At 45.5% G+C, this 254,606-nt stretch overlaps 2 protein-coding genes and 2 long non-coding RNA genes across 6 annotated transcripts; 2 read left to right on the top strand and 2 right to left on the bottom strand.

Moving 5' to 3' along the window:
* Positions 1 to 29,303: 29,303 nt before the first annotated feature.
* On the top strand, positions 29,304 to 188,754 carry CDC73 (cell division cycle 73). The gene is made up of 17 exons (XM_040406873.1): positions 29,304 to 29,488; positions 39,508 to 39,613; positions 40,678 to 40,747; positions 42,796 to 42,858; positions 42,944 to 42,996; positions 52,747 to 52,835; positions 59,524 to 59,740; positions 67,771 to 67,869; positions 72,545 to 72,623; positions 109,417 to 109,481; positions 138,454 to 138,511; positions 166,881 to 166,916; positions 166,997 to 167,084; positions 168,693 to 168,854; positions 174,372 to 174,472; positions 184,029 to 184,170; positions 188,089 to 188,754. The coding sequence occupies exons 1-17, from the start codon at positions 29,358 to 29,360 to the stop codon at positions 188,123 to 188,125; spliced, it is 1,596 nt and encodes a 531-aa protein (XP_040262807.1). The 5' UTR covers positions 29,304 to 29,357; the 3' UTR covers positions 188,126 to 188,754.
* LOC120978622 lies at positions 80,035 to 88,429 on the bottom strand. The gene is made up of 3 exons (XR_005774136.1): positions 88,180 to 88,429; positions 81,794 to 81,799; positions 80,035 to 80,045 (listed from the first exon to the last, which is right to left on the bottom strand). It is a non-coding gene; the product is annotated as an uncharacterized LOC120978622 (long non-coding RNA).
* LOC120978623 lies at positions 89,364 to 96,506 on the top strand. Its single transcript, XR_005774137.1, has 3 exons — positions 89,364 to 89,621; positions 92,078 to 92,080; positions 96,496 to 96,506. It is a non-coding gene; the product is annotated as an uncharacterized LOC120978623 (long non-coding RNA).
* LOC120978621 (beta-1,3-galactosyltransferase 2) lies at positions 133,242 to 141,518 on the bottom strand. Of its 3 annotated transcripts, none has more exons than XM_040406877.1 (2): positions 141,381 to 141,518; positions 133,242 to 134,808 (listed from the first exon to the last, which is right to left on the bottom strand). In XM_040406877.1, exon 2 carries the CDS (start codon positions 134,667 to 134,669, stop codon positions 133,404 to 133,406), a length of 1,266 nt encoding a protein of 421 aa, XP_040262811.1. In that variant the 5' UTR covers positions 134,670 to 134,808; positions 141,381 to 141,518; the 3' UTR covers positions 133,242 to 133,403. The 3 variants fall into 3 exon arrangements, with proteins under 3 accessions (XP_040262811.1, XP_040262808.1, XP_040262809.1); XM_040406874.1 differs by lacking the exon at positions 141,381 to 141,518 and adding an exon at positions 136,659 to 137,261; XM_040406875.1 differs by lacking the exon at positions 141,381 to 141,518 and adding an exon at positions 137,046 to 137,261.
* Positions 188,755 to 254,606: the final 65,852 nt, after the last annotated feature.

The following is a 254,606-nucleotide window of genomic DNA, read 5'->3' as shown; positions in this document are numbered from 1 at the left end:
TCCACAGATCTGGTACCCCCAGACCACCGCTAGTCTTCGGCCTGCATAGAGTTGCCAGTTTAATGCAAGGTGTACCTTTCTTCCAGATAAGGTCTCTGAATATTGCATTAACTACATAGAAGATCCTAAGGGGGAGCCATACAGGGGCATTATGTAGCACATAGAGAAGTTGTGGCATCAGTATCATTTTTATCAGATTCGTTCTGCCTATGATCGATAGTGTTAGTTTTGTCCAGGCATTAACCTTCTGTCTAAACTTCTGAAGCAGAGGGGATATGTTCAATCTTTCAAAATCTAGATCACTGCGGGAAACCTGGATACCCAAATATTTGAAAGAGTGAACAACCTGTAGGCCTTCCACACAAGAACTGATGTTAGTGATATCTTCCTTCAATGGCATCAGCACAGACTTAGTCCAATTAATGCATAGACCCGACATTTTCCCAAACCCATTAATCACTTCCATTGCCACCGGGAGAGATTCCTTCCAATTATCCATAAATAATAACAGATCATCTGCGTACAGTGCTACTTTCTCCTCTAGTGAACCATATGTGAAGCCTCTTATCCCCACAGAAGATCTGATGGCTTCAGCTAGAGGCTCAATTGCTATCGCAAATAGCAGAGGTGACAGAGGGCAACCCTGCCTCGTCCCCCTATGAAGTGTGAAGCTATATGACAAATTGCCATTTACCCTAATCCTAGCTGACGGTTTATTGTATAAGAGCTGAATCCACCCTATAAAGGATTGGCCAAACCCTAGCTTCTTTAATACCTTCCACAAGTATCTCCATTCTACACTATCAAAGGCTTTGGCCGCATCAAGAGATGCGACCGCCGCCTCCGAAGTGTGTCCCTGGCTTTGGATATTTAGGTATAGGCGCCTGATGTTAACCGCCGTTGACATATTTGGCATAAAGCCAGCCTGATCTGGGTGAATAAGGTTAGCTATAATCGAGTTCAAACGATTAGCTAGGACTTTTGCCAGTATTTTAATGTCTACCTGAAGTAATGAGATTGGCCTATATGATTCAGCCTCCAAAATATCTTTACCCGGCTTCGGAAGAACCACAATCGTTGCCTCAGTCATACTGGAAGGTAGTCTTTTCTGTGTCATTGCCTCCTTAAAGACCTCCAATAGCTGGGGTAGCAAAACTGAGGCAAAACGTCTTTATATCTCCACCTGCAAGCCATCGCCACCCGGGGCTTTATTATTAGACATACTTGACAGTGCCAATTCCATCTCAGTGATCGTTATAGGGGAGTCTAATTTAACACGCTGATCTGAAGTAAGTATATGCATATGCAGTCCCTCAAGGAAGGAGTCCATTTCTTCGTCTGAAGCGGATATATGAGATACGTACAGATTGGAGTAAAATCCCCTCATAATCTCCAATATTCGCTCCGGAGTATTACATAGATCCCCAGCTGAATCCCTGAGAGCTGCTATATAACTAGAGGGTCGCTGTGCCCTTGATATCGGAGCTAGCATTCTTCCTGTCTTTTCTCCTTCTTCATAATACATTTGTTTTTGGAAGAACTGTTTGTTCCTGGCATTAAGTAATAGCCTATCATTTAACTCTTTCTGTGCCCCCTTCCATACTTCTCTATGCCTATCAATTGGCTTTTTCACATAATTAGCTTCAGCCGTTTCCACCGCTCGCGTTAAAGCCTGTACCTTAGCTCTAGTTTCACTCTTTTTTTCTGTTAACTTGTGCTATAAGCAACCCGCGCGTGAAGGCTTTCATGGTGTCCCAGACTATTAACCGTGTAGTTGTAGGCAGATTAATCCTAAAAAACTCCTCCAATTGTCCCTTGACATCATTAATCTCTGGCAAAATAGACAACCAGAAAGGATTAAATGACCACAACATACCTTTACCTATTCTAGTGGGCCTAAAGGTAGCAGAGACTAACAGTGGGGAATGATCCGTCAGCTGACAGGGAAGGTATGTAATTTCTTGTATCACTTTTCCCATTTCTGCATTTACTAATGCCAAATCAATTCTAGACAGCGAGTTAAATGTACTAGAACAACATGAGTATTGTCTCACCTGCGTATTCCTTTCCCTTCAAATATCTACTAAAGAAATCTCCTGTAGGAGTCTCCCAAATGCAGTACAGTCTCCCGAAGGATCCCTCATTGTCATCCCCATCCTATCAAAGTCAGGGCTTATCACATTATTAAAGTCTCCCAGTATGAGTGTTGGTACCCCTGGGAAGTCTGTCATAAAAGATAAAACTTTCCTGATCACAAGCGGGGAATATGGGGGATGTACACTCCACATATCACACAAGGCTGATTATAAAGGGTACCATATAGGCACACATAACACCCGTCAGCGTCCACCTTGCTAGAAAGGCAACAAAACTGTATATTTTTATGTATCAAGATACTGACCCCCCCTAGCATATGTAGAATACGTGGAGTGAAACCCCACCCCCACCCACGCCAATCTAAGCAAATGTACCTGCTCCGGCAACAGGTGTATCTCCTGAAGGCAGCATATGAGAGGATTTAGCGGACGGATGCTTTCCAGAATCGCCTTCCTTTTAGTCTTTTCCTTGATCCCACGCACATTCCAGCTAAGGATTTTAATGCAATTAGCCATTAGTGGTATAACACAATCTCCTGCCCATCATAAGAACCTCAACCCCTACATTGATCATTCTGACGTTTTGCTCTGGAGGACGGCACTCCCACATCCATTCCACACTCATCTTGCCATATTTCCACTCATAACAAAGATTGCTCTGCCCCATAACAAATCCCAAAACTTCCCTAGACTGTAAACTTGCCATTAAGTGGCATAAACTCTATAGCGAACTACAGTTCACTGGGCTGACCGATTGGCCCCACACCGCGCCCAATTACTTGGCCCGTGGGATTATGCTGTATCAGTCGGTAAGTCCAGCAGGGTTCCCCAGCTAATAAACAATATTAGCAGGAGGGACGTAGCCAAAACTGACTACATAACTTCACAGTGAGAATCTGGAAACTGTTAATCACACTATTAATATAGCTAGTCTCCATTTAGCTTCCCGCACCTCACCCGGGGGTATATAGTATATATAAAGCAGACATATATCACCCTCAGTGAGTTTTAAGGGGATCTAGTACTCTACCCTTAGTATCCTAACCAACAATCGGGTTTTAAACAATTGAAAGCATCCTTGTCTATGCCTGTGATAAACACATATTCATGTACATTCATTGCGTTATATATTACCTATGACCTAGCATAATATTTCCCCCACCTCCGTAACCCATCTAACAGGAATACTTAATAATCAATAGGAAACAGATATCCCGCAATATAAAACGGTACATATAAAAGGCATTCATGCAGACATCTGTATAAAAGAGGCTGAGTCTCTTTAAGCAAGAGGCTGAAGTTCCATCATGATCTGACGTTCGTTTCTGTCCAGCCATTTTGTCGCCTCTCTAGGATCCTCAAAGAAGCTAGTGGTATTCAGAGCTACTACACGCAACCTAGCTGGATATAGCATAGAATAGGGAACTTCCAGACTTCTCAGCCTTTTCTTAATTTCTAGAAATCGAGCCCTCCTTTTCTGAACTTCCATAGAATAGTCCGGGAATAGCGAGATTCTATGACTGTCAATGGATAGTTCTTGTAGCTCCCTAGCCTTGCGTAGAAGAATGTCCCGGTCTCTATAATGTAATAATTTAGCCAGGACTGTTCTCGGAGGTGCTCCTGGAGGTAGAGGCCTAGTCGGCACCCTATGGGCACGTTCCACTGCAAACAGTGGGGTTAGAGTATCCTGTCCCACATGCTCTTTCAGCCATGCCTCAAAATATTCAGTGGGATTTCTTCCTTCCACCTTCTCAGGCACTCCAACAATACGCACGTTATTGCGACGTAGGCGGTTTTTTCATATCATCTTGTTTGGCTGCCAATATACTTAACATTCTAGCATGTTCTGCGGCATCTCTTTTCAGAGGCTGTACCTCGTCCTCCACCTCTCCCACTCTATCCTCTAGAGCAGTAGTACGCTCCGCCAGTTTTCTAAAGTCATGTCTAATAATAGAAATGTCCTCTTTAATAGCGCCTACCTGGACCGTTAGTGCACTCAAGGACTTGCCACATTTGGAAATGGCATGTAATACATCCTTAAGAGTGGGTTCCCCGGAGTCAGATTTGCATGTCTCACGTTCCAGCTCCTCACCATTCACTCGCAGAGCCTCATACCTGTTGGCGCTCTGATGTGCATTTATGACATTCACCGGCCCTTCAGGTTCCGATTCATCTCCTTGGTCCAATGACCCAGTGTCCTGGATCTCCTGGCGCTGTCTGCTATTAGTTGCCTGTGAGGATCTTACAAATTGGCTTAACTTTACTGCCGCTTCTTTCTGCAGCTTCACATCGCGTTCCCGCCGCTTCGGCGTGCTGATCCCAGCGCCATCTTGGGACTCCTTATCCGTGCCTCTACATTCTCTTTTCCTCGACATGGTAGCTTTCTCCGCTTTCCAGAGCCTCAGTCTCGGTCACCACACTGCTCCCCAACTGTTTAGGCTGTAAATTTTTGCTGGTATTAGGGTAATCACAGGATAAATGGCCGGGCAGATGCGGGAGCTCTCTCTGCGTGCGACCGCTCACATGCCTAGCTAGCCACGCCCCCCAAGGCAAAACATTTCTAAAACCATTACCGTGTGTTTGTACTGTGAAAATGGATGGTACTTGTGTAACTTATCTACTGGGTGGGCAGATGACTTTTCTATTGCTGGTTTTTTGGCACCGTACTGGTAGGACAGATGTTGTACAGTGCCATAACATTAGAAACTCCTTCAATGTTGACCCCATAAGGCAGGGATGGCCAACCTGTGGCTCTCCAGCTGTTGCAAAATTACAACTCCCAGCATGCCCAGTCTGCCTACAGCAGGGCATGGTGGGAGTTGTAGTTTTGCAAGCTGGAGAGCCGCAGGTTGGCCATCCCTGCCCTAAGGTATTCATCTTTGGGAAATTTGTACATTTTAAGCTTTCGGCTTTATAGAAAGAAAATCTAAAGGAAAAAAAAATAAAATAATTGTATTACCTGTATTTTGTATATTTTGTATACCTGTATTTCTTAAATTTTTATAATAGAAAAAGGAAAAAAGTGTCTATTTTACACACAAAATCCGCTATACTATTGGTAAAACTACTAAATATATTTTTATTTTATTTTTAAGACAAAAAAAGGGGTAAAATGTATTAGTGTGTGTACGTAGACTGCAGGATCACTGTGAACTTTACAACCAGCAAGAATCTCGCTCACATCAAGGATCTTAGCTGAGCATGTCCTTGACGGCTTTTCTTCCTTATAAAATCCTGTCACAGGGACCAGATGCCCAGAGACCAGTTCAGCTGGTCTCCGGGATATTTACTGTGACCGCAGCTGTCTGACAGTGTGGGCACAGCAATCTGTATCACCACAAGGCGACAGCAGATGATTAGAAAAGCGGCGGGTTACATTAAAGAGAACCTGTCACCTCCCAAAACCATCCCAAGCCGCCAGCAGTACCTGCATGTAGCCAGCAGCGTGTTTCTGATGATGCCTTTCTTCCTGAAGGCCGATGCAGCAAAAGTACTGAAAACATTGTTTTATCCCCTGCCCGGCGCGCTTCTCCACACATGCTTGAAGTCAAGTAGGCAGTGGCCTCCTTGCTTCAAGCCACGGTAACCACGCCCCCTTCGCTGTGACTTTTTTTCATACCTCTATTTTCTTCCTAGTTTCTTGTATTTTAGGTATTACATTTAGCCGAACATAATCTTTAGAGTTAGGCGTTATTTGAATCCCTAGATATTTTACTGGTTCATCTAATCTCTTAATTTCCAGTTGACCCAGTATTGACCCATTCAAGGGATCAATCGGGATACACGCCGACTCAGACCAGTTTATATTGAGTCCAGCGTATTCGCTGTACTCTTCAAAGATCTCAAAAATCCTGGTGAGTGATCCATGGGAGCCCACAAACAGCATGATATCGTCTGCGTACAGAGCAATTTTTTCTTCATAAGATCCATACCTGAAGCCTTCAATATCTTTATCTTGCCTAATCAAATCTGCCAAAGGTTCCATAGCTATAGCGAATAACAGGGGGGAAAGAGGACAACCCTGTCTAACCCCCCTGCAGATAGATATACCTGCGGAGTGTACTCCGTTCAAAATCACCCTCGATGTTATATCAGTGTATAAAAGTTTTATCCAAGAGACAAATATTTCACCGAATTTCATTTTCTTCAGGGTTGCCATTAAAAAGGGCCATTCTATGGTATCGAATGCTTTTGAGGCGTCTATAGTTAAAAATCATTCTCTCCCCCCTGTTTGTGGGCTCCATTTGGATATTCATAAAATACCTCATGATATTTTCAGTTGTGGTTCTACCCGGCATGAATCCCGCCTGGTCCTCATGCACAAGTCCTTGCATTACTCCCCCGAGCCTAGCTGCCAGAATCTTTGCTAGTATTTTATTATCTGTATTAATCAGTGAGATAGGGCGGTAAGAGTCTGGTAACATTGGATCTTTCCCGGGCTTTAAAATAAGTGTGATTAAAGCTTCCCTCAGTGAGTCTGGCAGTTTACCTGACTCTTTTGATGTTGTCCACATCTTTAATAATTTCGGAATCATTATTTCTCTATATTGGGCGTACACTTCGAACGGGATGCCATCTATCCCTAGCGTCTTATTTTTAGTTATCTTTGATAGTACTTTATCAACTTCTTTGGGGTCTATTGGAGTTTCCAAACTTCCTCTTTGTTCTGGGGTTATTGTGGTGATAGCAATTCTATCTAGAAACTGCTGTATTTAGGGGGAATTTTTCTTTATTTTGCTACTATATACATCCTCAAAATATTCCTTAAATAGTTCTGTTTTGGCTGTTTGTTCAGTTATTTTATGTCCTAGTTTATCTAGCAGGCAATGAATATAGTTGTTTTTTTTTTATCTGTGCTGCAACCACGGCCGCTAGCTTTTTACCCGGTATATGTGCATAGATATAATTATCCCTTACATAGTTTTTCCTTTTGTTGTTCAGCCTGCAAAAACATTTCATCTTCCATTTTAATAACTCTGCTTCTCCATTCTTTAAAGTTTGGTTCTATAGGATTTTCGACATATTTATTTTCATACATTTCCGCCTCCTGCTCCAGTACTAGTAATTTCTTCCTTAAACTTTTCTTATATGATATAGTGTATTTTATGATAATTCCCCTAATGAAGGCCTTTGCAGCCTCCCAGACAATGTTATTTGCCGCTGAACCCTCATTTATGTCGAAATATTCTTTAAAGTCTTGCGAAACCTTATCATGTATACCCATTATATTTATCCATCCTAAGTTTATGTTCATATTCCTCTTTTTTTTTTTCACCTCCCTTTTTATATTTGTGTTTATGGGGTTATGATCCGAGATCCCACATTGACCATACCTAACTCGTTCAATATCTAATATACCTTTAGTGTTAGTAAAAACTAGATCAATCCGTGATAGACTCCTATGTGTTTTTGAAAAACATGAATATTTCTTTAACTTCGGGTGCATTATCCTCCAAACATCCATCCATCCATCCCAACTCTTCAGTGATAATTTTTAACCTAGTGTCCGTTCCTCTTCCCTGTAGACTACCTATCCTACATCTATCTATATTTCCGTCCATTACATTATTAAAATCCCCCATTACCAAAAGTGGCTTATCTCCCGCTTTAATCGCAAGATCATGGATTTTCAATAAGACATCTGTTTTGACGGTGTAGTGCACGTGTGGATCTGAGCCAGCATCACCCCATCTGTGCCCCAGCACCCATCCTTGCCCCCAGCACCCCCCATCTGATCAGCCAGGTTATTAGGGAAAGGTTGGGCTAGGCAGGGATATAAAATGGAAAGTTAGTGGGAAAAAAAGTTTGATTGCATCACCCTAAGTAGGGTGTCTGGGGTCCACAGCACAGCTGTGTGACCCTAGACCCCCCAGGGGTGCTGCCGCTTGCCCCCCTCCCCCGCAAACTTTTTTTGGGCGCAGGCAGCTTTTTTTTTTTTTTTGTGCATACGCTGACTGTGGCCGGCACTCTTAGCGTCCGGCCACTGTTAGCGCATCGCACACCCCACCGCTGATCAACTTCGGACGATTGATCAGCGGTTTTTTATTTTTTTATTTTTATTTTCAAATTTTTCCCCTTTTTTTTGTCTTTTTTTTTTTTTCTGTTAGTTTTAGGGATAAGTACGCGAACACCCGTGCCCCTCACACACACGTACACTGAATAAAGATTTGCATGCACACACACACACACACACGCAGACACACACTCCCCTATGGCCCGCCGGTTGTTCTCGGCCGAGGAGGCATACGCCCAGCTTGCCTCTGAGTCCAAGAGTCCTAGTGAGCACGAGGATGACCCCACTTTCCTGTTGTCATCCGCGTCCTCATCATCTAGCGATGATGATGAGCCCCCAAGGCAGCGGAGACGCCGCCAGGCCGAGCAAGGGGACGGCCATGCTAGGGACCCTGTGGCCACACCCTAGTACGAGCAGCTCTGGGGCTCGTACTAGTTTTCCGGCCCACCAGTTAAATCCACCGGAGCCCCCTGCCGGTGAACTTGTCTGGTGTACCCCAGAGCAATTTGAGCCCGTGATTCCTGAGTTTGTAGGCCAATCAGGAATCCAGATTTCCACAGTGGGCTTCACCGAATATGACTTTTTTAGTCTTTTTTTCAGTGACCAACTGGTAAATCTAATGGTGGTGCAAACAAACCTGTATGCCCAACAGTTTGTTGCTCAACACCCTGGCTCCTTTTTGGCTAGGCCCGGTGGCTGGACCCCGGTCAGTGCAGCCGAGATGAGGACATTTTGGGGCCTCGTGCTGCACATGGGCCTAGTCAAGAAACCTAGTGTCAGGCATTACTGGAGTGGGGACGTCCTCTACCAGACCCCACTTTACAGTATGGCCATGACACGTACCCAGTTTGAGGCAGATAATTCAGATAATGCAGCATGTCCCCCCCAAATTTGTACAGGCCTATGTACCTGGAAGGGAGGTCGCGGTTGATGAGTCTCTCATTGCGTCCAAGGGGAGACTCATTTTCCGCCAGTATGTTCCCTCAAAGCGGGCGAGATATAAGAACAAGAGGGATGTCCTTGTACTGTCCACAATTCATGGTAACGGCATCACCCCTGTCCCTGTGCGAGGTACTGCGGCAACGGTCCTCAAGCCCGATTGTATCATTGACTACAATCGGTATATGGGAGGAGTTGATCTCTCTGATCAAGTCCTCAAGCCATATAACGCCATGCGCAAAACCCGGGCATGGTACAAAAAAGTTGCGGTCTACTTGGTGCAGGTTGCCATGTACAACTCTTTTGTGCTGTCCCGGAGCGCTGGCAACACGGGGACATTCCTTCAGTTCTATGAGGCAGTCCTCAAGGCCCTGATCTTTTCGGACCGGGAAAGAGCAGGCTGGAGTACCTCGGGAACTGGAGGCGCCCGGAAAGAAGGGACGGACCCCAAAAAAGTGCAGAGTGTGTCGCAGGAGGGGGATACGGAAGGACACCACTACTCAGTGCGACACGTGCCCCGATCATCCGGGCCTCTGCATTGACTGTTGCTTCAGGGAGTACCACACTTCCATGGAGTACTAAATTTATATCCCAATTTAGCCACTGACAATCGGATAAAAAAAAATATGGTTCTCAGACTTGAGACACCAAAAAAAAATGGTAAAAACTAAAATAATAAAAAAAAAGTATACAAATTAGGTATCGCCGCGTCGGTAATAATCTCCTCTATAAAAATACCCCATGACCTAACCCCCCCCAGATTAACACGGTCCAAAAAAATAACTTTTTTTGTCACTTTTTTTTTTTTTAAACAAATAACCTTTATTATTTTTCACATAAATTATCATTTACATTTAATTTATCCATTTTACAGTATTTTTCAGACATTCCCATTATTTTCCCTACATTAGACAACTTATCTATGATATACATAATTATAGTGTTCCCACCCTCCCCATTGCTTGTATGAAAGGGCAAAAAAAAAAAACACAAGGAAATCTCTCTCTCGTCTCATCTGGTTAGCTCTACTCGGATTGCACAGACCGGCAAGAGAGGGAGAGAGAACAGGAGAACTCCCCAGAGCGCAGGGAGGAGAGAAGGGGGGGGGAGAGAGAAAAAAAAAAAAAAGGGGAAACACACAAGCAAATACCAACCCGACCCCCATCCCACCCTTATCAAATGACCCAGGGTAGTGTCTAACCCTGACTCTCTTCTATAGCATTACTTCCTCCCGGCCCCCTCCCCAGCCCGTTTTCCGCCTCAGCTTTTTATATTTCTTCTGATCCATTCGCCCGCCATTTCTGCAGTATCAAAGAACCAGGTTTTTTCCTCCCATTCAATCCGTAACCCAGCTGGAAACATCATTGAGTACTTTACGTTATGTAAACACAATTTCTTTTTTATGTCAATGAATTGGCTCCTTTCCCTTACAGTCTCCCTAGCGTAATCGGGGAATAGCATCACTACTGCACCCTCACACTCCAGGCTTCCTTTCTTTCTAGATCTACAGGTGATCTCCTCCTTGTCCCTTACTGACAGTAAGGTTATAATTATTGATATCGGTCTTGTTCCAGGAGGGGGTGGTTTCGACGGCACTCTATAGGCCCTTTCCACGTAGTTTTTATGATCTGAGATATCCTGGCCCAATTGTGTCCTCAACCAAGTTTGTATATAATCACGTAGATCTCGTCCTTCTACGCCCTCTGGGATCCCTAGGCATCTCAAATTAGCCCTTCTAGATCTATTTTCTAGGTCTAGTACTTTATTTTTTAGTTCTATATTCTCTGCCTTTAAAATATTTTTTTCCTTGGCCGTAGTTTGTAAGAGATCCTCTGAGTCCGATATTCTTTTCTCTGCCTCTGTCAATCTTTCTTTATAATTTTGTAGGTCAGTTCTTAGAAGCCCCACCACCTCCTTAATATTTCCAGTCTGAAGAGAGAGGTCCTTTATTGCCAGACTGCAGTTCTTAATTTCCTGAAATATATCTTGTAAGCTTGGCATCTGCTCCCCTCCGTTGGTATTACATTTGGCCAGCTCTTTTGTCTGGTTGGTACCTCTCTCTCCAGTCTGGGAATCCTTACCTAAACTCTTCAGGCTAATATTTTCAGCTGACCCAAAGAGTTCCCCCTCCCCCTCCAAATCTTGGGCTATATCCTCTTTTTTTTTCTTGGGGGGGGAGGGGGAACTCTGCATTCTCATATTAGTCAGAAGTTGTTGCTTATTCCTTTCTATTTTCTTAAGCCCTGGGGAAATTGAGATGTTTAGTTCTGGTTGCCCTCGCCCCTTTTTCCCAGCTCCCTGTCTAGCCATCCTATCCTAACGTAGATGCTCAACTCTAGAGCTAATTAGCCGAAGGTCAGCCTGGCTCTATATTCCTATATTCTTTCTAACGTCACAGTAATTAGTGTCCCACTAGCCAGGATTACAGTTGTAATATTCAACTTTTTACATTAATTCCGTGATTTTTGTATTAGCGTCCTCCTACCCGCGTATAGACTCCCCTCATTCTATAGCTGTCTCCAACACCTTTAATGTCATGACATTAAGTTTTGAGGCATATATTGGTGTTTTGGAAACAGACCACTCTCTGTTTGTCTGTTGTGGTACCTATATACGCGGGAGGAGGAGGCCGCACTTATATATACACAGTATACTTAAAGGGCTTCTGTCACCCCACTAAACGCATATATTTTTTTTTGTGTACTTATAATCCCTATCCTGCGATATATCTATACATTATGTTATTAATAATTTTCGTTCAGTAGATATGTCAAAAAACATAATTTTATAATATGCTAATTACCTGTCTACCAGCAAGTAGGGCGTCAACTTGCTGGTAGCAGCTGCAAAAAACCGCCCCCTCCTCCTGTTGATTGACAGGGCCAGCTGCGATCTCCTCCTCCGACTGGCCCTGTCAGCATTTAAAATCGCGCGCCTGTGTTGATTCGGCGCATGCACTCTGAGATAAGGAGGCTCGCCTCCTCAGTGCGCCTGCGCCGATGACGTCACCGAAAGAGAAGACGTCATCGGCGCAGGCGCACTGAGGGGGTGCTGAGGAGGAGAGCCTCCTTATCTCAGAGCGCCTGCGCCGAATCAACACAGGCGCGCGATTTTTGAAATGCTGACAGGGCTGGCCGGAGGAGGAGATCGCGGCTGGCCCTGTCAATCAACAGGAGAAGGGGGCGGTTTTTTGCGGCTGCTACCAGCAAGTAGACGCCCTACTTGCTGGTAGACAGGTAATTAGCATATTATAAAAGTATGTTTTTTGACATATCTACTGAACGAAAATGATTAATAACATAATGTATGGATATATCACAGGATAGGGATTATAAGTACACAAAAAAAAAAGAGTTTAGTGGGGTGACAGAAGCCCTTTAATCACAGTCCATTCAACTCATATAACACAATTCAACAGATAAATCCCTTTCAGTGGATTTCAGGTTAGTATTGAGAGTTAATTGACTGAATTCAGAGTTCAATCATATCTGTTAGTGGCCTCTTCATCGCCGCTCCGTGCCAGTTAGTGCATGAGTTAGTTCATACCACGTTGTTAGTATGGTTAATATGTTTAACTCAAATAAGTTCAGGTTCCCATATAATAGTATTTTAATGTCACAAGCTCATTGATATAATCAGCTCTTTCCGTCCTGCAAAAAAAGGTGTCCTGGAAGGATCCAAAAACAAATAGGGCAGAGCAACTTTTTTTTTTTTGTATATGTATACACCACAAGGCAACTCTTAGATATCTGTAGTAGTCCCCAGCTATTTTCCCTAAGGCGCAATCAGATTTGTAAAATTAATACAGTTAGACAAACTCTAATTCATCCAGCGTGGTATTAGTGGGAGAACCGAGGGTCATTTTTTGGTTTTTCACTTTTTCTGCCCTCTTTTCTCCATCCCCCTGTACCCGGACTCAGGATCAGTTCCTCTCAATTCCAGCTTTAAAGAGATTGAGCTGCCGTGCAGTATTTTCATTCATTTATATCAGCAGCCCTTTCCCTCCGGCGCTGTGTTCCAGGCTTATCGTCTAGGTGTATCAATTCAATTCCCAACGGTTATATTTTAGAACCGATTTTTTTAGGCGAACTTAATTCCCCTCATTTGCCACCCCTTTAAACAGCTTGCCTCACCTCGGTATATCAGCCTGTTTCAGCAGCCAGGGCTCCGGTCCGGCTCCCCAGTCTGTGCGTCTCACCTCAGCTCTCGTTCTCATCAGGGGGAAGGGGGAGGAGTGCGAAAAGTCAGCATCTGAGCCGGCACAGCGATCCTCCTATCGCACCACGCTACCTCTAATCATCCTTCCTTCTGTGCTCCGCTCCCACTCTCCCTCCGGGGCCCAGAGTCAGCTGAACTCCTCACATGGGTAGCTGGATAGCGGGTCGGCAGGTCAGCAGGTCCGGGAGGCACCAAAACGGCGGAGCTGCGGCTGGACGGCGTCTCACATGGGCTGGGGACTCAGCAGCCGAGAGGGAGGTGCGTGCATCACGTGCGTGCACCCGCACTCATGCTCCTCCGGCTAAAAAACTTTTTTTTTAAATGACTCTTAGACTTTAGAGACACAAAAAAAAATTAGTATCAAAAAGGATAATATAGTCTAAAACCGAAATAATTGTAAAAAAGTAGACTTATTAGGTATCGCCGCGTCTGTAAGAATCTCCTCTATAAAACTACCCCATTACCTAACCCCCCAGATTAACACGGTCAAAAATCAAATAAAAATACGGTGCCAAAACAGCTATTTTTTGGCACTTTTCTATTTCAATCCGTTTTTTTCCGGTAACAAAGCAAGGGTTAACAACCAAACAAAACTTAATATTTATTACCCTGATACTGAAGTTTACAGAAACGCCACATTTGTGGTTGTAAACTGCTGTATCACTAAGAGGCAGGGCACAAAAGGAAAGGACCGACATGGTTTCTGGAAGGCTGATTTTGATGCCCTTTTTTATTGACACTATGTCCCTTTTGAAGCCCCCCTGATGAAACCCTAGAGTAGAAACTCCCTAAAAGTGACCCCATCTAAGAAACTGCACCCCTTAAGGTATTCAAAACTGATTTTACAAACTTTATTAACCCTTTAGGTGTTCCTGAACAGTTAATGGCAATTAGAGATGAAATTTCAGAATTTCAATTTTTGGTAACCTTACCTCACAAAAATGTAATATAGAGCAACCAAAAATCATATGTACCCTAAAAATAGTCCCAACAAAACCGCCACATTATCCTGTAGTTTCCAAAATGGGGTCACTTTTAGGGAGTTTCTACTCCAGGGGTGCATCAGGGAAGTTGAAACAGGACACAGTGTAAATAAACTGGTCCATAAAAATCAGCCCTCCAAAAACCACACGGCGCTCCTTTCCCTCTACGCCCACAGTAGTGTACGGCCACATATGGGGTGTTTCTGTAAACGGCGCAGTCAGGGCAATAAAGATAGTCTTGTTTGGCTGTTAACCCTTGCTTTGTTAGTGGAAAAAATTGGTTAAAATGGAAAATTTGCCCAAAAAATTAATTCTCAAATTTCATCCCCATTTGCCAATAACTCTTGTGCAACACCTAAAGGGTTAACAAAGTTCTTAAAATCAGTTTTGAATACCTTGAGGGGTGTAGTTTCTTAGATGGGGTCACTTTTAGGGAGTTTCTACTCTAGGGGTGCATCAGGGGGGCTTCAAATGGGACATGGTGTCAAAAAACCAGTCCAGCAAAATCTGCCTTCCAAAAACCATATGGCGCACCTTTCCCTCTACGCCCTACTGTGTGACCGTACAGTAGTGTACGACCACATATGGGGTGTTTCTGTAAACGGCAGAGTCAGGGCAATAAAGATACAGTCTTGATTAAATGTAATTAACGTGGATAGCTCACCACCTTCTCAAAATGGAATAGGTGCTCTAGTCTTGACTGATCACCCAATCAGAAAATAATAGAAATCGAAAAAAAACGTATATAAGACTGGCACTCAATATATGTGGGTCATATAAAAAAGGTCACAATTTATTGTATATTTCACAACAATGTTAAAAATAGATGCTTCAAACAACAGTAAAAAGAATTAATGCGGCGTGATTCTGCTTAATCCACCTCTGAACAATCACAGTTCCGGATAATAATACATATCTGTGGCTGAAATAGAGTGGAAGCAAAGTATAGAATGACAATCACAATAAACTCTCAGACCATGTGTGTCAAGTCCCTTCATTGACTGTGCAAAAAGAGAGGTCCTATAACTGTCGTATAAAGTCCTCCTCTCGATTCTGAGGGTGTCTGGTTGAAAATAACACTGTATTGACAGTAGTATATTTAATTTGCCGAATGTTCGCCTGGGGGAGGAAATCAGTCCACAAACTGTGCACGGGAGGCAAGCAGCGGTTCAATCCATCAGGCACAATATATTCAATTGTCAGGGCTGGTGTTCGCCAAGTGTGTGACTGGCGATTAAATGCAGGTGGTAAGTAGAGCGGTACTGTATGTCTTACCGGTAGAAGATCAGAGCCGATGGCTGTTTGTTCCGTACCGCAGGCTTCTACTCACCACACCATGCGACTGTGTCTCTCTCCGTCGGCGTCCTCACTCACCACTGCGTATCACGTGGTTTCCGTCGAAGATCGCGAGAGCAGCCTTTCGATCCCGGTTTAAAGGTGGGACAATTCTAGAGACATAAAGCTTTGGAGCGCTCCAATTTTTGTTGCTTAATCAGTCCATCCAAAAGTGTTAATCGATATATCCAGTTTGTAAAGGTGCAGGGGTGGATTACGCCAAACGCGTTTCGGGGACTTCTTTCCCCTTCCTCAGTGGCTCTACCCCCGTTATTCTGTCATATCCTTTTATACCCCCACCAGTAATGCTCAAAAACTGGACCGGAACAAGAATTGATCCTTGCGGTATAGTTGCGGTTTCTAATGTTCATATGCGTTTTCTATATATTATCTCCATGCTGCTATAATTAAGCTATGTGATAAAGGAAAAAGGTCTGCGACATTGCACTCTTTAGAAAAAAGTGAATTTTTTTTTTAAACATAAACAAATGATGAAACAAAGGGGGAAAATTACCCCCATAGTAGATAATAAAACCCATACATAATTATGTAGAAACATAGTTCTATACAATGTGTAAACTTTAGAGAAATGCTTCAAAATTTTGTGATATATGATAGCAATATATGACATAGGAATGATATACAATCTTGCATGACATACGCAGTAGCTCGTCTTAATTTCGTAATTTCTATCTTAAGATTGCTAGGGGTATGTGAGCCTATCTCCAAGGAGGGATCACAGTGCCGATAACACGGCCAGACGTGATCTCCCATTGGATGAGAGGCACACAACTCTGCCTTCCAAAAACCATATGGCGCACCTTTCCCTCTACGCCCTACTGTGTGCCCGTACAGTAGTGTACGACCACATATGGGGTGTTTCTGTAAACATCAGAGTCAGGGCAATAAAGATACAGTCTTGTTTGGCTGTTAACCCTTGCTTTGTTAGTGGAAAAAAATGGGCTAAAATCGAAAATTTGGCAAAAAAAATTAATTCTCAAATTTCATCCCCATTTGCCAATAATTCTCGTGCAACACCTAAAGGGTTAACAAAGTTCGTAAAATCAGTTTTGAATACCTTAAGGGGTGTCGTTTCTTAGATTGGGTCACTTTTATGGAGTTTCTACTGTAAGGGTGCATCAGGGGGGCTTCAAATGGGACATGGTGTAAATAAACCAGTCCAGCAAAATCTGCCTTCCAAAAACCATATGGCGCACCTTTCCCTCTACGCCCTACTGTGTGCCCGTACAGTAGTGTACGACCACATATGGGGTGTTTCTGTTAAAGTCAGAGTCAGGGCAATAAAGATACAGTCTTGTTTGGCTGCTAACCCTTGCTTTGTTAGTGGAAAAAATGGGTTAAAATGGAAAATTTGGCAAAAAAAAGAAACTCTCAAATTTCATCCTTATTTGCCAATAACTCTTGTGCAACACCTAAAGGGTTAACAAAGTTTGTAAAATCTGTTTTGAATACCTTGAGGGGTGTAGTTTCTTAGATGGGGTCACTTTTATGGAGTTTCTACTCTAGGGGTGCATCAGGGGGGCTTCAAATGGGACATGGTGTAAATAAACCAGTCCAGCAAAATCTGCTTTCCAAAAACCATATGGCACACCTTTCCCTCTATGCCCTACTGTGTGCCCGTACAGTAGTTTACGGCCACATATGGGGTGTTTCTGCAAACTACAGAATCGGGGCAATAAATATTGAGTTTCGTTTGGCTGTTAACCCTTGCTTTGTTACTGGAAAAAATTGATTAAAATTGAAAATTTGCCCAAAAAAATCTAAATTCTGAAATTTTATCTCCATTTGCCATTAACTCTTGTGGAACACCTAAAGGGTTAACGACGTTTGTAAAATTAGTTTTGAATAGCTTGAGGGGTGTAGTTTCTAGAATGGGGTCATTTTTGGGTGGTTTCTATTATATAAGCCTCACAAAGTGACTTCAGACCTGAACTGGTCCCTACAAATTGGGTTTTTGAAAATTTCTGAAAAATTTCAAGATTTGCTTCTAAACTTCTAAGCCTTGTAACATTCCCAAAAAATAAAATATCATTCCCAAAATGATCCAAACATGAAGTAGACATATGGGGAATGTAAAGTAATAACTATTTTTGTAGGTATTACTATGTATTATAGATTTAGAGAAATTGAAACTTGGAAATGAGCAATTTTTTTAAAAAAATTGGTAAATTATGTATTTTTTTATAAATAAAAATGATTTTTTTTTACTTAATTTTACCAGTGTCATGAAGTACAATATGTGACGAAAAAACACTCTCAGAATGGCCTGGATAAGTCAAAGCGTTTTAAAGTTATCACCACATAAAGTGACACTGTTCAGATTTGCAAAAAATAGCCTGGTCCTTAAGGTGAAATAAGGCTGTGTCCTTAAAGGGAACCTGTCATGTGGATATTTGATTATAATCTAACTAATTATATACAATCATTAACTACTAAAAAGTACCTTAGATGTATTCACTTACTGGTGTGACAGATGGTTATCTCATAATATACACACAAAGATGCCACATGCCGTATGCTAATGAGCTGATTTGAGTCCAGCGTGATGTCACTGAGTCCAGCGTATTTTTAATTCAGAGCTATAGCCACTCCCCTGCCCACCTGCTGCTGATTCATATGGAAAAAAACTGTCACTCAGCAGCAGGTAGGCGGGGAGTGTCAGAAGCTCATGAATATTCATGACTCATCATTATCAGCTGGAGCTTTTCAATACAAGATGTTGGCAGATTGACTGGGTCAATTAAAGAAAGTGACCCAGCATTTTGCTAAGAGAATCAGTCACTTATTTATGTTGCCCTTAGTTAGGACACCATAAAACTGGTGACAGGTTCCCTTTAAGGAGTAAAGATATTACAATGTAAAGCAAAACTGCACCAAAATTCTGGCACAAGCATGGACCGGTTTAATGATTCATCTAGCATCTGCCACTATGATAAATCTGCTGGATGTTTAGACTTTTTTTTTATACTGGAGGAAATTTATGAAAACATTTCCATCACTTTTATGACCTTGAAAAGTCACAAATTTTGGGACTTTTTGCTCTCACTTGTTTTCGAAAGTGGGTGGAAAAGTGGGCATGGGCAGGCTATTAGTGATGAGCGAAGCAACCTTCTGATGCTACATCCAAAGTCGCTTCATTCAACGCCAAAGTTAGTTATTCGCAAAGTAGTGCGTGACTTCGTTGAATAACTTTGGTAGTTGATTTTTAAAGTAGAAAACCATTTTCAAACTTAAAACTGAACTTGGCTTCAGTTCCGAATAATACCTCAGAACCGAAGCAGTGTTCGTTTTCAAGTTTTAAATTGGTTTTCCACTTTACAAATCAACTACCAAAGTTATTCAACGAAGTGACGCACAACTTTGCAAATAACTAACTTTGGCTTTGAATGAAGTGACATCGGAGCCCATACATTCTAATATTGTAAGGAGACGGATCTCCGTACAGTATTAATCCGAAGTTTTGAATGAAGCAATTTCGGATGTAGAAACTGAAGGTCAAATCACTGTCGTTAGGAACGCTATATTTCTGTTAAAACTGTTACTTTATTAATCAGAAAAACAAAGGGAAGGGGAGCTAACCTATATTAAAATTCTAGGACACCATCCACTCAGTATAGGGTCGATGTACGGACCTATAAACCGCCAATGCGGTAAATACGACTGCGGATGGGGTCACCAGAAGTGCCGCAGGCTGGTGCTGTGCTGCAGGTTAAAGTAGAGGGCCATGGGGCCGTACTCATCAGATCCACAGAGGTAAGCACTATATCGCGGTCAGAGTGCTCTGAATCACTGCCAGCTGATGAATCCCTCGACTAAAGTTATGAATAGACTAATCCAGTGATAAACATCTGCCTGCAGAAGCCGATCTCAATTGAATCCATCCGTTCATGTAAAACGGATGTCTGAGAGTCGGCCCTGCAAACACGAATCACTGGATCTAAGCTAAGCTGGGTGAAACAGACAGAACTGGATTGCCATTGCTCATTTACTTGCAGAGGGCTGAGAACCGCAGACCTCAACTGCAGTATGAGCGCAATGCAGATGCATATGAACATAAATTCATCCCCACACCACACTCGACGCGTTTCGCCATAAGGCTCGTCAGGAGCGTGTATCTGTGGTTAACAGGATAAATATTCAAAGCTGCTGAGCCTCCGTTACAGAGACTGCAGCTGTAAGTACGAGGTGGCCGAACGCGGCCGCTCAGGTGCACAGAATATGAGGAGAGTCCTCCTCCCCTCTACTGAACCCCGCCTACAGAACGGCCAATGAGGATGCAGGAGGCGCGGCTTCGCCGCATAATCCATCCCGCCCCCATTGTGCCGCCCCCTCAATGAGACCGGCCCAGATGAATGTAATAACATTCTATGTTAGAGTTAGAGTAAATATACACGGCGACTTACTATCCTGGCGACATTGGTATGGCACCGATCGGGACGGGGATCATACAGTGGTATGAACCGCATTATGTTTTATTATATTTTTTTATTATTATTTATTTGTTTTGTTTCATTAGTTAAGGACATCAATCAGTAGTGGTGGAGACAATACAGTTTTTTACTAGATGGCGATGCTGTGATAGGGCTGATGTACATAATGATTCCTTCATACATAAAAGGGGCAGTGCGTGGTATAATGTGGTATAAGTATTCAAAACCAATAATTGCACTATCCCGCCCCTAGTGTCTCCTGGCCCGTCAGTGGCCTAGGTGATCTGATAACATGGGATCATTACTAGTCAGTCCCACTGGGACACATGGATCATGGGCGGTGTGTCATTACCCATAATATTCCCCTGTTGCACCTCCCCTCCAGGGATCTAGAGAAAGCACACAAAGGAATTATACTCATTCAGTCCCTGGGGCTGGAGCGTACACAGGCGGTAAATCCATTGTGTCTCTTTTTGTAATAAACGCCTATCAAAGTCGCCTCCTCTTGGTGATCTTCTGACCACCTCCACAGCCTGAAATTTGATGACATCCACATCACCATTGTGCATGGTCGATATGTGTCTAGCAATCGGGGTATCCGCCCCTTTGCGGATGTCATTTAGATGTTCTGCTACTCTTCTACGGAATTCTCTTGTGGTTTTACCCACATATTGTTTTCCGCAAATACAAGTGGCCAAATATACCAGGCCTCTTGTTTTGCAATTAACAAATGATCTGATCGTAAATCTCTGTTCAGTGACGCTACAGATAAATGTGGCGCCAGTCTGAATTGCAGGGCAAGCCACGCAACTGCCACAGCGGAAGGTCCCTTTAAGGCTGGTACTTAGCCATGTGGATGTGGTCGGGCCCTGAAAGAAGCTGTGGACCAGGCGATCCCTCAAACTACGTCCACGTCTGTACGTAATTAAGGGTACATCGCCTATCATATCCCCAATATCTGGGTCTGATTTAAGAATACCCCAATAGGTCTTAAGCAGATCACGCACTGTGTTGTGTGCTTCATCATATGTGGCTATGATTCGCAACTGGTCCATTCCAGCCGATCCCGTCCTCGGGGTAAGGAGGGCATCCCGGTTTTGTGCCAGCGAATGCTGGTACGCCTTAGTTAGTACCTGTTGTGGGTATCCCCTACTCCTAAATCTTGTTCGTAAATCCCTGGATGCCGTTCTGAAATCCGACATGCTGGAGCAGTTGCGCCTTACCCGAAGGTATTGCCCTTTTGGAATTCCCCTCTTCAGGGGCAGGGGGTGGCAGCTGTCCCAACTAATGCAATTTATCCTTGAACACAACTGTTTTACTTTTGACCATCGCATGTACCACCAGCTCAGGGGAGTGGCGATGGGGAGCCCCTGTGCTCCGACCTTCGCCAATCTCTACCTGGGCTGGTGGGAACGTGAAGTTGTGTTCGCGGATAATCAAAGATGGGCTGACCACATTAATTTGTGGTTACGCTTCATCGATGATGTATTGATTTTATGGTCTGGGAGTGTTGAGGACTTTAATCGGTTTGTTTCAGACCTGAACATTAATACTATGGGATTATTCTTTACATCAGAGATCCAAGAATCTCAAATCAACTTTCTGGATCTGACTATCTTCAGGGACAGGATGGGCAATATTGGCACACGACTGTTCCGCAAGGAGACTGCGACAAACAGCCTCCTTAGTTGGGACAGCTGCCACCCCCTGCCCCTGAAGAGGGGAATTCCAAAAGGGCAATACCTTCGGGTAAGGCGCAACTGCTCCAGCATGTCGGATTTCAGAACGGCATCCAGGGATTTACGAACAAGATTTAGGAGTAGGGGATACCCACAACAGGTACTAACTAAGGCGTACCAGCATTCGCTGGCACAAAACCGGGATGCCCTCCTTACCCCGAGGACGGGATCGGCTGGAATGGACCAGTTGCGAATCATAGCCACATATGATGAAGCACACAACACAGTGCGTGATCTGCTTAAGACCTATTGGGGTATTCTTAAATCAGACCCAGATATTGGGGATATGATAGGCGATGTACCCTTAATTACGTACAGACGTGGACGTAGTTTGAGGGATCGCCTGGTCCACAGCTTCTTTCAGGGCCCGACCACATCCACATGGCTAAGTACCAGCCTTAAAGGGACCTTCCGCTGTGGCAGTTGCGTGGCTTGCCCTGCAATTCAGACTGGCGCCACATTTATCTGTAGCGTCACTGAACAGAGATTTACGATCAGATCATTTGTTAATTGCAAAACAAGAGGCCTGGTATATTTGGCCACTTGTATTTGCGGAAAACAATATGTGGGTAAAACCACAAGAGAATTCCGTAGAAGAGTAGCAGAACATCTAAATGACATCCGCAAAGGGGCGGATACCCCGATTGCTAGACACATATCGACCATGCACAATGGTGATGTGGATGTCATCAAATTTCAGGCTGTGGAGGTGGTCAGAAGATCACCAAGAGGAGGCGACTTTGATAGGCGTTTATTACAAAAAGAGACACAATGGATTTACCGCCTGTGTACGCTCCAGCCCCAGGGACTGAATGAGTATAATTCCTTTGTGTGCTTTCTCTAGATCCCTGGAGGGGAGGTGCAACAGGGGAATATTATGGGTAATGACACACCGCCCATGATCCATGTGTCCCAGTGGGACTGACTAGTAATGATCCCATGTTATCAGATCACCTAGGCCACTGACGGGCCAGGAGACACTAGGGGCGGGATAGTGCAATTATTGGTTTTGAATACTTATACCACATTATACCACGCACTGCCCCTTTTATGTATGAAGGGATCATTATGTACATCAGCCCTATCACAGCATCGCCATCTAGTAAAAAACTGTATTGTCTCCACCACTACTGATTGATGTCCTTAACTAATGAAACAAAACAAATAAATAATAATAAAAAAATATAATAAAACATAATGCGGTTCATACCACTGTATGATCCCCGTCCCGATCGGTGCCATACCAATGTCGCCAGGATAGTAAGTCGCCGTGTATATTTACTCTAACTCTAACATAGAATGTTATTACATTCATCTGGGCCGGTCTCATTGAGGGGGCGGCACAATGGGGGCGGGATGGATTATGCGGCGAAGCCGCGCCTCCTGCATCCTCATTGGCCGTTCTGTAGGCGGGGTTCAGTAGAGGGGAGGAGGACTCTCCTCATATTCTGTGCACCTGAGCGGCCGCGTTCGGCCACCTCGTACTTACAGCTGCAGTCTCTGTAACGGAGGCTCAGCAGCTTTGAATATTTATCCTGTTAACCACAGATACACGCTCCTGACGAGCCTTATGGCGAAACGCGTCGAGTGTGGTGTGGGGATGAATTTATGTTCATATGCATCTGCATTGCGCTCATACTGCAGTTGAGGTCTGCGGTTCTCAGCCCTCTGCAAGTAAATGAGCAATGGCAATCCAGTTCTGTCTGTTTCACCCAGCTTAGCTTAGATCCAGTGATTCGTGTTTGCAGGGCCGACTCTCAGACATCCGTTTTACATGAACGGATGGATTCAATTGAGATCGGCTTCTGCAGGCAGATGTTTATCACTGGATTAGTCTATTCATAACTTTAGTCGAGGGATTCATCAGCTGGCAGTGATTCAGAGCACTCTGACCGCGATATAGTGCTTACCTCTGTGGATCTGATGAGTACGGCCCCATGGCCCTCTACTTTAACCTGCAGCACAGCACCAGCCTGCGGCACTTCTGGTGACCCCATCCGCAGTCGTATTTACCGCATTGGCGGTTTATAGGTCCGTACATCGACCCTATACTGAGTGGATGGTGTCCTAGAATTTTAATATAGGTTAGCTCCCCTTCCCTTTGTTTTTCTGATTAATAAAGTAACAGTTTTAACAGAAATATAGCGTTCCTAACGACAGTGATTTAATTTTGATAGGTGGAACGTATACAATATATCAGTTATACCAGAGAAACTGAAGGTCGCTTCACTCTTCACTAGCAGCTATATTAACCTCTTCACGCATTGGGACGTAACTGTACGTCCAAATCACAAGTAATTTACTGCATTTGGACGTACAGTCACGTCCAAACTGCTTACTGGGGCTGTGACACTATAAAGTGTCACAGCCCCGGAGTCTCCGCTCTCCCGGAGAGCAGAGACACTGCTGAAGCTGGCAAGGGACCAATCAGAGTGGTCCTTTGCCGACAAGTGCTCCGATTGGTTAGTCTCTGCAGACTAACCAATCGGAGCGCTCTTGTGTTTAATTGCCGTTTTCAGGCTGTGATCTCCACGCTGGAGATCGCAGCCTGAAATCGTGTAAGACCCCTTGTGTGCCCCCCAGTGCCTCTGATAATGCCCGCCATATGCCTTCAGATGCCCTCATTGTCCCCTGTAGCCGGCTTTACTGTGATCGCAGCGGCTCAGGAACGGAGCCACCGCCATCAGCAGAGAGTGTTAGCTGTAAGGCCCCTTTCAAACGAGGGAGTATTCCGCGCAGGTGCAATACGTGAGGTGAACGCATTGTGCCCGCACTGAATCCGGACCCATTCATTTTTAATGGGTCTGTGTACATGAGCGTTATTTTTCACACTTCACTTGTGTGTTGCTTGCAGCATGTTCTATATTCTGTGTTTTTCTCACAATGCTGGCCCCATAGAATTAAATGGGGCTGCGTGAAAATCACATCCGCAAGCAAGTGCGGATGTGATGCGTTTTTCACAGATGGTTGCTAAGGAGATGTTGTTTGTAAACCTTCAGTTTTTTATCACGCGTGTGAAAAACGCATCAATGCGCATTTCACCCGCACGATAAAAACTGAACAACTAAACGCAATCGCAGGCAAAACTGAATGAACTTGCTTGCGAAATCGCGCTTTTTTTAACTGAACCCATACGGAAAGCATCTGGACCTAATCCGTATCGCTCATCTGCAAGGAGCCTAACTTACAGCTAACACTCTGCTGCTACGGCTGAAATCGGTGCTGGCACCGATCTCGACAGTTTAACCCCATAGATGCCGTGGTCAGTAGACGCCCGCGGAATCCATGGGGTTGAGAGGGAGGTCAGCTCCCGCTGACCGCATTTGTTTCAGACCAGCTCGCGGCACAGGTAAGGACTTACCTGTGCCTCGCCGGACTTGTGAGAAAAAATGGCAGCCCGCATGTGTTCGCGGGCGAACAATGCGAACTGGCCATAACTGCTCAGCAATGCGAGCACATATAAACATGGGACCAACACAGATGTCTTCAGCTGCCGGTCAGCCACTTTCATAGATACAAACCTGCTGACGGATGCTCTTTAAAAAGTCACACATTTTGTGACTTTTTGCTCTTGCCTATTTTGAAAAGTGGGCATGGGTATAACTATATTAAAGGAGGTTTCTTGGAGTTTAATATTGATGGCCTATGTTCAAGACAGGCCATCAATATCTGATCAGTGGAGGTCTGACTCCCAGCACTTGTTTGAAGAGGTGAGCACTGGGGCCTCTTCCTAGGCCAGTGACATCTCGTTCATTGATCACAGCTCAGTCTCAAATGTTTGCGCCTGGATTGCAATCCCAAGCAGAGCTGCTATACGGTGCTGTGCTTGGCTAGAAGTAGTGTTGAGCGAAGCCGGCTTCAAATCATAGATCCGAAGTCGCTTTGGTCAAAATTTTGTTTGAATGCTGTATGGAGATCCGTCTACATACAGCATTCGAATGTATGGGCTCCGCCGCAGAGAAATTCGTTATTTCTGAAGTTGCACGAGACTTTGTGGTTTTTTTTTGGGCGATTGTCTCAGGTAGGGGCTAATTTTTTGCGGGATGAGGTGACGGTTAGATTGGTACTATTTTGGTGGGCAAACACCTTTTTGATCGCTTGCTGTTGTACTTTTTGTGATGTAAGGTGACAAACATCGAAAAAAATTAAAACTGTGCTAAATAAACAATTTTTTTATCTGAGGGGTTAGGTCATGTGATATGTTTATAGAGCCGGTCGAAACGGATGCTGCGATACCTAATATGTATAATTTCTTTTTTCCCCCTATTTTTTACCAATTTTTTTAAAATTTATTTGGGGAAAATGACGTTTTTGTTTATTTTTACTTGAAACTTTTTGGGGGGAAAACTTTATTTTTTTCACTTTTTTTTCACTTTATTTTTTGTCCCACTTTGGGACTTCAACTTTTAGGGGTCTAATCCCCTTTACAATGCATTCCAATACTTCTGTATTGGAATGCATTGGCTGTATGAGTAATACAGTGTGTATTACTCATACAGCTTCCGGCCTGTGAGATCCAGGGGGCTGGATCTCACAGGCTCGTCACCGGAAAGGCAGTGCAGATGCCTCAGGAAGGCATCGCGCTGCCTTCCATGCCATCGGGTTCCCCCTACAGCCGCATGGGGACCCGATGGCACCTCTGATCACCGCCGCAACTACAGGTAAAAGCCGCAAACTGCAGGTCTGAATTGACCTGCGGTTTGAGGCGATCGCCGACACGGGGGGTCACGGGACCCCCCCGCGCATTTAGCCAAGGTGCCTGCTCAATGATTTGAGCAGGCACCGGGTTCCAATCACTGACCCCCGGTCGGCGGTGATCGGAACTATACATGACGTATCGGTACGCCATGTGTCCTTAAAGGGGTTATCCGAGTTATGGTAAAAAAAATAAAACCTAACAAAATTAATCAGGATATACATATACATTAGTCAAGCTTGATTTTTTGAAAAAAGAACGATCCTTACACCTTTTCCAGGTTCTGTTATTGCTGTGTTTACATGCAGCAGTAACAACAATTACTCATCTCTCCCTCATGAATATTTGTGGGAGGGGTTGATTTCAAAAGAAAACCCTCCACCCCGCCCCCCCCTCCCCCCCAATATAATAAATGGGGATGGAGTGGCAGCACGGTGGGACATATGTACTAGCGATACAAGTGCCGAATGAAGAGCTGCGGCAGTGGTGAGGATCGCGCATATGCGATCAGCTATTAGCCGCAGGGAGGAACTTGGAGGGAGCCGCGGCACAAGTGAGGATCGCGCATGCGCGAAGCCGCGGCACAAGTGAGGATCGCGCATGCGCGATCAACTCACAGCCGCACGGACTGTAATGCAGAGAGGTGGGGGCTTGGCCAAGGCTGATGACGTTCCGTTGACATGGCTTAGTCACTCCGACAAGCAGAGAGCTCCATGTCAACGGAACGTCACAGCTGATGACGTGGGCGGTCACATGACTGTTTAGTGTAGCAGAGAAACGGCACAAGATAGGTACAGTAAGTGATTTAGGAAAACTAAGGTATAGGAGAAATAAAGCCATAAAGATAAGGTTAAGTTAACTCGGATAACCCCTTTAAGTACCAGGACAACATGCCGTATCGGTACGTCATGTGTCCTAAAGAGGTTAAACTCACCTCATCCACTTGTTTGCGCTGCCCGGCTCGTCTTCTTTCTTCTTTGATGACCTGGGAGGAAAAGGACCTTTGGTGACGTCACTGCGCTCAACACATTGTCCATCAGCATGGTGATGGGCCATGTGATGGCTCCGTGCTCATCACATGGTCCTTCACCATGGTGATGGCCCATGTGATGAGCACAGTGACGTCACCAAAGGTCCTTTTCTCCCAGTTCCTCAAAGAAGAAGAAAGATGACAAGCCGGGCTGCGCGAACAAGTGGATGAGGTAAGTTAAATTTTTCATTTTTTTTTAACCCCTCCATCCCTAATTTACTTTGCATTCTGTATTAAGAATGCTATTATTTTCCCTTATAACCATGTTATAAGGGAAAATAATAAAGATCGGGTTCCCATCCCGATCGTCACCTAGCAACCATGCATGAAAATTGCACTGCATCCGCACTTCCTTGCGATTTTCACGCAGCCCCATTCACTTCTATGGGGCCTGCATTGCGTGAAAAATGCACAATATAGAGCATGGTGCAATTTTCACGCAACGCACAAGTGATGTGTGAAAATCACCGCTCATGTGTACAGCCCCATAGAAATGAATGGGTCCGGATTCAGTGCGGGTGCAATGCGTTCACCTCACTCATTGCACCCGCGCGGAAAACTCGCCCGTGTGAAAGGGTTCTAAGGCCGGGCCACACTTTAGTTAAACCACGGACGCACACGGTTCGTGAAAGCACAGCATTCCCACCTCCTGACACCTGGAGTGCACATCGTCATTGGTTGCTATGACGCTGTCCACTCCGGGCGCACGGCCTTAGTCGCGGCCCCACCTCCTTGGTGTCACCAACTTAGGTTTCCAGCAGGGGTGCCGCCGACACTCCATCGTTCCGTGCTGCTCTGGGCCTGACGTCACACAGCGCGTCAGGTCGCGGCGTGCGTACGTCAAGAGGTCAGTGCAGCGCGGGACCATGGACGTGCTGTGAAGTGGCCAGAGGACCCCTGCTGGAAAAATTTGTATTCCGAGCGCATTGTGGGCCAGCGGGAGACCACGGAGGGGGAGTAATAGCAAGCGCTTCACTCCCGCTCCGTGGTCACGTGACACAAACAAATCCTCGATGCAAAGAAATTGTCGAATTACTCGATGACTCGTTGCAGCCCTAAGTGAGTGTCCACCGCGGTGAGAGCAAATGGAGGAGGTAAGTGCTTTTTATTTATTTTTTGTAATTGCAGTAGCAATAAGCGAGAAGGGGGCACTAATGGTGGCATTATTCTTACTGGGGGGGCATTAATAATTCTGGGGTGCACTAATGGGGGGGCATTACTATTACTGGGGGCACTACTGAAGGCATTACTATTACTGGGGGCACTAATGGGTGGCATTACTATTACTGGGGGGGGGGGGGTTCACTGTGTTAAACCATGTCCCCACAACCACACACCCTTTGGGGTGTGGCTTAACTTAGCAGGTATTTTTTTCTTCCGTAGCAATACTTGGGGTCATTTATCAAACTGGTGTAAAGTAGAATTGGCTTAGTTGCCCATAGCAACCAATCAGATTTCACCTTTCATTTTCCAAAGGGACTGTCAAAAATGAAAGGTGGAAGCTGATTGGTTGCTATAGGCAACTAAGCCAGGTCTACTTTACACCGGTTTGATAAACGACCCCAACAGACTGCAATAATAGTCTGAAAACAAAGTATTGCCAAGCATCGCAAACAAACCACTCCAAACATCCCAAGAGCGCAGTGAGCACAGAGCACGCCTGTACACAGTAGATTCATGGAATCAGGCGTCCACTAGGCCACCTATGCTATCTGAATCCTCACAGCAACAGGCATTGCGCAGGACAGCCTAGGTACTTGGGTCCTCGCCAGGGACGAATCAGGCGCTTTCTCCGGTCAGCTCTTCTGGTGGGGTCCTTGCGGCGGCCAAAGCAGCCAGGAGGAGGAGGAGAAGAAGATGGCGGACGTGCTGAGCGTTCTGCGTCAGTACAACATCCAGAAGAAGGAGATTAACGTCAAGGGAGATGAAGTTATATTCGGAGAGTTTTCTTGGCCGAAAAACGTCAAAACCAACTATGTCATCTGGGGGTGAGTGAGGGCGCGCTGTGGACTGGCCGCCCTGCTGCTGGTCGTGTAGCCATCCGGTGCCCGTGGGTTTAGCGGGGCTGTGTGTGGCGCAGTGTGCAGGAAGTTTTCTCTGTGTAGAATCCTGTGGCAGTGTTCTGTCACCTCCTCCTAACTTCTGTGTGACTGCTGCCCGGCGGGGCAGTGTGCGGTAGAGCTGTGGTGTGACTGCTGCCCGGTGGGGCTGTGTGCGGTAGTGGTGCGGTGAGACTGCTGCCCGGCGGGGCTGTGTGCGGTAGAGCTGTGGTGTGAGTGCTGCCCGGTGGGGCTGTGTGCGGTAGAGCTGTGGTGTGACTGCTGCCCGGTGGGGCTGTGTGCGGTAGTGGTGCGGTGAGACTGCTGCCCGGCGGGGCTGTGTGCGGTAGAGCTGTGGTGTGACTGCTGCCCGGCGGGGCTGTGTGCGGTAGAGCTGTGGTGAGTGCTGCCCGCTGGGGCTGTGTGAGGTAGTGGTGCGGTGAGACTGCTGCCCGGCGGGGCTGTGTGCGGTAGAGCTGTGGTGTGACTGCTGCCCGGCGGGGCTGTGTGCGGTAGAGCTGTGGTGAGACTGCTGCCCGGCGGGGCTGTGTGCGGTAGAGCTGTGGTGTGAGTGCTGCCCGGTGGGGCTGTGTGCGGTAGAGCTGTGGTGTGACTGCTGCCCGGCGGGGCTGTGTGCGGTAGAGCTGTGGTGAGACTGCTGCCCGGCGGGGCTGTGTGCGGTAGAGCTGTGGTGTGACTGCTGCCCGGCGGGGCTGTGTGCGGTAGTGCTGTGGTGAGTGCTGCCCGCTGGGGCTGTGTGAGGTAGAGCTGTGGTGTGACTGCTGCCCGGCGGGGCTGTGTGCGGTAGAGCTGTGGTGAGACTGCTGCCCGCTGGGGCTGTGTGAGGTAGTGGTGTGGTGTGAGTGCTGCCCGGCGGGGCTGTGTGCGGTAGAGCTGTGGTGTGACTGCTGCCCGGCGGGGCTGTGTGCGGTAGTGCTGTGGTGAGTGCTGCCCGCTGGGGCTGTGTGAGGTAGAGCTGTGGTGTGACTGCTGCCCGGCGGGGCTGTGTGCGGTAGAGCTGTGGTGAGACTGCTGCCCGCTGGGGCTGTGTGAGGTAGTGGTGTGGTGTGAGTGCTGCCCGGCGGGGCTGTGTGCGGTAGAGCTGTGGTGTGACTGCTGCCCGGCGGGGCTGTGTGCGGTAGTGCTGTGGTGAGTGCTGCCCGCTGGGGCTGTGTGAGGTAGTGGTGTGGTGTGAGTGCTGCCCGGTGGGGCTGTGTGAGGTAGAGCTGTGGTGTGACTGCTTCCCGGCTGGGCTGTGTGCGGTAGTGGTGCGGTGAGACTGCTGCCTGGCGGGGCTGTGTGCGGTAGTGCTGTGGTCACTGCTGCCCGGCGGGGCTGTGTGAGGTAGTGCTGTGGTGTGGCTGCTGCCCGGTGGGGCTGTGTGAGGTAGTGCTGTGGTGTGGCTGCTGCCCGGTGGGGCTGTGTGAGGTAGTGCTGTGGTGTGGCTGCTGCCCGGTGGGGCTGTGTGAGGTAGTGCTGTGGTGTGGCTGCTGCCCGGTGGGGCTGTGTGAGGTAGTGCTGTGGTGTGGCTGCTGCCCGGTGGGGCTGTGTGAGGTAGTGCTGTGGTGTGGCTGCTGCCCGGTGGGGCTGTGTGAGGTAGTGCTGTGGTGTGGCTGCTGCCCGCTGGGGCTGTGTGAGGTAGTGGTGTGGCTGATGCCCGGCGGGGCTGTGTGCGGTAGAGCTGTGGTGCGAGTGCTGCCCGGCGGGGCTGTGTGCGGTTTGGCCGGTGGTGGCTGCTGTGGTCATTTAGTGATGTTACTTTCTTATTATAAGAAGCCTAGTCTGCGCTGTAGGACTAGAGATCAGGGGTAATGGCCGCCATCAGGGATCTGGTCTGTCAAAACTAGTGTACAAAAGTGGAGCAGGTGGCCATTCTGTGCGTCCATAGGCTGGGCCATATGCCTTTACCCACATGTGCTGCCGTCTTACATCACATAGGACCCTATGTGACCTTGTCTATAGCAGCCCACCAGAAAGGGAACCTGTCAGCAGGGCTTAATTGCAGCCAGCGTGTGTTAGTGACAGGTGCACTCCGGCTGTGTTATGTCTAATAGGGGTCACAATGGTGGCTGTGACAGGAAGGTTACCCCACCAGAGCCCCTGGGGTCTGTCCCACGCTTTTGCACTGCACTAGGGGGTACATCAGTTTTTTAGAGGTTAGCCCTTTACTTTTGTAAACCTCGCTTTTTGAATGAAATGTGGTTTCTATACAGAATATTTCCTATGTCGTCCTGGAGATTCTCACACATCTGATCCATGGAGAAGATATAAAGCTGGGTCCCTCTGACTCTTCTCTTTTTACGCTTCCTGTGGCTCCAGCTGCCAGCGATGTTTTCCTGGCCACAGTGGTGCCATCCCTCACACCTTGTCACTGTTGCAGCCAGTCATTGGCCTCAGCAGTCATAGGCTGTATGAGATGTCACCGCTACAGGCAGGAAGATGACGTCATCACTGCAAGACTGGACGCAGGAAGCAGCAGGGAAGAGTTTCCTTTAGGTTGTGTTCACACACAGGTGTTTTCTGTACCTGTAGTATGTGGGGGTCTTTCTACTATCGCCAGCTGATGTCAGAGAAGGATGGAGCAATTGGAGCGTAACTGCCTGGTTTTTTGTGAGTTAAAGGGGATATCTGTGATTTTTGATATTGAGAGCCTATCCTCCGACATCCCACCGATCTTCTGTTTGAGGCCCCTGCACTCACCGGAGCTCACAGCGTTATAGCGGCTTTGCTTGGTATTGCAGAGCGGGGCCATTCACTTGAATAGGACTGAGCTTCGCTTAGGCCATGTGACTAATGTCCGGTGATGTCACTGGCCTAGGAAGAGGCCTAACTGCTCACGGAGCACTGCGTCCTCTTCCAACAGCTGCCAGGACTGTGACCCCCACCAATCTGATAGTGATGACCTATCTCGAGGATAGGCCGTCAATATTAAGTTGCTGCCAAAAGTGTCTGGTAGCAGCTACGGCACCTTTTACCCAGGCCAAGTGCCAAGGCATCTATGTGTAAGCTGATCATCTGACAGACAAGCAGTCGGCCAAATGAGCATTCGGCTGCTGAGTCTAAAATGTATGGCCAGCTTAGAGGACCTTTCATGGGTCCAGACATTATGAAATGACTAGTAGGGCATAGTGCACGGATGTAATATCACTTACTAGTTTGTCTGGGCGCCGCTCCGTTTGCCTGCTGTGCCCCCCTGCAGTTTTCCCGCCTGGTATGCTAATGAATAGCATCGGTACAGGGAGGAGACGACTGCCCTGTACCGATGCTATTCATTAGCATACCAGGCGGGAAAACTGCAGGGGGGGGGGCACAGCAGGCAAACGGAGCGGCGCCCAGACAAACTAGTAAGTGATATTACATCCGTGCACTATACCCTGATACTAAGTTTATAAAGCCTCTGGACCCATGAAAGGTCCTCTAATGCCCTCAGGACAGCCGTGCCTTTATTTTTCTGTTCACATATATTCTGCCACAGTTTTATGGGTTTTGTTTTTACGCTGATCTGTTATGGCTACTTTCACACTGGAGTTTTGGCTTTCCATTTGTGAAATCCGTTCAGGGCTCTCACAAGCGGTCTAAAATGGATCAGTTTTGCCCTAATGCATTCTGAATGGAAAAGGATCCGATCAGAATGCATCAGTTTGCCACCGATCAGTCTCCATTCCGCTTTGGAGGCGGACACCAAAACGCTGCCTGCCTGACGAAGCGGAGACAAACTGATCCGTCCTGGCACACAATGTAAGGCTCCATTCACACGTCCACAAATGGGTCCGCATCCGTTTCGCAATGACCGGGTGTGGACCCATTGATTTTCTATGGGGACGGAATTGATGCGGACAGCACACAGTGTGTATCTTCGGGTCCGCAAAAGATAGAATATGTCCTATTCTTGTCCGCAGCTGCGGCTAACAATAGGCATTTCTATAGGGGTGCCGGGCGGGTGTGTTGGGGATCCGCAATTTGCGGGTCTCCAACAACACGGACGTGTGAATGGAGCCTAAGTCAATGGGGACGGATCCGTTTTCACTGGCACAATAGAAAACAGATCCGTCCTCCATTGACTTTCAATTGTGTTCAAGATGGATCTGTCTTGGCTATGTTTAAAGAGGACCTTTCACTAGTTTAAAAACTAACTATATCAGTGGGCAGAGCGGCGCCCAGGGGTCTCCCTGCACTTACTAGCATTTTGTAATTATAAAAAAAAACAGAGCAATGAAGATAAGGAAATCTACAAGATTAGGCAGAGAGAGGCCAAGCAAGTTATAAGAACTTCTAAAGCGCAGGCAGAAGAAAAACTAGCTCAGTCTATGAAAAAAGGGGATAAGACATTCTTCAGATATATAAATGAAAAAAGGAAATTAAAACAAGGAATAACTAAATTTAAAAACAAAGGACGGAAGGTATGTAGAAGAGAATAAAGGGCTAGCCGACTGCCTTAATGAATACTTCTGTTCAGTTTTTACAAAAGAAAAAGAAGGACCTCCACTAGAAAGAATGACTAATAAATCGTTTGATGCATGTGTCTTTACAGAGGAAGATGTTCTAAGTTTGCCGTCTAAAGTGAAGACAAATAAGTCACAGGGGCCTGATGAGATACACCCAAAATTATTAAAAGAGCTTAGTGGTGAGCTGGCAAAACCGTTAACAGATTTATTTAACCAATCATTAGTAACAGGAGTCGTCCCGGAAGATTGGAAATTGGCAAATGTCGTGCCCATTCACAAGAAAGGTAGTAGGGAGGAATCGAGCAACTATAGACCAGTGAGTCTGACATCAATAGTAGGCAAATTAATGGAAACCCTATTAAAGGATAGGATTGTGGAACATCTAAAATCCCATGGATTGCAAGATGGAAAAACATGGGTTTACTTCAGGGAGATCATGTCAAACAAATCTTATAGATTTTTTTGACTGGGTGACTAAAATAATAGATGAAGGAGGTGCAGTAGACATCGCATATCTAGATTTTAGTAAGGCTTTTGACACTGTCCCACATAGAAGACTTATCAATAAACTGCAGTCTTTGGGCTTGGACTCACATATTGTTGAGTGGATCAGGCAGTGGCTGAGTGACAGACAGCAGAGGGTTGTAGTCAATGGAGAACATTCAAAACAAGGTCATGTTACCAGTGGGGTTCCACAGGGATCTGTACTGGGACCAATTTTGTTTAATATCTTCATAAGTGATATTGCAAAAGGCCTCGATGGTAAGGTTTGTCTTTTTGCTGATGACACAAAGCTATGTAACAGGGTTGATGTTCCTGGAGGGAAACGCCAAATGGAAAAGGATTTAGGAAAACTAGAGGAATGGTCAGAACTCTGGCAACTGAAATTTAATGTGGATAAGTGCAAGATAATGCACCTGGGGCGTAAAAACCCAAGGGCAGAATATAGAATATTTGACACAGTCCTGACCTCAGTATCTGAGGAAAGGGATTTAGGAGTAATTATTTCAGAAGACTTAAAGGTGGGAAGACAATGTAATAGGGCAGCACGAAATGCCAGCAGAATGCTTGGATGTATAGGGAGAGGTATAAGCAGTAGAAAGAGTGAAGTGCTTATGCTGCTGTACAGAACACTGGTGAGACCTCACTTGGAGTATTGTGCGCAGTACTGGAGGCCATATCTCCAGAAGGATATTGATACTTTGGAGAGAGTTCAGAGAAGAGCTACTAAACTAGTACATGGATTGCAGGATAAAACTTACCAGGAAAGGTTAAAGGACCTTAACATGTATAGCTTGGAAGAAAGAAGAGACAGAGGGGATATGATAGAAACTTTTAAATACATAAAGGGAATCAACTCGGTAAAAGAGTAGAGCATATTTAAAAGAAGAAAAACTGCTACAAGAGGACACAGTTTTAAATTAGAGGGGCAAAGGTTTAAAAGTAATATCAGGAAGTATTACTTTACTGAGAGAGTAGTGGATGCATGGAATAGCCTTCCTGCAGAAGTGGTAGCTGCAAATACAGTGAAGGGGTTTAAGCATGCATGGGATAGGCATAAGGCCATCCTTCATATAAGGGCCAGGGACTATTAATAGGATTCAGATATATTGGGCAGACTAGATGGGCCAAATGGTTCTTATCTGCCGACACATTCTATGTTTCTAGTATGTCTGGGCGCCGCTCCGTTCCCCCGGTATAGGCTCCGGTGTCTGCAGCTCCCTCTGTTGTACTGGGCGGAGTTTTTGTATTCGGGTTGTCCCTTGCTGCAGCGCTGGCCAATCGTAGCGCACAGCTCATAGCCTGGGAGTCCCAGTACAACAGAGGGAGCTGCAGACACCGGAGCCTATACCGGGCGAACGGAGCGGCGCCCAGACATACTAGTAAGTGCAGGGGGACCCCTGGGCGCCGCTCTGCCCACTGATATAGTTAGTTTTCAGTTTTTTAACTAGTGAAAGGTCCTCTTTAAAGATAATACAAACGTTCTGAACGGATCCGTCTGTGCAGATCCATGACGGATCCGCATCAAATGCGGGTGTAAAAGTAGCCTTTCTTCATTCTTCCCGGTCATTACGATTACAGCTATACCAAACTTTTATAGTTTTCTTGTGTTTTTAATATTCGACAATAAAAAATAACTTTGAAAACATTTTTTTTTTCTTTGCATTGCAAACTTTAATAACTTTTTTTATAATGTTTGTGTCTAGGCAGTGTGTGAGGGCTCATTTTATGCTGGGCATTCTGTAGTTTTTATTGATACCATTTTGGATTTCATTTGACTTGAATTACGGTTTTGATTACTAGTTTTTTTTTTTTGTCTGTCCCCCCGCCCCCCCCCCATTATGGCATTTACCATATGGGATACATATTTTTTTTTTCATTATTAGTACTGGTGTTTTGGGACACAGCAGTGCAAATTATCTTTACATTTTTATATTTTTAAAAACTTCTTGACTACCACAGGAACAAACGGCTCCCCTGATCTCGGCGCAGGGGAATTGTTAGGACCCCAGGAGCACAGAGCTCCTGGTGAAAGCCACCTCAGGAGCCATGGTCACAGTTGACAATGGCATCTCAGGGGCTAAGTGCCGTTTCACTCGAGCGGATGCTCAGCGTGAATGAGAGCCGAGCCCTGCTCCGGACAGCAGAGACACGGAGCATTACCATGACTGATAATGCTCCGTGCCTCTCTGTGATCTTTGAGACAAAGTTGTCACTGATTTTTGTAGTAAAAAGATCACATAGAAGCACGGAGCATTGTCAATCATGTTAATGCTCCGTGTCTCTGCTGTCCAGTGCGGGGCTTGGCTGTCAGTCACGCGGAGGATGACACGCACGGCATAAGCTTGTGTGAATCAGCACTAAATGTCTGTGATTGATGTCATCACTGATCAGACATAAGCTCCGGGTGTCTTCTGTGTAAAACATCAGGCACCCGGCAGCTCCCGCCTGAGCAGGTGCCCTTTTTACAGACCCCAGTTCTGCCAGCAGAGGTTCAGAAAGGGTTAAAGAAGTTGTTTATCTTTTTACTGCTGATGGCCTAACCTTGGGGTAAGCCATCAATATCGGATCAGTTGTTCATGCTCCCATTAATTTCAATTTACAGCTGCAAAGTCCACTCTGTATGAGGCCTCCTGCACGCGAACGTGGCCGTATTGCGGACCACATTTGCGGATCCGCAATACACGGGCACTGTTCCGTGTGCATTTTGCATCACGGATGTGGACCATTCACTTCAATGGGTTTGCAAATCTGGAGATGTGGAACGGAAGCACTACGGGAGGACTACGGAGTGCTTCCATGGGGTTTCATCCTGTACTTTCGTTCTGCATTTTATGTGTAGGAGGCCTGAGGGTGAGGAATGGCTGCGGCTTTCGTTTGTCCCTGTGCAGGGTTTTAGTTTCTGGGCAGTGGATCTCTCACAGGTCCATCTGCTGCCCAGAAGAGGTGGAATTAGTGTCCACCTCAATAAAGCACCTTTACTCAGGGCAATTATAGGGAAAGAGCGTTTCTAGGACTGCTTCTTCCCACTAATTGTCCCAATTGTAGGCTTTTCTAAAGGGGCCTTAAAGGGCTGTCCAGTTACAACAAATATCCCCTATCGATGGAGGATAAGCATCTGATCTTAGCGATATGGCCCCATGATCTGAGATGAGGCAACCCCTTTAATAGTACCGTTTAAAAGGGTCATTGGGCATTTTGATGGCCTATTTTCAGGATAGGTCATCCATATCTGATCGGTGGTGGTCTGACTCTAAGGACCCCCAGCGATCGGCTGTTTTTAGAGGTGAACGCTGTGGGCTCCTTGCAGCTTACCACTCATAGAGCCGTTCATTGGATTGCAGCTGTACTTGGTATTGCTGTGATGGCTCACCTCCCGCACTCCAGATGTGATAAAACTACAACTCCCAAGATGTACACTTGCTTGGCTGTTCTCAGAACTCCATAGAAACAAAATGGAGCATTCTGGGAAGTAGTTTCACCACAACTGGCGTGCCCGAGGTTAGCCATCACTAATGTAGGTCATGTGACCAATGTACGTGACTTCACTGGCCTAGGAAAAGGCATCCGCCTAAAAACAGCTGATTGGCAGGGTTGTCGGGAGTCGGATCCCCACCTATGCTGAGGATAGACCATCTGTATCAAAATCTCGGACAGTGTATTGAAAAATAACAAAAAATTTTTTTGTGGGGTGAAATGAAAAAAAAAACTCTGCCCCCCCCTTTTTTTTTTGTGGTCTTATTTTTTTTTTTAAATGTTTATTGTGCTCTAAAGATGACATAAAGACCTTATTGCGGGTCAGTGCACTTAGGGTACTTTCACACTTGCGGCAGGACGGATCCGACAGGCTGTTCACCATGTCGGATCCGTCCTTCCGCTATTTCGCCGGACCGCCACTCGGTCCCCATTGACTATAATGGGGACGGGGGCGGTGCACGGCGAAAGCCGCTGGACTAAAAAGTCGGACATGCAGGACTTTTTAGTCCGGCGGCTTTCGCCGTGCACCGCCCCGTCCCCATTATAGTCAATGGGGACGGACCGGCGGCACGGCGAAATAGCAGAAGGACGGATCCGACATGGTGAAAAGCCTGTCGGATCCGTCCTGCCGCAAGTGTGAAAGTAGCCTTACAGTGATATTGATATATTTTATGTTTTTCTTTTTAAACAACTTTTATGCCAAAGTTTTTTATTTTTATTTGCATCACCATATTGTGACAACCAATACTTTTACATTCTCGGTTCTGATCTCTATCTACACACGTGCACACATTTTCCTTTTTCAAGGAAAGAAGTGATTTAAAAAAACTAAATAAATCTGATTTGGCCTTTTTGGTTGTTCTCCCCATTATGACATTGACTGGGGATTTAAACCTTGTGTGTTATCTCTGATCCCAGTCTTTGCCAATGGGTGCCAGCTATATCGCACAGCTGGCACCTGCCACATATGGTGCTGGCTCAGCTTGTGCGCCCACTCCATGCACGCCTCACACACATTGAGCTTAGATTTGTGTCTGGAGCCGGAGGGAATGTCCAATCAGAAGGCAGCAAAAACTAGTGTCTCGTCTCGTGCCCTGGCTAAAGCGCTAGGTCACTTACCTGAATTGACCCAGTTGTTTTGCTATAACTTTGGATATAACTGTATCGCTTGTTAGATTTGCAGTTGCGTTTCTGTAATTTAGGGCTCATGCACATGGCCGTAGCCATTTTTACGGTCTTCAAACTGCAGAACCGTCAAACACGGATACCGGCTGTGTATGTTCTATGGAACATCCAGGCCGTAATAGAACAGTTTTATCCTCGTCTGTAATGCGGATGCCTCAAAACGGACATATGGATGCGGGATAGTACACGCGTGCTGTCCGTATCTTTTGTGGCCCTGTTAAAGTGAATGGTTCTGCATCCGACCTGCAAGAAATGCGGGTCGGATGAGGTCAAAAATATACATTCATGTGCATGAGCCCTAAAGCTGTAGCTTCCTTGCCAACATATCTGGTACTTACCTTGATTTATCTTTACATACAGAACTGGAAAGGAAGGACAGCCGAGGGAGTACTACACTCTTGACTCCATCTTGTTTTTGCTCAACAATGTGCACCTTTCCCATCCTGTGTATGTCCGTCGAGCTGCAGTAAGTATTGCATCCTCATTTAATATTTATTACTGACCTTTTCCCACCGCTTAAAGGGGTATTCCTATCACCAACAATGGGGGCATATTGAGAACGGAGTGGGGAGACTGGTGGCCGGAGGACCCTGGGTTTCCCGCGGTCAGGCCACCGCCTAGCGCTCTCCGCATACAAGTGCTATTGTCGACTATTTTTGGCAGCCCCGTAGAAATGAATGGAGGGCGGCTGTGCTTGCGCAGTGCGCCCTCCACCTCTTTCCGGCTCGGTTCTCACCTTTTGGGACCCGCACCTATCAGACCATGGAGGTATATTCTAGCGATATCCCCACATTGTCTGTGAAGAGAATACCCCTTTAATTATAGATTTGGTTTACATGTGGTAACATTTTAGGTTGGTTTTCTTTCCAGATTCGGTCTGTTTTTACAATGGACAGCATCCGTGCTGAATCCTAACCCTGTAATTATTTCAATGGCTGTGTGCACATGAGCATTATTTTCCTCTGACCGTCTGCCTGTTCTGGAAAAATCGCAGCATGTTCTGTCTTCATCCACTTTTCATGCAGGACTGGTCTATGCAAGTCGGTGAACGCATTCGTGGACATAACTAACTCAACTTGCGTGCAAAACCATCAATTTGTTCCTGAACACATCCTGACACAATCCATGTCGCTCATGAAAGAGGCCTAAAAGCAGCCTGTAGTCATGTCGCCCTGCCAGGCTCCTTCATGATGAACAGCTATGTTTTGGATTAGCCCCATTGAGTGATACGTGCAGAAATCTGATGGTCAGACTCTGACTTCTACCCTTCATTCCTCTGCAGATGCACAGATGTGGCATTCAGTAGTGTGAACACAGCCGTGTTGCTATATTACTGCTATACAAGGAAATGCTAAAGATACACTTCTATCTACCTTATCTATATAATAATTATTTTTTTTTGCATCCTCAAGTTCATCTCTTCTATGAAGGCCTTGGACCAACCAGTATAATGCCTAATAAATAGACAGTTGGCATTTCTATTATGCTGTATGTTACGAATCTTATATTTTTTTTGGTTTGTTTTTTCAGACAGAAAACATTCCTGTTGTCAGAAGACCTGACAGAAAAGACCTTCTTGCCTACTTAAATGGGGAAACATGTAAGTATGTTTTTGGGGTTAACACTGGTTAGGATATGTTTCATTTGGGCTAGCTGACATTTGTACACTCATCAACAAAACAAAAAGCCACCAAGAAGGAGTTTTTGGAATGGGTTTGCCCACAAATGTTGTAGCTGGGCCTGTAGCTGTAGATGGCTGAAGCTCGATTGGAAATAAATCTGCTGACCTGGCAGACCAGGGAAGTGTTGTATCTGGTAGAGATATTCCTGGGAAACCCTTGCTGTGTTTGGGTGAGCATGGATGCTGGATCTTTTGATTTGCGCAACGGGGAGATGCAGCGACGGCCGTGTGGGGAGCAGGGTAAGTATCGTCTACGTGAGGAACCCTGGAATTGAGGGTCATGTTTTATATGTTGGATAACCCCTTTAAAGGGAGTCTGTCACCAACCAGACTGGTTTAAAACCGACCACATAGTTCAGTGGGACACAAAGACATGACACAGATGTTACCTTTGTTTTGTTTTTTCAGATCATCCAAATCGCCCAAAAAGTCATTTTTATGATATGCTAATGAGCCGTCGCAAGTGCCCAGGGGCGGAGAGTTTGCTGAAAGTGCCCAAGTTCCCCCTGCCTCTCTCGTGCCTAACTCCGTCCCTCAGTAAACTCCGGCCAACCCTGTGGCTCTGTGACATCATATATCCCTATAGGCCGTTCGCGCATCGCTGCCGGGCCCGGGCATGCGCAGTGTTCTGCCCACAGTGGGAAGAGGCACAGAGATATGCAGTGCGCATGCGCCAGTTACTTGGTGCATGCGCACTGCATATCTCTGTGCCTCTGCGATGCACGAACGGCCTATAGGGAAATATGATGTCACAGAGCCACAGGGCTGGCCTGAGCTTACTGAGGGGCGGAGTTAGGCGCGGGGGAAGTTGGGCACCTTCAGCAAACTCCACCCCTGGGCTCTTGCGACTGCTCATTATCCTATCATAAAAACGACTTTTTGGCCGATTTGGATGATCTGAAAAACGAAACAAATGTACCATCTGTGTCATGTCTGTGTCCCTCTGAACTATGTGATTGGTTTGAAACCGGTCAGGTTGGTGACAGACTCCCTTTAAGCCTTTATTTGCTATAGCACTCCTGCAGTGTTGTCCATAATTTTCTTTGGAGACAAGCTGATCAAGATTTGTAACAGGGTTGATGTTCCTGGAGGGATACACCAAATGGAAAAGGATTTAGGAAAACTAGAGGAATAGTCAAAAATCTGGCAACTAAAATGTAATGTTGATAAGTGGAAGATAATGCACCTGGGGTGTAAAAACCCAAGAGCAGAATATAAAATCAGTGATACAGTCCTAACCTCAGTATCTGAGGAAAGGGATTTAGGGGTCATTATTTCAGAAGACTTAAAGGTAGGCAGACAATGTCACAGAGGAGCAGGAAATGCTAGCAGAATGCTTGGGTGTATAGGGAGAGGCATTACTAGTAGAAAGAGGGAGGTGCTCATGCCGCTCTACAGAGCACTAGTAAGACCTCATTTGGAGTATTGTGCGCAGTACTGGAGACCATATCTCCAGAAGGATATTGATACTTTGGAGAGAGTTCAGAGAAGAGCTACTAAACTGGTACATGGATTGCAGGATAAAACTTACCAGGAAAGATTAAAGGACCTTAACATGTATAGCTTGGAAGAAAGACGAGACAGAGGGGATATGATAGAAACTTTTAAATACATAAAGGGAATCAACAAGGTAAAAGAGGAGAGAATATTTAAAAGAAGAAAAACTGCTACAAGAGAACATAGTTTTAAATTAGAGGAAGTATTACTTTACTGAGAGCGTAGTGGATGCATGGAATAGCCTTCCTGCAGAAGTGGTAGCTGCAAATACAGTGAAGGGGTTTAAGCATGCATGGGATAGGCATAAGGCTATCCTTCATATAAGATAGGGCCAGGGGCTATTTATAGTATTCAGTATATTGGGCAGACTAGATGGGCCAAATGGTTCTTATCTGCCGACACATTCTATGTGGCTTTTTATGGGTTCACCAGTGTGACTTACTGACCAATTTTCTTTTCTTCCTCTCCAGCTACTTCTGCTAGTATAGACCGAAGTGCTCCACTGGAAATTGGTCTTCAGAGATCTTCACAAGGTATGTATCAATTCTGTTCTAGTGGTGTAGTATATTCTGGAACGTGAAGCCTGAGTGTAACTTTTATTTGTATTGTCTTCTATAGTGAAGAGGGCTACAGATGAAATATTAGCTGAAGCAAAGAAACCTAGAATAGAGGTGAGTTCCGTCTTGCACGTCTAGCCTTCAGCTTTAAAGAAACTTTGGAAGTGAGAAACACACAGAGCTGCAATGAATGCTGAATTCTTCACTGATTCTTGAGCAGTATTGGTGATAAATGTCTTTCTCCGTCTCATTCTATGTGTAACTGTCTTGGGGTGGGGAAGGTGCACATTAAAGCCCCTTCCTACTCCACCTGTGTAAATGTTCAGATGGTGTGGTCCTCTCATAATTAACTTGTTACTACACCTGCAGCACCCAGTGGCACTGCTTGACAGGAAGACAGCTGTTAGGTATAATGCATACAGCGCCACATTCTCCAGTGCAGTCACTTTTGCATTTGGGTGGTTACCATTGAAATCAGTGATGTAATTGAAGACTTAACCAGATTCCCAGTGGTTCTTTCACAGTTATTTTCACTTTAGCTCATTGACAACAATGACCTCCCCTCCCTGCATTTGTCGCAATTTGAGAACATTTTTGATCCTGGCCGCTTAACCCCTCAGATGCCATGGCCAATAGTTAATTCGACTTCTGAGTGGCTAGACAGTGATTACGTTCCCTCTGTCATTGACTGTCCTGTGATGCATTTAAGATACCAAAAAGTTCATATGGTAACTGAAGGCCCCAGTATCTCTTTACTAGGTTCAAGATCCTTTGGGAGGGTCTTAAAGAGGACCTGTCAACCCTCCTGACATGCCTTTTAACATTTACATGCATTGCTTATGTAATAACAATTCTGGAGCATCTATACGTATGGCTGTGTCGCTCCATTCCTTTATTATTTCTACTAGAAGTTCTGAATGAATTCCTAGCATTCTGCAGTAAGGGTGCAGAGGGGTGTTAACCAGTTTCTGGGTGTCCTTGCACAGTTTCGCTCTATCCAGTCAGTGCTGCCATTGTCAGTCTGTGCAGCTACACCCCCCCCCCCCCAAGCTGGTTAATGCCCCTCTGTACCCTTATGGCAGACTGTTAGCAATTCATTCATAATTTCTAGTAGAAATAATAAAGGAATGGCGCAACATGGAGCCAAAAAAAGAATAGATGCTCCAAAATTGTCATATGAGGAATGCATGTAACGATTAAAATAGGCATGTCAGTAGTGGTGACAGTGCCAGTTTAACGTGTACCAATCATTTAAATTTACTTCCTTTATTATGCCCATGTCTAATATTCCTGCAATGGTGCTTGAGAGTTTGTGAACTATATTCCTGCATACATTTCACCTAAAACTAGCTAGTGATGGCAGCATACTAGGTGACCTGTTCCATTTAAAAAGTGGTTGTCCGTTTTTTACTATTGATGACCTTTCCTCGGTATAGGTAATGAATATCAGATCAGCAGATGTAACTCCCAGCCCCTCTGCCGATCAGCTGTTTGGAGAGAAGGCAGTGCTCATAGGCACGCTGCCTTCTCTGCTTTGTTTACCTGCTTGCAGCAGCAATTGCAGCGGTGAACACATCTAGCTACAAATATGGCGTCCCCATTCACATCAATATGCGGACAGACAGAGCTGCTCATAGAAGTGAATGGGGAATCCGTACTTGTAATTACACCTGCTCAACACTGCAATTGCTGCGGTAAACAGAGCAGAGAAGGCGGTGCTCGTATCAGAGGTGCCTTCTCTTCAAACTTCTGATTGGTGAGGGTGCTGGGAGTATGACCCCTACCATTCCTAAGGATGGGTCATCAATAGTAAATAACGGACAACCCCTTTTAAGACTTTGATTCATAAATACTTCATCACATCTTCCCTGGCATCTCTTAGAAACCCAGCCCCTTAAGCAACCTAGAATTTCAGTTTTATCCTCCTCTGACTCGACTGATATGTCGAATGGAGTCCTCAAGAATGTATTATGACGAGGACCCATTATCTGAAGGGGAAGTCATAGAAGAAAAGAAATACTACCCTTTTCCAGAGGAGTTTGATTCCTTACGTAAACAGGTTGTCTCACTTCAGCAAATGGCATTTATCATGTAGAATAAGTTAATACACAGCACTTACTAATGTATTGTGACTCTCCATCTTGCCTCCTTTGCTGGTTTGATAAATTTTTCAATCACATTTATACACTGCTTTTTTTTTTCCAGGGGTCATGGCTAGAGTTGAGCAAAGCGATCTGATGCTTAATCCGAAGTCGCTTTGTTCAAAACTTCAGAGCAATACTCTACGGAGATTCGTCTCTGTACAGTATTAGAATGTATGGGCTCTGATGAGCTGAAGTTAGTTATTCACTAAGTCGTGTGTGACTTTGTTGAATACCTTCAGGTAGTTGATTTTTAAAGTGCAAAACCACTTTAAAACTTGAAACCGAACTCTGCTTCGGTTCTGAGGTACTAGTTGTTCTGCTAAGCTAAGTAAACTGCATGTCAGCTCTTAGCGGAGCAGGCAGGAGCCCACTCCGCTCAGCTAATCCTGGCTTAGTACATGGTTACAGAGTACACATGTGCTATGCCAGGAGTTAATCATCCAGGGGGCACAGGCAGGAGCAGCAATATGCGCTCCTGCCTGTACGCACAGCGCTGCCGCCCCATTACATAGCCTGTACACCGCTGAGCTGTCAGCGGTGTAGAGAGAACTGAGTTTTAAGCGCACAGGGAATGGTTTGTTTTAGGTTGGAAAAAGACTTAAGGAAAATTTTTCTTACATTTTTTAGGTCCCTAACTACTTAAAAATATAAAAATAATAAAGTCAGAATTATTCACGTCTTACATTGATTATCAGGCCTAAAATATGTCAATTGATCATGAGGGGAAGTCAGTTTTGCTTGAGTTTGTGTTGATGTACTTTGCCACATTTATCAAATGTTGCATGTTTGATACATTTCTTATCCTTAAATTTAGCACTTTTGTCTAGAAAAGCTGCTCTAGTTTTTCTAGTCTACCCCACTCCTAGAGTTGGGATTGTGGCCTTTTTTTTGTGACTTTAAAATAAAAAAAGTCTCAAAGATAAATCTGCAGTGACACTCGATAACACAGCTAACCACACCCACTTTCCCACCCACATTGCAAAACTGGAGTGAGGTTTTTTTTTTTTTTTTGTACAAATGGGCACAAAGTCACAAGTTCCATTTAGGGAATTTATGAAGGCAGAATTCTGGAGTGAAGGTATGATAAATGCCTTTGTGTTCTTTGAGAACTGCCACATGGGCCATAGACACAATGGACAGGAGCTGACCTCATTGACTTCTATGGGCAGGTTTTCTGGACATGCTGATAAGCTGTGATCTCGCCTATTGTGAGGCCTAATTACTAGTGTTGGGCGAGCATGCTCGGCCGAACACCAGTTCGGCTCGAGCATCGCTATGCTCGGCACATCGTGGTGTTCGGCCGAATATCACGTGTGCTCGAGCACGATGCTCGAGTCAGTGTATTAAAATCTAATTTGGCCTCTATTTCTGAATGCTAACCACTACACTATAGAGCTTACTAGTAGTAAGTATTCCTATACAGCCGAAGTCTCGTAATTTAGTTAAAAAAAAAATTGTAACTGGCAACGCAGCTCTATAGTGTAGTGGTTAACATTCTGGGCTGTAATGTAGAAGGTTGTGAGTTCGAATCCAGTCAGAAACTTTTTGGAAATAGAGGCTAAATAAAATGTATATATTTCATTTTTTATTGTAATTGTAAAAATGTGTAATTACTTAACCACCTCAGCCCCCAGTGCTTAAACACCCTGAAAGACCAGGCCACTTTTTACACTTCTGACCTACACTACTTTCACCGTTTATTGCTCGGTCATGCAACTTACCACCCAAATGAATTTTACCTCCTTTTCTTCTCACTAATAGAGCTTTCATTTGGTGGTATTTCATTGCTGCTGACATTTTTACTTTTTTTGTTATTAATCGAAATTTAACGATTTTTTTGCAAAAAAATGACATTTTTCACTTTCAGTTGTAAAATTTTGCAAAAAAAAACGACATCCATATATAAATTTTGCTCTAAATTTATTGTTCTACATGTCTTTGATAAAAAAAAAATGTTTGGGTAAAAAAAAAAAATGGTTTGGGTAAAAGTTATAGCGTTTACAAACTATGGTACAAAAATGTGAATTTCCGCTTTTTGAAGCAGCTCTGACTTTCTGAGCACCTGTCATGTTTCCTGAGGTTCTACAATGGCCAGACAGTACAAACACCCCACAAATGACCCCATTTCGGAAAGTACACACCCTAAGGTATTCGCTGATGGGCATAGTGAGTTCATAGAACTTTTTATTTTTTGTCACAAGTTAGCGGAAAATGATGATTTTTTTCTTTTTTTTTTTTTTTCTTACAAAGTCTCATATTCCACTAACTTGTGACAAAAAATAAAAACTTCCATGAACTCACTATGCCCATCACGAAATACCTTGGGGTCTCTTCTTTCCAAAATGGGGTCACTTGTGGGGTAGTTATACTGCCCTGGCATTCTAGGGGCCCAAATGTGTGGTAAGGAGTTTGAAATCAAATTCTGTAAAAAATGAGGAGTGAAATCCGAAAGGTGCTCTTTGGAATATGGGCCCCTTTGCCCACCTAGGCTGCAAAAAAGTGTCACACATCTGGTATCTCTGTACTCAGGAGAAGGTGGGGAATGTGTTTTGGGGTGTCATTTTACATATACCCATGCTGGGTGAGAGAAATATCTTGGCAAAATACAACTTTTCCCATTTTTTTATACAAAGTTGGCATTTGACCAAGATATTTATCTCACCCAGCATGGGTATATGTAAAAAGACACCCCAAAACACATTCCTCAACTTCTCCTGAATACAGAGATACCAGATGTGTGACACTTTTTTGCAGCCTAGGTGGGCAAAGGGGCCCATATTCCAAACAGCACCTTTCGGATTTCACTCGTCATTTTTTACAGAATTTGATTTCAAACTCCTTACCACACATTTGGGCCCCTAGAATGCCAGGGCAGTATAACTACCCCACAAGTGACCCCATTTTGGAAAGAAGAGACCCCAAGGTATTCGCTGATGGGCATAGTGAGTTCATGGAAGTTTTTATTTTTTGTCACAAGTTAGTGGAATATGAGACTTTGTATGAAAAAAAAAAAAAAAAAAAAAAAATCATCATTTTCCACTAACTTGTGACAAAAAATAAAAAATTCTAGGAACTCGCCATGCCCCTCACAGAATACCTTGGGGTGTCTTCTTTCCAAAATGGGGTCACTTGTGGGGTAGTTATACTGCCCTGGCATTTTCCAGGGGCCCTAATGTGTGGTAAGTAGGTAAATGACCAGTGAAATCCGAAAGGTGCTCTTTGGAATGTGGGCCCCTTTGCCCACCTAGGCTGCAAAAAAGTGTCACACATCTGGTATCGCCGTATTCAGGAGACGTTGGGGAATGTGTTTTGGGGTGTCTTTTTACATATACCCATGCTGGGTGAGAGAAATATCTTGGCAAAAGACAACTTTTTCCATTTTTTTATACAAAGTTGGCATTTGACCAAGATATTTATCTCACCCAGCATGGGTATATGTAAAATGACACCCCAAAACACATTGCCCAACTTCTCCTGAGTACGGCGATACCAGATGTGTGACACTTTTTTGCAGCCTAGATGCGCAAAGGGGCCCAAATTCCTTTTAGGAGGGCATTTTTAGACATTTGGATACCAGACTTCTTCTCACGCTTTAAGGCCCCTAGAATGCCAGGGCAGTATAAATACCCCACATGTGACCCCATTTTAGAAAGAAGACACCCCAAGGTATTCAATGAGGGGCATGGCGAGTTCATAGAAATTATTTTTTTTTGGCACAAGTTAGCGGAAATTGATATTTTTAATTTTTTTCTCACAAAGTCTCCCGTTCCGCTAACTTGGGACAAAAATTTCAATCTTTCATGGACTCAATATGCCCCTCACGGAATACCTGGGGGTGTCTTCTTTCCGAAATGGGGTCACATGTGGGGTATTTATACTGCCCTGGCATTCTAGGGGCCCTAAAGCGTGAGAAGAAGTCTGGAATATAAATGTCTAAAAAATTTTACGCATTTGGATTCCGTGAGGGGTATGGGGAGTTCATGTGAGTTTTTATTTTTTGTCACAAGTTAGTGGAATATGAGACTTTGTAAGAAAAAAAAAAAAAATTCCGCTAACTTGGGCCAAAAAAAAGACTGAATGCAGCCTTACAGGGGGGGGGGGGGGGGGAAATCAATGACAGGGGGGTGATCAATGACGGGGGTGATCAGGGAGTCTATATGGGGTGATCACCTCCGTCATTGATCACTCCCCTGTAAGGCTTCATTCAGACGTCCGTATGATTTTTACGGATCCGATCAGTCTATCAGTGGATCCGTAAAAATCATGCGGACATCTGAATGGAGCTTTACAGGGGGGTGATCAATGACAGAGGGGTAATCAATGACAGGGGGGTGATCAGGGAGTCTATATGGGGTGATCACCACAGTCATTGATCACTCCCCTGTAAGGCTGCATTCAGACGTCCGTATGATTTTTACGGATCCGATCAGTCTATCAGTGGATCCGTAAAAATCATGCGGACATCTGAATGGAGCTTTACAGGGGGGTGATCAATGACAGGGGGGTAATCAATGACAGGGGGGTGATCAGGGAGTCTATATGGGGTGATCAGGGGTGATCAAGGGCTAATAAGGGGTTAATAAGTGACGGGGGGGGGGGGGGGGGGTGTAGTGTAGTGGTGCTTGGTGCAACATATTACTGAGCTGCCTGTGTCCTCTGGTGGTCGATCCAAACAAAGGGGACCACCAGAGGACCAGGTAGCAGGTATATTAGACGCTGTTATCAAAACAGCGTCTAATATACCTGTTAGGGGTTAAAAAAATCACATCTCCAGCCTGCCAGCGAACGATCGCCGCTGGCAGGCTGGAGATCCACTCGCTTACCTTCCGATCCTGTGAACGCGCGCGCCTGTGTGCGCGCGTTCACAGGAAATCTCGCGTCTCGCGAGAGGACGCACCGGCGCGTCCACCCAGAACAACAGGACCGCCGCAAAGACGCAATCCTGCGTACGGCGGTCCTGAGGAGGTTAAAAATAAATAAATAAAAGGTTTCTGTCTGTATTCAAACTCACAACCTTCTACATTACAGCCCAGAATGTTAACCACTACACTATAGAGCTGCATGGCCAGTTAGGCTACTTTCACACTGGTATTTCTGGGTCTGCTTGTGAGATCAGTTTCAGGGCTCTTACAAGCGGCCCAAAATGGATCAGTTGAGCCCAAATGCGTTCTAAACGGATAAGGATCCGTTCAGAATGCATCAGTTTGATCTCCGTTGCGTTTTTTTTAGACGTCACTAAAACGCAGCTTGCAGCGTTTTTTTTGGTGACCGTCTGACTATGTGGAGCCAAACGGATCCGTTTTGACTTACAATGAATAATGCAAACGGATCCGTTATTAACGGATACAAGCGTTTGCATTATTGGTGCGGAACCATATGTGCAGATACAAGACGGATCCGCACCAAACGCGAGTGTGAAAAAGTAGCCTTACTAACATAAAATATCAGACTTCTGCATTATAGGAATACTTACTACTAGTAAGCTCTATAGTGTAGTGGTTAACATTCTGGGCTGTAATGTAGAAGGTTGAGTTCGAATCCCGCCAGAAACTTTTCAAAAATAGAGGCTAAATTAGATTTAAATACACTGGGTGTCCCCAAGCACTGGCTCCATATGTGGACATGGCTATATATGGAGTCAGAGCAGGGACTCCTAAGTCGAACTAGAGTCCAGACACCCTCCCCTCTTCAGAGCAGCAGGTGCCGGTTTAATGCTCGGGTTCTCCCATTGACTTCCAGTGTGCTCGGGTGCTCTGTAGAGCAGTGGTCCCCAACCTTTTTTGCACCAAGGACCGGTTTCATGCAAGACAATTTTCCCAGGGGGTGGGGGTTCTGGGGGCGGGGCTTAAGGGGGGGCCGGGGCTGACTGATTCACGCGCATAACAAAACACAAGGTGCATATTATAATATAGAACACTATATAATGACTATATAAACTGACTATGGTCTCTGCTGCACTGTACCATATTTTTCGCCCTATAAGATGCACCTAGTTTTAGAGGAGAACAATAAGAAAAAAAAATTTCATTACACCTCAGGTCAGACCTCAGATTAGACCCCCAATGGCTCAGATCAACCCCCAAACCTTTAGCCATCTATCAGCCCCTCATGTCAGCCATAAGCCCCCCATTAGCCCCTCATGTCAGCCATAAGCCCCCCATTAGCCCCTCATGTCAGCCATAAGCCCCCCATTAGCCCCTCATGTCAGCCATAAGCCCCCCATTAGCCCCCAGTGCAATTAAAAAACAAACAAAAAAAACACTTACCTCTCCTGCTCCTGGTCACCATCGCGATCCTCTTCATTCTGCTGTCGGCTGGCTGTGTATAGCGGCGCACAGCGTGAGGTCACAGAGAGACCTCACGCTGTGCGCAGCCCTGCACAGCCGATAGCCGAGCCGAGGACCAGGAAGCGGTGAGTACAGATCCTTCACTGCTCCCTGGTCCTTCTGTACTAATGAAGCGCTTCCATAATGGAAGCGCTTCATTAGTACAGAGTTAAAGACTACCCTGATCGCCGCGGCCCGGCTAACAATCTTCCACGGCCCGGTCCTGGGCCGCGGCCCGGCGGTTGGGGACCGCTGCTGTAGAGCACCCGAGCATCGGGAAGTGTTCTACTTGAGCACACAAGCACTTTGGTGCTCGACTAACACTACTAATGACCAGTGCGAAACAGTTATTTATACATTTTTTAAGTATAGGTTGTGATTAGGGATGAGCGAATCAACTTCGTATGAAACATCTGAAGTCGATTCGCATAAAACTTATTTTCAATACTGTATTAGAATGTATTGGATCTGATGAGCCGAAGTTATTACTTCCAAGGTACCACTTGGAACTGAACCGGAGTTCAGAAAATGTTTTTTTTTTAAAGTAGAAATCAATTTATGAAGTTATTACTCAAAGTCTCACGAGACTTTGCAAAGTAATAACTTCGGCTCATCGAAGCCATTACATTCTAATACTGTAGGGGAGCATGTCAGCGCTGCAGCCAGTGATTGGCTGCAGGCGGCATCAGACCAGATGTTTACAGCGATGTGGTGCAGCAGAGCATCCCTGACCTGGAAGGGAAGTAGCTCGGAGGCAGGAATCAGGAAATTAAGCTTCTTTTCACAGGTCTGGCCAAGAGTGAGGTTTGCAACCCTACCCCCTCCAAACTTGTGCAACCTCTTTACAGACTAGGTCATTTTTTGATGGCACATTACCTTTTGAAGGGATTATCCAACCCCAAAAATGCCCCACCAAATGCCCAGGCACCTCAGAGACTGTACTTGCCTTGCTCCCTGGCACACGTGCCATTTCTGCTGCCCACACAAACCCCCGTCCCCCGCTGCATCTCCCCATAACATGGATCAAAACATTCGGCGACTGGGAGCAGCCAATAGCAGCCCGCAACGGGAACAAGTCTCCCTAGCGTCACCCGCCAAGATATAGCGGTGGCCGTGGCAACAGAAGCAACATGGGTGCCAGGGAGCTGGTTAAGTACAATCTGTGGGGGGGAAGGGGGGGGGGTGCAATTTTGGGGTTGGATAACCCCTTTAAAGTTATAAACTATATTTTTAATTGTCTTAACATCTAAAGTCAGATCTGTCTTCCAAATCACATTACAGGGTCACTTTGTGGTGGAAATGTAGCATTCTTTTCTTTTTACCTTCTCATGGCAGCTGGCAGTACCAAGGACATAACATAGTTAGGTTTTATAGGTAATTTGCTCTCTTCCTAGGATGAAGAACGTGTACGTCTTGACAAAGAGAGACTGGCTGCTAGGCTGGAAGGCCATAAAGAAGGCATTGTGCAGACCGAGCAAATTCGGTAAGCGGTGTTTTTCGCATGATTTACCTTTTGGCATTGTCTTGTTCAGTTTTAGTGGAAAAAAGTCTGTTAAATTGCTCAGTATATTGAGCAGCCTGGGTGTAGCATGTGCCGTAAGGGGTAGTCTGTTTATAGACCTATACTCTATTCAACTACATGAACTTTTCTTTAATATTATATTGTCCCAAAACTGTACATTTAGAGGGTCATTTATCGTTGTCTCTTTGCCACTATTGTGGTTTAAGTAAGTTGCAAATTAATTTGCATCTCATAATCTGCGACTTCTTCAGCTCCTTGCCACTTTTCTAAAGTGGTGAGAAAAGGGGGAGGGGTGAAGCCTATCATTGCCTGTCGGATTTGCTGTAACTCGCGCAAGAAACTGCCTCTAATAAATTAGTTATCCTTTAAGATGTGTCTGTCATTTCTCGTGCATGGCATTGGGGGACACAGCACCATGGGTATATGTCCAACTACCACTAGGAGGCGACACTAGACATACCACATTTTGGCTCCTCGCCGTTGGGCTATACCCTCTCCACAGGCACTAGGCAGCTCAGTCTTGTTCTAGTGTCTGTAGGGCAGACCTGACCTGCTTTTTGTGCAGGTCATCCTGCTACTTTTTAATTTTAATTTTTTTCTTCAATCATTTTTTCTTTCTCTTCTCTGCAGGTTCTGGCCTGCTGCAGGGGTGGCTCCATCGTGTTCCACTTTAGTTGCCCCCCTGCGGGCGCGTACTTCGGTACCTGGCAGCCACCCAGTCCCCAAATCTGCTTCCGCAGTGGAATTTCGGCAGTCCCACGGTTCCCGTGTTGAGTCCGCCGAGGGGGTGGTTACTGCTGCGCCTGAAGACGTCTGAGGGTGAGTATGTTAGATTAGGGATCCCACCCTCCTTCCCGGGCCTGGGCGCGTTCCCCCCCTCATACTCCCTTCCCGGATAATACAGTAAAATGCCTTGCCTCTGATGTGAAAGGTTGAGAGTTCAAATCCCAGGAGAAACTTTTCCTAATACAGCTCTCATTGCTGTGTGGGTAAATGCCTTGACTCTGATAAGTGCCTTGCCTCTGTTGCATTAGGTTGTGGGTTTTTTCTCTCAGCTGTATCCTGGCCCCAGAAGCCCCCTGGCCTTCCGTTTTTTCTCTCCCCGGGGGTCTCTTCTTCAGTTCTCTCCCCCACCTGGCCCCCGTTCGTCGCGGCAGTTCTGGGGCACTATCGAGAGCGAACGGCCGCGCTCCACTAATTTAGTCCCCGGCTTTTTGGGTCTACTAGGCCGCAACTCCCCGCCCACTTTCTCCCTTCCCGGGCTTACTCCGTCTCCTCCCCTCCGTGGGGGGAGCCTGGGAGGGGCCTCTTCTGCCTGCCAAGCTGGCCCTAGGTTCCCTGCTCTCTCTCTGAGGGGCGGGTCTTCCTCCGGCTGTCGGCTCCTGCTATCTCCGGTCGCCATCTTCTGCTCTGGGTGCGCTGCACAGCTCCTGGGGTCCGGTAGGCAGCCTCTGGCTGAATTGCTCCGCAGGCTCCTTTCCCTCTCTCCCCTCTCGATTGCTGCATTCTCCTGCAGCCCTGCCACCTGCTATATTGCTGCTGCAGCACCTCTTGGGAACTGTGGCATCCGGGGTCAGATAGGTCAGCCCTGCTGCTCTATGGGGCCTCCTCTCCCAGCCTCCCTATCGGATCGCCACGGTTTTTACGTGCGTCCGTTGTCTACGGAGGTTTCCACGTGGTCGCCTTGTCCCCCCTCCCACCCTTTTGTGTGTAGGTCCCCCCTGAGTGGGCTCCCTCCATGTCGATCCATGGAAACCTTGCCTGACTCGCCCAATCCCTGGCGGAGTCGCTGGAGCGCTACCTACAAATTGCGGTCTCCTTCCCCCTCCTGAGCCACGCTCACGCTCAGATACAGGGTCACGCAAGGAGTAGCCCATGGACCAACCTCGGGTGGTCTCAACTAGCTTCCACCCCTCCTCGGCATCCTCGGGTCCCCCAGGACAGGCCTGAGGCTGGTGACGAAGCCTTCTCTGTCAGTTGCCTCTGGGGACACCTCTGCACAGATTCCCTCGGAACAGAGCATCAGGCGGTCTTCCACCATGCAGAATCCCTCTGCGTGGTCAAGTCAAACGTGCATGGTGGTACCTACCCTACCAGGTTTGGTGCCCCTTTAGTGTACTTTCGGATGGCGCTCTCCTGCCTGCACAGGTAATTTCCGCACTGGTAAGGCAGCCGTCACCGTGCTTAGCAACTGGGACACCTACGCGGTGTCTCTGGTATGTACGCCCTCGTAGGCTGTGCACGACAGACCTTCCTGGTTCCCCTATCCAGGGGCTATGTTCTAGGCAAGCTGATAATTCAGGCAAATGCCATTTGTAGGGTTGGCAACCCTTCTCGGCCTCTAAAGGTTCTTTTGTAATGCCTGTACCAGAGAATACAGGCCGGCTTCTATGCCGTGGCGATTAAATCTGTCTGTTTCCAGCTGCCTTGTTACTTTCATAGGTAGAGTACCTGCTTACTGGCTATGGTGTTCCATGCAGCACTATTTCCCCCTACCGGGCGAGATATACAGGCCGCCTTCAATTGCCGTAGCAATTGCACCTGTCTGTTTCCAGCCACCTTGCTCCCTTCATGGGTAGAGTCCCTACACCATCTCCTGATGCTGTATCCAATATCCCTGGCGGGCTCTATTGTGTTCCGGGCGGCACTATTTCTCCCTTCTCGGTGAGATATAGAGGCCACTCTCAATTGCTGTGCAATTGCCTATGTTTGGTTCTAGTGGGCACCAGGCTGCCACCTTGTTTCCTTCATTTTTATTTAACTTCTCTATCTCCAGGAGCTGTTGCCTTTGCTCCTGTCTGGCCTTATGGTGTACCTTGCGGCACTATTTCTCCCTTACCGGACGAGATATTGAGGCCACTTTGTAGTGCCGTTGCCACTGCAACCTCATCTAGTGTGCACCAAACAGCCATCTTACTCCCTTCTTAGGTAGAGTTCCTGCACCGTCTCTGATTCTGCAGCCGTTACACCTGTCGGGCTCTATGGTGTACCATGCGGGCCTGTTTCCCTCTTTTTAGGTGAAATAGAGGGCATTCTTCAGTTGCCATTGCACTTACCTAGTTGTGGTGTGCACCTGTCGTTCCTTGTGGAACCGTGCGGCCCTATTTTCCCTTCCCGAGCGAAATATAGGTGCCATAGCTAACGTGGCAGCCGTTGCACTTCTCTGGTCCTAGGGTGCTCCATGCGGCCACATCACTCTAATCTTAGACCTAGTACCTCTGCCATCTCCAGATGCTGTACCCATTGCATCTCTCTGGTCGTATCTCTGCACTACACAGCCTTATTTGTACCTTACAGGTTGAGGACCTGTACCTTCCGGTCGCATTCCTGGATGCTGTGGCTTTGTTTCCACCCTCCTTAGTGTGCAACATGCAGCCACTTTACCTCGGTTTTGGGCGTGTATTTTTAGTACCCACGTGCTGGGCCCTATGGTGCAATCTGTGGCCCATACAGTTTCTGTATTACTGAGTGCTTCCTTCCCCGGGCTCTAATCTGTGCTGCGGATGTTGGTTACTTCCCTTTCCGGCCATCCTGGTTCAGCACGAACATGGTAGCCATATCTGGCAGGGGTGGGCCAGCCCAACCCACACCTCCACCTTGTCGGTCTATTACTACTTCTGGTGTACCCAGTATATGGCTGATCTGATCTGGTGGGTGGTCCACATACAACCACGCTCCCTACACCATGGCCAGGTGGTTGTTGGTTTTTGTGCTAGGGTTACTATTGCCATCCCTATCAAATACTACTTTTGGCTGCACTCCACGTTCCCCATATTATAAAGGAGTACCCGCATTGTTTTCTATTACAGGGCGGACCATTCCTGGTGGAGTACAGTGATCTCCACTGGATCTTCTCCTTGTTGGGATACGTAGCTTGGTGAGCACCGGCCGCTGCAGCAGTTTTCAGCCATCACTGGATGTCCTCCCTGATGAGTCAGGGACAGAACCACTGAGCGCCACACACCTGCCTGGTAGGTGAATTTTCTGCTGATTGCTCTGACATAGGACAGGGTTCCGTAGTTCCTTCTGGGTCCGGGTGTTCCCTTATATTCTCTGCTTAGTTGTACTATCTAACAGAGGGCAGTCCCTTGGGACCTTGCTATTGTCTGCGCCCATCTGGTACTCTCTCCCCCTGGGAGCCTTCTGTATTTCAGTCGCAGCTGGTTTCTACATTTCGTGTAGTCAATCCCGCTTCTTTTATAGCGACTTCGCCATTCCTAATGCATATGGGCGTCTGTTGTTTTAGTGGTACAACCCAAGCCGCTGTATTTGCCCTCCCCGGGACAATGTATGCAGATTGCTAGCCACTATTCTTTAAAATGGCTAGTTGTCCATGGCCAATTCCTTCCCATTTGGTGGTTCTTTTCATTTTTTCTTGGATATTCTGGTTTTTGTTGTCCTCTGGTGGTTCAGTTCATGGTTCCTTGTGAGCCCATTGCGGGTACTCCTTTCTGGAGTCCCTGTCCCCGTTCATTTGACCACACAGATTCTGTAGGATTATTGTTGTTTGGGAGGGTCCTGGGTTGATTGTTCCCCTTGCGGATTCCAATAGCCTTGTGGACCTCTTGGGATTCGTGTCTATCTTCCCATCCTCCCACGTCAAGTACCTGGTGTTGAGTGGTTTAGTGCTACGGTTTGCATTTTCACCTTATGGTCTCCTTCAGGAGGGACTTCCTCCTGTTTGTAGAATCTTCCTCCTTAGATTGTTGGGAGTGCTCTCCATCTCCTCCCATGTCTCAGTCCAGTGTGTCCCTGCTGAGATTTCCTGGCCCTGCATCTCCCTGATACTTCATTTGGCCGGAGTTTCTCCGGTCTTGCGCTTCTCAGCGATATTTTGTTTTCAGAGGCTCGTTCCTCGTCTTCTGGTTTGGGGATGCAGGTCTTCTCCTTTCTCTTTTTACCTGGCCTTTACTTACTACCCCCTCCCCTTCCAGGGGTTGGCGGTTTCCCTTAGCGCCTTTGGGATTTTTTCCTTTCAATAGGGCGCTTAATTTTTTCAACTGCTTTGCGGTGAGGGGAGACCCGCTCCACTCACATTTGAGCCTTGCTATGGCTTCCCTCACTCGTTGGCCTTAGTGATTCCATGTTCCCTTGCTCCCCTGGCCCTTCAGGGGTTGACCTCAGGGTGTTTGTGCTTTCGCCTGAGACAATTGGGATGTTAGGTAGATCCGATACGCGATGCTGTCCTACTTTCTCTCCAGCCTTTGGCTGAGCTGGGTGTTCCCCTTTGCCTTCTTCGTGCATTTGGGACCTTCTCCCAGGCATTTGTCCTGGGGTGCTGGCAGTCGTCACTGTGGCCTCCTTGGAGTTTCTCCCTTGTTATGAGGTTACCTGCCTATTCCGTGCTTTTCTCCTGTTGGGTCACATGGTTCTCCCGCACCTGTATGCCCAACAGGTGACATGGTTGTTCTTCCCACCCTCGGGGACTGCTTTGGGACGTCCCATGGTGCTGTGTCCCCCAATGCCATGCACGAGAAAATTTGATTTTTTTTTGTACTCACTGTAAAATAATTTTCTCGTAGTAGGCATTGGGGGACACAGATCCCACCCTATGTTGTTTTACTTCCGCTTCTCCAGGCTGGTCTCTTGATCTTTCCCGGTACGGGAGTTGTTGGTTCCTTGCCTTTCTTCTCTCTCCTACTGCTTTTGGTACAAACTGAGCTGCCTAGTGTCTGTGGAGAGGGTATAGCCCAACGGGGAGGAGCTAACACTTTTTATGTCTAGTGTCGCCTCCTAGTAGTAGTTGTACATATACCCATGGTGCTGTGTCCCCCAATGCCTACTACGAGAAAAGGATTTTACGGTGAGTAGCAAAAAAATAAAAATAATTGGATTTTTTGTAAAGTGTAGGGCAAGTGATGGGTAACAATTTTGCTAAGACTTTTAGCCAAATTTTTTTTATTTTTGGTTAGAAAACGGGCTGAAATGGCCCTTAGCAACGCTCTTTTGAAGAGTGCTGCTAAGGGCCATCCGTCTCCAAAGACGGGCTGTGCAGCCAGACGCTGTGTATCCCTGGGAGACAGAAGGCTGGGCACAGGAGTCTTAGGAGTTAAAATGACATTTATTTTCCCCCTTTCTATGCAATCTAATGCTCCGTTACATTCACTGACCTGCGATCCCTGTGATGATAATTCATGAATCAGCCGCCGGAAGTAGAAGCACTGTGCGCAGTGAGCCGGCTGCTACATGAATTATTATCACAGGGATCGCAGGTCAGTGAATGTAACAGAGCATTAGATTGCATAGAAAGGGGGAATATAAATGTCATTTTAACTCCTAAGACTCCTGTGCCCAGCCTTCTGTCTCCCAGGGAAGCACGAGGCAGAAGCACAGGTAGATGAAGACTGGTATATGGGAACGCCAGTCTTGATAAATTTACCCCATAGTGTGTATTTGACAGCATTTAATACCTCTCCTAAAAGAGGCCACTGACTTCATTGATGCAAACCCAAGAAATTATTCTGTAAGGGTTAAACAGCTGAGTATGAGTTGTTACTCATATGACCGTGCACTCAGTAGTGCAGATGAGGCTGGTAGGAGGACTCTGGGTGCAGTGCTGTATACAGGTATTTAGATAAAGTCTGTGCTTTCAAAGAATGTGTAATATAGCAAGTTTTATGTCTCTTCTTTTTCCCGTCATTATTTTCAGATCCCTCTCAGAAGCCATGTCAGTTGAAAAAATTGCTGCCATCAAAGCCAAAATTATGGCCAAAAGAAAAACTACAATCAAAACCGATTTGGATGATGATATAACAGCCTTAAAACAGAGAAGTTTTGTGGATGCAGAAGTGGATGTTACCAGGGATATTGTCAGTAGGGAAAGAGTGTGGAGGACGAGAACGACTATACTGCAGAGTACAGGAAAGGTGCGCGTTCGGCTTTGCTCTTGTCCGTTTCATTCTTGGCTTTATAAACCTTTCTGTATTGTTAGTCTTTTGCCTCTCCTGTGAAATCAGCTTAGGCTACTTTCACACTCGCGTTTGGTGCGGATCCGTCATGGATCTGCACAAACACATCCGTTCAGATAATACAACCGCATGCATCCGTTCAGAACGTATCCGTTTGTATTATCTTTAACATGGCCAAAACGGATCCGTCTTCAACACCATTGAAAGTCAATGGAGGACGGATCCGTTTTCTATTGTCAGTGAAAACTGATCCGTCCTCATTGACTTACATTGTGTGTCAGGACGGATCCGTTTAGCTCAGTTTTGTCAGACTGACACCAAAACGCTGCAAGCAGCGTTTTGGTGTCAGTCTCCAAAGCGGAATGGAGCCGGAACGGAGCCAAACTGATGCATTCTGAGCAGATCCTTATCCATTCAGAATGCATTAAGGGCAAAACTGATCCGTTTTGGACCGCTTGTGAGAGCCCTGAACGGATCTCACAAACGGAAAGCCAAAACGCCAGTGTGAAAGTAGCATTAGCAACTGCACAGGTCCACAGGACTGTGGTTTTCGTTATAGAATTTGATATATGAGAAGATTTTGGATTTTCTTTTTCGTTCTAGCTTTAAGGGTCCATTCACACGTCCGTTTTTCTCGCCCAATTCCTTGGGGGACACAGGAAACCTTGGGTATAGCTCATCTCCATAGGAGGCGTGACACTAAGTGAAAGACTGTTAAGCCCCTCCTCCAGCAGCTATACCCTCAGCCTGGAGCGAGCGACTACCAGTTTTTTGCTTAGTGTCAAGGAGGCAAGACACTCTCTGCACTGCAGAGCTGTCTTTGCTAAAGATTTTATTTTTTCTCTTTTATTATTTTCAACTTTTTTTCCTTTTTTCAACAGGGACAACAGAGTCGCATTAGACCTCTCTGTTTTCCCGGGGTTGAGCTGCGCCAGTGCCGGCTATCCGCACTGCTGCCTCCCCCACAGAAGAAAAGGAGGACCAGGGCAGCCCAGCTCCCCTGCATCCCGCCAGCACAAGGGTCGCCCACCTGCAAGCCCCTCTCCACCTCCCTGCCACTTCGGTGACAGTGGCTGAAGGGGCGTCCCTGCTGGATGGACAGAGGGTGAAAACGTCGATGGTGAGGTGGCTGTGCAGCCGTTCTACCCCCCCCCCCGTTAGGGCCTGATGCTGCTGTCCCCTCTGCCTGACCTTCATGTCAGTTACAAGTTACAGCTCTCTTAGCTGTGAGTCCTGCGGCTCCTTTGTGTGTGGGGCAAAAGCGGAGCGATGCTCGTGGGGGAGGGTTACAGCGCAGTTTTACCTCAGGTGCGGCGGCCGTGGGCCGCCTTTCGTTATCAGCTGCTGGATAGCAGGCACACGTGTACTGCGGCTGTGTTCAACTGTCGGCTGATATTCTGACAAGCGCACGCTCTTGTCCGGCCACTGGTGTGCGTTCGCCTCCGCTTATATGGAAGTGAACGGGGGACATTATTCTGTGGGGTTTCGGCGGCATGTAATATTTTGAATCACGCGCGCGCGCGAGAAGTCTTATCGGTGGGCGGAGCTTCGTTCCGTTCCACTGTACATGTTAGGCTTCAGTCAAGGGGCGGATGTCTTTCTTCCCGCTCCTCACTAGCCCCGCCTCCTCTTCGTGCCTGCCTGCTCTCAGGACAGATTACCTCAGGGCTCTGAGGACCGCTGCTGTTGCCGCTGCTGTTGCCGCTGCTGTTGCCGCTGCTGTTGCCGCTGCTGTTGCCGCTGCTGTTGCCGCTGCTGTTGCCGCTTGCTCCCACTGTGACCTGGTAGGACTGTTGACCCCTTCCAGCACTGCAGCCCTCTGGCCTGGACGTTTTTTGTATATTACTTCCAGCCAACATGTCTGACCCCTCAGTGCCTGCTGGTCCTTGGTATCATACCTGCACCGCATGTAAGGCACCCCTTCCTCAAGGGCAGCCTGACCCGCATTGCTCGGCTTGCAAAGCCCCATTACAGGGTCCGCCATCTGCTGTGTCACCCCCTGGCCTCTTGGATCCCCCTGACTGGGCTAGATCCCTTTCCCAGGCTGTGGTCAGTCTCACTAATGTTGTGGGCCGCCTTGCAGATACATTGCCCTTACCGCAGCTGGATAATTCCCCTGCTGGGCCCTCCGGGTCCGCTACCTTAGCTGACCCGTCTGAGTCTCTCTCTCCAGGCGACACCTCCAGAGTCCGTCAACTCCAGAAGCGGTCCAGGGCGGAGCACCTATCATCCTCGGATGCTTCGGTATCACCCCCAAGGGTGCGCCCTCAGTCGGGTCCTTCCTCATTACAGGATATGCCCTCTGAAGGGGAACTAGCCGATTCTGATTGGGATATGGACTCGGCCTTGCCTTCAAAGCTGGCTTCTGCTGTGGGCCATCTTATTAACAATATCCGTGATACCTTTAAGATTCACGATGACCCTCCTAATTCTGAAAAGGCCAGTGTTTCCTTTTTTCGCCAAAAACAGGCGTCTGCGGTTTTTCCCCTCCACGCTGACTTCTCGTCGGTGGTTTCTAAGGCCTGGGCCCGTCCTGATGCCTGTTTTACCCCGCCTAAGAAGTTGGATATCTGTTATCCATTCCCGGCGGATTGCATTACAAACTGGGCGTCACCACCTAAAGTCGACCCCCCTGTGGCCCGTTTGTCCAAAAGCACGGCTATTCCCGTTGCAGATGGTTCTTCCTTACAATCCACGGAAGATCGCCGGATAGAGGCCATTACAAAGGGTATCTTTGCAGCCTCCGGTTCCGCCCTCAGGCCGGTCTTTGCCTCCGCTTGGGCTGGAAAAGCGGTTTCAGAATGGGCGTCTCAGCTGGATCAGGAGTTTGAATCCGACGTCCCTATTCAGGACCTCCGGGCTCTGGCCCAACTTATCGTTCAAGCCGGAAAATTTGTCTGTGAGGCATCCCTGGATGCGGGGGCTCTTATAGCCCGTTCATCTGCCCTGGCCGTTTCGGCTAGAAGGGAGCTTTGGTTAAAGGTTTGGACGGCGGACGCCACGTCAAAGCGGTCTCTTACTGGCCTTCCCTTCACTGGTTCTCGATTGTTCGGGGCCCGCTTGGATGAAATCATCTCTGAAGCCACGGGAGGGAAGAGTACACATCTTCCCCAATCCAGGACTAGGAGCACCACTCGAGGCCGTCCCACCTTTTCTCGCTTCAGGTCTTCCCGCAGAGCTCCCACACCTCGCACCACTTCAGGTCCATCCTCTAACCCTGTCCAAGACAGACGTAAGAAGCCTTTTTTTCGGACCCAGCCCTCCTGGCGCAAGTCACAGCCTGCTCGTCCTCCCGCGACCAAGCAGAACCCTACCTGAAGGTGCGCCCCCACCCACCCGGGTGGGGGGACGTCTCCTCCTGTTCAGGGACTTCTGGCAGATGCACGTCTCCGACGCCTGGGCTCTCGAGGTGGTGTCTTCCGGGTACAAACTCGAGTTTGCGTCCCTCCCCCCAGTTCGGTTCTTTCGCTCCCGGGTTCCTCGAGATCCCCAAAGGGCGGCCGATTTCTTTACTGCCACTCGTACCCTTCTGGACAAGGGGGTCATCGCTCCGGTTCCTATGGAGGAAAGATTCAAAGGGTTCTATTCGAACCTTTTTGTGGTCCCCAAAAAGGAAGGCTCGGTTCGTCCCATTCTGGATTTAAAACGGTTAAACCGTTTCCTTCGTCTTCAGCGGTTCCGGATGGAGTCTCTCAGGTCGGTGGTGGCCTCTCTGGAAAAAGGGGAGTTCCTGGCCTCTATCGACATCCAGGACGCCTACCTTCATATTCCAATCGCTCGGTGTCATCAGTGCTTTCTGCGCTTTGCAGTGGGGTCCGACCACTACCAGTTCGTTGCCCTCCCCTTCGGGCTGGCGACAGCCCCTCGCGTTTTCACAAAGGTCCTAGCCCCTGTCCTCGCCTTACTTCGTTCCAGGGGAGTTTTTCTTCTTCCATATTTGGACGATCTCCTTATCAAGGCACCCTCTCTGTCACTGACATCTGCCAGTGTGGACCTCTCGCTACAAACCTTACGCCGGTTCGGTTGGATTATCAATCTTCCCAAATCCGCTCTTGTTCCATCCAGGCAACTGATCTTTCTAGGGATGCTGCTGGATACAGATGCAGCGGAGGTTCGGCTTCCGTCAGAGAAGCGCCAGCTCCTTCATCGGTCGGTTCAGAGCCTTCTGAACCACCGCCGTCCTTCCTTCCGGTTCAGCATGCGGGTCTTGGGACAGATGGTATCCTGTTTCGAAGCAATCCCCTACGCGCAGTATCACTCCCGCACCTTTCAGACTGCCATTCTGTCCGCATGGGACAAGTCCCAGGAAAGTCTGGATCAGCACTTTCCCCTTCCCCCCCAGGTTCGCTCCTCTCTACTCTGGTGGTTACGGACCCCTCTCCAAGGGAAGTCCTTCCTACCGATAACTTGGTTGGTGATTACCACCGATGCCAGTCTGCGGGGTTGGGGGGGGGTGTTTCCTCCTCGGTCCGTACAAGGCACTTGGTCTCCATCGGAGTCCAAACTGCCGATCAACGTTCTGGAGCTGAGGGCGATTCTCCTCTCACTCCGGCATTGGACTTCGCTGCTTCAGGGTCACCCTGTTCGTGTCCAATCGGACAATGCCACGGCTGTGGCATACATAAATCATCAAGGGGGCACTCGCAGCGCGGCAGCAATGAGGGAGGTGTCTCTAATCCTTCGCTGGGCGGAAGTTCATGTTCCAGCCATTTCGGCCATTTACATCCCGGGGGTGGACAATTGGGCGGCGGATTTCCTCAGCCGGACGACGATCGACCCGGGCGAGTGGTCTCTGCACCCCGACGTCTTCGAGTCTCTTTGCCTCCGTTGGGGTCGTCCGGACGTGGATCTCATGGCCTCCAGATTCAACCACAAGCTCCCCACCTTCATGGCCAGAACCAAGGATCCGGACGCTTACGGCGCGGACGCGCTTGTCCTTCCCTGGACGGAGTTCTCTCTCCTCTACGTTTTTCCGCCCCTGCCTCTTCTTCCACGAGTCCTTCGGAAGATCGCGGCGGAGGGCACGCCTGCGATCCTAATAGCCCCGGATTGGCCTCGTCGTCCTTGGTACGCCGACCTTATGTTGCTCCTGGCAGACGCCCCCTTGCCTCTGCCTCTAAGAGAAGACCTCCTCTCTCAAGGGCCGATCTTCCACCAGCATTTAGGGTCGCTACGTTTAGCGGCGTGGCTATTGAGACCGCGGTCCTAACGCGGCGGGGGTTTTCTGCTGACGTGGTCCGTACCATGATTCGTGCGCGTAAACCGGCATCGTCCAGGATTTATTACCGAACCTGGCGGGCCTATTTGAACTTCTGCGAGACCTTAGATGTTCATCCCCTTCGGTTTTCTCTCCCCACGATTTTATCCTTCTTGCAGTCTGGTCTGGACTTGGGTTTGGGTCTCAGTACCCTAAAGGGTCAGATCTCAGCGCTTTCGATCCTTTTTCAGCGACCTCTGGCTCCGCTCGGTCCAGTTAAGACTTTTCTGCAGGGGGTTGCTCACTATGCTCCCCCGTATCGCGCTCCCGTTCCATCTTGGGATCTTAATGTTGTGCTGACGGCTCTCCAATCTTCTCCTTTCGAGCCTTTGCGCAGGGTTTCCCTTCGCTTGTTGTCTTGCAAAGTTTTTTTTTTTCCTCGTAGCCATCACGTCTCTTCGGCGTGTGTCTGAATTGGCGGCACTTTCTTGCGTAGAACCCCTCTTGGTTTTTCACCAGGACAAGGTGGTTCTCCGCCCGGTTCCGGATTTCCTTCCGAAGGTGGTGTCCGCTTTTCACCTGAATGAAGATATTATCCTTCCTTCTCTGTGCCCGTCCCCGTCTCATCCTCGGGAACGGGATCTTCACCGTCTGGATGTTGTTAGGGCTCTGAGGATCTACTTGGATGTAACTAGACCCTTTCGGCGCTCGGATTCTCTATTTGTGGTTCCGGAGGGTCCGCGCAGGGGGCTGGCGGCATCTAAAGTGGTTATTGCCCGCTTCATCAAGATGGCTATTGCTGAGGCTTACAGTGCTAAGGGCAGGGAACCGCCCTTTGGTGTTACCGCTCATTCTACCAGAGCGGTCGGGGCTTCCTGGGCTCAGCGAAATCGAGCTTCGGCTGAACAATTGTGTAAGGCGGCCACCTGGTCTTCTTTGCACACTTTCACCAAGTTCTACAAGGTGAACACTTATGCATCGGCGGATGCTGCTTTGGGCCGCCTGGTCTTGCAGGCGGCGGTGCCTTAATGCCTATGGTGCTTTAATTCACTTTGGGTTGTGGTCCCTCCCTATTTGTGGACTGCTTTTGAACGTCCCAAGGTTTCCTGTGTCCCCCAAGGAATTGGGCGAGAAAACGAGATTTTTGTATAACTTACCAGTAAAATCTCTTGCTCGCTCTTCCTTGGGGGACACAGCACCCACCCATTGTTTTGGTTGCCCTGACGGGAGTTTTGACTTGTTGGTGTTAATTTGGTTGATCCTTGCCTTTGTTTTAACTACTTGGGCACATAACTGGTAGTCGCTCGCTCCAGGCTGAGGGTATAGCTGCTGGAGGAGGGGCTTAACAGTCTTTCACTTAGTGTCACGCCTCCTATGGAGATGAGCTATACCCAAGGTTTCCTGTGTCCCCCAAGGAAGAGCGAGAAAGAGATTTTACTGGTAAGTTATACAAAAATCTCGTTTTTCTTTCCTGATCTGTTCCGTTTTTTCAGGAACAGATCTGGACCAGATCTGGACCCATTCATTTTCAATGGGTCCTGGAAAAAATCTGACATTGAGCTGTCCGTTTTTTTCCAGGACCCATTGAAAATGAATGGGTCCAGATCTGGTCCAGATCTGTTCCTGAAAAAACGGAACAGATCAGGAAAGAAAAAACGGACGTGTGAATAGACCCTTATATAAATTATTTTTGGACTATAGAAGTCCTCATTCACATGTATTTTAGTCAGTATTCTGTATCAGTATTTGTAATCCAGGACCAGAAGTAGAATAGAAACTGCAAAGGTATAATGGAGATTGTTGTGCCTCTTCTGCATTTGGCTTGTAGTTATTGATGTGAAATCCTGACCAAAGAACATCTGTGTGAAAGTGACCGAAGATGAGTTTTCTATCATCAAACTTATAGTGCACCAAGGAAGTAGTAGGCCCAGAGATGAGCGATCCCACCTGTATCCACTGAACCCCCCCCACCAGGGAAGCTGGCATCCATTAACTCAGACTACATGTATTGTATATTTTTCTCTTGTTCGTCTAGCATACTTTTTTGAAACCATTTTTTTTGGGGGGGATGCATAAAGAGGGATAACATTTCAAAATGTTCCTGTTTCCCCTGTAGTCACTCTTAAAAGAAATAGAATTGCCTCTTTCTCCACTGTACGACTTCTCCTGCACTGATGTCCTCACTTCATGAGTTGTCATCGTCAGTTGCAGAGACAGTATTGCACACATCTTATGCAGTGTAAGGGTTAAAGCGAACATGTAACTGAAAATACCGTCAAATCTGCAGGCTGAACACATTGATGTATAGTTCTGTGGGAAAAGATTCAGTGCTCTGCATGTTCATGTTGGCAGGTTCCCTTTAAATACAAGTGATGACCTAGCCTCTGGATAGGCCGTCAGGATCTGATTGGTGGGGCTCCTACACGCCGCACCCAGTAGTTCATTGCTAGAACTACAGGACCTTGGTCGTTGGGCAGTGAATGGAGCTGGTTACTGCAGCTCTCTTATTATTATTATTATTATTATTATTATTATTATTATTATTGCGCCATTCATTCCATAGCGCTGTACATATGAGAAGAGGTATACATACGTAATACAGACAATTGCACTAATCATAAACAAGGCGAGTTACAAACCCTGTACAGAAGGAGAGAGGGCCATTAAAGGGTTTGTCTAGGGGTTAGCACTTGTAAAGAACAGGTCTGTCCCATTAAAGTTTATATTAATAATTTTTTTCAAAAAATGTCACTGTCCTTTTTTTAACCATGTTATCTCTCTATCCTTGTAGAATTTTGCCAAAAACATATTTGCAATACTTCAGAATGTGAAAGCAAGGGAAGAGGGTCGTGCACCCGAGCAAAGACCAGTGCAAACTACTGCACCAACGGTAGGTTATTAATTGCTTGGCAAAGCTCACTTCAATGACTTTTTGCCCAGTTCACTGACTTCTCGAAGGTGCTCATCATTGGACTGAGAAGCAGGATGGTCGTTTTGACTAAATGCCCACCATCTAGGCCATTCTGACCTAGCTGTTGGATGTTGGGCGCAGTGATTACATCAGGGCATGCACACATGGCTAACAGGCTCTGGGTGGCCCAGACAGGCCACCAGTAGAGAGGATAGTTTGATCTGACCAGTACCAGTACCTCCCACAGTTTCATTGTCCACCATACATGCACAAGTAGCACCTTCATTTTGCACCCCTGTCTCAGTATAATACTCGCCCATACACAGCAAGGGTTTTCCAGGAATATATCCACCAGGTTGCAACACTTCCCTGGCTTGCCCAGTCGCAAATTTTATCTCCAATCGAGCATTTTTGGGACCAGCTGGGATGCAAGCTTCGGCAATTCTACCATTATGAAGGATCTACAGGCCTAGCTGCAACATTTGTGGGCAAATGTGCAACAGGACAACATACAGAATGTGTATGCCTCCATGCCCAACTGTATCTCATCTTGTACAGTTTTCCTCAAATGTACCTTTACACTTTAAAGAGCATCTGTCAGCAGATTTGTACCTATGAAGCTGGCTGACCTGACATGTGCACTTGACAGCTGAAGGCATCTTTTTCAGTCCTCTGTTCATATGTGCCTGCATTGCTGAGAAAATTATGGGGGTCATTTATGATCTGAAGTATGCCACTTTTTAGCATAGTTTTGTCGCAGATACGGTCACAAGGGAATATGTGACTATTCCTCCTCACAGCAAAATTATTTAAATTTATGCCAGCTTGACTTGGGCGCATCAAACGCCAGCACAGGGTTTTTAAGACCGGCATCTAAAACGCCAGTCTTGATAAATGACCCCAGATGTTTTAATATATGCAAGTGAATCTCTAGGAGCAATAGGGGTGTTGCTGTTACTTTTAGAAGCAACTGCTGCGCCCTCTGCATTTTAACAGGGCCAGATGTGATGGCATTTATACTGTTTGGCCCTGTTAAAGTGGAGAGGGGGCACTGCACTTGCAGAGAGAACAGAGCCTCTCAGTGTAAGGGTCCATTAACACGTCCGTAAGTGTTTTGCGGATCCACAAAACACGGACACCTGCAATGTGCGATCCGCAATTTGCGGACCGCACATCAGACACTATAATAGAAAATGCCTTTTCTGGTCCGCAATTGCGGACAAAAATAGGACATGTTCTATTTTTTTCAGGGACGGATTTGTGGATCCCGAAAAAACGGATCCCGAAAATGCGGATGCGGATCCCGGAAATGCGGATTCTCATCAGTTTCAGCCCCATTGAAAGTGAATGGGTCCGCAAATTGCGTAACTAATGCGGACCCAAATTACAGACGTGTGAATGGACCCTAATGACAGCATCCCCGTTGCTCCTAGAGGCTCATTTCCATATATTTTTGTCAGCAATGCAGGCACATGTGAACATTGGACTAACACAGATGTCTTCAGCTGCCAAGTGCACACGTAACAGGTCAGCTGGTTTCATAGGTACAAATCTGCTGCCAGATGCCCTTTAATGCCTCATGGACATGGCTGTTGGTCGGCCGTTCTGTGCATTGGCAACCGCAATTAGTGGTCCCCAATGCACAGGCGTAATCCGTGCGGATTCCGCAGATGGATCCAGACCCATTTAACTTGTTCTATTTTTTTTTTGTGGTGCCGAGCCACAGAGCGAAACCTCACAGAAGCACTCAAATGAATGGGTCCGAATCTGTGATGCAGGTTGCACAAGGCTGGTGTCCATATATTGCAGACTCACTGTTTGCGGTCCTCAAAACGGGCACGGTCTTGTGCATGAGGCTTAACTTTTATTTTTATTTTTTTCCTTTTTTTTGGGCTAGATTTATGAACATTTTGCTCATAAATTCAACTCTGTACTGGTAGATTTTATGAAAGTAGATTATTTTTTTACACTTAACACTTTATACACACAGGCTCCTTCATACACTTTGCATGTGTTTGTGATAGTCCAGAAGGTTATCAGTTTTGTTCCACCCAAAGCTTTCAAAACTATGGCAGGCCTCGGGAGCTATTGTTCTGTTGCCTGTTCTCTAAAAGGGGGAAGACCAGGACTTAAATAAGGATGACCTGTCCTCAGGATAGGTCATCAATAACAGACTGGTGGCGAACTGTCTTGTGGCACCCCTGCTGATTATCTATTGGAAAGGCTATGGTGCTCAGACCTGTACCACGTCCCTTATTTGGCATATAACATCATATCCATTGAGCACATGGGCTTTCTGCAGCTCCGTACCTTTCATATGAATGGGATTGAGCTGCAGTACCAAGCACAGCTGCTATACACTGTGTAGCACTGTGCTTTGTGTACTATGGGCCACAGCTCCTTCAAACATCTGACCCCCCCCCCCCCCCAAAGGGTTGCCCAAGAATTCAAAATCCCAGACAACCCCTATAATGTCTTAAAATAAAATAAAAATCACCATTTACTCTCCTCTTGCTACAGCACCACTCTATTGTGCTGTTGTCTGTAGAAACACCAGCTGTCACGTGCAGGGATATGTGGTACCTGACTGCTACAGCCCCTCACTTTCCTCAGCTGTAGACCTGAGGACAGTGACTACAGCTGTTACATGCCCTATCCTGGCATGTGAAAGACCACAGCAGGATTCCCAGAAGGATTAAGGGGTGAGTATATGATTATATAATTTTTTAGCTATTGTAGGGGTTGTCTGAGATCTTGCACAACCCCTTGAATTTTTGGAAAATCCCTTTGAGATGGCTGTAATCTGATCTCCCCCATGTAGACGTACTTCTGTACTCCACATTTTACATCAGGGGAGAGTAGGGACTTCCTCATACACACTAGGTAATCCTTGGGTTTGGCCAACTATCGCATAATATGCATAGGCGTTTTTGGGTCCCCTTCTCCCATGGCAATCCAATGGCATGTGCTGATCTCATGGACCATGTTAAAGTGTAATATTATTTGCTAAGGCTAGTTTGACACACCCAGTGTGAATTCTGTTGGGCTGTTCTGGCAGACAATGCTGGGAATTGTCTGGACACAAACTTCAGCTTGCAGCGGTATGTGTCCGGCCGATCCTCTGCCGAATCCCGTTATACTCTATGGGGCCGGTGGGCATTCCGTCTGCATCCTGTAGTGCCGGATCTGGAGAATTCCGGCAGGCTGTTCTCTGCCGGACATTGAAGTGGAATACTGTATCTGGTGCAGAGAATTCACTAACATGTAGTCTTGTGCCACCTTCCTGCTTCTAAATACAATGTACAGTATGCTTGACATAGTGCTGTGAAGGATTGTCAATGTCTTTTCCTGACAATACAGCCTTTAGGTTACTTTCACAATTGCATTTTTATTTTCGGTATTGAGATCCAGGAGAGGATCTCAATACCGGAAAAAAATGCTTCAGTTTTGTCCCCATTGATTGTCAACTGAAGGGAATGGACTGCACCAGGATGCATCAGTTCCGTTTGGTTGCGTTCCCATTCTGGACAGAAAACCGCAGCAAGCAGCGGTTTTCTGTCTGGCATGGGATTCGGAGCAAAATGGGTCCGGCATGAAACACAATGTAAGTCAATGGTGCTGGATCAGTTTTCTCAGACACGAAACAAAACTGATCCAGGGCCTATTGACTTACAATGGTTTTCATGTCGGAGCAGTCATTGCTATTTTAAAGATAATAAAACCGGATCGGTTCGTAATGGATGTAGCCGGTTGTATTATCAAAAACAAGTGTTCTTGCTTTTCCCTGCCAATTCAGGCAAAAACACAAGAGTGACAGTAGCCTTAGGCCTCTTTCACACTTGCGTTGTTGGGATCCGGCGTGCACTTCCGTTGCCGGAGGTGCCCGCCGGATCCGGAAAAACGCAAGTGTACTGAAAGCATTTGAAGACGGAACCGTCTTCAAAATGCTTTCAGTGTTACTATGGCACCCAGGACGCTATTAAAGTCCTGGTTGCCATAGTAGGAGCGGTATACTTGCAGTCCGTGCGGCTCCCGGGGCGCTCCAGAATGACGTCAGAGTGTCCCATGCGCATGGATGACATGATCCATGCGACACGTGATCCATGCGCTTGGGGCGCCCTGACGTCACTCTGGAGCGCCCCGGGAGCCGCACGGACGGTAAGTATACTGCTCCCCACTACACTTTACCATGGCTGCCAGGACTTTAGCGTCCAGGCAGCCATGGTAACCACTCTGAAAAAGCTAAATGTCGGGTCCGGCAATGCGCCGAAACGACGTTTAGCTTAAGGCCGGATCCGGATCCGGATCAATGCCTTTCAATGGGCATTAATTCCGGATCCGGCTTTGCGGCAAGTCTTCAGGATTTTTGGCCGGAGCAAAAAGCGCAGCATGCTGCGGTATTTTCTCCGGCCAAAAAACGTTCTGTTCCGGAACTGAAGACATCCTGATGCATCCTGAACGGATTTCTCTCCATTCAGAATGCATTAGGATAAAACTGATCAGGATTCTTCCGGCATAGAGCCCCGACGACGGAACTCTATGCCGGAAGAAAAGAACGCAGGTGTGAAAGAGCCCTAAGTCTCTGCAGCTTAGATGCACACGTAACCATTTTTGTGGCTGAACACAAAATAAAACAAAACTTTGTGTTTTTCAGGACCCAACACTGAGAAACAAGCAGCCGGCTCCACAGATCTACAATAGATACGATCAAGAAAGATTCAAAGGGAAAGAGGGTAAGTGGTTATTAGAACTGAACTGTAGAGCACTTTCTTCCTTGTCACTGAATTATAATATTCCTCAAGTAGACTGATCGCTCCCTGTCAATGTGTTCCAGTGGTCATTTGGCCTGGCTTTTGTCCTTTAGTATTACTGACAGGTTTGCAGCTTTATTTAAAATGATCATAAAATCTTTTGATTATCTATGGAGGTCAGTATGTCAGTAATTGTGGGCAGTTAGCGTATGTCTAAGGTGTTCTCAGAATGCTACAAATCTGTTGCCCGAAAAATTGTCTTCTCTTGCCAAGTGAAACTATGTGCTGCCACCTGCAGTAAAAACGTAGTATTGCTTGATGATTCTGCTACTATATGCATATTTGCTCTCCCTCCAAATTGAAAAGAGAGCCTCTAGTGCCATCAGATGTAAGATGACAGTCCTGTAAGTCAGAGCTCGACCTTTTAATCTTATACCTTTTTTAAAAGGGTTTTCCAAGATTTTACTACTGATGACCTATCGACTGGATAGGTCATCAGTATCTGATCGGTAGGGGTCTGACACCTTGGACCCCCGCCGATCAGCTGTTTGAAAAGGCATCGGTGCTCTTGTGAGTGCAGCAGCCTTTTCCGTGCTCGCCAAGCACAGCGCTGTACATTGTATTGCAGCTGTGCTTGGTATCGTTCTCAGCCCCATTCACTTCTATGGGGCTGAGCTGCGCCTAGGCCATGTGACGCATGAACATGTCTTCATTCTGCCTAGGAAGAGCTGTGAGAAGGCTGCGGTGCTACTGCGAGCGCCGGTGCCTTCTCAATCAGCTGATCGGAGTAGTTGCTTAGCAAGAAGTTTTACTTGACAAATAATTTTTCTTTTGTAACTAATGAGTCAAAAGTTTTTCTTCCCCTAAAGAATATTTTAAATAAAACAAAATTGATTTAAATCTGTGGACATAGTCTCATTTCTCCTAGTCTCTAGGGAAAAAAATTCTATCTTTCTAGTATATGAATCAAGTTGCCACTGGCGTTTTGGCTTTCCATTTGTGAGATCCGTCATGGGCTCTCACAAGCGGTCTAAAACGGATCAGTTTTACCCTAATGCATACTGAAAGGAAAAGGATCCGCTCAGAATGCATCAGTTTGGCTCCGTTCCGTCTCCATTCCGCTTTGGAGGTGGACACCAAAATGCTGGTGAAACTGAGCCAAACTGATCTGTCCTGGCACACAATGTAAGTCAATGGGGACGGATCCGTTTTCTATGACACAATCTGGCACAATAGAAAACGGATCCGTCTCCCAATGACTTTCAGTGGTGGCCAAGATGGATCCGTCTTGGCTATGTTAAAGATAATACAAACTGATCTATTCTGATTAGATGCAGACATTTGTATTATGTGAACGGATCCGTCTGCAGACCCATGACTGATCCGCACCAAACGCGAGTGTGAAAGTAGCCTTAACGTACAATTTATGGCCAAAAGTATATAGACCCGACCATCTGACCTGTGCGAGCGTGTTCCAAAATAATGGGTGTCTTGTTCATTTGGAAAGGCTGTGTGCTACGGTAGGTTGCGTTCTCCCAGAAGTGGCCAAACCCAAATTTGTCCATCAGACTGCCACTTAGTGCAGCGTATTTGATCACTCCAGAGAACACTTTGCAATGTGCTTTACACCAATTTGATCGACACTTTGATTGCACTGATCACCTATGGAAACCCATTTCATAAAGCTCTGATGTCCCTTCTATGGTCACGTTACATTGGGTGATGTGACACTGCCTTGACCAGGGGGTCAGCAACCTACGGCACTCCAGCTGTTCTGAAACTACAACTCCCAGAATCCTTCTTTCACTTCTATGGGAGTTACAAGAACAACCAAGTAATTGTGCATGCTGGGAGTTGTAGTTTCACAGCAGCTGGAGTGCCGAAGGTTGCTGATCTCTGCGCTAGACAGTGTGCCACACGCTTCAGCATGCAGTGGCCCTACTCTGGTCTTTTGCTCATCAGAATAATACATGTACAGTGAGGAGGATGGTAACAGAAGTAGCTTATGAACTGCACAGTTGAATCTTGGTTTGGGAGGTTCCATGAGAAAACCTGTGTTCCCCACTGACATAGAGAGAAAGAAGACAGTGGGTATAGATGCTGCCACTAGGAGGCAACAATGATAAAAAAAAAAAAAAAAATCTTACTGGTAATTCCTTTTCCATGAATCCATCATGATGGCATATAAGAAATTGCCCCCTGACCTCTGTAGGGGCAGGAAAACGGAGAAAGATTAAATTGACCCCTCCCACCACCCACCTCTTACTATAGTGCTTGTGAAAATGATTCACTTTTTTTTTTTTTTTCTTTTAAGGTATTTCTTCATACTTATTGTAACTAGGTACACACTATACCGCTATATAAATATGTACGTAACCATATATTTTTATTTTTTTTGTGCGAATTTGGGTGGAATTATGGAAAAGGAATTACTGGTAAGACTAATTCAGATTTTCCATTTTACCTCCATGACTGCATATAATACGAGACCTACCAGATCACCAGTTAAGGGGGGGCTATGGCTTGGAGGACCTTTCTACCAAAGGATAGATCTGAAGATCCTGACAAGTCAAGCCTATAATGCTTAAAGGGAACCGGTCACCTGGATTTTGGGTATAGAGCTGAGGACATCCGCAATATCCAGTCCCCATAGCTGTGTGTGCTTTTATTGTGTTAAAAAAACGATTTGATACATATGCAAATTAACATAAGTCATATCTTACTTGTGTGACCAAAGAGTAGTCATATTTTCAAGCTCTGACCCATCTCAGGTTCATTTGCATATCTATCAAATCGGTTTTTATACACAATAAAAGCACACAGAGCTATGGGGACTGGATATTGCGGATGTGCTAGCGGCCATCTAGCAACCCATGTCCTCAGCTCTATACACAAAATCCAGGTGACAGGTTCCCTTTAATGAAGGTATGTACATTGGACCAGGTTGCAGCTTTACAGATCTGCTCCAAGGATGTGCCAGCTTTTTCTGCATAGGACGAGTATATGGCCCTGGTGGAACAAGCCCTAATCTTAACAGGACACTGAAGACCCTGAATCGGGTAACAATTACAGATGGTTTGTTTTATCCATCTAGCAATTGGAGGCCCTGGAGGCTGCTTTCCCTTTATTTATTTTTCCTTCCAAACTGGGCTTAAAGGTTGTCTACCCTTCTATAGCTTTTGGAAACCTCCAAGTACTTTAATACTGCTCTCCTGGCATCTAAGGAATGAAATTCTTCCTCTTTTAAATTCTTCGGATTATTACGAATAGAGGGAAGAATAATCTCCTGATTCCTAAGGAAGTCAGAAACCACTTTTGGAAGGAAACTCGGATCGGGCTTAAGAATGATTCTGTCACCTAGAATTGTTAAATGGGGCTCTGATAGTTAGGGCCTGTTTTTCACCTAATCTCCTAGCGGAAGAGATTACTCCCAGAAAAGCTGTCTTAATTGAGGTGTCCTCTAGGGTCTAGAGGCTCAAAGGGACTTCCTGTTAGACCTTTTAGAACTATATTTAAGGGTACTTTCACGCTAGCGTTTTTGTTTTCCGGTATTTTAGTTCCGTCACAGGAGCTCAATACCGGAAAAAAACTGATCAGTTTTATCCTAATGCATTCTGAATGGAGAGCATTTTGTTCAGGATGCATCAGTTCAGTCCCTCTTACGTTTTTTGGACTGAGAAAATACTGCAGCATGCTGCAGTTTTCTTTCCGTTCAAAAATACTGAACACTTGCCGGAATGCCGGATCCGGCGTTAATTTACATTGAAGTGTATTAGGGCCGGCTTTCCGGTCTGCGCATGCGCAGACCTTTAAAAATGCTAAAAATAAATAAATATCGGATCTGTTTTGCCGGATGACACCGGAGAGACGGATCTGGTATTTCAATGCATTTGTCAGACGAATCCGAATCAGTCTGACAAATGCCATTAGTTTGCGTCCGAATTGCCGGATCCGGCAGGCAGTTTCGGCGACGGAACTGCCTGCTGGAATCCTCTGCCGCAAGTGTGAAAGTACCTTGAGTCCCAGGTCGTGACTCGAGGTCTAATGAAGGGCTTTAGACAAGAAGCTGCTCTGAAGAACCTCTTAACCCATCTGTGTTCTGCCAAATCTGTATCAGACACTGAGGGCTGCTATCTGTACCTTTTTAGGGTAGAGGGGCGGAGACCTAGATCTAACTCCTGTTGATGAAGGAATTCCAGGATCTTCTGGATATTTGGATCTGTGTGATTCGGATTTGCTTCTCCTAACCAGGAGCAGAATTTCTTCCAGATGTTTAGATAAATTGCCGAGGTCACTTTTTACAAGATTTGAGTGTGGAGATTACTTTATCTGAAAGACCCTGGCGTTTCAAGATTACTCGGGATCCAAGCTGTTAACTTTGGATGAGGATGAATTAACGGACCCTGTGTTAATATGTCCTTTCCAAGGTTTCTGTAGAGACAGCTGTTTGAGAATAGGAAACCAGCTTCTCTTTGGCTAAAACGGTGATATTAGAATGAGAGTTGGTCTTTCCTGAAGGATCTTTTGGATTACTTTAGGAATTAGTTGAAATGGAGGGAATGCATAGGCTAGACCCCAATTCCATGTCTGAGAAAGTGTTGATCACCCAAGGGTTGTCCCTTAGATTTAGGGAGCAGAATCTCAGAACTTTTATGTTTCCTTTTGAGGCAAATAAGTCTTTTACCGGGGAGCCCCATCTTCTTTCTATCAGGTTGAAGGTTTCTATGTTTTAGAGACCATTCTCCTTGGTCTAGTTTCCTTCTGCTCTGAAAATCGCAATTTGGATTTGGGAACCTTTTAGGTGAACTGCTGATATGGATTCCACTTTTTTCGGCCCATGAGAATCTTTTCTGCTAGCTTTATCAGATCCTGTGATCTTGTTCCTCCTTGCTGTCTCAAGTAGAGATTGCTCTCTGAGATCTGATGCAGCTCTTAGCCCAAAGTTCTCTGTAGTTTGATCAATCTGAAATGTTCTTTGGCCAAAGACCCTATTAGAACCTTCCTTTTGTTTGCTCCCCAGCCTGACTTGCTCGCATCCATCTGAATTTGGATAAACTGTTCTGCCATACCACTCCCTTGTTTAGGTTTGAAGAGATGGTCTACCAGGTAAGGGATGGCTTTACATGTTCTGGGATCTGAAATTTCTGATCCAAGGATACCTGTCCTTTGTCCCATCTTTTCAACAGCCAGGATTGCAGGGTTCTGAAATGAATCTGAGTATAAGGAACACATGTTATGCATGATGTTAAGACTCCCAATAGGCTCATCGCTTCCCTTATGGAACAGGAGTTCCTCTTTTGAAATTTTCAAACCTTTTGGCTCAGGCCAATTATTTTTTCGTCTGGAAGAAACGATGACTGTAATTCTGAGTCTAGGAGAATTCCAACCAAATTTTTGTCTGGGGAAGAAGACAGGATTTCTTTAGGTTTATTACCCATCCTAATTCTTCTTGGAGGATTAGAAAACAGTGTACGTCGATCTTCCTCTTTTTTTTTGGAATATGGCACAATTAAGAAATCGTCCAAGTAAGGAATTATTACTAATCCCTGTTTCCTTAGATGAGCTACCATTTCTACTAGAAGTTTGGTAAATATTCTGGGGGCAGATTAAATGCCGAATGGAAGGGCAGTAAATTGGTAGTGACATATGAATCCTCTTTCATCTTTTTGAGCAAATCTTAGGTACTTCTGAGGCTTTTCTTGTATCAGAACGTGATAATATGCTTCCTTAAAATCGACCGTGCAAATCAGTGCATCCTTTATTTGAAGGACTGTAGAGACCAGCGACTCAGTCTTGAATTTCCTATGTAGGATAATTTTGTTTAGCTGTTTTTAGGTTTATTATTGTCTGGTATGTTCACTAAGAACAGATTTGAATAGTAACCCATCTTTTCTTGAGATGGGGGAACCTGAATAATCACGCCCAGTTTTAACAAGTCTAGAACTCCCTCCAGACCTTTTCCCCTGACATGGGAGATGTGATCGTGTATTTGTTTGGGGGAAAGAGACGAGAACTCTCTGGTAACCTTTCTCCACAATATTTCGAACCCAGGGATTTGATGTAATTTTCTTCCACTGAGAAGAGTAATCTTAGTCTTCCCCCAATTCTGGCGTCATTGTTTCACTAGACCTGTTCTGGGGATTAAGGAGAAAGCCTCTGCCTCCTTTTGGGTAGTTCCACCGACCCGTTTTCCCTTTTACCCTATAAGATCTTTCCTTGCCGCCATAGGGCAAAAGGCAAATCTCCTTTTCTGAGGTTTCTCCTCCGGGTAACCTTTTTTTCTCATCTGTTGCTTTTTCCAGGATTTTGTCCAAAACCGGACCATAAACATATTCTCCAGAAAAAGCAATGGAACACAGTTTCATTTTTTATGCTTTTGTCTCCCGACCATGACTTCATCCATAAAGCCCTCCTGGCTATATTAGAGAGGGCTGCATCTTTAGCCGACAATCTTAGTTTCCGCCGAAGCGTCTGCCAGAAAATCAGTGGCTGATTTTAGTAAGGGTAACAAATTTATCTAATCTCTTGGGGTTTTATTCTTGAAGTGATTGTCAAGCTCATTGAGCCACAAATGCATAGATCTTGCGACAGATGTTGCTGCTATGTTGGTCTTTATGCTATACATGGCCGCTTCCCAGGACTTGCGCAAGAGGCTATCTGCGTTCCTTTCCATTGAATCTCTCAACTGGGAAGAGTCCTCAAACTGAAGAGAGGTCTTTTTATTAACCTTTTGTACCTGCACCTCATTTTAGATTCAGATGGGTCAAATAGTAACCAACCCTTGAACTCTCTGAATATACCCAACCTCTTCTCTGGGTCAGACCACTCATCTAGAACCATTTCCTTAATATTTTCATTTATAGGAAAAACTTTAGAGCGTTTTGGTTCTTAGGCCCCCAAACATCTCCTGTTTAGAATGTGGTTTTTGGACTTCTTCGATGCCCATTGTGGCCCATACCGCTTTTAATAGATACCAAATTTCTTCAGCGGAAAAATAGAATTTCTTTGCATCCTCCATGATCTCTCCTTCAGAAAGGGGATCATCTTTCCATTGTTTAGAACTTGCTGCCTTATCCAATAGATCATCAGAATCGATACTTGAAATGCATTCTTTGCATAGCTTTTTTGTATATTGCTCAGGGAGTTTCTTTAAAACATTGAAATGCATTTGGAACACTTTTTGGGCCTTCTCTGAGTCGCCTTAGACACCTATTGGTAAGAGGAACAAAATGACTGCTTTACCTCTTGCAATGTGTGTATGTAAGAGCTACCCTGGTGCGGCCCGACGAGTATAATGGCTGAAAAATCAGGGTCATGTGTATACATGGAGATTTAAAGGACTATCCCACCTCCCTGGTGTCTCTATCCACGGGAGGCAGCAAGTGGACCCACGAGGTGCCACCACTTTACCTTATGAACTAATAATAGGGAGAGACTTTCTGGGCTTCCTGGCCCTGTGGCCGGCTGTGAGAGTTGTTGATACCCCTGAGTCACTTCAGCAGAGTGGCCTGGCTCGGGCGGGAGGCCAGAACCCTGGCAACCCGAGGCCGAAGGGCCAGCGTTGGGGGGGTGACCGCCACTTCGGTGGAAGAGGGGAAGACAACCCCGGTGAGTGTGTTGGTAGGAGACGTTGAGGACTTGCCCTCGGTCCTGAATTGGCAGACCTCAATGTCTCCGGTGAAAATTTTGGAAGCACACGACACCGGGACCCAACCTTATCCTGGGCCTGGAAGAATGTTATAATGGTGAACCACAAAAACCTGGGGCCGAGTTGATGTTTCCTCGTTTTGTTGTTCACCTGGAGATGCTATACCAACTACGGGGTGAGCATATTGAAGAGCTGGTGGTGCCCAAGGCGTATCGCAAACTCGTATTGGAGCTTGCCCACCAACATGTTCTTGGGGGTCACTTGGGGTGGCTGAAAACTCAGGACTGGATACTACAGCAGTTTTACTGGCCCAGTGTGTTCAGAGAGTTAGAAGAGTTTATTAAGTCTTGCCCAAAATGCCAGATTAACTGCCCCTAGCCTCCTTTCCGGAGCCCCCTGGTGCCTCTCCCGATTATCAAGGTCCCGTTCGAGCGAATTGCAATGCATCTCATAGGCCCAGTACCGAAGCCCGCTAGAGGGCACCAACACATCTTGGTCATCCTAGACTATGCCACTTGGTACCCGGAGGCGGTGCCACTGCGACATAAATCAGCCAAACTCATAGCTAAGGAGTTAATGGAGAGGTTTTCCTGAGTGGGACTACCTAAACAGGTTCTGACTGACCGAGGGACCCCTTTTATGTCCAAGGTCATGAGGGAACTTTGTAAGTTGCTCCACATAAAACGGCTACGGACGTGTATCATCTGCAAACGGATGACCTGGTAGAGAGATATTTAATCAAACATTAAAACAAATGTTAAAAAGAGTGGTGTCTAAGGATGGGTGGGACTGGGACATTCTTCTGCCCTATCTCATGTTCACAGTGCGAGAGGTGCCCCAGGCCTCTACTGGGTTCTTGCCCTTCAAACTGCTATATGGCAGACACCCTCGCGGTCTGTTGGACATAGCCAAAGAAGCATGGGAACAGCAACCCACACCGCACAAAAGTGTTATTGAGTACGTCACCCAGATGCAAGGACAGATGGAGACAGTGTTGCCTCTGGTCAGGGAGCTTATGGAGGCAGCGCAGCGAGCCCAGAGTAGGGTCTATAATCGCCAGGCTCTGGTCCTGAACTTTAACCCGGGTGATCGGATATTGGTTCTGCTACCAACCGTTGACAGTAAGTTCCTAGCTAGGTGGCAGGGGCCTTACGAGGTACTCGAGAAAGTGGGAGATGTAAATGATAAGGTACACCAGCCGGGGCGGCGAAATTTACAAGATTTACTAAAACCATGGAAAGATAGGGAGTCCTCTACTAAAGACAGCCCATGGCCAGGTTTTGTAGGAGAAAAGGTTCAGGCCCCTCGTTCTGATGCAAGAGAAGCAGTTGCCACAGTAAAAAATTGCTCTCCTCTAAACAGGCTAAACAGGCTCAGGAAGCCAGGGAGTTCATTAGTCAGAACACGGATGTGTTCTCGGACCTTCCTGGATGCACTTCCATAATCCAGCATGACATTGTCACTGAGCCTCAGGGAAAAGTCTGTTTAAAACCATACCGGGTACCCGAGGCTCGGCAACAAGCAATCGCGGAGGAAGTGCAGCAACTAAACGTCATTGAGGAGTCCAAAAGTGAATGGGCCAGTCTGATAGTCTTAATACCCAAGCCGGACGGGACTGTTCTGTAGCGATTTTCGCAAACTAAACGAAATATCCAAGTTCGATGCGTATCCCATGCCCTGGGTAGATGAGCTTATCGAGAGGTTAGGACAAGCCTGATATTTTTCTGTTTTGGACCTCACTAAGGGCTACTGGCAAGGGCCCTTAACTGAGGCTGCCAAAAAGAAAACTGTCTTTGTCGCCCATGAGGGGCTGTATCAGTATAACGTGTTATCTTTTGGTCTGCATGGTGCCCCCGCCACGTTCCAAAACAACTCGTGGACATTGTACTTTGTCCACATCGTCGGTACGCGTCTGCATACCTAGACTATATAGTCACCCACGGTACCGACTGGGAAAGTAATCTACCCAAAGTGCAGGCTGTAGTGGACTCCCTTAGGAGGGCTGAACTAACCACTAACCCAAAGAAATGCGCAATAGGGTTAGAGGAGACTAAGTACCTGGGGTACATCATTGGAAGTGGAGTTATCAAACCCTAAGTGAATAAAATAGAGGCGATTCTGAATTGGCCACAACCTGTCACCACTAGGCAAATTAAGTCGTTCCTGGGAATGGTGGGCTATTATGAGGTTGGTTCCCCATTTTGCCACTTTAGCGGCTCCAGTGACACGGCTCTTGAAGAGACGGAAGTCCATGATGGTCCGCTGGATTTTCCCGTTTTAAGTCGGTTCTGTGCGGGTCACCGGTTTTGGTGACGCTGGACTTCAAGACTGAGTTTGTGGTACAGACCGATGCCTCTGAAGTAGGCCTCGGAGCTGTACACTCTCAGGAAATCAATGGGGAGCAACATCCCGTTGTTTTCCTGAGCTTCAAACTCACCCCAGCAGAGACTAGGTATCGGTATAGTAGAGAGTGAGTGCCTGCCTGGCCATCAAATGGGCCATCGAGTCTCTCTGCTATTATCTATTGGGGAGAAAGTTCCGTCTGATGACCGACCACTCCCCTCTCAAATGGATGAGCCAGGCCAAAGAGAGGAATGCTTGGTTCACCAGATGGTTCTTGTCATTACAGAACTACAAATTCTCAGTGGAACACAGAGCAGGCCGCTTGCAGGGAAACGCGGATGCCCTGTCCCGGGTATACTGTCTGGCAAGTGTTCACCCCCTCAGGGTTGAACAAAGGGGGGAGGTATGTAGGAAGGCGCAAGGGTCCGTCGTTGACGGAAGGTATGTGTCACAGAGGTTCCTGGCCTTGGGCAAGTAAGAGCTGGTATTTTCAGGTGTCAGGGGCAGCTAATTCTGATTGACACTTTGCTATTTTAGTATGGCTGTATAGATGATCCGGGACGGCTCTTACTGGGAGTAGTCAAATCGCTGGGTGGGTGACTACTCCCCACGTTCCAGACCGGGTCTTGACTGGCCTATAAAAAAAAACAGCCGGGAGTGATTGCCAGAGCTCGGATGTCAGAGAGAGGTAATCGCTGGTGTGGGAACTGAGCCCTGTGCTGGGCTGAAAAGCTGAGACCTGTGTGTTGGGAGAGCAGGCCACCTAAAGCTTTCATTTGGACTGCTGAAGGCAGAACCGCCGACAAGGTGACGTTTTTTTTGTTATGCATGAACTTTCTACTCTGTGTGAACAAACACCAATGTGTGAATAAACACGGACATTTGAATCACGAACTTGTACTTTGCCTCTGTACGGCACCCGCTTATCCCAAATACCAGAGCGAAAATATATATATATATATATATATATATATTTATCCTGATATACCCCACACTATGATAGGGGCACATATTCACTGCAGCATCGAGCTCTCTTGGCAAGACGGGATGACCTCTTAACAGACCTTAGAAGAGGACACTCCATGATGTCAGATGCCGCGCGCAACACGTGGGAACTCCAGGCATACATCTGCTTGTCTCTCCAGGGGAAACAAAGGTGCAGCAGCCCAGGACAGGCATCCAATCAACAGATGCGAGGCCTCTACATCACTCCTGCTCAGCGTTGGTCAGGTACCACCGGTGAGCAGGGGAATAAATACAGGGATTATATAAAACACAAGGGAGGCCTCAACCCCCGATGAGTTGTCCTGTGAGAAAAGAAAAAAATTAATGTAGATCCATCTTCACCTGGCATTTAAACACTCTTTTGCACCTGGTGACCTCCATCACAGGGTCTTATATGGGTGTGGCTTGCAGCCTGGCTTTGTTCACATTGCACTAGTTGTCCTGCTAGGCGTTTGTGTGGAAGCCTGGCTGTGAGCTGGATTACATCACCTTCAGACCTTGTTCACACCATAGTTAGCGTAGTGGTAGGACCCTTTGCCATGCTGAGTGACCGTGACGTGGTGCATGAAGGGCTCCGATATTTTCCTGACAGGAATATATTGGCGAAAGTCTCAGCTTTTAATATCTGTATTTATGACTAGCCAGTATAGTCAGTGGCATATCCGTTTGGTGCATTTTTTGATTTATAGATCCATCTTCACCCCACTGGTGAGCAGAGAGGCCTTTCTTTGTCCTGGCCATTATAGGTGAGTGGTGGGAGGGGGCAATTTTAATCTTTCTATATTTTCCTGCCCCTACAGAGGTCAAGGGTCAATCTCCTATTATGTGTTGTCATGGTAGTGAAATGGAAAAATAAAATTGTTAGCCCCTTCCACTGAGTATACCTCTTTTGCATACACTGAGCTAATCAGATTTACCTTAGTGTTCATAGGAGGCAGGCCTACGTGTACTGTAAGTCTTTCTATTTTCATTTCTGGACTTCCGTGTGGGAATACATAAGGCATAAACCCCCCAACGGGTAACCAAACCTGCTGCTTGTTTCCTACCTCCAGAATGCAAGGAAGTTTGGCAGAGAACCAAATCTGTCATAACCCACCAGCGGGTGTGTCCACCTACTCCAGCCTAGTTTCCCTCACCAAGAAACAGCATGCTGAAGAAGGTGAACTGGCTGGATTTGGTGCAGAAGCTTTAGGAGGTATAGCCCCTTCCCCCGTGTGAATGGACCCCAAGAGAAGCTGCTAACAAATCAAGGGCAAGGGGGGTCGCGTCATACAGGCGCCAAAGATTGTTTGAAACCTCTGTGTGTAGACTGTTAGTGGACATTGGCAGCACTGATCCCAGACCTTGTGAAACGCTATCATACGGTTTCTATTTTTACACACAATTCTCTTATGAAATAACTGTATTGACTAAATTACTCCATTGAGAGTAAAAGGTACTGGACGGATGGTTCACCACCTCCAAAAGCATATCAGTCACTGCTTTCCGAGCAGTACCATAAGAGATCTAAAAAATCGGCATCTAGGTATAGGCACCTATGGCATTGATTAGTGGGAATCCTAGCCATCTTAATCAAATGGGCGTTAAGTAATTTTGGTGTAATATCCAAAGCTGTGTAAACCTGTGGTTGGCAGAAGGAGAGACACAGGAGTATGAAGTGCAGCACACCAGTCCTCAGGAGCAAGATCTGGTCCCTACGCCATTTAGCTTCAGCAGTGACTGGTAATCTGAGCAGTTTAGTTTGCATTAACTGTGTGTATACAGCTGAGATGAGGCCTTTAGGACCTCTTTTTTCTAAGGATTCCTGTTAGTGGGTAAGAGGAAATTAGCAGGTTTGAAGAGCGGAAACGTGTGGCTAGAGCATGACAGTTTCAAATAGATAGAATCATGTGCGGGAAATATATGTATTCTGCAACTGTTCAGAGGCCAGGAATATATTATTATGGTAAAGATGAGATAAGGTAGTGATGCCATGACTCGCCAAAAATTGGTCTTTGTAAAGTGACTTAGGCTACTTTCACACTAGCTGCACGGACCTCCGGGAGGTTGTTCCATCGGGTGCACAGCCTGTTGGATCCGTCGTGCCGCTAGTGACCGTGTGCCTCTGGACTGCCGCTCTGTCCCCATTGACTATAATGGGGGCGGGGGCGGAGTTCCGGCGAGGCACGGCGAAAGGCTGCTGGAATAAATGTCAGACATGTTGTAGTTTTATTCCGGCAGCCTCTCGCTGTGCCTCGCCGGAACTCCGCCCCCATTATAGTCAATGGGGACGGAGCGGAAGTCTGGAGGCACACGGTCACTAGCGGCAGGACGGATCCGACAGGCTGTTCACCCGACGGAACAGCCTGCCGGACTCCCCTGCCGCTAATGTGAAAGTAGCCTAAACAGAGTTTGGGTCTGTTTTTGCTCTATATAAAGGGAAACATCAGAGATTCCACTGTACTAAAGACCCTACAACAAGGTCTGTGCTCCAGGGTAGACGCGTGCGAAAATAAAAATAGGGAGAATAAGGTGCCATATGTGCGTAATCAGTTGTTTAGTGACAGGTTAAAAAGGTAAGGATGTGCTTACCGGAAGTTGTTGCGAGGAGTCACAACTGTACAGTAGATCTCTTTGCTGGTTATTTGGTATCCCGGCCAGCAGGCGGTTGTCCTGGGCTGCAGCCATGGTCCTTTACATTTGCTCAAGGGCAGTCAGCAGGTAAAGTAAAAATTTTAAAAATGGTGCAGGATTTTGGAAGGCGCTGCCTGGATTTTGATTAATTAAACTTTAAGATTGATGTTTATAATAACAGGTGATCTTTATTTAATAGTAGTCTACGCGTTTCAAGGGCTGAATTGCCCTCTTCGTCAGGACTATAAAATGTGTTCTGATTCCCCCCCCCCCTTCCCAATGTTTAAAGAGTTTTTGGCGCGCAGGCCAGGAGGAGGATCGTGGGCGTGCATTAGTTAGGTTTTGACATAATTCTCCGTGCTCTGTAACAGTAGTGTATGTTTTTGTTTATTGGTATTTAAAATAAATATAGAAAATGGGTGGGTGTGTATAAAACATCTTATTTGTATCAAAGTATAAAAATAGGATATGGATATATATATATATATATATATATATATATATATATATATATATATATAGTTATAGTAGAGGTGGTTATTCTTACAGCGGAGATTTTATTGTTATTGTGGCCAGGTCTGGGGTGCTGTTTGGGACTTTGGGAGGGTGCGCGCTCTTGTCCTGGTTGTAAAGAGGGATGTGCGCTACAGTTCGTGCTGATGGGAGGTACAGTGCTGTTTCCCTGTTGCAATCAAAGAGGGGAGGGATGCGCACCACAGCTTATGCTGATGTAAGGTACAGCGCTGTTTCTCTGATAGAAGATGTGCTCTGCTTCTTTGACAGAGTACATCTTCTTTTATACTTTGATACAAATGAAATGTTTTTTCTCGTGCATGGCATTGGGGGACACAGCACCATGGGTATATGCCCAGCTGCCACTAGGAGGCTGACACTAGAAACAAAAAAGTGTTGGCTCCGCCCAGGTGGGCTATACCCCTCTGCAAGAGCCGAGATACACCAGTCTAGTTCTAGTGTCCGTAGGAGGCAGACATGACCTGTCTTGCAGGTCATCCTGCTGAATTTATTTTTTATTTTGTTCTATTTTTTCTCTTTTTTTCTACAGGTTCTTCCTGATGCAGGGGTGGCTCCATCGTGTTCCACTTTAGTTGCCCCCCTGCGGGCGCGTACTCAGGTACCCGGCAGCCACCTAGTCCCCACTTATCTGCTTCCGCAGAGGAATTCCGGCGGACCCACGGCTCCCGTGTTGAGTCCGCCGAGGGGGTGGTCATTGCTGCGCCTGAAAACGTCAGAAGGTGAGTATGGCAGTGTCTCCCCCTCCCCCTCCACCCTGTGTCTCCTTGTGTCCTGGCCCCCTTTTTAGCCTAGCACTTGGGTCCGGAGGAGTTCCTCCAACTTAGGGGGCACTGCACGCTTGCCTGGGGTTCTTTTCTGCGTGGGGCAAAACCTTTTGGGGCACCCTCGTTTCTAGGGTCTGGCCCTTTAAGACGGCCGGTTCTGTTTTTTCGGCTCCTTCCCGTACTTATGGGTTTTCCCCTGCTCCTACCTGGCCTTCCGGGGCCCCGCACCCCGCCGGGGACTCGGCGCTGCTTCTCCGCTCCTGCTGCTGCCTCCGGGCGTTACCGCGATCGCGGGCGTCCGTTTCCGGCAGTTTTTTTCTACTTTAGGCCCCGGCTTTTCTTCAGCCTAGGCCGCAGGTCACGTGGGGCGGAGCTCCGCTCCGCCTCCTGCCTTCCCGGGCTTTTCGCCTCTCCCTCCCCTCTGTGGGTGGCGCCCTGGGAGGCGCGCTTTTTCTTACCCCAGCGCGGGCTGCTGGGGGGGTGTGGCTTCCTCTACTACCGGCTCCTGTCCTGCCTGCAGCTTCTCCTGCCACTCGTCTCTCTGGACGTGCTTCTGTGGGACACAGCACCTTGGGTCTGGTAGGCAGCCTCTGGCTGACTCTTCTTTTTTGCTTTGCAGGCTCCTCCATACCGCCCTCATGTCTTCTTCTGGTCGGGCCCCCACTCCCCCTGCCACCATTTCTACTCATTACGCCTGTTCTGTGTGTAGTAGGAAGTTCCCATGTGGTCAGTCTTCCTCTCTCTGTGTGCAGTGCCTTCCCCCCGGGCCCACCCAGTCCGCCCCTGCGGCCTCCTCCTTGTCGGTCCTTCCGGAATGGGCTGCTACCCTATCCCAGGCTATAGGTAACCTTGCCAGCCTCTCCCAATCCCTAGCGCAGTCCTTGGACCGCTTGCCCGCTCAGATTGCGGCCGCCTCGGGCAGGGACCCCCCCGCCGGGGAAGTCCGTTCCCGCTCTGGTGCAAGGTCCAGCAAGCGACCTCGCACAGCCTCGGCCGGGTCCCATTCTTCCTCAGCTACCCCGGATCACTCCCCGGTTAGGTCTGAGTCGGGCGAAATTTCTTCTTCAGCCGCTTCCGCCGTTCCTGGGGACTCCTCCGCTTCTGATTCTGAATCAGAGCGGTGCTCGGCGATGTCTGCGGCCATTCAGGACCTCATCAAAGCCGTCCGTGACGCGCTCCATGTGCAGGACGTTCCCTCCTCCCCCTCCCTGGAGTCGGTGTCCTTCCGCCGGGCTAGACGTTCCACTGTGGTCTTCCCGAATCACGAGGATCTGGACGCGCTTCTGGCTAAGGAGTGGCGTCATCCTGATCGGCGCCTTCATCTTACCAGGGCCTCTGACGTCCCCTATCCCTTTTCTGAGGAGTCTGTCAACACCTGGACGGTTCCTCCTCAGGTGGACCCTCAGGTTGCTCGCCTGGCGAAGGCTACTACCCTTCCCCTGGCTGACGCGGCTTCCTTGTCGGATCCCGCTGACAAACGGGTCGACTCTTTGGCCAAGTCTGTTTTCGTTGCAGCGGGTGCCGCCATCCGCCCTGCGTTTGCCGCCTCCTGGGTGGCTAAGGCCTGCGCTATCTGGGCAAAACAGCTTGTTCGCGCCTTACCCCCAGACTCTGATCAAGGGGAACTGGCAGTGCTTGCCTCTCAAATTTACCAGGCGTCCAAATTTCTTTGCGATGCCTCTATGGAATCGGCCCGCCGATCCGGCCGTGCGGCCGCTAACTCTGTGGCCATTCGCCGCACCATCTAGATTCGTTCTGGGGCGGCAGATTCCGCCTCCAAGAAGGCTCTGATTTCCCTTCCCTTTCTCGGTGGGAAGCTCTTTGGGAAGCGTTTGGAGGAGCTCATTTCGGAGGCCACTGGCGGTAAGAGCTCTCTTCTTCCCCAGAATCAGCCTCGCCGCCGTCGCTTTCCTGGGTCGTCCTCTCGGGCGCAGTCCTTTCGGTCCTTTCGGGCCCCTGCTGCCCGAACTGACAAGAAGTCCTCCAGGCCTTCCTTTAAGGCCAAGCCCTCCTGGCATGCCAAGTCCAAACCTGCTCGCCCTCAGCCCACTAAACCTCCTTCCGCATGACTCTGTCAAGGTGGGAGGGCGTCTGCTCGCCTTTCAGGACGTCTGGCGAGCAAGCGTAGAAGACGCTTGGGTTCTGGAGGTAGTCTCCTCCGGATACAGGATCGAGTTTTCCGATCTTCCGCCGGGACGGTTCTTCCTGACGTCGCCCCCCAGGTCCCCCTCCAGGGCAGAAGGTTTTTTTCAGGCCATTCGTTCCCTTCGCTCTCTAGGGGTCATCGTTCCGGTTCCAGAATCAGAACGTTTTCGGGGGTTCTATTCGAATCTGTTCACGGTTCCCAAGAAGGACGGTTCGCTCCGTCCTATCCTGGACCTGAAGGCGCTGAATCACTTTGTCCGGGTCCGCCACTTTCGTATGGAATCCCTCCGGTCGGTGATCGCCTCCTTGGAGTCGGACGAGTTCCTGTCGTCCATCGACATTCAGGACGCCTATCTCCACGTACCCATTGCCCTCTCCCACCAAAGGTTCCTTCGCTTCGCGGTAGGTTCTCTTCATTTCCAATTCGTAGCCCTGCCCTTCGGCCTGGCCTCTGCTCCGAGGGTCTTCACCAAGGTGTTGGCGCCTCTCATGGCCCTTCTACGTACCAGGGGGGTCGCTTTGGTACCTTACCTGGACGACCTTCTGATTCGGGCCCCGTCGTTGGAGGACAACCTGTCCAGCCTGCACATCACCCTCTCAGCTCTTGCTCAGTTCGGGTGGCTCATCAACCACTCCAAGTCCTCCCTCGTCCCATGCCAGAGGATGCCTTTCCTGGGCATGATTTTCGACACTCGCCTCGGGCGGGTGTTTCTCCCCCCAGAGAAGATTGCCTCCCTTCAGGCGGGGGTGACTCTTCTCCGCGGTCCGTCCACCTTGACTATCAGGACGTGTATGCGCGTCCTGGGGAGGATGGTGGCTTCCTTCGAAGCCATTCCCTATTCCCAATTCCACTCCCGGGACCTTCAGTTGTTTCTCCTATCCAGGTGGGACAAGTCCCAGGCAGGTCTCGATCGCCTGGTTCGTCTCCCTCTCCAGCTTCGCCAGGACCTCTCCTGGTGGCTGCTTCCTCGGACGGTGTCCCTGGGCCGTTCTTTTCTTCCCCCCAGTTGGCGGGTGATCACGACGGACGCCAGCCTCTCGGGTTGGGGAGCTGTCCTCGACTCTCTCACAGTCCAGGGTCTTTGGTCTGCTCAGGAGTCCTCCCTGCAGATAAATGTACTCGAGCTCAGGGCAATTTTCCTGGCACTGTCTCACTGGACCCCACGTCTTCGCGGTCTCCCGGTCCGGGTTCAAACAGACAATTCCACCGCCGTGGCTTATCTGAACCACCAAGGGGGCACCAGGAGCGTGATGGCCTTGCAGGAAGCCTCCCATATCCTGCGCTGGGCGGAAAACCACGTTCCCGTCCTCTCCGCGGTGCACATTCCCGGGGTCGACAACTGGGCGGCAGACTTCCTCAGTCGTCAGCTAGTCGACCCGGGCGAATGGTCTCTTCACCCAGAGGTGTTCCTCCAACTTTGTCACCGATGGGGAACTCCGGACGTGGATCTTTTCGCGTCACGTCTCAACCACAGGATTCCGCGCTATGTCGCGCGGTCCAGAGATCCTCAGGCTTTCGCGGTAGACGCCCTAGTTCTGCCTTGGTCTCAGTTCAACCTTCTGTACCTGTTCCCCCCCATTCCCCTCCTGCCCCGAGTGCTCAAGCGTCTCAAGGCAGCCCGGGTTTCGGCAATCCTGGTGGCTCCAGATTGGCCCCGCAGGGCGTGGTACGCAGATCTAGTGTTTCTGCTCGCCGACGCTCCGTGGCGACTTCCTCTGCGCCACGATCTCCTTTCTCAGGGTCCTCTGTACCACCCGAATTTACTTCAGCTTCGTTTGACGGCGTGGCCGTTGAGACCACGGTTTTGAAGTCCCGTGGCCTCTCGGATTCTGTCATTCAGACGATGCTTCACGCTCGCAAACCCCAGTCAGCCCGTATTTACTACCGGACCTGGAGAGCGTATTTTGCCTGGTGCGAGTCTGGGCGCTTCCGCCCTCTTCATTTCTCCGTCCCTAACGTTCTGGCCTTCCTTCAGGCCGGTTTTGAGAAGGGTCTTCGCCTGGCTTCTCTCAGAGGACAGATTTCGGCCCTCTCAGTCCTTTTCCAACGTCCTGTGGCCTCGCGGGCTCAGGTTAGGACTTTCCTACAGGGTGTCGCTCGTCGAGCCCCCCCCTTTCGTTTTCCAGTGGAGCCGTGGGACCTGAATCTCGTCCTTGGCGCCCTTCAGTCTTCTCCCTTCGAGCCTTTGGCAGAGATATCTCTGTCGTTTGTCTCGTTCAAGGTGGCCTTCTTAGTGGCAGTCACCTCCATCCGCCGGGTTTCCGAACTGGCGGCGCTTTCTTGCCGTTCGCCTTTCCTGGTTTTCCATCAGGACAAGGTGGTGTTGCGTCCCGTTCCCTCTTTCCTTCCAAAGGTGGTCTCCTCGTTTCATATCAATGAAGAGATCGTCCTTCCCTCTTTCTGCCCTAATCCTTCTCACCCTAGGGAGAAATCCCTCCATTGCCTTGACGTTGTTCGGGCCCTTCGCCTGTACCTTCGCCTCACGGAACCTTTCCGTCGTTCGGATTCCCTTTTCGTGGTCCCGGCGGGTCCTCGTAGGGGTTTGCCTGCCTCCAAGGCCACCATCTCTCGCTGGGTTCGGTCGGCTGTCAAGGAGGCCTATATCGCAAAGGGCCGTGCTCCCCCTTCCAGGTTGACCGCTCATTCGACTAGGGCAGTTGGGGCTTCCTGGGCGGTGCGTCATCAGGCATCTGCTTCCCAGGTCTGCCGGGCCGCCACCTGGGCGTCAGTTCACACTTTCTCTAAGTTTTATCACATTCATTCCCTGGCTTCCGCTGACGCTAGCCTGGGGCGCAAGGTTCTGCAAGCAGCTGTGCTTTAGATTGGCGACATGGCGTTCTTCTTCCCTCCCTCAGGGACTGCTTTGGGACGTCCCATGGTGCTGTGTCCCCCAATGCCATGCACGAGAAAAATGGATTTTTTGTACTCACCGTAAAATCCTTTTCTCGTAGTAGGCATTGGGGGACACGGATCCCTCCCATTTTCTTACTGAGTTTCTTCTTGTTGTGGTCCCGGCGATTTGTGGTCGTTGGGTTTCCCCAGTTGAAGACTTGTTGGCGTTCAGTTTTCTGTTTGTTCAGGTGTATGGCGTTCCTACTGCTTTTGTACCGACTGGTGTATCTCGGCTCTTGCAGAGGGGTATAGCCCACCTGGGCGGAGCCAACACTTTTTTGTTTCTAGTGTCAGCCTCCTAGTGGCAGCTGGGCATATACCCATGGTGCTGTGTCCCCCAATGCCTACTACGAGAAAAGGATTTTACGGTGAGTACAAAAAATCCATTTATACACACCCACCCATTTATATATTTATTTTAATACCGAGAAACAAACATACACTACTGTTACAGAGCAGGAAGAATTATGTCAATCAACCTAACTAATGCACGCCCACGATCCTCCTCCTGGCCTGCGCACCAAAAACTTTATTTTTAAATATGTTCTGATCTCCCCCTTTTTATTACAAACATCAATCTTGAAGTTTTTATTCTTTTATTTTACATTTTATTCGTCATAAAAGCAATTACATAATTAATCAAGGCATACAATATAATTTTCTCCCCAGACCCACCCTTATCATCCAAACCCCAACCACCCATATCATCCAAACCCCAACCACCCATCCCCGAGATGCGTCTCATTCTCTTTATCAAAAACTAAACTTAATATAAAAAAGAAACATAATTGGGTGGAGAGCGAGAAGGGAGAAAAAGGGAAGGGTTGCAAAACAAAGCCCTACCACTTCTAGTTTCCCCAAATCTTAGACCATTTATCTTAAGAATTCCTCTGGGTATACAGAATCTTCTCATATCTCTTTACCTTGTTAAAGGGGTTGTCCGGGTTCAGAGCTGAACATGGACATACCCAATATTTCACCCAGGCAGCCCCCCCTGATGGCATCGGAGCATTTTATTTCTGATTATTTACAATAACACACTGCCAGGCGGTGACGTCACCTGCTCTGATGGGCGGTCTTCAGCGCAGCCCTAGCCTGTAAAACGGCTAGGGCAGCGCTAAAGCCCGCCCTTCAGTGCCGGTGACTTCACTGGGCTTCCTGGCAGCCGTATTTCCCGGTTCATCACTGGAACTCCAGAAAATGCCTTTGTCCTGTGCGATTTAGCGCAGGTCATAGGAGAGCATCTGAGCATAAACTGCTCTGATGCTCAAGTCAGGGGGCTGCTTGGGTGAAAATTGGGGTATGTCCAGGTTCAGCTCTGAACCCGGTTAACCCCTTTTAACCAAACATAACCAATCATTGAGTTTTGGAGTGTTTTGAGAAAACCAGACTCGGGTAATAGTCTGCCAGGAACATAATTTTAACCAAGAGTCTTTCAATGCAGATTACATTACTAATATCATTCAAGATCCAACACTCAGGGCTCATTGGAATTACTATATAAAATTTTTGTGTAATAAAATTGCAAATCGAATCCCAATATATTTTTCGCTGGTATCATTTGGGGACACAGGACCGTGGGTATAGCTTGCTGCTGCCACTAGGAGGCGACACTAGGCTGAAAAAAGACAGCTCCTCCCCTGCAGTCTATACCCCCTCCAGCCGGGAGAGGGCATGGCAGTTTTTAGCTTGGTGTCGTAGGAGGCAGACCTCCCTGTCTTATGCAGGGCGGCTTCCTTAATGGATTCTCTTTTTTTCTTTTTTTTTTTTTTTTTCTTTCCCTTATCAGTTTGGAAAACTGAGTCGCCCAGCCTCTCTGTTGTCCCAAGGAGCAAGACCGGTGAGGCAATCCACCGCTCACCTCCCCACAGAAGCAAAAGGAAGACCAGGGCAGGCCAGCTCCCCTGCTACCCGCCAGCCAAGGGGTCACTTAGGTCCGCCAAAGAAGACCCTCCTGCCATGCCAGACTCCTGCCACTCCGGTGCCAGCAGCTGAGGTGACCCTGCTGGAAAAGGTGACCTTGCGGTTCGCTTAGGGAGGGTGAAGAGGAGAAGGATAGGTGAGTACACGGGACTAGGTAAGTATGTGTACCCCTCCCTCCTTGGCGGCAATAGTTCTTGGTTTTTTATAGGGTCCACAGGCACCGGGCTCCGTTTATTGTAGCCCAGGACCTCTGTAGACCTTCCCTCTCCTCCCCCTGATTACTTGGGCGCATAAGGGGTTAATGCTCATATCCCCTGGCAGGCGCTATTCATCACAGCGGGCGGCTGTGTGTTGGTACTGGAGCAAATTCTTCCCACCTACCTTCCCCCTCCTCCAGGAGCCTGCTGATCCCCACCCCCGGTCCTTAGTCAGCTTTAACCACTTCCTGGCCAGTCACCTCTTGGGGCTGACACAGGATTATCTGTCATTTATTTATGCAGTGCAGGGGCTCTAATCTGAAGAATTTAACACCTTGCTGGGAATCCCAGTTTCTTTTAAAAAAAAAAAAGAAAGACAAAAAATATCCTATGCCTCATAAGAGGACCTCTCATACTTCCCAGTCACCCCCTGGGGTCGTTTAGTTGATATTTCTCCACCTGCGCAATCCAGTGAAGCATCTCTGGACCTTCCCAATCAACCTCCGGGGTCGTTTGGTTGATGGACACCGTCTCTCACTCCAGTGGCGCATCTCTGGACCTTCCCAATCCACCCTTCGGGGTCGTTTGGTTGATAAAGCACTGCCTGCGCAATCCGGTGAGTGATCCTCCAGAATTCCCATTCCACCCCCGGGTAGTTTGGTTGATGGTTAATGCCGACGCAGCCTGCCACGGCCACCGGCAAGATTCTGAGAGGTAGAACTGCGCACAAGCGGCCCAGAGCAGGATATTTTCCTCCCCAGGGTCACACTCAGACGCACCCTTCCTCCCTGCAGAGGTTTGGTCCGAGGGGGGGGGGGGGGGTGGATCACTGATTTGGATTCTGTCATGAACACAGCGCAATTTTCCAAGATTGCATCCACGGTAGACAGTAGTGCTTGTCGTATGCAGTACCCCCTTCCTTAGGCGGAGTATTTGCACTACTACCGGACAAGGTACTTGCCTGAGGCATTACTTCCTTCCTTAGGTGGACTAGCTGCACTAGCGCGGGCCTCAGAGCCGGCTGCAGGTGTTCCCCCTTCCCTAGGTGGTGGAATTGCATTTCCGCGGGGTACAATACTTACTGGAGTTATGGCATTATCACAGATTTCAGTGTTTACCGTATGCATTACCCCTCCTAATTGCACTCTCACCGGGTACAGGACTCGCCATATGCATTATCCCCGTCCATAAGCGGTGTAATTTCTCTGCCATTGGACTTCGTTCCTGCCATATGGATCACCCCTTTCCTTAGCTGGTGTGCTTGCACTTCCTTGGATACAGTTCCTGCCATATGCGTTTTTCCGCCTTTGTGGAGGAGTGGTTGCACTACCACTGAGGCAGTGCTCGACGTAGGCATTGCCAAACGCCATTAGTGGGGTACTTCCAGTACTGTTGGGTATGGTTCTGACTGCCGCGCTACCTCCTTCCTTATGCAGAGTATCGCACTACCACTGGAGGTTATTTCTTCAGTCACATTGACATGTCCATGCTTACTGTTACATTACCCTTTCGTTAGTGATCACTAATGGGGGGGATAACTAAGCTTCTTGGGATGCTGCAATTCAACTACGCCATGGCTCTAGATGCGATAGCTTCTTTGGTGCCCTGTACTCTTCACCTAGTGGTATATGGGTGTCGCCAGTGGATACCGTGGCTATTTCCCCGTTGTATCTTTTCTTGCCGGTGCTGGTTTGGGGCATGACTGTCACCCTCTATCCTCTCAGGGGGTTACCCGGCAACACTTAAGTGTCCTAGAGACCCACATCTCCATGGGCCTCCACCGTTCCAGTCCGTCATGGTATTTATCCTCAGCAATATGGAGGGCATACGCCATTGCACATAATATTGTGGTTATGCTGGCACTCTGGTTTAGCTACTACAGTGTGTTCTCCTCTGCAGGTTCCGCTATTACGCTGGTTCTAGGGGTCGTAGTTGTTGCAGTGGGGCGTCCCCCCCTCAGGTAGGGGTTCTGACCTGAAGCAGGCTTCGGCGGTTGCTCTTGCTCGGCGCCCTTGCCTGGTGGAGTGTGTTAGGTTAGCTCTACTTAACTGGGGCCGTATGATTTCATGACGGGGCATGCTGTGGCTACTACAGTACGAGGGGTCTTTGCGTTGTCACAACATACTATGGTTCCCCCTCCACAGCTCCTTCGTCGGTGGCAGATTCTTCTAGCGCCACATTCGGTGACCCCCTCATCAGCTGGAATATGGTGCTAGCCATAGCCTTGTGGCTCCCTTTGTATGAGTTCCTCCTTAGGCGGTGTTTGGCGCTGTCACTATCCTCCTGTGACTTCTGTGTAGTACCAGTCTCAGATGGAGAATGGGCTTTAGCCCTGGCCTATTTTCTCCTTCCATCCTTTTATGGCTCAGGGTTCAAGGCCACCCCGCAAGCCTTGGTGGCTCCTACGTTACTATTTTCCCCTCATCTGCATTGGCACAGAGTGTTGATTCCGGTCCCCGGCTGGTGGGCTGTGATGCCTACCACATCCCTCTTTCTACAGGTAAACATTCCCATTGGTCCTGGGGGTGCTACTTGTATCTACAATTACCTCTCTTAAGACATGAGTAATGACGGTCATGTCAATCCGATGGTGGTCATACTTTTTCAGTGCCCATTCTGTGGGTATACTGAGACTCACCACGAAAGTCAGAGCGGGGGTGCTGTCACGCCTTACCACCGCTGATAGACGTTTTGTTCCTGGAACGGAACACCTTTACTGGAGCTGAATGTTGCTTGTCTCTCCCTTCTGTCTACCTGGCCAGTAGCCATGCCCGGCACTGCTCTGGAATCCCATCACTATTTTTTTCCTATGTGACCAGTGTTTTCTCAGGTACGGGTGGGGCGTTGGACGTCGTCATCGCACTCCATCCGGCAGGAGTCTTTCTCTTATCTTGGTCTGGGCAAAATTTCCGGCAAACAGCCACACTGTCAATATATGGTCGCTGACAGAGCTCCTCACCGCCAGTGATTCTCATATCTGTTTTACTTCTACCCATCTCAAATGAATTGGTTCTTTGGCCTGCGGTTGGGCGTGCCTGATTCAGGCGTTTTTCTCTGCGGTTTATCAACCAGCTTCTCAGTTTCCCTGCATGCCTCTACGGCTCTGGGGCCATCGGTCTGCCAATTTTCCGCTTCCGGGGAGCGTTTTTTTTTTTTTTTTTTTTTTTTTTTTTTTTAGCAAAGGTGTATCTTGTGGCCTGGGATTTTGGTTCTGCTTCAAAGGTTAGGGCCAGGTACCTGGTTTCGTCCATACGACCGGGAAGGTAGCATTCCTGGAGGTGGGCTTTTCCATCTGGGAGTTGGGAGCGCCTTTTCTTGTACGTACGTTTTTCTTGTCAGATACCCATATAAGGCAGTGCTCCGCCCAATACCTTCTTTTTTGCTGAAGGTAGTTGCCGCCTTCCACGTCTAGAAGGACATTGTTTTTCCTTTCTTTTCCTTCTCCCTCACACTCGAGTGAGCGAGCTCTCCATCAGAATGTATTCGGGCTCAAAGGTTTGCTTATCCCATGACTAGCTCTTTTCGCCGTGCGGATTCTTACCTACTCATTCCTGGAGGTCCTTGGAAGGGCTCGATGGTCTCCAAGGGGTGTTTCCAGGTGGCTCCGTTGGCAGTTGTTTAGGCATTCCCTCCCCGTGGACTGCTTTAGGATGTCCCACGGTCCTGTGTCCCCCAATGATACCAGTGAGAAAACAAGATTTTTGTGAACTCGCCTGTAAAATCTCTTTCTCGCGTGGTTCATTGGGAGACACAGCAACCACCCAGTATTTATTATTATTATTATTATTATTATTATTATTATTATTATTATTTGATTGCCAGTCGGGTGTTTAGCGGGTTCGCTTCCGCCAGCGTTTGTTGCGTTCTTTTACTTTGCACATGTTTCTACTGCTTGAGCACAAACTGACTGCTCTCTTCAGGCAGGAGGGGGTATAGCTTGCAGGGGAGGAGCTAAGTCTTTTTTCAGCTTAGTGTTGCCTCCTAGTGGCAGCAGCAAGCTATACCCACGGTCCTGTGTCCCCCAATGAACCACGCGAGAAAGATTTTACAGGCGAGTTCACAAAAATCTCGTTTTTAAAAGTTGGACACAACCAGAAGAGATGGAGAAAGTCTGCCCCCTGTGACCCTCACCGAGGGCAATTTGAGGAATCTCCTAAACCACATTTAAGCCAAATCGGCTTGATATATACTCTATGTATAATATTAAACTGAATCATTATATGATTAAAGTTGTAAGAAGCGTGAGGTGAGTTAATATATTTCCCCATCCCTGTGATATAATCTTCGGACAATCATTTTCCTAGGCCTTCTGACCCGGTAATACACCTCTAGGAAAAAAATGACTTAAGTAATTTATATAATTGGGACATCTAAGGCTACTTTCAGACTAGCGTTCGGGGCTCCGCTCGTGAGCTCCGTTTGAAGGCTCTCACAAGCGGCCCCGAACGCATTCGTCCGGCCCTAATGCATTCTCAGTGGAGGCGGATCCGCTCAGAATGCATCAGTCTGCCAGCGTTCAGCCTCCGCTCCGCTCAGTGAGCGGACACCTGAACGCTGCTTGCAGCGTTCGGGTGTCCGCCTGGCCGTGCGGAGGCGAGCGGATCCGTCCAGACTTACAATGTAAGTCAATAGGGACGGATCCGTTTGAAGATGACACCATATGGCTCAATCTTCAAGCGGATCCGTCCCCCATTGACTTTCAATGTAAAGTCTGGATGGATCCGCTCAGGCTACTTTCAGACTTAGTTTTTTTTTCAAACTATAATGCAGACGGATCCGTTCTGAACGGATGCAAACGTCTGCATTATAGGAGCGGGTCCGTCTGATGAAACATCAGACGGACCCGCTCTGAACGCTAGTGTGAAAGTAGCCTTACCCTTATAACCAAAAGATCCCAAGACAACATTCAAAGGTGAAGAAGAGTTCCTTGTTTAGCCCTTATAGTCCCAATAGTGCTAAGCTCGAAAGAGGCAATACCTCCCCTGCGTCACCACTTGTGAGACATACTAAATTCTGCTTGTTAACCAAAATCTATCACTAAGTAATTTTATGAACCTCTTGTAAAAAAATTGTGCCACAAAGGACTACATTGAAGAGAACCCTTTATCCCCATCCATCCTATGATAGTAGTCCAAACTCTAGAGCAGGGGTGCACATTTCCTGGTTGGGGGCCACATTGCCAGACTGAACCAATGACGAGGACCGAAATTAAAATTTAAAGGTGTATTAACAACTGAAATATTGTACTTATGGCATATTGAACACACATTATTATATACCATTAATGTCTAGTTACACTTCCAGGACTCCCATCTAATGGGAGAAATACATGAAAAATACATGTGAGCAGCCACAAGACATAGGCATACATGTCTGTTACCAGATGGTTGGGGGCCACACAGAATGGTATCAAGGGCCGCATGTGGCCCCCAGGCCGCAGGTTGTGCACCCCTGCTCTAGAGAGTAGTTTCCCAGTTGCCCTAATATTATTTTTCAAGATTAGTCGCCCCGATTCCAATAGAGTGAAGAAATTGTCAAAGGGAGATCGGTTCACTACGGTCTTACATAATGCAATAATAAAACCCTTGAAATAGGGAAGATTCAATCCTCCCTGTTCTAATGGTTTATAGAATGTCTGTCTAATTTTAACCTCACTCGCTTTCTTCACCAGAGTAAGGCCTCTTTCACACGGGCGTCCCGGATTTGCTCCGGATGCGTCGAGTGTGCATGCAATTTCGGTCCGTTTTTGGTTGCGTTGCGTTCAGTGTTCATCGCGTGGGTGCAATGTGTTTTGCAGACGCGTGATAAAATTTTTTGTGGTACCCGGACTTCTTTACTGAAGTTTGGGTTAGGTGTTCTGTAGAAGAAGAAGAAGAATTAACTTTAATGGGGTCTGGGGTTGCTCATCTATATCATCTCCTAGCAACCATGAGTGAAAATCGCACCGCATCCGCACTTGCTTGAGATTTTCATGCAGCCCCATTCATTTCTATAGGGCCTGTGTTGCGTGAAAAAACGTGTGTATGTTTGCAAAAAGGCGATGTAAATTATGATTGGTACCATTCTGATCAGGGTGTATAATGGAGGAAATTACTTTGGAGAGCCTAGTGGCAAGCATCTTTGCCAGAAGCTTATCAGTATTTAGGAGGTATATTGGTCTATAGGACTCCATGTCTAAAGGATCCTTTCCCTTTTTTAGTATTAATACAATAACTGGCTCATCCATTGACTCTGGTAGAAAAACCCCACCAGGGAGTTGTCAATTGCTCTCAGAAAATATGGAAATATAACGTCACCATATTTGTGATAAAACTCATAGGGAAGGCCGTCTGAACCAGGAGAGGAGTTTCCCGAACAAGCCTCTAATGCCGCCTCTAGCTCCCGTGAGGACAATTCTGCCTCAAGGGAGTTCCTCTGGGCCTCATTAAGGGCTGGGAACTTAATGGAGTTCAAAAAGGCCGCAATCTCTATCAGTTTTATTATTGCTAGATGTATATATTTCCGCAAAGTGCTTGGTAAAGGCTCCCTTTATTTTTTTCCTGATTTGCAGTTAGGGATGTCCCGATACATGTACTCGTGCAAATGTCCCGATACCACTGCCGATACCTGTGCGCCGCTTCTATGTGTCTGTGTCCGTCGCGGCCTGCCCCTGCATCTCGCACAGCTAACAGCTTCAGAGGGCAGCAGCAGGCAGTGTAATAGGAGCCTACAGTGGAAGCTAGCCCCGCCCCTCCCCGCCCTCCAACCAATCAGAGGCAACCAGCACTGACTCACAGCACAGGGGGAGTCATGCAGGGACTCAGAGAATCGTCTGAGAGTTTATTAGTTAAAAGAATCGAATGAGTCAGAGACTGTGTCACAGAGACTGTGCAAGCAGCACATTGATCTCTAAAAGCAGGCATTAGGGCAAGAAGAAATATACATTACTGTATGATGGCCACAAGACTATTATACTGAGGAGGGGCTTCAAAAATTGTTGTCCTGACTCCTTACAGTAGCGTCTCCTTGTGGCTGTCCCCATACAGTGTAACGTCTCCTTGTGGCTGCCCCCATACAGTATAACGTCTCCTTGTGGCTGCCCCCATACAGTATATCGTCTCCTTGTGGCTGCCCCCCATACCGTATAACGTCTCCTTGTGGGTGCCCCCATACAGTATAATGTCTCTTTGTGGCCCCCATACAGTATAATGTCTCCTTGGAATGTTATAGTTCTGTTTTTGGGCCTTTTGGTTGGTCAGTGGTCAGAAAATACATGTGTGTGTTTGTGTATTTTATTGTTAAAATTAGTATCGGTAATTGGTATTGGTGAGTACTTAAATAAAAGTATCGGTACTCCCAGTCTTAAAAAAAAAATGGTATCTGGACATCCCTATTTGCAGTGATACTACCCTCAGGTAATGGAATACTACTTTTTTTTTTTTTTTTTCTTCTGATTAGATATCACCTTTGCCAGAAGTTTTCCTGGGCGCCCTGCTTCACATAATTTGTTTTTGTCCCCTAAAAAAAGCCTTTTTCTGGGCCTTGTCCAGGAGAAAATCTGAGTACTCCTGACTAGCCCTCTGCATAACTTCCCTGTTTTTGTCTGTTTTTTCCCTAGAAAACTGCTTCATCCCATAAGATGCTGCCGCTTTTAAGGCCCTTTCTTTCCTCCCATACCCCCTTCTTAGATGAAAAATGATACTAATAAACAACCCACTAACCGTGGCCTTAAATTCATCCCAAACCAATTGGATTTTAGTCGATTCATAATTAACCTTCCAATAGTGTTTCATCTCCTGTTTCATCCAATCATGGTCATCTATCAGGGAGAGCCAGTAAGGGTTTAATCTAAAGGGGGGTACTAACTATTCACTATTATCAGACAGGATAACTTCAATGAATACCGGAGCGTGATCTGATAGCGACCTGGCCTCATATCTCATGCGCTTACTATAAATTTTTCATTTACCAATGGCAAATCGATCCTGGACATACAATTCCCAGATCTAGACACACAAGAGTAAGCGCTTCTTCCCTGTCCCAGGATGCTTCATACATCAACAAGGCCCGACTATTGACAGAATCGAGCCAATGGAGACCCCTGATGTTTCCATCCATAGTCATCTGATCGATGTTAGGATTAATAACACAGTTGAAGTCCCCTTTTACTAGGGTAAGACAATCTGGCCACTGCTCCATAAATATTAATAATCGAATAAGTACATCAAACGAGAAAGAGGGAGGGATGTAAATAAAAGCTAAGATGGATAATCTGCCAAAAAGTTTCCCATGTAAAAAAACAAACCTCTCCTGTATATCAATAGAAGATGCCGTGCAGACAAAATCAATCCTGTTATGTATATATACCGACACTCTTCTAGAGTGGCTGGTAAAAGTAGAATGGTATGCCTGCGCGACCCATCCCTTAGTCAATCATGTCGCAGTCTCTTCCGTAAAATGAGTTTCCAATAGACATATAATTGCAGGTAGATGTCTCTGAACCAGATCAAACACTGCCTCTATCTTTAGTTCCCCGAGTCCCCTTACATTCTATGTTAAAACTTTAACAAGCATATGATCAACTATTCAGTAGCAGTCCCTTGCAAACCCCACCCCTCTTGCCCATTCATCCTAAGGCCCCTTGCAGACGAGCGTGTCCGGATGCGTCCCGGTGCATTGCGGCAAACCCGCGCGAGTAGGTACGCAATTGCAGTCAGTTTTGACTGCGATTGCATTCCGATGTTCAGTTTTTATCGCGCGGGTGCAATGTGTTTTGCACGCGCGTGATAAACCGACTGTGGTACCCAGACCCGAACTTCTTCACAGAAGTTCAGGTTTGGGTTAGTTGTAGTGTAGGTAGTGTAGATTGTATTATTTCACCTTATAACATGGTTATAAGGGAAAATAATAGCATTCTGAATACAGAATGCTTAGTACAATAGGGCTGGAGGGGTTAAAAAAAAATAAAAAATTTTTTAACTCTCCTTAATCCACTTGTTCGCGCAGCCGGCATCTCTTCTGTCTTCATCTGTATTCAGAATGCTATTATTTTCCCTTATAACCATGTTATAAGGGACAATAATAATGATCGGGTCTCCATCCCGATAGTCACCTAGCAACCGTGCGTGAAAATCGCACCGCATCCACACTTGCTTGCGGATGCTTGCGATTTTCACGCAACCCCATTTATTTCTATGGGGCCTGCGTTACTTGAAAAACGCACAAAGAGGAGCATGCTGCGATTTTCACGCAACGCACAAGTGATGTGTGAAAATCACCGCTCATGTGCCCAGCCCCATAGTAATGAATGGGTCCGGATTCACTGCGAGTGCAATGCGTTCACCTCACGCATTGCATCCGCGTGGAAATCTCACCCATGTGAAAGGGGCCTAAGAGACGCGTTCCACCCCCCATGATCCATAACTAAGAGAAACAGACCTCTTTGCTAAGATCATCCCTCCCCCTCTCCACCAACCCCGCCTCCTAAAAATAAAATTTCATTTTCAAACATTGTTCTGGTCTAGCCAATCAGTGGCCAGATCCGAGGTGTCAAAAATTTAGTACTCCTTTAAACATAACCCTCAATTTGGCTGGATACAAAAAGGAGTATTTAATGTCCTTGCCCTGGAGATTATTATTTTTTTTTACAGCCAGAAAGGTACGCCTCTTTATCTTGAACGTCTTTCGTGAAGTCTTGAAAAAATGAGTTTGCTACCGTTGTGTAAAACAGAAGGGCACTCCTGTGCTCGCTTTAAGATCATATCTCTGTCCCGAGAAACAAGCATCTTTACCAGTAGTACCCATGGCTGCCTTCCAGGAATCGATTTACCACCAGGAATCCAATGGGCTCTTTCAATTAGAAACTAAGTTGAAAAATGTTCTAAAAAATTATGGATTGTACCATTCCTGCCGGATTTTTTTCTACACCCTCAGGGAGCCAAAGGATTCGAACGTTATATCTTCTCGACCTATCTTCCAGGTCCACAGCTTTTTTTTTTTTCTCCAAGTTATTATAATCCATTTTCAAGGTGGCAGATTCAGCCTTTAATACTTTTACTTATTGCTCTAAGACGCTCAGTCTTTTCTATATCAATGACTCTGTTTCGTATCTTTGTCAAGTCATCTTTTATTATGGCCATGTCTGTCTGGACTGTCCCCAGTTGGACCGCAATATCTTGTATCACTTTTCCCTTTTTTTTTTTTTTTTTTTAACCGTTGATGGAATCTCCTCCAGTGGGGAGAGAGCTCTCCCATTGGAGCATCAACCCTCTCCACTCTGAAGACATTCATCCACTGGCTCTTCCGATCTAAATTCAGAAATGTTCTTTCTCATATTTATCTCCTGCTTCCCCTTTTGTCCAGCCCTGGTGTTTACATTTGGTGATTTCAAAAATTGTTACATTTTAGGAGACTTTATCGGTCTCTGTCATGGTTTAAGTGAGTCTGTTGAGTGCCTATTCTGCTTAGGGGGCTTTTTTTTTTTCTCCTCCCTTCTTGCTCTTCTCTACCTCTTCACCTCCTCTCTTCACATCTTTATTCTGTCCTTATTTTCATTCAATATGCTTCTTACTCCTTTTTTTTTTAAAGGGTTCAACTTTGAACTTATAGTCCTTTTAGTATATCAACAGCAAAAACAAGGGCTGTATAACTATACACAAAGTAAATTAAGGGAGGAGGAGGATACATGGATTGGCACAAGGCGAGCAACATTGATGGATCTCGCTACACTGCAGAGTTTCAGGCTCCTGCCTAACTTCTGATCCAGGGATATCGAGGGGAACAGGGGACACTCGCCCCAGCAGTTGCAGGCTGAAATTCTGATGACGCAGAATGAAGCTGAGCACAGACACAGGCAGGGGGACGAAAAGCAGGGGAGCAGGCTATTGACCACCAGACAATACAGACATGAATGCACAGGCTGAGCGTCCCACAACAGAAGCCAGCTGTAAAGTGGAGTCAGCGATATAGAAGGTAGACGCAAGGGAGTGTGAGCGACGGGGGGAGGGCATACACAGGGAGATAAACGGACAAAACAAGTGGGACATCAAGTGGGGAAGACCTTCAATAAACGATGTAGTTTCCTCAACGCACAGACTTCAACACGCATCCTGAAGGCCGTATTTGAGCAAGGAGGCGCTCCTTCATGGCAAGGAGACTAGATGGGAGGCCGGTCAGGGAAGAGGAGGAAGCGACATTACTTCATCACGTCACGCCGAAAGCCCTGACCCCTTGATCATAGTTTAATTCATCAGAGTCTAGGTCCTGCACTATTTGTAAAGTTTCCAGGGTAGACAGAAGCTTGGGAAGAGCAATGATTTTTAAAAGATTAAACCTTCCCGCTACTGCTAATGGCAAAGTACTCCACACTTTAAGCTTACCCCCATCACTCTCGTTGATGGTTCCCTATATGATATAGATTTCCACTTAATACAGACTTGACCAAATCCAATAGTTAACACTGCCAGGAGATATGGGCACTCTACCGAATCAAATGCTTTAGCTTTGTCTTGTGACGCTAAGGCCTAGTCACGCTGAAATTACTATCCTATCTGAGAAACCACCTGGACTCACCAAGTGTTATCTGTGGTAGACTTACCACCTGGTCAGGGTGGATAATATCTGTCATGACATTGTTCAGTCTATTGGCCAAAATTGTTGAGGATTTTGTTATCATTGTTAAGAAATGGAACGGTATGAGCCACATTCCTCTGGGTCTTTGTCCATTTTGAGTAGAACAATGAGGTGACGTCAGGGAGTCTGGAAGGCAACCATGGGCAAATATGTGGTTAATTAGGGAAAGAAACTGGGGACCAATTATATCTTTGTGTTGGACTTAGACTTCTATAGGGAGACCGTCAGGGCCAAGCTCCTTTCCCTTGACTATTTGACAGCTGGCAAGAGAGAGAGAGTAAGGCCAGGAGGTCTCTATGGCCAGACACCAGTGGGAAACTTTATACCATCAAGATAAGCACCCAGAGTCACGGGGTCATAGTCAGTCCCAGTATGTCATGAGGAGTGGGTAGAAAGATATTGTCTGCTGATTTGAGTCTATGTATCAGTGGCGTTGTTGAGTATTGACGTACAGTGTGAGCCAGCAGTTTACCTGATCGATGACCATGTTAAAAAAAAAAAAAAAAAAAAAAAAAAAACTTCCAAAAAGGTGCCACTGGGCCTTCTTGTTAGGCCTATTGCACATGACCGTGTGACTTTTTCAGTGTTTTGCGGTCCGTTTTTCACTGATCCGTTCCGTTTTTTTGTTTGTTTCTGTTCCGTTTTTCCGTTCCATTTTTCCGTATGGCATATACAGTATACAGTAATTACATAGATAAAATTGGGCTGGGCATAACATTTTCAATAGATGGTTCAGCAAAAAACGGAAACGGAAGACATACGGATGCATTTCCGTATGTGTTCCGTTTTTTGTGGACCCATTGACTTGAATGGAGCCACGGAACATGATTTGCGGGCAATAATAGGACATGTTCTATGTTAAAAATGGAACGAAAATACGGAAACGGAATGCATACGGAGTACATTCCGTGTTTTTTTTGTGGAACCATTGAAATGAATGGTTCCGTATACGGACCGTATACAGAACACAAAACGGCCAGTAAACGGTAAAAAAAAAAAACGGCCGTGTGCAGGAGGCCTTAAGCAAATAGATACTGGCTGCCTACCATTGGGATTTATTAATGTCAGTGGTATCCTCTATAAAGGCACGTTCCACGTCAGAGCTTCATTTCCCCAGCTCTTCCTCCTCGAAGATTTCTTAATATATTCCTAGAGGATTTAGACCAAAACAGGAACAATCAGCAGTATAATGACTCATCAAAATGCACACTGGAAAACAGAAGCAAAGTTTTGCAGTGACCTTTTGGTCTGTACATTTCATCCTTATAAGAAGCATGGTATGCATTGGAGAGGGCAGCTCAAAAGCAATGTTCTAGGAACATCAAGGAACTGAAAATTACCCCTTACAACAGTTTTGGGCGTTAAAAAAATAATAATTGCAAGTACCTGTTCCAGGCGTAAATAACTGTTGAAGTCTTCCCCAGTCAGGGACTGAAGTAGGTTTCAATCTAGGTGCCAGGACTGCCAGAGGATGCGCTTTGTTATAAATTAGGTACATCCTCTGGCAGAGCAGGGGCTGTCTAAGACCGGCATAAATAGCTGTTCTTAGATGAATGACCCCCCAACGTCTTTTAAAACATTAAAAGCCCTCAACAATCTCCAGCCTTGTTAAGCTTTACAGAAAGCTGCTCGGTACTGGGAAGCGTCACCAAATATTAACCCATAAAGTGTCCACTCACAAAATCTTGCTTAAAACGAACTTGTCAGGTGATTTCAGCTGGCCTATCAGTTCACAATATAGGATAGCGGTAGAGAAGCTGAGCTTATGTGATATATAGTTTTATATGATTGCTGAATCCAGGAGAGGGACCGTGAGTCCTGCTCACCACCCCCAACAACCTTCACTGACCACACACTGATGCAGGGAAGGTGGCGGTCATTGTGTGTGAGGTAGGTAATTGGGACTCGCTGTCTCATAGGAGTCCTTTTAGATATAGATATATACAGTATGATGGCTCTATGCTTTGCTTTTCTCCTTCTCATATCCTGCTCTCTGATAGAGTAGCAAAATAAATCTGGCAGGTTTATTTTAAATTACCACCGTGCTGGGAAGTGCATTTTGTAACCTAGCTCTCCTCATTCTCCTCCATTCTTGTGCTCAACTCCATGAAGCAGGGTAGGATATTAAAATGCAAGTGGTTTAGGAATAAGTTTACTTTACGGCTGATTGCATTACATTGGCCCAGATTTACTAATCCTGTAGATGGCGTAACCTTAGACACTGTCCACACCTGCACCAGATTTATCACAGGGTTTCAGACTGGATGATAAATATGGTCCAGGGATACACTGTTCTGACTCTGTACCAACTATTGGTTGGCTTACTACTGAGGATAGGTCATCATTTAAAATAAAAAGCGGACAACCCCTTTAAAAATGTAGGGGGTCATTTATCAAACTGGTGTGAAGTAGAACTGGCTTAGTTGCCCATAGCAACCAATCAGATTCCTCATTTCATTTTCCAGGAACTGTCCATAATGAAAGGTGGAATCTGGTTACTATGGGCAACTAAGGCTACTTTCACACCTGCGTTCAGGTGTCCGCTCGTGAGCTCCGTTTGAAGGGGCTCACGAGCGGTCCTGAACGCATTCGTCCGGCCCTGATGCATTCTCAATGGAGGCGGATCCACTGAGAATGCATCCGCCTGCCAGCACTCAGCCTCCGCTCAGTGAGCGGACACCTGACCGCTGCTTGCAGCGTTTGGGTGTCCGCCTGGCCGTGCGGAGGCGAGTGGATCCGTCCAGACTTACAATGTAAGTCAATGGGGACAGTTCCGCTTGAAGATGACACCATATGGCTCAATCTTCAAGCGGATCCGTCCCCCATTGACTTTTAATGTAAAGTCTGGACGGATCCGCTCAGGCTACTTTCACACTTAGAAAATTTTCTAAGTTATAATGCAGATGGATCCGTTCTGAACGGATGCGAACGTCTGCATTATAGGAGCGGATCCGTCTGATGAAACATCAGACGGATCCGCTCCGAACGCTAGTGTGAAAGTAGCCTAAGGCATTTTTACTTTACACCAGTTTGATAATGCCCCCCGTAGAATACTAAAAGGCATGAACCTCTTTACATATTTGCGTTCTTTGTTTTGCAGAAACGGAAGGCTTTAAAATTGACACTATGGGGACATACCATGGAATGACGCTGAAATCTGTGACTGTAAGTATGATGGAGCTCACTTTTTATAAAAATAAAATTTTCAAACTTCTGAGGCAAGTAATAAATGTGAATTTCAGCTGTTGTATTTTGTTTCTTGCTGCATTATCCTACTGGCCAAGCCAGTACAGCAGCAGGGCGAGTAGCGGTGTATGCATGCTTAGTGAGGGCTTGAAATGTAAGGAGCGGTTATCAGAATTGCATCATTTCACTCGTCATATTTGCTAAATTATTACAATTGTGAAAGTTTTTCCCCTAGGTGAGATGCTGCATTTTAATCTTGCAGTTTTTTTTGTGCTCTTCCCTTTTTAACCTCCTCAGGACCGCCGTACGCAGGATTGCGTCTTTGCGGCGGCCCTGCTCTTCTGGGTGGACGCGCCGGCGCGTCCTCTCGCGAGACGCGAGATTTCCTGTAAACGCGCGCACACAGGCGCGCGCGTTCACAGGAACGGAAGGTAAGAGAGTGGATCTCCAGCCTGCCAGCGGCGATCGTTCGCTGGCAGGCTGGAGATGTGTTTTTTTTAACCCCTAACAGGTATATTAGACGCTGTTTTGATAACAGCGTCTAATATACCTGCTACCTGGTCCTCTGGTGGTCCCCTTTGTTTGGATCGACCACCAGAGGACACAGGTAGCTCAGTAAATATGTTGCACCAAGCACCACTACACTACACCCCCCCTCTGTCACTTATTAACCCCTTATTCACCCTTGATCACCCCTGATCACCCCATATAGACTCCCTGATCACCCCCCTGTCATTGATTACCCCCCTGTCATTGATCAACCCTCTGTAAAGCTCCATTCAGATGTCCGCATGATTTTTACGGATCCACTGATAGATGGATCGGATCCGCAAAACGCATACGGACGTCTGAATGAAGCCTTACAGGGGCGTGATCAATAACTGTGGTTATCACCCCATATAGACTCCCTGATCACCCCCCTGTCATTGATTACACCCCTGTCATTGATCAACCCCCTGTAAAGCTCCATTCAGATGTCCGCATGATTTTTACGGATCCACTGATAGATGGATCGGATCCGCAAAACACATACAGGCGTCTCCCTGGAGCCTTCCAGGGGGGGTGATCACCCCATATAGACTCCCTGATCACCCCCCTGTCATTGATCACCCCCCCCCCCCCCCCCCCCCCCCCCCCCCCCCTGTCATGCTGCATTCAGATGTCCGTATGATTTTTACGGATCCACGGATACATGGATCGGATCCGCAAAACACATACGGACATCTGAATGGAGCCTTACAGGGGGGTGATCAATGACAGGGGGGTGATCAGCCCATATAGGCTCTCTGATCACCCCCCCTGTCATTGATCACCCCCCCCTGTCATTGATCACCCTCTGTAAGGCTCCATTCAGACATTTTTTTGGCCCAAGTTAGCGGAATTATTATTATTTTTTCTTACAAAGTCTCATATTCCACTAACTTGTGTCAAAAAATAAAATCTCACATGAACTCGCCATACCCCTCACGGAATCCAAATGCGTAAAATTTTTTAGACATTTATATTCCAGACTTCTTCTCACGCTTTAGGGCCCCTAGAATGCCAGGGCAGTATAAATACCCCACATGTGACCCCATTTCGGAAAGAAGACACCCCCACGTATTCCGTGAGGGGCATATTGAGTCCATGAAAGATTGAAATTTTTGTCCCAAGTTAGCGGAAAGGGAGACTTTGTGAGAAAAAAATAAAAAATATCAATTTCCGCTAACTTGTGCCAAAAAAAAAATTTTCTATGAACTCGCCATGCCCCTCATTGAATACCTTGGGGTGTCTTCTTTCCAAAATGGGGTCACATGTGGGGTATTTATACTGCCCTGGCATTCTAGGGGCCCCAAAGCGTGAGAAGAAGTCTGGTATCCAAATGTCTAAAAATACCCTCCTAAAAGGAATTTGGCCACCTTTGCGCATCTAGGCAGCAAAAAAGTGTCACACATCAGGTATCGCCGTACTCAAGAGAAGTTGGGGAATGTGTTTTGGGGTGTCATTTTACATAAACCCATGCTGGGTGAGAGAAATATCTTGGCAAAAGACAACTTTTCCCATTTTTTTATACAAAGTTGGCATTTGACCAAGATATTTCTCTCACCCAGCATGGGTATATGTAAAATGACACCCCAAAACACATTCCCCAACTTCTCCTGAGTACGGAGATACCAGATGTGTGACACTTTTTTGCAGCCTAGGTGGGCAAAGGGGCCCACATTCCAAAGAGCACCTTTCGGATTTCACTGGTAATTTTTTACAGAATTTGATTTCAAACTCCTTACCACACATTTGGGACCCTAGAATGCCAGGGCAGTATAACTACCCCACAAGTGACCCCATTTTGGAAAGAAGAGACCCCAAGGTATTCGCTGATGGGCATAGTGAGTTCATGGAAGTTTTTATTTTTTGTCACAAGTTAGTGGAATATGAGACTTTGTATGAAAAAAATAAAATAAAAAATCATCATTTTCCACTAACTTCTGACAAAAAATAAAAAATTCTAGGAACTCACCATGCCCCTCACGGAATACCTTGGGGTGTCTTCTTTCCAAAATGGGGTCACTTGTGGGGTAGTTATACTGCCCTGGCATTTTCCAGGGGCCCTAATGTGTGGTAAGTAGGTAAATGACCTGTGAAATCCAAAAGGTGCTCTTTGGAATATGGGCCCCTTTGCCCACCTAGGCTGCAAAAAAGTGTCACACATCTGGTATCTCCGTACTCAGGAGAAGTTGGGGAATGTGTTTTGGGGTGTCATTTTACATATACCCATGCTGGGTGAGAGAAATATCTTGGCAAAAGACAACTTTTCCCATTTTTTTATACAAAGTTGGCATTTGACCAAGATATTTCTCTCACCCAGCATGGGTATATGTAAAAAGACACCCCAAAACACATTCCTCAACTTCTCCTGAATACAGAGATACCAGATGTGTGACACTTTTTTGCAACCTAGGTGGGCAAAGGGGCCCATATTCCAAAGAGCACCTTTCGGATTTCACTGGTAATTTTTTACAGAATTTGATTTCAAACTCCTTACCACACATTTGGGCCCCTAGAATGCCAGGGCAGTAGAACTACCCCACAAGTGACCCCATTTTGGAAAGAAGAGACCCCAAGGTATTTCGTGATGGGCATAGTGAGTTCATAGAACTTTTTATTTTTTGTCACAAGTTAGTGGAATATGAGACTTTGTAAGAAAAAAAAAAAAAATCATTTTCCGCTAACTTGTGACAAAAAATAAAAAGTTCTATGAACGCACTATGCCCATCAGCGAATACCTTAGGGTGTCTACTTTCCGAAATGGGGTCATTTGTGGGGTGTTTGTACTGTCTGGCCATTGTAGAACCTCAGGAAACATGACAGGTGCTCAGAAAGTCAGAGCTGCTTCAAAAAGCGGAAATTCACATTTTTGTACCATAGTTTGTAAACGCTATAACTTTTACCCAAACATTTTTTTTTTATCAAAGACATGTAGAACAATAAATTTAGAGCAAAATGTATATATGGATCTCGTTTATTTTGCAAAATTTTACAACTGAAAGCGAAAAATGTCATTTTTTTGCAAAAAAATCGTTAAATTTCGATTAATAACAAAAAAAGTAAAAAGGTCAGCAGCAATGAAATACCACCAAATGAAAGCTCTATTAGTGAGAAGAAAAGGAGGTAAAATTCATTTGGGTGGTAAGTTGCATGACCGAGCAATAAACGGTCAAATTAGTGTAGGTCAGAAGTGTAAAAAGTGGCCTGGTCTTTCAGGGTGTTTAAGCACTGGGGGCTGAGGTGGTTAAAGTATTCTAGGCCCATCAAACTGATAGCGTGCTGCTGTAACTTGGTGATAACCTTGCTTTTATGTAGTTAATACTCCTTTCCTTTCTGCCAATAAATCTTTATTAAATATTGGTACTTGGGTCATTGAAAGGTATTTGGTCAATAAGTTGTGGTTGACCTTCATTTCTATGAGGGAAGGTAAGGGTTTTGTGTCCACAGTGGTATTACATTGTGGTTTCCCCAGTAAAATGGATTTGTGTATGACTGACTTCAGGGGACAGCTGAATATGCATCCCCCTATAGCACCCTCTCTTCTCTCTCGTCTACATTGTCATTCATTTTAAAATTTAATAAAAATCTGCTTACTCATTTAAGATCCAGCACCGTGTCACATCTGCATTTAGTCTGTTGAGAAAATTCAGAAGTCGTATATGAATGCGAAAAAAAAATAAAAATATATTTTATTTTTAATTTTATTTATTACTTTTTTACAAACATCTTACAAATCCTTCTTCAGTTTTTTTATTGCATTACATACAATAACACCAACCCCCCTCCCTTTTAGCCATCGCTTGCTCAAAAAAATAAAATTAAATAAATTCTCCCCGCCACGGCCCTCCGTCACACCCACAACCCCCCCGACTTCCCCGTCCTCAAAAGCATCTACTATTTAATTTAACCCTCTCTGCCATGTTCTGGCAAATCTAGATTTTTTTTAATAGTGTTTACCAGGTGAAATTCCTTTCTGGCAAGTGAGACTCTGGTGAAGATCTCCCATTCATTGACCGTGGGGACAACACTGCCCCCCCCTCCCCCAGTGTCGAACAATACATCTCCTGGCCTGGAATAAGAGTTTAGATGCTATCTCTCAATATTGAGGGGTATCCACTCCTCCTTCCATCACCCCCAGAATACAGTTTTCAAATTGCCTATGCCCAGAACTCTTGAATTCTTACACATGTCCAAAGTATGTGTATCGTCCACTCCTTCCTTAAAGGGGTTATACTGGTAACCTATCCACATGTTAGGGGAGAAGTGTATGACTGGTGGCAGACCGACTGTTAGGGCCCCCACCTTTCTTGAGTGCAGGGCCCGTGTAGTCCCATATTTGGATGGATTGGGGGGAGCCATCAGATGGGAATACCCTTTTAACTTTTCTGCTAAGCATCTTTATCCCTATGTCCTATGACCGCACCAGGAGAGAGGATCCGCCTCCCAGGACAGGAAACCCACAGGTATAAATTAAAAGGACCCACTCCCTCATTCAGTGGTTTCCTGTCCTGGAAGGACAACCTGCAGGTTTTTTTATTTTGTGAAGTTACATGGGGAGTAGTTTCTCCCTGGATTTAAGACTGGCTGGGCAGAGGTGTGCGCCGGGTAAGTTCCCCGCTACACACACCTTGAAGACGGGGGCAGCAAGATGTGATGGAACGCGCCGGCGGGCAGAAAATGTGTTTAAATACAAGGCCAGATGGTGAGCGGGGATACAAGTAGAGAACGTGGCGGTACTTGCAAGAGGCGCAGCAGGCACGGAGATGCGGTATAGCGATATCTGCTTCACCTCGTGGCGTTCAGCATCTGGCCTCCCCAGCTGACAACTAAGTAAAAGGTGGGCGGAGCTTGAAGAACTCTTTTTCAAACAGCATAGCGGAAGTGACAAGCTCAAAAGCGCCCGATATATAAGAGGGGGTGCTAATGATGTGATCCTGGCATCCCATGCTTGATTCAGAAATTGATTAGGGAAGAGGTCAATAGTACCTTGCTATCTAAAAAAAAGAAGTGTCACCATAGACAGAGATGTTCTAGATAAGAGTCCGCTTTAGCTTTGCGAGATTCTGATGTTTCCAGTTCTGAAGAATTCCTAGAAAGCGGGGATGTAGGTGGCGGTTGACCATTTTTTCCCATTCAGGATGTAGATCAGCTTGTTAAAGCTGTTAGAGCAACTATGAATTTTGAAGATGCTAAAAAAGTCCTGTGACTAATACCGTACCCCGACTGACACCGGACGTAAACTACGTCGAGCTCACAAGATACAGTATGGTCACTGGTTACCAAGGCGTGGCATTACGCCCTCCTGGAGGAGCATGTAAGGTCAGTCTTGGTACAGTTTTCACAGACTCCTCCTGTCCACAGGGGCACAGAGAGGCAACAAGCTGAGAGCCTTTTCACTGCCCCAGTGAAAGAGCGCGTTCTCAGCCCGGGAAGCCTGCCACCAGTTTCTTGTTTGATATATGCCCGATCCGCTAACTGGATTATATAAGGTATGAAACCAACCCGCGGTAGCGTATTGCTAGGCCGAAACACGGAAGTGGGAATTCGTGATCGAGATACAAGACAGCACAAGATTAAATTAGATATTTAATCGCCTTAAGGGCTCACTAGAAATAACAATATACACACAAGGAATATATACAGTGGTCTGAGGTTACACAAACAGGTGGTATGGTACAAATAGGGTTAAGCAGAACAAAGGTCAGTTTACCAGATGGATAAGTCCTTTTGGGTTGTGATGAGTTCTTAGCTGTATTCACATGGAGTGCAGTGATGTCCACCTGTTGCAGGTCCCTCTAAACACATGGCACGATGTGACCCTCCTTCAGAGAAAAGACACGCCCACTTGCTGGCACAAGCTTTTTAAACTGTAGCCGGCCCCTCCTCTCCCTGCCCCTGGGAAGGGTCCCCCCCCCCTCCATGCTGATCCTGGCAGCTCAACGACCCACAAAACCCTTTAGTGTTCATAGCTCCAGACCAGAAGGTCACAGGGATATGGTTCTGGGACCAACAGACATGCCTGGATTCCGGCTACAAGTAGAGTCCAAGCATAGTACCGTTATTGGGTTTCTGTGGGGAGATATGTATATCTGGCCTCCCATCGCCAGACTATATCCATGGGCCTGTTCATCGTGGCCACAGGGTCACAAATATGTATCTGGTTTGTGCCTGTGATGGCCGGGCGAGTCATAATTCCTTATAAACTGTCGGCCCCAGAAAGTCAGATAATTTCCATTGAACTGGTGAATGGACTAGACCTCCTGCAGAGAGGTATTTATTGTTCTATTGGCTGGGTTCCTGGCTGGCTGAATGGAAGTGTGAAAAGTTGTAAACACTGGTGGACTGCTAGAGGTCCTCTGCCATCTGCTAGCTTTGAAGCAGAGCCCTCCTGTGGAGCTCACTACCTCTACCTTTCAGCTGATGGCTTGTGTGGGGACATGGCTTACAGTAAATATTAATCCATATTCCTCACAAGTATGATCTTTTCAGGACATTGTTTGAGGGGCTACAAACAAAAAAGCATTTTTCTCGCCCAGTTTCCTTGGGGGACACAGAAGACCTTGGGTATAGCTCATCTCCATAGGAGGCGTGACACTAAGTGAAGACTGTTAAGCCCCTCCTCCACAGCTATACCCTCAGCCTGGAGAGAGAGACTGCCAGTTTTTTGCTTAGTGTCCAAGGAGGCAAGACACTCCCTGCTCTGCAGGGCTGGTTTCTCCTTGTTTCAATTTTAGATTTTTACTTTTTTCTTTTTGTTCCAGATCATCAGGGATAACAGAGTCGCACTAGACCTCTCTGTTCTCCCGGGGTTGAGCTGCGCCAGTGCCGGCAACCGCACTGCTGCCTCCCCCACAGAAGGCAAGGTGGACCAGGGCAGCCCAGCTCCCCTGCATCCCGCCAGCGCAAGGGTCGCCCGCACGCCAAGTCCCTCTTCCAGCGTCCTGCCACTACGGTGCCAGTAGCTGAAGGGGCGACCCTGCTGGAATGGACCGAGGGTGAAAACGGCTGTGGTAAGAGAGAGGCTTCTCCAGCCCTACGTCCCCCACTCCCCCACCCTGGTCTCCTGCGTGCCTGACCCCCATACTGGGCCTCTAGTCCCTTGCTGGATCTATGCTGGCCCCTGGGGTGCCGCAGAGCGGCAATCTCCTTCTGCCTCCCCCCCCCCCCCCCCCCCCCCCCCCCCCCCCCCCCCCCCCCCCCCCCCCCCCCCCCCCCCCCCCCTGCCTGGCTCCCATAGACATGCAGCCAGTGGCTGTCTCCACAGCCAGCTACAGCTCAAGGCCTGAGGCTCCTGACAGCTGTAGAGTAAGGCCTCGCCTCCAGCCGACATTGGATTCGGTGCGGCCGGTCGCCGCAAAAAATCTTAGCCCAGGCTCCGCGGCCTGCTAGGCCGCCATTCCGGGTCCCTGACTCTTCCGGCCGGCGGGGTGGACTCCCGCGGCCGGCAAGCCGCCATTCGAGCCCCTGACTCTTCCGGCCGGCGGGGTGGGCTCCCGCGGCCGGCAAGCCGCCATTCGAGCCCCTGACTCTTCCGGCCGGCGGGGTGGGCTCCCGCGGCCGGCTTTGGGCTTGATTTCTATGCAGCAGGCCCCGGCCGACCGTTGGTGCCGGTCGGTGGGGCTCCGCAAATTTTGGCCCAGGCTTCGCGGCGTGCTGGGCCGCAATTCCGACCGGCCCGCAGGGTGGGCACCCGCGGCCGGTTTTGATGCGTCACTCCCCTCAGGTCCCGGCGGTACATACCGGGCGCCGCAAATTTAGACCCCGGCTTCACGGCCCACTAGGCCGCAAAATTCCGGCCTCTGGTAGTGGGGGCGGGAACTTCTCCAGGCGCGAATTCTTCCCGCCGGGAGGTTCCTCCGCCCCCAGGGGATCGCAGCGCCGCCCTCCAGGCCGGATCCATGTTAACCCTTTGGGTACAGGCCGGCTCCCAATGGGCCTGTATGGCTGGCCCCCCCCTTTTCCTGACTATCTGTGCCCCTATAGGTGGCCCCCCTTTAGCCTCAGAGAAGCTGTGTTTTTAATAAAAAAAAAAAAAAAAAAATAATAATAATAATAATAATAATAACAGATTTCTATGGACTGCGCAGGACGCTGCAGCCTCATCAGTAGTGCTGCATGTCTGCATGCCCTCTTTCCACAGGTGGCATAGTGTTGCGCTCCCAACCTGCGTCGGTGCTAGGGCATTTCCCTTTTTAGGCGGTTTTCCTGCCCTCTTCCAGGATACGGCGCTGGCCAAGTGCATGCGGCCCTTCTGTAGGCAGCATTCATCATCTCTCCAGTTATGGTGCCTGCCATGTGCATCCCCCCTCTCCTAGGCGGGATACTGCACTCTCCCTGGCTGCCGGCTGGCCATGTGCATGACCCCCTTTTAGGCGGAATACTGCACCTTCACCGGATACGGTGCTGGCCATGTGCATGACCCCCTTCCATAGGCGGAATGCTGCACTCTCTATAGATTTGCTGCCGGCCATGTGCGTGACCCCCTTTCTCTAGGCGGAACACTGCACTCTCACTGGATTCACTGCCGGCCATGTGCGTGACCCCCTTCCATGGGCGGAATGCAGCGTTCTCACTGGATTCGCTGTCGGCCATGTGCGTGACCCCCTTCTCTAGGCGGAACGCTGCACTCTCACTGGTTTCACTGCCGGCCATGTGCGTGACCCCCTTCCATGGGCGGAACGCAGCGCTCTCACTGGATTCGCTGTCGGCCATGTGCGTGACCCCCTTCTTAGGCGGAACGCTACACTCTCACTGGATCTGTTGCCGATCATGTGCATGACCCCCCTTTTTAGGCGGAATACTGCACTCTCACCGGATTCGGTACTGGCTATGTGCACGACCCCCTTCCATAGGCGGAACGCTGCACTCTCTCTGATGTGCTATGATGTACTTATGTACTATGTTACTATGCTGCACTCTCACTTTTCGCTGCCGGCCATAGGCATGACTCAGGCAGCATACATACATCCCTCCGTCTGTGGTTGTTTTCTCGCAGGTACGTTGCTGGCCATGTGCATGTACCCCATACATGGCGGAGTGCTTGCACTCTCGCTGAATCCGCTGTCTGCCATATGCATGACCCCTCTTCCGTGGGCGGTGTATGCACTCTCGCTGGATTCGCTGCCAGCCAGGGGCATGCCTTCCTTCCTCAGGCGACATACACACATTTTCACTGACTGTTTGTCTCTCACCAGTACGATGCTGGCCATGTGTATGACTCCCATACATGGCGGGTGCACGCACTCTCCCTGGATGAGATGCTGGCCATGTGCATTACCCCCCCTTTTTTTCTGGGCGGCATGTTACACTCTCACCGGATACCTTGCTGGCCATGAGCATTGCCCTCTAACATGGGTGGAACGCTTGCACTCCCATTGGATACGGTGCTGGCCTTATGCGTGGCCACCCCTCATTCCATGGGCAGAATTTGGCACGCTCATGAGATTCACAGCTGTCCTTTTATGGCTGTGCTGGACTTGTACATGTCCCCCTTCATTGGCAGAGTAGTTGCACTCTCGCTGAGTTCAGTGTTGGGTGTATTATTGCACACTCACTTAATGCTAGGATAACCCTGTGCATGTTCCCCTTTCACTAGGTGGACCTCCTGCGTTCCTGCTGGATTATAGGGTATGTCCTGCTTCTCCGAAGTAGGTACGGCTTTAGGCATCACTCCCTTTTGGGACCGGCCTTTGCACTCTTGCCGACTGCAGTTTGCCTGATACAATTTCCCCCCTTTCGGGGCGGACTGCTTGCGTTCCATCGCATGCTATACTAGGCTTGTGCATAACTCCCTTTCAGGTTGCACTTTGCAATTCCGTAAATGCTGTGGCACTCTGTGGCGAGCCCCCTTTTTCGCTGAATTAACCTTTTTGCAGTGAGCGGACGTTCTTGTGCGTTGTTTGGGCCGTGTATGCCTTCTCCTCCTGTAGGTGGGTTGGCCTTCTCACTGCTTACGGGCTGCTCGTACGTATGCCTCATCTACTTCCTGCGGCATACTTTTGTTTTCTTGGGATACGATGCTTGCCGCAAACCTTGCACTCGTCTCTAAGGAGTTCATTCTGTCCATCTGACCCGGACGGGCTCTACTTGCTCTCTGCTGCACGGAGCTGGGTGGTACTCATTCATTTAGTTGGCCCTTCATCCCAGGGAGTGTTCATGGGTCCTAGATGCGTGCCCATTCGTCCTTCCTGCGCTAATGGTCACATGGTCGAGAGTGCGGTTGTCTGGAGCGCCCCTCGAATTCTTCGTTGGCTCTGGCAGGACTGCGGTTCCATTGCCTGCTGCAATTTCCTCCTCTTCGGATGTAGTGTGGTATGAGTCCTTCCTCTTGGCGCCTCTACGCTTCAGTATGATCTGCTACCAGGTGCGGGCCGCTTTCTCGGGAAGGTCACCCAAATTCTCTTGGGTGCTCGATTACCCAGGTCCGGAGGACCTCCGCCTTGGGTTCTTCAGGGTATTCGCCTTCTGCGAGGCGGTGAACCGGGCATCTCACAGTGTAGCAGGGTTCTGCTTTTGAACTGTCCTATGGCTTCCCTGTTGCCACTCCTCCGTTCGGTTGGAGGGTGTTATGCCAGGCCTCTGTCTCGACTACCTTATCTCGCCGGCTCTGTTTGGCTCCCGCTCGGTACAGATCACTCCGATGTGGCTTCTGTCCCGACAGACTTCAGAGGTTGTTCCTTCACTGTCCTCCCCTCTGGGGAGAGCATGGTTGTTCATGTGGATAGTTCCGGTGTTCCTTTTGGCCTAGTACTGTCTCCCTGGTTCACACTGGCTGTATTAGCTGTGCCTATTTACCGAGTCTACCGAATTCTGTCCTCCCGCTGAGTGCAGATTGCGTGGTCCATTCTAAGACAATGGTCCTGCTGTAGACTTACCTTCTCGGTAACTTGGGGGGGACTACCTTTCGGTCCAGATTGTCCTTTGATCTCCTACACCGGGACTGTAGAACATGGCTACATCAGCATGAACTTTAGCCTGTCTTGTCCTGGCATCTGGCGGATGCTGGGCGGACCCTTTGGTTCCTTTCCGTCTGTCTTTCTGCTCCCCCACTCGGGTGGATACGGGACAACGTTGCTCGGGGGCCGACGGGACCAGTTTTGTCGACTTCTGCCCGTGTTACTGGTCTGCGCCTGATCACATTTGGTTTTTCGCCCGCTTGCCAGGCGGCTCCAGCGGGTTCGCTACTGTCCGCTCCTGGCTGTATTTCGTCCAGGATCTGTCGTAAGACTTATGATTTTTTTATCTGGGGTTCTGTGGGAAGCTGTGCATTCCCCACTCTGACCTTTTCTCTCCCCATGGTTCTGTCTTTTTTCCAGTCCGGCCTGGACCTGGGACTGGGATTCCTTTACTTGAGGTATCAAGTGTCAGCGCTGTTCTTCCTCTTCCAGCATTCCCCGGCCCTCTGGGCCTGTCAAGACCTTCTTACTCGAAATGGCTCTTTGGTTCCTCTGTACTGTCCTTCGGTACCGCCCTGGGAACTACATACTGAGTTCTCGGCGCTCCAATCTTGTCCTTGGAGCCGTTACAGAAGTTCTCTCTACCCCGCCTGTCCTGTACGGTTGTGTTTCCGTATCAGTCGTGTCTCTGACGGGTGCCTGAATGGCCCCTTTTTGTTCTGAGCCTTCTGTCTTTTCCCAGGACAGGGCTGTTCTACATCCCGTTCCTTCCTTCTGAAGGTGGTGTTTGCCTTTCGCTTCAACACTTCACCGATTTGGACGTTGTTTGGGCCTTGCAGTTTTTACTTGGAGATCTCCGACTCTTGTCGACGTTCGGTCTCTTGGGTTTCCTGGAGGTCCGCGTTTAGAGTTACGGACTCCAGGGTGGTTTTTCTCCGCTTTATCAGATTGGCTATTGCTGAAGTTACCGCACCGAGGGCAGGATTCTGCCTTTGCTGTCACCGTTCATTTCACCAGAGCGGTCGGTGCCTTCTGGGCCGGAGGCATTGGGCTTCGGCCATGCATTTGAGCAAGGCGGCCACAGGTCTTCCTTACACGCTTTACAGAGTTCTACAGTGTGCATACTCTGGCTTCGGCGTATGCTGCCTTGGTCCGCCTGGGTCTGCAGGCGGTGGTTCCTTGATGCCTTCGGGTGCTTCGCCTTGGAGCTGTGGTCCCTCCCCTTTTGGACTGCTTTTGAACGTCCCAAGGTCTTCTGTGTCCCCCAAGGAAACTGGGCGAGAAAACGAGATTTTTGTATAACTTACCAGTAAAATCTCTTTCTCGCTCTTTCCTTGGGGGACACAGCACCCACCCATTCGTTGTTTTTCTCTACACGGTTTCCGAGTTTGTGTTACCCGTTGGGTAGTTGGCTTGTTGGTTCCTTGTTGGACTTTGCCTTTTCTCACTGCTTGGACACGCAACTGGCAGTCTCTCTCTCCAGGCTGAGGGTATAGCTGTGGAGGAGGGGCTTAACAGTCTTCACTTAGTGTCACGCCTCCTATGGAGATGAGCTATACCCAAGGTCTTCTGTGTCCCCCAAGGAAAGAGCGAGAAAGATTTTACTGGTAAGTTATACAAAAATCTCGTTTTTTTATCCATAAAAATATCAAGGCCATGATTAACAGGGAATGGAAACATCCGGATAAACGCAGTTTTATCCCAGGGTCGATTAAGAGAAAATATCCCTTTTGAAAAAGGTGATTGTTCTTTATGAGATAAAGCCCCTAAAATCTATGTCCCCATAGCCAAAGTCTCTCTGAGGTCCTCACTGCCTTTTGATGATCTCGGTTAACTCAAGGAGGCGATGGATAGGAAGGCAGATAGTTGTTTTTTTTTTTGTTTTTTTTTTAAAGTAGTACTTGGGAGTCCATTAGGGCGGCATTTAGGCCCAATATCGCTTCTACTTGTACGGCTAGAGCACACATTTTGTGGATTAAACAACTGGAGGCTCAGATAAGGGATAAAACCCCCAGAGATAAGTTATAAGAATCCCTTCCGGCCATCGCAGCAGATTTTTTGGCTGATGCAGTTAGACTATCTGCTAGGTCCTCATCTATGGCTAATTCTGCTTGTCGAGCATTATGGCTGAAAAACTGGTCGGGTGATGTGGCCTCTAAAAGTGGCCTTTGTAGCATCCCGTGTGAGGGTAAATACCTTTATGGCTCAACTTAAAATAAATAAACCTTTTTTAAGTTCAAATCACCCCACTTTACTTAAAATAAAAATACTTAACCAATAAAAAATAAAATCATGGGCATCGCCGTGTGAGAAAATGCCCATGCAATTAAATTATAACAATTTTAATAGCATATGGGAAATAGCCGATTTGCCATTTTTTTTGGCACTTCAACTACCCAATAAAAAAGTAAGTGTGGTATCGTTGTAACCATACTGACCAGGAGAATAAAGATAACAGGTCAATTTTACTGCTTAGTGTACAGTGTAAAATAAAAACACCTTTTATCAGTTTTGCATTTTTTCCCAATTCTACCCCATTTAGAATTTTTTTCCTGCTTCCTACTACATGGTATGCAACCGTAAATGGTGCTATTAGAAAGTACAATTTGTTCCGCATGTGAATAGAAACCTAAAGTTAGGACTGGCGGGAGTGAAAAACAAAAGCGCAAAAATGGAAAATCTCAGGGTCCTGAAGGGGTTAAAGAGGACCTGTCACCACTCTTGACATGCCCATTTTAAAAATCTACAAGCCTTTCCTCATGTAATAATTCTGGAGCATCTATTATGTCTGTATGTTGTACCATTCCTTTATTTCAACCACAAGTTATGAATGAATTCCTAGCGGCATAGGTACACACCACCAACTTGTTACCACCCCTCTGTACCCTTACTGCAGACTGCCGGAAAATCATTCATAACTTCTAGTAGAAATAAGATGCATGTAGCTATTAAAACGGGTGTGTCAGGAGTGGTGACAGGTCCTCTTAAAGGGGTTATCTGACTTTGTAAATGATGACCTATCTGATGTGAAGTCTGGGGCTCTGTGAGTGCCACTGCATTCTCGCAGCTTACCCAAGGGCAGTGACTTCAACCATTGGTCCTGGGCTATGCACAGCTCAGCCCCTTTCAAGTGAATAACCCCTTTAATAGGAAGATGTCACTAGTACCATAGACTGTAGTAATAAATTGTTAGTGTGTGGTATAAGCAAACAATTGCTGTTCAAGTGCCTAAAGATATTGTTTTTAAAAAATGAACGCCAAAAATAAATGAATGTTACGAATGCCATAACAGAAAAATTTATCGAAATACTTATTATTTGTTGGTCACTTTGCCCTCTGATTTTTTTTTTTTTTTTTTTTAAGTAGTAAATCACATGTCGCTCAAACTGGTACAAATAAAACTATAGTTTGACCTGCAAAAAAGCAGGCCCTCCAAGCTCTGTAGAGGAATATATTAAAAAGGTATGGGTGTCAGAGTTTTCTTTAAAGTAGAGCACAAGAAACCCTATGTAACATGTCAGTTTTGTTGCATAGTGAATGTCATATAAACAAAACCCTCCAAAGCCGAGCCTTCATGCAGCTAGAACAGAAAAGTGAATGTTATGGCTCATGGAAGGTGAGAGGAAAACCCCCCAAAAAACATTACAATTGTCTTGATACTTAAAGGGTTACAAATCCTATTCACACACAGTGGTGTACAGCTAGTCAATTAGTGTTATGCTGTGATATTTCTTTTCTAGGTATAGTGTATTTCTCTCTTGTAACTCTAGGGGGAGTAAAGGCTGCAAGAAAAAAACACCACCACCGTTTTATGGCTTGTGATAGAACGGCTACATTTCTGTTACTCTGTATGAACAAGGTCCATTCTAAAAAAAATGTTTAAGCCATAACCATTGTGTGAAAATTCTGGACTAGCTGGGTAACCTGCAGGTTTATAAATGATGTATGCCGGCGTGGTAGAAATCCAGTATGTGCCCTCTTGCATATGATGGCAGTTTTTAGCTTCTCTTGTATATTTTGTAAATCCTATTCCCCGTTGCTAGATGAAAATTTATAAACCAGTATCTAAATCCTGCCTTTGAGTACTAGACAGATATTGTGCACATCCAATTACGTCTGGAAATCACCAGCAGCAGTGAATGCATTAGTACATAGTGAATTTAGTATCTTGAGCAGCAAAGTGCACAGCAAAACAAAAGCCGTGCTATCATTCAGTATCATTCTGCTCGGGAAGTTGATGCGATTTGAATACACGGCACATCGCTTTTAGAACAGTTTCCATGGTAATTTTTGTACAATTCCATCATGGTTTTCATCTGAGCATTTACTGTTGAATATTTTACTTTTGTTCTTTACCAACATACACCTATCTTTCACTAAAGCTTGGGCGAGAAGTGCCTGGCTGTACAAGATGTCTGAAAGCTCTTTACATACAAATGCTGTCTTTTTTCTTTCCTGGTTTCAGGTGCCATTGATGCTCATTTCTTCCTGTATTTTCTCTAGCCTATCTTTATATATTTCACATATCTAGATCACAAGACTCATAAACTTCAAAAAGTTAGGGATATTTGGCTTGTGGGTGACATTTCAGGATGAACCTAAAATGCACTCTAACCTTTAGGCCTCTTTCACACGAGCGTCACGGGTGAGGGCCGGATGCGTTGCGGGTGCATTGCGGGAAACCTGCACAAGTGCACACGCAATTTTAATCAGTTTTGTCTGCGATTGCATTGCGATGTTCAGTTTTTTTTTTTCCACAATGACTGCAAAGCGTTTTTAATGCGTTTTGCACGCGCGTGATAAAAAACTTAATGTGGTACCCAGATCCAAACCCGGACTTCTTCACTGAAGTTCGGGTTAGGGTTTCTGTAGATTTGATTATTTACCATTATAACGTGTTTATAATGGAAAATAATAGCATTCTTTAATACAGAATGCTAAGTAAAATGTCCATTAAGGGTTAAAAAAAATAATAAAAAAATTACTTACCTCATGGATGAGGTAAGTAAATTTTTTTTTAATTTTTTAACTCTTAATGGACATTTTACTTAGCAATCTGTATTAAAGAATGCTATTATTTTCCATAATACAGTAAATGGACTTTAAAGAAGACCTTTCACCAGAATAAAGTATCTAAACTGACTATATAGACGTGTAGAGCGGTTCCCAGGGATCCCCCTACGCTTACTGTTATCCCCGGGCGCCGCTCTGTTCTCCGGTTATAGCCGCCGGTATGTTCATAGTTAGGCTCCACCCAGGGGAACCTGCCACGGTCTCCTTCTCCTATGCTGTAGCGCTGGCCAATCGCAGCACTCAGCTCATAGCCTGGCTATGAGCTGAGCGCTGCGATTGGCCTGCGCTACAGCATAGGAGAAAGAGATGCCAGCAGGTTCCCCTGGGTGGAGCCTAACTATAAAGATACCGGAGGCTATAAACGGAGCGGCACCCGGGGATAACAGTAAGTGCAGGGGGATCCCTGGGCGCCGCTCTACACGTCTATATAGTCAGTTTAGATACTTTATTCTGGTGAAGGGTACTCTTTAATGGGGTCCCGGGGCTCACCTCATCTCCTTAGCAACCATCTATGGGGCATGCGTTGCGTGAAAAACACAGAATATAGAACATGCTGCGATTTTCACGCAACGCACAAGTGATGCGTGAAAAACATCACTCATGTACACCGCCCCATTGAAATGAATGGGTCAGGATTCAGTGTGGGTGTAATGCGTGTACGTCGCGACATTGCACCTGCGCAGAACGCTCGCTGTGTGAAAGGGGCCTTACACATGAAATTAATGTGACCTTCCCTAAACTTTTGAATGCATATGTCCAATTGTTTTGGTACTTTTAGCACAACCTGCTGTCCTCTAAAAAGGAGCTTAACATCAAAATTCACAACAGTTGTTTGATCCATGAATCGCCTAATAAATTTCCTGGTTCAAATAGAATTGGTAACAGTCCTCCTCATCATGCTGTTCACATTTTGACCTCATGAGGCCAAGACAACACCTAATAATTGATCAACAGTACATTGCGAGGCTTCGAGCAGGTTGTTCTCAGACGGAAGGGGCCACTGAGCTTAGAGTGTTAGTGTCATCAGCAGATTGCATCAGAAATGCAGAGATAGGAAGAGTCAAAGAAAGGCATATAAGTGGACATCCTTTGGCCATATCCCACACTAATGACTGCTTCATTCTGAACAATGCTCTGCGGAAACGGATGATGAATGCCACACAACTCCAGGCACATTTAAGGGAGGTGAGAGGCACCCTAGTGTCACGTCAGACCTTTCGAAACTGTTTACATCAGTGTGGTCTGCGCGTTAGACAACCTGCAAGGGTAACTGAGCAAACCAATAGGCACAGGCGTCATCGTCTTGCATGGGGCAGGGAGCATCTATGCTGGATGAGGGACCAGTGGCCTCAGTGCTGTTCACTGATGATTCAGTAGATTTCCGCTGTGCAGAAATGATGGCCGCCAACAATGCTGGAGATGCCAAGGAACGCGCTATGCATCAGCCACGGACACCAGACAAACCTTTGGTGGTGGTGGCATTAGTGTGGGCTTTTGTTTCAGTAAATTCTTTGAGATGAGGAAAGCACCATTGCATGCTTCTACTTAAAGGGAATCGGTCACCTAGAAAATGCATGTTAAACTGCCAGCAGTACCTTATTGCAGCCTGTAGCATGACTATAAAGGTGCCTGTGTTTTCTGTGCAATACGTCAAAAGTCTGAAAAAATACTTTTATTCAGCTTGCCACGCTGTGTAAACGATAGTCTTAAAGTCAAGGGGGCAGCAGCTTTCTCGCCTGAAGTTGAGCGCGCCCCACCCTGCCCCTTAGTATTTAATTGATAGGATGTCCAATTCCTTCACTGCCGGGCGCTTGAACGTAGTCTCACGCATGCACAGGCTCTCATGGGTGAGAGCCTGATCATTGAGCCTACTTCACAGCGGAGTGGAACAGTACGCAGGCGCCAGTACTGCAGGGACACAGCACAAGTGTGCGGTAGTGGAGAAATTGGAAATCCTATCAATCAAACGCTAGGGGGCAGGGCGCGCTTGACTTCAGGCCCCATTAACTTCAAGAATATTGTTTACATAATATGCATTTTCTAGGTGACAGGTTCCCTTTAAATGTCCTACTTTCATGATATGATATGATATCACTGTAGCGTGAACTTTTACGTTTCCATAAATTTCACCCAAAAGCCAAATATGCCTCTTTGTGAGTAGTGTATATTCAGCCAGAGGTCTCCCCTTATTGTTTGACATACAGCACAGTCCAAAACAGCAGTTTGACTGCCCATGGGTGAAACCACAAATGAAAATAATATAAATGATTGTGGATCAGATTCCCAAAACCCCAACTGATCAGCTCCATACACTGGAAGAGCTGAACTGCATTACCTTTCACATCCAGTACCCAGCTGTGCTGCTCCAGAGTGGTCATGGGGGGGTGTCGTGTGTTGGACCTCACCACCAATTATTCCCCTATCCTAAAGATAAGTCTTATAGACCCAGAGAACCTCTTTAACCATACTGCTAGGAAATGACCATCTCAGACTTAGAGCCAGGCAATTGACTGTGCACACTTGTCCCTGATTCAGGGTGTGTCAATCACTGTATGAGGGTGAGGTCATCAGGACTATCGGGGTCTCTCCTAGGAGTCCTGTCTGGATTTTTCCAGCTTTTTACTCGGAAATCCTGCTTCTTATCCTATAAATTTGTGTACTGCCTGAGTTCAGCTCTCCTTCTATTGTATTCGATAGGGCAGCTGATATCACCTGACAGGTTTGAGTTAAAGGGGTTCTCCAGGAATTATTTATTTTATGCAATTATATAGCACTACTATATTCCGCAGCACTTTACAGACATTGGCATCCAACTGTCCCCAATGGGGCTCACAATCTAAGGTCCCTATCAGTATGTCTTTGGCGTGTGGGAGGAAACCTACCCAAACACTGGGAATACATACAGATGTTGTCCTTGGTCGGATTCAAACCTAGGACCCCAGAGCTGCAAGGCACCAGTGCTAACTACTGAGCCACCGTGCTGCCCAATTATTTAATATAGCTGCCCGCAAACTCTCCTGGAATACGAGCGGGACTGGTTGCTTCCCCTTGCAGAGCTGTCTAGGGGTGAGAGGGTGTGATCTGACTGCACACTACGCTCTAGCACTTGCATGCACTACATATTGGTGTGTTTTCCTTCCAGGCTGCTCAGCCATGATGGCATATCATAGGCAGGATCACATCATCACCATCTATTGTAGAGCAGTGAAATGAGGCCCCGACCCCCACACCCCTCTAGACAGCTCTGAATGTGGTGGCAACCAGTGCTACTCACAATCTAGGAAAAGTTGCTGGTGGCCATTTTAAATCCTTCCCGGAGAACCCCTTTTAAGGTGTTCCCTCATTACCACACAGTCAAGCTTTTGTTTTTCTACAGTCGAGGTTTGTTGAGACGTTTTAGGAGCTGTTCCTGTAGCTGCTTGGCATGCTAATCTACAAAGAGCAGGTAAAGGAATTCGTGGAATTGATTTCACAAATGTATTCATCCCCACTATACTTTTATGGCTTCAGAAAGTCTCACAGCAACCAGACTAATCAGTTGCATAGAAGAGTATCGCATAGGTACGTGTTGCAAAGGATGTAGTGTAGAGGAGGAAATGAATCCACTACTTACAGGTGAAACTCGAAAAACAATTAGAATATCGTGCAAAGTTCATATATTTCAGTAATGCAACTTAAAAGGTGAAACTAATATATGAGAGACTCATTACATGGAAAGCAAGATATTTCAAGCCTTTATTTGTTATAATTTGGATGATTATGGCTTATAGCTTATGAAACACTCAGGTCCCCTTTGCTCAGGGGGTATGGATTATTAGCTGACTAGTGTGTGACACTTTGAGCCTAGAATATTGAACCTTTTCACAATATTCTAATTTTTAACTGCATTAATGCAATTCCTTTTTAAGTTGCATTACTGAAATAAATAAACTTTTGCACGATATTCTAATTTTTCTAGTTTCACCTGTATTGTCTGTCTGTTACATGAAGATCGGGCCTTGGAGCCCTGAAATGCGTTGTATTTGAGACTTTAAATAAAGTAACTATAGACTTCATACTTTGAAAGCATGTACTGATGAGCCTGGTTACCGTTTAGTTCCTCACCTGCTCTCCTACCTTGTCCAGCAAGCCAAATCAAGCGATTGTGGCCTCTGGCTGCAGCCACCATTATTTGAAAGCTTTCAATGATGGTGTACCTACAGCACAGCCATTAAGGCCTCATGTACACGACCATTGCCCGGCTGTGGCCATATTGCGGCCTGCAAACAGTGGGTCCACAATACACGGACACTAACCGTGTACACACCGCGTCATGAATGCGGACCCATTCACTTGAATGGGTCCACAATCTGGAATGTCGGTGCGCAACAGAGACACGGAAGCACCATGGAGTGCTTCTGTGGGGTTTCTGTATGTGCCTCCGCACTGCGTGCACTACTTTTTTGTGGTGCGGACCCCATTCAGGTGAATCTGCCTCTGCATTGTGGACCGCAATTTGTGGTCCGCAGCACGGGCCCAGCCAGCACACGTTCGTGTGCATGAGGCCTGAAGCTGAGACTCTTTAATCTTTGAGGTATTGAACCTACTAGCCCTATGGGCACCTTTCTCTCTTCTTGCTGCTACATGCAAAATAGGTTTGTGACTCTTTGAACTGCTTTGTTCCAAATTTTTTCACTCACATACACATGACTTATTCTGGGTTTGAAAAGTGGATCGGAAAGTGAACGTGGTTAGCGTGGCAATCCAATTGATCATAGGCTGAGTTCACGTCACTATTTAGCTTTCTGTTCTTCTTACCCATCAGAAGAACAAAAACAAACAAATAATGGATCCGTTATTTTGAGCATCAGTTATGATCAGTTTGTGTCAGATCGGTTATTTCTGATGGAAGAGAGTCCTGCATGCAGTGTATTGTTGGCTCGGAAAGGCTCCAAAGGCTCTGTTCACACTGGTGTCATGGCCTCTGTTTTTACATGAACCATGGATGGCAGTCTGATCCTGATGATTTCCCTTGACTTTATAATGGGTTTCTGTTCAGGTGATAAGTGTCTGATCAGTGGACCTTGATGGGACCGCAACCACCACCAATCACAAGAATGGGGGTTCCATATCCCTAGTGTGAATGCAGTAGTGTTAGTGTGTGCGCTGCTGGCACTATCCGCGTACAGAGCTCAGTGATCTTTGGCACTCTCATAGACTTGGCGTGGTAGTGACAGGAATCCACTGGTCAGACACTTATCAGCTAATCACAGGATAGGTGCCATGTATCCACTCTGGGAACAGCCCTTTAAATTCTGTGTTTCCAGTGCTCTAGTTTCTTTCTTGAATTGCATGTCTGTATAAATTTGCCTGGGCACATTAGATGATTGTTATGCCAACCAAGGTTTTTTTCCAAGCGGCAAGCTTTCCATGATCCTATTCTGCTGGTCTGAGTTTATACTGACCTGTCAGGCTGCTTGGTTGGTAGAAATAACCGAAAAAGAACCTGAGCACTACATGGTCTCCTATTATGCTGCAGTTTTAGGTCACGGTTACCACCAGAAATAACTGCGGCAGCTGGATGTGTGTATAGAGCATCAGCTCCTTGTAGCACTGCGGACATTGTGACCTGGAACAATGGTGGCCAAAGTGCTTAGAGGAGGAGACATCAGATTTGACTTTCAATTATCATTTGTTTTGTTGACCTAAAAAATATTGTGGAAATGGCTTTCTTCATCACCTCCCACCTCCTCGCTGTGTATTCTGCATATACATGAATAGCACTCGTCTGCAGGACTCGCATCATTATATAGGGAGATTAGCGGTCAATCCCTGCTTTCTGTCACTGACCAGAATCTCTTGCAATATGATACAGAATATGCCTGGAATTACTTATGAGCAGAGGATTTAGGTGATTTGTAGGGCTTCTAATGTCATTGTCTGCCCCTCGAAAAGCTCGCAGTCCGTGGAAATCACAGCCCACATGAGATGTTCATTCCTGCAGTAAACCCCCTCTTTCCTACCAGGGTGTGGGCATCCTGATCTGGACTGACCTCCTATGGGAAGACTTGGTCGGTGTCCTCTCCAGCATTGCCTTCTCACTAGATAACCGATTATTTACTGTCGGCTTTGAGATGTATAGCCTTGCAGGTTCATAGCCAAACAAGGACAGCACCTGCATGGCGTTTGTATGTGCTCCAAGTATTTGGGTGGGTTTCCTTCCACACTCCAGAGACCTGCTGATAGGGGACAGGGAGTGATGATGAGGTCTGTACATATGCACACATCTAGCAAGCGTCATTTATGTGGCAGCGTATACTTTAGCACAAACAGTTTTTTACTCTACTCACTAAAGCAGAATGGTTAAAGTGACAGGAGCACCAAGGGAAGTGCTCCGTGACTTCAGTGCTGTTGCAAGCTTAGGTGACCATGTGGAGGTTCTTGGGGTACAGGAGAACATTAGAACATGAAAGGAAAAAGCTCAGCCACTTGTCTCCATTAACACTTTATTCATTGAAAAGTAGTTTGCAGTTTAAGGTTGTCAGCATGTGTAGTATAATAATGAGACTGGTAATGTGCCCTCCACTGGAATACTTGTGCCGTGATACCCAGACACCAAACATGGGACATACAACTCATGCAGTGACATATGGCGTTTTGGTTCATTAGGATTAGAGATGACCGAATTTCAGATTTAGAAATTTGTGATTAGTTTACTCTTAAAAGGTGAATTGCGTTATGGATTCCGTTATCACTGATCATAACTCAATTCTATGACGGAATGCATAATGGAATGCCTTTAGAGGCACTCGGTTATTCATTCTGTCATAATAGAAGTCTATGGGCTACAAAACGGATCCGTCCCCTTTCTGTTATGCAGGGGAGTCATAGAATTGCATTATGGTCCGTGGTAACGGAATCCATAACGCAATTCACCTTTTACCAGTAAACGAATGGCAAACAAATTTCATAAGTGGAAATTGGCTCATCTCTAGTTAGGATGTGTAACCTCTAGCTCATTTTAGACTGCGCATTTGTCCAGGTATGAGCGTACTCTTATTACCCGCACAGTAAAAGGCACCTGCAGAAACAAAATGTACTAGAAGGAAGTGCAGATCTTTACTTTGACGCTTTTCCATTGTGGGCCATCTCTCCGATTGGCTTTTATTGGCACATAAAGTAGCAGCTGTACCACTAAAGTGTCCATGCATCTTATTGCACAGGTTAAGGACGTTTTTAGTAATGCGAGGTTTCGTTTTTTTTTTTAACCTGCTTTTTTAATTCCATACAGTTTTTTTCTATTCTTTTTGGAATAATAAAAAAATAATTTCTCATCCCATTTACAGCTCAAATAAGTTCACTGCCACTGCACATGCTTTTATATCTGGTAATGGACACATGAAATAGTCCATCATTTTTTTAGTCCTTTTTAGTGCATTTTACGATGCCGGTACCTACTGGCTTTTTCCTTGGCTGCATTGGCACAGGCGTTGTGCTTGTTCAGTTGTAAGTGATTCCAGTATTTGATCAGTTCACTAGGCTGGAACTGATGGGAGGTAATTAGGTGACTATATTTACAGCTAGAATAGGACACTCTCCAGTGATTGAATACAAACTCATTGGGCGGGGGTATAGGGTCAATACGCAGCTTGGCTAGACAGATGCCAACATACACGTCTTCTAAGTGTAACCGTCTAATACTTAAAGACACTTTAAATATTTTCTCTGCTAGGTCTCCAGAAAACACATAGCCAGTCCCAGAACAAAACACAGGGTAGCGCTCACTTGGGTACAGATCTGGTGACATGTACCATTTACTGTCTTTGTTACGGTTCGGTGCATAGCCTCTCATTAAATACCCTGTAAAGTAGTTGGCTCTTGGTGGTTGGTCAGGCTTCAGTAGTTTATGGATCAGATATTCTGTGTTCACAAACATGTCACTGTCTGTCTTCATGACATATGGCACATGTGGGCAATATGTTGCCACCCAGTTCATGCCCATCAGCGTCTTAATGGTTAGATTATAGTAAGTGTCTAAATACTCTTGTTGGATGATATCATGGTACTGCCTGCTTTCGTCCACAATAGCCTGTTCAATTAACCCATTTATCTTGGTGTGCAAACCCAAAAGAAAGAGTCTTACAATATGGATGCCGGCTGCCAGGCTCTCGTTCCCCCAGGTCTGTCTTATAGCCTGTCGAGCCTCAATTTGTCGGGGCTCTGCTGCTATGAGTAGTATGAGGAAGGGCGTTTTTCCTTGGCATTTTTCCGGCTCATTGATGATATATTTGTAATGGTACAAGTTTTGGTGGCCAAAGCCCTTTTCACTGTAAATGCTTCCATTGGTGCTCAAGGTGTTCTCCAAGCCGGTCACTCCTTGCAGTTGTGATTCCGTGTTACTTAAGTTGGACATTGTGTGGGGTCTTAGTGTTTGAGGCATCGTATCCTTCCAGATATTCCTTAGGGAGCTGTTGGTCTCGCTTTTTGTTGCTTTAAATCCTCGTATTGCATGAGTCACTGGATTTTCTTTCATTCCCGCTCTGCCGGTGAATGAATTGTGGTGATTAAAAAACAGGAACATGGCAAACAAGAACACCAGGGACAAGAGCCCAGTGAGATGGGTCCGAAAAAGAGAGCGCTTGCTATTCCAGCTCATCTTGGCAAGGCAGCAGTGACGTCTCCTCCACTGAAGCATGCTTTTCAAATCCTGATGCAGTTGTACTGCATCTGCTCCAGTTCCCGGTTTGTTAATCCACCCCCACCCGTCTGGCAGTATTTAGAATGTGGCGGCCTGCGGTCTTCACCATTGGTTTAACCATTTCCTAGACGAGAACCTATAGACAAAAAAAGCAAACTGTAATGAATAGGATACAGAACAGTAATATCCTTACCACCTCCTCTGGATGGAGGTTATTCTCCTGCACACTTCCTAATGCAGCTTCGTGACACAAAGTTAACCCTTATTACAATCAATTAGAGCTTAAGGGAAATGTTACTGTGATGGGTTCCACCTGAAAGTCTATTTGGGTACTGCCATCTAGTGTTTGTGGATGAAGTGCTATATAGTAGAAGAGGGTCTGCTGGGAGCTGTAATGTCTTGGTCACAGTATGCTGCTTAGCATGTGTTCTCTGATGGACATTTGTGTTCAAAATGTCAATGAGAAGATGCCGCTGTCAAAAGTAATTATTCCTTTTCAGTAATCAGACTTCAGTCTGCTTTCAATTACAATGCTTGTATCTGTTGTTTGTTTAGCCCTTACTGGATAAATAATTGGCGTTTTCTAATTTTCATTAGATTGGTATAAATGAATATTGGCCTTCCTTTTATCTGCCCTCGCCAAGTGTTAAACTAGTTGTTTAATGCATTGCGCTGATTTGTCCACTAGATGGCGCTGGAACCATAGGTCTAGAACACAGCACTGACTAAGGATGAATTCTGTTAACTAGCGTCTGAAATGAACTGCACTCTGTATAGGGGTCTGCAAACCACTTTACCCTGTGGATTACTGGTCCTGTTACAGGCCTGTAGAGGACCCATTGGTAGCTTGTATTTTCTAATCAAATCTTACTGCGTTCTAATCAGGACACTGTGGTAATTAAATGTACAGATGGATTAGTAAATTTCTCCTGAGTTTACCCAAAAATGTTGTGCAGTGAGCCTGGCGTATTGGTACTAGAAGGTCCTGTTGTTAAATGGCAAATGAATGATCAGCTAACTACATTTTATAAGTAATTTTATATAATAAATCTGTGCTTCCTTTATATAGTAGTAGTAACTGTGACGGCCTCTGTTTTTCTTCTAAACCCCCCTTCCCAGTATTCTGACGGCATTTTGCTTGGTGATTACAGTATACTTTTATTATATGTTGAATCCTATTGACTCTGCATGTACTGCCTTGTGTATGTAGCCTATTAATCAGTCATGTACATAAGTTATGTTTCAACTGAATGCTCAGATATTCTGACTTCCCAAATATTAATAGGCCAAATTGGCCAGTGTTACCCAATTTGCATTGCATCCTTGTATACATCGTCTTTTTACATATTTTTTAAAAAAAACTTTCATATATTTTCTGCAGCAAAATGTTGTATTCTGGCAGCGACCTGTTTAATCTGTGTCTTCAATATCCCTCCCGCGCCCGTAGGATTTTTGTACTGTAAAGCCTTTTTCATTACCAGCTAGCTGTGCCCAGGGCAAAGTAAGCACATTTTATATTGGCTACACTTGCATGATTTATTGTACCCTGGTAAGACGGAGGATTAATGCAATTTCTGCAGTGTGCTGCATGCAATATTTACACCACTGAGATGGAAAATCAGAAAATGACGGTAACGGTTATTTAATCAGTATGTGCTTTCATTATCCGCTCAGCAGTATATAATACACCCGTCCTGTTGGGCTAGAGATTCGCTGATTGCTCCAGTACAGGCTGAAGATTACTTTAGATAAGGATTAGATATGACCTACTTTGTAGGGGATTTACTTCCTCTAATATTGCAGAATTTCCCCTCTTCTCCCAGATTCCCAAATTAATATATTTGACAGAGGCTTGTCGTTTCATATCATCCCAAGTGTACATGTTAAATGCACAAGTCTTCTCTTCGGGTAACCTGTTCCCCACGTCAGGCCGTACAAATCTCTACCTAAAGATTAGAATTAGTGAGAAGGAATATGGTAACATACCTTTTGTTTTTATGACCCGGTTCACGCTGTTGGAATACACCTATTGAGAATAGTTTGGGCACGTAATCGTTTGAGGGGGGTAGAAATGGAACATGCGCACTTGCATCAAAAATCTCCCTTCTGTATACGTTTCTGCCGACTGACCGCCTGTACGCTGCTTGCCCCCTCTCCGGTCCCAGTCATAGGCATTGTGTATGTCCCTCCATCAGGAGAGCGCTCATATCCCCAGGAGATGGTCTGGCAGCTCCCCCTGCATTGAAAGCCTTCACATATCATTCCTTTTGTCCCTAATGCAGCGTTCAGCCATCTGTATCCATGCCAATGCCGACTGATCTCGGCAGCATTGAAGAAAAGGTCCAGTTGAATTAAATAGTGGCGAGGATTTACCTCCGGTCTTGTTGCTAGGCAGCTTGTGCAGAAGCCGGAGCTTGCAGGGGGAGGATGTGGTCTGGAGAATGGAGGCAGCTTCCTATGCTGCTGCTGCTGCCTCGCTCAGGCAGTGCTTTATATGTGGGCTTTGACAGATGCCGTCTTCTGACAGAGCAGAATTCAACGTCACAGCCTGGAGAAAGCTCACGTGACGCTTTGGAGGCAAGCAGCATCGATGCCTTCCACTCAGGGTGATTATTACTGAGACTGCTGGGATTCCTGACTATAGAATTCAGCGGTGATAGTGTATATTATGCATACATTTTTGTCACTTATATGGCGTTTACCATTTAATGAAATGCTGCCGGCGCCATCGTCCATTCCATGCTGCCGTACTGATGCTGGGGACAGTGCCGTCGGGCCGTGTGGCCTCTTGCTGGCAGTTTACTGCTGTTAATGCAGGTGACCACTAGAGTCAGGCTTGACTGAATTAAAACTTGTTTCATTGAATCCTGATCTGAGCAGTAATAGATTTCTTTTAAAAGCTCACTATTTTTTCCTTGCTGCATCAATCCATGTAAAGAGGCCCTTGCCTTGTCCCCTCTTGTCCTGGCACAACGCACTGGCGGAAGGCCAGTGGGTCACTACTGCGGCTTGTGATTGGCTGAGCAGGCATTTGCTGTATGTCAAGATGGGACCAGAAAGAGACCGGCAGCAGGGACACATTGGAATGGCAGGGGCCAGTGATATCATGATTATCACTATTTTTAATTATTTAACCCACTGCACTCCCCCCCCCCAACATTTTACTTGCTTGAAACCCCTTTACATTTTCAACTATTGAATTCACTTAAAGTAAACCATTCATGTAGACATGGCGTTGTTCTTGGCTATCTCTCCAGGCACATTAGTATGGATAGGGTTTCTGTAAACCACACAATGATTGTACTTACGATGTCCATCATGATGTGGGATACCGGAGGCTGCTGATATTAGTGTCCAGATGCATTCATCCAACAGATTTCAAATAAAATAAACCATCCTGGCATTGTGTGCTGGATCCTGGATAAATCTGCAAAAATGGAGTGCGGGTTTGTAAAAACCATTTAGTACCAATCCAGTGTGTGAACATGGCTGTAGGGATTACAGACTCTGCTTATAGCCCTTCTCTACCAGTGCATCTCATTTATAGAACTTCTTAGTTTGTAATTGTATCAACCAAAGGCTACCATATGACCTGCTGAAATCACATGGATATGAAATCTCTATACCAAAGCAGAAATCTGCCGATCACCAGTGTTTAGTTGGGAATTTCAGTACATTGCAGCAATGCTAATGGTATACTACACAAGAAAGGGATTTCATGGGGTTAGAATTGTGGAAAAATGTATTTTATTGTAAAGCAAAATCTCCATTTCTTTTATAGGAAGGTGCTTCAGCCAGGAAGACGCAGGCTCCGGCCGCACAGCCAGTGCCAAGACCAGGTAATTTAAGCAGAATTCTAATATCTGACTATTGGCCGGTTATCAGCCATTTCTGTGTAGACTACTGCGCAGGAGCCTTGTGTATGTGGAATATGCTTTCCAAGTCAGACCGGAGAATGTGGCTATAGTGAGCAGTTCAGCATTTAGTTAGTAAGCCATTTATTATCTGCATAGCAAAGATGATTTCACTCTTCTGCTCCAGAACACGTCCTATTTCCATCATGTAACAGGCCAGCATGTTTTACTGCTTTTACAGTAGGAGAACTGTTATGTATTGTTAAACCGTAGTGCAGTAGACACAGTACTTCTGTACCCAGTCATAGACTCTCCCATGGGGAAGGCGAACATGAGACCTCATGGGGCCTGTATATCCCCATAACAGGATTACCTTAACACAATGCGACCTCCGGCTTCCCGCTCCAAAGTGAATGTGCAGGTTCCGTTTATTGAGGAATTGAACAGATCATTGAATATATTACACTTGACGCCAGGGACGGTTTAGACAATACATAGGCTGTCAGGCTTGCGGTGAGGTCATAGGGCATTTTAATCTCCTCCTGAGCCTTGGCAGTGATATTGGAGCACTCTTCCTTGCACAGCGAGTGATTTTGAAGTTGGGTTAATGCAGGGATCTGCAGACTCTGGCACACCAGCTGTTCTGAAACTACAACTCCCAGAATCCTCCTTTTACTTCTGAGGGAGTTAAAAGTACAGCAGAGTAAGTTTGAATGTTGAGAGTTGTAGTTTCACAGCAGCTGGAGTGCCAGAGGTTGCTGATCCCTGGTATAATGGGTTGCTACTTCTGCTATTTACCAGTATTTAACTATAAGCACAGGACCAGTTCTGAAACTATTCAGACATTTCCTTCTCTAATAATGTTGCCTTAAAGGGGTATTTTGGTTAAATAATTCTTGAAAAACTCCATTAAGGCTGCAAGCTGTGACCCAAGCAGAAGCCATACCTGTACGAATAACCAGAGCTTCAATTTACCTTGCAATTCATTTGTCTAGCTCCTATGTGAGCCTGCAACACACCGAGCGTATCATGGCACCTGATCTTCCCTCACAAAACTTCAAAGACTACAATCCCCACAATCCCTAGCTTTCCTGCTGTGAGTCTTGATGTTTGATTGGCTGCCTGATATACAGTCCGGTCACGCCCCCTCTACTCAGTAATCAGCAGCACACTTACACTCCCTTTGTTCACAAGACATTTAGCTAGAGAATTGATAGCAATACACTGAGCATGCTCGACCTAACAAAGGCTCAGAATTACAGGTTGATGCCATGGTCATTTATGAGGAAATACAGTGGGCAGCACAGGAAGAAAACTACTTTTAGAACTACTGAACGGTAAATGTGTGAAATTTATATTGTATTAGGTAATTATTGATGATGAATTAGTCTAAAACATAAGTTATCTAACTGGAATACGGCTTTAAAGGGAACCGGTCACCGGGATTTTGGGTATAGAGCTGAGGACATGGGTTGCTAGATGGCCACTGGCACATCCGCAATACCCAGTCCCCATAGCTCGGTGTGCTTTTATTGTGTAAAAAAACTGATTTGATACATATGCAAATTACCTGAGATGAGTCAGAGCTTGAAAATATGACTCCTCTCTGGTCACACAAGTAAGATATGACTCCTATGTTAATCTGCATATGTATCAAATCGTTTTTTTTACACAATAAAATCCCGGTGACAGGTTCCCTTTAAGTGTCGCAAGCTAGATATTTTTCTATCAAATTAATCATTCAAAATTGCTATGCTCGGCACAGCAGAGTGCTCGGCCGAATACTGCGGGTGCTCGAGTACAATTTAATACAATGAAAGTCGATGGGAGACCCGAGCCTCAAACCAGGAACCCCCTGCTCTGAAGAAGAGAGGGTGTCTGGTTCACAAAAAAAGGTTAGAAATGTATGGAAACCGCATCAAAATGGTTTGGAAACAGCATTAAGAGGATAGCTGGATGTGTTTTGCACTCCTATTATCTACGACATACAATAGACAACCACACAAAGGGTATATGCCAAAAGCTAGGTATATGCAAGCCATCAATCTATTCATGAGACCAATGACAGGCTTAGTCAGCATACCTTAAAATGGCAGCCTTGTGCACTATTAGACATTGCAAACCAGCTCTCATCTGACTGAGAAGCCAGTAAGCCTCAAAGTTACTTCAGATCTGTTGGATGGCTTGGGTGGACCTGCGCACCTAGATCAATATCATTAGGGAAACGAGTTTTTTTTGTCTCCCTAATGATATTGTTCTAGGTGCGCAGGTCAACCCAAGCCGTCCAACAGATAGGAGGTAACTTTGAGGCTTACTGGCTCTGTCAGGTTAAATGTCTCATAGTGCACAAGGCTGCCATTGTAAGGTATGATGACTAAGCCTGTCATCTGGCTCATGAATAGATGGATGGCTTGTACATACCTGGCTTTTGGCATATAGCCTTTGTGTGGTTTTCTATTGTATGTCATAGATAATAGGAGTGCAAGACACATCCAGCTATCCTCTTAAAGCCGTTTCCAAACCATTTTGATGGGGTTTCAATCAATTTCTAACTTTTTTTTTTTTGTGAACAAGACACCCTCTTCTCTTCTGAGCAGGGGGGTGACTGGGGTTCTCCCATTGACTTCAATTGTGCTCGGGTGCTCGGTAGAACACACAAGCATACCGATGTGTTCTGCCAGAGCACACAAGCACTTTGGTGCTCTTCAACACTAATCATTACTTCCCTACTTGATGTAAAAGGTTGTGAGCCACCCAATTTTACCCTAGACACACTCCCATTAGAGCCACCAAAGCAAATAATCCAGTCGTTCTTTGCAAAACAGATTTGTCAACCCCTTTAACAAGCATTTACCTTTTATAGAGAGTGGTCTCCCATCCTGGACCCTCATCTTTTTGCGAGGGCAGCTACAAAGAGTTCCCCTCCCTCTTGAGCACCTTGTAAGCGTGCGGTGCACGTACCGTTCTACAGCAGAAGGCTGGGGGTTCTAGCAGTAGGAGGCTTGTTATAGACGTACTGTGTGAAGCAAATATCCCCCTCTAAATGGTTTTAAAGTCTTGCTTTTTGGGGACGGAGGCTTGTATTCTTTTCGACTTCTGATGCCCCTGACAAGTGAGTGTCTGTTTTGTAGACTGTGCATATTTTTAGCAGTGAATCATTACACTGAAATCTTTGAATAGAATGAGGCTTTGGATGGAAAAGAAGGGGATGATGAGCAGTGCGATAAAACAGTGAAATTAGAGCACTCTTTTAATAGAACTACAAGCTTGAAACAAAATCTTGTCTGGCCTTTTGAGTGAACTGTACTTAAGCTTAGGTCTAAATTTCTGCTGGGCTCCTTGACAGGTCTTTAAAGTGACAAGGGAGTGATTTAGTAATCTAATTGGAGTGACATTAGGTGGCTGTCGCAATAAGTTTTTTTTTTTTCTGTGTGTCGTGTCTCCCCCCTTTAAATTGTAGTTGGGGATTTGTTAGGAGGGGAAGCATGTGTATGACCAACAGATTCTCAGATTTAGGGTCCATTCACATGTCCGTAGTGTATTGCGCAATACACCCGCCCGGCCTTCCCGACTCCAATCAGGCAATCGGACTAACTCCTTGGATCAACGACCCCTCTCTAGTAGCTATAGCCTGTAATATTATTACACTCCAGAAATACATCCAGGCCCCTCTTGAACTCTTTTAGTGAACTCACCATCCCAACCTCCTCAGGCAGAGAGTTCCATAGTCTCACTGCTCTTACCGTAAAGAATCCTCTTCTATGTTTGTGTACAAACCTTCTTTCCTCCACACTCAGAGGATGTCCCCTCGTCACAGTCCTGGGGATAAATAGATGATGGGAGAGATCTCTATACTGATCCCTGATTTATTTTTACATAGTAATTAGATCTCCCCTCAGTCGTCTTTTTTTCTAAAGTGAATAACCCTAATTTTGATAATCTTTCATGGTACTATAGTCCACCCATTCCAGTTATTACTTTAGTTGCCCTCCTCTGAACACTCTCCAGCTCTGCTATGTCTGCCTTGTTCACAGGAGGCCAGAACTGTACACAGGACTCTGTGTGGGCTGACTAGTGATTTGTAAAGTGGTAGGACTATGTTCTCATCACGGGCATCTATGCCCCTTTTGATGCAACCCATTATCTTATTGGCATTGGCAGCAGCTGCCTGACACTGGTTTCTACAGCTTAGGCTACTTTTACACTTGCGTTCGGAGCGGATCCGTCTGGTGTCTGCACTGACGGATCCGCTCCTATAATGCAAACGCTTGCATTAGTTCAGAACGGATCCGTTTGCATAACTGTTTTTTTCAGATCTGATTTTTCACTTCGTGAAAACTCAGATCCGAATAGTATATTCTAACACAGAGGCGTTCCCATGGTGATAGGGACGCTTCAAGTTAGAATATACTAAAATAACTGTGTACATGACTGCCCCCCTGCTGCCTGGCAGCACCTGATCTCTTACAGGGGGCTGTGATCCGCACAATTAACCCCTCAGGTGCCGCACCTAAGGGGTTAATTGTGCGTATCATAACCCCATGTAAGAGATGCAGGTGCTGCCAGGCAGCAGGGGCCAACCCCCCCCCCCCCCCTTCCTCCCCAGTTTTAAATTCATTGGTGGCCAGTGCGGCCCCCCTCCCTCCCCTGTATTTAACTCAACTCATTGGTGGCCAGTGTGGCCTCCCCTCTCTCTCCCCCCACCCTAATTAAAATGACCCCCCCCCCCCATCATTGGTGGCAGCGGAGAGTTTAATCGCTGGGGCTCCGATTGGTTACCATGGCAGCCAAGACGCTATTGCAGTCTTGGCTGCCATGGTTACTTAGCAATTAGAAGCATTATACTTACCTGCGATGTCTGATCGGCCGGTCGCTCCTACTACTGGTAAGTGAAAGGTCTGTGCGGCGCATTGCCTATAGCACAAACCTTTCACTTGCCAGTAGGAGGAGCCACCGGTTGGTCACAGACATCACAGGTAAGTATAATGCTTCTAATTGCTAAGTCAGGGCTCGACAAATCCCAGGCGCCAGGTCGCCATGGCGACCAGGAATTTAGTCCTGGCGCTTGGGTATTTGTCAGCCCGTTTTCAAAGGTGCCCGGGCGATGGGTGCGGAGCTGCCGTTCTGTCCGGAGGCAGTACCGTGTGAAACAGCTCCGTCACAGCACACAATAGCAGAGACTCTGGCAGCAGGGAGGGGAGGGACTCGGGAGGAGTGTAATCTGATCCTAGAGTGGAAGCTGCTTCTGCCAGCCCCTCCCCTCCCCGCCCACCAACCAATCAGAGCTGAGGCAAGCACTAGCAGCTCTGAGTCCTCTGAGTCACTGACACAAGTACAGGGAGTCTAAGTAAGAAAGAATCGAATGAGTCACAGGTTAAGAATCTAAAGATCCTACAGTTAGTGACTCATTCGATTCTTTGAGTTAAAAGAACAGTCAGTCAGACTCTAGAACAGTTTACACTGAGGCTGTCGCTGATGCTTTTGCAGCAGTGATAAGATTAGGGACAGGAGCAGAGAGATGAGAGAAGTGACAGGACACAGTTTAGATTACAGTTTGAATTAACCCTTTAGGATCAAATTGGCTTCTCAAGGAGATCTATATGTTAAAGAGGACCTTTCACCGATTATTACCCTATGAACTAACTATACAGACATGTAGAGCGGCGCCCGGGGATCTCACTGCACTTACTATTATCCCCGGGCGCCGCTCCGTTCTCCTGCTATGCCCTCCGGTATCTCCGCTCTCTAAGTTATGGTAGGCGGAGTCTGCCCTTGTTCTTCTGTAGCGCTGGGCAATCGCATTGCAGAGCTCACAGCCTGGGAGAAAAGAACCTCCCAGGCTGTGAGCTCTGTGCTGCGATTGGCCAGCGCTAGAGCAGAACAAGGGCAGACTCCGCCTACCATAACTTAGTGACTGGAATCTCTGCCTACTATAACTTAGTGAGCGGAGATACCGGAGGGCATAGCGGGAGAACGGAGCGGCGCTCGGGGATAATAGTAAGTGCAGTGAGATCCCCGGGCGCCGCTCTACAGGTCTGTATACTTAGTTCATAGGGTAATAATCGGTGAAAGGTCCTCTTTAAAGGCATCCCTTCTGTCTCATTCAGTAGCTATAGAACTAAGGCTACTTTCACACTTGCGGCAGGATGGATGCGGCAGGCTGTTCACCCTGTCGGATCCGTCCTTCCGCTGTTTCGCCGGACCGCAGCTCTGTCTTCATTGACTATAATAGGGGCAGAGCTCTGGCGCAGCACGGCAGTGCATGGTGAAAGGCCGCCGGACTAAAAGTCCTGCATGTTCAACTTTTTAGTACGGCGGCCTCTCACCGCGAACTGCCATGCTGCGCCGGAGCTCCACCCCCGTCCCCATTATAGTCAATAGGGTCGGGGATGGAGCGGCAGTATATGTAACATGGTATACAGCATTATTGGGGGGGCTCTATGGAGAAGTGGGGGGGGGGGGGGGGGGGGGGGGGGCACTATGGGGGGCACCTACTAGGGGCTTTATGATGCGGCTCCGCCTGGCTCCTAACTTTTTTAGCTGGCTCCTAGATTCCAAGGAAATTTGTCAAGCCCTGTGCTAAGTAACCATGGCAGCCAAGACTGCAATAGCGTCTTGGCTGCCATGGTAACCGATCGGAGCCCCAGCGATTAAACTGGGACTCCGATCGGAACTCTCCGCTGCCACCAATGATGGGGGGGGGGGGGGGGGCGGTCATTTTAATTAAAGGGGGGGGGGAAAGGGGAGGCCGCACTGACCACCAATGAGTTAAATACAGGGGAGGGAGGGGGGCCGCACTGGCCACCAATGAGTTAAATACAGGGGAGGGGGGGTCTGGCCCCTGCTCCCTGGCAGCACCTAATCTCTTACAGGGGACTATGATACGCATAATTAACCCCTCAGGTGCGGCACCTGAGGGGTTAATTGTGCGGATCACAGCCCCCTGTAAGCGATCAGGTGCTGCCAGGCAGCAGGGGGCAGTTATTACACAGTTCTCAGTATATTCTAACTTGAAGCATCCCCCATCACTATGGGAACGCCTCTGTGTTAGAATATATTATATAATATATACCACGATCTAACTCAAATCTGATGGTATATTCTAACATAGAGGCGTTCCCATGGTGATGGGGATGCTTCAAGTTTAAAATATACCATCGGATTGGAGAAAACTCCGATCTGATGGTATATTAATAGGGACTCCTGACTTTACATTGAAAGTCAATGGGGGACGGATCCGTTTGCAATTGCACCATATTGTATCAATGTCAAACGGATCCGTCCCCATTGACTTGCATTCTAAGTCTGGACGGATCCGTTTGGCTCCGCACGGCCAGGCGGACACCAAAACGCTGCAAGCTGCGTTCGGGTGTCCGCCTGCTGAGTGGAACGGAGGCCTAACTGAAGCATTCTGAGCGGATCCGCATCCACTCGGAATGCATTGGGGCTGTACGGATCCGTTTGGGGCCGCTTGTGAGAGCCTTCAAACGGAACTCACAAGCGGAACCCCGAACGCAAGTGTGAAAGTAGCCTTAGTTTGCTTTTCACCAAAATTCCTAGATCCTTTATGTCAGTGTTACCCAGTGTTTTACCATTTAGTATGTACGGGTGACTTGCATTATTCCTTCCCATGTGCATAACCTTACATTTGTCAGTGTTAAACCTCATCTGCCACTTCTCTGCCCAAGCCTCCAGTCTATTCAGATCCCTCTGTAGTAGTATACTGTCCTCTTCAGTGTAAATTACTTTACACAGTTTATACCCCACTAGTGACGGTGGCCCAATCTGAGTGTGTACCGTTAATAACCACCCTCTGTTTTCTATCATTGAGCCAGTTACTTACCCACATACAGACGTTTTCTCCCAGTCTGAGCATTCTCATTTTATATACTAACCTTTTATGTGGTACAGTGTCAAATGCTTTGGAGAAGTCCAGATATACGACATCCATTGATTCGCCGCTGTCGAGTCTAGAACTTACCTCCTCATAGAAACTGGTTAAATTAGTTTGACATGACCGATCCCTCGTGAAGCCATGCTGATATGACGTTATTTGCTTATTTTCATTGAGGTACTCCAAGATAGGATCTCTTAGAAAACCTTCAAACCGTTTACCGACGACAGATGTTAAACTTACCGGCCTATAGTTTCCGGGCTCTGTTTTTTGGACCCTTTTTAGCATATTGGCACCCAAACAAAGATTGTGTGCATATGGCCGAAGGGGGAGATTTATCAACAGTGGTGCAGTTTTCCATCCGAATGCGGTGCGTATAGTGAACGCATAGAATCTGGACTGAATTCTCACCCATTTTCACTCATCTCTGCGTTCAGGAAAAATCACAGCATGTTCTATATTGTATGGTTTTCACGCAGCCCTGACTACATAGAAGTCAATGGGGGCTTGTGTGAAAAACGGAAGGCATCCGGATGCAATGCATTTTTCACTGATGTTTGCTAGGCGATCCAGGTTGTTCAGTTTTTCTTCACGCGTGTGAAAAATGCATCGAAATTGATTCAGCGTGGAAAGAGCTGAAACACCTGACTGCAGTTTGATCACCAGAATTTAACTGTATTTTGTGTCTTTTTGATGCTGTTTGTTAGTTTCCAGACCTGCATTTACAGCCTTCATACGGATCCAGGAATGCACCCATGTTACATTTGTGTGAAGTTTGTGGAACATAGAGTTAACACACATACAATTTGCTTTGGTATTTCTTTTCTACAGTAAATCTTCATTTTCTCAAGGCAGTCTCTCTATTAAGAACTCTTGACAAGTGCTAGGATTGCACAGTGAAGAATGTAACTGATATATATTCAGGCAAATTGCACAACATTTCAGCACTTCCTCTTGAATTGTTATAAGCAATATCCTCAGCTGCACTTTGTAATTGTGCTTTCTTACACTCTAGACTAAGCATAGGCACGCTCATGAAAATGTGATTGTGATTGCTGCAGGAAAATTCAGACTCCGCGTTGTCATTATAGCTAAATTGAACGAGATAAGAAGCATCTCGTAAATATTCAGTTTAATCCAGATGTGAACTGTCCGGATTGTGCCCCACGTATTTTCTACCATGTAGACCTGTTCCAAATGAGTGCCATTTACTGTTTTCAACTTTTGGTTTTCATTTAAAGATTCGCTGAGTTTTCGGAAAACTTTTCATATTGTCAATCTGAAAAAAATTTGCCCCTACACAAGACAGTCACCCAAAAAATAAATAAAACTATGGCTTTCAGAATGTGGAGACACTAAAGAATCATTTATTTTATTTATTTTTTTAAATGCTTTATGTAAAACTGAAACAACCAAAAAAAGTAGTCCTATTTGGTATTGTCACATCCATGACAACCTGCTCTAACCTGTCAGGTGAATGTTGTAAATAACAAAAAATAAAAACGGTGCCAAAACAGCTATTTCTTGTTACCTTACCTCACAAAAAGTGTAATATAGAGCAATTAAAATTCATATGTACCCTAAAATAGTACCAACAAAACTGCCAACCTATCCCGTAGTTTCCAAAATGGGGTAACTTTTTTGGAGTTTCTACTCTAGGGGTGCATCAGGGGGCTTCAAATGGGACATGGTGTCAAAAAAACAGTCCAGCAAAACTTGCCTTCTAAAAACCGTATTGGCATTCCTTTCCTTCTGCTTCCTGCCGTGTGCCCGTACAGCAGTTTACGACCACATATGGGGTGTTTCTGTAAACTACAGAATCGGGACCATAAATATTGAGTTTTGTTTGGCTGTTAACCCTTGCTTTGTAACTGGAATTTTTTTTAAATGGAAAATCTGCCAAAAAAAGTGAAATTTTGAAATGTTATCTCTTTTCCATTAATTCTTGTGGAACACCTAAAGGGTTAACAAAGTTTGTAAAATCAGTTTTGAACACCTTGAGGGTGTAGTTTCTAAAATGGGGTCATTTTTGGGTGGTTTCTATTATGTAAGCCTCACAAAGTGACTTCAGACCTAAACTGGTCCTGAAAAAGTGGGTTTTAGAAATTTTATGAAAGATTTCAAGATTTGCTTCTAAGCCTTCTAACATCCCCAAAAAAATAAAATGGCATTCACAAAATGATCCAAACATGAAGTAGACATATGGGGAATGTAAATTAATAACTATTTTTGGAGGTATTACTATGTATTATAGAAGTAGAGAAATTAAAATTTGGAAATTAGCTAATTTTTCCCAATTTTGGATATACACTGCTCAAAAAAAGGGAACACTTAAACAACACAATGTAACTCCAAGTCAATCACACTTCTGTGAAATCAAACTGTCCACTTAGGAAGCAACACTGAGTGACAATCAATTTCACATGCTGTTGTGCAAATGGGATAGACAACAGGGGGAAATTATAGGCAATTGGCAAGACACCCCCAATAAAGGAGTGGTTCTGGAGTGGTAACCACAGACCACTTCTCAGTTCCTATGCTTCCTGGCTGATGTTTTGGTCACTTTTGAATGCTGGTGGTGCTTTCACTCTAGTGGTAGCATGAGACGGAGTCTACAACCCACACAAGTGGCTCAGGTAGTGCAGCTTTTCCAGGATGGCACATCAATGCGAGCTGTGGCAAGAAGGTTTGCTGTGTCTGTCAGCGTAGTGTCCAGAGCATGGAGGCGCTACCAGGAGACAGGCCAGTACATCAGGAGACGTGGAGGAGGCCGTAGGAGGGCAACAACCCAGCAGCAGGACCGCAACCTCCGCCTTTGTGCAAGGAGGAACAGGAGGAGCACTGCCAGAGCCCTGCAAAATGACCTCCAGCAGGCCACAAATGTGCATGTGTCTGCTCAAATGGTCAGAAACAAACTCCATGAGGGTCATATGAGGGCCCGATGTCCACAGGTGGGGGTTGTGCTTACAGCCCAACACCGTGCAGGACGTTTGGCATTTACCAGAAAACACCAAGATTGGCAAATTCGCCACTGGCGCCCTGTACTCTTCACAGATGAAAGCAGGTTCATACTGAGCACATGTGACAGATGTGACAGAGTCTGGAGACGCCGTGGAGAACGTTCTGCTGCCTGAAACATCCTCCAGCATGACCGGTTTGGCATTGGGTCAGTAATGGTGTGGGGTGGCATTTCTTTGGAGGGCCGCACAGCCCTCCATGTGCTCGCCAGAGGTAGCCTGACTGCCATTAGGTACCGAGATGAGATCCTCAGACCCCTTCTGAGACCATATGCTGGTGCGGTTGGCCCTGGGTTCCTCCTAATGCAAGACAATGCTAGACCTCATGTGGTTGGAGTGTGTCAGCAGTTCCTGCAAGACGAAGGCATTGATGCTATGGACTGGCCCGCCCGTTCCCCAGACCTGACTCCAATTGAGCACATCTGGGACATCATGTCTCGCTCTATCCACCAACGTCACGTTGCACCACAGACTGTCCAGGAGTTGGCAGATGCTTTAGTCCAGGTCTGGGAGGAGATCCCTCAGGAGACCGTCAGCCACCTCATCAGGAGCATGCACAGGCATTGTAGGGAGGTCATACAGGCACGTGGAGGCCACACACACTACTGAGCCTCATTTTGACTTGTTTTAAGGACATTACATCAAAGTTGGATCAGCCTGTAGTGTGTTTTTCCACTTTAATTTTGTGTGACTCCAAATCCAGACCTCCATGGGTTAAAAATTTGATTTCCATTTTTTTTATTTTTGTGTGATTTTGTTGTCAGCACATTCAACTATGTAAAGAACAAAGTATTTCAGAAGAATTTTTAATTAACTCAGATCTAGGATGTGTTATTTTTGTGTTCCCTTTATTTTTTTGAGCAGTGTATATATGTATGTATGTATATATGTGTGTGTGTGTGTGTGTGTGTGTGTATATATATATATATATATAATATATATATATATATATATGTGTGTGTATTATATATATTTTTTTTTATTTTTTTTTACGCCATATTTACCAGTGTCATGAAGTACAATATGTGATGAAAAAACTATCCCAGAATGGCCTGGATAAGTAAAAGCGTTTTAAAGTGGGCCTGGTCCTTAAGGTGAAAATGAGCCCGGTCCATAAGGGGTTATAGATGGCGCCCGCTCCTGAGCGGAGTGGATTCCATAGCAGACACCCACGGCTAATGTCTGCAACCAGCAGTAATGCCGATCGCGGACATTTAACCCCTCAGATGCTGTGTTCAATCCGGACCACGGCATCTGAGCACGTGAAACACCGGAAGCACGCACTTCCGGTGATGCTCCAGCTCCCCGTGCGGCCATTGGAGGAGCCGGAGCTTGTTTGCGGCAGCCCTCGTTTTTGTGAATGACAGGAGGCTGCTGCATAGTATTGCCTATGGAGCCCTTGCCTGTAATAGGGCTCCATAGGAAACTAGCAATTTTCTTAGACTCCAATGCAAGTGCATTGGGGTCTATGAGAATAGCAATCTGACTACTTGTTACAGTTCCCTGCGGGAGCTATAAAAAAAAGTGTAAAAAAAAAAAAAAAAACCCATCAATTCAAACCAGCCCCCTTTTCCCAAAGAACTAAAATATTTTAAAAAAATACACATCATGGGTGTCGCCATGTGCGAAACGCCCATAGTGTATATAAAATATATTCCCCATACGGCCGTTTTTGGTCGCTTCATTTTCAAAAAAAATAAAAATTAATAAAAAGTGATCAAAAAGTCATACACACCCCAGAATGGTATCAATGAAAAGTTCAGATCGCCCCGCAAAATAAGCCCCCACACAGCTCCGTACACATAATTACAAAAAACTTATAGGGGTCAAAATATGGCGACGAAAAAAAATAACAGACCCCCCCCCCCCCACTTTTTTTATTTTATAACTATCAAAACGCAAGAAAAACTATACATATAAGGCAGGGGTGGCCAACCTTACAGACACAAAGAGCCCCAAAAAAAACATGACTACCAGGAGCCACAAGCTATACATTTACACGAGTCACTGTATTTTTCGCCCTAAAGATGCACCTAGGAATTAACAAAGAAAAGTAAGAGAAATTTATTTTCATCTTATCTGAGGTCTGATTTAAATGTTTTTTTTTCTTTTTCATTAGCAGAGAAAAAAAAGAACATATTTTCCATCATACCTCAGATTAGACTCCTAAATCAGACCTCCAAATCAGATCCCCAAAATAAGACCCCCAATGCTCTGATCAGACAACACAAATCAGACTACCAGTGTCAGACGCTCAGATCTCCCCCCCCCCCAATGCTCAGATCTCCCCCCCCCCCCCCAATGCTCAGAGATCTCCCCCCCCCCCCCAATGCTCAGATCTCCCCCCAATGCTCAGATCTCCCCCCCCAATGCTCAGATCTCCCCCCCCAATGCTCAGATCTCCCCCCCCCATATGCTCAGATCTCCCCCCCCATATGCTCAGATCTCCCCCCATATGCTCAGATCTCCCCCCCATATGCTCAGATCTCCCCCCCATATGCTCAGATCTCCCCCCCATATGCTCAGATCTCCCCCCCCATATGCTCAGATCTCCCCCCCATATGCTCAGATCTCCCCCCCATATGCTCAGATCTCCCCCCCATATGCTCAGATCTCCCCCCCATATGCTCAGATCTCCCCCCCCATATGCTCAGATCTCCCCCCCATATGCTCAGATCTCCCCCCCCCATATGCTCAGATCTCCCCCCCATATGCTCAGATCTCCCCCCCCATATGCTCAGATCTCCCCCCCCATATGCTCAGATCTCCCCCCCATATGCTCAGATCTCCCCCCCATATGCTCAGATCTCCCCCCCCATATGCTCAGATCTCCCCCCCCATATGCTCAGATCTCCCCCCCCCATATGCTCAGATCTCCCCCCCCATATGCTCAGATCTCCCCCCCCCCCCCCATATGCTCAGATCTCCCCCCCCCTTGCTCAGATCTCCCCCCCGCCATATTCAGATCTCCCCCCCCATATGCTCAGATCTGAACCCCCCCAATGCTCAGATCTGAACCCCCCCAATGCTCAGATCTGAACCCCCCCCCATAGGTGCAGATCTGAACCTCCCCCCCCCCCATAGGTGCAGATCTGAACCCCCCCCCCCCATAGGTGCAGATCTGAACCCCCCCCCCCCCATAGGTGCAGATCTGAACCCCCCCTCCCATAGGTGCAGATCTTTCCCCCATGCTCAGATCTGAGCATGGGGTGGAGAGTGAGCCATCCTGGCTCCACAGCTAGAGCCGCACTCAAGAGCTACAGGTTGGACACCCCTGATATAAGGTATCGCCGTATTCGTACTGACCTGTAGAATAAAAGTAACAGTGCGCACTGTCTCTCTCCCTCCTCCCCCCCCCCCTTCCTTTTTTAGGACGGCACTGTGTCAGATGTAATATACTGTGGCAGCGGCCCGATGGTTAATGAGTTAATGTGGGGAATATGCCCCCAACCCCAGCCCTCCTGTTTAGTATGGCCGTCTGTGAAAGCCCCCCCCCCCTCCCCCGTCAGGATCGCAGAGCTGTGCAAGTAGCCCCCGCCTTCCATTTAGGCTCGGGAGCAGAGAGCCCCTGCCTACGACTATCGCCCCAAAGACATGATTTATTTTCTAAAAATGCTTTTATTGTGTAAAATACCTAATATGCGCATTGAATTTTTTTTATCGCTGCATCCGTAATGACCTGCTCTATAAAAATATCATGTGATCTAACCTGTCTGGTGAATGTCGTGAAAAAATGTGCCAAAAAGCCATTTTCCAGGACGTTCGCCATGACAGCACCACATGGAGGATGTCTCCCTGCCCACTATTGGGACAGGAACAAAGAGAGGTTAAAAGCTCACACACACACGCGCACACACACCAGTGTTTTTTCCTGTCCCAATAATGGACGGGGACAGAACTGGCAGGGGTTGGATCGGGGGGCATGTTCCTCTCCTTCCCTCCCGGTAAGGTGCCAGGCTAAAACCCTCTAATCTGGGGGTCCCTTAGCTGTTTCCCCAGCCTCTCCGGTACCTGATGGCCAAGTGGCTGTAGAAAGGTAGGAGTCAAAGTAGGCCGCGGGCTGGGGAGGTGGTTGCTGTAACCCCGGTGGGGCTCTGGGCACCAGGCTTCCTCCTGCTAATTGACGGACGCCGGGACCGCATGGAAGACACGGTACGCACGAAGTGCAGAGCTTCTGACATCATTTACGGGGCCAAGGAAGGGCAGCTGGAAACTAGATGTCGGCGCCCATAATGGCTTCTCCGATATAACCTTGGCCGGTGAGGAGGATTGCGGCGTCCAGCATGGGGACGCTGGAGGCCTGGCTTTCCGGCCTCGTGTCCAATCCAGATGAGTCCCGGAAGGATGTGGAGGGGCATTGCGGCAACAGGAGGGTGAAGTGCCAGTGGTATTTAAACCTCGGGAGCTAGCATCAGGGACCTCACATTATGGATACCGCTGCTATCCGCAGAGCGCAATACCCAGAGCTTCCTGTGCAGGGAAATGTAAGTAAATTTCTTATCCGGTCCCTTTCTTTATCCCTTTGGGTATCTACTCTAAAAGACTGTCTGTCATGTCTTCCTAGGGGGAAAAAGAAACTACCCATAAGTTGTAACCTAAAAAAAAGCCTTATAGATGTGCTACATGCAACAAGAGGCTTCAAAATACACTAACCAACTATGCAATGATTGTATCAGTAAAATCTTAAAGGAGGAACAGCCGTCACTATTGACGGACCTAAGATCAATTATTAGAGAATAAGTGAAAGCGTCCGTTTCATCCTTCATGCCCTCTCCGGCGGGTAGTTGCACTCCTAGGGCCAAAAGACCAAGAGGGGACTTAGAATCCGTCTCAGATGATATAGAATTCCGATATGCTCAGTCGGATGAAGGGGAAGAGGAAGGGGACGAATTTATGCCCTCCACATCCTATTATGAGCAGCAGAAATATGGACTCTCTATCGGCCATTAGAGAAACTATGGACCTAGAAGAACAACAAAAAAGATCCATTCAGGATAAGTTGTTTGCAGGCTTAAGAGCAAAAATTCTTTCTTCCACCATGGCGTCAGATAATTTAAAACCCGTGGACGCTACAGATAATCCAGGAAGGCTGCAAAATAGATTTTTTTGGAAATTTCCCCACAAAAATATCTGATAACTTGTTATGGACAGAATGCAGTACAGCAAAACCTTGTAAGGGATCTTTCAAAAGTAAAACAACTAGGAGCAGTAGTTCATTTCCCAAAAGATCAGAAAGGCAAGGAGTTTTATTCGAGACTGTTTCTTATAAACCAAAAAAAAGATTCATTCAGGACCATAATAAACTTGAAACTCCTGAACAAATCAATAAAATACCGAAGCTTCAAGATGGAATCGATCAGATCTACTATATAACCTAATTCCACCAGGAGCTGTAATGTGCATCCTGGACCTAAAGGATGCATATTATCATGTGCCTATTCACCTAGACTACCAAAAATATTTAAGATTTGCAATAAAGGAGAATGGGGGAGTAAGTCATTATCAGTTCCAATGCCTTCCATTTGGGATATCCTCAGCCCCACAGGTATTCACAAAGTTGATAATAGAAATTGTTGTTTTCTTAAGGAGCAAAGAGATAAAAATTGTGCCATATCTGGACGACTTTCTTCTGATTACAGATTCAATTCAGATGCTGGTCGACCAGACCCAGAGTACTATTACCCTCCTACAGAGATTAGGTTGGATCCTGAACCTAGAAAAATCAAACCTATTTCCAGACACCAGGAAGATCTTTTTAGGAACCGTACTAGATTCCAGGTTGCAGAAATCCTTCCTTCCAGAAAACAGACGGATGAGCCTATTAGAAAAAGTTGCGACCTTACAAAAGAAATCAGTATGTACAATAAGGGAAGCGATGAGCATCTTGGGTTTGATGACAGCCTGTATCATGACTATCCCATGGAGTCAGTTCCACTCGAACGTTACAAAAGATGATTCTATCGGTCTGGGATGGAAACCAACAATCATTGAATAAAAAAATTTACAGAAAAGACAAAGCTTGAGAATCTGGAATGGTGGAAAAATGCGGAGAATCTCTCAAGAGGGACTCCCTGGAACCTAAGTCCCTATATCGTGGTAACAGATGCCAGTCAGTAGAGATGGGGAGCCAAAATGGGACAACATTACTTCCAAGGGATTTGGAATCAAGAAACAAAAAAAAAAAAATCCTTGAACTTTCGGGAGCTCCAAGCAGTGTGGGAAACGCTGAGGCAGAGCCAGGATCTTTTGTGTGGTCACCACATAAGAATTGTATCCTACAACATGTCAACAGTAGGTTTCTTTAGGCATCAAGGGGGAACGAGATTCCCTCTTCTTCAAGCGCTTTCCCACCAAATCTTTTCCTGGGCAGAAAATAATGTCTTATCAATCTCGGCAGTCCATCTCAAGGGATCACAAAATCACTCGGCAGATTTTCTGTGCAGACACTACCTGGACCCGAGCAAATGGTCTCTGAACAAACAAGTTTTCAACGAGTTAATGAAGGTATTGGGATATCCCGAAATAGACCTTTTCGCTACAAAAGGGAATGTGCAGGTAGATTCCTTCTCCCTAAATCTGAGTGATCATCCAGATAGGGTAGATGCCTTATCTCAAAAATGGGTAATGAAGCTGGCATACGCCTTTCCTTCCGTTTCCCCTAAAACCAGCAGTCCTAAGGAAAATCAGGATGGAGTCAACAAAAGCAATTTTAGTGGCCCAATTCTGACCAAAACAATCATGGTTTCCAGTCCTAATCTCCATGGCTACAGAACATCCAATAAGACCAGACCTTCTTTCTCAAGGCCCGATCTGGTATCCGGAACAAAACAGACTAAGATTGACAGCATGGATCCTGAAAGCGATTCAAGATTACAGTAATTTTGAGAGGGGGTTATATGAACTCTTCTAAAAAGCCATAAATGGGTAAACTCAGCTATCTACAACAAAATATGGAGGAAATTTTACTCCTGGGTGGTATAAAAAAAAATAGAAATCCTCTGCTCCCGAAGTTGGCAGAAATATTGAATTTTTTACAGGAGGGGTTTGATAAGGGTCTTAAATCTATCACCCCTGAAGGTTCAGATAGCAGCCTTAAGCTGGTTCTTAGATTATTCCCTGGCAGAGAATAGATTTATAAAAGAAACAACAAGAATTAGACCAACTCTAAAATCAACTGTTCCTCCTTGGGATTTATTTTTTCTATTTTTTACTTTCTATATGTTTTTAGATATTTCTTGTTATATGCATATTTTTTAAACTTGGGTATAAAGAAAATGGGGAGAATAAACCGTTATTTATTTAAACACCACTTGTCTGTCCTCTACTTGTTTACCAGATGTGTGCCAGTCTACCAATAATACTGAGATGAACATTTGGTACAATTTTGGGGCACATGAATTTTCTACAGAATGGAAAGTGAGAAATAGATTTGCTGATTACAGGTTGTAGCATACTGTAAGACTCACCATGCTGTGGATTGGAATGAAATCTTACTACCAAGTCAAGGTTTGATTTAATTAAAGCGCAAAAAACTATAAAAATGGATTACTGTAATTCTACTGAATTACAGAATCAAGTTAACTTTCAGTTCTACATCATATGGAACACTATAAAAACAAAGCCCATAAAACTGTTGGAATTGTGTTATTTTATTTTTTTTTTTCAATTCCACCTCATTTAGAATTTTTAAAAGCATCTCACTACATTGCATGCAATATAAAATGATGCTGTTTTGAAAGTACTACTTGTCCTGCAGAAAAAACTGCCGTTATACTACTGTGAAAACAGAAAAATAAAAAAGTAAAAAAATGAAGTAAAACATTTAAATGGGGGGGGGGGGGGGAGAATGGCTGTGTACTTAAGGGGTTAAACCCCCACCACACCATGTGGGACCTGTTAAAGGAACTATACTCAAAGGGGTTGTCACTTCAACTAATGGCATTTATCATGTAGACAAAGTAAATAGAAGGCACTTACAAATGTATTGTGATTGTCCATATTGCTTCCCATGGCCACCTGATTAATTTTTTCATTACATTATACACTGCCATGGGTTACGGCCACCACTGTTGTGCAGATACAAGGTGGCTAGGATGGGAGCTGCTGTGGATGTGTGCTTATGTACACCTCCACAGTCCCGGCCACTAGAGAGGCCGGCCCTTTTTACTACAGTGTGCAAACACGGTGACCACTGCTGGATTGTAGGGTGGTCGTAACCCCTTGAATTGAGCAGTGTATAATGCAATGGAAAAATGAATCAAGCCATCAAAGGAAGCAATATGGACAATCACAATCCATTAGTAATTTTGTCTACTTGAACACAATTTGCTGAATTGAGACAACCCTTTTAACGGCTTCCTCACTCATTTTTGACTTTGTGGGTCATTGGCTGTCTTTACTGCACTTCTGCTTCCCATATGGAAAATTCCTGCATGGACAGGGTCTTGCACACCTCTGCAGCCAATAACTGACCTCAGCTGTGACTTGTCCCCAAGCAGTTTTACTAGTGGGTCATGTGCCACTTGGGGACACTATTGCAGAAGGCCAGTCATTGGCTGCAGCACACATAACCCCAACCATGTAGGAAGTTTATATGTGAAGAACAGCGAAAACAGCCTGGGACCACGTGTCAGAACCAAGTGGTGGGAGCAGGTAAGTGTAATTCTTAATATTCTTAACCCCTCAATACCTGTAGAGAATTCCCCTTTTAGGGTACAACCACACAACGCGGCCATACTGGGTTTGGGATTTGGCAGTAGGAGCCACAGCTGCATCCTGTTAACGAATTGCTAAATGCTGTGTTCATTGTTGATGGCCACACAGTTTTTTGTTACCACGCAGCCATCAACGGTGAAGATTGAAGAAATGTTGTGGTTCTAATTGGTTAACAGTATACAGGCTCATCCAGTCGTGTGGTACTCTGCAGCATCCAAAGAGTAGCACGTTCTGTGTCATCCTACCCTTATTTTTTTTATCACGACTGCTCCCAGCTGCCCCTCCCCATGGACTAAAAGATATACACCCAAGAACCCCCAAAATATTCTAACCTGATGCCAAATGCGTATCATTGTAGCAATGGGAGTATAAATTTTGTGACGTATAGGGAAAAATGCCTAATGCTAGTAAAGAAAATCTGTCACCAAAATGTTATCTGCCGCTTAAGGCCTCTTTCACACTTGCGTTGTCCGGATCCGGCGTGTACTCCACTTGCCGGAATTACACGCCGGATCCGGAAAAACGCAAGTGTACTGAAAGCATTTGAAGACTGAACCGTCTTCCAAATGCGTTCAGTGTTACTATGGCACCCAGGACGCTATTAAAGTCCTGGTTGCCATAGTAGGAGCGGGGATCGGGGGAGCGGTATACTTACCGTCCGTGCGGCTCCCGGGGCGCTCCAGAGTGACGTCAGAGCGCCCCATGCGCATGGATGACGTGATCCATGTGATCACATGATCCATGCGCTTGGGGCGCCCTGACGTCACTCTGGAGCGCCCCGGGAGTCGCACGGACGGTAAGTATACTGCTCCCCCGCTCCCCACTACACTTTACCATGGCTGCCAGGACTTTAGCGTCCCGGCAGCCATGGTAACCACTCTGAAAAAGCTAAATGTCGGCTCCGGCAATGCGCCGAAACGACGTTTAGCTTAAGGCCGGATCCGGATCAATGCCTTTCAATGGGCATTAATTCCGGATCCGGCCTTGCGGCAAGTGTTCCGGATTTTTGGCCGGAGCAAAAAGCGCAGCATGCTGCGGTATTTTCTCCGGCCAAAAAACGTTCCGTTCCGGAACTGAAGACATCCTGATGCATCCTGAACGGATTTCTCTCCATTCAGAATGCATGGGGATAATCCTGATCAGGATTCTTCCGGCATAGAGCCCCGACGACGGAACTCTATGCCGGAAGACAAGAACGCAAGTGTGAAAGAGCCCTAAAACCAGATACCCCCCACACACCTTGTTTTGCGAAACCCTTAAGAAAATTGCTTTACAGCAGCCCCATGGTCCATAGACACAATGGTCAGGAGGGGACCTCATTGACTTCTATGGGAGAGTTTTCTAGGCATGCTGTGTGACCTGTGCAGAGAACATAGTACAAGGAAAGAATGGGTAAACTCTGACAATCACCTACTGTGACTAGTGGAACATTTTTGTATTTATAGTCAATTGTGTTGCACTGCGACATGCTGTGACGCGACAGTTGCACAAAAATCCGATTATAGATGGATTTTTTGCAACTGTGTTGCAGTCGCAGTGCGACACCTTTTGACTATCATTAAAAAATGTGCGACTTTTCTACTAGAATAAGTCATGTGACGCATGTCGCAGTGTAGCCCTGTCCTTAAAGGGAACCTGTCACCAGTTTTATGGTGTCCTAACGAAGGGCAACATAAATAAGTGATTGATTCTCTCAGCACAATGCTGGGTCACTTTCTTTAATTGACCCAGTCAATCTGCCAACATCTTGTATTGAAAAGCTCCAGCTGATAATGATGAGTCCTGAATATTCATGAGCTCCTGACTATCCCCGCCCACCTGCTACTGAGTGACAGTTTGTTTCCATAGGAATCAGCAGCAGGTGGGCAGGGGAGTGGCTATAGCTCTGAATTAAATATACGCTGGACTCAATGACATCACGCCGGACTCAAATCAGCTCATTAGCATGTTGCATGCGGCATCTTTGTGTGTATATTATGAGATAACCATCTGTCACACCAGTAAGTGAATACATTGAGGTACTTTTTAGTAGTTAATGATTGTATATAATTAGTTAGATTATAATCAAATATCCACATGACAGGTTCCCTTTAAGGCAATCTGTCACCACAACTTTGGACTATTAACTGCAGAAACACAGGAATAGTACTCTAGATGAGGAGTCCAGGCACAATTTTTTTAGTTTCCTACTGCCCCCTGTTACCCCACTGTCAGCACTGCCGTCTGTGTACTGTGTACTTCTGCAGACAGTGGGGCAATGGGGGGCAGTAGGAAAATGAGTGATCCGAACCCCTTATGTGCCGTCTTTCTCTTGTATTACTGCAGATAATGGTCTACAATCGTGGTGACCGATTCCATTTAAACCCCTTTTAGGTAATAGGGGTCCCCTAGTTCCATAAGAAATAGCAAATAGCACCTCTGGCCTCGCCCTACTACACTAGATTGACAGGGGCAGGCAGCGTTGGTCTCCTACTTCCGGCCCTGTCTACCCTGCACCTAGAGGCTAATTAGCATATTATAAAAGTTATATATCTGGAGTAAGGCTTACTTTCACACTTGCGGCAGAGTGCATGCAAACGTACAGCATTTGTAGATGGATCCGGATGCGGGTCAGTCTTACAAATGCATTGCAAGAACGGATTAGTCTCTCCGTATGTCATCCAGAGAAACGGATCTGTTATATATTTTTTTCACATTTTTACTGGTCTGAGCATGCGCAGACCGGAAGGATGGATCCGGCATTGTGGTATTTTTAATACCAGATCCGGCACTAATACATTTCAATGTAAATTAATGCCGGATCCGTCTTTCCGGCAACTGATCCAGAATTTTGGACGGAGGTAATACCGCAGCATGCTTGCTGCGGTATTTCCGCCGTTTAGTGACTGAACTGAAGACATCCTGATGCATCTTGAACGGATTTCTCTCCATTCAGAATGCATGGGGATAAAACTGATCAGTTCTTTTCCGGTATTGAGCCCCTATGACGGAACTCAGTGCCAGAAAAGAAAACCGCTAGTGTGAAAGTACCCTAACAGGGGCATAGATAAAAGTAGGAATAGGCTAGTTAGGTTCAGCTGACATTAGTACATCACTAGTTTAAGTCTAGTTTCCCATACGGTATGTGAGAGGTACATACCGTATGGGAATAAAAGGTTAAGGAACAAAAATAAACCAATGTGGATAAATAGAACTGTAAAGAAAGCAATAAATGACCAAAAGCATATAAATCACTAAAACAGGAGGGTGGCACGGAAGCACTGAAAAACTAGAAGGAAAAAAATAGAACATGTAAAAAACAAATAAAAGCGGCCAAACTAGAGACCGAGAGATTAATTTCCAAAAGAGTAAAACTAACCCTAAAATGTTCTTCAATTATATAAATGTAACTTAAAAAGTATAAATCCGAAGGTGTCGGCCCTTTAAAGAGTAATGAGGGGGGAGTCGCAGAGAGCGACTAGGAGAAAGCAAAGCTGTTGAATATTTTTTTCTCCAATGTATTCACTGAGGAAAATAAACTGTCAGTTGACATGCAAAATATAAAAATTCCCCATTAAGTGTCCTGTCTGACCCAGGAAGAAGTACATCAGCGACTTAAAAAGATTAAAATAGACAAATCGCCAGGACCGGATTGCATCACCCCTGTATCCTAAGGGAATTAAGTAATGTCATAGCCAGACCCTTATTTCTGATATTTGCGGACTCTATACTGACAGGGAATGTCCCACAGGATTGGCACATGGCAAATGTCGTGCCAATATTTAAAAAGGGTCCAAAAACAGAGCCTGGAAACTATAGGCCAGTAAGTTTAACATCTGTTGTGGGCAAACAGTTTGAAGGTTTTCTGAAAGATGCGATCTTAGAGCATCTCAACGGAAATAAGCAAATAACGCCATATCAGCAGGGCTTCGTGAGAGATCGGTCATGCCAAACTAATTTAATCAGTTTCTATGAGGGGGTAAGTTCTAGACTTGACAGCAGCGAATCAATGGATGTCGTATATCTGACACTGTACCACATAAAAGGTTGGTATATAAAATGAGAATGCTCGGACTGGGAGAAAACGTCTGTATGTGGTTAAGTAACTGGCTCAATGATAGAAAACAGAGGGTGGTTATTAACGGTACACACTCAGATTGGGTCACTGTCACTAGTGGAGTACCTCAGGGGTCAGTATTGGGCCCTATTCTCTTCAATATATTTATTAATGATCTTGTAGAAGGCTTGCATAGTAAAGTATCAATTTTCACAGATGACACTAAACTGTGTAAAGTAATTAACACTGAAGAGGACAATATACTACTACAGAGGGATCTGGATAGATTGGAGGCTTGGGCAGATAAGTGGCAGATGAGGTTTAACACTGATAAATGTAAAGTTATGCACATGGGAAGGAATAATGCAAGTCACCCGTACATACTAAATGGTAAAACACTTGGTAACACTGACATGAAAAAGGATCTAGGAATTTTAATAAACAGCAAACTAAGCTGCAAAAACCAGTGTCAGGCAGCTGCTGCCAAGGCCAATAAGATAATGGGTTGCATCAGAAGGGGCATAGATGCCCGTGGTAAGAACATAGTCCTACCACTTTACAAATCGCTAGTCAGACCAGACATGGAGTACTGTGTACAGTTCTGGGCTCCTGTAAACAAGGCAGACATGGCAGAGCTGGAGAGGGTCCAGAGGAGGGCAACTAAAGTAATAATTGGAATGGGGCAACTACAGTACCCTGAAAGATTATCAAAATTAGGGTTATTCACTTTAGAAAAAAGACTGAGGGGAGATCTAATTACTATGTATAAATATATCAGGGGTCAGTAGAGAGATCTATCCCATCATCTATTTATCCCCTGGACTGTGACTGTGACGAGGGGACATCCTCTGCGTTTGGAGGAAAGAAGGTTTGTACCCAAACATAGAAGAGGATTCTGTACGGTAAGAGCAGTGAGACTATGGAACTCTCTGCCTGAGGAGGTGGTGATGGTGAGTACAATAAAGGTAACAAGTCCAGCAAGGATGATATTAATGGATAAATAAGGGTAAATAATTAATAAGGTAAATCCTGCAACAGGAAAACCCTTTGAAGTAGATAAATAATGTTTATAAGAGGAATGACGAACTAAACTAAATAGTTACCCAGGTAGAACCATACTAGGCTAAGTAGGTCTGGCCAATGGGTGGGGAAGGTGTCCCTATACTGCTACCCTAGTCTAAGACCTCCGCCCAGGGACGACCCCTGGTGGTGGGGACTCCCTGTCCTCGAACCTGGCCTAAACTCCTGTCTGGCCCTGACAGGAGGTGAAAAGCTTGGTGTGGGAGTGGTCTACCGTGGGATAACTATCAATCACACAAAAAATAGGGAAAAGGTGCCCGCTGTATACAGCCCTCGTGACAAGGTGCCAGGAGGTACAGGGTGCACCAAGACAGATAAAAACACATACGAAACACAAAAACGCACAACGAGAACACTCACAAAGTGGGATCATCAGGGGGTGATAGAGGGTGAGTATACGATGATATTCAAATACCTGAAGGTAAAACAAGTATAAAGGTCAGACAAGCCCAGTTGGGGAAAAGTCAGACAGGCCCAATTGGGCACCAATGCGTTATGCAATTTTAGAATCAGACCCAACCTTAAGATGAAGGTAACTAGATACATGAATGGATAGACGCCGGATGGCAGAGTACATACGGTCTGTTGAGCAGTATGTGATGGACACGCAGAGTGCACCGGCCCCTGTAGAGAAAGGGGAGACACATATATATATATATATATATATATATATATATGTATATGTAGACATATTGTGCAGTGCATGTGCATAATATGGCCATTAATGAAGGTTACCTTAATTAGGGGATGAATGGCTGGCAATTTAACAGTGCCAAAATTCCAGTGTAATCACACTGGGTGGATGCCATTTAGAACCTAGAGTGTGAATAAAAAAGCCTAATGAACCTTCCTGTGGGCCAAATTACTGTAGTGGAGAACATGCAGAAGATTAGTACTTACATCAAGGAGCCATCCAGCAGGGGTAGCACGGTTACTTTATATGCCCCTCCCTAAGATTACCAGGGCGTTACTCGCACCTGGTCTCAGTAAGCTACCTAGCTAGTGCGGCGGCTGAACACGTGCATGCGTTCCAAAGTGGAACGCATGCAGAGATGCGTACTTCCGGGTAGACGCCGGCCGGATATCCGGTCAGTGGAACGCATGCAGGCCGGTGAATGGAACGCAAGCGTCGCAATCGACTAGCATACCTCCTGAGCGATGTGCGGGGGGTGGAGGCGTGTCAAGTCCAGGGTAGGCGTACCCAGAGGACCAAATGAGTGATAGAGCTGAATTAAAACAGCTACCGCCGCAAAAAATGGTAAAGCAGAGTGGAGGAACACACTAGAGAGGGGGGAAGAGGGATAGAGTGCTAAATAGCATAGTTCAATGGGTCTCTGATAAATAAGGCCCCTTACAGATAACAAGGAGGCACATAATAAGGTATGGACAGATAGAGGTCCACCGAAGAGGATACTACATTCGAGTACAATAAAGGAATTCAAGAGGGGCCTGGATGTATTTCTGGAGCGTAATAATATTACAGGCTATAGCTACTAGAGAGGGGTCGTTGATCCAGGGAGTTATTCTGATTCCCTGATTGGAGTCGGGAAGGAATTTTTTATTCCCCTAAAGTGGGGAAAATTGGCTTCTACCTCAGTTTTTTTTTTTACCTTCCTCTGAATCAACTTGGAGGATGACAGGCCGAACTGGATGGACAAATGTCTTTTTTCGGCCTTATGTACTATGTTACACTAGCGGCAGGGTCTGATCAACTTTAGTGTAAATGTAGCACTGACTACACAGTGCATTGCAATAGATGCAATGCACTGTATATGCATCAGGCCTACTGGATCTTCAAGATCCAAATGGGTCTTAATAAAAAAAAAATATCTTTTCTCATTCGTTCATTTAGAAGTCATGACAAAATAAAAAAACTACACATGATTGCTATTGCCGCGTTCATAACTACCTGATCTATAAAAGTATCATGTTACTAATCCCACCCGGTGAACGCTGTAAAAAACACTACCGGAATTGCTGTTTTTGTCACCTCAGCGGCACAAAAAATAAATAACAAGTGATCAAAAAGACATATGTACCACAAAATGATACCAATAAAAACCCGTCCAGCAAAAAAACAACCCCCCCCCCCCCCATACAGCTATATTGGTGAAAAATATCATTTATTTTTAACATAAAAGGGATTTTATGCTGAAAAAGTAGTAAAACATAAAAAAACTATATAAATTTGGTATTGACACAACTGTATGAACCCACAAAATAAGATCATCATATAATATTTACCACAAGAGGAACGCCATAAAAGACAGAATTGTCATTTTTGCCCACTTCACCTCCACAAAAAATGGTAAAAGTGATCAAAAAGACACATGTAAAAAAAAAAGATACCAATAAAAACTACAGCCCATCCTGCAAAAAACAATCCCACATACAGCTATATTGGTGAAAAAATAAAAATGTTATGGGCCCTACACTAATATCAGCAAATTACATGTTCTTACCTTCTGAATGCTGCCTTGCCCCCAAACAGCGGTTTACGACCACATATATGGGGTTGCCGTATTCAGAAAAAAATGCATAACAAATTGTGGGGTGCATTTTCTCCTGTTACTCCTTGTGAAAATGGAAAATTGGGGTTAAAGCAACTTCATGTTGGAAATAAAAGAATAATTTTCATTTTTGCAGCCATGTGTTTCTAAATTCTATGAAACGCTTGTTGGGTCAAAGCATTCGCCCCTAGATTTATTCTTGAGGAGTGTCAAATGTGACATGGCACCTGAAAACCATTCCAGCTAAATCTGCCCTCCGTTAACCATATGGCGCTCCTTTCCCTCTGCACCCTGCCGTGTGCCCATAAAGCAGTTTACAACCACATATGGGGGGGTTTCTGTAACTGCAGAATCAGGGTAATAAATATTGTAGTTTCTTTGGCAGATAACTCTTGCTGTGTTACAGGAAAATTGGATATAAATTGAAAATCTGAACAAAAGATTTTCCCTCCAATTTGCTTTAATTCTTGTGGAAAACCTAAAGGGTTAATAAAGTTTGTAAAATCAGTTTTGAAAAACTTGAGGGGTGTAGTTTCTAAAATGGGTTGGTTTTTACTATGCAAGTCCCACAAAGTGATTCCATAACTAAACTGGTCCTCAAAAAAGTGGGTTTTGGAAATTTTCTTAAAATTTGCTTAGAGACTTCTAAGCCTTCTAATTTCCTAAAAAAATAAAATGACATTTACAAAATGATGCCAACATAAAGTAGTCATATGGGGAATGTAAAGTAATAACTTTTTCATGAAGTATCACGGTCTTAAAAGCAGAGACATTCTAATTTTGAAAATAGCTTTTTTTTAAAGCAGATTTTCTGCAAATTTTGGATTTTTTTTTTTATGCATAAAGGTAAAACACACCCAACTCAAATTCACCACTAACATGAAGTACAATGTGTCACGAGAAAACAGTCTTGGAACGGCTTGGATAAGTAAATGCGTTCCAAAGTTATTACCACATAAAGTGACATGTCAGATTAGAAAAATGGGGCTCCAGCATTTTATACAAACTGTCGTTTGAAGGGGATAATACCCTTTATGTTTGTTTGTTTGTTTGTTTGTTGTGTAAAAAATAACCAAATTCTTTTCTCCCTGCCCCCATCTAGTATCACAAGCCAGACCACCACCCAACCAAAAGAAAGGTAGGAAGAAGCACATTTGTAGACCTTTATTACTGCAACTAAATGATCACGTCCGAATTAATTTTTCCACCGTTGTGCAGGTTCAAGAACACCCATTATTATTATTCCAGCGGCTACCACCTCTCTAATAACCATGCTAAATTCAAAAGATCTCTTGCAGGATCTGAAGTAAGTAATTCTTCCTGAAAATGATGTAGTTAGTTCCATTAATCAGTTTGATAGATATCTATAAAGTAAAAACGGAGTAGTAGCGTTCTAGTTACTGCCGTGTGATCTTTCCATCTTCACTTCTAAGGCTCTGGGCACTTGGGCACTTCTCTACCGTGTCCGAGTCTTCTGAAAAACCGTATTCTCCAGACATGACAGATGTGTCAGTGCATTATGTATTTAAAGTGTGACGTCAGGATATTTGGTCTTATAAAGGAAACCCTTTTACAAATCATCAATGCACAATTACATAACAAAAAAGCTCAAAATTGTATTATAGGGGTATCCCAGGATATTAATGTTGATGGCCTATTCTTGGGGTAGGCTGTCATCAGATCATCGGGGTCCCTTGAGGGCTGAAACTACACAGCTCTGTCCTTTGTGCAGTGGATGGTGCTTGTAACTGCAGCACTGATCCCATTCATTGCAGTGGGAGCAGCGCTACTGTTACTACACAATGGATGGAGCCGTGTAGTTCCAGTGCTGGAGTTACTCAAACAGCTGGTCAGCATGGTGTCTGACCCCTGCTGATTGGATATAGATGCTAATTTCTAGATTAAGGTGACCTTTTTTTCACATTTTTACAGGCCACCTATAGATACCATCTGTATTAAATATAAAGAGCTTTGTACGTACTTTACTTTAGTTGTCTTTTAAGATATCCGCACTGAAGACTGAAGAGTGACTGCAGCTGTAGGCTATAGTGCAAACTGTGATTTAGGACCCATACAAGCTGCGTCAGACTGAGGTTCCATTGGCCCAATATCCTCAATAAAATCTAATAGATTTAGATTTTTGGTCCCAGTGGCAAGTTATTGGCATCAAATGTGTTTGTTTTTTTTTATAGGTTGGATTTTGGGGTCCACTTATTGAATAGAATAGTTTTGAACAGACGGACTCCTCTACTATAGGCCACTTGCATGACGTTTTCTGCTGTCCTTGCTCTAGAACTGAAGCTGGAGTAGATTTCTGGTGTAACGTGGACCAGTTTCCTTGCACACATTGTTAAATGCGCCATACACAGCGCTCCTCTCTACAGCCTACCGCCTCCTGCCCGCTATTTGAAAAAGTGGCAAGGGCATCAGAAAAAACTGTCTCATATTTTGTTGCTAAATGGCACATGTAAGAAATATGCAACTTTTTTTCTATGCAATAAGATGTAGACCAGAAGAACATGACCTCCAGTGTCTAGAACAGGGGTCAGCAGCCTTAGGCAATCCAGATGTGGTGAAACTACAACTCCCAGCATACTTTATTCACTTCTATGGATGTGGGCATGCTGGAGGTGTAGTTCCACCACACCTGGAGTGCTGGAGGTTGTTGACAAAATGCTGTACTATGTGTCAACTTTATTGAAGGCATAAAACATTATTGGTGCCAAAAATTCATGCAGACTTCCCCCGAGCAGTTAGATGGAACGGAAAGTGTTACATGTCTAAGCTGTGCCAGATGTATTTAGCGATGTGCAGCACCAGATTTAGTGACTTGTCATTTCATGTACCATATTCTTCTATGGATCTCCTGCAGACACTGCCATTTATATTAAACACTTGTATTTTATTTAAAAAGGTTTGTTTCATCAGACGAAAAGAAGAAGCAGGGCTGTCAGAGAGAAAATGAGGTTCTAATTCAGAGAAGAAAGGACCAAATGCAGCCTGGTGGTACAAGTATAAGTGTAACTGTACCCTACAGGGTGATAGATCAGCCACTGAAGCTGCTGCCGCAGGACTGGTAGGTTGGCCCCATTCTGCTACATTTACCCTTCACAAAGGGGATTTTTCTTGGGAAGGGTCTTTTAGCACTTTCACTGCTTTGACAATGTTCACACTTTTTACTTTACTACCACCTGAGTTATAAACTACAAAAATACCTCATAACCATATTTAAACGTATTACTAAAATTCAACACCGCATCCTAGCGTAATGTTTTATTAATAAATGCATAAAAATGTGTTTGTGGGTAAACATGTTGGCAGCGCTAGAGACATTCAACTCCTAAGAGTGTCATTACAGTGGTCCTTCAAGATAGAAGATAGAATTCTGACATATATGGTCTTTGCTGGCTTGGCACGCTAGTGCTTGGGGGCCATGCTGCCACCTGCTAGTGGCTGTCTGCCAACATGCTCCTGATGAACCACTCCCTCGGCCTGATTATGCTATGTCAGCTCAGTCAAAATTCTAATTTTGAGCATCGTGGTAGCTGTACTGTCAGTTGCAATACAGCCTAGCCTTTGCTTTTTTCAGGAAGGACTTCACTACTTCACTATGAACTCACACCTCGTCACCTACTCAATCTGTGAAAGTAGACTCCAAACCATCAAAGCCATATCACTGGAAAAACACCTGTAATGGTTGTGTAGTATCTCTGTTACAGTACAGTGCGGTACTATATAACCTGTACTGCCCCCTGCCTGTACCAGAATGAGCTGCTCCTTTGGATGTTAAAGGCGGCTCTATTTTATTCTTCTGGTATACGGTGTCCTGTACAGGGCCCTGAAGAAGCTTCCGCACAAACTTCCAGCATCTATTCCATACTGTTGTATGTAAGAACTGGCTTTATCCATTGTAGTTAACTGTTAATTTGTCATAAATCTTAATTTTCTTTCATCTCAGGATGACATTTTGGGCTTTGGAACAAATTACTAGGTTTCCATATATTTAATCAGGTTACATTGGTTTCGACGTACAGAGGTTGTCCTAGAACCAATCGGTATAGTAACCTGAGGGACCACTATATAGTGTCAGTAACATTTGAGTCATGCAGTTAACAAGTGGGCTGATAAGGCACATGGTTGTCCCATATGTGGAGCAGTTGGAGAATGCATATCTTTTATCTCCTGACAAACGCCTTTCCTCTTGCTCTAACATGCAGTCTTCCACCGCCCACGGTTCTCCTTGGGGCTCGTTCAGCCAGGTGGTGGTCCCTTTTGGGTGCTTTTAAAGTGTAGAACAGATTGCACCCAGACTGATTGTTGACCCTTTATAGTCAGTGGGCCATTTCACGTATGCGATTGTCCTTGGAGAGAAAATAACAGCATGCATCAGCCAGCTCTTATTTTCCCAAAAGACTCACTCTTTTGAAGTGACTGGGTCTACAATTAAAATGGGCCACACATGGACAACGGTTGTGAGGTCCATTTAACCCTTTAAGGCCCGGAGTTTTTTTTGCCTTGCCTTCCCAGAGCCATAACTTTATTTGTCTGTTCACATAGCCATATGAGGGCTTGTTTTTTGCGGGACAAGTTGTACTTTCCAACGCAACCATTATTGCATATAATGTAGTGGGAAGCGAGAAAAAATTCACTTTTTTTCTTTTTTTTTTGTCTTCTCCACGATGTGCAATAAAACTGACTGGTTACTTTTATTCTACAGGTCAGTACGAATCCGGCAATACCTTTTTACATGTATAGTTTTTCTTGCATTTTGATAAAAAAAAAATGTTTTTTACCCCTCTAACTTTTTTGTCGTGTACGGAGCTCTATGGGGGCTCTTTATTTGCGGGGCGATCTAAACTTTTCATTGATACCATTCTAGGTTGTGTATGACTTTTTGATCACTTTTTTTATTAAAAAAAAAATTGGTAGAAAATGAAGCGTCCAAAAACGACAAATCAGCCATTTGGACGCTTTTTTCTGCTTTGCTGTTTGCCGTATGGGGAATATATTATTATACTATGGGCGTTTTCTCACATCACAACACCCATGATGTGTATTTTTTTTAGTTTTTATTTTTATTTTGGGAAAAGGGGGGTGATTTGAATTATTTTATTTTTTTACACTTTTTTATAGTTCCCATAGGGAACTATAACATGCAATCATCTGATTGCTATTCTTGTAGACTCCAATGCACTTGCATTGGAATCTATGATAATTTCACTGCTTTCCTATGGAGCCCTATTACAGGCAAGGGCTCCATAGGAAATACTATGCAGCAGCCTCCTGTCATTCATAAAGACAGAGGCTGCTGCATACACGCTCTGGCTCCTCCGATCGCCGCACGGGCAAGCCGGAACATAACCGAAAGTGCGCACTTTTGGTTTCCGCGCAATCAGATGCCGTGGTCAAAATTGACTACTGCATCTGAGGGGTTATATGGTGTCTGCTAAAAGCAGGCGGCCACCCGTGGATATGGCGTCTGCAGCGGGCAGGAACGGGCGCCATCTTTAAACACCTGCCCAGTGCTGTACATGTACGGTGCTGGGCGTGAAGAGGTTAAAAATTTGTTTGCGCTTCTTTGATATGGGAAGCATGGTGGCTCAGAACTGGTGCCTTGCAGAACTCTGCTCCTTAGAGAAAGGAGAACATCTGCATGGTGTTTGTATGTTCTCCCCGTGTTTGCGTGCTTTTCCTCCTGGTCCTCCAGTTTCCTCCCACACTCCACAAAGTAATTGACACTGAAGAGGACCGTACACTGTTACAGATGGATCTGGATAGATTGGAGTACTGTGTACAGTTCTGGGCTCCTGTGAACAAGGCAGACATAGCAGAGCTGGAGAGGGTTCAGAGGAGGGCAACTAAAGTAATAACTGGAATGGGGGTACTACAGTACCCTGAGAGACTATCAACATTAGGGTTATTCACTTTAGAAAAAAGACGACTGAGGGGAGATCTGATAACTATGTATAAATATATCAGGGGTCAGTACAGAGATCTCTCCCATCATCTATTTATCACCAGGACAATGACTGACAAGGGAATTCTGGGGAAAATTGGCTACTACCTTAGTTTTTTATTTTCCTTCCTCTGGATCAACTTGCAGGACAACAGGCCGAACTGGATGGACAAATGTCTTTTTTCGGCCTTATGTACTATGTTTTAAGTAAAAAATAAACGCCCCTTTCCCCTGATTTTATAAATAGAAACAAAAAAAGAAAAGACACACATATTGGGTGTCGCCGCGTCCGTAAAGACCGGCTCTATAAATATATATCACATGATCCACCCCGTCTGATAAACACTGTAAAAAAAAAAAAAAAAAAAGCTATTTTTGTCACCTTACATCACAAAAAGTGCAACACCAAACGATCAAAAAGGCGGATGCCCCCCAAAATGGTACCAATCAAGCGGTCACCTCATCCCGCAAATAATGAGACCCTACCTAAGACAATTGCTAAAAAATAAATAAAATAAAAAACTTTAGCTTTCAGAACATGGAGACACTAAAACATAATTTTTTTTTGGTTTCAAAAATGCAATTGTGTTAAAGTGAAATAAAAAAAAATGTAGATATGTTAGATATCACAGTGTCCGTAACAACCTGCTCTACAAAAATATCACATGACCCAACTCCTCAGGTGAACACCGTAAAAAAAATAACTTAAAAACAGTGGCAATTTTTTTTGTCACCTAACATCATTTAAAGTGCTATCAAAAAGGCGTATGCCCCCCAAAATAGAACTAATCAAACAGTCATCTCATCCGCAAAACATGAGCACCTACCCGAGACAATTGGTCAAAAAATAAAAAAGCTATGGCTCTAAGACTATGGAGACACTAAAACATAATTATTTTTTTGTTTCAAAAATGCTATTATTGTGCAAAACTTGGATAAATAAGAAAAAGTATTCATATTAGGTATTGCCACGTTCGTAACGACCGGCTCTATAAAAATATCACATGACCTAACGCCTCAGGTGAACGCTGTAAAAAAAAATTTTTATGCAAACTGTGCCAAAACGACCAATTTTTTTTTTTGGTCCCCTTGCTTCATAAAGTGTAATAATGAGTGATCAAAAAAATCATATGTACCCAAATATGGTACCAATAAAAACATCAACTCTTGCTGCAAAAGAGCCCCTGTACAAGATGATTGGCAGAAAAATAAAAAAAATGGCGTTCAGAAAATGGATACACAAAAACATTTTTTTTTTAAAAATGCTTTATTATGTAAAACTGAAACAAAGTAGACATATTTGATTATCACCGCATCCGTAACAACCTGTCAGATGAACGTTGTAAAAAATAGTGCCAAAACAGCCATTTTTTGGTTACCTTGCCTCACAAAAAAACGTAATATAGAGCGATTAAAAATCATATTTACCCCAAAATAGTACTAACAAAAAGTCACCTTATCCCCTAGTTTCCAAAATTGGGTCACTTTTGGGAGTTTCTAATGTAGGGGTGCATCAGGGGGGCTTCAAATGGGACTTGGTGTCTAAAAACCAGTCCAGCAAAATCTGCCTTCCAAAAACCATGCGGCAGTCATTTCTTTCTGCGCCCTGCCATGTCCCCTTGCATCGGTTTACGACCACATGTGGGTTGTTTCTGTAAACTTCAGGATAATAAATGTTGAGTTTTGTTTGGCTGTTAACCCTCGATGTGTTAAAAAAAATTGATTAAAATGGAAAATCTGCCAAAAAAGTGAAATTTTGACATTTTATCTCCATTTTCGCTATAATTCTTGTGGAGCACCTAAAGGGTTAGCAAAGTTTGTAAAATCAGTTTTGAGTAACTTGAGGGGTGTAGTTTCTATAATGGGGTCATTTATGGGGGGTTTCCACTATGTAAGCCCCACAAAGTGACTTCAGGCCTGAACTGGTCCTTAAAAAGTGTGATTTGGAAATTTTCTTAAACATTTTTATAATTGCTTCTAAAATTTTAAGCCTTCTAACATCCCCAAAAACTAAAATGACATTTACAAAATGTTGCAAACATAAAGTAGACATATGGGGAATGTTAAGTCATAAATATTTTGAGGTATCACTTTCTGTTTTAAAAGCAGATAAATAGAAATTTAGAAAATTGCAAATTGTTCAAGATTTTTGGTAAATTTGGGATTTTTTCATAAATAAAGGTGAACTATATTGACTCAAATTTATGACTATCATGAAGTACAATGTGTCACGAGAAAACTGTCTCGGAACGGCTTGGATAAGTAAAAGCGTTCCAAAGCTATTACCACATAAAGTGACACATGTCAGATTTGCAAAAAATGGCCTGGGCAGGAAGGTGAAAACTGGCCTGGGGTAGAAGGGGTTAAAATTAAAGCTACATCTACAGTATTAATGTTTTAAAATAGAAGTGCTGCAATTATATAAAAACCTATTGATACTTTGTGTTTTGCTTATTGACTTTTGGGGTGAAAATGACAAAATAATAGCAAGTTTCACTATTCTGCATGGAACCATAATAGACGGCAAACATTTCATTGACATTTGTACTTGATATGTATTGTTTGTGCAGGTCAGTTATGTGGACTATGGCTTCTCTGGGCTGTATATTGTGTAACAAAGCTCTTCTCTTTCTCTAGGGACCGTGTGGTAGCAGTGTTCGTTCAAGGTCCTGCTTGGCAGTTTAAAGGCTGGCCTTGGCTCTTGCCCGATGGATCTCCTGTAGATATCTTTGCGAAAAGTATGTATATTTGATGAATTCATAACAATTACTGGCTAGAAGGCACTTTAAAAAATGGATGCTGTGTCTGGTACATTCTGATGTCATATGCAAAAGAGTTTTTCTGATGAGAGAACCCCTTTAATTTGTTTACCACTGTAAATTTATGACTAAAGCAAAGGTGTCATCAGTACACATTAGACATTGTATGTATCAAAACTGGTTCAAAGGAAAATCGCAACCAATTAGATTGATCCTCTCCTTTTCCAAAAGAGCTCTGAATAATGAAAGGTGCATTCTAATTGGTAATTATGGGCAACTAAGCAGTTTTGCTAAATCTCCACTATTGTCTATTAAAGCGGTCTTCAAGCAGTAGTGAATGGTACTCATACAGAGCAATCAGCCCTCATGTTTCATTTTCCCATCAAACCAGGACCTCCATCTGGAGCCTGACCGGCCAGAAAATGGAGATGTTTGGGCTTTAACCTTAGTTGTAGTTCATCTAAACATTAGCACTTCACAAATAATGGGTAGCTTAATAAAACTTAACGTTTAATAATCTCGTTTAAAATAATAGGCCCGTAAAGTTAAAAATTGTTGCATTGAAAACCGCTATAGACTGCATACGTATTTTCCTGCAGAGTGATCAATAAGAGAGGGACCCGATATAGGGATAGTGGTAAATGATAGAAAGAGAAGAAGTGTTTAGACAGAGGGACACAGTGCTGGGTCTCACACCCTAGGTGTCCCTAATTCTGCCTATGTCGACTTCTCACTTTCAAGCCCTAAAACATCCCTCTATTAGTTTTAGACTGCCCAGCTTCGTCAGACAGATATGAAAGGGTCCAGCCACTCCTCATGCCACTGGTAGTCACATATATGAACAACTAGCCAAAAGTAGAATTTGCAACACCCTGTTCCTGCCTGACTTGATCAGACATACAGTCCTGATCAAAAGTTTAAGACCACTTGAAAAATGGCAAAAAATCATATTTAGCATGGCTGGATCTTAACAAGGTTCTAAGTAGAGCTTCAACATGCAACAAGAAGAAATGGGAGTGAGACAAAACATTTTTTGAGCATTCAATTTAATGAAAACGGATAAACTGAAACAGGCTGTTTTTCAGCTGATCAAAGGTTTAGGACCACACCTCCAAAAAAAAACTAAGGCTACTTTCACACTGGCGTTTCTGGGTCCGCCTGTGAGATCCGTTTCAAGGCTTTTACAAGCGGCCCAAAACGGATCAGTTCAACCCCAATGCATTCTGAATGGATAAGGATCCGTTCAGAATGCATCAGTTTGCCTCCGTTCAGCCTCCATTCCGCTCTGGAGGCGGACACCAAAACGCTGCTTGCAGCGTTTTGGTGTCCGTCTGACGAAACTGAGCCAAACGTATCCGTTCTGACCTACGGATACAAGCGTTTGCATTATAGGTGCGGATCAGTCTGTGCAAATACCAGACGGATCCGCACCTAAACGCAGGTGTGAAAGTAGTGCCTAACTCAAAACAGAAATCCAACTTCCAAAGATGATCTCAGTAATGAGTAGCTAAGCCGTTATTGTTTCACTTCAAAAATTCGTTTCGGCATGCTTGATGCATGCGTTTCCATGAGGTGAGTGGGAACATTTCTCCAAGTGGTGAAGACAGCCGCACGAAGGCCATCTACTGTCTGGAACTGTTGTCCATTTTTGTAAACTTCCCTTGCCATCCATTCCCAAAGGTTCTCAATTGGATTTAGATCAGGGGAACACGCAGGATGGGCCAAAAGAGTGATGCTATTCTCCTGGAAGAAGTCTCTTGTCCTGCGGGCATTGTGTACTGTAGCGTTGTCCTGTTGAAAAACCCAGTCGTTACCACACAGACAAGGGCCCTCAGTCATGAGGAATGCTCTCTGCAACATCTGAACATAGCCAGCGGCTGTTTGACGCCCCTACTACACTTCCTGAATCTCCATTGTTCCACTGAAGGAAAAAGCACCCCCTCCACTGTGGCGCGTAGAAAACATCTCAGGTGGGATCTGCTTGTCATGCCAGTAACGTTGGAAACCATCAGGACCATCAAGGTTAAATTTTTTCTCATCGGAGAATAAAACTTTCTTCCACCTTTTGAATGTCCCATGTTTGGTGCTCTCTTGCAAAGTCCAAACGAGCAGTTCTGTGGTGTTCAAGGAGACGAGGTCTTTGAAGACGTTTTTTGTTTTTGAAGCCCTTCAGTCTCAGATGCCGTCTGATGGTTATGGGGCTGCAGTCAGCACCAGTAAGGGCCTTAGTTTGGGTCGAGGATCGTCCAGTGTCTTGACGGACAACCAATTGGATCCTCCGGCTCAGTGCTGATGAAATTTTTTTGGGTCTTCCACTTGACTTTTTTGTTCCATAACCCTCAGGATCATTTAAGAAATTCCAAATGACTGTCTTACTGCGTCCCACCTCAGCAGCGATGGCGCGCTGTGAGAGACCCTGCTTATGCAGTTCAACAACCCGACCACATTCAAAAAGGGAGAGTTTTTTTGCCTTTGCCATCACAACGTGTGACTACCCGACAGAAAACGACAATGAATCCACATCTTTGCACAGATTTGGCTTTTCAAAGGCATGTGGTCCTAAAATTTGGATCAGCTGAAAAACGGCCTGTTTCAGTTTAATCGTTATTTTCAATTAATTGAATGCTCAAAAAATGTTTTGTCTCACTCATTTCTTCTTGTTGCATGTTGAAGCTCTACTTGGAACCTTGTTAAGATCCAACAATGTAAAATGATTGATTTTTTGCAATTTTTTTTTAAGTGGTCTTAAACTTTTGATCAGGACTGTATATAGGTTAACACCTGTGTCGCTCAATGTATTAGGGAACTACGGTATCCCTTTAATGATCAATGTCCCAACGCGTTTCATCAGCATCTGCCAACTCCTCAGGGGACTAGTGTATAATTATGACCAAAAGATGCCAAGTCATATTTCAAACTGGAATAATCAAAATTCCAAAGAGATGTTATATCAGATGGTCACAAATCAGCTATAAGAGAAGGTGATATAGTATGATCAACCCAGATCAGCTTTAATCAATGCTCAAAACCAATATAGTGTTCAATCCCAAAAACGGAGTCATTATGGCCGGATATTGCCAAAATGAAGTTCATAACCATTCAGTAAGGTATGCCCAAATGCTCAAAGCAAGTTTAATGGTGCAAGATCATTATTATGTTCAAATACTCATCTGTTCAATGTTCGGTGCGCATTGCTCAGAGAAGAATGGTGCGGGTGTCCTCCATGGCGTCCTGCGTATGGCAGCAGCGGTATGAATACACTGGCGGCTCGTTTAAAAAGCTGCGCTCCTCTGCTCCATCCACGCCCCTTCTGCGTCACGTGAGTCGATCACATGTTAAATCATGTGTTCATCTCGCGGTCATGTGATCCGACGGATCCAGGAAGTGCTATAGATACAGCCATACACTTGTAACCTGGCAACCGCCCCAACGTTCTGACGTCGCGGGTGGGCGGGATGGTTGCAAGGAAATGGGCTAGCCTACTGGGCAAAGAAAGTCAATCCCATACATCGCTTCGATAATAGACATACCCTGGGGATCCGCCAGCTTAGCGGTACTCAGGGAAATATCACAGAGTTTATCAGGTCGATTTCTGGCATAGCAAAATTTACCTGCAAAACGTAAGTCTCCCAACAGCTGTCATATAGGGAAGAAGTAAAGAACAGATAATGGTCCAGTTCATGATCATAATGTGAATATATCGCATCAGAAACATCATGATTCGAGATACTGAACGCTCTATAGAGTATTAGGACAGGGGGAAGGCGGTTATTGAAGCATTGGGTGCTCCCATGGCTAATCAGGCAGTTATTTAAAAATCAATATAACAGCCAAAAGACAATTGGTCATTGAGCCCCTTTGGGTGCACCATCTTAAGTTGAAAGATCCACCACGTTTCTCTCTGCAGAACCCTCCTATCCCAATCTCCTCCTCTTCCTGGTCGTGGGACTACCTCAATCCCTATAAATTTGAGATTAGAGAAATCGCCATTGTGTACAGTGTTGATATGCTTGGCCAACGGTGTTTCTCTTTTATTTCTTATATCACCCATGTGTTCCACCACCCGTCGCCGCAATTCACGGGTGGTTTTGCCTATATATTCCAGGCCACAGTCACAATTTGCCTTATAAACCACCCCCTTAGTGCGGCAGTTTACAAAGTGTCTGATCTGGTATTCTTTATTAGTGACGTTACTCCTAAAGGAATGTCCCTGGGTGATATGTGGACAGGCCACACAGCCACTGCAGTGATAACATCACATAGCGTGACGGAGCCACATTTCCGTTTTACTCAGTGGCTCGCTGAAGTGACTGTGGACAAAACTGTCTTTTAGGCTAAGACCCCTACGATATGTCACTTGTGCAGTCTCCGAAATCACTTCCTTGATATCAGGATCAAGTTAGAGTTTCCCAGTGTTTCCTCAGGACCTCCTTAACCTTTTCTGATGCCCCATCGAAGGACCCTATGAGACGTATGGGGCCATTCTCTGTCCTTTTGGGCTTAGGATACAACAATTAATTACGATTACTGTTGCATGCTCTTCTAAATGCTGACCTAAGGACTGAATCGGGATAGCCCCTCTCCCGAAATCTATGTCGTAGATCATCAGCTTGTTGTTTAAAGTCCTCCCTAGTGAAGCAGTTCCTCCTAATTCTCAGGTACTGCCCCCACCGGGATCCCTCTTTTAAGGAGCTGTGGATGATGACTACTCCAATGTAAAAGAGTTCGTGAAAGTGGGCTTCCTAAATGTTCTGGTTTGAATCACACCCTCTGGGCCCCTAGATATCTCAATGTCTAAAAATGGAAGAACATTCATTTTAAAGTCTGATGTAAATTTCGTATTTATTGAATTGATGTTCAATTCCTGCACAAAATCAACAAAATCCTTCTCTTCACCCTTCCAGATGACAAATACATAGTCTATAAACCTAGCCCATATAATCACTCTTGTGATATGTCTCCGGGGTATATCACTGAATACCATGGTTCGTTCCCACAAGCCCAGAAACTAATTTGCATACGATGGGGCACAGGAACTCCCCATCCCGGTGCCCCTGGTGGTAAAGGACCCCATCAAACAAAAAATAATTTCTCGTCAAGATAAATTCCAATAGACGCAGTACAAATAGATTATGGGCCTGATATTGTCGGCCTCTTATGCTGAGGAATGTCTCAACTGCTTTCAATCCTAGTGTGTGTGGAATGAAGGAATACAGTGCCTCTACATCAATGGAGGCCAAAGATGTGTCATCCTCCAGTGAGACTCCCTTAAGACGGCCCAAGAGATCACTAGTGTCTCTCAAATACGAAGGTAGTGTCTTCACAAAAGGTGCCAGAATGCGGTCTAGATAGATCCCCATATTTTGGGTCAAACTATTAACCCCTGACACGATAGGGCGTCCCCTTAGGGGCACATTCCCTTTGTGAATTTTTGGCAGACTATAGAAGGTGGCGACCGTAGGATGTTTTTTCATATAGAAAGTCAAACTCCTCTTCTGAGATTAAATTTTCTCCCTTGGCCGTCCGTAGAATGAGAGCTAGTTCTTTCTGAAACTGAGTGGTTGGATCCCCACTCAGCTTCTCATATGTCTCTATCACTTAACAAGGCCTGACACATTTTTTTTTTTATAGTCTGCCGTGTCCTTCAAAACTATATTTCTTCCTTTGTCAGAAGGTTTAATAGTTAAATTTTTGTTGTGTTCCAAGTCTACCAGCGATTTGTATTGATTTACTGCAGTTGATGCCATATTGAGAGGGGGTGAGAATTGCCAGATCACGGCATACCTGATGTACAAACACATCTATACATGTCGGATCACCGAGGGGTGGCATTCTGAGACTCTTATTTTTGAGAGAGGTAAAGAGACCTCTCCCTTCCTGAGGGGTGCTTTCACTCAGGCTAAATAATAGACGGATGTCTTGTAAAATGTCTGGTGAAATGCCCAGTTCTTTGCTTTCACGTTTATTCACCAGGGCAAAATGTTTGCGCCATCTAAGTTTCCTTGCCAAAAGATGAATGTCTCTAACCCAGTTAAACAAATTGAAGGTCGAGGTGGGGACAAAGGAGAGGCCCTTACAAAGGATACACATTTCTGACTATTGCAATTGTTGACTAGAGAGATTGACTATTTTGTTGCATTGCCCTGGGGCCTGCTTGTCTGTGGTGGTGACTTGTGAAACCCCCGATTGCGTAAAGGATACGGAGCTTCTAAAATATCTTGACCACCAAAGTCTTGTCCTCCCCGTTGATGGTTTCTCCTCTACCTCTATAACCTCGTGCCCTTTGCCGTCCCCTTCCCCTATCTCTATTATAATGCCCACCTTCTTTCTCGTTCTCTGAAATATCCGTGTCACTAGATGAGATGTCAGTATCCTGTCGTTTAGTTTGTAATGTGCCGCGGTCTAGAGTAGAATACACCCGATTATCTCTAAAATCTTGAAGATCCCTATTAAACTGATGGTGTTTACGTTCTTTTAAATGGAATTGAAACTTGTCTAGAGTGTTCTTAACCCCTTCCTGACCTTTGACGTACTGTTACGTCATGGGAACCACTCAGTTCCCGCAATTTGACGTAATAGTACGTCATAGTAATTGCGCGGGCACCGGAGCGGTGCGCGCGTGATCATTGCAGGGGCCCGTCAGTCCGTGGTAGCTGGGCCCCTGTTGTATCCGACGGCATCGCTGTAAAAGCCGATGCCGGCGGATTAACCCCTTCTATGCCGCGGTCCGCGCTGACCGCAACATAGAAAAGGTTTTGTCAGGTGAATGATCGCATAGAATCCCCGCACTGCTGTGGCGGGGACCCGATGCGACACAATGCAGCCCGATGCCTTGCAGAGGCTGCCCAATGCCTTGCACGGCATCGGGAACTGCCTTCTACGGGAGCCGAGGAGATCCAGCCTCAGGCTGGGTCTCCTAGGCAACCTGTTTGTGTATGACTCAGTGTCATACACTAACAGGCAATGCATTACAATACAGATGTATTGTAATGCATTGCAGAGGGGATCAGACCCCCAAAAGTAAATGTCATAAATAAAGTAAAGTAAAAAAAAAAAGGGTTTTTAATAAATTAATAAAGTAAAAAAGAAAAATAAAACACGGCCCTTTCCCCTTATTTTATAATAAAAAAAACACACATATTAGGTATCGCCGCATCCGTAATGACCGGCTCTATAAATATCACATGATCCACCCTGTCCAATAAACACCATAAAAAAAAAAAGTGTAAAAAATAAAAAAACCATTTTTGTCACCTTACATCACAAAAAGTGCAACACCAAGCGATCAAAAAGGCGTATGCCCCCAAAATGGTATCAATAAAACCGTCACCTCCCGCAAAAAATTAGCCCCTATCTAAGACAATCGCCCAAAAAATAAAAAAAAACTATAGCTCTCAGAACATGGAGACCCTAAAACATAATTTTTTTTTGTTTCAAAACTGCTATTATTGTGCTAGTGAAATACATAAAAAAATATATACATATTAGGTATCGCCACGTCCGTAACAAATAGCTCTATAAAAATATCACATGACCTAACCACTTGAACACCGTAAAAAAAAGTGTAAAAAAAAAACATTTGTCACGTTACATCACAAAAATTGCAACAAGTGATCAAAAAGGCGTATGCCCCCCAAAATAGTACCAAACAGACCGTCACCTCATCCCTGCAAAAAATGAGATCCTACCTGAGAGAATCGGTCAAAAAAAAAAAGCTATTGCTCTTATTGAGACACTAAAATATCATTATTTCGGTTTCAAAAATGCTATTATTGTGTAAAACTTAAATAAATAAGAAAAAGTAGACATATTAGGTATTGCCACGTGCGTAACGATCTGCTCTATAAAAAGTCACATGACCCGATCCAAAACATAAATTTTTTGTTACCTTTCCTCACAAAAAACGTAATATAGAGCAATAAAAAATTATATGTACCCCAAAATAGTACCAATAAAACTGGCACCTTATCCCGTAGTTTCCAAAATGTGGTCACTTTTTTGAGTTTCTACTGTAGGGGTGCATCAGGGGGGCTTCAAATGAAACATAGTGTCAAAAAAACAGTCCAGCAAAAATCTGCCGTCCAAAAATCATATGGCATTTCTTTCCTTCTGCGCCCTGCCGTGTGCCCGTACAGCGGTTTACGGCCACATATAGGGGGTTTCTGTAAACTACAGAATCAGAGCCATAAATGGTGAGTTTTGTTTGGCTTTTAACCCTTGCTTTGTAACTGGAAAAAAATTATTAAATGGAAAATCTGCCAAAAAAGTGAAATTTTGAAATTGTATCTATAGGTGTTCCACAAGAATTTATGGAAAATAAAGGGTTAACAAAGTTTGTAAAATCAGTTTTGAATACCTTAAGGGGTGTAGTTTCTAGAATGTGGTCATTTTTGGGTGGTTTCTATTATGTAAGCCTCACAAAGTGACTTCAGACCTGAACTGGTCCTTGAAAAGTGGGTTTTTGAACATTTCTGAAAAATTTCAAGATTTGCTTCTAAACTTCTAAGCCTTGTAACATCCCCAAAAAATAAAATGTCATTCCCAAAATGATCCTAACATGAAGTAGACATATGGGGAATGTAAAGTAATAACTATTTTTGTAGGTATTACTATGTATTATAGAAGTAGAGAAATTGAAACTTGGAAATTTGCAAATTTTTCCAAATTTTGGGCAAATTTGGTATTTTTTTTTATAAATAATTTTTTGGACTCTATTTTACCAGTGTCACGAAGTACAATATGTGACTAAAAACAATCTCAGAATGGCCTGGATAAGTCAAAGCGTTTAAGTTTTCACCACATAAAGTGACACTGGTCAGATTTGCAAAAAATGGCCTGGGCAGGAAGGTGAAAACAGGCCGGGGTTGAAGGGGTTAAGTTGCAGTTCTTTATTAATAAAGTCAGTCTCTGTTTTTGAGGGTTTAGCTCATAATACGAAATATCAGGTTGACCATATTGATTTGGTTGTGTGTAACTTATTCATCTAAACATTAAAAAAATCACCTCACTTGATCTAAACGATGACCAACCCTATTAAACCAGGCATACTACATACAGTAAGACTCTGATGAGCTGAAGCAGGTGTGTTGTGCAGAAACTGGCATTACGTGGCCAGGTGAGGGGACGTGGTCAGTCATGGAGGAGAATGTGGAAAGCAGAGCCGAGATGTACTGAAGCCCTAGTTTACACATCCAACTGGAACAGCACATCAGAATTTTGCCATCAAGAAATTGTTTTAATCAGCAGGATTGTTTAATAGGGTTCATTCTGCTGACAGGTTCTCTTTACAATGTATCGCCTTAATTCAGTGGAACATGCTAATAACCACAAAGGAGTCCATATTGCAGATCTACAGTTTTCACCCAAAAAAACTACTGTTAAAACTGCCTCCTATGAGGGATGCCACCCCAGTCAGGACCGCCCCACAGTTGGAGAAGTCTGCGTTCATCTCTTGTTATGAACACACTGTGCTTTTTCGGAGGCTTTTTACCGTGTGGCCTATACTAAGCAAATGTATGATCTTGCTTACTTGCAGTTAAAGCCTTCCACCTCAAGTATGACGAAGTTCGACTTGATCCCAATGTACAGAAATGGGATGTAACAGTGTTGGAGTTAAGTTACCATAAAAGACATTTGGACAGACCTGTGTTCCTGCGATTCTGGGAAACTCTGGACAGGTAATAACTGCTATTCTAGGTGTTTTCATTTATTTAAGTGAATTTATGAATAGAATGACAGGGGGCACCTTAATAAGATTGCTGTACTCTGATATCTCCAGCTGTCCCATAGAAAATGAATGCAGCAGCAGTATGCAAGCACCATCTGCCACTCCAGTCATACAGGAAAACGGGATCCCAGGTCCCCAGTTGTCAGAGGCCCACCGATCAAATACTTATCCCTTGGGCCTCATGCACATGACTGTTTTGGTCCGCATCCGAGCCACAGTTTTGCAGCTTGGATGCGGACCCATTCACTTCACTGTTTTGCTGCCCGCATCCGTTGCTCCGTTCTGTGGTCCACCAAAAAAATGACCTGTCCTATTCTTATCCGTTTTGCGGACAAGAATAGAGAGTTATATTAATGGCTGTCCGTGCCGTTCCGCAAATTGCGGAACGCTTACCGACGTCATCCGTGTTTTGCGGATCCGCAATCTGCAGACCGCAAAACGCACAACGTTCATGTACATGGGGCCTTATTGTGTGGACAGTGATTAAATTAAAAAGTTGGTACAGCCCCTGTAATGACCACCCTATTTTGGTTTCCAGTGGGTAAAAATGATGTTGCATTTGCAGGCTCCCAGAATGAGATGTTTAACTAAGGTACCTTTTTCTACGTCTCTCCAGTCATCTTTACCCTTCCCTCTGTATGGAAAGTGGCGTCCTCTTACTACTCCTCTGCTTATTCCCTATCCTCCGGCTGCATCACAGCTAGCAGACAGACTACCTATCTCCCCTAAACATGCTCTTCCCTCTCCCGTGTTGTGCCAGATTTCACACGACCACATCAAACGTTGATTGGTGGACATAACCTATTCAGACCTCCCGTGAGCTGTGTCACTGTGATGGGCTATCCTATCTGGCCACCTCACCTGATAGAAGCTCTCCAGAGGTAATGAAAGGTGCTTAGCTGGGAAAAGGAAGCCGTGCATGTCTCAAGGATTCCTGCCAATGAACGAAATTGTGTTCATTAGAACAGAGCACTATTGAGATGCCAAGTATGTATTATGAAACTATGTATTTCTCAGTAGCAGTCTGTTCTTATAAATGTATATTTTATTTCTTTGGCATGATTTTTGGGTGCATGTGCTGCTTAACCAGCCAAGCTACTTTCATTTGCACTGGAGATCTGCTTATCCGGTTAGGTGACCAGGTTGATAGACCAGTACAGTAGGTCGGAATATGGTACGTCTGTAGCATGGAGGGTATTACTTTTTGGAGAACCACCAATGGGGTATGGCTTACACACTATATGCACTATATGGAAAAGAACCAAGCCCCCTCAGTCACTTGCTTTGATGGGGACTGTACACAGAAAGCAGTGCCACGGTTTCCTCCAGTCCATAGAGAAGGGGTAAAGAAGACAGGGAAGAATGTACACTCTTGAAAATGTGGCAAAGTAGTAATCAATTTATTCTTTGTTTCCTTGGAGAATTATTTTGTTTTATTTACTATTTGCCCATCTACAGTTGAAACCAGAAGTTTACACACACTATATAAAAAGATACAGATCTGTGTTTTTCTCAATATCGGACTTGAAATCAGAATAAACCTTTCCTGTTTTTGGTCAATTAGGATTACCATAATGACTATTTGCCGAACGCCAGAATAATGAGAGAGAATGTTTTAAGGAATTTTTATTACTTTCTGCAAGTCAAAAGTTTACATACATTTTTCATTAATATTTGGTCCTATTGCCCTTAAACTGTATGACTTGGGTCAAACGTTTTGGATATCCTTCCGCAAGCTTCTCACAATAGTTGGTTGGAATTTGGGCCCATTCCTCTTGACAAAACTGGTGTAACTTAAGGTACTTTCACATTTGCGGTAGAGAATTCCGGCAGGCACTTCCGTCGTCGGAACTGCCTCCCGGATCCGGCAATGCAGATGCAAACGGATGGCATTTGTCAGACGGATCCGCATCATCTGACAAATGCATTGAAATACCGGATCCGTCTCTCCGGTGTTAGCCGGAAAAACGGATCCATCTATGCGGCACTAATACATTTCAATGGAAACTGCAAGTGTTCAGGATTTTTGGCCGGAGAGAAAACTGCAGCATGCTGCGGTATTATCTCCGGCCAAAAAAACGTAAGAGGGACTGAACTGGTGCATCCTGATGCATTCTGAATGGAATGCTCTCCATTCAGAATGCCTTAGGATAAAACTGATCAGTTTTTTTCCGGTATTGAGCCCCTGTGACGGAACTCAATACCGGAAAAGAAAAACACTAGTGTGAAAGTGCCCTGAGCCATCTTTGTTGGTCGCCTTGCTCACCCCTGCCTTTTCAGGTTTGCCCATAAATTTTCAATAGGATTGAAAGCAGGGCTTTGTGATGGCCACTCCAAAACATTGACTTTGTTATCCTTAAGCCACTTTGTAACCAGTTTGGCAGTAGGCTTCGGGTCTTTGTCCCATTTTCGCCCAAGCTTTAACTTCCTGGCTGATATCTTGAGATGTTGCTTCAGTATTTCCACATAATCTTCTTTCCTCATGATGCCATCTATTTTGTGAAGTGCACCAGTACCTCCTGCAGCAAAACAACCCCACAACATGATGCTGCCACCCCCGTGTTTCACAGTTGGGATGGTGTTCTTAGGCTTCCCAGCTTCTCCCTTTTTCCTCCAAACCTAACGATGGTCATTATGGCCAAAAAGTTCGATTTTAGTTTCGGCAGACCACAGGATATGTCTCCAAAAATGTAGGTCTTTGTTCCTGTGTGCATTTGCAAACATTAATCTGGATTTTTTATGTTTCTTTTGAATTAATGGCTTCTTCCTGGCAGAGTGGCCTTTCAGCCCATGTTGATACAGTACTTGTTTCACTGTGGATATTGACACAATCTTACCAGCTTCCGCCATCATCTTCACAAGGTCTTTTGCTTTTGTTCTTGGGTTGATATGCACATGTCAGACCAAAGCACGTTCAACTCTGGGACACAGAACCAGTCTCCTTCCTAAGCAGTATGATGGCTGGACATTCCCATCTTGTTTGTACTTGCATATAATTGTTTGTACAGATGAGCGAGGGACCTTCAGGTATCTTGAAATTGCACCCAAGGTTGAGCCAGACTTGTACAAGTCCACAGTTTTCTTCCTGATCTCTTGGCTGATTTCTTTAGACTTTCCCATGATGCTACATAAAGAAGCAGTGTTTCAGGTGTGCATTTAAATACATCCACAGGTGTGTCTCTAAGCTACATGCACACGACCGTATGTGTTTTGCGGATCCACCAAAAAAGAATCTTTTTTTTTTTTTTTTTCGAATCCATTGTAATAATGCCTATCCTTGTCCGCAAACTAGAAAAAAAATAGGACATGCAATATTTTATTTAATTTTTTTGTGGGGCAACGGAACGGACATACTGATGCGGACAGCACACGGCGTGCTGTCCGCGTTTTTTGCAGACCCATTGAAATGAATAGGTCCGCATCCTAGCCGCCAAAAAAACCGGTACGGACATGGCACGGAAACAAACAACGTTCGTGTGCATGTAGCCTAACTCAGGTGTTGCCAACAAACCTGACAGAAGCTACCAAACACATGACATCATCATACGGGCAGTCCAGAATTGTTCAAAGGGATAGTAATCTTAGTGTATGGAAATTTTTGACATTGCAGAAAGTAATAAAAATGCCTTAAAACATTCTCTGTCTGTCTCATATAATTTTTATTTTATTTTATTCTGACGTTCGGTAAATAATAGTAATTATGGTAATCCTAATTGACCAAAAACCAGGAAAGGTTTATTCTGATTTCATGTCAGATATTGAGAAAAGCATGCATCTGTGTCTTTTTATATAGTGTGTGTAAACTTCTGGTTTCAACTGTATGTTGTCTGTAGTGTAATTACATTTTTTTGTTTCTCCCTCTTTACAGGTACATGGTGAAGCACAAATCTCACTTGCGATTCTGAAAAGCAGGGAATGCTTTGTTTTCTGTATTTGGATGGCTAATTGTGGCTTCACTCTCACCTAGAGCACAGAAGTCTGTTCATGATAGAAAAGGAATTCACCTTGCAATGAATTCACCTTCAAACTATGGTCTTTTTGGTCTAAGGGGAGAGTGCCATTTATTTACAACCGGAATGAACAGTGTACTATTTTTTAAATATTTGCATAATGTCTGCAATTCAAATTGTATATTTTGATAGTAAGAAATCTTTCTTTTAAGGCAGCATTTTGGTTAGATCTTGTTTACAGAAACCACCAAACTCTACTTTTAGGGTGCATTCTCTCTCAAGTGTTTTTTCTCCCTTCCCTTCTTTCTGCATAACTCTGTTTTCCATGGAAAGCCCTACTGCACAGCTCAGCATGCACCATTGCCAGACTGGTAAAATATGGAAGTGATGAATGGTTGCAGTGGGAGGATGCTATGATAAAGGACTGCTAGTGGGATGAAAAACTCTATATTTTTTTTTTTTTTGTTTATGTAAAAAAAAAAACTTGATAAACTTTGCAATTTTGAACATTGTTTTTCTTTTCCACAAACAATATGATAAAATATGAATCAATAAAATGGACATTCACTCCTGTGTATATATCTGTAAAACTGTTTTGCTTCTTGTAATAACTAGTGTTTTTGTAGCTGAACTGTTAATAAGTAAAAGCTCCAAGAGCGCTGTAATTCAGATGTGTTACTTTTTATGGTAACTTTTTCATATAGCAGAAGCAGGTCTGTTGGTGGTTTTCCCAATTGCCAGAGAAAAATTATATGGTTTCTTGTTCCATAACTATAAGTTCAGAACTGCTGGTATAAAGCACTAGTACTGAAGAGGCTGTACAATTGTAAAGCATTAGAAAATCTTTTTTTTTAGCCCGCTGTTTTAGTATCACCATAGCAGGGCACTGGCCATGGACAAGCATGGCATTATTTGTAGAGTAGCCCTTTCTAGCATGTCACCACTGAAGCCAGTTATTGGCCGCAGTGGTCACAGGACCAAGCTACTGGTCTGGCAAGGACAGGCAGCAGCGCAGGCCACAGGTTACGACTTTTGGGGTTGACTGCTCCTAGGCCAGAAATCAAATCAAATAGTGCACCACACATCAGACTAGGAGTTTATCCTCATTATTGGTAGTATTTAACCATTCAGAATGGGCTGCCTCAATCATAGCGTTCTCTTGCTCTTTCCATGGGGAGGGGAGCAGAGATGCAGCAGCAAGCACTACCGTACTGGTCTTACTTTGGTCAAGTGAGCTTAGCCAGCTTTGAGATTGCCTGCTCAGCGGAGAAGCTGGCCGACATATCCAGTGTTAACACGGGCACAATATCTTCAAGTCTGTACACAGACTGCAGCTTCCAGACCTACATTGGCTTTTTCACCCTCTGTTCAGAACCAGCTCTGGCATATGTCATTTGCAGTGACCTCTTGCCAGGTAGTGGGCAGGCTGCACTGATAAGTACTGGAGGCAGTTGGCTATTCATTGGCAAGAGGTTTGTAAAGCTGTTTGGTGTCTGCTTTATGCCTGAAACACCCTCTGATCAAGCAGAGTGTTTGTGACGTAAACATGTAAAATGCTTGAGGCTGATGCAGCAGACGATTCCTCATTGACCTTTGGTAATGTACAATATGACCTGATAGTATGCCTTTTGCGCTTGTTATTTATCTGCCTTCCTTTTGTATATACATCATGGGAACTGGCGCCCTGTGCTACCCCAATTGAAAGGCGTGTTGGTGACGCATATGTACTGCTGATCCATTCAACTCTGGGATTGCTGGAGAGAACAGTGATTGGCTGTTCATTTCTGTGTCCCATTTAAGTTAATAGAGCCTATAGCATTCTATGGAGGCAGCCAAGCATGCACAGTATTGAGCAATGCTAGTTAACGGACTATGGGAATGGAGTCCCTTTTTAAGCACCCCCTTCTTGGAATTGGGAAAATGTGTTCCAGGTAATATGAGAACAAAGAAATGGTGCAGTATGTTTTCAGTGCTGTGCATTACATACACTATATGGGCTAATGTATTGGGCCATGTGTAATCATTGAATTGGTGTATAAAATCAAGCTAGTTGTGCAGTCTGCCGTTACAACCATTCATGAAAGATTGAGTCTTTCTAAAGAGCTCACTGAATTTGAACATGGTACTGTAATAGGGTGCCACCATTGCAACAAGTTCCTTCATGAAATGTATTCCCTCCAGGATATTCCATGATCAACTGTCAGTGGTATAATTGCAAAGTGGAAGCTTTTAGCAACCAAAGCAACTCCATGCAGTAGCAGATGATGTAAATTTACAGAATGCTTGTGTATAAGTAACCAATGCTCTTCTGACTCAACTGCAGAGTTCCCAACCTCCTCTGATGGACGAGTCTGGTTCTTGGCAAATGCCAGGAGAACATTGCCTGTCCTGACTGTACAATTTGGTGTAGAAGGGATAATGCTATGGGGTTGGCCTCCCCCTGAGGTTCCAGTGAAGGGAAATGTTAAATGAGGTCTCAAAGATTTTCATATTGATGGCCTATTCTCAGGATAGGTCATCAATACGAGAGCAGCAGGGTTTGATTGCAGTTAATCCACATTCATTTTAATGAGTCGAAGCTGTGCCTAGGCCATGTGACCGATGACTATCACTGGATTAGGAGGAGGCCTAGGTACTCACGGTGTCTTTTATGCAGCTGATCCGCAGGGGTGCCAGGAGTTGGATCCCTGCCAGTCTGGTTTTGATGAATGATCTTGAGGAAAGGCCATCCATATCAAAATCCTGGAGAACTCTTTATGGTGCAGCATATCAATACATTTTGGACAATTGTATGCTTTAGTAAGAAGGAGGAATGATGGTATAAAACAATGTCTACTAATATTAAAATTGTGGAATAATCACTACTTTACACCCCAATGTTATATGCTAACACAACAATAAAACAAAAAGCAGGAATAACTACCATATCCAATATATTGTGTATACTGCATACCAGTAAGCAAGTGCCAGGTCAAAAGATAATATACAATGAAATGGGAGTTGGTTGTACCAGTGACCTTATAGTTCCCCAATAGAATACCGATATCAGTCCACTTGCTAGAAAACTATGGCTCCAGGACAGGGCCTGGTACATCCACCTTCAGTCATTGCCGTCAGCATATGAGGCATTGTTTCTAGTAAAACAATGTGGGTAGGGGCCCCTGCCCATATAAAGTCAGGAACGTAACTGTAGCACATGCAAGATAGCCCTTAAATGTTCCAAATTCTGTAACTGGCATGTTTCTGTCCCCAGTATCAGGACTAAAAGCCAGTGGGCTGTCTCAAAGAAATATAAAACCTATCTGCTACCAGAAATTGTTACTCGGCATGTTACTGTATTTATAGGCGCTCACATTCCATTCCTCACTAGCCTGTCAGCTCGACATGCCACATCACAATGTTGGCATTGTCTGATGGAATCCCACTAACCGAGTGGGAAGCGGTGAACGGGAAAGGCTGTACAGAGCTGTAACTAGGAGCACTTGCAAGCGGCCCAGTTGTGGGGATGTGCCCCAGTCTGTGTCTCACCATTTGAACAAATACCTGGGCTTCTATGACATAGATAAAAGGTTGCTAGCATGGGCCAGTTGTTTTACCCATAGGGCACAGTCTTATACAATGGGCTGCAATGAGCATTATACCATTCACAGCACAAAACTATCACAAGGAACATAATGGTAGGTAGGGCCGCACTGGCAGCAATGGAGTCAGGAGCCTGGCAGCCGCATTAATACTCACTCCAGTGCAGTGAATATAAATGAACCTGTGCTGGATATGGATTGATAAGGGATCTTCTCCCAGCACAAAGACCTTACTATACAGGCATCTTTTAAGGATTTGAACCCTCTAACCTCCTGTATGGCAGACAGAAGTGTTACCATTACACTATAGACTTGCCCTAACAGTAACCTAGTTTGTATGGCTGAAAAAAGACATCCAATTCACCCTGTTATCCTGCACATTGATCCAGATGAAGACAAAAAAAAAACTGAGGTAGAAGCCAATTTTCCTCATTTTACGGGAAAAAAAATCCTTCTCGACTCTAATAGTTACCTGGATCAACGATCCTTCAGAAATCCTGTAATTGTAATATTGTTGCACTCCGGAAATACATTCAGGCGCCTCTTGAACTCTTTTAGTGACTTCAGCATCACCATCTCCTCTGACAGAGTTCCATAGTCTGACTGCTCTTACTGTAAAGAATCCTCTACTATGTTTGTGTAGAAACCTTATTTACTCTAGACGTAGAGGATGTCCCCTCGTCACAGTCCTGGATATAAATAGATCATGGGAAAGATCTGTGTAATTCTACAGTTATTAGATCATGTCTTTTCTAAACTAAATAACCATATTCCTGATCTTTCTGGGTACTGTAGTCCACCCATTCGTTATTACTTTAGTTGCCCTCCTCTGAACCCTTTTTAGCTCTGTCTTTCTTGTTCTCAGGAGTCCAGAATTGTATGCAATACTTTGGTGGCCTGACTAGTGAATTGTAAAGTGGCAGGACTTTGTTCTCATTACGTGCATCTATGCCCGTTTTGATGCACTACTTAATCTTATTGGCCTTGGAAGCAGCTGCCTGACACTGGTTTCTACAGTTTGCTGTCTACTAAAATACCTAAGTCCTTTTCCATAACATTTAGTATTCTGGGGTGACTTAAATTATTCCTTCCCATATGAATAACCTAATATGTCGATGTTAAACTTCATTTGCCACTTCTCTGCCCAAGCCTCCAATCTATTCAGATCCCTCTGTAGCAGTATACTGTGTATACAGTCTTCCGTGTTAATTACTTTACACAGTTTAGCATTGAGAACAAAAATAGGTATTTTACTCCACAACCCCTGTACATGATCATTTAGAAATATACTGAGAATACTGAACCCTGTGGTATCCCACTAGCAACGTTGGTCCAATCTGAGTGTCCCATTAATAACCACCCTCTGTTTTCTATCACTGAGCCAGTTACTTACCCCCCCCCCCCCCCCACACACACATTTTACCCCAGTCTCCTTTTATATACCAACCTTTTATATGGCACAGTATCAAATGCTGATTAACTATTCTTGGTAACCAATTAGTGTACTAAAAGTACAAACTATTAACTGCCTGAATAAAGTATGTTAAGAACATTTTATTAAGTATTAAAAATTGGTTCTCCACCAAATCTAACAATCAGGCTGGTGGTGCGAGTTAGAGTATAGAAAATGGATATTATATACTATCTCCACAGCTCACACCACCATAAAAAACGTCTCCCTTGAAGTATGTGGGAGCTACATAAAGCCCACAGGGATAGTGTACTGGTTTGGACCGAACCACCCCATGTGTGGTTTAACCTTTAAAAAAAAAAACTCCAATCCCCTCTCTAGATTCCGGAGTAAAGGATATGACCCCTTGTAATATTATTTAAATTGACCACCTCTCCACTAAATTAGCAGCTCTGCACTGGTGTTAGGCCTCATGCACACGACCGTTTTTTTTTTTGCGGTCCGCAAAACGGATTTCCGGTGATCCGTGACCGTTTTTTCTTCCTTGATTTTTGGAGGATCCACGGACATCAAGGAAAAAGTCATTTTGGTGTCCGCCTGGCCGTGCGGAGCCAAACGGATCCGTCCTGACTTACAATGCAAGTCAATGGGGACGTATCCGTTTGACGTTGACACAATATGGTGCAATTGCAAACTGATCCGTCCCCCATTGACTTTCAATGTAAAGTCAGGAGTTCCTATTATACCATCGGATCGGAGTTTTCTCCAATCCGATGGTATATTTTAACTTGAAGCGTCCCCATCACCATGGGAACGCCTCTGTTAGAATATACCATCGGATTTGAGTTAGATTGTGAAACTCTGATCCGACAGTATATCCGCACTGGCCACCAATGAATTTAAAACTGGGGAGGGAGGGGGTCTGCCCCCTCCTGCCTGGTAGCACCTGATCTCTTACAGGGGGCTGTGATACGCGCAATTAACCCATCAGGTGCGGCACCTGAGGGGTTAATTGTGTGGATCACAGCCCCCTGTAAGAGATCGGGTGCTGCCAGGCAGCAGGGGGCAGTCATATTCACAGTTCGTAGTATATTCTAACTTGAAGCGTCCCCATCACTATGGGAACGTCTCTGTGTTAGAATATACTGTCGGATCTGAGTTTTCACGAAGTGAAGTATTTGGCAGCTACATAAAGCCCACAGGGATAGTGGGGTGGTTCGGTCCAAACCTGTACATGTGTGGTCTATCCTTTAAAAAAAAATCCAATCCCCTCTGTAAATTCCGGAGTAAAGGATATGACCCCTGGTAATATTATTTAAATGGACCACCTCTCCACTAAATTAGCGGCTCTGCACTGGTGTTACTCTGTTAAAGCTGAACATGGAAATGCGCTCTATATTGCTCGACGCGTTTCCCTGCCGATGTTGATCGGTATTTCCTCAGGAGCAAATAGCAACCTATAATAGAGGGTATTGTTCATGTATTACTACATCACTCTGATGGTGAGTGTGTAGTGATGAAGACATACAAGACGCCAGCCTGTGACATTCTTAGGGCTGACTACATGTATTCAGTGAAACAAACGCTGCAAGCCTCTGATGGCGTGCGTGCAGCAAGGTAGAGCCTCCGGCACCATGGGGGCCATAGCGCGGGCGATTCCAGCGTTGTATAAATGGAGAACTCTCCTCCCACTGACCTGCCAAGCCTCCAAGACAGGAGCCAATGAGGTGCATCTGTACTGGCTGCCACACCTCCTCCTGTCATTCATCTCTCACTATCAGCGTCAGGGACAATTATGATGCTGTGATCCTCGCTTAAATAACCGTAAGTTTTAGGGGACATTACACCTCTTCAAATAAAGACCATGTCTAATATCAATCCTATTGCAGGGAAAAATCTTGGCTATTCATGGTGTGAAGCATACACGCTGCGCTTTAAAAGTGCCGATTCAGGAACAAAACGCAACAATAAATAGAAACATAGTGGCATTTAGTACACTAGTCCTGCATATCCATATCTACTAGCACACATATACAATGTGTGATAGTACATGAAAGGCAGTGGTGACATCGAGAACCGCCACAGTCTTGTTGCAGGAAAAAACTCACCACTCCCACTGTTCTGCAGTTGATGGACTTGATGTTATAACTGCGTCCAGTGACAGAGCTTGTAAACTTACCCCCTTTCTGGATGGCCTTACAGGCCACATTTATAAGTGCCATTAGGTTTTCTCGAGGTAAACCAGGTTTCGCTGATCGGGGAGCTAAATGCACTATCGGCACGGCGATACGTAACCCGAGGGTATTCACCCACATCTGGATCAGATCTCAAAATGTCCCAATGTTCTTCCAGGAGTGCCCGAATTTCTCTATGTGCTGTGTCATAGGTCCCTATGATACGTACTTGGACATCATCCGATGCCCTACTTTTAGGATGTAAAAGTGCTCTCCCTTTCGCATGCAGCCGCATGCTGATAAGCTTGTTTTAAGGGCGCCATCAGGTACCCCCTCTCCAGAAATCTTCTCTGGAGATCATTGGCCGACTCTTTAAAGTCTGACCACTGAGAGCAATTCTGTCTTGCCCTAAGGTACTGCCCCTTAGAGATGCCCTTTTTGAATGAGTGGGGATGACCGCTATCCCACCTCAGAAGGGCATTAGTAGCAGTAGGTTTCCAGAATATTTTACTTCTCAGTCTCCCAGTAGAATCAATTTCAATTGACAGATCAAGGAACGTAAGCCGTGTCTCATCAATCACTGATGCAAAAAAGAGTCCCAGGGTGTTTACATTTAGTCTGGACACAAACTTCTTCAGCGCTCCTGGACTTTGTTCTACATCGGAACGTCTTAATTTTTAACCGTATTATCTACCACCAGCTCAGGGGGGTGGCGATGGGTTGTCCCTGTGCCCCGACCTTCGCCAACCTCTACCTGGGCTGGTGGGAAAGGGAGACTGTGAAGAAAATGGAAGTATGGACCTCATCCATCTTGTTATGGATGAGGTTCATAGATGACATACTTATTCTGTGGAAGAAAACAAAAAGTAAATTCAATGAGTTTGTGTCCAGACTTAATGTAAACACTTTGGCACTCTTTTTTACATCAGAGATTGATGAGACACGGCTTATGTTCCTTGATCTGTCCATTGAAATTGATTCCACTGGGAGACTGAGAACTAAAATATTCCGGAAACCTACTGCTACCAATGCCCTTCTGAGGTGGGATAGCGGTCATCTGCACCCACTCAAACGACGGAATTGCTCTCAGTGGTCAGACTTTAAAGAGTCCACCAATGATCTCCAGAGAAGATTTCTGGAGAGGGGGTACCAGATGGCACTCTTAAAACAAGCTTATCAGCATGCGGCTGCATGCGAAAGGGAGAGCCTCTTACATCCTAAAAGTAGGGCATCGGAGGATGTCCAAGTACGCATCATAGGGACGTATGACACAGCACATATAGAAATTCGGGCGCTCCTGGAAGATTGGACATGGGACATTTTGAGATGTGATCCAGATGTGGGTGACCTGATGGGGGAATACCCTCGGGTTACGTATCGCCGTGGCGGGAATTTAAGGGACAAACTGGTCCATAGTGCATTTAGCTCCCCGATCAGCAAAACCTGGTTGACCTCGAGAAAACCTAATGGCACTTATAAATGTGGCCTATAAGGCCATCCAGAAAGGGGGTCAGTTTACAAGCTCTGTCACTGGACGCAGTTATAACATAAAGTCCTTCAACTGCAGAACAGTGGGAGTGGTGTACTTGGCAAAATGTGTGTGTGGGTTACTGTACGTGGGAAAAACTAAATGTGAATTTAGGAGATGCATAGGGGAACACCTATTAAAGATCAACAATCGAGGTGATACCCCTATTGCACAACATGTTGCGGACAACCACCCCACAATGATGAACTGCGTAATGTTTCAGGGTGTGGAACATGCAAGAGCACTACCCAGAGGGGGCAATATAGACACTTTACTCCTGAGAAAGGAGGCTCAATGGATTTTTACCCTTGACACGATTAAACCTAAAGGTCTTAATGACTCAATATCCTATGCATGTTTCATTAAATAGTAGTAGAGGATTTTATACATCCCTTTAACCACCTCAGCCCCTAGGGCTTAAACACCCTGAAAGACCAGGCCACTTTTTACACTTCTGCACTACACTACTTTCACCATTTATTGCTCGGTCATGCAACTTACCACCCAAATGAATTTTACCTCCTTTTCTTCTCACTAATAGAGCTTTCATTTGGTAGTATTTCATTGCTGCTGACATTTTTACTTTTTTTGTTATTAATCGAAATTTAACGATTTTTTTGCAAAAAAATGACATTTTTCACTTTCAGTTGTAAAATTTTGCAAAAAAAACGAGATCCATATATAAATTTTGCTCTAAATTTATTGTTCTACATGTCTTTGATAAAAAAAAAATGTTTGGGTAAAAAAAAAAAATGCTTTGGGTAAAAGTTATAGCGTTTACAAACTATGGTCCAAAAATGTGAATTTCCGCTTTTTGAAGCAGCTCTGACTTTCTGAGCACCTGTCATGTTTCCTGAGGTTCTACAATGGCCAGACAGTACAAACACCCCACAAATGACCCCATTTCGGAAAGTAGACACCCTAAGGTATTCGCTGATGGGCATAGTGAGTTCATAGAACTTTTTATTTTTTGTCACAAGTTAGCGGAAAATGATGATTTTTTTTTTTTCTTACAAAGTCTCATATTCCACTAACTTGTGACAAAAAATAAAAACTTCCATGAACTCACTATGCCCATCAGCGAATACCTTAGGGTGTCTTCTTTCCAAAATGGGGTCATTTGTGGGGTAGTTATACTGCTCTGGCATTCTAGAGGCCCAAATGTGTGGTAAGGAGTTTGAAATCAAATTCTGTAAAAAATGGCTGGTGAAATCCGAAAGGTGCTCTTTGGAATGTGGGCCCCTTTGCCCACCTAGGCTGCAAAAAAGTGTCACACATCTGGTATCTCCGTATTCAGGAGAAATTGGGGAATGTGTTTTGGGGTGTCATTTTACATATACCCATGCTGGGTGAGATAAATATCTTGGTCAAATGCCAACTTTGTATAAAAAAAAATGGTAAAAGTTGTCTTTTGCCAAGATATTTCTCTCACCCAGCATGGGTATATGTAAAATGACACCCCAAAACACATTCCCCAACTTCTCCTGAATACGGAGATACCAGATGTGTGACACTTTTTTGCAGCCTAGGTGGGCAAAGGGGCCCATATTCCAAAGAGCACCTTTCGGATTTCACTGGTCATTTTTTACAGAATTTGATTTCAAACTCCTTACCACACATTTGGGCCCCTAGAATGCCAGGGCAGTATAACTACCCCACAAGTGACCCCATTTTGGAAAGAAGACACCCCAAGGTATTCGCTGATGGGCATAGTGAGTTCATGGAAGTTTTTATTTTTTGTCACAAGTTAGTGGAATATGAGACTCTGTAAGAAAAAAAAAATAATAAAAAATCATCATTTTCCACTAACTTGGGACAAAAAAAAAAAAATTCTAGGAACTCGCCATGCCCCTCACGGAATACCTTGGGGTGTCTTCTTTCCAAAATGGGGTCACTTGTGGGGTAGTTATACTGCCCTGGCATTTTCCAGGGGCCCTAATGTGTGGTAAGTAGGTAAATGACCTGTGAAATCCTAAAGGTGCTCTTTGGAATGTGGGCCCCTTTGCCCACCTAGGCTGCAAAAAAGTGTCACACATGTGGTATCGCCGTATTCAGGAGAAGTTGGGGAATGTGTTTTGGGGTGGCATTTTACATATACCCATGCTGGGTGAGAGAAATATCTTGGCAAAAGACAACTTTTCCCATTTTTTTATACAAAGTTGGCATTTGACCAAGATATTTCTCTCACCCAGCATGGGTATATATAAAATGACACCCAAAACACATTCCCCAACTTCTCCTGAGTACGGCGATACCAGATGTGTGACACTTTTCTGCAGCCTAGATGCGCAAAGGTGCCCAAATTCCTTTTAGGAGGGCATTTTTAGACATTTGGATACCAGACTTCTTCTCACGCTTTGGGGCCCCTAGAATGCCAGGGCAGTATAAATACCCCACATGTGACCCCATTTTGGAAAGAAGACACCCCAAGGTATTCAATGAGGGGCATGGCGAGTTCATAGAAGTTTTTTTTTTTTGGCACAAGTTAGCGGAAATTGATATTTTAAATTTTTTTCTCACAAAGTCTCCCTTTCCGCTAACTTGGGACAAAAATTTCAATCTTTCATGGACTCAATATGCCCCTCACGGAATACCTGGGGGTGTCTTCTTTCCGAAATGGGGTCACATGTGGGGTATTTATACTGCCCTGGCATTCTAGGGGCCCTAAAGCGTGAGAAGAAGTCTGGAATATAAATGTCTAAAAAATTTTACGCATTTGGATTCCGTGAGGGGTATGGTGAGTTCATGTGAGATTTAATTTTTTGACACAAGTTAGTGGAATATGAGACTTTGTAAGAAAAGAAAATAATAATTCCGCTAACTTGGGCCAAAAAAATGTCTGAATGGAGCCTTACAGAGGGGTGATCAATGACAGGGGGGGTGATCAATGACAGGGGGGGTGATCAATGACAGGGGGGTGATCAGAGAGTCTATATGGGGTGATCACCCCCCTGTCATTGATCACCCCTCTGTAAGGCTCCATTCAGACATTTTTTTGGCCCAAGTTAGCGGAATTATTTTATTTTTTTCTTACAAAGTCTCATATTCCACTAACTTGTGTCAAAAAATTAAATCTCACATGAACTCACCATACCCCTCACGGAATCCAAATGCGTAAAATTTTTTAGACATTTATATTCCAGACTTCTTCTCACGCTTTAGGGCCCCTAGAATGCCAGGGCAGTATAAATACCCCACATGTGACCCCATTTCGGAAAGAAGACACCCCCAGGTATTCCGTGAGGGGCATATTGAGTCCATGAAAGATTGAAATTTTTGTCCCAAGTTAGCGGAAAGGGAGACTTTGTGAGAAAAAAATAAAAAATATCAATTTCCGCTAACTTGTGCCAAAAAAAAAAAAATTTCTATGAACTCGCCATGCCCATGTGTTTTGCGGATCCGATCCATGAATCCGTGGATCCGTAAAAATCATACGGACATCTGAATGCAGCCTGACAGGGGGGTGATCAGGGAGTCTATATGGGGTGATCACCCCCCCTGGAAGGCTCCAGGGAGACGCCTGTATGTGTTTTGCGGATCCGATCCATCTATCAGTGGATCCGTAAAAATCATGCGGACATCTGAATGGAGCTTTACAGGGGGTTGATCAATGACAGGGGGGTAATCAATGACAGGGGGGTGATCAGGGAGTCTATATGGGGTGATCACCACAGTCATTGATCACGCCCCTGTAAGGCTCCATTCAGACGTCCGTATGCGTTTTGCGGATCCGATCCATCTATCAGTGCATCCATAAAAATCATGCGGACATCTGAATGGAGCTTTACAGGGGGTTGATCAATGACAGGGGGGTAATCAATGACAGGGGGGTGATCAGGGAGTCTATATGGGGTGATCACCACAGTCATTGATCACACCCCTGTAAGGCTCCATTCAGACGTCCGTATGCGTTTTGCGGCTCCGATCCATCTATCAGTGGATCCGTAAAAATCATGCGGACATCTGAATGGAGCTTTACAGGGGGTTGATCAATGACAGGGGGTGATCAGGGAGTCTATATGGGGTGATCACCACAGTCATTGATCGCGCCCCTGTAAGGCTCCATTCAGACGTCCGTATGCGTTTTGCGGATCCGATCCATCTATCAGTGGATCCGTAAAAATCATGCGGACATCTGAATGGAGCTTTACAGGGGTGTGATCAATGACTGGGGGTAATCAATGACAGGGGGGTGATCAGGGAGTCTATATGGGGTGATCACCACAGTCATTGATCACGCCCCTGTAAGGCTCCATTCAGACGTCCGTATGCGTTTTGCGGATCCGATCCATCTATCAGTGGATCCGTACAATTCATCCGGACCTCTGAATGGAGCCTTACAGGGGGTTATCAATGACAGAGGGGTGATCAGGGAGTCTATATGGGGTGATCACCTCCGTCATTGATCACTCCCCTGTAAGGCTGCATTCAGACGTCCGTATGTGTTTTGCGGATCCGATCCATCCATCAGTGGATCCGTAAAATTCATACGGACCTCTGAATGCAGCCTTACAGGGGGTTATCAATGACAGGGGGGTGATCAGGGAGTCTATATGGGGTGATCAGGGGTGATCAAGGGTGAATAAGGGGTTAATAAGTGACGGGGGGGGGGGGGTGTAGTGTAGTGGTGCTTGGTGCAACATATTACTGAGCTACCTGTGTCCTCTGGTGGTCGATCCAAACAAAGGGGACCACCAGAGGACCAGGTAGCAGGTATATTAGACGCTGTTATCAAAACAGCGTCTAATATACCTGTTAGGGGTTAAAAAAAACACATCTCCAGCCTGCCAGCGAACGATCGCCGCTGGCAGGCTGGAGATCAACTCTCTTACCTTCCGTTCCTGTGAGCGCGCGCGTTCCCAGGAAATCTCGCGTCTCGCGAGATGACGCGTATATGCGTGATTGTGCGCAGCGCTGCCACCTCCGGAACGCGAATCTGCGTTAGGCGGTCCGGAGGTGGTTAATTATGCAATTCTTGAGTCTTTAGATTTTTCCCTTGGTGTGCCATGTGTATATCATTCCTCTGTCATTTGCCAGGTCTGGTGGATACCGGACATATCTTTAACTGATTTGGAACATGTACGTCCCTGGGGTTCCACCGTCCATGGATCGCTACCATCTTAGAGCATAGTGCACATTTTACACTATAATTTGTATTATTCAAGTGCATAGTGCATGTTTCACACTATGAGTAGCTGCGTTTTTTCCTGCAACAAGACTGTGGCGGTTCTCGATGTCACCACTGCCTTTCATGTACTATCACACATTGTATTTGTGTGCTAGTAGATATGGATATGCAGGACTAGTGTACTAAATGCCACTATGTTTCTATTTATTGTTGCGTTTTGTTCCCGAATCTGCTCTTTTAAAGCGCAGCGTGTATGCTTCACACCATAAATAGCCAAGATTTTTCCCTGCAATAGGATTGATATTAGACATGGTCTTTATTTGAAGAGGTGTAATGTCCCCTAAAACTTACGGTTATTTAAGCGAGGATCACAGCATCATAATTGTCCCTGACGCTGATAGTGAGAGATGAATGACAGGAGGAGGTGTGGCAGCCAGTACAGATGCACCTCATTGGCTCCTGTCTTGGAGGCTTGGCAGGTCAGTGGGAGGAGAGTTCTCCATTTATACAACGCTGGAATCGCCCCGCGCTACGGCCCCCATGGTGCCGGAGGCTCTACCTTGCTGCACGCACGCCATCAGAGGCTTGCAGCGTTTGTTTCACTGAATACATGTAGTCAGCCCTAAGGCCTCTTTCACACTTGCGTTGTCCGGATCCGGCGTGTACTCCACTTGCCGGAATTACACGCCGAATCCGGAAAAACGCAAGTGTACTGAAAGCATTTGAAGACGGAACCGTCTTCCAAATGCGTTCAGTGTTACTATGGCACCCAGGACGCTATTAAAGTCCTGGTTGCCATAGTAGGAGCGGGGAGCGGGGGAGCAGTATACTTACAGTCCGTGCGGCTCCCGGGGCGCTCCAGAGTGACGTCAGAGCGCCCCATGCGCATGGATGACGTGATCCATGTGATCACATGATCCATGCGCTTGGGGCGCCCTGACTTCACTCTGGAGCGCCGGGGAGCCGCACGGACGGTAAGTATGCTGCTCCCCCGCTACACTTTACCATGGCTGCCAGGACTTTAGCGTCTTGGCAGCCATGGTAACCACTCTGAAAAAGCTAAATGTCGGCTCCGGCAATGCGCCGAAACGACGTTTAGCTTAAGGCCGGATCTGGATCAATGCCTTTCAATGGGCATTAATTCCGGATCCGGCCTTGCGGCAAGTGTTCCGGATTTTTGGCCGGAGCAAAAAGCGCAGCATGCTGCGGTATTTTCTCCGGCCAAAAAACGTTCCGTTCCGGAACTGAAGACATCCTGATGCATCCTGAACGGATTTCTCTCCATTCAGAATGCATTAGGATAATCCTGATCAGGATTCTTCCGGCATAGAGCCCCGACGAACTCTATGCCGGAAGACAAGAACGCAAGTGTGAAAGAGCCCTAAGAATGTCACAGGCTGGCGTCTTGTATGTCTTCATCACTACACACTCACCATCAGAGTGATGTAGTAATACATGAACAATACCCTCTATTATAGGTTGCTATTTGCTCCTGAGGAAATACCGATCAGCATCGGCAGGGAAACGCGTCGAGCAATATAGAGCGCATTTCCATGTTCAGCTTTAACAGAGTAACACCAGTGCGGAGCCGCTAATTTAGTGGAGAGGTGGTCCATTTAAATAATATTACCAGGGGTCATATCCTTTACTCCGGAATCTACAGAGGGGATTGGAGTTTTTTTTTAAAGGATAGACCACACATGTACTGGTTTGGACCGAACCACCCCACTATCCCTGTGGGCTTTATGTAGCTCCCACATACTTCAAGGGAGACGTTTTTATGGTGGTGTGAGCTGTGGATATAGTGTATATATATCCATTTTCTATACTCTGACTCGCACCACCAGCCTGATTGTTTGATTTGGTAGAGAACCAATTTTTAATACTTAATAAAATGTTCTTAACATACTTTATTCAGGCAGTTAATAGACAGTATCAAATGCTTTGAAGAAGTCAAGATACCGTATTTTCCCCCATAAAACACACTCCCCCCCCAAAAAAAAAAAAGTGGTGGAAAACGTCACTGTGTCTTATGGGGCGAATACTAATCAGCGCTTCCATTATGGAAACGCTCATTAGTACCGGAGGACTGGGAAGCAGTGAATGCAGCGCTCCCTGGGCTCTGTACTCACCGCTTGAAAATGTCTGCTTAAAAAATGTTCATCAAAAACTAATCCCAACCCCTGCAGTGCCCTCAGTACTCAGTATTCATAATGCCCCCCATAGTTACCACTGGACATTAAATTCCTTTCTGCCATAGTGGGCCCCAGTATTAATGGCCCCATTGGTGGCCCCAGTATTATTAATACCTTATTAGTGGCCTCCAGTATTACTAATGCCACTATTAGTGGCTCTGTGTATAACAAATACCCCCATTTAGCCCCCATTCTGCTTGTGTAAAAACACCCTCAACCTCATAGTGTGAAACACCCTCAACCACTTGTAATTGCGGGACACTTGCTCGTCATTGAATGCAGCAGGACCCGGGCTCCCAGCATGCTGAAGTCACCACACTGGGAGAGCAGGTCCTGCGATTGCGGTATTTATTTATTTATTTATTTATTTTAACCTGAATGGCTTTTTTTTATTTTTTTTTTTTAACACAGTGTACCTGTTTTTAATGGCCTTTAGATGAGTGTACTAATGGGCAGTAGCACTTGTATGCACTCTACTACATTACCACATCCCCACAACAGTCTGTCTTGTCCATCCTCTCTGTACTCTCACTTTGCTCCATTCTTACACAGTTCCAATAAATGTTGATCGCGCTGCCTATTAGTGTAGAATTCCAATCCCAGATTCTTATCCCAAATGCGCAGTTGTTTCACCTTGTAGCCAAACAATCAGTTTCCAGAGGCTGGTGCACTCACGTACACCTGCTTTCTAGAGAGAAGTTATTGTGGAGTTATGATGAGTATACTAGAGGAACAAAAAAGAAAAGGTTTTTGCATAGATGGGCGGTCCGTGGATGTGATCTAGGACTAATAAATACCGCACCTGTGAGAGAGGATACCATCGCCCCTGACGAAGCTGGACTGGCGAAACCCGGGTCGGGTGGACTTTTTGTGATGAGAATACATTGATTTTAGAAGTCTGAATTTTTATGTCCTTTTTGAAAGTAGAATAAACTGCTTTATGCGGAATTACCTGGTGGAACTTCACTATTGTGTTATAACTTCTCTCTAGGGTGCAGGTGTACGTGAGTGCACCAGCCTCTGGAAACCGATTGTTTGGCTACAAGGTGAAACAACTGCACATTTGGGATAAGAATCTGGGATTGAAATTCTACACTCAGGCAGCACGATCAACATTTATTGGAACTTTGACTGTGAAGCGAACTTTACCCACGTCGCTTGGTGGATCTGCAGCGCCGATAAGTAACCACAAAGATCAGAGACTGTTTGAATTTTAGCTCCATTCTTACACAACTGAAGATCTTCAGCTGTGTGTAGGATCGTAGTTCATAACAGCTAGAGCAGTGAGAAGATCTGAGGCAGCTCTTTAGCTAAGTTGTGTGAAGCACTCCATCCTTCTGTGTGATTAAGATATTGTATGTTTGGCCTGTTCTAATAGGGCAGTGGTTCACTTTATTTCCCCTGATGATAGTATAACTTACTTGTAACGGAACGCCTAGCACCCCGACCGGGTACCTCCGTTGAATAGATGCTCCTAGTGCTTTCCGAGGACTCCAAGCACTCCACTTGACACCGTACGCACTGCAGACCCCACGAACCGCCGAAGCTTGGTTGAGGTCTCGCCGTCTCCTACCCACCCTGGACCTACGACAAGGCTCCAGGCTCCAGTGGGTGAACCTCTCCTACATCCAGAGAGCAGGAACCAGGAACAAGCTCTTACAAGAGCTAGTAGTAAAGCCAGGGGAGTATAGCAAATCTCCCAGCGTATAGCAATCCCCAGCGTCGATCAGTTACCCAAACATCAGCCTCAACATGATAAAGGGTAAAACAGGAACTCTTTATTGAGGGCTACCCGCCCGTATTTATGCAGGTCCCCATCTGGTGGACATGCCCCTAGGTGACCAGAATGAAGACTGTGACACAGGACAGATATGCAGCACTGCAGGATAGACAGACACAATACATCCCCACAATGCATCATGGTTTCCTCCTCTCTGCCCTGGAGACACCCGAGGAGTAATCCAATTATCTCTCAAGACAAAGGGAAATCACCAATACACATGTGGGGACAACAGAACAGAAATCACCATTTAAACATACAATGTCACAACCCTTTTCAATACACAGACATTTAACATCCCAACATGGCACGAATTAGACCAGGAGTTCAAGTTAGTTCAAGTCCTTTGTGAACAAATGAGGCCTGGCTGATGAGAGGGCCCATAATCCTGGGGCAAGAGGCCAGCAGCCAGGCCCCTCCAAAACCCAATTGGCGAGGTTGGTTTCACCACATTACTTATCACCCCAATTACCAGGCTTTAATGCCAAGACACTCTAGGGCCCATTTCAAACGAACGAGCTCCACACTCCGGACTCGCAGCGAGGTTATGCAGCAGCTCTCGTCCTGACCTCCCAGCAATGACGGTGTCACATAGCATCATAAATCAATACAATGCTATGTAACCCTTACAGGTTTTTTTTTATGTATTGTTTAACATAATGCTGTCAGTCTTATATAATACATTCCAGAACTCTAACGCATGACATGCTATACGACCCGCTCAGTGCTGGGAGTTCAGGACAGAAGCTGCTGCATTCTCATGCTGCGAGTCTGGAGTGTACAACTTGCTCGTCTGAAAGGGGCCTTACAGTGATTTAGTGCACATGGTGGTTTAACCTCCTAATGCGTAATCACATACAGTCAGGTCCATAAATATTGGGACATGGACACAATTCTAACATTTTTGTCTCTATACACCACCACGATTTGAAATGAAGTGAACAAGATGTGCTTTACCTGCAGACTGTCAGCTTTAATTTGAGGGTATTTACATCCAAATCAGGTGAACGGTGCAGGAATTACAACATTTTCCATATGTGCCTCCTGCTTGTTAAGGGACCAAAAGTAATGGGACAGAATAATAATCATAAATCAATCTTTCACTTTTTAATACTTGGTTGCAAATCCTTTGCAGTTAATTACAGCCTGAAGTCTGGAACGCATAGACATCACCAGACGCTGGGTTTCATCCCTGGTGATGCTCTGCCAGGCCTCTACTGCAACTGTCTTCAGTTCCTGCTTGTTCTTGGGGCATTTTCCCTTCAGTTTTGTCTTCAGCAAGTGAAATGCATGCTCAATTGGATTCAGGTCAGGTGATTGACTCTGCCATTGCAGAACATTCCACTTCTTTCCCTTAAAAAACTCTTTGGTTGCTTTTGCACTATGCTTTGGGTCATTGTTCATCTGCACTGTGAAGCGCCGTCCAATGAGTTCTGAAGCATTTGGCTGAATATGAGCAGATAATATTGCCCGAAACACTTCAGAATTCATCCTGCTGCTTTTGTCAGCAGTCACATCATCAATAAATACAAGAGAAGCAGTTCCATTGGCAGCCATACATGCCCACGCCATGACACTACCACCACCATGCTTCACTGATGAGGTGGTATGCTTAGGATCATGAGCAGTTCCTTTCCTTCTCCATGCTCTTCTCTTCCCATCACTCTGGTACAAGTTGATCTTGGTCTCATCTGTCCATAGGTTGTTGTTCCAGAACTGTGAAGGCTTTTTTAGATGTCGTTTGGAAAAATCTAAACTGGCCTTCCTGTTTTTGAGGCTCACCAATGGTTTCCATCTTGTGGTGAACCCTCTGTATTCACTCTGGTGAAGTCTTCTCTTGATTGTTGACTTTGACACACATACACCTACCTCCTGGAGAGTGTTCTTGATCTGGCCAACTGTTGTGAAGGGTGTTTTCTTCACCAGGGAAAGAATTCTTCGCTCATCCACTACAGTTGTTTTCCGTGGTCTTCCGGGTCTTTTGGTGTTGCTGAGCTCACCGATGCGTCCCTTCTTTTGAAGAATGTTCCAAACAGTTGTTTTGGCCACGTCTAATGTTTTTGCTATCTCTCTGATGGATTTGTTGTGTTTTTTCAGCCTAATGATGGCTTACTTCACTGATAGTGACCGCTCTTTGGATCTCATCTTGAGAGTTGACAGCAACAGATTCCAAATGCAAATAGCAGACTGGAAATGAACTCTGGACCTTTTATCTGCTTATTGTAATTGGGATAATGAAGGAATAACACACACCGGCCATGGAACAGCTGAGAAGACAATTGTCCCATTACTTTTGGTCCCATAACAAGTGGGAGGCACATATGCAAACTTTTGTAATTCCTGCACCGTTCACCTGATTTGGATGTAAATACCCTCAAATTAAAGCTGACAGTCTGCAGGTAAAGCACATCTTGTTCGTTTCATTTCAAATCCATTGTGGTGGTGTATAGAGCTAAAAATGTTACAATTGTGTCGATGTCCCAATATTTATGGACCTGACTGTACATGTATTTAATCAGCATTAAGGAGATGTATGGCGTGAGCTTACATGCTGAGCAAGCTCCATACGCTGCTAGTGCCAGCTGTATAATACAGCTGGAAACCAGGAACAATGACTGGGATTGTTGATGACATTTAATCCAGACAGATCCCGCTGTCAGTAGTAAGCAATCACTGCATCTGTGGGGTCAGGCAAAGGGAGAGGACTTTTTCTGCCTTCTGATCAGAGCCCCTGTGGCGAAATCATGGGGCTCCGATGGATTGGTATGACAGCCTAGGGCCTTGTGAAGGTTTCCATGTCTGTCATGGCTGAGTGCCTGAAAAGCTGTGGCATGGCTCAGTAGGCAGTCTCTCAGAAACCCATAGATTGCAAGAGTATTCTATTGCAGTCTATGTGACAAGCGATCAGAAGATGATTTTTAATGCACAGTGAACGCCATAATATCAAAAACTGGAATTTTTATTTATTTTCTTTCACCCCACAAAGAATATTCTTCCCTGTTTCCAATAATGAATATGGTAAATGAAATGCTGCCATTAAAAAATACAACTTGCCCCGCAAATAATAAGCCCTCATATGGCTATGGGAATGGAAAATTTAAAAATGTATGGCTCTTGGAATGTGAGGAGGAAAAATCTAAAAATGGAAATGGGTTAATGACTCTGTGACAGATCCATCTGTATAGACTTATATTGCTGGTTCGTCTGTTTGCCTTCATTTCACTGGATTTCCTGTCCGTAGGCCCCTGTTCGTGTGTTTCCCCAAATACCGATTGAAACTACCGAACGGACGGCCACCCAGGAGAGGAGTGTGCTGATAGTTAACCTAAATGGCCTCATTGTTCACAAAGGACTCGAACTAACTTGAACTCCTGGTCTAATTCGTGCCATTGTGAGATGTTAAATGTCTGTGTATTGAAAAGGGTTGTGACATTGTATGTTTAAATGGTGATTTCTGTTCTGTTGTCCCCACATGTGTATTGGTGATTTCCCTCTGTCTTGAGAGATAATTGGATTACTCCTCGGGTGTCTCCAGGGCAGAGAGGAGGAAACCATGATGCGTTGTGGGGATGTATTGTCTCTGTAGTGCTGCATGTCTGTCCTGTGTCACAGTCTCCATTCTGGTCCCCTAGGGGCGTGTCCACCAGATGGGGACCTGCATAAATACGGGCGGGTAGCCCTCAATAAAACATTCCTGTTTGACCTTCAAGACGGAGCTTGGTCTCGTTTGTGGAGGGATTTATTATTGGGACAGCGCTTTCGTTTATTGCTAGCTGTGGAAGGAGTTTGACGATCGGCTGGATTAAAAACTGCATTTCTGGAGAAAGGGGATTATTCACTAAACGGCGGCTTCATCTACCTGGCGGTGAGTGTCGTAACAATTGGTGGCAAGCAACGGGATGAATCCCACCGCTCAGAAGGCCAGCTACAAATCCCAGGGTGGAAATGCAGTATGAGGAATTAAGGCGTGCTACCCTTAAAGATATATTAGAAAGCAGAGGACGATCAGCGAGTAATCTCAAGAAGAGAGAGATTATTTCTATATTATTGGAGATGGATGCAGCACAGGGAACGGAGAGAGCTAATGTGCCTGGCATACTGGATTTAACACCCGAGGAGGTACAATTTAATCGGGCAGTCCAGATAAGGCTGGCACACCTTGGCCCCAACCCTGCAGCAGATATTGTGGTCCAGGTGCAAGCAGCAGTTAGCAGCACAACAGGCGCTCCAGGGAAGAGGAGCTGCAGCAGCAGAGGTACCCCATAATAATGGAAGGAGAAAGGTACCTTTTGCTGCATTTAGCCATTTTGTGGAAATGGAGGGAGAGATTGACGGGTTCCTGGCCGATTTTGAAAGGCAGTGTGCCTTACACCAGGTACCCGCAGAGGAATGGGTCACTATCCTCTCTGGGAAATTATCCGTCCGGGCCAGTGAAGCTTTTCGGGCCATCCCAGAGGAGGAAATTACAAGTTACCGGGCAGTAAAAGATGCCCGTTTGGCCAGATACGCTGTCACCCCTGAGGCGTACCGGCGGCGATTCCGGGACACTAACAAGCAGGCTGGCGATTCTTATGTGGAGTGGGCATGCAGGGTACACCGCAGCCCACTGGATGGCAGGGTGCCAAGCGGTAACTGGGGAAGAGGTGCTGCAAGTATTTTTGTTGGAGCACTGCTTTGATCGGTTACCTGCAGGAGTCAGAGAGTGGGTTAGGGACCGCAAACCCGCTACCTTACCTGAAGCTGCTCGTCTGGCCGATGAATACACAGATGCACGAAGGCTAGACCAGACAGCAGCCAAGGTCCCTACCCGAGTGGAGTACATACCGGCAGCACCTCCAACCACTACTGTGTATCACCCCCCAGCGCAACGCACCCCCACAATACCAGCAGCGAACAATTATGTTCAGCCAGCTCAGTTCAACGCCTGGGATTACTATCAGCCTATCCGGTGCTATGGGTGCAAACAGTTGGGGCACAAGAGACCGGAGTGCCCATTGAACAATACCAACCAAGCGCAGTCATGGAGAAAACCAGCCAGCGGAAATCAGCAGCCACCCCAGTCTTCCGCTCACTGTCTTGAGCAGGAGGAATTTTGGGGTATACTACATGAGGCGGATCCAGTACAAGCAGCCCAGCAGGATAACCGGCAGCAGCACAGGCAGACCGTTAGACTAAATGGCAAAGTAGTCACTGGTCTGAGAGACACCGGAGCCACTATGACCCTGCTCCAAAAGAACCTTGTTTCGGAACACCAACACACTGGAAATACTGTGGCAGTGAGGGTAGCAGGAAGCGCCGTGTTCCGTCTACCTGTTGCCCGGGTTCATTTGGATTGGGGAGTGGGCTCTGGACATGTGAATGTGGGGGTTATGAAAGACTTGCCTGCTGATGTCTTGCTCGGGAATGACCTGGCCCCTTTGGTTTCTGCTTATGCTCCAATGGGACCTGCTGATGTCAACCCAGTGACTACCTGGGCCCAGACCCGTGTTGCTGGAACCAGCCCACCTGCCGCTGAGACCCAGGTAAGACCCGATTCCCCGACTGATACCCCAGGACAGACCTTTGCTAGCTGGGATTCCCCAGAGGAGATTGGGAGGGAAACTCAGGCAGATCCGACTCTCCAGAAGTATAGAGACAGAGCAGATACTGGAGAGGAAGGAGTAGATGGGGAGCGGTATGAATGGGTGGGGGACAGGTTATATAGGATCCCTAAACCGTCCCAGAAAAATGTCCGCCGAATTGACAGCTGGTGGTGCCCGCAAAATACCGGCAGGAGATTCTGCGGATAGGGCATAATGTTCCATTAGCCGGACATCTAGGGTCCCGCCGAACAGCCTATAGGATCATGCAGAACTTCTTTTGGCCAAATTTTAATCAGGCTGTGCGGATATATTATAGTACATGTGACACTTGTCAACGGGTAGGAAAGCGGGGGGACCACCCCAGAGCTGGGCTTATGTCTATGCCTATCATTGGGGAGCCCTTTGCCCGCATAGCCGTTGACATTGTGGGTCCACTGGCCAGGGCTAGTCCATCCGGTAAGAAGTATATTCTCACCGTGGTGGACTATGCCACTCGCTATCCAGAGGCAGTAGCGCTGTCTAATATAGAGGCAGAGACAGTTGCTGATGCCCTGGTTAGGATTTTTACTAAAGTCGGGTTCCCTAAGGAGATTCTCTCTGACCAGGGAACCCAATTTACTGCTGTGCTCACCCAGCAACTGTGGAGGGTGTGCGGCATTAAACCGATACTTAGTTCCCCGTACCATCCACAGACTAACGGCCTCTGCGAGCGATTTAATGGCACCCTCAAACAGATGTTGAGGACCTTTTCTGACACTTGCAGAGATTGGGAGCGATTCCTGCCTCATCTGTTGTTTTCTTACAGAGAGGTGCCCCAGGAATCTACTGGGTTCTCCCCCTTTGAGTTGCTCTATGGGAGGAGGGTCCACGGACCCCTAGATCTCATTAGAGGCCACTGGGAGGGGGAGACAGAGCAGGAAGGGACCCCCATAGTGCCGTATGTCCTGGAACTCCGGGACCGCATGGAGAAACTGTCCCTGATGGTAAGAGAGAATCTCCAGGTGGCCCAGGGGAGACAGAAGAGATGGTACGATCGGGGTGCCCGGCAGCGAGTCTTCCAGGTTGAGCAGAAAGTGCTAGTGCTCAAACCTGTGAAGGCGAACAAGATGCAAGCATCTTGGCAGGGCCCGTATAAGGTGTTAGCTCAGGTGTGTGATACTACCTACCTTATAGCCAGCTGTTCAGATGAAAGGATCCAGCGATCCTTTCATGTGAACATGCTAAAGGAGTATCAGGAGAGACCGGAGGATGTCGCTGCAGTATGTGCCCCTGCTGCAGACGATACAGAGAGTTTACCCTTACCCGATTTGTTAGAGAGGGACTCCCAGACGGACCTTACTAGTCTTGTACAGCTAGGGGATAGATTAAGCCCCACAGAGAAGGGACAGGCAAGACAGCTTCTGTGGGAGAAGCAGGCGACGTTCTCCCAATAGCCTGGCTACACTACCCTAGCTGTACATAAGGTAGAGACCCCTGGACAGAACCCCCTGCGACAGCCCCCTTACCGTATCCCTGAAGCAGTCCGAGAAGGAATGCGGAAGGAGATACAGGAGATGACCCAGCTTGGGGTCATCGAACACTCCGATAGCCTTTGGGCTTCGCCTGTAGTCCTGGTGCCTAAGAAAGATGGGACCACCCGGTTCTGTGTAGACTACAGGCGGCTCAACGAGCGGACCACCACTGATGCCTACCCGATGCCCCGGGTAGACGAATTATTAGATCGTATTGCCAGGGGACGCTATCTGACCACCATAGACCTGTGTAAAGGCTATTGGCAGATTCCCCTGGCCGAGGATGCTATCCCCAAGTCGGCCTTCGTCACCCCATTTGGCTTGTACCAATTTAAGGTCATGCCATTTGGGATGAAGAATGCCCCGGCTACCTTTCAGCGTATGGTGGATAGACTTCTCGATGGATTCCAGGAATTTGCTTGTGCATACCTGGATGACATTGCGATCTATAGTGGGTCCTGGAGGAACACCTAGTACATGTAGGGGTAGTTTTGGACAAAATTCGGGCTGCTGGCCTGACATTGAAGCCAGAGAAGTGCCATCTAGGCATGGCTGAAGTGCAATACCTGGGTCACAGAGTGGGGTGTGGGAGCCAGAGACCGGAGCCGGCTAAGATAGAGGCAGTAGCTAACTGGCCCACACCTATCACTAAGACCCAGGTGTTAGCCTTCCTAGGGACAGCAGGGTATTACAGACGCTTTGTCCCAGACTACAGCACTATTGCTAAGCCCCTGACTGACCTGACCAAGAAAAATCTCCCTAAGCAGGTCCTGTGGTCTCCGGCTTGTGAAGCTGCGTTTCAAGCACTGAAACAGGCTCTTGTAAATGCCCCTGTCCTGGCTGCCCCAGTCCCTAACAAAAGTTTTCTCGTCCATACAGATGCTTCCATGTATGGACTGGGGGCTGTGCTGAGCCAGGTCGGGGAAGATGGAGGAGAGCACCCTGTCGCATATCTCAGTAGAAAGCTGTTACCCCGAGAAGTGAGTTATGTGGCAGTGGAGAAGGAATGCTTGGCCCTGGTCTGGGCATTGAAAAAGTTAAGCCCTTATTTGTATGGACAGGAATTTTCCCTTGTGACGGACCACAATCCCCTTGTCTGGCTTAACCGGGTCTCAGGAGACAATGGTAGACTGCTGCGGTGGAGTTTAGCTTTACAACCGTATAACTTCACCATCAGCTACCGACCCGGTAAGCAGAATGGGAATGCAGATGGATTGTCTCTGCAAACCGACGTTCTTGCTACCTCCTAGTCCGGGCATCCCCAAGTTGACCCGCTAAAGGGTCAAGCCGGGTCTGCCGGAGTGTCCCACAAGGGGGGAGCCGTGTGACACATCCATCTGTATAGACCTATATTGCTGGTTCGTCTGTTTGCCTTCATTTCGCTGGATTTCCTGTCCGTAGGCCCCTGTTCGTGTGTTTCCCCAAATACCGATTGAAACTACCGAACGGACGGCCACCCAGGAGAGGAGTGGGCTGATAGTTAACCTAAATGGCCTCATTGTTCACAAAGGACTCGAACTAACTTGAACTCCTGGTCTAATTCGTGCCATTGTGAGATGTTAAATGTCTGTGTATTGAAAAGGGTTGTGACATTGTATGTTTAAATGGTGATTTCTGTTCTGTTGTCCCCACATGTGTATCGGTGATTTCCCTCTGTCTTGAGAGATAATTGGATTACTCCTCGGGTGTCTCCAGGGCAGAGAGGAGGAAACCATGATGCGTTGTGGGGATGTATTGTCTCTGTAGTGCTGCATGTCTGTCCTGTGTCACAGTCTCCATTCTGGTCCCCTAGGGGCGTGTCCACCAGATGGGGACCTGCATAAATACGGGCGGGTAGCCCTCAATAAAACATTCCTGTTTGACCTTCAAGTTGGAGCTTGGTCTCATTTGTGGAGGGATTTATTATTGGGACAGCGCTTTCGTTTATTGCTAGCTGTGGAAGGAGTTTGACGATCGGCTGGATTAAAAACTGCATTTCTGGAGAAAGGGGATTATTCACTAAACGGCGGCTTCATCTACCTGGCGGTGAGTGTCGTAACAGACTCCCACTGTCTTTTGCCATTGCTGTTTTAGAGGGAGTTGAGCACTTCTGTGAGCACTTCTGCTCTTCAAATGAATTGTAATTAACATCTTCTGTTCTTAGCGCAACCTTTTACTCTACAGCCCGGTTCTGAGGTAACTCCAGTCCCAACCAGTTGTGCAAAGAAAAAATGTGGGGGATTAAGTCAGCACAACCCTGTATGCAGGTGCACATCGCTATGGCAAAATACATATACAAACTCAAAAACACAAATGCAATAGCACTCTGCAACCAGCACTCTGCCCTGCCTCCATGCTGGATGTTAAATGAGGCATTGGTGTACATTTTGGCCAAAGCGTGAAAAGCCATTAACCATGTCAAGGTCGCCTCTATGAGTGGTCCCTAACATTAGTTCCTACCTGTTTATGGGCCATGATAGCCACACAAAGTCCAGTTGTGCACCTAGCCTTTCTGCTGCCTGAGGTGAACCCCACCCACTTCATGCCAATTTCTTGACCTAATTCCTTTCCTCCAACCCTACTGTTAAAGACATACTTGTAAAAAATTACATACAGAGCTACAAAACATACAGGGTTAGGGCTCATGCACACGAAAGTATGCCCTCCGAGACATATGGTCCATGAGTGGGCCAAATGTCCCGAAGTGGCATACATCGTGCACACGGGAGTGCACAGCATCATAGGTTACTATGATGCTGTGTGCATCGGGCTGCCCACGAGGCTATTGTCCCGCACTCATAATATCATAGTCCCGCGGGCGGCCCGATGTGCACAGCATCATAGTAACCTATGATGCTGTGCACTCCCATGTGCACGATGTATGCTGTTCAAGGACATATGGCCCGCTCAGGGACCGTATGTCTCGGAGGGCATGTGGTCGTGTGCATGAGCCCTAATACAGCACACCTACCTCTTACATTCAGGGACATGTCCTCTGATGTAGACTTTCTCTTTCTTTATCTTCTCCATTCAGACCAGACCGCCATGATGATTTATTTCAGCGACCTCTTGTCTCTGCAGAGTTTGACAAACATACATCTTTGTTTCCTACGCTTCTATCCTGCTTTCCACCTTCTGAACACCCCATCCTGCAACCTCTAATACTGTGTCCACTGTGCTTACAAACAGTATACTGCAGAAACAGATAATCCCCCTGAAAATACTATTTTCACACAGGGTACCTCCCAATGTAACAGTCCTCCCAAAAGTCCCACCAATAGTAATAATTCTCTGCCAGAGTGCACTATGTGGCAATAGTGCACCTAATAATAATGTCCCTCATTTTGCTCCCAAAAGTAATAATGGCCGCATAGTGTCCCCCCATAGTAATAATTCCCTAAATAATGTGTGCCAGTACAAAAACGCTCCCTTATAATTTACAGTAGTACAAAAATACCCCCTTATGTGTGCCAATACAGAAAAATGCTGCCTTATAACGTGTTCCAGTACAAAAATGCTCCCTTATAATGGGTGCTAAGTACAAAAAAGCCCCCTTATGTGCCAGTACAAAAAATTGTCCCCTTACAATGTGTGTTGGTACAAAAATGCTCCTTTTTACAGCTGCAATGTCCCAAAAGTGTTTTCTCCAGTTACAAAATAATGACTCCACCCCATTGTGGCCCAACAACATGCTGCCAAATAAAAATAATAAACTCATATACTTACCTCCATTATGCTGTCAGCTATGCAGTGCAAGACAGACCTCTTCTAGTTTGTGCCCTGAGCTCTATGCAGCCCGGCTCAGCATGATAATGATGACTACGACCTCTGATAGGCTACAGGAACTAGGACTAAAGCCTATTAGAGAAAATGGTGGGCCAGAGAGACATTGCTCCCATGCCCCGTTGCAGAATTCAACTGTTTTGCAGTCCTGAGTACAGAGATACAGTTGAATATGTAGAGATGAGCGTTTCCACAATGGAGGCACAGGGAGCATTGCCCATGGCCCTTCCGCTGCCCCCCTCTTGCCCCATCCTGGTACTGCCTGAGGCAATCGCCTCACCTTGCCTCATTGGCGGTGCACCCCCGGTCCCAACTGTTAACAATTTGATTGCAGCAGTTTGTGACCACACCATAATCAAAGGGGATTTCCCCATTTGTTGTGTCCCAGTGATCTGAGGCTGAGTAAGCCCTTTGCAGTCAGCACTGGGAACCTAGAAAGGCTTGAGGACTGTAAGTACAGTAATCTATACATTGAGAACTCAGTGACATCTCTGTGAGCTTCAGAGGACTGTTGGAAGCCACGAGTCCGCTGCCAGCCAGGGGAGATCTACGGGCACTGCGTACATCTGCATGTTGCATGCTCCACTATTACACATATTGGGGGAGATTTATTAAACTGGTCTAAAGGAAAACTGACTTAGTTGCCAACAGCAACCAATCAGATTCCACCTTTCATATTCCAAAAGAGCTCTGAAAAATGATATGGGCAACTAAGCCAGTTTTCCTTTGCACCAGTTTTAATAAATCTCCAGTTTGTGTACATCCATTGCCAACCAAGATACAAGACTTCCTTGGAACAGCCACCTTTTTAGTACTTCAAACAAGACATTCCTTTTTAACTCCAGATCTCTGCGATTATTATCATCCGGTGGTCGAATTTTGTTGAATGGATTTAGCATTTCAGTCAAATAAGGTATTCCGTCTTTTATTTGCAAAATACTATTCTAGTTTGAATAGACTGTAGATATTTAATCTTGCTGGGCAGTTTAGCATCTGTGAGGCAGGCACCAAGGTATTGTATATATATATATATAGTGGGAGGCATATGTTGTGCAGTGTTTTATACGTTTTACTTAACAATTTTTTAAAATTATAGTTTGTTTGTTTTTTTAAATATGCAAACTGACAATTTTTTTTAATAAAATGAGTTCCCTATTTTGTGTCGGTCTTTCTGATATATAATATGTATGTTTTTGCATGAACTGGGGTGACTGTGGTGATGGTTTTGGTTGGCTTGGGTGTTTTCAGTTTTAATTTTTTTCTTTGTATTTTATTTTTATTTATTTTTTTATTTGTTTTGGCACAAAATATGCTCCTCAAGAGATCATTAAAAAACCTCTGGGGGATACTGACACTTTTTTTTTTGCACAGCATGTTATAGAGCAGGGGGAGCTGAGCAGATATATAGTTTTATGGTAAAAGATTCAGCAAAACTTAATCTATACATTTAGCCCTTTCCTGACATGTGATGGAATAGTATGTCACATGTCAGATCTTTAAAGATGGCGTCCGCTCCGCTCTTTCACACAGCAGACAACTGGTAATAATGTCTGCGACCATTAAAAAAAACGGATCGTGGACATTTAACCCCACAAATATCGTGGTCAAATTTGACCACGGCATCTGAGAGTGCAAAACCCCAAAGTACTACACTTCTAGGTCTGTTTATTGTCTGTGAAGGGCCAGGGCCTGCTGAGGTTCCAATGTCTTTTTCAGTTATATTCCAATGTAGGTCTACAGGTGGCACCAGTGCAGTTTCTAGGTAAAATTTCTGTCAGGGCGAGTGTCAAAAAAACTCCCCCCCCGTCAAAAAAAACTCTCCTCCCCCGTCAAAAAAACTACATTTTTTATTGTTTTTAGGCTCATATATGGGCTTCAAAATCATTACAAAAAAACATATAAAAAATATATAAAAATAAATAAATACCTAAATAACAAAAAATATAAACATCATTGGTATCACCATGAAAGAAAACGCCCATACTATTAAAATATAAAAATATTTTTCCAATACGGCTAATGGCGTAACGGAAAAAAGGATCAAAATGGACAATTTGCCATTTTTTCATTGCTTCTCTTACCCAAATTTTTTTATAAATGTGATCAAAAAGTCACACACACTCCAAAATGGCATAAATTAAAACAGATATAACTATATAAAAAAGTTGAGGGTCAGAATATGGTGATGTAAAAAAAATATATAATTTTTCAAAGTTGAAACTTATTTTTACACTATTTAGACCTATACATATGGGGTATCATTGTAATCATACTGACCCAGAGAACGAAGGGCATGGGTCAGTTTTGCCGCAAACAAAACGCTGTGGGTACAAAACCCATAAAACCGTGGAGGAATTGCGGTTTTTTTTTTCCAATTCCATCTCATTTGGAATTTTGTTACTGCTTCCCACTACATTGTATAATTAATGGTGGCATTAGAAATTACAACTTGTCCCACAAAAAAAAGCCCTCATACAGCTATGTGAACGGAAATAAAAAAAGTTATGGCTCAAGGAAGATAGGGAAGAAAAATGAAAACGCAAAAATGAAAAACAAAACAAAAAACTCTGGTAGTGAAGGGGTTAATATTGGGTCAAAAAAAGGGAGATTGAAGATGTGGTGATCTTGGATCACACTCCTGTTTCAATTTCTATTCTTGTCTCCTTCCCTGGGGCTCAGATATTATTTGGAGGTAATATAGAGATAATTAAAAAGTACCCTTTTTTGGGCCATTGCTAAGGTTGTCTTGTGAGGCAGGGTAACATAAGTATTAGCAGTAATAGGATAGTAACATAGTTTGTATAGCTGAAAAAAGACATCTGTCTATCCAGTTCAGCCTGTTATTCTGCAAACTGATCCATCCTGACTCCAATCAGGCAACAAGAAAATCTTCCTGGATCAATGACCTCTCCAGAAATCTAGTTACTATAACTTGTAATATTATTACACTCCAGAAATACATCCAGACCCCTCTTGAACTCTTTTAGTGAATTCACCATCACCACCTCCTCAGGCAGAGAGTTCCATAGTCTCACTGTTCTTACTGTAAAGAATCCTCTTCTGTGTTTATGTACAAACCTTCTTTCCTCCAGACTCAGAGGATGTTCACTTGTCACAGTCACAGTCCTGGGGATCAATAGATGATGGGAGAGATCTCTGTACTGACCCCTGATATATTTATACATAGTGTGGGGATTCGCTCTGGTAGACAGGGTGTGCGGACACAGTACAGAGGCAAATTACCAGTTCTTAAACAAACTTCCGTTTTTATTCACACATAAAGCAAAAACAAAACGTCACTTTGCAGTCTTGGTGTTAGTTCACACACAATGGAAAGTCCACATAGCAAAAATTACCTTGTTGGCAGTTCTGCCTCCAGCAGTCCATAGCAGGCTTTTAGTTGGCTCGTTTCCCTTATAGACGGGTCTCAGCCCTCCAGCACAGCACAAGCCTCAGATCCCAGCACACACACCTCCTGAGATCCACTGTCAGACTGAGGTAATCCTCCTCACCTGGAAGTGCTGGCTGGCTTTTAGGCCTGGCAAAACCCGGCCTGGAACATGGGGAGTAGTCACCCACCCAGCACTTTGACTACTCCCAGTAAGAGCCATCCCGAATCAGCTTTACAGCCATACTAAGTTTTAAGGTGTCCAACAGCAACTGCTGCTGACACATAAAAACGGCTCTTATTCCACAGAGGCCAGGAACCTCTGTTACATGTACCTATCATCCAAGATGCAAAGAAAAAGGATGACTCTCCTTGTACCTTCTTACAATAGTTATTAAATCTCTCCTCAATTGTCTTTTTTCTAAAGTGAATAACCCTAATTTTGATAATCTTTCAGGGTACTGTAGTCCACCCATTCCAGTTATTACTTTAGTTGCCCTCCTCTCAACCCTCTCCAGCTCTGCTATGTGTGTCTTGTTCACAAGAGCCCAGAACTGTACACAGTACTCCATGTTTGGTCTGCAAGTTTTTGGCAAAAAATAAAATTTCTATTTCCTCATTTCCCAGATTCTCTTCTGGCTCTTTGTTTACCTGTAGTAATAACAATCTCTGAGGTTTCCTCGTGAATATTTGTGCCCCTCCCCCTGCTCTGCAAAGGGAGTGAATACAAGTGCTGCCCTGAGTGACATGTCTGACTGCTGGGATACTCAGCAGCATGTTGTGTGTATAGGACTCCAAGTCCCATCTGTACAATTACACTGCTGATACACACAGGATCTTCCCCCTACCTGTTCTTGTGCAATGCTCTGCAGAACTCCTCCTGTCTGTCAGCTCTGTGTCTGCAGGATGAAGAGGGAAGATCCTGTGTCTCCTCACTGCCTGCAGCTACACAGAAAAGCCTCCAGTCCTAAGTCTGTGCTGCAGAAGGGGTTAAAGCTTCCTGAAGAATCCAGGGAGAGAGCAGACTGCAGTGCAACATATCTGCTCTCTCAGGCTTGTGCACCAAACATCATCAGAGCAGGGAGAGAAGCTGACATCACAGGTCATGTGACCCTCAATAAAATCTTAGAAAGGAGCCACTGCAGATAAAGGAAATGCATGGTAAAGCCCTTACATTTGCCTAGTTAGAAACATACAAACAACAACAACAAAAAACTCAGACAACTCCTTTAAACCTCATCTGCCACTTCTATGCCCAAGCCTCCAATCTATCCAGATCCATCTGTTCTGTATCAGTATACTGTCACCTTCCATGTTAATTACTTTACACAGTTTGGTGTCTTCTGCAAAAATTGACATTTTACTGCGCAAGCCTTCTACAAGATCATTAATAAAAAAAATTAAAGAGAATGGGGCCCAATACTGACCCCTGTGGTACCCCACTAGTGACAGTGACCCAATCTGAGTGTGTACAGTTAATAACCACCCTCTGTTTTCTATCACCAATCAAGTTACTTGCCCACATACAGACATTGTCCCCCAGTCCAAGCATCCTCATTTTATGTACTACCCTTTTACACTGACAAGCAAAAGGGTAACAATGTTTTGAACTTTGATTTTTAGGCTCCATATTTCACCATCCACAGTTTCAAACGTGAGACTACCATAATTTTATAGACAATCATCTTGACTATCTCATACATAAATTGGACTTGAAATTATTTAGCATATGATCATGTATGCAGATTCTTGTCATGTAACTGCATTGTTACTGTTTTGCTCCTAAAATTCTAAGTTTTAATTTTTATTATTTTGTAAATCCACCTTTGGCTTTCGACACTGCCTGAATGCTTCTGCACATGCTCTCGATCATATTCAAGCATCTCGACCAAAATCTGTTGGTCAACTTACTTTGAAGCTTTTTCTTCAACTCTACCCACAAGTGTTCAACTCGGTTATAGTTTAGGATGCCTTTAGTGGCTGCATTCCTACTCCAGAGGACATTGTCCCAGTTAGTGAAGCTAATGGCCTCTCTTAGCTGGTCAAATTTTGCATTTTGAAAGTATGGCATTTTTGTGCCTCCCTGAAGAAACACTCTTTTGAATGAAAATTGGAAGGTTATTATTTTATGGTCACTATTTCCCAGGTGTCCCACAACCTGCACCTCTGTTGTTCTGTCAGGTCTATTGGTTAATACACTGCCTGTCCAACAAAAAAAAAGTCGCCACCTGGATTTAACTAAGCAAATAGTTATGAGCCTCCTATTGGATAATTACTGCATGGGCGATTATCTATTAGCGCCAGCGCCGCCCACTTTATGAATGAAGCAGACAGCGTGGGCGCATGACGTAGTGACTCACGCTGCCAGCGCCCGTCCTCCCGGCCTGCCTCCTCCCTCCTCTCTGCTACCTACCAAGCGCTTGTAGTTGTAAGTAATACAGGTGCTGATTATGCGATTATCGGTATATACATAATTAACTATTACAGATACGATTATACAGTGAGCGTGTAGTAGAATACAGTCACTGCACGGGCCCCGCTGTCATTATAAAAGCAGATGCGACCCCCACCCCCTGTATTGAGGGTCATTCACTACAGAGACACTGTTATGGAGGGGATCTATGGATGACACATAGCATAAGATGCTATATATGTGTCATCCACAGATCCCCCCCATAACTGTCATACACAGATCCCCATAACAGTGCCATCCAGAGACCCCAATAAGAGCCACCCACAGATCCCCCATAAGTGTCACCCACAGATCCCCCATAAGTGTCACCCACAGATCCCCCATAAGTGTCACCCACAGATCCCCCATAACAGTGCGTCACCCACAGATCCCCCATAACAGTGCGTCACCCACAGATCCCCATAACAGTGCGTCACCCACAGATCCCCCATAACAGTGCATCACTCACAGATCCCCCATAACAGTGCGTCACCCACAGATCCCCATAACAGTGCGTCACCCACAGATCCCCATAACAGTGCGTCACCCACAGATCCCCCATAACAGTTCGCCATCCACAGATCCCCCATAACAGTGCGCCATCCACAGACCACGATTAGTTCAAAACTCACCAAAAGCACACCTATTGGTTCAAAATATTTTTTTTCTTATTTTCCTCCTCAAAAACCTAGGTGCGTCTTATGGGCCGGTGCGTCTTATAGGGCGAAAAATATGGTAGTCTGTTTGAGAAGGGTCAAATCATTGGCATGCATCAAGTAGAGAAAACATCTAAGTAGATTGCAGAAACTACTAAAATTGGGTTAAAAACTGTCCAACACATTATTAAAAACTGGAAGGATAGTGGGGACCCATCGTATTCGAGGAAGAAATGTGGCGGTAAAAAATCCTGAATGATCGTGATCGGCGATCACTTAAACGTTTGGTGAAATCAAATCGTAGAAAAACAGTAGAACTCAGGGCTATGTTTAATAGTGAATGTAAGAGCATTTCCACACGCACAGTGCAAAGGGAACTCAAGGGATTGGGACTGAACAGCTGTGTAGTCGTAAAAAAACCACTAATCAGTGAGGCAAGCCAGAAAAAAAGGCTTCAATTTGATAGGGAGCATAAAGATTGGACTCTGGAGCAATGGAAGAAGGTCATATGGTCTGATGAGTCAAGATTTACCCTATTCCAGAGTGATGGGCGCATCAGGGTAAGAAGAGAGGCAGATGAAGTGATGCACCCATCATGCCTAGTGCCTACTGTACAAGCCTGTGGGGGCAGTGCTATGATCTGGGGTTGCTGCAGTTGGTCAGGTCTAGGTTCAGCAACAGTATGTGCTCCAAGAATGAGGTCAGCTGACAACCTGAACATACTGAATGACCAGGTTATTCCATAAATGGATTTTTTCTTCCCTGATGGAACGGGCATATTCCAAGATGACAATGCCAGGATTCATCGGGCTCAAATTGTGAAAGAGTGGTTCAGGGAGCATGAGACATCATTTTCACAGTGTCCAGACCTTAACCCCATTGAGAATCTTTGGGATGTGCTGGAGAAGGCTTTGCGCAGCAGCAAGACTCTACCATCATCAATGCAAGATCTTGGTGAAAAATGAATGCAAGACTGGATGAAAATAAATATTGTGACATTGCAGAAGCTTATCGAAACAATGCCACAGCGAATGCGTGCCGTAATCAAAGCTAAAGGCGGTTGAACAAAATATTTTTGGTGACGACTTTTTTTTTGGGATGGGCAGTGTACTAAGTTCAGTATGGCCGACCCTCTAGTCGGATCATGAACCAGTTGGGAAAGGTAATTGTGGTTATTGCCAAGAACCTGTTTCCTATATGAGGTCTACAGCTTTCAGATTCCCAGTCTATATTTGGGTATTCGAAGTCCACCATAATAACATGATTTGTTAAGATTATGATAAATGCATACACTGTGCTGTAAAAGACTAGACAAGCATTTTTTTTTAAATAATTATTGCATTTTACTTATTTTGGGTTAAAATATTTATACTATAGGGGGGTCATTTACCAAACTGGTATAAAGTAGAACTGGTTTAGTTGCCCATAGCAACCAATCAGATTCATTCTTTCATTTTCCAAAGGAGGAGTCCAAAATGAAAGGTGGAATCTGATTGGTTGCAATGGGCAACTAAGCCAGTTCTACTTTACACCAGTTTGATAAATGACCCCCTAGGTCTTTATTCAAAAATGTAAATTGTTGTCTTCTGCAGCATGCTGTATTCACATATACTGTATAGCAAACTGCACTGCCCCCCCCCCTTCATCAAAGAAGCTGGCCAATATATTCAGACTCTGTGCTAAATAACAGGCAATACTTACCACTAACATTCCTGACTCCATTCCCCTTGTGATATTTCTCAGAAATAAAAATGTGCTGTGCATGTAGACTTTCTAATGTTTGACTATAGGTTTTAAAGTAACAGCTGCCACAGTGTTTTTTTGCCAGAGAAAGAGTTAAAATGTCAGAAATAATGCTGCAAAACGGTGTGTATCGAGCATAAAACTGTGGCAAGATCTGTGTGTCTGTCACTCTTTGGTGTAGAATTTGCCAGAAAATTTGCAACATTCTCCATGTGAACATAGCCTTGCTCTCTCCATACACAGATGAATGTTGATTGAACCCATCAAATTTCACCTGGACTAGCTAACCATCATGTATGGGGGCCTCAAGGCTCTCCTCTGATGGCTGAAGTCACATGTGCAAATTTTCAGCATAGACAATGATAAAAATCACAATATGCATCATGCAGCTCTGATTTTCCAGCAAGACTCAAGTGAATGTGTCTGTGAAAACACGCGGGTTGCTATTTTCCCTAACAGCGATTGTCTAATCTGCTAAGAGGATATGCACATCAGGTCTTAGTAAGCTTGCCAAGAACTGATTTGCATACCATCTTCCCATAATTCCAGAGGAGCATTGCCTGGCTTATAAGACTCCTCATACCGATTAGGCAATCCCATAAGGAGATATAGTATCTCCTGATCCCTAACCTAGGCCTCCCACTCAGTTAAGCCAGTACTCTCTGCTCTGTAGAGGGGCAATCACCCAGAAACAGCTATCTGCAGATGAGAGGCTGGCTTAATTATTATCCAAGTCATGTCTCAAGGCCTTTAAACATTGACTTATAGGATGGCCTGGTGGCATTAGAGGCAGAACTTGCTAAGAGTTGATTTGCATACCCTGTGTTTGTGAGAAAAATGAACCGTGCACAAAACTGATCCATATTTACCAGTTGGAACATGGAAAAGTTTAACATCACTCATATGAAAGAGCCCTAACTCTTGCTAGGTAAATGGTCAACCTTACTCTGTGGCCACTATTTTTTAAGTTATACTAAGGAGCTTTACTTCTTGGAAATCAGTATTTACCAATGGTTCTCTTAGGTTACTTTCACACCTGCGTTTAGTGCACATCCCTCTTGTATCTGCACAGACGGATCCGCACCGATAATGCAAACGCTTGTATCCGTTCAGAATGGATCCGTTTGCATTATTAAAAAAAAAAAAGTCGAAGTCAAAACGGTTTCAATTGCCCCATACTGTGTCAGTGAAAACGGATCCGTCCCCATTGACTTACATTGTAAGTCAGGATGGATCTGTTTGGCAGCGTTTTGGTGTCCGCCTCAAAAGCGGAATGGAGACAAAACGCAGCCAAACTGATGCATTCTGAACGAATCCTTATCCATTCAGAATGCATTGGGGCGGAACTGATCCGTTTTGGGCTGCTTATGAGAGCCCTGAAATGGATCTTACAAGCGGACCCAGAAACGCCAGTGTGAAAGTAGCCTTACATGGGCCAAGGAATGGGACAAATACTGGAACATTTGTTCCCAGTAATTGCCTGTGCATCAGCCCATTTTAAAAGGACCTTATACCCAAAGGGCATGTACCATCAGAAAATGACTCATTGTTTAAATCAAGTTTTTATGGTAAACATATTTTTTAAGAATTGTTGGAGATGTTATTTTTAATTTACCATGTCACTATATTTAAGGAAATCTTAAACTCCTGCAGTTTTTGCACTGGCCTAATAGTCACCAGTTTATGGTCTGTACGGATTTATTTTCTTCATTATCCTCTTAGGTAGGATTACAATGAAAGATATCACCTCTCAATGTCACGCCCATGTTCATGGTCGTGACTCCTTGGGAGCCGCATGCAGTTGCCCGCGGTCTGGGTGTTTTTTGTCAACCGCAGCTGGGGGCTGTTAGTAGTTTACCTCTAGTGCAGTTGCCGCGGACAACAGGTGTTTGTTGGCAGTGTAGCAGCCTGAGCTGGTTGCTAGGCGTCTCACTGTTGATGCGTGCGGTTGCCTCTGCCTATGTGTGTGTGTATGTATGCACTTTCTATGTCTGGTGTGCACGAGGTTTATGTATGTGTGCACTGTGACACTTCCCTTCACTTGTGGCTGCCCGTGGCAACGTGTGGTGTTGTGTACATGTGGTGGCAGTGTCTCGGCCTTTGGCTGTTTCCCAGGACATGGTTGCCACGCATGTCGTTGCCTGCGGTAACAGCTGCAGTGTGATAGTTGATTGTACTCTTCCCCTTTAAGTGGCAGTCTTCCCTTGCCTGGTGTAGGAAGGGTTAACTCCCTTCTTTGTGTGTGAACACTGGGTGTGTCTGTGTGTGGGTGTGGCTACTTGGGCTATTTAGCTTCCGCTGGATGCCTGTATCTGAGGGGTACTTCAGCCATGGTTAGCTGGAGTCATCCTCCTGGTTATATACCATCTGCCAGTGAGGGCCACCCTTGTGGTCATAAGTTTATGTTACATGATGTTATTTTATGTTTATGTGGTGTTTGTTATTATTGCACCTATGGATCTGGGTTCCTGTGTGTTTATGTGTGTGTGCTGTGTCCTTTTATGTTGGGTGTGGACATCAGCAGTTGAGCACGGGATCCAGTCAGTGTGTCTGTGGCAGGTAGGGGTGGAAGTCTTTCACTCTCCTGCCATATCCATAGGCTGTTGATGTTTCTCTTCCTTTGCAGCTTGACCAGTTTAGACTCCTGTCCGTCCGTATCCAGGAGGAACAGGTTGTCTTACCCAGCTCCTAGCTCAGGGATCTGTCCAGGGCTAGTAGGGAAGCGAGGTTCCTGAGTATGAGCCCTCCTACCATCAGGGTCGGCTCATACAGCTAGGAGTCAGGGTCAGATTAGGGATGCGCTAGGAGGTGACCTGCTCCCTAATTCTGTTGTCCTGGTCAAGCAGCTTCCGCTTATGTTAACATCACACGGATTAGAGTTACCCTCACTCTAATCCGTGACACTCAATAGATAGATACATGGATAAATAACATAGGATTCACCAATAGCAATAGATTATTCTGCACAGGTCACAGACCATGCCCTGAAAACTCTCTAATATAAGGCCGCATGCACACGACCGTATGTATTTTGCGGTCCGCCAAAAATACGGCTGATGTCCACGTTCATTCCGTATTTTGCTGAACGGAACAGCTGTCCCCTAATAGAACAGTACTATCCTTGTCCGTAATGCAGACAATAATAGGACATGTTCCGTTTTTTTTGCAGACCCATTGAAATAAATGGTTCCGTATATGGTCCGCAAAAAAAATGCAACGGACACGGGAAGATAATACGTTTGTGTGCATGAGGCCTAATTTAGAGTCCCTTCCAGACTATTTTGTCCATGGTCCATTGTGACAGCTGTAAAGCATATCTCTAAATTCTGTTAACAACAGCTCAGGCAAGATGGCTGCCCCTATAATCATGTTTAGGGAACATAATTTAAAAAATCTACAATCACATCTACAAAATCAGATTAGAAATGTGTCTGTAACGGTCATGTACACACACACACACACACACACACACACACAGGGGGGAGGATAGTGACCACTGCGCTCCACCCTCACCCCTGGCCCTGCCTACTTGACTCACGAGTCCTGATGACAGGGGACAACTGGACGGCAGTCCCTAACTTAGGATACGTGTGGGAAGGACAGACAAGTCAAATAACGGATAGTGAACGGACCGGGTCAAAACCAAGAGGACAACGCAGTACAGAGGGATAAGCAAAGAATGGTCAGGAGAAGCCGGTGTCATAAATACCAGGAGAGTCGAGAAGTACCAAAGAAGTCTGCAAAAAATAGTCAGGTGGAAGCCGAGGTCAAAATACCAGGACGGATGCGCAGTACAGGAGGAGCAGGTAAAGGATCGTCAGGGAACAGGATCAGGTAAGTATACAGGTATCCAACAAACGCCAGGAACCTAAAATTAACAGGCAACCTGTGGCCAGCAGGCTGCCTGTATTTATGGTGGGGAGTGAGGGTCATGTGACGTGGCCAGTGCCACATGACCGACAGACCGACCAGTCGAGCACCGAGAGATCAGCAAGGCAGACCTAGGAGCAGGGAGCCTCCCAGCTAGCAAAGCTGCCCTGGGAACGAGGTCAAACACAGATCCTCGCTCCCGAAGCTAAGCAGCAGGTCTGCGGCTGATGGGAGACCGAGTGCGCCTTGGGCACCCCGTTACAGGCTTCAACTAGCAGAAACATTATAGGTAACAAAATCCCTTTAACCCTTGCCGACTGCCTGTTGACTATATATAGTGGGTATAAAAAGGCTACACACCCCTGTTAAAATGTCAGGTTTCTGTGATGTAAAAAAATGAGACAAAGATAAATAATTTCAGAACTTTTTCTACCTTTAATGTGACCTATAAACTGTACTACTCAATTGAAAAACAAACTGAAATCTTTTAAGTGGAGGGAAGAAAAAATATAAAATTAAAATAATATGGTTGCGTAAGTGTGCACACCCTTAAACTAATACTTTGTTGAAGCACCTTTTGATTTTATGACAGCACTCAGTCTTTTGGGGTATGAGTCTATCAGCATGGCACATTTTGACTTGGCAAGATTTGCCCACTCTTCTTTGCAAAAACACTCCAAATCTGTTGGATTGTGAGGACATATCCTGTGCACAGCCCTCTTCAGATCACCCCACAGATTTTCAATCGGATTCAGGTCTGGGCTCTGGCTGGGCCATTCCAAAACTTTAATCTTCTTCTGGTGAAGCCATTCCTTTGTTGATTTGGATGTATGCTTTGGGTCGTTGTAATGCTGAAAGATGAAGTTCCTCTTCATGTTCAGCTTTCTAGCAGAAGCCTGAAGGTTTTGTGCCAATATTGACTGGTATTTGGAACTGTTCATAATTACCTCTAGCTTAACTAAGGCCCCAGTTCCAGCTGAAGAAAAACAGCCCCAAAGCATGATGCTGCCGCCACCATGGTTCACTCTGGGTATGCTGTTCTTTTGGTGATGTGCAGTGTTGTTTTTGCGCCAAACATATCTTTTGGAATTATGGCCAAAAAGTTCAACCTTGGTTTCATCCGACCATAACACCTTTTCCCACATGCTTTTGGGAGACTTCAGATGTGTTTTTGAAAAATGTAGCCTGGCTTGGATGTTTTTCTTCGTAAGAAAAGGCTTTCGTCTTGCCACTCTACCCCATAGCCCAGACATATGAAGAATACGGGAGATTGTTGTCACATGTACCACACAGCCAGTACTTGCCAGATATTCCTGCAGCTCCTTTAATGTTGCTGTAGGCCTCCCAGACCAGTTTTCTTCTCGTCTTTTCATCAATTTTGGAGGAACGTCCAGTTCTTGGTAATGTCACTGTTGTGCCATATTTTCTCCACTTGATGATGACTGTCTTCACTGTGTTCCATGGTATATCTAATGCCTTGGAAATTCTTTTGTACCCTTTTCCTGACTGATACCTTTTAACAATGAGATCCCTCTGATGCTTTGGAAGCTCTCTGTGGACCATGACTTTTTCTGTGGGATGTGACTAAGAAAATTTCAGGCAAGATCAACTACAGCAGCTGAACTTTATTTGGGGTTAATCAGAGGCACTTTAAATGATGGCAGGTGTATACTGACTCCTATTTAACATGATTTTGAATGTGATTGCTTAATTCTGAACACAGCTACATCCCCAGTTATAAGAGGGTGTGCACACTTATGCTACCACATTATTTTAGTTTTTTTTGTTTTCTTCCCACCACCTAAAATATTTCAGTTTGTTTTTCAATTGAGTGGTACAGTTTATAGGTCACCTTAAAGGTGGAAAAAGTTCTGAAATTATTTATCTTTGCCAAATTTTTTTGCAGCACAGAAACAGAAACCTGACTTTTTAACAGGGGTGTGTAGACTTTTTATATCCACTGTACAGGTGTTTAGTATAAACTGACGAGAAAAAGGGTAACTATGTTTTGAACTTTTGACTTTCATGCTCCATATCTCACCTTCCACTAAAGCTTCAAACGTGAGACTACCATCATTTTATAGACAATCATCTTTGCTATCTCATACATAAATTAGACTTGCAACTATTTAGCATATGATTAGTTATGCAGATTCTTGTCATGTAGCTGCATTGTTACTGTTTTGCTCCTAAAATTCTAAATTTAAATTTTTATTATTTTGTTAGTATTTTGTAAATCCACCTTTGGCTTTCAAAATTGCCTGAATCCTTCTGTGCATGCTCTCGATCAGGTTCAAGCATGTCTCAACCGAGATCTGTTCCCAGGTCTCTTCTACACTTTCTTAATGTTGGTGCGTACTGGTCGACTCACTTGGGTATGAAAACAGCTTTTTCTTCAACTTTACCCACAACTGTTCAATTTGGTTGTGGTCTGGGAACTGTGCGGGCCAATCTGGCACCTCTACATCATTGTCATTGAACCACTTCTTCACCAATCTCGACGTATGCTTGGGGTCAGGGCTGGCATCAGCACCCGGCACACCCGGGTGCCCACTCACTCCTGCAGCTGCATAGGTCCCAACTGTCCCAGGTGGCTGCCTGCTTGCCCCGGCTGCAGTTCGGCTCAGTTATGTGTCGAATCCATCCTCCTAAACAGAGCAAGAGAACGGCAAGGCTGAACGGTGATGTGAAATAAGCCATAGCTGTCACTGGGTTTTCACCGCTGTCCCAAGCAGCTGCCTGCATGGCCCAGCTTATGATAAGCCGGGCCATGCAGGCAGTGTTGTGCTCCACTCACTATGCGGTGCTGAGACAATGGATGGAGCGGACTGCGGTGGTGAGCCTGCCCCATACACAGCAGGTGCTGTGACGATCTTTCCATCGTATAAGTGTCTGTCCCTGTGTGTGTCCCTGTGCTTGTCCCTGTCCCTGTGTGTGTGTCTGTCCCTGTGTGTGTGTGTGCCTCTCCCTGTGTGTCACCATCACCATGCCCACAGTGTTACTATGTCTTGACGCAGCTGCATCAGGACGTTCTGTGCGGGGCAAGAAGAAGATGGAAGAGGAGGCAGCGCCACCAGCATGGAGCAGGGAGAGACACAGCGAGGCACACCAAGGACGTAGGTAACACTAGTGTTACACAAGTGTTATCTATGGTGTTACATAGGAATGCAGGTAACACTACCACATTATCAGCTCTAGTGTTAACTGTGTTTTTACATAGGACTGCAGGTAACACTACCACATTATCTATTTACAGGATAACGTTGTGGCACCCTGCTTAGTTTTGTCGCTACTGGATGTCGGGTTCCCACCCCGTTATATCAATGATCGAGAACTCCAGCAATATGCGGTGCAATAAGAATAATTTTTCATTGAAGGTGCGGCAATTTTACACGTGACGTTTCGGCCATACACATAGGCCTTTATCAGACTGTGATATACAGACAAACAAAAAAAACAAGTTACAACTTATATCCAAGTAAGTAGATTCCATGATCAGTGGTTTCACGTAAAACTTAATACAAGGTTACAAATATATGATCAAGAAAGTTTCCGGTGTATTTCCTTCCGGAATTCTGTAATTAAAGTGATATAAACATCTCTGTGATCAGAAAGTTAAGGCAAAAAGAAAACACATATCTCATACTATGCACATCAAGATCAAGTCAAACGTACATTAAATCTGTATCTATGGTATCACAAAGGGGAATAAAGGGCAAAAAATGAGCAAAATTTGATATATACAGTAAAGTTTGGACACACCTTCTCATTCAAAGAGTTTTCTTTATTTTCATGACTATATAAAATTGTAGATTCACACTGAAGGCATCAAAACTATGAATTAACACATGTGGAATTATATACATAACAAACAAGTGTGAAACAACTGAAAATATGTCATATTCTAGGTTCTTCAAAGTAGCCACCTTTTGCTTTGATTACTGCGTTGCACGCTCTTGGCATTCTCTTGATGAGCTTCAAGAGGTAGTCCCCTGAAATGGTTTTCACTTCACAGGTGTGCCCTGTCAGGTTTAATAAATGGGATTTTTTGCCTTATAAATGGGGTTGGGACCATCAGTTGCGTTGAGGAGAAGTCAGGTGGATGCACAGCTGATAGTCCTACTGAATAGACTGTTAGAATTTGTATTATGGCAAGAAAAAAGCAGCTAAGTAAAGAAAAACTAGTGGCTATCATTACTTTAAGAAATGAAGGTCAGTCAGTCAGCCGAAAAATTGGGAAAACTTTGAAAGTAAGGGCTATTTGACCATGAAGGGGGTGCTGCACCAGATGACCTGGCCTCCACAGTCACCGGACCTGAACCCAATCGAGATGGTTTGGGGTGAGCTGGACCGCAGAGTGAAGGCAAAAGGGCCAACAAGTGCTAAGCATCTCTGGGAACTCCTTCAAGACTGTTGGAAGACCATTTCAGGGGACTACCTCTTGAAGCTCATCAAGAGAATACCAAGAGTGTGCAAAGCAGTAATCAAAGCAAAAGGTGGCTACTTTGAAGAACCTAGAATATGACATATTTTCAGTTGTTTCACACTTGTTTGTTATGTATATAATTCCACATGTGTTAATTCATAGTTTTGATGCCTTCATAGTCATGAAAATAAAGAAAACTCTTTGAATGAGAAGGTGTGTCCAAACTTTTGGTCTGTACTGTGCATTTCTGATCCTTTTTTATAAACCTAAATGAAATTACATCCACATCAACTACATTATGTGATTTAGATTCCGAGAGCCACTGAGTATATATGCATATACATAACGCCATTCAATGTATGTGATGTGGAATATATCCATATAGCCTCCTGGAGCCATTGAATGGTTAAAAAATGATTAGACAATGTGGCCAATAGTATCACATATGGTATAAATAGATATATACACCTATACATTTGACTATGACAAATTATGAATTTACCTAAAGCCGCTTTTTGATACTGCCTGGGCGATGCTGGTGATCATGTAATGCGCAGAAAATATCTGCTGCTTTGCGGAATCAGCCGCTGCTTCTGGGTGACTGTCAGTCGGCTTCAAATGCACGCGTACCGGAAGTCTTCCGGATGCCGCGCATGTGCAGAAACACTGTTCCGCGCTCCAAGCCTCTCTTTGGAACTAAAGGCTGAATGCACCCCTCGTTCCCGGCAGCATCGCATTACGTAAGTGGCATGATTAGCATGGTAATGAGGGGGCAGGCACAGTCTATCGAGAAGTATTATTATGATTGTAGTGGCCCGAATTACACCTATAAGAACATAACATTAATATGGACAGAACGTTACATAATATAGAGTATCAGGAAAAGGGTCACGATATAAAGCCTCAGAATAAGTTTACAGAAAAGTAATGGGAGACACAATTAGATCACTAAGACAAGGAATATATAGTGAAGAAAACAAGGAATATATAGTGAAGAAAAAGTTAGTAATTTAGACAATGACAGTTGGTAGTTATGCCGGGGTCGATAATAAATGAGAACCCCTTAGGATATACAGTTGCAAGAAAAAGTATGTGAACCCTTTGGAATTATATGGATTTCTGCACAAATTGGTCATAAAATGTGATCTGATCTTCATCTAAGTCACAACAATAGACAATCACAGTCTGCCTAAACTAATAACACACAAAGAATTAAATGTTACCATGTTTTTATTGAACACACCATTCACAGTGCAGATGGAAAAAGTATGTGAATCCTTGGATTTAATAACTGGTTCAACCTCCTTTGGCAGCAATATGTCACCGCCAGCTCTCTGAGAAGCTCTGGCAGACGTTCTTCTGTACCTCTTGCATGATGTTCTTTGTTTTGGTTTCACTTTGTCATCTCTTTTCCTTCTCCCAGCTGTCATCTATTTACACTGATTGCCTCCCTTTATATTCCCTCCCATACTGCCTCACTTTGCGGTTTATACTACTTCCTGGATTGTGTTCACTGCTAGATGCTGCAACTGCTGGTTCCTCAGATAAGTCTTTTCCTTTATTTGTGTTTCCGTGCTGGCCTGATTCTAGGTGACCCTGACTCCCTCCGTATTAAATGCAGGGAGCCGGTGGTCGTGTCCCCTCACTATTATAGGGTTTCAGGTGTCACACAATCTAGGTACGAGGGCATGCAATTATCTATCATAAAGATCTTTGCATGGGCAGAGCAGTCAGGGAGAGCTCTAGGGGTTTTATAGGGCTCACCCATATGTTCCTTAGTTTGGGATCAAGTCAGTCGGATGTTTATTTATAACTTCCAGTTTTCTGCAACACCATCCATGACACAATAACTTCAACCAAACATTTCCTGTAGTTGCAGATCAGACGTGCACAACGGTCAGGAGTAATTCTTGACCATTCCTCTTTACAGAACTGTTTCAGTTCAGCAATATTCTTGGGATGTCTGGTGTGAATCGCTTTCTTGAGGTCATGCCACAGCATCTCAATCGGGTTGAGGTCAGGACTCTGACTGGGCCACTCCAGAAGGTGTATTTTCTTCTGTTTAAGCCATTCTGTTGTTGATTTACTTCTATTCTTTGGGTCATTTTCCTGTTGCAACACCCATCTTCTGTTGAGCTTCTGCTGGTGGACAGGTGGCCTTAAGTTCTCCTACAAAATGTCTTGATAAACTTGGGAATTCATTTTTCCTTCGATGATAGCAATCTGTCCAGGCCCTGACGCAGCAAAGCAGCCCCAAACCATGATGCCTCCACCACCATACTTCACAGTTGGGATGAGGTTTTGATGTCGGTGTGCTGTGCCTCTTTTTCTCCACACATAGTGTTGTGTGTTTCTTCCAAACAACTTAACTTTGGTTTCATCTGTCCACAGAATATTTTGCCAGTACTGCTGTGGAACATCCAGGTGCTCTTGTGCAAACTGTAAACATGCAGCAATTTTTTTTGGGACAGCAGTGGCTTCCTCTGAGGTATCCTCCCATGAAATCCATTCTTGTTTAGTGTTTTACGTATCGTAGATTCGCTAACAGGGATTTTAGCATATGCCAGAAACTTTTGTAAGTCATTAGCTGACACTCTAGGATTCTTCTTCACCTCATTGAGCAGTCTGTGCTATGCTCTTGCAGTCCTATTTACAGGACGGTCACTCCTAGGGAGAGTAGCAGCAGTGCTGAACTTTCTCCATTTATAAACAATTTGTCTTACCGTGGACTGATGAACAGCAAGGCTTTTGGAGATACTTTTATAACCCTTTCCAGCTTTATGCAAGTCAACAATTCTTAATCATAGGTCTTCTCTTTTGTGTGAGGCATCATTCACATCAGGCAAAGCTTCTTGTGAAAAGCAAACCCAGAACTGGTGTGTGTTTTTTATAGGGCAGGGCAGCTGTAACCAACACCTCCAATCTCATCTCATTGATTGGACTCCAGTTGGCTGACACCTCACTCTAATTAGCTCTTGGAGATGTCATTAGTCTAGGGGTTCACATACTTTTTCCACCTGCACTGTGAATGTTTACATGGTGTATTCAATAAAAACATGGTAACATTTAATTCTTTGTGTGTTATTAGTTTAAGCAGACTGTGATTGTCTATTGTTGTGACTTAGATGAAGATCAGATCACATTTTATGACCAATTTTTACAGAAATCCATATAATTCCAAAGGGTTCACATACTTTTTCTTGCAACTGTATATATCACACAAATATTTAGACAGCACTCCTTAAATGATGAAAAGGGAAGGGAAGTAGTTCAAGATCAGGAGGGCCAATATGTTTTAATTGATTGCTTACTGGAAGGAAGACCGTGGATTATAGCTAATGTATATATACCACCACCCTTTAAAATGGAAATCCTCTTAAAAATCTATGATTTTGTGCTGAAGGTAGGTGAAAAACCTCTATTAGTTATGGGGGATTTCAATAATATTATGGATAGTAAAATAGATAGATGTAGGTTGGGTAAGGCTCAAAATGTATGCACGGGTTCTAAATTAAAAAACATCACGGAAGAAATGGGTTGGATAGATATCTGGAGGGTATTACATCCTAATTTATTCATGTTTCTCAAAGACACATAAGAGTTTATCACGGATAGATTTAGTTTTCACAAATAATGTAGGTATATTGGGAATTGAATGGGTTAAATATGGCCAACATGGGATCTCGGACCATAATCCAATTATTATAAATATAAAAACACAAAAAAACGAAATAAAAACGATGCACATAAATATAGGGTGGATAAATATAATGGGGATACATGATAAGGTTTCAAGGGAGATACGGGAATTCTTCGAGATGAATGATGATTCAGCAGCAGTTAATATAGTATGGGAGGCTGCAAAGGCCTACATGAGAGGGATTTTTATAAAGAACACGGTAATATACAAGAAAGGGATAAGGGAAAAAATAATTAAGCAACAACAAGAGGTGGAAAAATATGAGGATAATTATACTAAAAACCCTACAGAAAGCAACTATGAGGTCTGGTTAGAGAAAGTTTCAAAACTGGAGGATGAGCGACTGTTGATAGCAGAACAACAGAAAGAAAATTATGTGAGGGACAATTATGTTTATGCGCATATACCGGGTAAAAAGTTAGCGGCCCTAGTAGCAACGCAGATAAAAAGAAATAATTACATACATTGTTTAGCGGATAATTTAGGAAATAAAATTATTGAACATGACGCGAAAAGAGAACTGCTTCAAGAATACTTTAGAGATATATATAATACAAAGATAAATAGGGATCCGGGGCAGATTCGGCAGTTTCTGGAGTCAGTTACTATTTCTACGTTAACAGCAGAGCAAAGTGAGAAACTAGAGACCCCTTTGAACACCCTGGAAGTGGATAAAGTACTATCTGAGATTACGAAAAATTAATCTCCAGGAACAGTTGGTATTCCATTTGAGGTCTACGCTCAATATAGAGAAGTGCTGACTCCGCAACTGCTTATCATGTGGAATGATTCGCGGAGGAAAGGGAAGCTGCCAGACTCATTGAGAGAAGCATTAATTACATTAATTTTAAAACCGGGGAAAGACCCAACCCTCCCGGACTCTTACCGCCCCATTTTGTTAATTAATACAGATAATAAGATACTGGCAAAGATGTTAGCAATTAGACTCAGAAACGTGGTGTCGGGTTTGATACATGAGGATCAGACTGGCTTCATGTCGGGCAAGACCACAACAGATAATATCATGCGTTATTATGTGAACACCCAGCTTGAGCCCAAAAACTGTGGCCAACGATTGATTGTTACAATTGACGCCTCAAAAGCCTTTGACACTATAGAATGGCCCTTTTTGATGGCAACATTGAAAAGGATGGCGTTTGGAGACAAATTTATATCCTGGGTAAAATTGTTATATACGGAAATTTCAGCAAAAGTGATACTGAATGGGGAATATTCTGACAATATCCATATTCGAAGGGGGGTTAGACAGGGTTGCCCTCTCTCCCCCCTGCTTTTTGCTATAGCCATGGAGCCATTGGCGGAAAGGATCAGGCAAGACACAGCAATTGAGGGTTTCAAGTTTGGTGAACACAAGGAAAAAATATCTTTATATGCGGACGACATTATGCTGTTTGTTGGCTCACATAGATCCTTGATGAGGATCTTTGAGGTCTTTGAACAATATGGAGAATATTCTGGGCTTAGAATAAATTGGTCTAAGTCAGCATGTATTGATCCCTTAAACGATTTTACTCCAGGTCCACTACAAATTATGAAGGATAACATACCAGTTAAATACTTAGGTATTCAAATAACCCTGAATCCCAAGGATTATATCCAGCTGAATGTGACCCCAAGGATTAAAGAAATGAAAAAAAAGATAGAGGTATGGAAAAGACTGTACGTTTCAATGGCAGGCTGTATTTCCTTGGTCAAAATGGGCCTGTTACCAGCCCTTAACTACGTTTTATGGAACTCACCGATAATAATCCCATTATTATTTTTTTTTTAATAATAACTAGTACATTAATGGACCTGATCTGGCGAGGAAAAAACCGAGGATAAAAGCACAATTGTTGTGCAGTCAAGAGAAGGAGGGTGGACTATCTGTTCCAGATGTGGAGCTCTATTTCATCTCCGGCCAAATAAAAAATATCATAATGTGGAGTAATACGCAAAGATTTAAGGCTATGGTTGTCGGAATAAACAAATCACTAGAGAGATGTAATATATTTCAATTAATTGAAGCTGGTATTCTGGAAAAACAGAGTAGTAAAAGGATAACGCTCTTTGAACTTATGGATATGGTATGGAGACAGACAAGAAAACTCTGGAACCAGGAGGGACTCCATGCGAACACCATACTTTGGGGTAACACCCATCTTATCGAGCTGACGCTAATTGAGCAGTTGGTGTTGTGGAAACATGGAGTCTATAAACTAGGGCAGATATGGAAGCAAGGTGATATAATAGCATATGAAGACCTTAAACAGGAGTATAAAATGGGCAATCTAGAAGTGGGCTTTTTCTATTTACAGTTAAAAAGTGCATTACGTAGTCTGATAGGGAAGAACAAGCAAATAGAGACCCTCCCGCAGCCACTGCTTAGTATTTCTAGATTAATGGCAGGGAAGAAGTTAGTGTCTAAAATTTATGAATGTTTGCTACATCAAAAGACTAAGGGGAGGGCGACTTTTAGTTTAATGCACAAATGGACAGAGGCTATAAATCCCCAGCAAAAAGATTTTGGGTATCAGCAATTCAGCAAAAAAATAAGGTTTCAAAGAACTTTTCACATAGGATAACCCAATTCTACATACTAAATCGCCTATACTATTCCCCCGAGAAACTGATGAAATATTATAAACCTAAAGTATTCTGATGTCTAAAATGTGGGGAAATAGGGGTGGATGATGTCCATATACTCTGGACATGTAAAAGGATTCAGGAATTCTGGGGACAGGTCAAGGATAAAATAGAGCAATATCACCAGTTTACAATACCTAATACATTTGAGATCTGTGTATTGGGCGTGATGGAAAAAACAGATAACCCCCAACATCAAGAAATTGCATCAAAACTCCTATTTCAGGCGAGGAAATGTATTATGGGACACTGGGGAGGCAAGGCCACACCTACGATTAAGGAATGGGAGAGGCGCACTAAAAATGTACTTATTAGAGAAGAATTCCACTTGATAAATATTCAAAAGAAAAAGAGATTTGTGAAAATATGCGATGGCTAATGTAAGCCCTTCTTTTTTTCCATTCCAGATCTTCTGGGCCATATACCTCATATGGGAGGCGGGACCACGGGTTGGCGGGTGGGAGGGGGAGGACATGGGGAGATAGGATAGAGGAGATTATATAATTTTTATTTTTTTTTCCTTTTTATTTTTCTCTTTCCTACACAGCAAATAATAAATAGGGAGGGGGGGGGGCTATATATATATTTGTAATTTTAAGATGAAACAATGTTTAAAATGTTTGTATAATGTTAATAATAATAAAGATTACTTAAAAGAACTATACGGCGTACGCGTTCCAATTGCGAATATTGGAGTGATTTTTTTGTATTAGGAGAGTGGAAACTTGAATAATGTAACAGATTGTTTCTATCTGTTGGCTTTCTATACAGATCAGTGATGATCGTGCTGTCATCTTGTTTTATGACCATTGTGTCAAGGAAATTGATTTCTTTGACATGATAGTGTATGGTAAACTGTAATTCCGGGTACACTGAGTTCAACCACTGATCATGGAATCTACTTACTTGAATATAAGTTTTAACTTGTTTTTTTGTTTGTCTGTATATTACAGTCTGATGAAGGCCTGTGTGTATGGCCGAAAGGTCACGTGTAAAATTGCCGCACCTTCATGTGGCGAAACCAACCTCGCCACTGGGTTTTGGAGAGGCCTGGCTGCTGGCCTCTTGCCCCAGGATTATGGGCCATATACTAACTTTTAAACCCCTGAACCTATTCAAGTGAATTTTGGATAGGTTTGTCCCCAAGTTATACTGTTTAAATTGATGTAAGTTATATGTATGGCCAATGTAAACTCACAAAGTTGTAACAATTTATAATAAGTGTAACTTGTCAGCTTGGGAGGAAAATGCTGGGTGTGTTTCTATTGTGCCATTGTCCCATTGTGTGTTTAAAGGGTGATGTCTGTCCTATTGTCTGCACATGTGTATTGGTGACTTATCTTTGTCTTGAGAGATAATTGGATTACGCCTCGGGTGTCTCCAGGGCAGAGAGGAGGAAACCATGATGCATTGTGGGGATGTATTGTCTCTGTGTATCCTACAGTGCTGCATATCTGTCCTATGTCACAAGTCTTCCTTCTGGTCCCCTAGGGGCGTGTACTTACATTGTATGTGTTGTAACATATTGATTGGCTGTATTTCAAACCCCTGTGGGCGGACCTGTATTTGCAACAACTGTAATAAAAACCAGGCTGGGTGTGCCAGCACCTCAGACCACTGCTTGACCCTCAACACGGAGCCTTGTTTCATTATTTGGGGGATCCGCTGTATGCTGTTAGAGACTGATTGCCAGGAGTGTAAGCTGATTCCTGTTCGTCTGCTAGCAGCTATTCGTGAGGTTCCAGTTTGGAGTGCTACTTTGTATCCAGTTCGGGGGTTTGGTTTCCTGCAGTAGCTGTGCCTGTCTCTCAGAAAGGGGCACATCGCCTAAACAGATTTTAACCCCTTGTCTGTTGAAACGTACCGTTACAGTGGTGGCAAGCAGCGGGATCGTTCCTACAGCCAGAAGGACAGCTACAGGAGACACCATTTCTTTGGATTCTACAATTTAAAGGCAACACATGTCCCAGTACAGCGATCCTAAAAGCAACAGGATGGAACCAGCAGTGTTATACGAGGAGGAGGACCTGGATGGCCGGGATGCATTAAGGAAGGGCACCTGGTACCAGGCCCTGGATAGTGTACAATACCAGCGGGGTGAGAGTCTCCCCAGTGAAGAGCAGCAGTTGCAGAAGCAAGTGACCCTGCGGATGCCCTTCCTGGGAGAGCAGCCCCTGGAGGAATGGGTGAAGGATCTAGAGCACCGGGTATGGCAGGAGCTATGGCTGGAGGATGCCTACCAGGCGCTTTGGTGGTATATGGCACAGTATATACGCTGGACAGCCGAACATGACAAGCCAGAGGGAGAGGCGTTTGATGGTCCTGGCTTGTTATGGGAGTCCTTTGCAGAGCCTGACTTCGGGAGCCCTGCACAGTCCAGACTTTAGGACATTTTCTATGAGAGGGAGGCTAGGCATGAGTGGGATGACCCCCATGAGGTAGAGCAAGACCTGGCTCACCTAGCAACCCTGGAGTGGGAACTGGAGCAGGACTACCGAGATCTCTTCCACTCCATTGGGAAGGCTCAGCAGGACGGTAAGGTGACAGACCCAGATCCAGACCCATTCAGCTGGGCAGATATTGTAGAGTGTTACTGGGAAGGACCCCAGGTGGCCGGTAGAGATGGGACCGAGGTCTCTCCACCGGTCCTGCAGGGAATTGGGAGTCCAGTCTCCATTCCCCAGCAGCAGTGTGAAGTGCAGGAAGAGGAGAGCAGCGTCCTCCCTCCCCGGCGGCAGGCTGAGTTACAGGGGGCAGAGGTAGTTGTTCCTGCCCCCCAGCAGCAGAGTGATATGCCGGGAAGGCAGTGTTAAGTGCAGGGAGAGGAGAGCAGCGTCCTCCCTCCCCAGCGGCAGGCTGAGTTACAGGGGGCAGAGGTAGTTGTTCCTGCCCCCCAGCAGCAGAGTGATATGCCGGGAAGGCAGTGTGAAATGCAGGGAGAGGAGAGCAGCGTCCTCCCTCCCCAGCGGCAGGCTGAGTTACAGGGGGCAGAGGTAGTTGTTCCTGCCCCCCAGCAGCAGAGTGATTTTTTGGGAATTGGGAGCCCAGTCTCCATTCCCCAGCGGCAGAGTGTCCAGCAGGGAATAGAGAGCCCAGTCTCCTTTCCCCAGCAGCAGGACACTGTATTGGGAGCGGAGACGGTCGGTCGCCCTCCCCAGCGGCTGGAAGTATGTATGGGAGAGGAGCTCGTTACCCCCTCTCCCCAGCGGCAGCTTAACGCACCAGGGGGAGACAGTAACCCCCACAACAGTGCAGATGGGACCGTGGTCTCTGCACCTACGGCACAGGGGGTAGAGACAGTCGGTCTCCCCCTCCAACAGCCAGACTCTAAGCCAGGGAGCAACACAGAGACCGGGAGTGCCAGCTTCCAGCATAACCTTGGTGGACTAACTGGACAGAGACAGGCTACCAAATGCAACAGGTCCAGTATTGGGTTGTGGGTGGGCTGCCAGACTAACTCAGGTACCGACCGGCGTGAGGTCAGGTATCTGGTTAGTCTTCCCTGGGGGGGGGGGGGGGGGGTTTTGTGTGGCGAAACCAACCTCGCCACTGGGTTTTGGAGAGGCCTGGCTGCTGGCCTCTTGCCCCAGGATTATGGGCCATATACTAACTTTTAAACCCCTGAACCTATTCAAGTGAATTTTGGATAGGTTTGTCCCCAAGTTATACTGTTAAAAATTGATGTAAGTTATATGTATGGCCAATGTAAACTCACAAAGTTGTAACAATTTATAATAAGTGTAACTTGTCAGCTTGGGAGGAAAATGCTGGGTGTGTTTCTATTGTGCCATTGTCCCATTGTGTGTTTAAAGGGTGATGTCTGTCCTATTGTCTGCACATGTGTATTGGTGACTTCTCTTTGTTTTGAGAGATAATTGGATTACGCCTCGGGTGTCTCCAGGGCAGAGAGGAGGAAACCATGATGCATTGTGGGGATGTATTGTCTCTGTGTATCCTACAGTGCTGCATATCTGTCCTATGTCACAAGTCTTCCTTCTGGTCCCCTAGGGGCGTGTACTTACATTGTATGTGTTGTAACATATTGATTGGCTGTATTTCAAACCCCTGTGGGCGGACCTGTATTTGCAACAACTGTAATAAAAACCAGGCTGGGTGTGCCAGCACCTCAGACCACTGCTTGACCCTCAACACGGAGCCTTGTCTCGTTATTGGGGGGATCCGCTGTATGCTGTTATAGACTGATTGCCAGGAGTGTAAGCTGATTCCTGTTCGTCTGCTAGCAGCTATTCGTGAGGTTCCAGTTTGGAGTGCTATTTTGTATCCAGTTCAGGGGTTTGGTGTTCTGCAGTAGCTGTGCCTGTCTCTCAGAAAGGGGCACATCGCCTAAACGGATTTTAACCCCTTGTCTGCTGAAACGGTCCGTTACACTTCAATTAAAAATTATTCTTATTGCACCGCATATTGCTGGAGTTCTCTATCATTATTACTACCACATTATCAGCACTAGTGTTATCTGTGGTTTTTACATAGGACTGCAGGTAACACTACCACATTATCAGCAATAGTGTTATCTGTGGTTTTACATAGGACTGCAGGTAACACTACTACATTTTCTGTACTCAGATAGCCAGCACTGTTATCTGTGTTGTTACATAGGACTGCAGGTGATATCTACTATATTATCTGTACTCAGAGAGTTATTACTGTTTAAGAGGGCCCACTGAGACTTTATCGCCCAAGGGCCCACATGAACCTGGAGCCATCCCAGCTTGGGGTTGTTGTCCTGCTGGAACACTATGTTGTCTTTTTCATATCCATAGTACTCAAGTGTACGAAGTAACTCGTCTTGTAGGATACTCACATCGAGAACACCATTGATCCTGGTGTAGTATCCAATGCCTTTGGTTGTGAAACAATCCCATATTGTCAGATTTCCTCCACCAAATGTGACAGTTCCTTAAATTTATCGATTCAGACCCATTTGCACCCATCAGAGCTCAATCTATTGACTTTCATCTCATCGCTTCAAATCACTCGTTTATAAACTTCTACTGTTCACTGTTCGTACTAGTCGAGGCTACTTCACCTTTTTTTCGGTCCACCATTCCATATTTGTGTAATGCTCATCGCACAGTGCTTGCATGGACGTCTGTGATCTCATTATTATGAAGCATACGAGCCACATCTACTGCTATGTTTTTCCCACCAGAACTGATAAATGTTATGCAAGCGGTTGTGGACCCACTGCGCCACTGACAAGCTATACCCTGGAGGGTCGTGGCTAAGTAACTACCTGGTCTTCACTAGAGCGCCAGATGGTGAGGGTTGGCTTGGGCCGTTAGGATAGTTACCAGGTACCACTCCAGAGCAGTCCCCGGGTCAGTGGCAGCTGACCAGGGGGCCAGAGATACTGGTGCAAAGTACTGAGGGGAAAGATGTAGTTGGGAAGTGTGGAGTCAGGGGAGGCAGCGATCAAGCAAAGTCCATAATCGAAGTCCAAGGTCATAGGCAGACAGCAATCAAGCAAAATTCATTTAATCGAGAAGCAGGGTCCTATACACAGAAAAGCAGAAACTTCCAAACCCTTTCACAAAAGGGACTAGACTAGCTAGTGACTAGAGATGAGCAAATCGAATCAGACGAAGTGGAATTTGATCTGAATTTCAGGAAAAATTCGATTAGCAACGAATGCGAATTTCCTCGCGCTTCGTGGTAACGAATCACAATTTTTCCTAAAATGGCGGCTACTATGGCGGTTGAACATGTGAGGACATGGGGAAAGGAACTCTGGGAAGGCGGGCTGACCGATAATGCCATGCATGTAGCCAATCAGCAGCGAGCCCTGTGATGTCACAGCCCTATAAGTATGGTAGCCATCTTAAAGTCAGACATTTTCCAGCATTCTGAGTGGAGGGACAGATGTGAGAAGGTGCTAGGGCAGCAATTGGAAAAACCTCTTTGTGAAAAAAAACCTTAAAAAAACGATTTATAAGTGCAGGGAAAGGATAGGGTGGAATTATTTCACAGCATCTTAGTGCAGGGAGAGATGTCTGAAGTCACTAGGGACAGTGCTAGAAAAACCTCATTGTGAAAAAAACTGTGATTTACAAGTGCATGGAAACATTATTTGGGGATCCAAATAACCATTATACAGCTCTGGCATTCCAGCAATTTGTTCTTGTTATTGCGGTGCAAGTGCTATGTTGAAAAGCCTTTAGTGGCTTATATCTGTGGGAAAAAAAAAAAATATATGCATTTCACTTATGCAGTTATATGTGTTGAAAGAGTTTAGTGGCCTATTTCAGTACAAAAAGGAAAAATATATAAGCATTTCACTTCTGCAGTGTCACGAGGGTGTCAAGAGCCACGTCTGACTCCGTTATACCCGGGGTCAGGAAGTCGCAGCGGGTGGCTGCGCTCTCTATGTATAAAGATAGTGCTGTTTCTTAATGGTAGCTTTCTGGGTTTGCCTTGCAACCCTTTTTGGCTCACTCAGGGATCCGTAGCTTCTTCTCCTCAGCTGTTTCTTGTCCAGCACTCCCAACCTCCTTATATTCCCCTCTCCCACTTCTCTGGTTGCCAGATATAGAGCTTCCTGCCTGGACTTCTATACTGACCCACTGGAGCTGAGTAGCTGTGATCCCTGGTTGTTGTTCCAGAGCGTTACCCTCCGGATCCCTGTTGGGCTTTTGTTGTCTGCTGTTGTCACCCACCTGGGATTATATGTTTTGTCTGAATTGTCTGTCCTCTCCTTGGTGTTTTCCTTTAGTGTCAGTGGTGCGGACTAGTGATCCCACCGCCCTGTTCACTACGTAGGGCTCATCTTAGGGAAAGCCAGGGTTTAGGCACGTGATCGGCGTACGGGTGAGGAACCCGTCTAGGGACGTCAGGGCAGGGAGGTGCCAGCCTCAAGGTGAGTCAGGGGTCACCACCTTTCCCTCTCCCTTGGACAGGGCCTTCCCATTTCCCTCCCTTTGCATGACGCCGGTCATGACATTATATCTGGCCCTTATTTTGTGTAGGTAGAAAAAAATAAAAATAAAATATTTTTTTTTTCTTTTTCTGCCTATTTAGAATCCAGTATGGATCCAATTGCTGCTTTGACAAAGCAACTTCAAGGCCTGTCTTTGGAGGTGGCAGGATTGAAGACGTCGGTCCTCCAGCAACAGCAGCAATTGCAACAGACCGCAAGCCCAGCGGTTGCTATGGGTAACCAGGTTGTTGCCGAACCCAAGGTTGTTCTTCCTGACAGATTTTCTGAGGGAAGGGACAAATTTGTGACGTTCCGTGAGGCCTGTAAGTTATATTTTAAGCTGCGCCCTTACTCCTCTGGTAATGAAGAACAGCGGGTGGGGATTGTTATTTCCCTGCTTCAGGGGACCCGCAATCCTGGCCGTTCTCTTTACCCACTGATTCCCAGGCTCTCCGGTCAGTGGATGAATTTTTTGGGGCTTTGGGTCTCATATATGATGACCCTGACCGAGTCGCTCTGGCTGAATCAAAATTACGGAGACTCCTACAGGGAGAGCGGCCAGCAGAGGAGTATTGCTCAGAATTCCGTAGGTGGGCTACGGATACCCAGTGGAACGACCCGGCTCTCAGGAGTCAGTTCTGCTCTGGGTTATCCGAAAGGATTAAGGATGCGCTTGCGCTGTATGAGACTCCCTTTTCCCTTGATGCTGTTATGTCCCTTTCTATCAGAATAAATAGACGTCTGAGGGACAGATTGAAAAATCCTGAGCAATTGGTAACCCCTCCCAAGCAGCAGTCAGTCTGTACGGACTTAGACGAGCCTATGCAGCTAGGAGGAACTACTCGTCAGGTCCGTCCTCCTGAGGCTCGCCGTAGGCGTGGGGTTTGTTTTTTCTGTGGGGGGAGGGGTCATTTCATTAATGTCTGTCCTTCCTTTCTCAAAAACAAGAGACCGTCGGAAAACTACTAACCTCAGGCTGTGTGGAGGATGTCAGCCGGGGGGTATACGTTTCCTCCATACGAACATCTCAATTTGTGTTGCCAGCGGTGGTTGTTTTTGGTGTTAAGACGGAGACTATTTCTTTCTTTCTAGACAGTGGAGCAGGAGTAAATTTGATAGATGCCCATTTTGCCCACACTATGGGTTTGTCTCTCTGTACGCTACAGAGACCTATTCCCGTATTCGCTATTGATTCTGCTCCTCTGTCTCAGAGAAACCTCACTCACATTGTCCATAACTTACACCTTCGGGTAGGGGACCACCATAACGAGTGTCTTTCATGTTATGTTCTGGAGGGGCTTTCCACTCCTGTGGTATTGAGTCTTCCCTGGTTGGTAGCGCACAATCCAGTGGTGGATTGGCAGGCCAGGGAGATATTGGAGTGGACTGAGCATTGCAGAGAAAATTGCTTAAATAGCAATTGCTTAGTTGCCTCCATAGCTACTCTACCTAAATTTGTTTCGGACTTCGAGGACGTTTTTTCTGAAAAGGGTTGCCAGAAGTTACCACCTCACCGTCCTTATGATTGCCCGGTTAACCTGATTCCCGGTGCAAAATTACCCAAGACCAGGTCATATAATTTTTCGGGTCCGGAGAGACAAGCCATGAAAGATTATATCTCCGAGAGGTTGGCTAAGGGACACATCAGACCCTCTTCTTCACCCGTGGCTGCAGGGTTTTTCTTTGTTAAAAAGAAAGATGGGGGCCTGCGTCCTTGCGTAGATTTCCGCGAACTAAACCGGATAACCATCCGAGACCCTTACCCTCTTCCTCTCATTCCTGACCTGTTTAATCAGATTGCGGGTGCTAGGTGGTTCTCCAAACTTGATCTTAGGGGGACCTACAATCTGATTCGTATCAAGGAAGGGGATGAGTGGAAGACAGCTTTTAACACCCCTGAGGGGCATTATGAAAATCTAGTCATGCCTTTCGGTCTGACCAATGCTCGTGCTGTCTTCCAACACTTCGTTAATGACATTTTTAGTCATCTTATCGGCAGGTTTGTGGTGATATACCTAGATGATATTTTAATTTATTCGTCTGATCTGAAAACACATGAGGTGCATGTCAGACAGGTACTGCAGGTCCTACGGACGAATAAATTATATGCGAAAATTTAAAAGTGTGTCTTCGCCATTCAGGAAATACAGTTCCTAGGTTATTTATTATCTGCTTCAGGTTTCCGTATGGATCCTAGGAAGGTCCAGGCAATTTTAGATTGGGATCTTCCTGAGAACCTCAAAGCACTGCAACGGTTCTTGGGCTTTGCAAATTTCTACAGAAAGTTCATTAAAAATTATTTGGTGATTGTCAAACCCCTTACTGACATGACTAGGAAGGGGACTGATTTTTCTAAATGGTCTGACGCCGCTAAAATTGCTTTTTCCTCTCTAAAAGAGAGGTTTACCTCGGCACCTGTACTAATCCAACCTGATGTCTCCCAGCCTTTTATTGTTGAAGTAGATGCGTCAGAGGTGGGAGTGGGGGCTGTACTGTCTCAGGGTCCGTCTCCTGGCAAATGGCGTCCTTGTGCTTTCTTTTCTAAAAAACTATCTGCAGTGGAGAAGAACTATGATATTGGCAATAGGGAACTATTAGCTATTAAACTAGCGTTTGAAGAATGGCGTCACTTTTTAGAGGGGGCAATCCACCCTGTCACGGTGATTACAGACCACAAAAAACTTCTGTACCTCGAATCAGCTAAGCGTCTCACCCCTAGACAAGCTAGGTGGTCGCTATTTTTTACCAGGTTTAACTTTTTTATTACCTATCGTCCTGGGGCAAAAAATACCAAGGCAGATGCATTATCTCGTTGTTTCCCTGTAGGGGGTAATGTGAGTGATCCGGTACCCATTCTACAAAGAGGAGTGGTTGTCTCTGCGGTACACTCTGTTCTGGAGGGGAAGGTGTTAGAGGCCCAGGGGGACGCCCCGGTCTCTTGCCCCTCAGAGAAATTGTTTGTACCGTTAAACCTGCGTCTCGAATTATTAAAGGAACATCATAATTCGGCACTTGCTGGGCACCCGGGTAGTAAAGCAACCTTGGAACTATTGTCTCGTCGTTTTTGGTGGCCAAGGTTGCGGCAGGATGTAATGGATTTTGTGTCTTCCTGTTCTACTTGTGCGCGCGCGAAAGTCTCTCATACACGTCCTGCAGGGTCTTTATTGCCACTTGTCATTCCCAATAGGCCATGGACACATCTGTCAATGGATTTTATTACTGACTTACCTTTATCTGCGGGTAAAACAGTTATCTTGGTAGTAGTAGACAGGTTTAGCAAGATGGTACACTTCATTGCGTTACCCGCACTACCTAATGCTAAGACTCTTGCTCAGGTATTCATCAGTGAAATCGTGAAGCTTCACGGAGTCCCTTCCGATGTTGTTTCGGATCGGGGAACCCAGTTTATTTCTAAGTTTTGGAAAGCTTTTTGTTCCCGTTTGGGGGTACACTTGTCCTTTTCCTCAGCTTTCCATCCTCAGTCGAATGGACAGACTGAGCGTACCAACCAAAACCTTGAGACATATCTAAGGTGTTTTGTGTCTGAAAACCAAGAGGTGTGGTCATCATATTTACCGTTAGCCGAGTTTGCCATAAATAATCGCCGTCAGGAATCCACTGGCAAGTCACCATTTCTTGGTGCATATGGTTTTCATCCCCAATTCTGTACTTTCAAAGAGGAAGGGGGGGTCTTCTGGGGTTCCCGAAGAGGAACGGTTTTCGTCATCTCTTTCATCTGTATGGCAGAAAGTGCAAGCTAATTTGAAAAATATGGGAGGTAAATATAAATGCATGGCTGATAAGAAACGGTCGCTAGGTCCGGACCTAGGTGTGAATAACTATGTGTGGTTATCTACTAGGAATATTAAATTAAAGGTTCCCTCTTGGAAACTGGGTCGTAGGTTCATTGGTCCTTACAAAATAGCCATCATTAACCCTGTGGCTTTTCGCCTGGAGCTACCTCAGACTTTTAAAATTCATAACGTCTTCCATAAGTCGTTACTCAAAAAGTATGTTCCACCTCTAGAACCATCACCGCTGCCACCCCTCCTGTTATTGTGGATGGTAATCTAGAGTTTCAAATATCCAAAATTGTTGATTCTCGTCGAGTCCGCCGCTCTCTTCAATATCTGGTGCATTGGAAGGGTTACGGTCCCGAGGAAAGAATGTGGGTTCCAGCGTCTGAGGTAAACGCCGACAGGTTAGTTCGGGCTTTTCATGCCTCTCATCCTGAGAGACCTAGTCCTGAGTGTCCGGAGGCCCCTCGTGGAAGGGGGGGTACTGTCACGAGGGTGTCAAGAGCCACGTCTGACTCCGTTATACCCGGGGTCAGGAAGTCGCAGCGGGTGGCTGCGCGCTCTATGTATAAAGATAGTGCTATTTCTTAATGGTAGCTTTCTGGGTTTGCCTTGCAACCCTTTTTGGCTCACTCAGGGATCCGTAGCTTCTTCTCCTCAGCTGTTTCTTGTCCAGCACTCCCAACCTCCTTATATTCCCCTCTCCCACTTCTCTGGTTGCCAGATATAGAGCTTCCTGCCTGGACTTCTATACTGACCCACTGGAGCTGAGTAGCTGTGATCCCTGGTTGTTGTTCCAGAGCGTTACCCTCCGGATCCCTGTTGGGCTTTTGTTGTCTGCTGTTGTCACCCACCTGGGATTATATGTTTTGTCTGTATTGTCTGTCCTCTCCTTGGTGTTTTCCTTTAGTGTCAGTGGTGCGGACTAGTGATCCCACCGCCCTGTTCACTACGTAGGGCTCATCTTAGGGAAAGCCAGGGTTTAGGCACGTGATCGGCGTACGCGTGAGGAACCCGTCTAGGGACGTCAGGGCAGTGAGGTGTCAGCCTCAAGGTGAGTCAGGGGTCACCACCTTTCCCTCTCCCTTGGACAGGGCCTTCCCATTTCCCTCCCTTTGCGTGACGCCGGTCATGACATGCAGTTATATGTGGTGAAAGCGTTCAGTGTCCTATTTCAGTACAAAAAGGAAAAAAATATACACACTTCACTGTTGCATTTATTTGTGGTGAAAGAGTTTAGTGGCCTATTTCAGTACAAAAAGGAAAAATATATATGCATTTCACTTCTGCAGTTACCGTATTTTTTGCCCTATAAGACACACCAGCCCATAAGACGCACCTAGGTTTTTGAGGAGGAAAATAGGAAAAAAAATATTTAGAACCAATAGGTGTGCTTTTGGTGGGTTTTGAACTAATAGTGGTCTGTGGATGGCGCACTGTTATGGGGGATCTGTGGATGGCGAACTGTTATGGGGGATCTGTGTGGTGACGCACTGTTATGGGGGATCTGTGGGTGACGCACTGTTATGGGGGATCTGTGGGTGACGCACTGTTATGGGGGATCTGTGGGTGATGCACTGTTATGGGGAATCTGTGGGTGACACTTATGGGGGATCTGTGGGTGACACTTATGGGGGATCTGTGGGTGGCTCTTATTGGGGTCTCTGGATGGCACTGTTATGGGGATCTGTGTATGACAGTTATGGGGGATCTGTGGATGACACATATATAGCATCTTATGCTATGTGTCATCCACAGATCCCCTCTATAACAGTGTCCCTGTAGTGAATGACCCTCAATACAGGGGGTGGGTGTCGCATCTGCTTTTATAATGACAGCGGGGCCCGTGCAGTGACTGTATTCTACTACACGGGCCCCGCTCACTGTATAATCGTATCTGTAATAGTTAATTATGTATATACCGGTAATCGCATAATCAGCGCCTGTATTACTTACAACTACAAGCGCTCGGTAGGAAGCAGAGAGGAGGGAGGAGGCAGGCCAGGAGGACGGGCGCTGGCAGCGTGAGTCACTACGTCATGCGCCCACGCTGCCTGCTTCATTCATAAAGTGGGCGGCGCAGGCGCGTGACGTAGTGACTCACGCTGCCAGCGCCCGTCCTCCCGGCCTGCCTCCTCCCTCCTCTCTGCTACCTACCGAGCGCTTGTAGTTGTAAGTAATACAGGCGCTTATTATCCGATTACCGGTATATACATAATTAACTATTACAGATACGATTATACAGTGAGCGGGGCCCGTATAGTAGAATACAGTCACTGCACGGGCCCCGCTGTCATTATAAAAGCAGATGCCGGCCCCCAGCCCCTCCTCCCTCACAGCTGATATACCCGCCGTGCGGCATCGCGGCGGGTGTATCATTAAAAATTCGGCAAAATCAGCAGCATTCGCTACATAAGACGCACTGCTATTCCCCCCCCCCCCCACTTTTGGGGGGGAAAAAGTGCGTCTTATAGGGCGAAAAATACGGTATATGTGGTGAAAGCGTTCAGTGTCCTATTTCAGTATAAAAAGGAAAAAAATATACACACTTCACTGTTGGATTTATTTGTGGTGAAAGCGTTCAGTGTCCTATTTCAGTACAAAAAGGAAAAAAATATACGCACTTCACTGGTGCATTTATTTCAGCTAAAAGCTTTTAGCGGCCTATTTCAGTACAAAAAGAAAAATATATTCTCAGTTCACTTCTGCAGTTATATGTGTTGAAAGCGTTTATTGGCCTATTTCAGTACAGAAAGCAAAAAATATACGCACTTCACTGGTGCACTTATTTGTGGCAAAAGCGTTTAGTGGCCTATTTCTGTACAGAAAGAAAAATATATACGCACTTCAGTGGTGCATTTATTTGTGGTGAAAGAGTTTAGTGCAGGGGTGGCCAACCTTACAGACACAAAGAGCCCGGAAAAAAAATCGTATGACTGCCAGGAGCCACAAGCTATCCGTTTACACAAATATGTGTGCACACGACAGTATTACTGCAATTGAGTTATCAAACATTTAAAAGTGCATTTAAACCACCTTTCCTACCTGTAGTGTAGACAGCTTTAGTGAGACTTCTGGCAATCTTTGTTTTTCACAATGTGTTTCAAGATTTCTCAGATGACACCCCATGCTCAGATGACCGCTCATGCTCAGATAACCGCTCATTCTCAGATGACCGCCCATGCTCAGATGACCGCCCCATGCTCAGATGACCGCCCATGCTCAGATGACTGCCCCATGCTCAGATGACCGCCCATGCTCAGATGACCGCCCCATTCTCAGATGATCGCCCATGCTCAAATGACCGCCCCATGCTCAGATGACCGCCCCATGCTCAGATGACAGCCCATGCTCAGATGACCGCCCCATGCTCAGATGACCGCCCCATGCTCAGATGACTGCCTTATACTCAGATGACCGCCCATGCTCAAATGAATGCTCTATGCTCAGATGACCACCCCATGCTCAGATGAACGCCCCATGCTCAGATGACCGCCCCATGCTCAGATGACCGCCCCATGCTCAGATGACCGCTCTATGCTCAGATGACCACTCTATGCTCAGATGACCGCTCTATGCTCAGATGACCGCCCATATGCTCAGATGACACCCCATGCTCAGATGACCGCCCATGCTTAGACGACCGCCCATATGCTCAAACACACTTGGTGTGCTGGGCAGTGGCACCTGTGAAAAAAAAGGCAGAGCAGCAGTGGCAGAGAGACTGAGGCCAGCAGCAGCCATTTCAGTCAGATTAGAGCCAAAGCTGCAGAGTGGCTGTAATCGGACTAAAATGGCTGCTGCTGGCCTCAGTGAGTCTCTCTGCCACTGCTGCTCTGATTGAGTGCCCACTGCCCTGCCCTGCTGTCCACCATTAACATTCATTAAAATTTACTATGGACCTGGAAGCAGGTCCTTGCTTGCTGCGCCACTTCTTGCCACCCCCATAGACCCAGCCTGCGGTCTGATGAATCTGGCTGCTGGGCTGGCTCTGAGAAGACTGGGGGCGGGCATTGGGTCACACACAAACACACTCACTGATGGGGGTGTGGGGCTGTGGGCGGGCACATCGGCGGCTGGTGGCGGGGATAACCACTGCAGCTTCGCCTTCTCTGCCGGAGGAGGCGGAGCTGCAGTGAGTGACTGAGTCACGTGCCCGCTCTCGGCGATCT

The sequence above is a fragment of the Bufo bufo genome, chromosome 9, assembly GCF_905171765.1.
Source record: "Bufo bufo chromosome 9, aBufBuf1.1, whole genome shotgun sequence".
Taxonomy (NCBI): Eukaryota; Metazoa; Chordata; class Amphibia; order Anura; family Bufonidae; genus Bufo; species Bufo bufo.
The sequence above is the reverse complement of the archived record's forward strand: the minus strand, read 5'-3'. Positions and strand labels throughout refer to the sequence as shown.

Bases quoted from the DNA above. Each gene is read 5' to 3' on its own strand.
- CDC73 (XM_040406873.1), top strand. From the start codon at position 29,358: ATGGCGGACGTGCTGAGCGTTCTGCGTCAGTACAACATCCAGAAGAAG. The intron at 67,870-72,544 runs GTAGGTTATTAA...TGTGTTTTTCAG, and splicing joins TGCAAACTACTGCACCAACG to GACCCAACACTGAGAAACAA. The intron at 168,855-174,371 runs GTAGGTTGGCCC...CTCTTTCTCTAG, and splicing joins AAGCTGCTGCCGCAGGACTG to GGACCGTGTGGTAGCAGTGT.
- LOC120978621 (XM_040406877.1), bottom strand. From the start codon at position 134,669: ATGCTTCAGTGGAGGAGACGTCACTGCTGCCTTGCCAAGATGAGCTGG.